Source organism: Anas platyrhynchos, chromosome 26, assembly GCF_047663525.1.
Source record: "Anas platyrhynchos isolate ZD024472 breed Pekin duck chromosome 26, IASCAAS_PekinDuck_T2T, whole genome shotgun sequence".
Taxonomy (NCBI): Eukaryota; Metazoa; Chordata; class Aves; order Anseriformes; family Anatidae; genus Anas; species Anas platyrhynchos.
The window spans coordinates 162,469-406,261 of record NC_092612.1 but is presented as its reverse complement, the minus strand read 5'-3'; the positions used below and the strand labels follow the sequence as shown (position 1 = coordinate 406,261).

General features: G+C 55.9%; 24 protein-coding genes across 82 annotated transcripts in view; 16 read left to right on the top strand and 8 right to left on the bottom strand.

Annotated features, from left to right (window-relative positions):
* Positions 1 to 371: 371 nt before the first annotated feature.
* LOC101802190 (methanethiol oxidase) lies at positions 372 to 19,837 on the top strand. 4 transcript variants are annotated; one of them, XM_072027914.1, is made up of 12 exons: positions 372 to 527; positions 1,082 to 1,135; positions 15,584 to 15,696; positions 16,220 to 16,405; positions 16,897 to 17,017; positions 17,107 to 17,289; positions 17,625 to 17,813; positions 18,095 to 18,169; positions 18,337 to 18,458; positions 18,556 to 18,648; positions 18,771 to 18,889; positions 19,436 to 19,837. In XM_072027914.1, exons 1-12 carry the CDS (start codon positions 524 to 526, stop codon positions 19,596 to 19,598), a joined length of 1,422 nt encoding a protein of 473 aa, XP_071884015.1. In that variant the 5' UTR covers positions 372 to 523; the 3' UTR covers positions 19,599 to 19,837. The 4 variants fall into 4 exon arrangements, with proteins under 4 accessions (XP_071884015.1, XP_071884012.1, XP_071884013.1 ...); XM_072027911.1 differs by lacking the exons at positions 15,584 to 15,696; positions 16,220 to 16,405; positions 16,897 to 17,017; ... (5 more) ...; positions 18,771 to 18,889; positions 19,436 to 19,837 and adding exons at positions 1,486 to 1,598; positions 2,708 to 2,893; positions 3,400 to 3,520; ... (5 more) ...; positions 5,274 to 5,392; positions 5,939 to 6,831 and having other exon boundaries at positions 373 to 527; XM_072027912.1 differs by lacking the exons at positions 15,584 to 15,696; positions 16,220 to 16,405; positions 16,897 to 17,017; ... (5 more) ...; positions 18,771 to 18,889; positions 19,436 to 19,837 and adding exons at positions 1,486 to 1,598; positions 2,708 to 2,893; positions 3,400 to 3,520; ... (5 more) ...; positions 5,274 to 5,392; positions 5,939 to 6,831 and having other exon boundaries at positions 373 to 527.
* An 838-nt stretch (positions 19,838 to 20,675) lies between these two features.
* On the top strand, positions 20,676 to 27,344 carry LOC119712978 (methanethiol oxidase-like). Its single transcript, XM_027444669.3, has 12 exons — positions 20,676 to 20,825; positions 22,212 to 22,265; positions 23,972 to 24,084; positions 24,436 to 24,621; positions 24,788 to 24,908; positions 25,103 to 25,285; positions 25,632 to 25,810; positions 26,272 to 26,350; positions 26,433 to 26,554; positions 26,655 to 26,747; positions 26,914 to 27,032; positions 27,117 to 27,344. Exons 1-12 carry the CDS (start codon positions 20,756 to 20,758, stop codon positions 27,277 to 27,279), a joined length of 1,482 nt encoding a protein of 493 aa, XP_027300470.3. The 5' UTR covers positions 20,676 to 20,755; the 3' UTR covers positions 27,280 to 27,344.
* A 1,019-nt stretch (positions 27,345 to 28,363) lies between these two features.
* RFX5 (regulatory factor X5) lies at positions 28,364 to 33,393 on the top strand. 2 transcript variants are annotated; one of them, XM_072027910.1, is made up of 10 exons: positions 28,364 to 28,670; positions 29,199 to 29,329; positions 29,893 to 29,926; positions 30,320 to 30,402; positions 30,563 to 30,688; positions 30,893 to 31,009; positions 31,433 to 31,514; positions 31,820 to 32,018; positions 32,179 to 32,276; positions 32,429 to 33,393. In XM_072027910.1, exons 2-10 carry the CDS (start codon positions 29,211 to 29,213, stop codon positions 33,311 to 33,313), a joined length of 1,743 nt encoding a protein of 580 aa, XP_071884011.1. In that variant the 5' UTR covers positions 28,364 to 28,670; positions 29,199 to 29,210; the 3' UTR covers positions 33,314 to 33,393. The 2 variants fall into 2 exon arrangements, with proteins under 2 accessions (XP_071884011.1, XP_027300241.3); XM_027444440.3 differs by having other exon boundaries at positions 28,524 to 28,670; positions 31,817 to 32,018.
* Positions 33,394 to 33,586: 193 nt separating this feature from the next.
* Positions 33,587 to 54,341, top strand: PI4KB (phosphatidylinositol 4-kinase beta). 8 transcript variants are annotated; one of them, XM_013106225.5, is made up of 13 exons: positions 34,372 to 36,019; positions 36,316 to 36,477; positions 38,614 to 39,559; positions 45,112 to 45,156; positions 48,375 to 48,602; positions 48,769 to 48,996; positions 49,190 to 49,299; positions 49,828 to 49,932; positions 50,603 to 50,726; positions 50,816 to 51,081; positions 51,255 to 51,387; positions 51,727 to 51,847; positions 52,378 to 54,341. In XM_013106225.5, the coding sequence occupies exons 1-13, from the start codon at positions 35,952 to 35,954 to the stop codon at positions 52,557 to 52,559; spliced, it is 2,718 nt and encodes a 905-aa protein (XP_012961679.2). In that variant the 5' UTR covers positions 34,372 to 35,951; the 3' UTR covers positions 52,560 to 54,341. The 8 variants fall into 8 exon arrangements, with proteins under 8 accessions (XP_038023658.1, XP_071884178.1, XP_027300463.1 ...); XM_038167729.2 differs by having other exon boundaries at positions 34,378 to 36,019; positions 36,352 to 36,477; XM_038167730.2 differs by lacking the exons at positions 34,372 to 36,019; positions 36,316 to 36,477 and adding an exon at positions 33,587 to 33,736.
* Positions 54,286 to 73,514, bottom strand: ZNF687 (zinc finger protein 687). Of its 5 annotated transcripts, XM_038167728.2 has the most exons (10): positions 73,394 to 73,514; positions 64,383 to 64,722; positions 62,456 to 64,295; positions 60,289 to 60,467; positions 59,828 to 60,004; positions 59,402 to 59,564; positions 58,667 to 58,963; positions 58,214 to 58,326; positions 57,690 to 57,831; positions 54,286 to 57,162 (listed from the first exon to the last, which is right to left on the bottom strand). In XM_038167728.2, the coding sequence occupies exons 2-10, from the start codon at positions 64,700 to 64,702 to the stop codon at positions 56,689 to 56,691; spliced, it is 3,705 nt and encodes a 1,234-aa protein (XP_038023656.1). In that variant the 5' UTR covers positions 64,703 to 64,722; positions 73,394 to 73,514; the 3' UTR covers positions 54,286 to 56,688. The 5 variants fall into 5 exon arrangements, with proteins under 5 accessions (XP_038023656.1, XP_038023654.1, XP_027300459.1 ...); XM_038167726.2 differs by having other exon boundaries at positions 62,456 to 64,722; XM_027444658.3 differs by lacking the exon at positions 73,394 to 73,514 and adding an exon at positions 72,474 to 72,608 and having other exon boundaries at positions 62,456 to 64,722.
* Positions 73,515 to 74,123: 609 nt separating this feature from the next.
* LOC101796455 (putative PIP5K1A and PSMD4-like protein) lies at positions 74,124 to 100,891 on the bottom strand. The gene is made up of 26 exons (XM_072027842.1): positions 100,822 to 100,891; positions 96,566 to 96,607; positions 94,118 to 94,152; positions 93,280 to 93,369; positions 91,662 to 91,792; positions 91,130 to 91,247; positions 90,766 to 90,918; positions 89,354 to 89,653; positions 88,584 to 88,789; positions 87,846 to 87,929; positions 86,831 to 86,879; positions 86,390 to 86,474; positions 85,932 to 86,069; positions 85,395 to 85,524; positions 84,350 to 84,430; positions 82,453 to 82,537; positions 78,636 to 78,670; positions 77,474 to 77,614; positions 76,889 to 77,003; positions 76,019 to 76,105; positions 75,634 to 75,702; positions 75,296 to 75,511; positions 75,083 to 75,191; positions 74,671 to 74,802; positions 74,466 to 74,533; positions 74,124 to 74,346 (listed from the first exon to the last, which is right to left on the bottom strand). Exons 1-26 carry the CDS (start codon positions 100,874 to 100,876, stop codon positions 74,179 to 74,181), a joined length of 2,922 nt encoding a protein of 973 aa, XP_071883943.1. The 5' UTR covers positions 100,877 to 100,891; the 3' UTR covers positions 74,124 to 74,178.
* A 233-nt stretch (positions 100,892 to 101,124) lies between these two features.
* VPS72 (vacuolar protein sorting 72 homolog) lies at positions 101,125 to 103,488 on the top strand. Its single transcript, XM_038168009.2, has 6 exons — positions 101,125 to 101,343; positions 101,439 to 101,591; positions 101,935 to 102,046; positions 102,152 to 102,331; positions 102,420 to 102,561; positions 102,823 to 103,488. Exons 1-6 carry the CDS (start codon positions 101,227 to 101,229, stop codon positions 103,211 to 103,213), a joined length of 1,095 nt encoding a protein of 364 aa, XP_038023937.2. The 5' UTR covers positions 101,125 to 101,226; the 3' UTR covers positions 103,214 to 103,488.
* A 173-nt stretch (positions 103,489 to 103,661) lies between these two features.
* On the top strand, positions 103,662 to 107,470 carry TMOD4 (tropomodulin 4). Its single transcript, XM_027444640.3, has 10 exons — positions 103,662 to 104,036; positions 104,583 to 104,726; positions 104,810 to 104,966; positions 105,320 to 105,442; positions 105,706 to 105,795; positions 105,951 to 106,081; positions 106,556 to 106,663; positions 106,849 to 106,992; positions 107,081 to 107,225; positions 107,338 to 107,470. Exons 2-10 carry the CDS (start codon positions 104,604 to 104,606, stop codon positions 107,358 to 107,360), a joined length of 1,044 nt encoding a protein of 347 aa, XP_027300441.2. The 5' UTR covers positions 103,662 to 104,036; positions 104,583 to 104,603; the 3' UTR covers positions 107,361 to 107,470.
* An 871-nt stretch (positions 107,471 to 108,341) lies between these two features.
* SCNM1 (sodium channel modifier 1) lies at positions 108,342 to 110,315 on the bottom strand. Of its 2 annotated transcripts, XM_038168013.2 has the most exons (8): positions 110,157 to 110,315; positions 109,722 to 109,792; positions 109,536 to 109,624; positions 109,337 to 109,434; positions 109,171 to 109,265; positions 108,943 to 109,076; positions 108,713 to 108,851; positions 108,342 to 108,645 (listed from the first exon to the last, which is right to left on the bottom strand). In XM_038168013.2, the coding sequence occupies exons 1-8, from the start codon at positions 110,205 to 110,207 to the stop codon at positions 108,546 to 108,548; spliced, it is 777 nt and encodes a 258-aa protein (XP_038023941.2). In that variant the 5' UTR covers positions 110,208 to 110,315; the 3' UTR covers positions 108,342 to 108,545. The 2 variants fall into 2 exon arrangements, with proteins under 2 accessions (XP_038023941.2, XP_038023942.2); XM_038168014.2 differs by lacking the exon at positions 109,337 to 109,434.
* Positions 110,316 to 110,461: 146 nt separating this feature from the next.
* Positions 110,462 to 111,893, top strand: LYSMD1 (LysM domain containing 1). The gene is made up of 3 exons (XM_038168012.2): positions 110,462 to 110,754; positions 111,018 to 111,286; positions 111,389 to 111,893. The coding sequence occupies exons 1-3, from the start codon at positions 110,653 to 110,655 to the stop codon at positions 111,525 to 111,527; spliced, it is 510 nt and encodes a 169-aa protein (XP_038023940.2). The 5' UTR covers positions 110,462 to 110,652; the 3' UTR covers positions 111,528 to 111,893.
* Positions 111,894 to 112,765: 872 nt separating this feature from the next.
* SEMA6C (semaphorin 6C) lies at positions 112,766 to 120,029 on the top strand. The gene is given in 18 exon segments (XM_027444467.3): positions 112,766 to 113,469; positions 113,542 to 113,656; positions 114,109 to 114,166; positions 114,249 to 114,305; positions 114,837 to 114,938; positions 115,070 to 115,160; positions 115,242 to 115,364; positions 115,443 to 115,531; positions 115,645 to 115,862; positions 116,315 to 116,446; positions 116,516 to 116,671; positions 117,005 to 117,223; positions 117,541 to 117,678; positions 117,791 to 117,868; positions 118,045 to 118,100; positions 118,349 to 118,396; positions 118,639 to 119,205; positions 119,208 to 120,029. Coding segments are annotated over 18 exon segments (2,673 nt in total). The 5' UTR covers positions 112,766 to 113,357; the 3' UTR covers positions 119,522 to 120,029.
* A 200-nt stretch (positions 120,030 to 120,229) lies between these two features.
* On the bottom strand, positions 120,230 to 136,568 carry GABPB2 (GA binding protein transcription factor subunit beta 2). 6 transcript variants are annotated; one of them, XM_038168003.2, is made up of 10 exons: positions 136,264 to 136,568; positions 134,373 to 134,435; positions 133,966 to 134,108; positions 133,442 to 133,609; positions 132,886 to 133,080; positions 131,557 to 131,707; positions 128,749 to 128,865; positions 127,146 to 127,331; positions 125,529 to 125,662; positions 120,230 to 124,713 (listed from the first exon to the last, which is right to left on the bottom strand). In XM_038168003.2, exons 3-10 carry the CDS (start codon positions 134,071 to 134,073, stop codon positions 124,426 to 124,428), a joined length of 1,347 nt encoding a protein of 448 aa, XP_038023931.2. In that variant the 5' UTR covers positions 134,074 to 134,108; positions 134,373 to 134,435; positions 136,264 to 136,568; the 3' UTR covers positions 120,230 to 124,425. The 6 variants fall into 6 exon arrangements, with proteins under 6 accessions (XP_038023931.2, XP_071884193.1, XP_038023929.2 ...); XM_072028092.1 differs by having other exon boundaries at positions 128,749 to 128,862; positions 136,264 to 136,567; XM_038168001.2 differs by having other exon boundaries at positions 133,966 to 134,105; positions 136,264 to 136,567.
* A 1,349-nt stretch (positions 136,569 to 137,917) lies between these two features.
* MLLT11 (MLLT11 transcription factor 7 cofactor) lies at positions 137,918 to 142,585 on the bottom strand. Of its 2 annotated transcripts, none has more exons than XM_027444457.3 (2): positions 141,595 to 142,585; positions 137,918 to 140,664 (listed from the first exon to the last, which is right to left on the bottom strand). In XM_027444457.3, exon 2 carries the CDS (start codon positions 140,655 to 140,657, stop codon positions 140,397 to 140,399), a length of 261 nt encoding a protein of 86 aa, XP_027300258.1. In that variant the 5' UTR covers positions 140,658 to 140,664; positions 141,595 to 142,585; the 3' UTR covers positions 137,918 to 140,396. The 2 variants fall into 2 exon arrangements, with proteins under 2 accessions (XP_027300258.1, XP_027300257.1); XM_027444456.3 differs by lacking the exon at positions 141,595 to 142,585 and adding an exon at positions 141,067 to 141,522.
* Positions 142,586 to 142,742: 157 nt separating this feature from the next.
* Positions 142,743 to 145,874, top strand: CDC42SE1 (CDC42 small effector 1). The gene is made up of 5 exons (XM_027444458.3): positions 142,743 to 142,892; positions 144,097 to 144,294; positions 144,380 to 144,490; positions 144,680 to 144,754; positions 144,891 to 145,874. Exons 2-4 carry the CDS (start codon positions 144,241 to 144,243, stop codon positions 144,749 to 144,751), a joined length of 237 nt encoding a protein of 78 aa, XP_027300259.1. The 5' UTR covers positions 142,743 to 142,892; positions 144,097 to 144,240; the 3' UTR covers positions 144,752 to 144,754; positions 144,891 to 145,874.
* A 535-nt stretch (positions 145,875 to 146,409) lies between these two features.
* Positions 146,410 to 149,595, bottom strand: PRUNE1 (prune exopolyphosphatase 1). The gene is made up of 8 exons (XM_027444454.3): positions 149,415 to 149,595; positions 148,591 to 148,695; positions 148,311 to 148,516; positions 147,922 to 148,100; positions 147,696 to 147,854; positions 147,495 to 147,589; positions 147,254 to 147,412; positions 146,410 to 147,080 (listed from the first exon to the last, which is right to left on the bottom strand). The coding sequence occupies exons 1-8, from the start codon at positions 149,451 to 149,453 to the stop codon at positions 146,760 to 146,762; spliced, it is 1,263 nt and encodes a 420-aa protein (XP_027300255.1). The 5' UTR covers positions 149,454 to 149,595; the 3' UTR covers positions 146,410 to 146,759.
* Positions 149,596 to 149,705: 110 nt separating this feature from the next.
* Positions 149,706 to 158,433, top strand: MINDY1 (MINDY lysine 48 deubiquitinase 1). 2 transcript variants are annotated; one of them, XM_038168000.2, is made up of 10 exons: positions 149,706 to 149,883; positions 153,954 to 154,237; positions 155,816 to 155,873; positions 156,256 to 156,320; positions 156,551 to 156,709; positions 157,026 to 157,128; positions 157,211 to 157,353; positions 157,496 to 157,675; positions 157,807 to 157,953; positions 158,117 to 158,433. In XM_038168000.2, exons 3-10 carry the CDS (start codon positions 155,861 to 155,863, stop codon positions 158,192 to 158,194), a joined length of 888 nt encoding a protein of 295 aa, XP_038023928.1. In that variant the 5' UTR covers positions 149,706 to 149,883; positions 153,954 to 154,237; positions 155,816 to 155,860; the 3' UTR covers positions 158,195 to 158,433. The 2 variants fall into 2 exon arrangements, with proteins under 2 accessions (XP_038023928.1, XP_027300254.1); XM_027444453.3 differs by having other exon boundaries at positions 153,954 to 155,537.
* A 276-nt stretch (positions 158,434 to 158,709) lies between these two features.
* CERS2 (ceramide synthase 2) lies at positions 158,710 to 165,021 on the top strand. Of its 2 annotated transcripts, none has more exons than XM_027444564.3 (11): positions 158,710 to 158,868; positions 160,858 to 161,031; positions 161,723 to 161,840; positions 161,959 to 162,077; positions 162,283 to 162,340; positions 162,424 to 162,474; positions 162,681 to 162,773; positions 162,993 to 163,121; positions 163,205 to 163,311; positions 163,421 to 163,574; positions 163,910 to 165,021. In XM_027444564.3, exons 2-11 carry the CDS (start codon positions 160,859 to 160,861, stop codon positions 164,036 to 164,038), a joined length of 1,131 nt encoding a protein of 376 aa, XP_027300365.1. In that variant the 5' UTR covers positions 158,710 to 158,868; position 160,858; the 3' UTR covers positions 164,039 to 165,021. The 2 variants fall into 2 exon arrangements, with proteins under 2 accessions (XP_027300365.1, XP_027300368.1); XM_027444567.3 differs by lacking the exon at positions 158,710 to 158,868 and adding an exon at positions 160,150 to 160,307.
* A 1,415-nt stretch (positions 165,022 to 166,436) lies between these two features.
* SETDB1 (SET domain bifurcated histone lysine methyltransferase 1) lies at positions 166,437 to 186,785 on the bottom strand. 9 transcript variants are annotated; one of them, XM_021277105.3, is made up of 23 exons: positions 186,519 to 186,785; positions 185,468 to 185,691; positions 183,967 to 184,191; positions 183,450 to 183,622; positions 182,894 to 182,931; positions 182,658 to 182,757; positions 182,068 to 182,235; positions 181,554 to 181,755; positions 180,205 to 180,278; positions 179,657 to 179,847; positions 178,652 to 178,781; positions 178,154 to 178,292; positions 175,482 to 175,640; positions 174,145 to 174,747; positions 173,537 to 173,653; positions 173,024 to 173,193; positions 171,493 to 172,118; positions 170,808 to 170,836; positions 170,348 to 170,522; positions 169,522 to 169,684; positions 168,836 to 169,047; positions 167,940 to 168,028; positions 166,437 to 167,315 (listed from the first exon to the last, which is right to left on the bottom strand). In XM_021277105.3, the coding sequence occupies exons 3-23, from the start codon at positions 184,176 to 184,178 to the stop codon at positions 167,198 to 167,200; spliced, it is 3,888 nt and encodes a 1,295-aa protein (XP_021132780.1). In that variant the 5' UTR covers positions 184,179 to 184,191; positions 185,468 to 185,691; positions 186,519 to 186,785; the 3' UTR covers positions 166,437 to 167,197. The 9 variants fall into 9 exon arrangements, with proteins under 9 accessions (XP_021132780.1, XP_071884177.1, XP_071884176.1 ...); XM_072028076.1 differs by having other exon boundaries at positions 170,390 to 170,522; positions 171,502 to 172,118; positions 186,519 to 186,781; XM_072028075.1 differs by lacking the exons at positions 185,468 to 185,691; positions 186,519 to 186,785 and adding an exon at positions 185,264 to 185,282.
* A 216-nt stretch (positions 186,786 to 187,001) lies between these two features.
* On the top strand, positions 187,002 to 215,056 carry ARNT (aryl hydrocarbon receptor nuclear translocator). 23 transcript variants are annotated; one of them, XM_027444551.3, is made up of 25 exons: positions 187,029 to 187,161; positions 190,781 to 190,898; positions 191,671 to 191,779; positions 193,843 to 193,954; positions 194,378 to 194,422; positions 195,617 to 195,661; positions 198,389 to 198,433; positions 200,915 to 201,128; positions 201,286 to 201,499; positions 201,587 to 201,652; positions 201,764 to 201,863; positions 202,278 to 202,343; positions 203,464 to 203,549; positions 203,990 to 204,066; positions 204,238 to 204,372; positions 204,840 to 204,914; positions 205,706 to 205,857; positions 207,612 to 207,722; positions 207,928 to 208,006; positions 208,393 to 208,516; positions 209,104 to 209,203; positions 209,865 to 210,015; positions 210,640 to 210,799; positions 211,287 to 211,438; positions 212,020 to 215,056. In XM_027444551.3, exons 4-25 carry the CDS (start codon positions 193,845 to 193,847, stop codon positions 212,107 to 212,109), a joined length of 2,397 nt encoding a protein of 798 aa, XP_027300352.1. In that variant the 5' UTR covers positions 187,029 to 187,161; positions 190,781 to 190,898; positions 191,671 to 191,779; positions 193,843 to 193,844; the 3' UTR covers positions 212,110 to 215,056. The 23 variants fall into 23 exon arrangements, with proteins under 23 accessions (XP_071884190.1, XP_027300355.1, XP_027300350.1 ...); XM_027444550.3 differs by having other exon boundaries at positions 191,551 to 191,779; XM_027444552.3 differs by lacking the exon at positions 191,671 to 191,779.
* Positions 215,057 to 216,335: 1,279 nt separating this feature from the next.
* On the top strand, positions 216,336 to 219,418 carry CTSK (cathepsin K). 3 transcript variants are annotated; one of them, XM_038168007.2, is made up of 8 exons: positions 216,336 to 216,516; positions 217,224 to 217,407; positions 217,629 to 217,751; positions 217,867 to 218,022; positions 218,101 to 218,319; positions 218,417 to 218,582; positions 218,698 to 218,803; positions 218,883 to 219,418. In XM_038168007.2, exons 1-8 carry the CDS (start codon positions 216,455 to 216,457, stop codon positions 218,980 to 218,982), a joined length of 1,116 nt encoding a protein of 371 aa, XP_038023935.1. In that variant the 5' UTR covers positions 216,336 to 216,454; the 3' UTR covers positions 218,983 to 219,418. The 3 variants fall into 3 exon arrangements, with proteins under 3 accessions (XP_038023935.1, XP_021132791.1, XP_005026821.1); XM_021277116.4 differs by having other exon boundaries at positions 216,338 to 216,516; positions 217,263 to 217,407; XM_005026764.6 differs by having other exon boundaries at positions 216,344 to 216,516; positions 217,281 to 217,407.
* A 2,768-nt stretch (positions 219,419 to 222,186) lies between these two features.
* Positions 222,187 to 227,180, top strand: CTSS (cathepsin S). Of its 3 annotated transcripts, XM_038168011.2 has the most exons (10): positions 222,187 to 222,407; positions 222,607 to 222,622; positions 222,947 to 223,162; positions 223,296 to 223,418; positions 223,962 to 224,111; positions 224,188 to 224,412; positions 224,845 to 224,898; positions 225,553 to 225,718; positions 225,992 to 226,094; positions 226,647 to 227,180. In XM_038168011.2, exons 3-10 carry the CDS (start codon positions 223,037 to 223,039, stop codon positions 226,744 to 226,746), a joined length of 1,047 nt encoding a protein of 348 aa, XP_038023939.1. In that variant the 5' UTR covers positions 222,187 to 222,407; positions 222,607 to 222,622; positions 222,947 to 223,036; the 3' UTR covers positions 226,747 to 227,180. The 3 variants fall into 3 exon arrangements, with proteins under 3 accessions (XP_038023939.1, XP_038023938.1, XP_005026822.3); XM_038168010.2 differs by lacking the exon at positions 222,607 to 222,622 and having other exon boundaries at positions 222,191 to 222,407; XM_005026765.6 differs by lacking the exons at positions 222,607 to 222,622; positions 224,845 to 224,898 and having other exon boundaries at positions 222,220 to 222,407.
* Positions 227,181 to 228,372: 1,192 nt separating this feature from the next.
* On the bottom strand, positions 228,373 to 232,220 carry SSR2 (signal sequence receptor subunit 2). Its single transcript, XM_027444497.3, has 6 exons — positions 232,080 to 232,220; positions 230,867 to 231,021; positions 230,220 to 230,318; positions 229,752 to 229,860; positions 229,500 to 229,577; positions 228,373 to 229,191 (listed from the first exon to the last, which is right to left on the bottom strand). Exons 2-6 carry the CDS (start codon positions 231,019 to 231,021, stop codon positions 229,081 to 229,083), a joined length of 552 nt encoding a protein of 183 aa, XP_027300298.1. The 5' UTR covers positions 232,080 to 232,220; the 3' UTR covers positions 228,373 to 229,080.
* A 1,431-nt stretch (positions 232,221 to 233,651) lies between these two features.
* CCT3 (chaperonin containing TCP1 subunit 3) lies at positions 233,652 to 241,010 on the top strand. Its single transcript, XM_027444495.3, has 14 exons — positions 233,652 to 233,808; positions 234,569 to 234,630; positions 235,056 to 235,106; positions 235,202 to 235,264; positions 235,866 to 235,962; positions 236,366 to 236,483; positions 236,655 to 236,841; positions 237,347 to 237,496; positions 237,954 to 238,086; positions 238,534 to 238,615; positions 238,737 to 238,917; positions 239,124 to 239,369; positions 239,949 to 240,080; positions 240,624 to 241,010. Exons 1-14 carry the CDS (start codon positions 233,778 to 233,780, stop codon positions 240,726 to 240,728), a joined length of 1,638 nt encoding a protein of 545 aa, XP_027300296.1. The 5' UTR covers positions 233,652 to 233,777; the 3' UTR covers positions 240,729 to 241,010.
* Positions 241,011 to 241,094: 84 nt separating this feature from the next.
* The window catches only part of GLMP (glycosylated lysosomal membrane protein), a 3,370-nt gene continuing 671 nt past the window's right edge, over positions 241,095 to 243,793 (top strand). The window contains exons 1-6 of the mRNA XM_027444494.3: positions 241,095 to 241,249; positions 241,616 to 241,873; positions 242,182 to 242,364; positions 242,498 to 242,716; positions 242,821 to 243,098; positions 243,410 to 243,793. The exon at positions 243,410 to 243,793 is cut by the window's right edge and continues 671 nt beyond it. Coding sequence (XP_027300295.1) covers positions 241,196 to 241,249; positions 241,616 to 241,873; positions 242,182 to 242,364; positions 242,498 to 242,716; positions 242,821 to 243,098; positions 243,410 to 243,578 — 1,161 coding nt within the window. The 5' untranslated portion in view covers positions 241,095 to 241,195 and the 3' untranslated portion in view covers positions 243,579 to 243,793. The remainder of the gene's footprint in view (positions 241,250 to 241,615; positions 241,874 to 242,181; positions 242,365 to 242,497; positions 242,717 to 242,820; positions 243,099 to 243,409) is intronic.

Below are 243,793 nucleotides of genomic sequence, written 5' to 3'. Positions count from 1 at the left end.
GCCTCCATGAGTTCAAGCCTCGTAATTTCCAGGAGGCTGCTGGTGGGGCCAATTATCTAGCTGGGCTTCTCATCCCTCGTCTGGAATTTGCAATCGCTGCACATTTCTATTGCAAGAAGCTGGGCACTGGGGATGGCTTTAATTAGCCTGTGTCTTGGCTGGGCCATGGAGGCCTCCAGAGCCCGAAGAAGTCCCAGTGGAGATGAGCAGGGCCCCAGGATCAGATAGGGGTGGCTTGTGCTTCAGGAAAGGACCTGCATGGACTAGCAGATTTTTCCTCTAGATTGGTGGTTAGCAAGGCGGAAACAAGCCACAGCGCTGGTCTGGCACCTCCCAAACGCTTGGGAACATTCGCTCCTCCCTTGGCAGCTTGCTTTCTGCCCCCCACCCCTTAGTCGTGTATATAAGGGCCCTCCGAGCAGCCCTGGCACTACACGACCCACTCCAGCAAGGCAGACAGCAAGCTGCTCCTCCAGCCCCAGCACCTCTGCTCTTGAGGACAGTGAACCAGAAGGCCTTCAGCATGGGTAAGAAACGCTCTGCAGCCTCCCCACAGCAGCTCCATGCCCTCTCGCTCCGTCCTGGCCCTGGCTCCAGCCTCTGCCTGGGGCTGCAGACATCCCACCTTGAAGCCGAGTCCCACTTGTGGACTGGCAGCTTTGTTGCTCTGCTGCGCTGCTGGAAGGTGGGACTGAAGCCTGGGACACAAGGGTTTCTTTCATCTTGCTACTGGTCTGCTTCCAGGGGCTTAGCTTTGCTCATCCCAGCCCCCCTGCCTTGGGCAGGGACACCTCCCACCACACCAGCTTGCTCAAGGCTTCATCCAACCTGGCCTTGAGCGCTTCAGGGATGGGGCATCCACAGCTGCTCTGGGCAACCTGTGCCAGTGCCTCACAGCCCTCATAGTGAAGAATTTCTGCCTTATATCTAGTCTAAATCTACGCAAGTAGATGCTGGTCAGAGGTCCCCACTGATGACGAGGGTGGGCGAAGGTCCACTGGGTGGGATGGAGCCTTTTGAACTGGCACCATTTAAGGACGTGGACGTTTCTCCTTTCATTCTTCTCTCCTTCTCAATTCAGACAGATGCAAACTTCAGTGCTACGACTACCCCGTCTGCCCGGACGTTGTGAAAGGCAAGTCCTCTCGGGAATGTTTGGAAAGGGGGGCATTTGTGAAAGGGGGGTGTTAGCTTCAGACTGGATGATGACAAAGCCTGAGTCTTTTAGAGACCACCGTTAATTAATTGCATGTGCTGAGTCCCTTCCCTTGGTGGGAGAAAACTGGAGCTGTGCAGTGATCTGCTTGTGTTGTGTTCTCAGCTCTGGGCCAGGAGTGAGCCAGGGCTGGGCAGTTGTCATTGACCAAGGAGGAAGGTTGTAGCTGCAGAAAGCGTAGCTTAGTCTTATCTGAGTCTGCTGAAACTTTTTTTTTCTTTTATGGACATTTTATGTCTCTTTGTAACACAAGTTTTCTTTATTTGAAGCTCCTAGGGAAGAGGTTGCTTATGTGACCTGTACTTACCGAGAAACTTGCATCGACCAACCTGACTTCTTGGCCACTGTTGATCTCAACCCCAGATCTCCGTATTACGGCCAGGTACCTGTGCCTAGACTGTTTCTACTGAGCTGATGACTAGCTGCTGTCTTTGTGCTTCCTGATTCATGCCGTTTACTCTTTTCTGCTATGGAAATTCAGAGTGCTTTCCAGCCACTCTGTCATGCTTGTTGTTTTTTTTTTATGCCTTGCACCTTCTTGTCTTTCCACATTTTCATTTCTGTCTCTTGGTTGATTCTTTTATCCTGCTTCCTATTTGTTTTTCATGTCCTCTTCATGACTGTCTGGGCAACCAATAATTTTGCCATGACAGGCCTATTTCTTGCTTCTCCACTGGTGATACACACCAGCCTGGGATGTTGTCTGCTATGAATGTTAACTCCCTGCTGCTTTTCTGCTGTCCCCTGTGTACCTGGCTCCAGTTGAATCATCAGCATCTCTTTGTCTCAGGGGACAAGCCAGTAGGGATTCACTTCCCAACTCATTTCCATAGCATCTTGGTGCTACTAGTGAACTTTTGAGCACATGCTCTGAATCACCCTGCCAGTGGCTGCTCAGCAGGGAATATGTTCACTAGTAACCCAGATGGTTTAGGGTATCCTGCACTTTTGCAGATTTCATCTTTTTTCTACTGTACTGCAATTTCAGAATGCTCTGAACCAACCTGTCTGCTGTCATCCTAAACGCGAAATCCTTCAGAAACAAGTAAATACTAGGCATATTGTCTACATCAGGGTTGTATATATATTACCTGATTACTCCGTTAGTGCAAGAGATTAGGAGCAAATGCACTTTAAAGAAAATACAGACTTCTGAGAGTCCAGTGTTCGGAGAAGCTTCCAGAGTGAATCACCTGACATGTCAAGATGATAATCATCATTTCTTCATATGTAATTTTCTGAATTTTAGTGGCATGGGGTGAGGAATTCTTGAATGAATCTTTGATATCTCCACATTTCCCAGCTGCACACAGTCACCTGTCAAAGGGCAATGGCTAGTGTAAGGAGCAATGTTCTCCTTTCTGCGTCTCTAGAGGCATTCCCAGCTCTAGTCACATGGAGGCTACAAAGATAGAAGTATCTGCCTGTATTAATGTCCCCTTTTGTCCCTGCCTCCCTGACTGAACCCTAACTTTGCCTTTGACTGCCTAGGTGATCCACCGCCTGCCCATGCCCAACCTCAAAGACGAGCTGCATTCCTCAGGGTGGGGCGCCGGCTGCGTCTGCTTTGACAATATCACAACAAAAAGGAACAAGCTGATTCTCCCCTGTTTGATTTCTTCCCGTATTTACGTGGTGGATGTGGGTTCACAGTGCCGGGCTCCCAAGCTCTGTAAGGTATGCCTGAGCTGATTCAAAGGCAACTTTCTGGGAAGGACTTGGGAACTGGTGCTTCTGGAATAATGCACAGGGAAGAAGGTTCTCCTCCTCTTCTTTTCTTCCCCCTGATTTTAGAGACCTGGGTCATGCTTCCCCCTCGGCTTTCTCCTTCTCAGGCTGAGGGGAGGCTTCCACCCCCATTTTCTTGCCTTCCCTGTGCCTGTTGCATTCAGGGAGTGTCTAATAACTGGAAGCCATGTAGCACCCCATGCCTGGCCCCCATCCCAAAGAGTAAGGTGGGCAAACAAGCTCTTGCGAGTTGCTGCATTCATGTTGTCCTTGTAAAGGAGAGCTCAGTGGCTTCTTCGCTTCTTTCCAAGGATGAGCAAGGCCTAGCAGGTGTGATTTCTTCGAAAGAAAACTCCTGTGAACACCAGAAACCTCAGATGGCAAAGACTCTGCTCTGCCATGTAGTGTGAAATGAGCAGATCAGTCAGACTTACTCGTGTATACACTTCTTTCAGATGATTGAGCCAGTGGATGTCTTCTGGAAGTGCAACAAGGGATACCTCAGTGTACCTCATAGCCTGCCTAATGGTGATATACTGATTGCCAACATGGGAGATCCAGCTGGCAATGGAAAAGGTATTTTTCCCTACAATAAGACCATGAACAACATGACTGGTTGGAAAGATGAGTATTCGATCTGTTGTGCATGCCCTCTTGCATCACAGGAGGATTTATTGTGCTGGATGGAGAGACCTTTGAGCTGAAAGGTAACTGGGAAAACGAGTGCGAGGCCCCCCCAACTGGCTATGACTTCTGGTACCAGCCCCGCCACAACGTTCTCATCAGCTCTGCCGGACTGGTTCCAAAACGTGCGGGGCGTGGATTTAATCCTGATGATTTGAAGAAAGGTGAGAATGGGGATGCAAGCACTGAGCCAGAACTGACCAGGCTCATGGGAGGATGTTGATGCGGTTGCTGAACGGTCCAGAACCGGGGAGAGGGGGCAGGCGGAGTTGTCCCAAAATGGCCCATTTTACGGGCACTGCCCCAGGACGCTCATCGTCTCTCCTCAAGACAGGCTGGTTCCTGTTCTCTCCCTCTGTTCCCAAAGTCACTGCATTTTGCTGCTGCTAATCCTGGGTAGCCGCTGCCGTGGCTGTCCCTGCCAGGGAGCGTCTTTAGGTGTGAGCGATCTCCGTAGCTCCCCTGCCCTCTCCTGACTCTCGCCTTTCCTCTTCCTCAGGGGTCTTTGGGCGCCGCCTGAACGTGTGGAACTTGTCCTGCCGCACCCTGACCCAGTGCTTTGACCTGGGGGAGGACTCGTTGCCCTTGAGCGTTAAGTTCCTCCACAACCCCGATGCTGCTGAGGGCTATGTCAGCTGTGCCCTGAGTGGCATCATCTACCGCTTCTACAAGGCTTGTTGTGAGGCAAGTATTCTGCCCGCAGCCACCAGAAACCCAGGCACTGCACACAGACTCTCTGAATTTAAGAAGCGATTGGACTGTGCGCTTAGGCACATGCTCTAAAAGTTTGGGGAGAGCTGTGCGGTGCCAGGAGTTGGACTCAGTGATCCTTAGGGGTCCCTTCCAGCTCGAGATATCCTATGATTCTATGATTTGCCTGGCTGTGCAAGCGGGCGAGCGCAGGGGAGGGCTCTGTCCTGAGCAGCCAGGAATGCCCACGGCACGGTGTTTGTGCTCCTTTGCAGAGAGATACCTGGTCAGTAGAGGAGGCGATTCAGATACCAGCCAAGGAGGTGTCGGGATGGATTCTCTGCAAGATGCCAGGTTGGTGAGCCCTGAGGTGGAGTTGCCCTTTTCCTCTCGGAGCGCTGCGTTGTGCAGCCTGGCAAAGCCCAGCGGCCGTGCCCTGTAAACCCAATGCATGCCATGCCAGAGGGGCTGAGTTTTCTGCTGACGCCGCCTCCTCCAGAGTTCTTTTTTCTGTGCCCTAGCCTTCACAGCCGACATGGTCATCTCCTTGGATGACAAATACCTGTATCTCAGCAACTGGCTGCACGGAGACATCCGCCAGTATGACATCTCCAAAACCTGCAAGCCCAGGCTGGTGGGACAGGTAAGGACGGGCAGAGGGGCTTGCAGCGTTGCTTCCTTATCAGTACCTGGTGGTGGTTACAAGACAAGCCACACATCTCCCACTGCCTTGCTTCCAGGTGTTTGTGGGAGGCAGCATCCTCAGAGGCGGGCCCGTGACTGTGTGTAGAGATGAAGAGCTGAAGTGCCAGCCGGAGCCCTTGGTGATCAAGGTGAGCTGTGTTAGGAGGGGAGGCAGCCATTGTGCTCTGCTTCTCTGCTCTGCTGCCTCTGCTTTTGCTTGTCTGCTGAGAGAAAGAGGCCCTGACATCCCTGCTCTCTGTTGTGCCTCCAGTGCAAGAGGGTGTACGGTGGCCCTTGTAAGATGCAGCTCAGCTTGGATGGCAAGAGGCTGTACGTCACCAACTCCTTCTACAGCACGTGGGACAAGCAGTTCTACCCGAACGTGGTCAGGTAAGAAATCTGGGGGAGGAAAGGGGCCTCTTTTGCAAGGCCTCAGTGCTAGAAGTGGGGAAGGTGCCTCACCCAGGGGACTGCGAGGAATCCCTTGCGGTTGCTGTGCTTGCTCTTGTTGAATTGCACACGCAATTGTCTCCCGTGCACCTCTGAACCTGCTCCCTGTGTGGAGCTGCAGTGGCAGGGCTTGGCTTGGGAGCGCGTACGTTGATCGGCCTTGCAGGTGGAGTGAGTCCATCTGTGGGTCTCTCAGAGCCAGGCCACGGCTCTGCTCCACCAGAGGCGTTTTCGTTCAGTAACGATGACCTCCAACACAAAGGCAAGCTCCAGCCTGTCTGTCACATCATGCCTGGTGGTTTACTCGCCTCCGGTGAGAATTCAGCACGGAGCCATGGGTGCTGGTGTTAGCCACTGCTAGGAGTGGGCCTCTGCTGTCTTCTCTGTGGAGAAGACAAGATGTCAGGGAGAATGCCTCCACCTCATGAAGGGCAGGAAGGGCCCCGCGTGCTTGTCTGTAATGCCTGCTCTCTCGCCCCCCTGCAGGGAAGGCTCTGTCATGCTGCAGATTGATGTGGACACTGAGAAAGGAGGCCTGACGGTGAACAAGAACTTCCTGGTGGATTTCGGAAAGGAACCCAATGGGCCTTGCCTTGCCCATTCTATCCGCTTCCCTTGTGGAGATTCCACCTCCGACATCTTGGCCTAGACGCCATTGCCTAGACTCCCTTCTTCTCTCTAGTCTTCGGTGCAGCTGTTAAAACAGAGTGTAGGGTAATTGGGTCTGGGGGTCCCCATTCATTGCTGGAATCTAGGTTTCTGCTAATGTGAGCTACAGCTCAGCTGTCCTGTTGGAGGCTTTGGTTCGGGCACACCAGTGGTGAGCACAGACACATGGCATGGCATTCACCTTGTGGCACCGTGTGTCTGCCTTTGGTTTCAGTGCAAAGAAACCCCTGGGCACGCTTCACAGAGCAGGGTTAAGGGTGCTTGCTACTTATCGTGTAGAGATTTGCAGTATGCACAGCACCATTTCACAGATGTCTGCATACCCACCGTGCTGTTTGTCATTGCTGAGGACCTGTTGGGCACCTTTCTTGCTGGCCCTAGCCTGATAGCAATTGCTGTGGCGTAGCAGGGCCTGGTGGGAAGTTGTTGAACTCTGTTATGATTCAGAGCTCATTCACACTTGGAAATGAAGGGCAAAGAAGGCAAACCATCCATTTTGTCCGAATTGCTGTTCTTCATCCAGGTCATTCCTGGACAGTCTTTCCCTGGTGCAAGAGCACTTGAGGCTTGCTTGTGGCATGCTTGGGTCAGTATTGTATTACAGCCAAAGGAGCGAGTAGTGCTTTAATCTGAAAAGAGGTGCCTGTTTCCTGACACTGGTCTGCTCTTGTGTTCTGCTTTAAACACAAATAAAATTGTTCTTTGCATCACCTAGATCTTCACGTGTCTTATTTCATTGAACCTTTCTATAATGTTTTCAGCAGTGGCTAATGATAAGGTTGATGTTTGGGAAATCACCTCTACATAGTCACCGATAGTGCAAGAGTGCCTGTTTGTCTCTGTGAGATGCAAAGGTTGCAAAAATGTCAATATATTGTGGATCATTACAAATTTTAGCTTTTTACTTATCTACATTGGAAGAGTAACTTCATTTCCTTCCTTCACCCCTTCCATCAGCAAACTTATTGCTGGGTTCTTCTGTGCACCCTTATTGGTCCTAGAGAAAATCCAGCCTTTCTGGAGATTGCTTCCATAGCTTCCTGAATGAGGTGTCCAAGAAGTCTGGAAGGAATTGCCCTTTGTGGAAGGGATAGGGGGTTTCCTCTCCCCACGGAGCAGAGAGGATGAGGCTAGATGAGGGCCCAAGTTGCAGTGGTGAACCTTGGGTGGGAAGCATCCCTGGGGTACTGCTCTTCAGCCCCACAATCGCTTGTGAGTGCGTGACCCCTTGCTGAGGTCCTGCAGAGCTTCCCTATCAGAGGAGCCTTTCAGGTGATGTCCCTGCTGGTGGGGTGGCTCTGGAATGAGCTCTCCCCTTCCTTCAGACCCCTGCCAAGCCCGGGTCTCTCCAGAGGCGCCGCCTCCTCTCCATCGGCTGCAGGGAGGGTCTGGGCAGCAGGCACCCTGTGCCAGGCTGCAGGCCAGGTGAGGTGAATCTGCTCTGGAGACCTGCCCTTGGGACGGGCCAGGCCCCATCCCCATTCGCAGAATCACAGAATTGGAGAGGGGTTGGAAGGGACCTCAAGAGATCATCAGGTCCAACCCTCCTGCCAAAGCACATTCCCTAGAACTGGTTGCCCAGGTAGGCATCCAAACAGGTCTCAAATATCTCCAGAGAAGGAGACTCCACACAAACCCTGGGCAGCCTGTTCCATGTTCTGTCGACCTCACTCTAAAAAAAAAGTTTTGCCTCGCATTTAAGCAGAACCTCCTATGTTCCAGCTTGTACCCATTGCTCCTTGTCCTGTCATGGGGTGTCACCGAGAAGAGCCTGGCCCCGTCCTCCTGACACTCCCCCTTTACATATTTATAAGCATTAATAAGGTCACCCCTCGGTCTCCTCTTCCCCAAGCTAAAGAGACCCTGCTCCCTCAGCCTTTCCTCTTAAGGAAGATGCTTCGCTCCCTTAATCTGAAGCTGGATGCTTTGTTTGTTCCCTCTAGTGGTGGTTCGGAAGATACGCTTCGCCCTGCTGCCTGTGCCTGTCAAGTCATCCTCGTGTTTTGGTAGCTCCAAAATGCTTTTTTTTTTTTTTTTTTTTTTTTTTTTCCCTTGGGCACAAGCTTCAAGGGTGGATGGAGTTGCATGTGTAGCTGAGGATACTTTCGGACTGCACAATTCATTCACGCACAAGGTTAAGACAAAGCTTGTAGATACAGGACTGAAAACTAGTGTCCCGAAAAATCCTGTTGACCATGCAGCCATTGTGAATGCTCCATTCTGCCCTTGGTCTTCTTTTCAGACGAACCTTTCTTTAAGGGATGTTGCCAGGGACATAAGGATGCTAGTGTAACTTTATGACTTCTATTATGATTAAATGTTTCTCAAAGAATTTTGCACAGGAACCATGGATATTGCAGAGGACGGAAAAGTGGATTGATTAGGTCATTTTACTATACATAAAAATAATCTCTAATAGAAGACACTAACCTGTTTTCTGCCTTCATGTTTGCTACCACGATACGTAGACACTCACCAGAAACTCATATGAAGAAGTATAAAATGGTTCCTTGGAGTGAAACCTGAAATGTTTAAGTAAATTGCTCAGTATATGAGTTGAGTTGCATATATTAGCCGAGTTGCTAATGCCTGTCTTCAGGTAGAGACACGGAAGACACGGGGCTCGCAATGCATCCACTGCTGTCGTGTAGCTTGGATGCCAGGAAAAAAGGCAGGTGCTGCTTGTCCGTGCTCCCCAGCTGCATGGTGCTGCCACTCCTCTGGTGCCAGGTGGAGTGATTGTGGGGCTGTGGGAGAAGTCAGTTCAACAACCTGATCCGGCAGAAACCTGAGCCACCAGAAACGTGACTCACTGTCCATTGGTGTGGACAATTTCCCTGTGGCTGCACGTGGCAGGGCTGTTCGATGGCAGCCTGAAGTGGCTGCTCATTAGCTGGTGCCTGAAATCACAACCTAAGGATGTGGGTTTCAGATGGGTTTATCCTGTCATAGCTGTGGGACATAGTGGGGAGGAGTGAGCCCACTCTTCCCATGCTTCTGGTCAGATATTTCTGCCCCCTCTCCTGTGACTCTTGCTCCAAAAGCAAACAGCTGATTTGTAGGGGAAAGGGTGGCTGGGGTAATAATGGAAAAAAGAGTCAGGTGCCTTGAGGGAGGAGAAACGCAGTCTTGCTATGCTGCAGTGCTGTCCCTCTGCAGGAGGTGAGCTCGGCTGACTTTGCTCTGGGCTGGGCTGAGCCTCCAGCCTCTCCGTAGCTGAGACTGGGGGAAGCATCCACTGAGCGAGGTTCATGAAGCCCGATGGCTTGGCTGCACAGGGCACCCAGCAGCTTTGGCAGAGCAGAGCATGCCCCATAAGAGCCAAGCTGTTGTGTTGTGCACTCTGCTCACAACCCACTCCCACAGTACACGAGGAATCAGATTTGATCTCCTTCATGAGGCTGTAAATCCAGTTTATCTTCTGAAACAACTAGTCTGGTCAGCCTGCTCTTGCAAAGGGTGTTCTGTGAACCCCTGTGTTTGTGGTGCGATCCATCTCGCCCAGCCTTACAGCAGGACATTCTGGAGGAGGACACGTGCGTAGTTGCCTTCATTGCCTTTATGCCCATGGAGAGGGAAAATGGCATACTGGCAGGGTGTTTCAAGTCACTCAGAGTTGGCCATTTCAAACAGGTCAGATGAATGAGAGCCAGAAAAATCATCTCCTGATTTCTTTTGCCTCACAGACTTTGTGCCTGACATGCTTCAAAGCATGATGAACTTTTCATAGAATCATAGATTCAGACTCGTAGAATCATTATGTTGGAAAAGACTTTCAAGATCGTCAAGTCCAACCATCAACCTGGCCTAGATCCAGTGTCAATGCAGTCTTGAGAGCACTAGCAGACTCTTATCTCTGTCTTCAAAAGGAACATTTTCAGCTATCTTATTTTTTTTAGGTAAATGTTTTTAAGGCATTCATTGGCATGGGCTGTGTAATCCAGTTCCTGAAAGAATGTCGGACTTCAGCTTTGATCTCTCCACCTGTCCCAGCCAGAGATGTGCTACCAAAAAGCAGCATCAAGGCCAGTACTACCCTCACGGCATCCCTATAGGCAGTCCCAGCAGCAGCAAGGCCTAAGTGACTGCTTGCATTAAGGTCCCTTTTTTTCTCTGCTTCTCTGAGTGAAATATTTTTGCCTTTGGCTATGTGATCCACTGCCTGTCCAACCTGAAAGATGAGCGTCATCACTTCAGGATGGAATGGAAGCATCACATGTTTTGATGATGTGTCATCAGGGAAAAAGAACAAACTGATACTTCTGAGTTTAATCTTTTTTCCTGATTTTATGTCACGGATATGAGAACAAACTTATGGGCTCCAAGCTGTGCACACTATGCCTGAGGTGGCATGCTTCTGGGAAGTAGATGGGATCTGGAGCTTTTGGAAGAAGATACAAGGAAAAGGATTTTTGGATTACCCCTCAATGCTTGTGTAGGCAAATATGGAACTGGGACCCATCCCTAGTCACTTAAAATGCAAGTCATTAAAAACGAGATCTTAACCTAGATACAGAAAGAATTGCAAAATGTGAGAGACACTTATATTAGAACACAGTTCCTTTGTCCATAATACCAGCTTTTTTTTTCTTTTTCAGAGTAGATGGTTGGATTTTAGAAGGAACTCAATGAGCCTTGCACGCTCATGATAGGAGCTTCTCTCCTGAAGACAGCACATCTGATATCAGGTTGTAGCAATTCAAGGAAAAGCACATATTTATTTCTGCGTTCTCAGGTTAGAGAAGGACATAAAGTGTCTTTTTTCAGCAGAGACTTTATCCAACAACTTGAACCACTGTAGCTTAAAATATATTGTTCCTCCATTGGCTTATATCTGCAAATAACAGGCAAGTGCCAGTGAGGTGACCTCCTGTTGTCACCTTCCTTTCCATCAGCAGTGCAGTTTCACATTTGCTATACATTTTTCCTCATGCACAGGAAGGTTTCAGGTGAGCATATATCAATCTGCTTCAAAAATCGTCTTCTTTATCCTCTCTATTTCATGTTCACTGCTGCTGGTAGAGTTGGAACATGGGGACCACTCATTCCACACATTGGCTGCGATTTCTGTGTACCTTGCTGCTGGTGAAATGTCAGGCCCCACTGAAGTTCAGGTAGAAAAGACAAAAACGAATTGGGCCTCACTCTGTGAGTATAAATTGGCCAGCCAAGATCTGCTTCATAACATCAGCAAGACAGACTGGCAGCTGCTTATAATCAGACTCCCTGTGGGTTAGGATCATTAGTCAGTAAACACTGATGTGTGGAGCTGTGAGAGCTCCAAGCTGACACACTCTAAGCCACATCTTGAAGAAGTTAACAGTGAACTTTGTTAAGCTTCCTGTGCCACATAAACAGGTTGCAAATTAACCACCAACACCTGTGTTGCCCCTGCTGTTTGAAGGGAAAATCATGGTTGTTTTAACACAAGCAGTGGATGGTGTTCTTCCCTTCCTGAAGGGGGAAAGGGACTGCAACAGAGACCTGCAGCATGGTGAGGTCTTAGATAACATAGCTCTGCTGGCATTTTTTGCTGGGGCACTGGTGATAATGAGAGTCCTTCCACACTCTGCTGCTCCTTTCATGCACAGCACCTACCTGAACTATCTGAATCTGGTAGAAGGCTGTAAGAAGAGTAAGGGGGCAGGCCAAAAGGACAGGAAAAGGGGATTTCAGAATGCAGGATCGTGAGCAACGCTGAGATACACCAGGGCACCTCCAGGGTTATATTCGAGGATCAGGTGGGAAGGGACAGGGTCTCCACCCTGGAGAGCTGGGGAAAGGTCACAGGACGGTCCCATCATTGGGGGAGTTGTTGCTTGGGTGCTAAGAGAAGCCTCAGTGTCCTCAGTGAAGCAGGGTCTTCTCCCAGCGCATTCGGTGTGCAGTGCCAGTCCATGCCAGAATGCTTCACTCCATCATGCCCATGATCACAATGACAGCATGTTCGTCCCTATCAGGGTTGGAAGTGATGGGCAGGAGGAGGGACGGAGCTGCCACCACGGTCTGGGCTGCACCGGGAAGCCCCCAGTTGCTTTTCCATGTCACAGCTTCCTACCCGTGCCTGCCACAGGGAGCTCTTCTTGGGCTGGGAGCAGGCTGTAGCGATGTTGTTCCCCACCAACCATTGCTTGCGTTCCTGTTGGTGTTGCTGAGCCTGCTCTTATCCTTCTTCCTATCAGCTTTAATTAGAAAACTCTACGCCCCACAGCTTGGTTTTGTGAGGGATGCCAAAGACGTCACCGAGGAAAGCCAACTAGGATGACCAGCACACTGTTAATGAGCAGCAGACTAATGAAGTTTTTAATTAGCAGGTGTACGGGTACAAGAAGGTGCATTGAGACATGCACATGGTGACTGCAAAAGCACTCTGTCAGGGGCAGCAGCCAAGCCCCTGACGTTGCCTCTGATGGAGCAGCCGCTGCAGCTGCACCCTGCCATCAGGCCTGAGTGTCCTTCAGTGGGCAGCATCCCCTGGTGCCCATTTTCTGGAGCACATCTTCAGGCTGTGCCAGCCTGAAAGGCAAATCCTGTGGAAAAAATGAGCGTGAGCCTGTGTGCCAGTCATTTTGCCTTTGCTGCCACCTGACCCAAAAGCGTTTGGCAAGCCCAATCACACGGAAGGTGATTCCAGTGCGTTTCACTGCCGTGCATGTATTTCCCCCCACTCCTACGTGTTACTCGCAGGTCATCGAGGCAGAAGGGCAGTCCTGGGCTTGGATCTTGATGGCATTTCTTGACCCCTCCTGGTGTTGGCAGAGGATGTAATTTCTTTCACAGGAGCCGCTCTTGCCTTGACTAGGACTCCACTTCTCTGGCAGCTAATCAAACAAGGTTTTGTGCCACTGCTTTGCGTGCTTTCTGCTCTCCTCCGTGATGGTCTTTTACCAACTTCTTCTCATCTTACAGAGAAACTTGGCGTAGCTGGGCAGCAACAGTGGCAGCACGAACTGTCCATTGATGGTTTGTGTGGAAGGGTCCAGCTGTGGCAGGTAACAACCCCTCTCCAGCCTGCCTTTGCCCTTGGCAGTGAAAATGATGAGGCGCATTTGTGCTGAACAGATCACACGAGTTCTTGTAAGAATCCTTTGGCAATGGTGTCAGCTTGATGCTCCTCTCTCACAGAAAAGACCAAGAGCTTGGCTGCTCCCATGTCCCCCGTCACCTGTTTAGAGAGCTGTGCTGAAGCCAGAGCCATTAATTAGAGCCTGGGCGAGATGTCCTCTCTTCTGATAGGGATCTCCTGAGGGCTTCTTTAGTGGCTCTGTCAGATGTTTCTGCATTCCTACGTGGAGCAATTACTTACCCGATGTAATTTGCCCGCTGATTGAGGAGTTCTTCCACGAGATATGGTACTCGTTCACGTTCCATGGCGCTTGGTGGATTGTAGGGCTTTGTGCCACCCAACAGGGCCCTGTCCCAAGAACCCATGGAGCTGTGCAGTGGGGTGTCCAAGCAGGTGGACATGGAGACACCTCCAGCATCAGTTTTCCATGGCATCGTTCTGCTTCAGGGAGGTGCGGAGAGGATGTGGCCACTGCTGCAGTGCCGTGTTGTGATGCCGACCTGCCCCAAAACCTTGAGGTCCCTATTTTTCACAGGTTGACTGACTCTCCCGTGTGCAGGTGCAAGCCTGAGAGGCAGCTGGCATGCCTTGATCCTCAGATGTGCTGGGTCAAGACTGGCACAGAGTGTACGTCCTGAGGCATCCGTCCCTGGCCATAGTTATCTTCTGAGTGCTTGGGAGCTGGCGGCAACTCCTCAGGGCTCCTGTGAGCTCAGTACTGGTGGAGCCCCTGCCTCTCGGAATCCCTGGATCCCCATTCTTCCGAGCTCAGGAAGTCTTCTTCACGGGTGGAGGAACCTGTGGGCCTGGCTTTCTGAGCTGGTGGCAGGGAGCCCGTGTCTTCCTCTGAGCCCTCAAACAGAGACGTGCCTTGTGTCAGGGTCCAGATTTTGGAGGTGCCTTTGGTGGCCTCCATGAGTTCAAGCCTCGTAATCTCCAGGAGGCTGCTGGTGGGGCCAATTATCTAGCTGGGCTTCTCATCCCTCGTCTGGAATTTGCAATCGCTGCACATTTCTATTGCAAGAAGCTGGGCACTGGGGATGGCTTTAATTAGCCTGTGTCTTGGCTGGGCCATGGAGGCCTCCAGAGCCCAAAGAAGTCCCAGTGGAGATGAGCAGGGCCCCAGGATCAGATAGGGGTGGCTTGTGCTTCAGGAAAGGACCTGCATGGACTAGCAGATTTTTCCTCTAGATTGGTGGTTAGCAAGGCGGAAACAAGCCACAGCGCTGGTCTGGCACCTCCCAAACGCTTGGGAACATTCGCTCCTCCCTTGGCAGCTTGCTTTCTGCCCCCCACCCCTTAGTCGTGTATATAAGGGCCCTCCGAGCAGCCCTGGCACTACACGACCCACTCCAGCAAGGCAGACAGCAAGCTGCTCCTCCAGCCCCAGCACCTCTGCTCTTGAGGACAGTGAACCAGAAGGCCTTCAGCATGGGTAAGAAACGCTCTGCAGCCTCCCCACAGCAGCTCCATGCCCTCTCGCTCCGTCCTGGCCCTGGCTCCAGCCTCTGCCTGGGGCTGCAGACATCCCACCTTGAAGCCGAGTCCCACTTGTGGACTGGCAGCTTTGTTGCTCTGCTGCGCTGCTGGAAGGTGGGACTGAAGCCTGGGACACAAGGGTTTCTTTCATCTTGCTACTGGTCTGCTTCCAGGGGCTTAGCTTTGCTCATCCCAGCCCCCCTGCCTTGGGCAGGGACACCTCCCACCACACCAGCTTGCTCAAGGCTTCATCCAACCTGGCCTTGAGCGCTTCAGGGATGGGGCATCCACAGCTGCTCTGGGCAACCTGTGCCAGTGCCTCACAGCCCTCATAGTGAAGAATTTCTGCCTTATATCTAGTCTAAATCTACTCAAGTAGATGCTGGTCAGAGGTCCCCACTGATGACGAGGGTGGGCGAAGGTCCACTGGGTGGGATGGAGCCTTTTGAACTGGCACCATTTAGGGATGTGGATGTTTCTCCTTTCATTCTTCTCTTCTTCTCAATTCAGACAGATGCAAACTTCAGTGCTACGACTACCCCGTCTGCCCAGACGTTGTGAAAGGCAAGTCCTCTCGGGAATGTTTGGAAAGGGGGGCATTTGTGAAAGGGGGGTGTTAGCTTCAGACTGGATGATGACAAAGCCTGCGTCTTTTAAAGACCACCGTTAATTAATTGCATGTGCTGAGTCCCTTCCCTCGGTGGGAGAAAACTGGAGCTGTGCAGTGATCTGCTTGTGTTGTGTTCTCAGCTCTGGGCCAGGAGTGAGCCAGGGCTGGGCAGTTGTCATTGACCAAGGAGGAAGGTTGTAGCTGCAGAAAGCGTAGCTTAGTCTTATCTGAGAGTCTGCTGAAGTTTTTTATTTACCCTTACTCTCATTTCATGGCACATTGTAACACAAGTTTTCCATATACCTAGCTCCTAGAGAGGAGCTTGCATATGTGACCTGTACTTACCGAGAAACATGCACCAACCAACCTGACTTCTTGGCCACTGTTGATCTCAACCCCAGATCTCCGTATTACTGCCAGGTACCTGTGCCTACACCGCTTTATTTGCAGTGATGACCAGACGTTTACTCCATGCTTCACAACATGTACTCTATTCTGCTGTCCCGTGTGCCTGACTCTAGCTGAATCTTCTGCATCTCTGTGTCCCAACTCATTTCCAGAGCATCTTTGTGCTGCTATTCAACTTCTGGTTTGAATCTCCTGCCTATGACTGTTCAACAGGGAAAATAGTCCCTAGTGACCCAGGAGGATGAGAGTATCCAGCGCTTCCAGCATGTTTCTATTGTACTGCAATTTCAGAGATGCTATAAGGCACTGAACCAAGCAGTCTGATGTCATGCTGAATGGGAAATCAGCAATTATCTGTCTCTGAAAGATACTAGGCAGATTCTCTACATCCACTCTTCTTCTTTGAAATGACCTTTCCCCAGATCTTCTTTGGTGCAGGGGACAGTATTATCACCTCTAAGTTGTTGGATGCATTAATGTCCCCTTTTGTCCCTGCCTCCCTGACTGAACCCTAACTTTGCCTTTGACTGCCTAGGTGATCCACCGCCTGCCCATGCCCAACCTCAAAGACGAGCTGCATTCCTCAGGCTGGAGCGCTGGCTGCGTCTGCTTTGACAATATCACAACAAAAAGGAACAAGCTGATTCTCCCCTGTTTGATTTCTTCCCGTATTTACGTGGTGGATGTGGGTTCACAGTGCCGGGCTCCCAAGCTCTGTAAGGTATGCCTGAGCTGATTCAAAGGCAACTTTCTGGGAAGGACTTGGGAACTGGTGCTTCTGGAATAATGCACAGGGAAGAAGGTTCTCCTCCTCTTCTTTTCTTCCCCCTGATTTTAGAGACCTGGGTCATGCTTCCCCCTCGGCTTTCTCCTTCTCAGGCTGAGGGGAGGCTTCCATCCCCATTTTCTTGCCTTCCCTGTGCCTGTTGCATTCAGGGAGTGTCTAGTAACTGGAAGCCATGTAGCACCCCATGCCTGGCCCCCATCCCAAAGAGTAAGGTGGGCAAACAAGCTCTTGCGAGTTGCTGCATTCATGTTGTCCTTGTAAAGGAGAGCTCAGTGGCTTCTTCGCTTCTTTCCAAGGATGAGCAAGGCCTAGCAGGTGTGATTTCTTCGAAAGAAAACTCCTGTGAACGCCAGAAACCTCAGATGGCAAAGACTCTGCTATATAGTGTGAAATGAGGCTTACATCTGTGTGTCCTCTTTTTCCAGATGATTGAGCCAGTGGATGTCTTCTGGAAGTGCAACAAGGGTCACCTTAGTATAGTTCATAGCCTGCCTAATGGTGATATACTGATTGCCAACATGGGAGATCCAGCTGGCAATGGAAAAGGTACTTTTCCCTACAATAAGACCATGAACAACATGACTGGTTGGAAAGATGAGTATTCGATCTGTTGTGCATGCCCTCTTGCATCACAGGAGGATTTATTGTGCTGGATGGAGAGACCTTTGAGCTGAAAGGTAACTGGGAAAACGAGTGCGAGGCCCCCCCAACTGGCTATGACTTCTGGTATCAGCCCCGCCACAACGTTCTCATCAGCTCTGCCGGACTGGTTCCAAAACGTGCGGGGCGTGGATTTAATCCTGATGATTTGAAGAAAGGTGAGAATGGGGATGCAAGCACTGAGCCAGAACTGACCAGGCTCATGGGAGGATGTTGATGCGGTTGCTGAACGGTCCAGAACCGGGGAGAGGGGGCAGGCGGAGTTGTCCCAAAATGGCCCATTTTACGGGCACTGCCCCAGGACGCTCATCGTCTCTCCTCAAGACAGGCTGGTTCCTGTTCTCTCCCTCTGCTCCCAAAGCCACTGCATTTTGCTGCTGCTAATCCTGGGTAGCCGCTGCCGTGGCTGTCCCTGCCAGGGAGCGTCTTTAGGTGTGAGCGATCTCCGTAGCTCCCCTGCCCTCTCCTGACTCTCGCCTTTCCTCTTCCTCAGGGGTCTTTGGGCGCCGCCTGAACGTGTGGAACTTGTCCTGCCGCACCCTGACCCAGTGCTTTGACCTGGGGGAGGACTCGTTGCCCTTGAGCGTTAAGTTCCTCCACAACCCCGATGCTGCTGAGGGCTATGTCAGCTGTGCCCTGAGTGGCATCATCTACCGCTTCTACAAGGCTTGTTGTGAGGCAAGTATTCTGCCCGCAGCCACCAGAAACCCAGGCACTGCACACAGACTCTCTGAATTTAAGAAGCGATTGGACTGTGCGCTTAGGCACATGCTCTAAAAGTTTGGGGAGAGCTGTGCGGTGCCAGGAGTTGGACTCAGTGATCCTTAGGGGTCCCTTCCAGCTCGAGATATCCTATGATTCTATGATTTGCCTGGCTGTGCAAGCGGGCGAGCGCAGGGGAGGGCTCTGTCCTGAGCAGCCAGGAATGCCCACGGCACAGTGTTTGTGCTCCTTTGCAGAGAGATACCTGGTCAGTAGAGGAGGCGATTCAGATACCAGCCAAGGAGGTGTCGGGATGGATTCTCTGCAAGATGCCAGGTTGGTGAGCCCTGAGGTGGAGTTGCCCTTTTCCTCTCGGAGCGTTGCATTGTGCAGCCTGGCAAAGCCCAGCGGCTGTGCCCTGTAAACCCAATGCACGCCGAGCCAGAGGGGCTGAGTTTTCTGCTGACGCCGCCTCCTCCAGAGTTCTTTTTTCTGTGCCCTAGCCTTCACAGCCGACATGGTCATCTCCTTGGATGACAAATACCTGTATCTCAGCAACTGGCTGCACGGAGACATCCGCCAGTATGACATCTCCAAAACCTGCAAGCCCAGGCTGGTGGGACAGGTAAGGACGGGCAGAGGGGCTTGCAGCGTTGCTTCCTTATCAGTACCTGGTGGTGGTTACAAGACAAGCCACACATCTCCCACTGCCTTGCTTCCAGGTGTTTGTGGGAGGCAGCATCCTCAGAGGCGGGCCCGTGACTGTGTGTAGAGATGAAGAGCTGAAGTGCCAGCCGGAGCCCTTGGTGATCAAGGTGAGCTGTGTTAGGAGGGGAGGCAGCCATTGTGCTCTGCTTCTCTGCTCTGCTGCCTCTGCTTTTGCTTGTCTGCTGAGAGAAAGAGGCCCTGACATCCCTGCTCTCTGTTGTGCCTCCAGTGCAAGAGGGTGTACGGTGGCCCTTGTAAGATGCAGCTCAGCTTGGATGGCAAGAGGCTGTACGTCACCAACTCCTTCTACAGCACGTGGGACAAGCAGTTCTACCCGAACGTGGTCAGGTAAGAAATCTGGGGGAGGAAAGGGGCCTCTTTTGCAAGGCCTCAGTGCTAGAAGTGGGGAAGGTGCCTCACCCAGGGGACTGCGAGGAATCCCTTGCGGTTGCTGTGCTTGCTCTTGTTGAATTGCACACGCAATTGTCTCCCGTGCACCTCTGAACCTGCTCCCTGTGTGGAGCTGCAGTGGCAGGGCTTGGCTTGGGAGCGCGTACGTTGATCGGCCTTGCAGGTGGAGTGAGTCCATCTGTGGGTCTCTCAGAGCCAGGCCACAGCTCTGCTCCACCAGAGGCGTTTTCGTTCAGTAACGATGACCTCCAACACAAAGGCAAGCTCCAGCCTGTCTGTCACATCATGCCTGGTGGTTTACTCGCCTCCGGTGAGAATTCAGCACGGAGCCATGGGTGCTGGTGTTAGCCACTGCTGGGAGTGGGCCTCTGCTGTCTTCTCTGCGGAGAAGACAAGATGTCAGGGAGAATGCCTCCACCTCATGAAGGGCAGGAAGGGCCCCGCGTGCTTGTCTGTAATGCCTGCTCTCTCGCCCCCCTGCAGGGAAGGCTCTGTCATGCTGCAGATTGATGTGGACACTGAGAAAGGAGGCCTGACGGTGAACAAGAACTTCCTGGTGGATTTCGGAAAGGAACCCAATGGGCCTTGCCTTGCCCGTTCTATCCGCTTCCCTTGCGGAGATTCCACCTCCGACATCTTGGCCTAGACGCCATCGCCTAGCCTCCCTTCTCGCTGATCTGAGTTGCTGTTCTTCATCCAGGTGATTCCTGGACAGTTTTTCTTTGGTGCAAGAGCATTTGAGGCTTGCTTGTGGCATGCTTGGGTCAGTATTGTATTACAGCCAAAGGAGTGAGTAGTGCTTTAATCTGAAAAGAGGTGCCTGTTTCCTGACACTGGTTTGCTCGTGTTCTGCTTTAAAGACAAATAAAATTGTTCTTTGCATCACCTAGATCTTCACGTGTCTTATTTCATTGAACCTTTCTATAATGTTTTCAGCAGTGGTTAATGATAAGGTTGACATCTGGGAAATCACTTCTACAAGATCACTGGACCACCTTTTGGTGCCAGTTCTCAGGAGCTGTGGGCCAGCAGCCTTCCATGAGAGAGGGAATTAGTGTTAGAGCTTGCTGATTTTCTGGTCTGCACCTGGGGTGAGCACTGGCAGGGACAGGGCAGCAACTTGCTGCTAAAGATGTGCCTGTAGAGGCTGAGAGCCTGCTGCACTGCCCGTGAGACCGAGCCTGCAGACACTCAGCTTTGCAGCCAGAAGCAGCAGCAGACACTGACTAAGTTAGATGTGTCATGGGGAAAACTGTTACTCTGCTCCTGCCCTCCTTCCAGCCTGCAAATTAACATCCCACAGTAAACATTCGTCCTGCAATTAAAAGAAACCCAGTCCTCATTTTTCATTTTTCCTAGTGATTAACATCTGCAACCTCGTAAAATTATTTCTGTGGTTGGAAATGCAAGCACTTGCCCATCTCTCATGAGGGGCGCCCCATGGGGAAACTCAGGACAGTGCTTCTAGCAGAGAATCAGAGGAGAGGAGCTGCCTGCTTTCTCTCTGTGGCTAAAAGCCCTTGTTTTGAATTTCACAAGAACATATGTACTACAGAGCGCAGCCACAGCCATGTCCTCTTCCCCGTGGGAAGGGAGGAGATTCTGGTAGCTCTGAAATAGCTTCCCTGCACGATCCCAGTGCTGAAAGACGCTGAAGGCTGCCCCAGTACCTCCCACACCCCGGGGCATGTGGATCCTCCCCTTGGTGTCCTTTTCACACCGTGCTGCTCCCCATCCCACTCCCTATATATTTGAACCCTGCAGAGCTGCGTCTCCTCACTCGACTGGCTCCTACCAGGCAGCATGCAGGCAGCATCACCTCCTTCTGCTTCTCACCAGCAGGTGAAACCCTCCAGCACGACCTCCAGCACCGGTAAGAGATCTCTCGCTTGGCTGCAGCTTGCTCTCAAGAGGAGCAGGCTTGGGGCTGTTTGGTGGCCGGCTGCCTACTGGCTGTGGGCTCAGCTCTGGAGCCTCCAAAACTTATCCTGAGCTGGGTCTTGAGGGTTTATTACTGTGACACCCGGACAGCATAAAGTAGAAAGACGTGTGGGGATGAGCGTGGTGTCTTCTCTGCCAGGAGAGTGTTTTTTTTTTCAAGCTACTATAAGTGCCAGAAAGTGTTTAGGCAGATTGATAATTAAATGCCTTCTAACTATTTTTATTTAATTTATTCCCATTATATTCACCTGCAACACACTGTGCTCGTTACAATCAGCCATACCATGACAGGGAGTCCTCAGTGCAAAGTTTGGGTTTAATGGGGCTTTTCCTGCAGGGCTAATATGAGGGGAAGGGGGAAGAAAGGCAGCATGGTGGTTCCACAGTGCTTCAGGTAGGAGCAGGGACCTGCATGCTGGTGTCCTGTGCTCTCTGCAGAACGTGATGTCCTCAGGGACTGCAGGAGAAAACCTTAAAAAACAAACAAGAAACCGAGTCAGCAAAGCTGAGTAGTAGAGTTTAGCTGCAGGTTTCCTCCCTCTCCTCAGGCTTGCCATCATAAATGGGGAAAAGGGATCCTTTTGGAGGTGGTGGTTGTTTCCTAACAAGCTCTCGTCCCCCTGCACTAAGGGCGCTTTCCTTGACTGTTTTGAAGTCTGTTGGAGGGTGAGGCTGGATGGGTTCGAAGCACCCAGAGACCAGCAGCAGGACAGGGCTGGGGCTGGCTGATGTCTCCAGCCCTAAATGCTGTGGGAGCAGGGGCTTCGTGTGGGAAGCTCAGCACTCACACCCCCGGGCAAGGCACTGCAGAGGGGAGCAGAGTGGAGAGAAGCAGCTTTGAGCCCCGTAGCTTTCTGCACTAGATTTGTATGGCACCTCTCCTATGGAGGCAGGCTGAGGGAGCTGGGGGTGCTGAGCCTGGAGAAGAGAAGGCTCCGGGGAGACTCAGAGCAGCCTGCCAGTCCCTAAAGGGGGCTACAGGAAAGCTGGGGAGAGACTCTGTCAGGGAGTGCAGTGGGGACATCGGGATAGCAGCTTGAAGCAGAAGAGGGCAGGTTTGGCTCAGATATCAGGAAGAAATTCTTTACTCCGAGGGTGCTGAGGCACTGGAGCAAATTGCTGAGAGAAGCTGTGGGTGCCCCATCCCTGGGGGGGCCCAAGGCCAGCTGAATGGGGCTTTGGGCAGCCTGGTTTGGGGGAGGTGTCCCTGCCCGTGGCGGGAGGGGGGAATATTAGGTGATCTTTAAGGTCCCTTCCAACCCAAACCATTCTGATTCTGTGATCTAATTGCTGTTTGTTTCTGTTCTTCTCGATTCAGAAAGGTGTGGAGCGTGTGGCCCTGGCTTCGCCTCTCCTCTGGATGCGATGAAAGGCAAGTCCAAAATCCAGGGCTCTCAGGGAAGAGCCCTGTGCTGTCTGTGATTTAGGTAAAGATTAGAATAATGCCTTCAAAGAGGCGTTATCAATTAACTCCATCCGCCAAAGAGGCTCCCCAGCAAGCATTGGGGAAGCAAAGAAGTGAAAGTTTTGCATCTGGCCTGTCCCAGGGCCAAACTCCAATTGCATAATGACAGCTTGGTCTCAGAACAAACCTTCTTAGGCTTCATAGTGGCTTGGGATGGGTCATAACTTGCATCAAAGTCACCCGTGGCTTCACTGTTCAAAACCAAATGGGATTTAATTTTCTCAGAGGCAACCACACCATATAGGCCCATGACACCACTGCTGGGAGCTCAATGCTCTTGGATTTCCAGGGAGTAGAGAAGGCTGGGGAAGAAGGGAGCACCCTTCCTCTTTCTTTTTTTCCAGGCACCCTCAGGAACACAGCACCACGCTCTGCTCCTGATGGCTTGCATTCTGACAGGACAGAGCCTCCTGTAGCGAAAACCAGCCTCACAGGCTTGCAGGCTGCTTGCTCAGGCACTTTGCCTTTTGTTCGCATTGCCAAAACACTAGTGCTCTCATGTGAAGGGACCGATGAAAGCATTGACTGCTGCTATCCTTCCCTTAATCCTCCTCTCCAGTGCTTAGCAAGCACATCTTTGAAACCTTAGACAGCTCTGGAGCTTGATCCTGGTCTGTGATTCCTGTCCCTGAAACATCTTTGAACAAAGCAAACACCAGTGAAGAGCTGAGTCTTTAAAACATGCCTGGATGTTGGCAGGGCTGGATGGTGATTTGAGTTAATAGTAAACATAAATCCCACTGACTCTGCTACTCCAGCAGATTCCCTCGGGACTTTTGATACCCAGGTTCTGTCTGGTTGCTGAGTAACCCTGGCACCAAAAATCTCTTCAATGTGGACATCAAGCTGGTCAGGCTCACAGGCAGGTGATGAAAAGCTCCTTGGGATGCCTGGGGAGGTGAATTAGGCTCTGCGCTCTGCCTGTGCCCTGAACCCTGGCTTTTGGTTCCCTGGCAGCTGCAGGGATGGGGTCCCTGGGTGCCTGGCAGCTGCCCTCGAACCCAAGGCCGATGCAGACACCACTGTTACGAAAGCTCATAAAGGTGTCATGTTGAAAAGGCGGCTGTTGTCTGCTTTGGATCAGTGACAGGTCCCAGGTCACCTCTCCCTGTCCCCACCTCCTCTTCCTCAGCATTTCTCAGACCTGTTCTTCCTCCTGCTTTGCTTTGGCAGCACTTTCTGACACGGTGCAGCGCCCGTACCACCCCTGCGGCTGCGAGGAGGCTGCAGGGTCGGGGTGCTGCTGCTGCTGGAGGCCTGGGGTCCGTGGGTGCAGCCATCCCAGCACCACGCTCGCCCCACTGTGCCTGGGAGCCAGCAGACCTTGGCGGCACCTTTGAGCCTCATGGAGGCATGGGGGAATTGTGCCCTTGGCCTCAGCCCTGCAAGCATTTTGCCTTTGTGCTTCTCATGTATTTTCAAGGCTTCTCCTGTGATGGAGATGAGACACAGAGTGGTTTGTTTTGTGTGACTGGTGGGGTTGGCATGTCTGAGCAGGGATGGGAGATCCCACTGCCCCACAGGGCAGCCCGATCCAGCCAGAGACTCCTGCAGGGTGTTCATTCTGCCCAGTGCTTCCTGCTGACGCTCGTGCAACATTTCTGTCTTGAAAGGGCCCCGGGAGGAGATATTATACGTGCCCTGCATCTACAGGAACACCGGCAGGAACAAACCTGACTTTCTGGCCACTGTGGATGTCAATCCCAAATCTCCAAACTATTGCCAGGTACCGAGCGCCTCATCTCTGTGCTAAGCTGGTGGCCGCACACCAGCCAAGGGAAACAGCTCAGTGCAAGCCCTCCCTCACATTCCCCAAAGCTGCGGGCCCGGTACCGAAGGCTGGTGCCTACCCAGCTCGTCCTCAGACTCTGAGCCTTCCTGAGCTTAGGAGATGTAAGGAAAACCCCCTTCGTGTACCATCCTTGGGCTCCCTTGTGCACCAGCACACCCCAGCTGCAGAGTTAGGCTTGCCTGAGGCTTCCTGACCCCATCCATGGCAGTCTGCAATGCTCTGAGCTCCCGGGTCCGATCCATTGGAGTCCTGCGTCCCGGTGTGAGCAGGAATGGCCCTTTGCAGGTGATCCACCGCCTGCCTATGCCCAACCTGGGGGACGAGCTGCACCACTCCGGCTGGAACACCTGCAGCAGCTGCTTCGGGGACACCACCAAGAAGAGGAACCGCCTGATCCTCCCCAGCCTGATCTCCTCCCGCATCTACGTGGTGGATGTAGGAACCGACCCGCGAGCTCCCAGGCTTTTTAAGGTAACCTGGAGGTGGTGCCACGTGCTGGCTCGCCTGCTCAGCATGTGCAGCAGGACAGTGGGGCAGCTCCCACCCGTCCGTGGTCGCACCAGCCCCCTGCACCCCTGTGCAGCAGGCACCATCTCGCCCGCACAGGGGAGGTGACGGAGCCTGTGAACTCCCGCAGGTTGTCAACCCAGAGGACGTCTTCTGGAAGTGTAACCTGGGCTACCCCCACACCTCCCACTGCCTGGGCAGCGGTGAAATCATGATCAGCACCCTGGGAGACCCAGCCGGCAATGGGAAAGGTATGGGTCTTGCCAGTGCCCCGGGAGAGGGTGCCAGGACAGGAGGAGCAGCGCTGGCATCCAGCGCTGTCCTGGAGCCTCCACCAGGCTGGTCTGCAACGCCTTGATCTGCCTATTGCTGTTTGTCTTACAGCACTCCAAGGGGTAATCCGGGTGATTTCCTCACCGCCAGTGCATGTTTGTTTTTGCTTCAGGTGGCTTTATTCTGCTAGATGGAGAGACCTTTGAGATCAAGGGGAACTGGGAGAAGGGGGAAAAGAGCCCCCCAATGGGTTATGACTTCTGGTACCAGCCACGCCACAATGTCTTGATCAGCACTGAATGGGGAGTCCCGAAATGCCTGGGATATGGGTTTGACCCAAACGATCTGAAGAAAGGTGAGGAAACTTCTGTTTAGGCACTCCAGGAGCGAGATGCTGAGCAGGGCTGCAGTGAAGCCCCATTTCAACTCTGTCATGAGTGAGCGTTGACCATCTAACAGACCCGGATAAGATTGTCCAAACAGTTTGCTTGCAAAACTGATTTCACACCAGTTCCCAGAGGTCACACTGATTTTACAAAGCCTCAAAAGAGAGCCCCAAAAGCGACCACTGCTGCTGGTGCAGAGCCCACGGGGCCGCCTCTGCACTGAGGTGGGGCTGAGCCCCCCTGGGGCCGTGGCACCTTGGCCGGAGTCCCTGTGCCTCACAGTGTCCCTTCTGCCCCCCCCTTGCCCCCTCGCAGGGCGCTATGGACGCCGCCTCAACGTGTGGGACTGGACCACTCACACCTACGTCCAGGCCATCGACGTGGGCGAGGACGCGGCGCCCCTGGAGATCCGCTTCCTCCACAACCCGGACGCCGCCGAGGGCTTCGTGGGGTGCACCATCAGCAGCGCCATCCACCGCTTCTACAGGACCGAGGTACCGCTGCCCCGGGAGGGCAAGGGGCGGCGGGCAGGGGTGCTGGGTACGTGGCAATCTCACCGGAGGACCTGTTCTGACTGGCAGTAGTTTATGCTGAGGTGATTTAATTCAGAGGAGGTTTATTTATACCTTTGTTGTGGATTTACAATAGCTCGAGCAATGTTCCTTCTCGGTGTCTGTTGTGTGTAAAAACAATCTGGGTGAGGAGAACCTCTGCCACCAGACCAGTTAATCCAGCTGGAAGGTCGGACAGGTTTTTGGCCCCCAAAACCCTTCCTCATGCCCCAGAGCCCGTCCTTGCGGTGGCTCCTCAGAGCCAGAGATGAGGTTTCCTGCAGCCCACCAAGCAGCCCCAGAGACGGGAGCTGGTGGACGTGCACGCGGCATCCGCCCCTGGTCGGGCCTTATCCTGCCTCTGCCCTGTGCACCGAGCCCTCAGGCCGTGCTTTGTCCCACAGCGAGGAGACTGGGCGGCCGAGAAGGTGATCCAAGTCCCCAGCAAGAAGGTGGAGGGGTGGCTGCTCCCAGACATGCCAAGTGAGTGTGTCCCCGTCAGCCGCGGTGCAGCCACCTGCCCGGGGCTGCCACAGGTGTACAACTCTGCTGTCCCCTTCCCAAGGCTTCATCACCGACATCCTCATCTCGCTGGACGACAGGTTCCTCTACTTCAGCAACTGGCTGCACGGAGACGTCCGCCAGTACGACATCTCCGACACCCGCAGGCCCAGGCTGGTGGGACAGGTGAGGCAGCGCCGGCGTGCCCCGCCACTTCTGCCCCGGCTCGGGGTGGGAGCAGCCCCGCTTCCCCAACTCAGCCACCCTGAGCTCCGCTCTCCTGCAGGTCTTTGTGGGTGGCAGCATCACCAAGGGAGGGACCGTGACCGTGTGTGGGGATGAGGAGCTGCAGAGCCAGCCGGAGCCCTTTGTCATCCAGGTGAGCTTGGCTTCGTGCTGTCCCACCTCCGCCCTCAGCCTCCAGGCACGCGGGGCGGTGGGGGCAAGCCCGGGGAGCAGGTCCCAGTGCTTCTGCTCCTCCGGCCCGGCCCAAAGCAGGTGGAGGCGTCCCCTGCTCACCTCGTCCTCCCCTCCACCTGCTGCAGGGCAGGAGGGTGTCTGGGGGGCCCCAGATGATCCAGCTCAGCCTGGACGGGAAGCGGCTGTACGTCACCACGTCCCTCTACAGCGCCTGGGACCGGCAGTTCTACCCGCAGCTCATCAGGTGGGGGAATCTGGCTGAATTTCGGCAGCCACAGGGATGGGGGAGGCAAGGATCCCCCCTGACCCCGCTCCCACCCCTCCACAGGGACGGCTCTGTCATGCTGCAGCTCGATGTGGACACAGAGAAGGGCGGCCTGACCGTCAACCAGAACTTCTTGGTGGATTTCGGGAAGGAGCCAGGCGGGCCCTGCCTGGCACACGAGATCCGCTACCCCGGCGGGGACTGCACCTCCGACATCTGGGTGTAGCAGCCCCAGGGCTGGCACGCAGCCGCCCTTCACTTCCTCCCCCTCTCATGGATGCTCTCTCCAAATCTCGGCTTTGCCATTGGCCTGACCTCCCGCAGTGCCTTCGACACTTAGGGCACAATGGGATGGCAAACCTGGAGATCCCGCTGCTGTCCGTGTTCAAAAGCCCTCCTCCCTGCCAGTGCCACCAAAATCCCACATCCTGCACCCTGCACCCTGCATCCCCTGTTCTGCATCCCGCATCTCACATCTCACACCCTGCATCCCACATCCCCTATCCTGCATTTCACATCCCACATCTGACATCCTGCACCCCCTATCTTGCATGCAGCTTCCCACACCCTGCATCCTGTATCCTGCATCCCAAATCCTGCATCCTGCCAGCAGCCCGTTCCTGGAGCACGACAGACACTTGCACGCTGCGCTGCTGCCCCCAGAACGCCTCAGTGCCAAAAATCCCAGGGCACAGGAGAGGATGAAGTGCTCATCCCCTCAGTGCCCCATGGCTGGGCACTGCTGAAATAAAACAGACGTCTCTGCACTGCAGCTCGCCTCATCTCGAATTGCTTTAAGTCGCTGTTTTCGGGAGCGTGAGGGCGTCAGGGCTGCTCCCAGGTAACCTTTCCTGAACAGGGAGCAGGAGCCCCTGGGCAGCTCCTTCCCCAGGGCCAGAGTGCACAGCTTGCACAGCCGCTGCTGTGTGTCCAGTGCTGCACACACTGCTCACACACTGCTCACACATTGCTCACACACTGCTCACACACTGCTCACACACTGCTCACACACTGCTCACACACTGCTCACACACTGCTCACACTGCATTGTGTGCACGCTGCACCCAGTGCCCAGCACACGCGCAGCTCACACACGTTGCAAACTCACAAACATGGTGCACGCAGGCGCTTTGTGCACACGTGCGTACATTGCATGCACATATGCTCTGTGCGCACTGCACACCGGTGCATGCACACGCACTACCTGCACGCACACACAGTGCACGCGCACGGTGCATGCACGCGCCCCACCTGCACGCACACACCCACACTGCGCGCGGACTGCACGCGCCCCAACTCCTTTACCCTCGTGCTTCCTCCCCCGGCCCCGCCAATCAGGAGCCTGTTACTAGGCAGACTTCACCTCGCGCTGCCACTCAGGAGACCGGGCCCGCTTGTATCCGGGTAGGAAAGCCGGATCGCCCAATCGCATTTCAAGCGGGCGCAGTATCCGGGCAGACCTGCCGGGCCGCAGCCAATCGGAAAAAAGCGGCCGGCGGGCGCGGCGGGCGCGGCCCGGCGGGGCGCAGCGCAGCACTTTCGGTTCCTGTTGCGCGCGGGGCCGCGGCACGTGGCGGGGGCGGCCCCGGGAGCGGAGCGGGCCCGGAGCGCCCCGAGGTGGGTGGGGGGGGCCGGGACGGGACGGGCCGGGCGCTGCCCCCCGGTGTCGCTGTGCCCGGGGACCTCCCCTCGCCGTGTCCCCGGACCCTGGGGTGCTGCCCGCCAGGGGGCTCCCGGTGCGCCGGGTCCCCGGGTGCCCGGCCCCGGTCCCCGCGTCCCTGCCCCTGGGGTCCCCTGGGGTCCCCTGGCCCCGGGACCTGCCCTTCCCGCTGTCCCCTGACCCCGGGTGCTGCCCTCCTCGCGTCCCCTCTCGCTCCCTGTCCCCGTGTCCCCTCCCCTGGGGTCCCCCACCCTTGGGACCCTGCGGGGCGAGGGGGGCTCCTGGTGTCCCCCCGGGCATCCCTGACCCCTGCCAGGCCGGGGGGGCTGGGGACAGCCGCTGCCCCTGCAGCCCCCCACGGGGACCTTGCCCGGACGGGGCCCGGCACCTTCAGAGCAGGACGGGGGGACCGAGGGTGCCGGGGGGGGCGCGTGGTTCTGGAGGGGCTTCCTTCCTTCACTGAGTTTTTGGTTGCCCCCTGCCAGGAGCCCGATGCCATGGCTGACGAGGAGCCGAGCGCCCCAGCTGCCAGGAGGGGAAGTTCCTCGCCCAGCAGCTCCCGGAGCGGCACCACGGAGCCCAGCACGCTGCTGCAGAAGCTGCGGAGCACCATCTCGTAAGGGCCCGGCTTGCTCATACCTGGGCAGCTCGTCCCGTTAGTCCGACCCTTCCCACGGCGGTGCCATTTAATCAGGCTGATTAATTGGCAGCCCCAGGCACCAGAGGGACGAGGGCTGCGGTGCCAGGCAGCTCCCTGCCTTAGCGCTGCGGGCGGCACGGCCCCAGGCGCACGCTGCTCGGTCCCGGCGCTGCTGGCGGTGTTTGTGCCTGGTTCGGGTGGAGAAACCAACGTGGAATTTCACAGTAGCACAGACTGCTCTGCTAGGAGCGCGCGGGCCGTGGGTTTATGCCCACCCTGCCCTCCCCAGGGTCAGGGTGGAGCACGCGGCACCTACGGGCAGGGGCTGAGGGTCTGGTGGGGCTGCGGGTGCTTGGGGGGTCCCGGAGCATCACGTACAGGCAGCCTTCGGCTCTCGGTACCGCAGTGCACGGGGCTGGGGCTGCCCTGCTGGGGAGCTGTGCAGGAGCTGGGTGGGAGCAGGCGGGTTGAGGAAGGGGCTGGGGCTCGGTGGTGGTGTCTGGCCCTGCCCTAATGCCTTCTGTCTCTGTCCCGTGCAGCAAATCCGTGCAGAACAAAGTGGACTCCATCCTGGTGAGTGCCTCTGCGGGATGTGGCACTGAGGGTGGGCGAAGGCTGTGCCCCCCATTCTCTGGTGGGCTCCCACCCCTCTTCTGGCTGGGCTGGACCCTGGGTTCTGCCGGATCCCCCATCCCCTTGGGTCGGGATCTGCCTGCAGGGAGCTGCACGGGTTGACCCCTTCCAGTCCCCGGAGTTCTGCCCTGCTCCACACGGCTTTACTCATCCCGCTGCCTCGTGGGCAGGCTGCATCTGCCCTCACCAGATGCTTGGGTTTAAACCCCCCATGAGTTACTGCCAGGAAGGGTAACGAGAGCACTGCCTGCATCAGCTGGTCCCTGTTCTGGATCCCCAACCTCTCTTTGTCTCCGGTCCATTTTCCCCTCCCTCCGGACCCTTTGACCGTAGCAAGATGTCCAGAAGTTTTCAGACAACGACAAACTCTACCTCTACCTCCAGCTGCCGTCTGGGCCCAGCCTGGGGGAGAAAAGGTGGGTGCTGGAGCGAGCTGGGGCTGTGTTTGGGGCTTGGCTGGGAGTGCAGGGGCTGGAGGACTGGCGGTGGGAGGTGGCCGCAGCTCTGCCTTCTCCTGGCCTGCTTCTGCTGCTTTTGTGCTAATTCGGCGCTCGTCTCGTGTTCCCCGGGGAGCAGCAGTAGCTTGGACCTGAGCTCGCTGAGCACAGCCGAGTACATGCACGCGTGCAACTGGATCCGGAACCACCTGGAGGAGCACACGGACACCTGCCTGCCCAAGCAGGACGTCTACGATGCCTACAAGTGAGCGCGGGGACGGGCCTGGCACAAGGAGCGGCTGGCCCTGTGGCCGCAGAGCCCCACGGGGGGGTTCGGAGGGCAGCGGGTACCCGGGTGTGTTTGGGACCAGCCCTGCCCAGCACTGAGCAGGGGAGGAGTGGACGTGTGGGGATGGCAGCGAGGGCTCGGGGACGTTCCCCTGCAGCTCTGTCTCTGCCTGTCCCTTAGGCAATACTGCGATAACCTCTGCTGCCGCCCTCTGAGCACCGCCAATTTTGGGAAGATCATCCGGGAAATCTTCCCAAACATCAAAGCCAGAAGGCTGGGAGGCCGAGGACAATCAAAATATCCTTCCATGTGCCCCGCTGGCCGGGGAGGCCCTGGGAACCAGTCCCCATGGTAGCAGCAGTCGAACTGGTGGCAAGAGCTGCTTGGTCTCCAGTCACTCCCATTTACGAGTGCGTGCACAAGATGGTGTTCTGTAGCTTCTGAGAGGGGCTGGTTCCTGTTTTTTCAGCTCCTGAAGTTTCAGCTTGGTTACCCGAGGGCAGCTTGGAGCTGCCGCGTCCCTTCCATGCACCCCGCTGGACTGGGAGCAGCGCGGGTTGGCGCGGGGCCGGACGCTGCCCCGAGTCAGAGACGAGCCCAGACCCTTTCGGCAGTGCCAGGCGGCGATGGCGTGAGCCCTGCAGCCGCATCCCTCCGAGCCGTAACCCGTGGCCTCTCGCGGCTGTGTTGTGTGGCTGACAGCCCTTAACCTTGCCAAACGTACTGCTACAGCGGGATCCGGAGGAAGACGGTGGTCAGCCTGCCGCCCCTGCCCAGCCTGGATCTCAAAGTTACGGAGACTGTAAGTCCTCGGGCGCCTCGGCTCGAGCTTTGCCAGCCCCGTTCAGGCAGGGGAGCGAACCCCGCTCGTTAGATCTAACGAAGGCAAGGGGCAGAGGGGTGCCCTCTGTGTTCCCATGGGCTGTGGGGCGAGCGAGGCCGGGAGGAGGTTCTGCTCTGTCCCCTGAGCCTCCCGAAGGGCGGACGAGGTACGTGCCTGCCCGTGCAGGCTTGTGACCTGCTGGGGTGTCCGGATCAGGCCCTGTGTGCACCTGGGGAGTCCTGGCCTGGGCCGGGGAGGCTCACGGCTTGTCCTGCCGGCAGCAGTCGGAGCTGACGGACCTGGTGCAGTCCTACAACAGCGAGGTGATGGAGGCGGCCTGCGCCCTGACCTGCGACTGGGCCGAGAAGATCCTCAAGCGCTCGTTCAACAACATCGTGGAGGTGGCGCAGTTCCTCATCCAGCAGCACATCATCAGCTCGCGCTCAGCCCGGGCCGACCTGGTCATGGCCATGGTGGTCTCAGGTGGGTCTGCGGGGGGGCAGGGAGCCCCTGGCACCCCCCAGAGCCCCCTGGGGACCCCCGAGGGGCGCGGTGGCCCAGGGAATGGGTTTCCCCCACGGTTGTGGGGGAGCACAGAGGTGGCTGGGTGCTGTCCCCCTCATCCCCTGCTGTGTGTCTGCAGAGAGCACGGAGAAGCTGCACCGTGACGGTCGGTCCCCGCTGGCGGCCAAGAAGAACGGCCTGGAAGCTTCAGAGAGCAGTGACAGGAGCCAGGGGCAGGTGAGGGCCTGAGGGTGCCCGTTGGGAGCCAGGGGTGCTCATCTTGCCATGGGTGCTCAGTGTCAGGAAGCAGTGGGGACACCTTGGGAGCAGCCCAGCCCTGCACGAGGCTGCTGCCACATCCCTGGCTCACGCCTCTTTCCTGCTTGCAGAGTAAGAAGGAGAGCAGCCCCAAGGCCTCCGTCCCGCCACGGCCCGAGAAGAAGAAGCTTCCAGAGCCCCCCCGGCCAGCGAGCAGCCCCCAGGTGAACGCCCTGGTCGCCCGCCTGCCCCTGCTCCTGCCCCGCATCCAGCCCGGGGACAGACTGGTGGCTCCCGGGCCCACGGCCGTGCGCTCCTCCCCGCCCGTGCTGGCCCCCAAGCTCACGGCCGCCCCCCTGGCGGGCACGGTCAAGGTGGCCCTGCCGCTGCCGGTGGGCTCGGTGGGCTCAGCATCCCCGGCGCTGCCCCTGGGGCTGGCCCCGGGGGCCAACGGGGCGGCGGGGCTGCTGAGCCAGCAGGCGGCCGTGCCCGTGCTCAACATGCTGCTGCCCGGTGTGGGGGGCCCCAGCGCCGAGACCCCCCCAGCGCCCCGCAGCGCGGGGACCGACGGCCCCGGCCCGCAGGACTCGCAGCGCCCCAAGGTCGCCAAGCGGCCCCCGGAGCCCCCGGGGGCTGCGGCCGGGGCCACGCCGCAGAAGCGGAGACGGGGGCGGCCCCGCAAGAGGCCGGAGGAGGGGGGCGCGGGGGGGGCCCCGGCGGAGCAGGAGCAGGCGCGGGGGGGCCCGGGGGCGGCGGAGGAGGCGGCGAAGCCTCACGGCGGGGCAGCCGCGGGGCTCGGAGGTGCCGCCGCCACCGGGGACCGGCTCGGGGCCGTCCCGGTCACCGGGGAGGAGGAGGAGGAGGAGGAGGAGGAGGAAGCCGCCCCCCCCCGGGCTGACACCGGGGCTGCCGAGGGGGCGGCCCCCGCGGTGCGCTGCGGCCCCGGGCTCCCGGGGGGCTCCCCAGGGGGGGGTTCCCCGGGGGGGGCCGGGCTCTGCGCGCCCCCCAACACCTAGACCCGGGGCCGGGCCCCGCCCCCCGCCCCCCCCCCCGCCATTAAAAGCCGTGCACAACCCCCCCGTCCGTCCGTCTGTCTGTCTGTGTGTCTGTGTGTCCGACCGGGACCGGGCTGCGGGGGGGGACCGGGAGGCACCGGGGAGGGGGGGGGGAGGGGGGAGCCACCGGGGCCGTGCCTCGGGTCCCCAAAGGGGGCGGGGCCAAAGGGGGGCGGGGCTCCATTAGGCCACGCCCTGCTCGGTATCAGGCCCCGCTCCCTCCGTTCTCGGGGCGCCGCCGGGCCGCCAGGGGGCGCGCTCGGCCCCGCCCCGCCGCGCTCGGCCCCGCCCCCTCGGCCCGGGCAGCCCGGGGCCGCCGGGGCCTGCGCCTGCCGCCGCTCCGCGGGGCCCCTCCCGCACCGCCACGGCTCCGGCCCCGCGCAGGTGAGCCCGGCGCCGCCTCCCCCCCCCCCGCCACCGCCCCCCTCCTCCAGACCGGACCGGGCCGGGCCCGGCGTCGCTTTTCCGGCCCGAGTCGGAAGCGGCCGCGCCGCGGAGGCCGGGGGGGAGCCGGGGCCGCGCGGCGCTCCCGAGCCGCCGCCTCCCGGTCCCGGTCCCGGTCCCGCAGCCCCGCGCCCTCCCCGGCACAGCCGGCACCGAGCGCCCCGGCCCAGGATGCGGCTCCCGGACAGCGCCGCGCACCGGCACCGGAGCCCCGGGACGCGGCGGCGCGGGGCGGCCCCGCAGCAGGTAGGGGCGCTCCGGGCCCTGCCCAGCCCCGGGGGCGCTCCCCCGCCGGGGCCGCCTCCCGCGGGGAACCCCGGGCTCCCCCCGCCCCCCCCCCCCCTTGGTTCTCTCCGCCCCGCGGCGGAACTCGGCGGGGAGGAAGCCGGGCCCGGACCCGTGAGGGGTGGCGGGGACCGGGAGGCGGCGCCCGGTGCCCGTGGGGGGCCTCCCGGTGTGGGGCGTGCTGGGGACGGGGCGGTGGAGCTGAGCCCCGGGGACCGCGGGGGCCCCGCTCCTGAAGGGCCGGGGCAGTCCCGAGGCGAGGCGGGGGCAGGAGCTGGGTTCAGGGCAAAGCGCCGGGGCTCGGCCCGGCCCGGGGCTGTGCGAGCTGCGGAGGAGGAAGGGGCGAGGGAAGGAGCGAGGGAACCGCTCGCAGCGGGCTCGGGGCACGGCTCGGGGCACCTGCCGGCCCCACCTGGGGCTGCGGGGAGCGGTGCTGAGCTGTCGGGAAGGCCGGGCGGGCAGGACGGGTGCTTAGGAAAGGTGCCGCAAAGCCAGAAGCGGGAGCGCTTTGCCGTGGAGGGACGTTTGCAGCAGGGAGCTCGCGGCGTCTCCCCGTGCAGGAGCCCAGGAGCTGTTGAAGCCGTCCCGCAGCTCCTCTCTGCTGCGCCTCTCATCGTGCTGCGGACTTCAGCTCTGGGAGCGAGTCCTCGTTTGCTCTGTGCCAGCCCTGGTGTCGTGGCTGTCCTGGAGCCCCGCGAGGCTGAGCTGGAGCAGGGCACTGTCACGGCAGTACCGTGATTTCAGGTGTTTTAGGGGTTCGAGGAGCCACAGGGCGCTGTCAGCGAGCTCAGGCTGCCCCTCTGCAGTTGCTTGGGCTGCTGCTGCTGCTGCTTCCACTGGAGCATTGCCGGCAGCTCTCTGTTTTTATTAAGAAAGCTGCTGGGCAGGTGTGTCAGGGCTCCGTGGTGTGCATCCTCCAGGAGCGAAGCTGCTTTTTGTTGGGGAAAAAGCCCCCAAGCGGCGCTGCCGTGCAGCGGGGCAGCTTTACAGGCGGTCTGTCGTCGGGGTGTCTGGAGCCTGGTATTTCACTGTTTCTGTAGCAGACCGGGGCACGCGCGCTGTGCATGGGCTGAATCTGGTTCAGCCGAGTGTGAAACACGGGCGGCGATCCGGCTGTGCCGGCGCTGAGGCTCTTGGAAGGGGATTTTGGGCTTGAAAGAGGAAGCAGCCTCCCCCAGCGAGAATTTCTCGCCCCCGCTAAAGCACAGCTCATAGCGTGCTGCCGATCTGCCCGTGGTGAGCCGAGTCACTGGCACCCCCTTCGTGCCTCAGTTTCCCCAGCCCCTGGGCCTGCTGGAGCTGCTGCGCCTGCAGGGAGCCGGAGGGGGGCCCTGAGCTGTGTTTTGCTTCCCTTAATGCAGTGGAGGGGACTGGGAGCCTTCGGCCCACGGCACGGCTCCAATACGCTCCGTGCCTCCATCCTAACTCGTGGCCCTCCCCGAGGCAGAGCAAGATGTAGAAGGCCGTCAGTGCTGAGCAAAACAAAAAGTAACACAGCGTAATAGGGACCAGATGTCTTAGCGAGGCTTCATCCTGCACTTCTGGGTGTTTGCCAGGGCTAATATTTCTTATTCCAGTCAGGCAGGAGGGAGACTTTTCTTTCCTGTAAAGCCACAGCTCTGTTCCAGGAGATCTCCCTTCGCTTTTGTCGCTCCTTGAAGGAGCTGCGCGCTCGAATTGCTCCAGCGACGTGCCGCTGCCTCCTCCAGTTTCTGTGCTAACGGGGGCTTCCCTTTATTTCGTGTTTAATCACTTCGGTGCAGTTCCGCCAGGGAGAAACTTGGCCCGTTATGGCTGTGGGTGGAGGATGAGCCACATGAATTCAGCTCAGCCTGTTTTCCAGCCTGCGTTGCTTCATTGTGTGTAGCCGATGGGATTTGTGGCCCCGTTGAGAGCGGCGCTTTGGAAGCGGGGAGCCACGCCGAGCTGCGGAGGGAGGTAAATAGCACGTTTGGCAAAGGGTGGTGCGACTCGCAGAGAAATGCAGGAGGCAGGGAGGGGAGTCCCTCGCCGGGGATTTGGGAGCGGGGCTGTGTCCTGGGCAGGCTCCAAACGGCCCCGCTGCCAGGATGTCGCTGGAGGAGCCGGGTGTGGAAGTGCCGGGGGGGCTGAAGAGCAAAACAAAACCGCGGCGCGCTGGCTCCGCAGCCGTGCCCGTGGTGCCGAGGTAACCCTGCAGGCCCGTGGGTGGATTTATCTTGCGTAGGTCCTTAATCCAAGTTTAACCCACTCAGCAGTTACAAATCTCTGCCGGGCTGTCCCTTCGTCAGCGCAAAGCACTGCGGGGCGGCGGCGGAGCGAGCGTCACGTTCCCGATCAACCTGGAAGAAGAATTTGGGACTTTGGGCTGGCCGTGGGAAAGTCAGCGCTGGCAGCGACTGCGTTTTGAAGCACAGGTGCCTCGAAAGCATTGAGAGAAATTGTGTGAGCCTGGTTTAGATGCCAACTCGGACCCAGCCTGTTCCGTGGGGGTTTGACATCCAGAACTGCAGCCAGCCGGTGCGGCAGAGACCCGGGGCTTCTGCCTGTCTGAGGCTGCCAGGATACAGAAATAAGGAGAATGTAAATATTCTTTCTCCTGGGGGTTGGGACGAGGCCTCCTGTGCCCCTCGGGCCCCTCCGTGGTCGGTAGGAGGGAGGGCAGGGTTGCCTCTTGCCCGGTGTTTTGCTGAACCTTCACAGGATCACCCACAGAGCGGGTTTACATCCTGCCCAGGGGGTCAAACGAGAAGGAAGAAGAAAGGGGCAAAGCTGGCAAGGGGACCCCTGCCCGGGTCGTGCTGAAGGCTCTCCTCTTCGCTGGTGCAGTGCTCATTTAAAAATTGCATCGTGTGGGCTCTCGTGGGGCAGTGCTGGACTCACCGAGAAGGAAAAACAACTTCCTTGTGCTCGCAGGGTCTTTAGGATCTAATGACCACAAATATTTGAAGCATGTGGGATTTGGACCAAAGGGAATGGCAAGCACAGAGGAAAATGTTGTGCAGTGCTGCTGTGCGGGCCGAGTGAAAGATGTTATTCATATTAATTCAAAGTGCTGAACTTTGGTCAGGCTCTTTCACTGCCTCGTTAGGGCGTAAGTGCTTCTAAAACAAGAGGAGGAAGCTGGTCCCTGGAAGCCAGCGCGTGCACCTGGGTGTGCTGCTGGTGTTTCCACTCGCCACGGCGCCGGCACTGACCCAGATAGCGGCCTTGGCCGCTCGTCCCGGCGCGCTGCTGCCCTAATTAATTAGCCTGCCAGGGAGGTGGCGCGGCATAAAGCGGCGTCCCCACTGCCGGTGGTCCCAGAAGGAATTGTGCTGGGAGTAACGAGGCGCCGCAGCCCCGGGAGCCAGCATTTGCTGTGGAGCGCTCGTCCTCGAGGGGTTGTGCTGCAGGCCGGGGCTGGAGCTGTAATCGCCTGCACAAATAAGCAGATAAAACAAGGGCATTAAACGAGCGGGGAAGAGCCTTGCTGCAAGGACCTGCTGGCACGGTTTCTGTGGCAAAATCGGGGCTGGGGGCTGCGGGGCGAGCAGAGGCAGAAAATTGCTCGGTGAACTTCTCTTCCAAAGACCGTCGTTTTTTCCACCGTGCTGGACATGAAAAGCAGGAGGGAATTGGCAATCTGCTTGCAGCGCTTAACATTTGTAAAAGGCATTGTGCCCTGCTGCTGATCACGAGCTGTCTTGTTGGATCGTGTGAGCAATAAAGGGAAGCAGTCAGAGCCGCAGTAATGATGTTGGAGTGAATGGGGTGCCTTATTTTATTTTTAGAGGGCGATTTCACTTGGCACTGGCCTTCTTTATTCTTGCTGGCTATCCATAGAGGTGCGCGGCTGCTCTTCTTATCGAGATGGGAAACCAGGAAGCGTGTTCAGTCCTGCATTTATCTTACTTTTAAAGCGCAATTAAGCGCTGATCATTGGCAAGGATGCGTAATCTGGGCATTAGTGCCTGGACTTTGAAAACAGGGCCACGACGAAACCTTGGATCTTGCTCTGGAGCTGCGCGCGCTGGCCAGGACGGTCGGGGAATTTCACCCTCAGAGCACCCCGTCGGTGCTGTCGGCATCTGTCCCAGAGGGGAGGTGAAGGTGAAAGCTTCATGCAGGGTAAAGCCTTCACACGGGATAAACCCGGCCGGGGACCCTCTAATCCCCCAGGTGGCCACACAGCATCGCGGGGTTCCTTTCGTGGCGTACAGAAAGCAACCTGGTGATGTGGTTATGGTTTTTTTTCCCCCTCTCTTTTTGGCTTGCTCAGTTTTTTTATTGTCATGGTAACAGGGGAATTTGTTGTAGTGGCTGATGGATGTTTGCAGCTCTTTCAGGCCTGGGTGGCAGGGGTACCAGTAAGACCATTAGAACCCCAGCAGCCACCTCGGCATTCCCATTTTGGGTTGGCCACCTGGGTCCATCCTGCCTAGACAAAGCCTTTTTGGAAAGGTTTGTCCCAGATGTGCGTCCCAGACTGGATTGCTGCTTTCCCACCTTCAGCCTAGAAGCTCTATCCCACACAGCCTGCGTCCCTGACTCCTTTTTGTCTTTTTTTTCAGCTCTGAAGCGTGCAGACCCACCGCTGCTATGGGAGACTCCGTCGGAGACCCGGCGCCCGGCTCCGCGCCGCAGGGGAACGGCGGGACGTCCCTCAGCGTCATCACCGAGGGCGTCGGGGAGCTGGCGGTCATCGACCCCGAGGTGGCAAAGAAGGCCTGCGAGGAGGTCCTGGAGAAAGTGAAGCTGATGCACAGCGTTTCCTCGGACAGCTTGACAAAAGCAGCTGACGGCAGCGAGGCGGAGCGCGCCCCGCGGACTGCTGTGGATTTGCCCAACGGAGACGTCGTGGAGGGCTGTGAAATCAGGTGCTTGGACGATCTGCCCAGCACAGCCTCTAAGATCCAGGAGGAGGATGAGACCACGGCCAACACGGTGAAAACCGCCCGCAAGCGGCAGAAGAATAACTCTGCCAAGCAGTCGTGGCTCCTCCGGCTCTTTGAGTCCAAACTCTTTGATATCTCCATGGCCATTTCATACTTGTACAATTCAAAGGAACCTGGTGTGCAGGCTTACATTGGGAATAGGTTGTTCTGCTTTAGGAACGAGGAGGTGGACTTCTACCTGCCACAGCTGCTCAATATGTACATTCACATGGACGAGGATGTGGGGGACGCGATCAAGCCCTACATCGTGCACCGCTGCCGGCAGAGCATCAACTTCTCCCTGCAGTGCGCCCTGCTGCTGGGCGCCTACTCCTCGGACATGCACATCTCCACCCAGCGACACTCCCGTGGGACCAAGCTGCGGAAACTCATCCTCTCGGACGAGTTGAAGCCAGCTCACAAGAAGAGGGAGCTGCCGTCCCTGAGCCCAGCGCCCGACATGGGGCTGTCTCCTTCCAAAAGGACTCACCAGAGGTCCAAGTCGGATGCCACGGTTACCATCAGCCTGAGCAGCAATCTGAAGCGCACAGCCAGCAATCCCAAAGTCGAGAGCGAGGAAGAGGTAATGGTGGGGCTCTCCGAAACGCGGCCTGGGAGGGGGTGCCCACAGGGACGCGCTCGGGGGTTGGTTCTCATCTCGTGGCTCCTCTGCTGCAGGATTGCTGTCCGGGTAGCTGCAAAGGAGGCTTTGATGCCGCTGTCTTTTAGTGAGCTGGCCGTAAAATTCACACGGGGGAGAGCCGTCGGCCCGGCTCTGGTGTGCAGTGTGTTGGCACAGGCTGGCGTCGGGGCTGGGGGCTCAGAGGCTCCCCGCAGCCCCCCCATCCCGAGCCGTTCCCCTCCCCGGCCCCACAGCTTGTCCCTGCCGCGCCGAGCGCTCCCCGCGGGGATCACCAGGGAGGGAGGTGCAGGAAGAGTTTCTCTGAAATTTCATTTCCATAGAAAGCCGGGTTCGAGGAGACGTTGCTTTCATCTGGAGGCTCGGAGGCACTTTGTGAGCGTGGGAGTGCCGCTCCTCTGGTTTCGCTCGAGGAAGCTGAGGCTCTGAAGGGGGAATTCTCGTGGTGCGAGGGGAAGGGGGGATGTGAGATGCAGATAAAGCAAAGAGCTGGGTTAGCAGGGCTGAGCTGCTTCCTACGCCGCTGAATTCCCACCCCACTTGGGCAACTGAAGCTGGTGTCTGTTTTGCAATCTAAAGCCATCCGATCCCTGCTGGAAATCTGATTTCCTCCCTGTCCCAACCTGTTTGGATCAGGCCTGTTTGCAGGAAGGGTGCTGGGCAGCAGAGGGCTGGGAGCTGCTGCTGCTGCCCAGGGCTCGGGGCGCGCGGGGATGCTCCTGGGGGGCTGCAGCTGCTGCTCCCACCCCGGGCCCCCAGGGATAAACAGGCCACGGCGCTCTCCTACGGCCGTTGCTCCACCGTGAGCTCAGCTTTTGATTTCTGCTGCTTTATCACCGCTCCGAGGCAGTGGGAGGCCGGGGGGGGCTGTGTGGGGTAGGGGGGACCCTGCCAGTTTGCAGGGCTGGGGGCTGGTGCAGTTCAGAGCCGAAGCAAGCCAGGATTTGACTCAGGTGTGTGCGTGTGTCACCAAACCTGAACCGCTCCCGTGGGCCTCGCAGCGCTCGCTGTTCGGTGTCATGAAGTTATCCACGCAGCTTTGCTTCAGCTTTGGTGCTGAGCTGCGGTACTGGCGCGTGCGGGAGCCTCCGTACCAAGGCGCTGAGCACAAACCCTTGCTTGAGCAGAGCTTCTCCCAAAGAGAATGCGAGTTATTCGCTTTGTGCATCTGCTGACAGGGAGTTTTGGAGCAGGAGGGCGAGCGGCACCCTCGGATGTGGGGCTGGAGGGAATCAAGCTGGAAGAACAGTCAGGATTTTTTGCAGGGCTCAGCACGAGCATTGACCCAACGGGGTGGGAGGTGCCAGGCTGAGACCTGGGCATGGGGTGGGAGAGGAGGACAGGGAAGCTGAGCCGGTGCTCGGAGCACAGCAGCGCCTCTCCCCTGGCCCTGCCCGGCCGGGACGGTTCAGCCGGCTCGGAGCAGGCTCCTGGTGCCTTTCCCGGCCACCCAGACCCCGCTCCAGGCGTTTGCTTCCCTGGGTCATCCCCGCCTCGTGCTGAGGCCTTGCCAGCTGACTTCCCCGCTGCTCCGTCTAGACACAGGGATCTCGTGACGGTTTTCATAACGGGGGAAGATTTCTTGGCTTTTCTGCCTCGCCCAAATTCCCTCTGCTCCACGCTGTCCTGTAAATCGGTGAAGGGGCCGCGTGCTTTCCTGCCTGCACGAAATTTTGGGAAGGCACGTTGGGAAATGGCTGTGAAGGAGGTTGCAGAGCTGCAAAGCGTCGGTCAGCCAGGCTGGAAATGCTTTGGCTGGCTGCAAGCTAAAACCACCCTGCCCTGCTCCACGCACCGCTGCTGCTCCTGGGCCAAAACCCGGGCGGCCGCAGGGCACGTGGCGTTAGGGGACGGGGACGGGGACCTGCACGGTTGGAAACAACTGGCTGCTGGAAGGCAGGACGTGCGGAGGTCTCATGCTCACGCTGGCTGCAGCTGCTCGAATAATGGAAACCGAAGCTTTACATAAATTATAGATGAAAGGAGCGCCGAGAATAGTTTCTCTTGGCAATGTTTGAAACGTATTTTGATCCAGAGGCCACGCAAGCTGTTTAAACGTTGCGCAGCGATGGGGATACTCGAGGCGCCGTGAGAGCTTTCCTGGCCTCGGAATGTCCCAACCCGGCTTCCTGGGGCTGGTGTTTAAGTGCTCGGTGTTACTGCCCGTGCTGGAGACCCGCAGTGCCCTGCGTGCCGGGCTGCTCTGAGCTACAAGTGGTTTTCCCTCGGTCCAAGAGTCCATCGGATGCATGGATGGGGTCGCACTAGGACCAGCCCTGAGCTCCTTCCCCAGCCCCTCTTAAACTCGAGGTTTTGCAGCAGTAAAAGCTCGTCTCCGCTCGTCTGGGGGTTCTCCTGCCTCTGGGTGCTGCCGTGTCCCTGCCGTCAGTGCCCGAGACATTGAGACAGGGGTCGAGATCCCACTGGGAGGAGGAAAAATCAACTCCTGGCACCGAGAGTGGCTGGGGGGTGCCTCAAGGGGACCCCAGAGTGCACAGCCTGAGCCTGGCTGGTTTTGTTCCGTTGGTGGTGGCTTTTTGTTGTTGTTGCTGTTTGCTTTGTTTTGGTTCTGTTTTGTTTTTTTTAATGAAACCTCTTCCAGACACCTTTGCAGCAAGCCCTGCAAGGTGCAGAGTTCTCCCAGTGCTGGCGTGGGGGGATTTGTTGTGCAGACAGATCAGGCTTCCTCTGCAGCATGCAAATACGTTTGCAGCAGTTCCTCTGCAGGTAGGTGCTCAGCAGCAGCGGCGGCGGCGCTCACCCCCACGCCAGCCCCGTTCTCACCCAGCAGCAGGCACACGAGGGCCGGGGCTCGCTCCGCCAGCGAGGTCTCCGCGAGCCTGGGCTCGCATCACCAGGCAGGGACCGCCGAGCGCCGCGCTCCGCATCCACCCCCTCTCAGCGTTTCTCCTGGTGCTGCTTTTGGAAAACGCCTTTCAGGGCTGAAACCCCGCGGCTCCCCTCCGAGCTGGAGCCAGAGCTGGGTGCGAGGCACTTCCCTCTGCATCCTGCCCCGAGTTCTCCTGCCTGGCCGTCTCAGCACCGCCAGCCCCGTGCAGGCACCAAGCCTCGGCCCCTCATCTCCCCCAGCACGCCGTAGCTCGGCCCCTGGCTGCGGCCGGAGGAGTTGGTGCCGGGGTGCTGGGTCCTGGGGGGGTCCTGGGGTTGTGGATGCGCCCGGGTTCTGAGGTCCTGCGCCTGGATGCGACGCCTGGACGGACCCGAGGATGCTGCGGTGCCTGGAGGCAGGGCAGGCCGTGCGAACAGAAACGCTCGGCTCAGCCGGTTCCACTAGTCAAGCGAAAAAAACCTGTAATTAGAAAGCTGCTAATTGAATAATCGGGTAAGAATCTGGGTTGGCGGAGGGAGGGAGCGCTGTGACGGCAGCTCCTGCAGTGCCGCGCCGCGAGCACTGCCCGCGGGCTGGGGGGCTGGGGGGAGCACTGCTTTGCTGCTTTCCTTTCTCTTTTTCTTTTTTTTTTTTTTTTTTTAGCAGCCACATCAGCAGCAGGATCTTAAGCAGTCAGGGCTCGTATGCAGAGCTGTTTACATCTGCATTTCTGCACAGCTTCACGTATCAGCCTGCGTGCTTGCAAGCAACTTCTGAATTGGAAAGCTGCTTTTTTTTTTTTTTTTTTAGTTTTTCGAGGTTGAAAGCTTTCCTCTCGCTCCTCCCATCGCAATCTACCCAGGTCTTTGGCCTCTTAACTCCTGGCTCTGGCTCCGGCAGGCAGGGTGTGGAGGAGTTTGGCCTTTCACCTCAGGTGAAAGTGCCTGTTCTGGTCGGGCTCGTTTCTGCCCCGCTGCCCTGCAGCCACACCAGCGGGCTGCAGGATGGCTGCTGGGGACGTCCCGGCCCCACAGCCTGGTCAGGGCTCGGAGGCTCGGCCTCTCTCCTGTCCCTTGGGGTTTGGGGGGCTTCCTGCCGCCTCCCCCTGGCCGTGGGGCAGCCCTGGGCATCCTGGTTGGGGTCTCACAGCTGACAGCCCTGCCTTTCCCCGAAACGCAAGGTGTGGCTCTCAAGAGCTGCCTTGCTTTGTTTCTTTTTGTTTGTTTTTAAGACACAAAACACCGCCATCCGCAGGAACCAAAAGGTTTGGTGTTGGGTTTTGGGAGCCCTGTAAGCCCTTCTGGGGGGGATTTGGGGAAGTGAAAGCATCCCTGCAGGGCACGGAGTGCTGAGCTCACTTCGGAGGCTTTACAAGGAGTGCTGAAGTTATTTTTGTTGCTCTGCTGCTGTGTGTGTACGGGGTAGAAACTTGTGCTCAGAGTCCTGAAGTCTTGGAAGCACCAAGAACCTCGGCCTTCGTGCCTCAAAGCCCCAGTGCAAAGCCGCCAGGAGATGAGCAGGGATCACAAACGGGTGTGAGAGCTCCTGAGGGCCACGACCGACCAGAAATAATGCTCCGAATTTGGGTGGGCCAGCCCAAAATATGAAATGTTCAAGGAAAGCCTCCGGTGGCTGAGCCCCTGGGGCTGCCATGGGCTTTCCTGCAGCCTTGTTCTGCAGGGGAAGGGAGCTTAGGCCAGCCTCTGCCCCAGGTTTATGTGCGTTGGAGTCAGGGGACGCGAGGCTGCCGTGCCCGTGAGATGCTGCTGGAAGCACGAGCAGGTGAGGAGGAGCCGGCTCCAAGCACATCCGGAGCTGCTGAGGTTGTGCCGGGGGCTTGGGCACTGAGCTGCGCAGCTCCCGCATGGGGGCTTGCGGCCTCCATGGTTTTCACTCGGTTTGCAAGCAAACCCTTTATTTATTTTTTATTTTTTCCCTCGGTCAGCTTTGCCCAGTCTCAGCACTCTTAGGGGCTGTTTTATGTGGTCATGAGGAAGCTATTAATTGAAATGCTATTATTGCTTACGGTAAGATTAAGCCTGATGGAATTAGCATATCCCGGTAATTAACATGCTAAAAACAGACCTGTTTGTTTCTTTTGGGGAAGGGAACTTTACAAACCAATTGCACGCCGGTCTCAAGGGGGTGAAGCACCGTTACTATTTCTTTTTGTAAGAAAATAAAGGATTTACGGGTTTGCAGCAGGGCGCTGCAGAGCTCACAGGTTTGGCCTTTGGGCTCCACTGAGCAATGCTTCTGAGCCAGCTCAGAAGAGCTGCAAGCCCGCTCCAGGTAGCAAAAGAAAGGAGGAAAATGGGGAAAAGCTGTGGTTTCGGGACATGTAGCAAAAGTGCATATCAACAGCCCTGCTGCCTGTGGGGTCCCAGGGCCACGGGGCGATGCTGGAGGTCGCGCTGCTCCGGGAGCATCCATCGCCTGCCGGGCTCGTGGCTGAGGCTTGGAGGAGCCTCTCCCTAGCCAGGAGTCGAGGTGGCGATGCTGCCACGGGGAGGAACAAAGTGAAAGGGGATGGTTATGAACCTGGAGCTAAACTCTTGCTTTTTCTCCCCCCCTCTCCCTCCTTCCTCTCTCTCCTTTGAAACAAAACCAAACCACCACCGCCACCCAAAACCTGCCACCAAAATCCCTTCCATCCATTTCCCAGGAGCTCTCCTCGAGTACGGAAAGCCTTGATAAATCATTCTGTTCCGTAAGTGGCCCGTTTTGTTCCTGCGCCTGGGCTGCCTGGCTTCCGTGTTACAGCAGCATTTCCTCTGTCTCATGAAAATACTAAACCCCGGCGCCTGGCCGTGCACCACGAGCAGCGCTGACACCAAGCCGTCCCGTAACGTACGATTTTTTTTTTGCACTGCTTGAGCCTGGTTTGGGGAAAAGCAAGCCTTCTCTCTGCCAGCGCCCGTGCATGCACTCCGGCTCTGCCCCGTGCGCGGGCAGCAGCGCTCGCCGGGGCGCCGCTCGCATGGGACCTTTCCCTGCTCGGCAGGGAAACACCGGCTGAAACGGAGCTTTGGGCAAATTTCCTTGGACCGGTTTGGTTAAAACAAACCAGAAAGCCTCCAGGGGCTTGGGAGTTTGACCCGGTTGCTCATCGCTTAAAAAAGGCCGCGAGGGAGAGAGAAAAACCCTCGTGCTGGAAACGAGCCGTGGAGGCAGGGGAGCAGCCGGGCTGATGCTGCCCAGTTCTGCCCGAGCATTCGCTGACCTTTGCATCACGTCGTTAGCAGATGAAAGAGGAAATGCTGTTTCCTTGAATTTTACTTAAAAGTTCTCTGCCAGATGGGATTTAATTTGCTTCTTCCACCAATCATTTTTCCCTTCTTTCTCGTTGCACTCCGGTCTTTCAATCAAACCCCCGTGTTTCCCTAGCAGACCGCTCTTTTGAATCGAATCTCTTTTGGTTTTGAATCACCGGCACCTTTCTCATTTGTGTCGCTCTCCTCCCAGTGCGTGTGTTCTCCGTTTGGGATTTCTAGTGGGCTTCCACACCTCGAGCATGTAGTCCATGATCAAAAGCACAGCCCCAGGCAGCAAGGCGCAGTGCCTCGTGTCTCCACATCCCCCCGAAAGGCTTCGCGTGGTGAGCTCCAGCTGCGGGATGTGTGCTGGGCTCCCCTTCCTCCCAAGTCCTCCAGTGCCTCCAGAAAGAAGCACGAGCACTGCAAGGGGCACGCTGCGAGCAAATGCAAGCAGAAAATCCGCAGCCGGGGATGGACCCGAGGCTCTGTCCCAAAGCCCCTCTGCCGTAGGCTCCTCCATTACGTTTTTCCATCTCTTCCAACTCCACTGTTGGGGCTGCGAAGGACAGGGAGAGGCCCCTCTCCCTTGTCTGGGAGCTCTTCCCTTCCAGGCTTTGTGAACCCTGGTCATTTATCAGGTGCTTGAGCACGGCTGACCATGGCTGCAGCACTCAGGATTCTTTGCAAGCGTTTATAGCGAACGCATAAACCTGCTGCAGGCACCTGAGCGTCAGGTGAAGGCAGGGAGACGGCCTTCAAAAAAAAACAAAAAAAAAAACAAAACTCAGCGAAATGTTCTGCTGAAGTAAAAGTAAATGGAAGAAAATCAATATTTACATTGGCTCGGAGTGACAGCCCGGTCCTTTGGGTAGTCGGATCAGGGAAAACCATCTCCCTTCTCCCTGTTCGCTCGGCTGCAAGAGCCTGGTGTTGTTACCACCCCCGTGCAGCCCCAGCCTGGCGTTCTTCAGCTCCGTGGGGAAGCCAAGGTGCGTGCCTGCTGCAGGTCAGGGCTGCCCCGGGTTCAGCTGTTGCCATTTCCCACCACCGCCAGCTCTCCGCAGCAGGATGCGAAACAGCACGGAGCTCTCTGTGCTCAGCCCCTGGAGCACAAAAGGCTGGAGCAGAGTTTGGTGGGGACGCGTTTGGGGCTGGGTGGGCTCGGGAGGCCGTTTGCTGGCCACGTCTTCCTGGCTGAAGGAGCCGAGGTGTGGACACGACCGTGGAGGTGCCGAACGTGGGCTGGATGCGGACGAGGTGCGCCCGGGGCCAGGACTGCTCGTCCCAGCACGACGGGGAGCAGATGGCAGAACCGCGCATTTCACGAGTGCCTGGGGATCCCGGAGCAGCGCGGATTCGCTCTGCGTGCTGTGGAAGCAGATTGATCGCTGCTGCTGATACGGAGATCGATGCTGCCCTGGACCAGGACGGACTTCGCTCTTGGGCTGCTGCTCCATGCGGGCACCTTGAATTGCTGCCTGTCCCACTGGGCACCATCCCAACCTCCTGCCACAGCGACTCTCAGTGAGTTGCTCTGCTGGGATGAGCAATGCGTGGAAACCTGGCTGCGTTCAGGGGCCGCCGGTCACGTACAGGTCACGCTCGGAAACCTCCGTGCCCGGAGCGCGGCAATTCCTCCCGGGAGCAGCCTGTGGCGGGCGAGGAAGGAGCGGTGCTGGAAGGAGCTGAGCACCTCCAGAACACTGCTCTGCTCTGTGCAGAAACCGCGTGAAACACATCCGAGAAAAACGGCCCCAGAAGCCGAGGGTGCGTTGGGCCACCAGGCGAGGGCACCTCTGCTGCACGTGTGAGCAAGGCAGGAGGGAGAGCAGAGCACTTTGGAGGAAGGGGCAGCGCTCAGCCCTGAGTCTGGAAGGATTTTTGACGTGGACTACAGCCAAACCAATTGGCACCTGCCCCTTCCCAAAAGGGAACGACTGGAGTGATCCTCCTCCCCCCTCTTCTACCATTTCTTTGTTTTGCTGCGTAACCTTTCACGGCTCTCCGACGTTTTTCTTTGCTTCCTTTTCTCACGCTCCATGGCTTTTTGCATGTGCATTTCCAGCATGATTTGTGCAGTGAACACTTTGCAAGTTTAATTCTGCATCCTTAATGGCGAAATCAGCCACAATCATTCATTGTTCTGATTTGGAAGCTCAGCTGTGAACAGCGGAGCAGAGAGCCGGCCTTCACCTTCAGGGCACGGGGTGGCTCGAGGACCAGAGGGGCTGCTCAAGCTGCAGTTTGGGCTTTGCAAAATGGTTGGATTGAGAACCGATGGAGGCCTTGGGGTGAGGACAGACAGAAGCCAGCGCAGTCGGGCCATGGCTGCGGTGCGCTCCCTCTGCCGGCTGCGGGCTCGCCAGAGCCGCGGGGCAGCGCTGGGGACCCTGAGCAGCTCCTGGGGCCGGGGGGGATCTCCGGGCCCCTGGCGGGAGGGGAAGCGCTTGGATCCTGCCCTGCCCCGCAGCCGGATGCTGAGCCCGTCCCTCCGGCCACGGGAGCATCATCTGAGAGCAGGCAGGGTGGGACAGGAAGAGCCTTCGTTGCTCTCCAGAGTTCATCCCGGAGCTTTTAGATTGCAGAGCCTGATAAAGAAAAAAAATAATCCAGTGTCCTACTGACCTTTATAACACTCTCCCCCCTGCCCTCCTCCCCTACAACTTTTCAGCCTGTCAGACTTGCTCCCGAGAGAGAATTCATCAAGTCCCTGATAGCCATCGGGAAGCGCCTGGCCACCTTGCCGACCAAAGAGCAGAAGACCCAGCGGCTCATCTCGGAGCTGTCGCTGCTGAACCACAAGCTGCCGGCGCGTGCCTGGCTCCCGACGGCCGGCTTCGACCATCACGTAGTGCGGGTGCCCCACACGCAGGCAGTCGTGCTCAACTCCAAGGACAAGGTGAGCACGGTCCACGCGGGAGAAGAGTTCCTGGCGGGTTGTCCCCAGCACACCCCTTTTGTTTTGCGTGCACCCCGCACGGCCAGAGAACGCCGTGCTGCATCCTTCAGCCTCCGGGCCCCTTCAGAGCCCACGCCCCAGTAACGGTGGGTTTTGCTTTCCCCAGGCTCCTTACTTAATCTACGTGGAAGTACTTGAATGTGACAATTTCGACACAGCGAATGTGCCTGCCCGGATCCCCGAGAACCGCATCCGGAGCACGCGCTCAGCTGAGAACCTCCCCGAGTGCGGCATCACGCACGAGCAGCGGACCAGCAGCTTCACCACCGTCCCCAACTATGACAACGACGACGAGGCTTGGTCCGTGGACGATATCGTGGAGCTGCAAGTAGAGGTGAGGCCGGGCGTGCCAGGCAGGGTTTGTCTCACAGCACAGTGCCCTTTCCATCCTGCTGCTGGGATCCAGCACCGCAGCCCTTGAAGGCGGCGATCAAGGCCAGCTCCTGCTGGGAAGGGGCAGCCCCTTGTGGTGGCACCTATAGAGATGCTGCTGCTTCATTGCACCTCTCGCGTTTTTCCCCTCCCAGCTGCCGGAGATTCATACCAACAGCTGTGACAACATTTCCCAGTTCTCCGTGGACAGCATCACCAGCCAGGAGAGCAGGGAGCCCGTGTTCATAGCTGCTGGAGATATCAGGTGAGGCTGGCGTGCTGAGAGCACCCATTTGTTTCGCTGGGGGGGGGGTTAGGAGGCTGGTCTTAGTTCGGGTGGGGAAAAAGCGGGGGTGCATAGTCTGCCTGGTAGACTCCCAGAGAAAATTCATCTGCACAGCTTGAGGAGGGTCTGTGCTAGGCAGTGGTGGCAGGGTGTGAGAGCCCTAAGTAGAGGCTTTGGGCTGGAATAATCCTCCCATGCTTGCTTGAAGAGCTGCTGGGAGACTCCTGCGGTACCTCCCTGAGACCCCGGCTGTAGCTCTTCCCAAACGGATCGCACTCTTTGCTCCCCTCATTCAGCCCCTGCGGCTGTGTTCGTGTCCCGGCTCCTTTCCCACTGGCGAGGGGGAGGACGTGGCCCTGGTTTGCATTTTGCTCCAAGCCAGGTTGAACTCGTGAGCTTTGGGAGGTGCTTTGAATCGGGCTCTGGGTGCCCATGGGGATGGTACTTCCCATCGAACCGTGCACCCCGAGCACGGGGGTTTCGCTGCTTACCGGCTCTGTCCTGCAGGCGACGACTCTCGGAGCAGCTGGCGCACACCCCCACGGCCTTCAAGAGGGACCCCGAGGACCCGTCCGCGGTCGCCCTGAAGGAGCCCTGGCAGGAGAAAGTCAGGTAGGGCCAGGGGGCTGCGTGCACCGGGCTGCTCGCGGCGTTGCAAGGATTTTGTGTGCCCTGCAAACAGCAGAATGTGGCTCTGAGATTTGCCCTGTAAATAACTCAGTGTGAGGCCCTTGGCTCAGGACACGGTGAATGGGGAGGCGGAGAGCAGGGAGCAGTGGCTGTGCTGCAGGAGGGAGAAAATCCATGGCAGATTTGCTGTTCTTGCACTAGGCTTCGAGGGGCTTGACCAGGCATTTATAGGCTTCTTCTATGGCATAGCGATTTGTCCCATCCCAAAATAAACTCATTTCTGTTCCTGGCCTCAGAGTTGTGCATCCAACCCCCAAATTTCTCCTTGAGCAAGAGGGAGAGCATTGTGCTCTACGGATCTGGGAGGGTTTATCGGTGTTGTTCTGACGGAGGGCTGTGGGATTCAAGGAGAGCACATTCCCTTCTGCACTCCTCCGAGATGTCTTGTGGTGCAGGCAAAGTTTGCCCCATAGTTTGGTCAAGGCTCAGGGTGCAGCTGTTGCAGTTCTGGGCCACAGAGCTCATTCTGCTGTGGTCCAAAGCGAGCTGCTGCTTTTCCAGAGGTTGTCCTTGCCCCCAGATCCCCGATGGGAAGCCTGTGGGCTGCCTCTCTCCCTTTCCTCACATTCTCACCCTTGGTCCTTCTCCACAGGAGGATCAGGGAAGGGTCCCCGTACGGCCACCTCCCCTCCTGGCGCCTCCTTTCCGTCATCGTCAAGTGCGGGGACGACCTGCGGCAGGAGCTGCTCGCCTTCCAGGTCCTCAAGCAGCTGCAGGTGAGATGGGACAGGGGCTGCCGGGGGCCGTGGCCGCATGGGGCCTCCCTCACGCCCTGGGCACTGAGCTTTCCTTGCTCTCTCTGCAGTCCATCTGGGAGCAGGAGCGTGTTCCCCTCTGGATCAAGCCATACAAAATCCTCGTCATCTCCGCCGACAGCGGCATGATTGAGCCAGTTGTGAATGCTGTTTCCATCCACCAAATCAAGAAGCAATCCTTGCTGTCGCTGCTGGATTATTTCCTGCAGGAACACGGCAATTACAACACCGAATCCTTCCTGACGGCCCAGAGGAATTTTGTGCAGAGCTGTGCTGGTTACTGCCTGGTGTGCTACCTGCTGCAGGTCAAGGACAGGTGAGTCTCCACACCCCAGCACAGGACTGGTCGCAGTGTTGCTGACAGAGCTGTGTGTTCTGCCGGGATTCTTCCTGTCGTCCCTGCGTGCGGCAGGAAAATCCTGAGAGGAGGCAGGCGGGGGCCATGCGCACACTTGGGGTTTAATGGAGGCTTTCCCCTCTCCTGCTCAGGCACAACGGCAACATCTTGCTGGATGCAGATGGACACATCATCCACATCGATTTTGGGTTCATCCTTTCCAGTTCCCCCAGGAATCTTGGCTTTGAGACGTCTGCCTTCAAACTCACCACTGAATTTGTGGATGTGAGTGAGCGGGAACGTGGTGGCAAAGGGTGCTCGCAGTGCTGGGGAGGTGCAGTCAAACCTTGGCAGCGGGGACAAAGGGCTGGGTTGATACCAGTGGGTTCTGGGCCAGTTCTTCAGCCTCAGCTGAGTTGTTCTTGGGACCCAGCTCCAAGATTTAATCATCCCAAGATAACAGCTCAAGGTGCTCTCTTTGCAGCGTGGGTTCACTCATAGAAGTTAAAGTCCCTACAGATCTCCTTGTGCCCCTCCTGCTGGCAGTCCCTCGGCTCGAGGCATGCCGTTTTCCTGGCAGTTCTCCATCCACTGCCCTCCACCCACCCTGCCTCTGCCTTCCAGGTGATGGGTGGGCCAGACGGGGACATGTTCAACTACTACAAGATGCTGATGCTGCAGGGTCTCATCGCTGCCCGGAAGCACATGGATAAAGTTGTGCAGATTGTGGAGATAATGCAGCAAGGTACGGCGATCTGGGGGCCCTGGAGCCGGGTCCAGGGGGGGCATGTGTGAGCCAAACTGCTTTGGGTGCGGGCTGCACAGAGCATCGCCCCAAAAAGTCTGGTGAACCCTGGTGCTTGGAGGAGAATTGGGAGAGGTTGGAGGGAGGTCTCATATCTCAGGAGGCTCTGGGCAGCCCTGCTGGGGCCTGCGGGCTCCACCAAGGGCTCCCGGACCTTGCTGGAACTGCAGGAAGGGGGCAGAAATGTGCCCGTGTTAAGGGCCGAGCATCAGTGTGCCTTGGGGAGCCTGACACACACCTAAAGGAAGGGGGATGCCATTGCTGCAGTGCAGGAACAAGCTGTAAATATCCCAGTGCTCTGCATCAACGGGATACGGCAAACCCTGGCCACCGGCTGAGAGCGGTGAGGCAACGCCTGTGCCACAAACCTGCCTCAGAGCCAGCGACAAGGGAAGGAGCCCCGCTGGAGGCCGCAGAGCCCTTCTGGAGCCCAGTTCCCCCCTGCCAACCCTGCTCCTCCTGCCTTGCAGGTTCACAGCTCCCCTGCTTCCACGGCTCGAGCACCATCCGCAACCTGAAGGAGCGTTTCCACATGAACATGACGGAGGAGCAGCTGCAGCTGCTCGTCGAGCAGATGGTGGATGGCAGCATGCGCTCCATCACCACCAAGCTCTACGATGGCTTTCAGTACCTCACCAACGGCATCATGTGATGGCAGCGGGCCGCCCGCTCCCAGAACAGCTCCTCGCCCACCGTGGCGCCCAGCCTGGGCCTGAGCTTCGCCCTCTCCGGGGAAGAGGTCTTGGGCCTCAATGGTAAAAGTATGCTGAGTCTCAGCATCTTCCTGGGGATGGTTGTTTTTTTGCCAGACTCTCAAAAAAAAAAAAACACAAAAAAACAAACAAAGCAAAGAAACAAGACAAAACCAAGCAGTTAAAGCAAGAAAAAAAAGTCCTACCTGTGAAAAATCAAAGCATAAAGGATGATGCGGTAACCATTGATGTGATGCGCCCGCCGAGTCTGGTGATGGCCAGGCAAAAGCCAGCAAAGGGCCTCAGGACATTGGGTTAGCTCCAGACCTCATGCAGCCACCTCTTCCTCCCATCAGTATTACACCTGTTGGTGCCCTGTGAATGCTCCCACAATCTCGGAAATGTTTAGGAGCTGGGGGTGGAAGGGGGGGAACAGGGACCGACCCCACCCTTCAGCGTCTGATGTGACTTGAGCTGGTACCACTTGAATGCAGCGGAGCGGAATCTCAACGGCCCCTGCCCTGCATGTTCCCCTACTGCAGCCTCTGCGTTATTCAGCCCCTTTCTTTGTGTCTCACAACCCCGTCCCCCCCACCTTGTGGGGTGAGGGTCCTGTTGTACCACTGCACATAGGTCACTGCTCCTGCCTCGGCCCGTGGCACCTGCCCCATCGCCCACCACCGGTACGTCAAGGTTGGGGTTCACTGAGGCTGGCGCTCACCTGGGGCGTCTGCATTGCCTCGTGCTCCTTTTGAGCACCTTTTCTTTCTTTCTTTCCTTTTTTTTTTGTTTTGTTTTGACTCTGTTCCAGCGATTTGGGACTGTGAAGCTTTTGCCCTCCCTGTTGCAGTAACGTCTGCTGTGCCCCACGCTGAGTGCCGGGACACAGCTGGCAAAGGCGGGTTCCTCCGGGGAGCCCTGCGGAGGGTTTCACCAGAAGCAATGGGACAGGGAAGGGGCAGGAGCAAAGTGCCCGGTGCTGCCCTGGCTCCCCCCAAACCGGGCCAGAGCTTGCCGGGCACAGCTTGGGGTGGGGGAACCTGCGGGAGGATGGAGCAGGCACCCCGGGAAGGCCCGAAGGAGAAGGGGATTCCTGCGCTGAGGCCGTAACCGCAGCAGGCTCCGGGAAGGGCACCCGCAGCCTGGCCGCTCCCCTGGCCCCGGTTCTTTGGTCTGAGCTCAGCGCCCCCCTGCCCCGCCCCCGGCCCGTCCTGCTGGTCAGAAGGCGAAGCCCCACCAGCTGTTCCCCCCCATCCCCACCCCATGTCCGTAGCTCCGGGTGCCGTTCCCTTGCCCAGTGCACCGGTGTGTAGCCTCCGACGTCCTGAGTCTGTTTGTTTAGCACTAATTATTTGTCATGTTGATTATTTAGCATTAAAAACCAGAAAATTCTATTTTAAAATGCTGGGATCCAATGGCCAGGAGGTGCCCAGGGCTGGGGAAGGCCACTGGGCCCCTGAGCTTATGCAGGGGACCACCACCATTGACAGACCCCCCCCAGCTTGGGGGCTGCTGGGGGGGGGGGGGGGTGCTCAGGGCAGCCCAAGGCCCCTCGGGGGAGGCAGGCGGGGGCGGGGGGGACCCCACTGCGGGGCAGGACCACTGCTGGCCGCAGCAGGCAGGAGAGCAGCAGGCAGCCACTGGAGCCCTTGTGGGGCCACGTAAGTAACACAGGCACAGCAGGGGTTAAACCACTAAAAGTTTAATTGCATTATTACTACAAGAATAAAGGATACCTGAGAGCCTCTTGCAGTGCCCGTAGTTTTAATGTAGCATAATCAGGTCACAACCCCTAAAAACAAGTGTACAGACGCCCCCCCGCCCCCACGCTTTAACAGAAGTTGATCTAAAGGCACTGAAGTGCGTGAAAACCAAGAGATTACAAAGCAATTTGTTTTGTTTCCTTCCTCTAAAACTCGTAGAAACTTTAGGTTCTTCTCTATTATTAAACATCATTTACACGTTCACAGCCCCACGTGCTACAGCTGAGAGGGGTCGGGGAGACGACGATGGAGGAAACGACAACGTGGTCGACGGGGTTGGGGAGGCAAAGAGGCCCCCTGCCAGGAGGGGGGACTGGCCTGGGGGCTGTGGGAACTGCTAATTTATTTTCTCTTTTATTTTTAAAAAGCCTCCCCCCCCCCCCCCTTCCGTGTGTGCCGTTCAGTTGAATCCACCTGCAGCAAGGGGGAGGATTAACCCCCTCCTTGCACCTGAAACAACAAAACAAAACAAAACAACAACAACAAAAAAAAAAAACAAAAACACCAGAAACCAACCCCAGCAAACCATCTTTCCCCACCCCAGAACATAAAAACTAAAAAAAAAAAAAAAAAAGCAACCCAAATCACAACAGTAGTTTTTTGTCACTTTTAGTGTATGATACAACTTTACACAGCGTGTTAGATGTTATTCACAAGGAAATAAGGAGCCCAAAGTTAAGTTACTGAAATAATTACTCACACAAACACCCTACCCCAAGCACAGGCGCTAAACAAACAGAACAAGTAGGAAGTCTCTTTTCTGGCTGTTTTTCTCCTTCCCCGAAGGTCACAGGGCGGGGGGGGGGGGGGAGATGCAGCGACAGCCCCGCACAGGTGAGCCCCCACCACGGCCGGGCTGCACCGCGGGGCCAGGCTCCCGCACACACTGGACGTGGTTCCCCGCGGCCTCGGGGGAGCTCGGCCATGCCAGGAGCTGCGGGCGTTGTGTGGAAGAGGAGCAGCGAACACGGCCGAGCCCCCGCTGCGGGCCGGGCAGTAGCAAAGCCCTGGGTGCTGGGATGGCAGCACCGGGTGATGGCATCGCCCCTTGGAAAAGCCAGGCAAAAGCTTTCCCCATCAGCGCGGTGGCAGCAGCTTCCCCTCCTCGGCCCCTTGGCTTGGCAAGCAGCCGCTGCCGGCCCAGATCCAGGATGGGGCCCAGGGAGAGCCCCGAAACCTCCCTGGGCTCCGAGGAACAGACTCGGTGCAGCGCTGCTGGGGTGGCCCACGCCACCAGGGCTCGCTCTGAGCTTGTCGAGAGGCTTCTGTTTGCTTGTTTCCCAGTGCTGACTCCTCCCCGTGAAAGGCCACAGGCTGGGGCCTTGTGCAGCCGTCCCTTGGTGCAAAACCAGCACGCTGACGCCAGCGCCGGCTCGAGTTAGTGCAAGCGATGGCAAAGAGCAACCTCGCGGGTGAGCAGCGCCGGGACTGAGCCACGGAGGGGCCCAGGCAGCAGCAGCATCTCTGCGGAAACGGAGAGCGGCCACCAGTCTGGAATCGGCTTCTCCCAGCAAGATACAAAATAAGCAACATAGAAAAGGGAAAGGAAAAAAAAAAAGGTGGATCCTGCTGTGACGTCACTGCCAGCACAGACAGCTCTGCCTGGCGGTGGAGACATCTTCCCCTGGTCCCCAGGTCCTGCCCTGCTCCAGCCCTCCCAGAGGAGCAGCAAACCCCAACACAGCCGCTCCCAGCACAGCTGACCGCAGCTGGGGCTGGTTCTTGGGATGTGGGAGAGGTTCCTGGGAACGAGGGAACAAGAAGAAAGCCACTGAGCTGCAGCACAAGGTCCAGGCGGTGTGAAAGCCGAGGTCAGAAGAGGCAGCGACTTGTGATTTGCCAACACTGGCCCAGGGTGGGGAGATGTCGTTCCCTGTCCTCGTCCCTGGGCGAGGGAGGCCACTGTCCCTCCGCACAGATGCGACCAGCTGTGGGGCAGCTGTGGCCCCGTGTGACAACAGAGCAGCAAACAGATCGTTTGGTTTCCCCCGGGGCAGGGTGGCCGGCTTGGACTCTGCCCCTCATCTGCTATACAATAAGGCAGCCGAAATTCTGCCTTCGCCCTGCTCTCGCCCACAGAGCAGGGGTGGGCGAACACTCAGCCTCGCAGGGCCGTGGCCGAGCAGATTCCACGTGCAGGGCACACGGAGTTGGGCCGGAGCGCACCAGCCAGCTTGCATCTCTTCACAGCTCCTTCACGCAGCCCTGCCTCAAAACGCTGCCCAGGAGGAGGGAGGAAGGTGGCACCCAGGTGGGCTTCCAGCAGCCTCCTCACAAACTGCTCTGTGCTGATTATATACACGTCTCATACCCCTCCACCGGGGCCCTAGTTTTCAGGGCTTGCGTTCTGCCTCGCACGGATGAAGGCCATGCCGTGGGTGCGGAAGTGCGTCTTGAGGTTCAGCTGGCTGTCAAAGCAGCGGCCGCACACCTTGCAGGACAGCTTGCCATCGGCCATGTGCTGGGCACCTCCTTCAAGGGGGCTGCGGGGCCCCGGCTCCTCCATCTCGCCCGCTCCCTTCTTCTTCTTGTGGGTGATGAAGCGGTGGCGGTTGAGGGAGACCTGGGAGGTGAAGCAGAGCCCGCACTCCCGGCACTGGTGGGAGCTCTCGTCAGTCCGGTGCTGGGGAATGTGTTCCTGGAAGTCGGCCGAGCTGCTGGCGAGGTAGCCGCACTTGCGGCAGCGGAAGGGAGCCTTGCGGTCGCCCTTGGGGTTTTTGGAGGGAGGCGTGGTGCTGTCAGGCTCCTCGCTGCATGAGTCGCCCTCGTCCGAGGACAGCTTCCTCTTCCGGCTGGACACCTGGGACAAAGGTTGGGTTTTGTGGGTGCCTGGCCCGAGCAGCTCCCAGCAGAGCCCCAACCTGCTCAGTAATTCCCCAACGGGCTCCAGGTATCTGCTCAGGTAAAGGCTGAATGGGGGCAGTGACTCCACTGCTCTTGGCTGGCCCCAGGAGCTGCGCCCCCGCTGGTAACCCCGGCCAAGGGGATCCCCCAAACTGCCTCTGAGTCGCTCTGACCCCTCACGCCAAGTGCCTTCACCCCACGCAGCCTGGGACTGCTCCCAAGCAAGCTCTGAGTTCTCCCAGCACACAGCAAGAGGCTGAGGCAGCCAAGTTCATTCCCTACCATGCTGGCAGAGACGGGAGCTAAACAAACTGTGCCACGATGCGGCAGCCACTGGACCTCACAGCGGGAGGGAGCTGCCAGTCCCAGGCACTGCGGGACGTGTGGAGGCACAAGTGACCAGGATCAGGGCTCACGGAGCTGTCGTCAGCCCTATCTGAGAACTCTGCAAGGCCCCTGTGTGCACCCCCAGCGACCTCGTACCTGCGTAGTGCCAGTCCCTATCCGGGCGATGACGACCTCCTGGCTCTTTGCCTGGTCGGTCACCTTGATCCCGTGTCGCACCTGGATGTGCTTCTCCAGGATGAGCCGGCTGCTGAAGGTCCGCTTGCCCTCTGTGCAGTACCTGCGGGGCCAGAGCAGGGAGGCACTGAGGCGATGCTCTGCAGCGAGGAGCCGAGCCCCAGCCCTGCTTCAGCATGACTGCGCGTGTGTTGAGCCCTGGCTGCCCTAGGACAGCTGGATCCAGCATCCTGACCCCCCGAGTTTACTGCTCTAACTGAAAATATTTTCACCTGCTTTCCTCTACAGGGTATAAAACTCAGTAAAACTCAGTCCCTCCCTCAGTAACTTCTTTCCATCTGACTTCCAAGACCCTTGTTAAATCCCCATCATGCTTCAACCATCTGCAACTTTATCCTCCCCACAACAGCTTGACAGGGAAACCACTCGCCCCTTTGGAACCAGACCCCCCTGTTTCAGCCCAACCCAGAAGGTGCCGTGGGTACCTGCAGGGATAGACGCGCTTGATCCCTTCGTGATTCACGCGCACGTGTCTCCGGAGGCTGGGAGCAGAGCAGAAGGAACGCTCACACAGGTGGCACGGGAACTTCTTCACCGACTGTAAGAAAGAAAGAGGCGGGTGGGTCCCACGCCGGGAGCTGAGACCAGAGTCAGGCTCTCCAGCTGTGCAGAGAAGCCAGATGTGGGGCCTCAGCACTGCCTCCGATCTCTCCTTGCCTATCCCACGGCTGCACATTGGGGAACCAAAGATCTGCTCTCTGCTGTTCACCGTAACAGGTAACAGCTCCCCGAAGCCTCAGCAAGCAGGCAGGCTCCTGACCAGGTCTGTACCGGGGGAGAAGCACTGCCTGCACCGAGGCAGGGAATGCTCCAGGCCCAGCACGGAGCCTGGGTGCCCGGCCCTCTGGCAGAGCTGGAGCCCCTGGCCTCCTCCTCACCTTGCCATGATCCTTCTTCATGTGGGAGACGTATTCGTCACGCTCTGGGAACCAGGAGTGGCAAACCCCGCACGTCCACCCGCTGCCCTTCGACTTGTTGACTGTCTTGCGCTGGAAGCGGCTCCGCTTTGTCTTGCGCAGCTCTGGTGAGCTGGGAGGCTCATCCTCCTCCGTGGAGGACGATGACTCCTCCGAAATCTTGGACACGGGGGTTTCGACAGGTTCCTGCTTTGGTGTGAGCAGGACAGCCGCCTTCTTTGCCAGGTCGTCCTTGGGTTTTTGGGGCTGATGAGTGTTCTGGAAAGCAAAGACAAGAGTGTTGGCAGCCGACCGGGGCCAGGATTTTCCTCCAGCACTGCAGGAAACCCTCCAGGCCTCCCTCTGCAGATGGACCCTCAGCCTCGGGGCAGGAGGGGAGACACCGGGCCCTGCTGTGTTGGGGATGAGCCATAACCCAGCCCCAGGACACCCCTGTAAAAGTATTTGCCAAATACCAATATCCTGATCAGGGTGTGGGAACACATCGGGGACTTTGTCCCCCAGGGGACACTCAGGCATGGGCACAGCTCCACAGCTCTGAGGGACGGTGAGCGCGCAGCCGATGCGGGGCCGTCTCCTCCTTCCGCCCCAGCGTGGGGCTGAGGGATTCCCCTCGGGTCTGAATCATCGCGGTCATGAGGGGTGCAAGAGGGCAGTGGAGAGGCACCAGGAGGCTGAGCCTGGCCACGGCGTTACCTTGAGGTGCTCCAGCATGGTGCGCTTCTGGGCAAAGAGCAGCGGGCAGTCCGGGCACTTGAAGACGCTGACCCGCTGGTTGAGCAAATGCTGGTCGAAGTGGGAGGAGAGCAGGGGCTTGTGGGTGAAGACCGTGTCGCACATCGCACACTTGTAAATCATTCTGCCGGAGGAAAAGGCCACGGTCAGCACAGCCCAGGGTCACCAGAACCGTGGAGGACGCCCCTGGGCAGGAGGGCTGGGAGCAGCCCTGGGAGCAGCCCTGGGAGCAGCCCTGGGAGCAGCCCGGCCCACACCAAGCGATGGGAAGGTAAAAGGAGGGGGTCCCAGCTCTCTGTGCTGGTGCTGAGCGCTTCCCCCAGCCGCCCACCCACCAGGACTGCTCCCGGTTCTCCCAGCCAGGGGCCAGCTCGAAGGAACACTTACTTGGACTGCTGGTTGCTGAAGCCGGGGTGCTGCGTGTAAACGTGCGCGTGGGCGCTGGGGGCTGACTTGAACGCCATGGGACAGATGGGGCACTTGTGGAACACCTCGCAGTGGGAGGTCTGGATGTGGGACTTGATGGAGTTGACCCCGCCGAACACCACAGCGCAGCTGGGACATCTGCAGGGCGGAGGAGAGCGTGAGGCAGGGGACGGGCGGCGCGGGGGATTCAGCCAGCCACCGACAGCAGCGCACGCCGAGGCGCAGACGAGCAGCAAGGAGCCCACGGCTGCTGCAGGGGCAGCGCGCCCCTCCCTGCCTGCAGGCAGCACTTGGCAGGAGCCCCCAAGTTCCTGCCCCATCTGCTGCCCAGAAACCTGCCCGAGAAGGGCCCCCGCCCGCCCTGGGACCCCCCCCCAGCACCCTCGGCCCCAGCAGAAGCCTGGCAGGAGGCAGAGCCCTACCTGTAGCCCACCCTCCGGGAGAAGTGCAGGCAGGCCTCCTTCAGGTGGGTCTCGAAGTTGGCGAGGAGGAAATTCCCCCCGCACTCGGGGCAGACGTGGGGGGGGCGGTTTTTGTGCATCCTCTGGTGGGCGTTGAAGCTGCAGCGGTTGGACATGATCATGGGGCACGTCGTGCAGACCTGCGGGACAAGGGCAGAGAGCTGCAGCCCGGCACGCACCGCGCAGGCAGGGACTTCTCAGCCCTTTCGTTGTGCTGCTGCGGGAAAGAAAGCGTGGGGAGCAGGCAGCTCGTGCGCAGGGCTCTTTTAGGAGATGATCTGCTTGTGGCAGCTCGCTGGGTGACTGCTGAGCGTGTTCCCCGCGCTCAGATGCCTTTTCCAGGCTTCTCATCGCAGATGGATCCCAGCTGCACCGTGCTGAGGGCAGCCTGGCACCAGCCACTTTGCCAGGAGGGAGCGGGGGCTCATTCAAACCAGCTTCCAAACCCATTTCACAGCCACCTCCACACCAGGGCACAGCCACGAGGATGTTGAGGGGAGGCTGGCAAGGGCTCAAGGAAACAGGACAGAGCCTCCAGTGGAAGCTGCCCTGAAAGACGTGATAACCAGAGCAAAGGTGGGGGGAGGAAGGAGAGGAGCAGGTCCATAACCACGGCAGGGTTTTTATAGCCAAGGACAAAGGCTGAGCCAGCAGGAGCAGCCAGCCCTGCCCACACAAGTGCCGTGCCTGGAGGGAGGGATATGGGACAGGCTGGGCCCCAGTCCTGCGGCCACCCTCGGGTCTGAGCAGGGTCTGCACCGAGGGGCAAGGACGGCGCAGGAACCGCTGAGGAGGCTGCTGGAAGGGAGAAGCCGCCTGCAAGGAGCCCAAGCATCCACCCCACCGCTCCCTGAGAGCTGCCCCATGCTTGGAACGTGCCCAGAACCCAGAACAGGGACGGCACAAGTGCGGGCTGAGCTGGCTGCTGCAGGCAAACACCACCCAGGGCCAGCCCCTGCCGCCTCTCCTGCCTCGGGCTGGGATAAAGGAGAAGGTCCCTGCCCCCAGCAGGGATCTCTGTGCCCTCTCACTGCTTCTGCCGCAGCCCCGGAGATCCAGAGCAGGTCCTGGCACTGCTGCATCCCACACAGCTCAACCCCTCTGCCGACAGCAGGGTTAGGAGAGGGGACGGGAATAGGAAATCCTCCCTGGTGAGAGGATGCTTCCTGTGCCCCAGAAATGCTCCACGGCCCCCCAGCTGCCTGCAGGCTCTGCCAGCGAAACAGGCACACGGGCACGTGAGCCGTGGTGACCTTCGTGCAGAAAGCAGAGCTCCAAAATAGCAGGGCTGCGGCCAGACAGCGCCTCGGCTGCAGCAGCAGCAATCAGAGGCTCCAGGAAACAACAAATTCCTCCCGTGCAGAGGAAGCTGGCGGACAGAAGGGAAGGTGAGGAGGAGCAGGGTGCTGTCCGGGTGGGACTGCATTTGCTCCTCTGGGGGCCTGCGCGCTCTGCCTGCCTTTCAGAGGTCACCTCTCAGTCCTGCATTTGCTGGGTGCTGCCCGCCCAACACACCAGGATGTCTTGGCAACAACAGGAAGCGCACAGCTCAAGGTTAGCTCTCGAAGCAGGATTAAAAACAGACTCCCTGCTTTCCCCAGACTCTGTGCTTCAGGCCAGCAGAAAGAGGAAGCAGCGGCCACGGCTGCAACGTGGCTGCGCAGGGGCTGCCTGGCAGGCCGGGCACTGCTCTGCCCCCCGCGCCCCCTGCCAACAACCCCCCCGATTCTGGGCAGGGACTGGATCCTGGCTCTCACCTTTTCCTTCCTGCGTGGTTCTCACAGCAGGCACGCAGGGGCAGAGCTGCTGAGATGGCACCTGGAGAGCCCTGCCCTGCTGCCCGGTGCTTCTCAGGGCTGTAACACCCAGCCTGCTGCTGCCCTCCCACTGAGCGCCTCCGCGGCCAGCATGGGGCTGCCGCTCACCCGCCTCCTCCTGCAGCTCGCTGCCAGCTCTGCCCAGCAGGCATCCGCAAGGCAGGCTGGCAAACGCGGGCACAAGAAACACGTTTGCCCCAAGAGCTGCCCCACGGAGCCCCCCAGAGACCTGGCGGCTCCTCCAGCTGCTGCTCCCCTCACGCGAGCCACCCCCGAGCCGCGTGCCAGAAGGGCCCCTCACAGCCACGTACCGTGCTGCTGGTCGTCCCCGTGGTCACCGTCTGCTGGAAATGCGCGGCCAGCCCGGCCTTGTCTTTGCACTGCTCTTTGCACTCCAGGCACCTGAAGCAGCTGTAGTTGGTCTGCTCCAAGCCGCTGCTCAGAGGCAGGATGGGGAGCTCCGGAGCCCCGTTGGCCGCGGCCAAGGCGTCCTGAGCCACGCCGGCCACTTTGCCGGCAGGGAAGGAGGCGACCGAGACCAGGGGGGTGATGTCCGGCTGCCCAATCATCTGATCCAAAGCGATGGGCCTCATCACCAGGTGGGAGCACTGCATCACCAGCCCTTTGTCCTTGTGCTCCCGGGCGTGCAGGAGCAAACTGCACTTGTTGAAGAAGACGAGGCGCTTGGTGCAGTGGTTGCAGGTCACCTCGATGCGCATGCTTCGCCGGTCGTAGTGGCGAGCCAGGCTCTTCTCCAGGGCGAAGGAGTCCCCGCACTCCAGGCAGCGGTAACCGAACGGAGGCAGCGAGAGGCTCGCATCGGCTGGGGGGTTCAGGTTGGGCTTGTAGGTTGGCAAGAGGTTTTTGCTGTTGAGAATCTTGTTGAAGGCTTCCACGAGGCTGGACTGGCTCCTGGAGATGACCGTGCCCGCGATGGTGGGGGAAGGTTTCTGCGGCTGCACCATCACCACCGTGGTGCCGTTGACCTTCTGGTTGGCCGTGGTGGTGATGGTGGTGGTCTGCGTCACGGTGCTGACGTTGGTCCGCGTGTCGGCTTTGGGCAGGGTCTGCGGCACCAGGTTGATGATGTTCTTGGCCACGGCTTTGCCCGTCTTGGACGGCAGCACCACGGATTTCTGCTGGGCGACGCTGGCAGCGATCAGCATGGCGCTGCTGGCGTTCTGGATGGTGGAGACCGGCAGGACGGTGCCTTTGATCTTGGTGCCGTTGCCAAGCTGGACGCTGACAATTTTTGGCCCCTCAATGGTTTTCAAGGGGCTGGAGAGATCCATCTTCTCCTTGGGCACCTCCAGCACGATCCCGTCCTCTTTCTCTGCCGAACCCGAAAAGCTGAGACCCTCAAGAGAGGGCTCCTGAGAGCTCTGCTCGGCCACCCCCTTGGTGGAGCCTGGCTCTGAGTCCGATGAGACCCTGGTCACCGTCCTGGTGATGCTGCCACACGACGTTTTGATGGTTTTAATCCGCACTTTCAGGGGCCGCGAGGAATTGGAAGAAGGGGAATCGTTGTTGTTGTCGTCTTCTTCCTCCTCTTCCTCGGCACTGGACATACTCTGTGGGCTTCCCATCGACTTCTCCAGAGCCTCCTGCTCTTCCTTGAGGGCGATGTCATCCAGCTGCTTCGGAGAAGGGGGCAGTCTGGGGCTCTGCACCACGGGGGACGAAGGCTTGAAGAACGGCTCCCGGGGGCTGGTGGGCGAGCGCTTCACTTCAGGGAGGTTGCTGGTGCTGCTGTCCAGGTTTGGGTCGGAACCGGGCCACGAAGCGATGGGAGAATCACCTGTGGAGTAGCGAACAGTGACCGACTTCAAGTGCTCCAAGGGACTGTCACCCAGGGCTGCGGCCAAACCCTTTGGGCTGGCTTCGCGGCCCACCTCCTCTGAGTCAGACTCCTCTTTTTTGATGCAGGGAACGGTAGGAGGGGACCCGTTTGCTCCCCCTGCCTGGCTGGTTTCAAAGGGCTGCGGGAAAGCCGGGGGCAGGTTCTCCGCGCTCTCTCCCATGGGCTCCTTGCAGTCCAGCGATGGGGTGGGCGACGGGGAGAGGGAGGGCACGGCCAGGGACTTCTCCTTGGGCTTGCACTCTCGAGGTCTGTCGATCAGGTTGGCAGCGTTGTCTTCGTTGGGATCGGGACTGAAATGGGAGAAGATATCCAGCGGTTTGGGACCTTTCTCTTTCACCCAGCACTCCCCATTGGAGGATGCCACAGCTTCCACGGACCTGGAGCTGGGGGACCTGGGCATCTCGGTGGCCCCGAAGCCGTTCTGCAGCAAGCGGGGCCCGATGACGTGCCCGTCCTTACTGCGCCCATCCAGGGCATCGAGCTGCTCGGGGCACACGGTGTTCTTCACGATCACGCTGACCGCGGTGATGTCCGTGTGGGGCAGGACGTGGTCGGGGGGCCCCGGCTCCCCAGGGACCTGCTTGATGTGAGCGTCGGCCTCCTCATGGCCAGAGTGAATGGCCTCGTTCGTGTCGATGTCAGGAATGTCAAAAGCTGCCAGAAGGTCGTCAAAATCTGGAGTTTTCATGTCACCCATGGTGGGGACTATGGCAGAGTCTGGAAGAGAGGGAGGAGAGGAGCGTTAGCACCACGACCCCAGCACGCAGACCACGAAGCCAGCAGCGCGCCCGCATGCCGTGACCCCACTCGTGTGGGGCTCTCCCGAGCACCCCGAGCTCACCAGGTGGCAGCGAGCCGCTGCTCTGCGCCAACCCCCTGCCAAACGAGGCTGGGAACCTGCTCCTTCCCGGCTTACCCTGCACCAGCCACAAAATCCCCAATGCCTCCCTCCCTTTGAACCCCAGCCCTGAAGCCCGGGGGCGAATCACGGCACTTCTCTGCCTTTCCTGCTTTGTCTGCTTGGCATCTTTTGATCCCCAGCCCGGAGGACAGAGTTCAAAGGATCCCAGCGTCCTGGGAGAGGCTGAGCACCAGGGAGGCCGACTGGCAGAGGCAGCGCTGCCCCGGGGCCAGAGCCGTCCATCTGGGCTCGCGGTGAATCAGCACGGGGCTGGCACCGGGCTGGTCCTCGCCCACAGCAGCGAGGCCTCCCCAGGGCTGCGAGGCTGGGCAGGAGGAGGGCAGGAGGAGGGCAGGAGGCCTCCAACACACGGCCAGGGAGCCGAGGACGAAGAGGAGGAGGCTGAGAGGAGCCGTGGAGACAGGATTCCAAACATGGCTGCAGCAGAGACAAAGGGAATAATGTTCCTCCTGCCCCCGGGGGCCGGGTAAGAAATCCCAAGATTAAACTGCAGGCAGGGGATGTGGCTTAGCCAGGAAGGGCTCTGACTTGCAGGGATTACCCTGCTGCTGGCCAGGATGGGGCTGAGGATGCTCCTGGGATGGCACCGCCCCCAGGGGCCGCCGGTTACCCCCAGCCATCAGTCAGCAGAGCAAAAAAAAAAACAAGGCGCGGGCGGCCCCTCAGCACCTCGGCCCTGCAGCAGCGCTAACGAAGCCGCTTTCCTGACGCTCCCTCGTACCGGACCAGGGATGAACAGGAGCTGCAGCTTCCCAGAGCGCCTCCTCTCAGACACGCTCCTGCCCGAGCCTCCTGCCCTGGAGACCACAGCGCCTCGCCCCCAGTGCTTCCCTTCCCTTCGCCTCGCCGGGGCCGTGACGCGGAGCAGAACTTGAGGGAGGCTCCAGCTGCCCGCAGGGAGGCTCCTGCTGAGGGCTGCAGCCTGGCAGCGCCGTGTCCCTGGGCGCGAGCGCGGTGCCACCGGCCAGGAGAGCGCCTGCGCTGCTGGGGGAAGGAGCGGGCGCGCGTCCTCGCAGGAGCAACTCGGCTTCCACGGCGACCTCCTCCCCAGAGACCCTGCGATGTCTGCGAGGGCCAAACGCCCCCACTGCAGCCCCCTCCGTCCTGCAGCATTTTTCCTCCCCCAGGCCACAGGAGCCCTTTGGGCACCAGGGGCTGGCCAGGAGCAGCTCCCCAGAGCAGGGCAGGCCACCAGGGCCACAGCAGCACCGCCCTCGCCAGCCCCACAGCAACGGGGACCTGTTTGCAACAGGACGGTTGTTCTGGCGGGGTGAGATACACGGGAATAAGGTCTCCAAGAGCACAGGGTGCTGCTTCTTTCTCTCCACACAATCACATGTTCTTTAACCAAACGCCCTACTCCACTTTGGGATGGAATCGAACGTGCTTCAGGGAACAGACGGTGCTACAGACGAGCCGATAACCTTGGCCCCAAGCAGCGAAACGAGGCCCCGCTGCCTCGACTGCCTGCGTGTCCCACCCCCTGCCCCGGGGACCGCTGCTCTCTGCCCCCCACCCATCTCTTGCCAGCAGTGGCTTTGGTGCCGCTGCCTCGTTTCTGCACAATTTCACCAGCTGTGAAGCCCCCGGGTGGTTCAGAGAAGAATCCCAATTTCTGGGCAGAACTTCAGCCACGACCCCAGGGAGAAGCCTCGGCGAGAGGAGCAGAAGGAGGAGCACCAGGCTGCACCGTCCCGCGGCAGGGGAAGGAGCCAAGGCCACGCTCCTGTTGCAGCGCTGCCATCTGGCTCTGCCGCGCAGGATCGCTGCTGGGAGCGGCACCACGGCCCCAGGGACAGTTGGTTTCTGAGCGACTTTTCCAATCACCATTCAGCAGGACGCAAACACTCACAGTGAAGCGGGGAGAAGCAGCTTGTGGCGCTAAAAAAAAAAAAAAGGTTCCCCAAAAGGAAAGAGGAGGGAAATCCTCCTCCCCCCAACACGCAGGGGCTCCGGGCTGTGCCGAGCCTGGGCACCACGGCAGGTCCTGGTGGCCCCCAAGGGAGGGAGCACCCCAGGGTGCCCACACACGGGACCCGGCCGGCACTCAGCCTGGCGCAGCGCTTCTGCTCCGGGCCGATGCCCTGCTGTGAGCGGGGTCGTTGTCATCAGGGGCTCCGGCAGGGAAAGAACAAACCTCCGGCCCCCGATTTCTCTGGGCTCACAGGTTGGTTTTACAAATATTGCTGTTAATTTAATCAGATAACTCAATAAATTAACCCATCACACTTGTGTAGTTTCCTTAGATCGCTTCCTTCCCAGCGCCCCAACAAAAACTGTCACGCCTTTGTCACCTCTGTATCCCCTACCCCGCTCTCAGCCAACTGTACCCTTCTTTTAGCATCCCTGTTTTGAAAAACAAAACCCATTTGGGGTCCGTGTGATTGATTGAACCCATTTTTTAAAAAGCTCACAGCTTTGGAACAGCTTTGGGACAGCAATGAAGCGCCCGGGGAGCCGCTCAGGGCGGCCACGCTCCCCGCCTCGGGCACAGGGCCCCTCACCCCAGGACTCCTCCATGCCCGGTGCTGATGGGGAGGCCCCTGCCCCACAAGCGTTGTCCTTCAAAACCCCAAGGCCAAGATCCCCCGCTCAGCCCCCTCCCGGCTCTCCTAGCAAAAAGGAGGCAGCAGAGGTGGGCAGGGCCCAGCTCCGTCCCCACCCCTGCCCTGCTGACACGGGGAGTTATTTTGGTAGCTCCAAACACCACTGTTTTCTTAGGCAAAAGAACTGTTTTTCAAAGGCAGTGGTGGAAGGGAGGGGTATTTTTAACTGTCCCGCCTGGCCAGAGGCACCTGCCCCGCAGAGAGCGATGATCGGGGCCGCGCAGGTCCCCGAATCCAAAAACCGAGGCACAGGACAGAGGAAGGGGCAAAGATCCAAAGCGGTGCTGGGAAAAGACCCAGAAATCCTCTCCGACCTCAAGAGCTGAGCCCCAGGCTGCACAGCCCAGCCCTGCTGTGAAAGGAGAGCATCCGAAAAGCACAGAAATCCGAAAGCCGCCGCTCACTGCCCCGGCTGCCACCAGGAACTCATCACAGCGCGTGGGGCACCGGCTCCTTGGGGACACCCGATCCTGTCCCCCCATGAAAACCCCTTCCCGGGGACGCCCTGGGGCAAGCACCTTGCTGAGCCACGCCACCAGCCTCCCCACCGCTCAGCGGGGCACTGCGCCGAGCCCCCAGCGCTGTGCCAAAAGCAGCCCCGCTCTCGGGGGGCATGAGAGGCCCCACGCAGGGCAGCCCCCACCCGGCGCTGCCCCACGTCCCAGCGCTGCCCTGGGGCTTTCGCTTTCGGACAGCTTTCTGCTCAGCCCGCTCACCAAAGCATCCCGGTGCGGGCAGCGGGGCCACGCTACCGGGGGCAGCCCCGTGCGGGACAGGAGCCGGGGCCCGGCCGGCCCCTCGCTTACCGGGGGCAGCAGGGGCGGGGAGCGGCTCCGGTGGGGCCGCGTCTCGGCCGCTGTCTGGCAGGAAGAGGAAGCCAAGTGGCGAGGCCGTGCTGCGCGGCGCAGCTCCTGGAGAGGCCCCGCGGGCCTGCGGGCGCAGCTTTGGTCCTGGGCAGGGCTCTGCGGCCCGGCCCCGCAGCACCTGGGGCCTCGCGGGGCCCAAAAATCCCCCAGCGGGGTCTGCGAACGCCTCCCCTAACGGGGGGAGGTCGGGAACGCAGGGCCCGGGCTGAGCTGCAGGGAGCAGATCCTTGCTGCCAGCAGCCTCGCGGCCACTTGGAGCTCAGAGGTGGCAGCCACGGACGGGCACTGCCCACCCCGGGGTCGACCCAGTCAGAGGAAGGCCCAGGCAGGGCCCAAAGGAGCTGACTCCAAGCTCTCGAGCTGCTGCCCACCAGCCCGGCCCCCGCCCGCCTGCGACGCGGGCCCTGGGCCAGCCGGGAGCTGCAGGGGCTGGCAGCTGGAATCACAAAACTCGGAGCCACTCGGGCAGCTCCAGGGCTCTTTGCTCATCCCGCCCCCCGCTGCAAGAGAAAACCTGAAGATCACAAACCAGAGCTGTCCCCAGCAACCGCGGCTCCTCCAGAAGCGGGGCTCCCTCCTGCCCGGCCAACACCAGGCACGGCTCGCGGGGAGGCGACGCTCGCTGCTCCCCGCTGCCCCAGCGACTCCTGCCCCAGCGCCTCCTGCCCTCACCCAAAGCGCTGGGGGGGGTCCGGGATCTGCCTTGGGCCCCGAGCCTCATCCGCGGCCCCGCAGCCTCGCCAAGAGGCGGCTCGGCAAGGCAGGAGCACCGGGGGCTTCGTGCTCGTCCCCACTGCGGGGCTGCCCCAAGCTCGCTGCCCCCAAGCCCCCGGGAGCAGCCCTGAGGGGCCCAGACAAAACCCCGCAGGCCAGGCCCGTGCCAAGGCTCGCTATTTTTACGCTCTTTTTACGGGCTGTTTTTCCTGTTTCCCTCCCTGGCCTTGCCAGGGCTTCCCTTCCCGTCGGCCGCTTGTCGCCGAGCCCAAAGGAGGGACCCAAAGCCCTCCGGCAGCCGACGGCCGAGCGGAGCCCCCCCCGCCGCCCCCGTCCCCGCGCGGGGCCGCGGCCCTGCCTGCGTCCGAGGCCAGCGGGAGCGCGGAGCCGCGGCACCACGTGACGGCAGGATTAGCTTCCGAGGCACGGAGGAAACCTTTGACAAAGCCTGTCCCCGTGCCACCGCTCCCCAGGCCTCGACTGCTGGCCTCCTGCGGGCCGCCGGCACGGGCACAGCCCCGCAGAAAGTGCGTGGCCACCGGGCTGGCTGCGAGAGGAACGGGAGCGGGCTCACCTGGAGGGCTGCAGCCACGCACGGCCCGGCCCCCGTGGCCCTCCTGGGGCCGTTTGGGAGCCGCTCCCCTGTTGGGAGGCCAGCCCTTTGTGCCGAGCCCACGCCGGGGCCAGCGGCTGCTCCCCGAGAGCTGAACGAGCACCGGCATCACGGGGCGAACCCCGAGAGCAGCAACTGGCGGCAGCCGAGGTGGCTTCTCCCCGCTCCTGTGCCTCCATCCACGGCCCCGACCTGGCGGGGAGGGGGCGGCAGAGCCCCCAGCAGCCCTGCCTGGGGTTATTCCAGCAGCAGGCAGCACCCTCCTCTACTCCTTCCCCTTCCCCTTGTCCCCCCAGCGCTCCCGGGGAGGTGACACGGCCGCTGCGCGGGGACCGAGCTTCAGGAGGGCTCCCCATGGGGGAGAGGATGGGGAGGGCTGGGGCGGGGCTCAGGTTTCCCAGGGAGAGGGTGCTCTGCCCAGCTCTGCGGGCAGGACCCCCCCACAGCCAGCCCCACAGGACCAAAAAGGAGCCAGCTCCTCCATGCCAGGGGCAGCCCCGCGCTGCCTACAGCCCCCGCCCGGCCTCGCAGACAGCGGTCGCTTTAAGGCTCTCCGAGGGTTTAATGATTAATTTACCCCCGAGAGGCCACGGAGGGGTTCGCTGTGCCCAGGGAGCCCCCACTCCCCCTCCTCACCCCTCCCGGATCGCCCCGCAGGGCAGCACCGTGCCCACAGCCCTCGGCGTGGCTCAGCCCCGGCACACGGCCGCAGTCAGAAGCGGGGGTCTGGAAAGCAAAGAGCCGGGCAGCCCCCCCGCAGACCCACAGCTGCAAAAAACGCGTGGGTTTTGCACCAGACTCGCTCTGGCCCGGCACCGGCCGTGTTTCTGGGAACGCCACGAGCTGGATCTGGGCTGAGGGGCCCGGAGCACCGTGCGAACAGCGCCTGCGTTCCCCCAGCACCCCCGGGAGCTGCAGGGAGCCGCGGGTGCTGCTCTCCTTTTTCCACCCTGCCCACTGCCTCACGTGCCCCGATCGTCCCTGCTCTGAGCGCTGCAGAATTTCGGGAGGAAGCAAATCCATTTTCTGCCGCCGAGCCATCGGCCATTTCGGGCTCCCCGTGGGGAAGAGCGGCCGCGAGGCACCAGGGGACGCAGCAGGGAGGGCGGCGGCAGCACCAGGCCAAAGCCTCTTAACCAGGCCAACTCCCACTCGCCGCGAGCAGGAGGATTTCCAGCGCTGCAGCATCCTCAGCTGCCGGCCTGCCCGCTGCCTCGGGTTTCAGGGAGGCTTTGAGCAAGGAGGCCGAGCTGCCTGGTGGAGGATGGGCTCGAGCAGCTCGTATTTTTAGCCCTGCAGAGGCAGGGCACTCCGCTCCCTCCCAGACGAGGGAGGGGCGGCCCCCAGCCGCATGGAAGCGCCATGAGCCGGTCCGCAGGCAGGGAAGGGGGAAATCCCAGGGGGAAATCACGAGGGGCAAACCCGAAATGAGCTGAAGGGGTGGGGGGGAGGAGGGCAGCACCCGTGCTGATCCCGCTGCCCAGCCCGCTCCCACCCCCCCGTTCGGGCAGCAGAGGGGCTGCATTGGAGCTGAGCATGGCCCTGGGCTCTGTGCTGCCCCCGCAGCCCGGGGCAGATCCACCCGAGCAGCCGCGCGCCCGTCCCGCAGAGCAGAGCTGCCACACGGCCCAGCAGAGGCTGGGGGGGATTAGGCTCCCACACGTTTAACAGAATTAAGGCTCCACCATCTGCTAACTTCGGGAAAGAGCAAAACAAACAAGCAGTGGACGGGATCCAGAAACGCTGACAATTTGGCCGGCCTGAGAAATGAAGATTTTAAGCACGGGCAGGCGCAGCACCACGAGCCTCTCCCCACGGCCGCTGTCCTGCAGGGTGCGAGGGGCGGTGGGCTCGGGGCTCCCAGCCCAGCCCTCCAGGAGCCGGATGGATTTTGTCAGATCTTCAGAGAACAGACCCGCTTCTCTCCATCCTCGCGCGTTTTGTGCCGTCTCATCCCACCAACCTTTACAACACGAAGTTTCCAACCCCGGCCGGGACACCCCGTTTATTCTAGCGGCATAAATAAAAGCGCCCGGTCGGATGCCAGAAGAAAGGAACACGAAGCCCCCTCGCTGCTGTCACACACCACAGAGCCCCGCGCCAGAGCCATGCACGTTTGCTCTCGTACATTTGCATTTTCCAGTACCCAGCTGCGTGCTCAGGTGCTTTGTGGACAGGTAACTTCAAGCCCTGCAGGACACGCTGCGGGAGGCAACCCCACGTCAGCGGGAGCTGGGATTGCACGACCCAGGAGAACCCGCTGAGAGCAGAACCAGCCCAGCAGGCGAGGCTCAGAGCAGCTCCCCGCGGGCTGGCGAGCCCCGGGCAGCACCGGGAGGGTTTGTTGGCCCCTCGCCAGAGCTCCCCACCCGCCCCCAAGAGCGGCTCAGCCCCGGTGCTTCTGCGAGGCCCCGCGGACTTCCAGCACTGCCTGCGGGCAGCTGGGCCCCCCCAGCACGAACCCCGGGGGAACGGCCCCAGGGGAGCTCCCTGGGCCTGCTGCTGCTCCTCACAGCCCGGGGAAGCTCCCGGTGGGATGCTCGGTGCCGCAGCAGTGCCCGGCCTCCCCTCCCCTCCTGCCCCTGCCCCCGCAGCCACATGCGGGGTGCAGCGAGCTCGGGCGCTTCGTTCCCTCCTCAGCCGTGCTAAAAATACGCGCTGGAGGCAGCTGCTCCCACAAAGCAGCCGCCCTGCCTGACGCGCTGCTCACACCTGAGCACCCGCACCACCGGGCTTCCTCTGCTCACCCTTTGGGGAAGTCTCCGGGAATTCAAGCCGTGACGGGACGACCACCGCGGCCCCCCCGGGCTGCCCAGGGAAATCGGGGACTTCTCAGGGGCAGACACCGCGAAAATAGCGGGGGAGATGAAGCGAGGGGGGGGTTGGCGACCCCGCGAGGCGCTCCCGCTACCGAACCGCTGCCCCCTCGCACACGGGACCCAGGAGCCCCCTCGGGAAGCGGCCGGGAGCCAGCAGCCGCCCCCCCCCCCAAGGCTCCAACGCCCCTACAGGGCCTCCCCCCGCCCACCCCAGCCCCCCCGGGCCGCCCCCAGCTCCTCTCCGCGCCTCCCGTTGCTGCCCCCCCCCGCAGCCGGTGCCCCCGGAGCCCCCCGGCAGCTCCCCGCTGCTCCTCCCGGGCCACCGGGGGGTGCTCAGAGCCCCCCGCACCCCCCCCCCGGGCACCACCTCCAGAGGGGAGGCAGGGGGGGGAGCCGCACGGCCCCCTCCTCACGGGGCCGCCTCACCCCGGGGAACCGGAGCGAGAAACTCAGCCGGGAGCCGGGCACAACACGGGGGGCACCGGGGGGTAACGGGGGGCACCCAGGGGCCTCCCCCGGCCCCAGCCCCATCTGTGGCCCCCCCCGCACCGGCTGGGAGGCCGCAGGTGCTTCCCCCCCCCCCCCCGCACCCCCCGGGGCCGAGGCGCGGGGAAGGCCCCGGGCGGCCTCACGGGGGGCCCACAGCGGCCCCGAGCCGCCGGCAGCCGGGAGGGGTCGGGGGGGGCCGGGGGGAAGCTCCCGCGGAGGGCGGCGACGAGCGGGGCCCGGCCCCGAGCCGCGGCCGGTAACGGCCCGGGGGGGGGGAGGGGAGCGGCCCCGGCCCCCCCCCGCCCCCCTTCACCTCCCCCCTCCCCGCCCGGCCCCGCCCCGCCCCCCCCCGGGCCTACCTGCGGCGGGCCCCGGCTCCCGCCCAGCCCCTCGGCGGCGGCCGCTTCTCCTCAGCCACTTCCTGCTTGGCCCGCGCCCCCCGCCCTGCGCCGCCGGCCGCTGGCGCCCGCCCCCCCGGCGCCGCGCTATTGGCCGCGCCTCCCGTCACTCCCCGCCCCGCGCCCTCCCATTGGTCGGCGCCGCCGTCGCTCGCGGGAGATGGCGGCCGCGCGCACTCGCCATTGGCTGAACGCGGGGCGACTCGGGAAAAGGAGGCCGCCCCCCGCGGGCGCGCCTATTGGGGGACGGGGCAGCCATTCAAAGCCCGGTTCCGCCCACGCGGCTCACCTATTGGCGAGCGAGGCCGGCGCGCCTGCGGACAGCGAGGACTCCGATTGGCTGAGGGTCACGTTCGTCAAGCCAGCCCGCCTTCCCTCTCTCGCTATTGGCTAGAGCGCGCCGCCCTTCCAGCCGGGATCCTCGCAGCCATTGGCCACAGCCGTCATCGCTCAGGCCGCCGCCCGCTCGCTGCGTCCCTACTGAACCAGCGGCCTGCCCATCAGAGCCGAAGCCCGCCCCCCGCAACCCCCCATTGGCTGCCCGCCCCGCCCTTCCACTTGCTGTCGCACCCCCATCCTCCAGGCTCCGCCCCGCCCACCCCTCCCCAGAGCCCGCCCATTGGCTGCCCCCGCCGCCCGTCCGCCGAGCCCCGCCCCCTCCCCGCCCCCCCCCCAAGCACTGCCAGGCGGCTGCGGTCGGCCCTTTATTGGCGCGCGGCGCGGGGCGGGGGGCGGGGCTTATCCCGTCACTTCCGGTCCTCCTCCTTCTTCTCCTTGCCGTCCTTGGCGGCCTGCGAGGCCAGCGAGCCCATGGCGTTGCGGATCGCCTCGTTGTTGGGGTCCACGCCCGGGAGGTTCTCCAGGACGCTCTGCAGGAACTCGGGGTCCTGCATCACGTCGTAGTCGTCCTCCTCCTGCGGGGCGGCGGCGGGCGGGCAGCGGGGGGGGGGCGGCACCGGGCGGCCGGGCCCAGCCCCAGCCCCAGCCCCCCCCGCTGTGACCCCGGCCCCTCCCAGCCCCCGCCCGGCCTCACCTTGGGCGGCTCCGAGGTGTCCATGGCCGCGCCGCCGTCCGCCTCCACCGCCTCGGCCTGCGCGAACTCTGCGGGACGAGGGGGCAGCGGGGTGGGACCCGCCCGGGGGGGACCCGGCCGCAGCCCCCCGTGCGCGGGGACGGCCCCGGTTGGGGCACGGAGGGGTCCGGGAGCTGCCCCCCCACCCCCCCCCAAGGGGCCTCACCTGCCCCCTGCAGCGACATCTGCATGGCGTAGGCGATCTGCTCCTCCTCCGTCATGCTGCTCAGGTCGGGCAGCCCGGCGCGGCCGAACTCCTGCTGGGTGATGGTCATCTTCAGCAGGGCATCGTCCGAATCTGCGCACACAAAGCCCAGACTCACAACCCAGCACCAAACCCCCCGGTGCCGCGCCAAACCCTTCCCGTCCCCCCCCCAACCCCCAGGGAGTTGTGGCAGCAGCCGACGAGGCCCCAGCCCGAGCCCTGCCCAGCATTCGGGGCAGAGGCTGCCTCCCACATGGCACCCCAGCGGCTGCCGAGCTGTGCAGGGCTGTGCCACAACCAGCGCCCGCTTCCCAAGGCGCTGGGGCAGCCCCACGGCCCTCACACATCCCGCCCCCCCAGCCCAGCCGCTCACCGTCCCCGCCGGTGGCTGCAATCCCAGCTTCAGCTGCAGAAGCGGCCGCAGCCCTCCTGGCCTCCTCCTCTTGCCGCTGCCTCTGCTCCTCCATGGAGACGCGCAGTGCCTGCGGACACGGGGCCGGGCCCGGCGCTGAGCGGGGCGCCCACAGGGACCCCCAGCTGTCCCCTGCCCGGCGCAGTGCGTGCAGCCGCTGCGGCCCCATCTCACCAGAGCCAGCTCCGGGTCGGCACTCGGGTCCACGCCAAACTCGAAGTCACTGGCGCCGAGGCCCAGCATGGCGCCTCCCTCCCCGGCCAGGATCGGGGAGCTGATGAGGGCATCGGCCAGGCTGGGCCCCGGCGGCACCGTCACCAGGTGGGAGCCGGTGCCGTCCTTGCCGTTCAAGGTGTTGATGAAGGCCGTCAGCTTGTCTGTGTTGGCTTCCTAGGGCAGGGAGAGGGGCTGGGAGCTCTTGTGCTCTTCCCTCGTGTGCCCAGGTAGGAGCCAAGGGCCCGAGGGAATGCAAAGCCTGGATCTTAATCCCATGGGCGCAGCACACATCTCACCTCTTCTCCAAAATTGATGATGTCCACGTTGACTTTCTCTTTCTTAAGACGCTTCGCCAGCTTCACCAGCTGCAAGGAGACACGGCAGCACCAGCTGCTGACTGCCCACAGCTCTCTTACAGACACCTCAGCTCATCAGGAGCCAGGCAACAGCTCCCGGGATGTGCTCCCCGAGACACAAAGCCCAGGATCAGCCTCCCAGTCTCAAACCCTCCCAGCCGAGAGCCACTCTGCCAGCAAGGGGCTCTGTCACACACCCTCTGTGCGGGGGCACAGAGCCTTGCTCTCAGCACAGGGCAGGGAACAAAAGGGAAATCTGATTTAAGGTTCAGTGCAGAGCAGGGCCAAAGGCTTTTTTTTTTTTTTTTTGACTGGCACTACTCACATCTTTCTCGTTATCTTCTACAGGGCTCCCAACAAAGGCAATGATCCGCATCTTGTGATTTTTGCCTTGACGATGCTTCAGAGCCAGCTACAAAACAAAAGTCACATCGCACTGAACAAGAAGCTCTGGGGAAAGGACGGCCGGGAGGCACCCCTGTTACTTCCAAGTGGGTGGCCTGCAGGAAGACTGGGACCAAACGCCAGGAGGCTTCTCAGCAGCAAGTGGCCCCCAGCCTGAAGCAGCTGAGGGGCAGGCGCCCTGCAGGAAGCTAAACCCACAGCGACAGAAACAAAGCGGCAGAGATCACTGGGCTGCGGGCAACACGCAGCTCCTCCTCCCCCCAAACCCACAGCCAGGCGGGCCCTGCTAACACCTCGGTCACAGCGCTGCGCCGCTCGGCCTGCGGTGACGCTGCTGGGAGGGACCTTTCTACCAGCCAGAGTTCTAACAGTTCTTTCTCAGTAGCTGGTGACAAACCGAGTGGGATTACACCACTCGTGGCCAAATTCCAACAGGGGCAGTTTCGAGCCACCTGCCTAAATTCAGTTTTCACTTCCAGATGCCATTTTGACAGCTTCAGCTGCTGCGCAGTGTGGCCAGAGCCCTGTGAAGCAGCTGCCAGGTCCCTCTGAAGCGAACCCCCAGACCTAAACTTTGGGTTTTCCTGTTGGATCTTACACAGCAAGTTTCATCCACACTTTGCAGACAGGGAAACAGCAGCAAAACCAAACAATTTGCTCCTTACTCAGCTGTAGAGGCAGGAACAGAACAACTTCCCCATGCCCCAGCCATCAGCAGGACACACCAAGGCCGCAGGAGTTACAGAGCACAGTGCAGACACAGTTCTAAGTGACCAAGACGACCGCTTACGTGAGCGACTCTGATCCCTGTGCAAAAGGTAATTTTCCCTTTGGGCTGCACCGTGTGGAGCTTCGAAAGGATCCGTCCTGTGTCTGGAGTGAGCGTGGTCAACACTTCACAGTTACTGCAACACAAACACAGGCAGGTTGGTGATCTCATACTTGAGAACTCCCCTGTGAACCCCCCCCCGGGAGCAGGAAACCCTCCCTCCCCGCAGCTGGTGCCTGCTCCATGTCTGCCAGCTCTTGGCTTTGCCAGGTCAGCGAGTTCTGGGGCCAGACTCGTAGCCTGGTTTCCTACACAAACGAGGCATGTAACGGGTCTGTGCAAAGGCTGCTTCCCCAGCCCACTGGCCAGCTTGAATCAACTCTGGCCAAGAGGGAGTTCAAAAAGGCAGCAAAGTCCTACAGACCTCAGAAGAGCCGAGGAACAAACAACCCCCTCAGGGCTGCCGTTAGTTGCAGCCACCACTCTGCCCGTATTTGCCACCCTCTGGGACCCAAGGCCGCAAAAGGATGGGTCCGGAGGGGAGCTCCCAAGAGCCACCCAAACACTTCAGCGTGGCGATGCAGGAGCAAGCCTGACCCCACGTACTTGGCTAAGGTGATGAGCCCCACGTTGTTCTCGGGGTTGCTGCGGGTTTTCGAGTGGCATACGATGTTGACAGCATCTTGCTGGGCTTGCAGGCGAGTGGGTAAGAAGTCCCCATTCCTCATGTACTCGCTGTTGTCCACGCTGAAACACAGAGCGCAGGGGAAGCGAGAGGCCTGAGGCCCATCCCTGAGGTGCTTTCCAGGACAGCGCACCCAGGGTCACGCAGCCCTTCAGCCCCGGGAGCTGAGCTGGGGCTGCACCTGCGATCCCAGGTTTTCAGCTCAGAGCCAGCCCTGGGCTCACAGCAGCACGAGGAGCCCAAGCGGAGCCCCAGGAGCCTGCACTTTGCCAGCAGCACCACGAGCCCCACAACCCAGCAGGACCCCAGCCGCAGGAGAGGTGCAGGCACACAAACCCCACGGCTCCGTCCTGTGCGCAGGCAGCAGAAGCCCCACAGCGTCTGGCTGAGGGCTGCAGCCACAGCACAGCGCCCCTGGAACCGGGCCCCCACCCCCCACCCCCCCGCGACCCCAAAAGGCAGGGCTGCTTCAAAGATGAGCCTGAGAGCTCGTTCCAGCCCCACAGCACGACCTCCCCACGGGGTGCTCCCAGAGCGTTTTTAGCTTTAAGACCGGGGGAATGTTTCTCCTGCAGAGCCGGCTGGCTGGCTGAGACCCTTCCCCAGCCACGTTCCAACACAGTCAGCACACGGGGGGCTGGCAGCGGGCAGGGGCTGGCGGCGCCTCCTTCAAACGGGCGTGGGGTACGCAGGGAGCTAAGGACCAACGGACCCCGCGCGGATCTCACCCTCCCCACCCCCATCGAGGCCTTTGTTGGCACCGACACCGCAGCGGGCCGGGCCCGAGGCGCTGCTGCGATGACAAAACGAACCGCGGGGTCAGCCCCGCAGCTGCGGGCAGCGCTGCCCCCCCCCCGACCCCCCGGGTACCCCCCGGGCACCCCCAGCGCCCCCCTCAGCCCCCCCCAGCCCGGGCCCTGCCCCCCCCAGCCCCCGCCCCGCTCCCCCGGGGATGACTCAGGGAAACCCGCGGCGGCCCCGGCCGCCCCCAGGGGCACGGAGCGGGCTGCGCCGCGGGGCGGGGGCTGGAGGGGGAGGTCGGGAGGCGCCCCCGGTGCCCGGCGGTGGCCGCGGGCCGCTCACCACACCATGGTGCTCTCCAGAACCATCTTGCCTCCCTTCCCTCACGGAGGCCCTGGCCGGCTCAGCAGGGAGCTCGCCGATTGGCTCCGCGGCGCCGCCCAATCCCTGCCGCCCGTCTTGGAAAGGGCGGGGCGGGGCGGCCCCCCCGAGGCACGCCGGGAGTTGTAGTCGCGGAGGGGTCTCGCCTCCTCCGGAAGCTGGGCCCCGCCCGGCGCCTCAGGCAGAGCCCCCCAGGTCCCCCCAGAGGCAGGAGCCCGGCCCCGTCGCTCCCTTTGTTTGTTTGTTTGTTTAAATAAATAAATTAAATAAATAAATAAATAAATGTTTGTTTGTTTGCACCCCCAGCGGGTCACATCCCAGTTGTTCCAGCCCCTGCCAGGGATGGAGCGAGGCTGCCCGGGCCTCTTCTTGCCCTTTTTGGCCGGAGGGCCGTTTGTTTGCTTCCCTCCAGCCCTCAGCCCTTTCCCCTTCCCCACGGCTCACCCAACACACCAGACTGTGGCCCAGCACCGACTTTCCCCGGCTCCCTCAGATCCCACCAGGACCCATGGATTTACGGCTGCCCAGCTCCCGTAACGCGGCCTTGACCCGGCCCTCACCAGCCCAAACTGCTCCAGTCTGCCTTCCTCCGGGGCACACGGGGCTCCTCGGGCCAGCCCCCGGCATTACAGCCAGAGACAAAGGAAGCCCCCGCGTGCTGCGGGCCCCTTGGCCACCGCCACCCTCTCCCTGCCCACCCCGGCCCCCCAGAAAGCAGGCTCAGAGGCAGGCTGGGTCAGGTCACACGCTGTATTAGCTGCCACGCAGGGCAGCGGGGCTGCAGGCATCACAGACAGCCGATGACAACAAATGGTACATGGGTAACATGACAATGTCCACGACACGGCACGAGCTGCTCCATGGGGACAGGTCCAGGCGGCGAAGCGGTGCCGGTGGCGATGCCAGAACCGAGGGCGAGCAGGGCAGGAGAGCCTGGGATCCCGGCTGCTCCCTGCTCTTGCCCCGTTGGTAAGACCCAAAGCCCCCTTCCCCGCCAGAGAAAAGCCACGCGAGGTTTCAAAAGACAAAAGCAGTTGCCTGCCACTTTCAATCGCAAAAAAAAATAACAATAGCAGTTATTCTGAAAACCCATTACAAAGCAGAGGTTGATAATTCCCATATATAAATGCCACCCCCCACCCCCATCTCCCTACTCACTGAATAACTATCCCCAGGAAAAAAAAAAAAAAAAAGAAAAAAAAAAAAAAACATTTAAATACAAGTTCATAAATATTAAATCATGAAAAAATTGAGACTTGGTTTTCTTCCCTCCTGGTAAAAAAAAAAAAAAAAAAAAGAGTTAGGAGGGAAGGTAAGAAACAGTGTCTAATATAGACAGTTATTTCAGCTATAAAGTGTAACCTGCGGGGTAGAGTCAGAGGTAACAGGGAGGGAGAAAGGAAGATCCACCCGAGGTGTCCCGGAACCGATCTTTCCTCCCACCCACAGGTCTCGCTGGGACGATGATTGGTGTCGAGAGGTTTGAGAGCCCTTGAGAACCCAACAGCCAGCTTCCGAGCAGAGGCTGTTCTCACACTCCAGCAAACCCCTCTGGATCCGGATCATCCGGAGTAAGGCCATTCCACTTGGTCTTTCAAAAAAAAATTTTTTAAAAAGAAGTTTTTTCTTAAAAAATATCAGCTTGCGTCACATCCACTTTAATTAAAAGCTTGAAGTGGAAGGTGGGAAGAGACTTGGCTCTGAAACATCAACTAAAAACATCCCCTTCTACACCACTACATTCTTGGTTTCCTTAGCAATCATTGCTAATTAGCATAGAAACCCCTTGCACTGCTGCAAGGGCAAACTTTAAATTACTTTTTTATATAAAAAAGAACAGAGGATTCTAACCCACCAGGAACATGGGGAAGAGTCACTTCGTTTCTTAAAAAAGCATTTAGTGAAAATAAAGATCAGTCCAACATCTCTGAGATCTCTAGGAAGTGTCTGCAGCCCGTGTCAGGGAGGCGTCGCCACAGCCTCATGCACAGGGGGAATGGCCACGACAGAACCATGCCTCCAGCTTTATTTTTTTCTCTAAATGGGGCTCAAAATGCACCGCACTCTTGTGGAGGCAGACGTCTGTCTCAGCGCACACAGCAGGCAGCCGTTTAGGCAGGTATCTCCATCCTGAGCCATCGAGAGCATCGGTGCCACGCACGGTTCTGCACGGCTGGCCAGGCTGCAGGCGGAGATATCAAAAGGGAGCCGAGCTATAAAAACCGTAAGTTTTGCCAGCGGTGCCCACAACAGAACGTAACAGCAGGCTGGAGGGCAGGGAAGGGAACCGAGCAGGCTAGTTTTGGTCCATTTGCTTAAGAAATACTGAAGGCTTTAAAAAGTGTGCCCGTTACAAAGATCTCCCTCCATCAGTTACTTTGAGGGGAAGCAAACACGGCAGGGACAAAGACACTCATTTCAAGAACAAGGGACAACGCAATCCAAAACCTCCCTGACATCTCAAAAGCTTTCATCTTCAAAATCCTCCAGGCTAGGGAGCACAACAGAGCACCCCTGCTCTCCACCTCGCTGTCTCAGGAGACGACTGCCACCGGGAGCAGGTACCGGGGAGAGGGCTCCTTGCGGTCAGCGCCCCTCGCTGCCTCTCACCCGGGGCATTTTCTGGTAGAACACTGAGAAGCTTATTTATTAAAAAAGAATGACTATACTGCAGGACTAAAAAGAAGTGATATGACTGAATTCAAGGAAACTTTTAAATTAAAAACTCGTTTAAAATACAAAACAAAACCACACTGCTCTGTCGCAAACTGCCCCGCTGAGCTTCTAATGCCCGTTTCCCCCCAGAACTCGGAAGAGTTGCCTGTTCTTGCAAGGTTTGTGGTGTTGGCATCACAAGTAGATAACTCCCTGAAAGTCAGATCCCTTTTCCAGAGGCCTTCAGCCCATGTGGAGCAGCTCCTCCTCCTCCCAGCAGCCTGCTTTGCTCCTGCCAGGCTTCAAAAGCAAGGAGGACAGGGGGGACACAGCGGCGCCTGATGCGCTCTGCAGTAAGGAGACTTCAGGCATCCTGAGGCTCAGCTGTGCTGGCCCAGCCTCATATAACACTACCTCGCTATGTGTAACCCAGCCTTCCAGCTTTTAGGTTTCAGTCCAGATAAAGTTTCTAAAATAAAAAAAAAAAAAGTCAGCAACGGGGGCTGAAGGTTTGTCAGACTCCAGACCACGCAGAGCACAGAACCATCTGCTTCCATCGCAATGGCCTCGGTGTTGCCTCACTGAAAAGAGAAAAGAGGGGAGATGCTGAGGAAAAGCAGCAGAGATTTCCTGACTGGTCTGCTGAACTTTCTCCACCCCGGGAGAGGCAAAGCAAATGGGGATGCTGAGCTCACTCCTGGTCAGGCTTTCCCAAACCAATGCCTTACACTAACACAGGAGGGGCTGTGAGTGTGTCCTCCCCCGCTAGGACAGCAAAGTCTGGGTCAGCTTCACCCACTTTTATCTCTGCCGCCCAACCCACTCTTGGCCCTTGGAAAAGAGAAAGGTCTCTGCTTTGCCTCCCACCTTATCTAATGTAAGGCTTTAGGGGTAGCAGATTATCACTAAGAGGATGAACAGTGCCCAGCACAAGGCAGACCGAGCCGTCACATACCGGAGGAAAACGAACACGTGTTTCCTGCTCCGGTCGCTTCTCACCCACACAGCTCCACACCTGTGCTCCCAGCACCTCTGGGGAGCAGCAGAACCAGAGCCATGTGGCCTGTCACTGCCCACCCACCTACAGCCCTGCTCACACCCTCCTCAGAAGCACAGTACTCACGAAGCTTATCTCCGTCTCCTGCAGGTCTTCGAACTGTTCCCTCAGTTCTGAGGAGTGCTCGGGTATTGAAGGCCCTGGGGAGCCGCTGGGGAAACAGAAGGGGGAGACCTGTAAAGCAGTTTATAAGAATGAGCTGTCAATAAGTCACATTTCTTGGTTGCCCTGCTGCACCCAGCACACTGGATCCCAGCACGTCACAAAGGCTTTGTTAGGCAGGTTTAGTACAGAGTCACAGGCAACACGATCCTTGCAGGGCCAGGCACCTGAAACAACACCTAGAAAAATCAAGCCCCCAGTCCAGGTGACTTCATACATCAGGAACAAGCACTTTTTGTCAGCAATTCTTCACACAAGTCCTCAGGCACCTCATCAACAGGAAAATGCTCCCGGGTGGAAACAGTCCAGGGTCAAAGTATCCACGAAGCACCGCAGAACAGCAAGCCTCAGCCTCTACAGGCAGAGGCACCTCTGTTTGAAACAGCCCCTGGCAAACCTCTTGTGCAACAACGGTGAGCTACGTCGTGCTTGCAGGATGCATCACCGTGTGCACACAGCACCTGTCAGGACACAGTGCACAGAGAAAAGGAGCCCCTCTAAAACACAGACCGACAACCCCTGGAATTCCTTGCCAGGGACGCGGGTCAGCAGCCGATGCTCACAGCAGCACGTGGTGCTTCAGCTCCTCACACACCGTGATGCTTCTGCCAGAGCCGGGCCGTCCCAGCCCCCCTGCCCTTCCCAGAACCAGGGCAGGCTGCTGGCAGCCCCCTGCATACCGAAGGAAGTCTTCCTCCCTCGTTCAGCATCACGCCCTCCTCTGCAGCTTCGGGGTTTGCAGCCAGCAGGTGCTCGGCCCCAGGATGGGGGCGGTGGTGCTGGAGCATTATCCGGGCCCAGCCCAGGCAGCCGGGCAGGGAGAGGCAGCTCCGCCAGCACCCAGCACCCCGGGGGGAACCCACGCCTGCGCGCTCCGCTCACGCCACCACAAAGGGCACGGCTCCAGCACACAGGCTGCGCGTGGCCACAACAGGGAGGCAGCCACGAGGCTGTGTGAGCACCCCCGGGAAGGCTGAGCTCCTCCTTAAAGGCAGGATCCTGCCTCTCCCCCCCCCGCCTGCTCCTTCAGGTGGGCTCCCTCCCCTTCGCACAGGGCAGGGATTTAAGAGGTCACCTCCCCCCCAAGGAGTGGTAAACACCCCACTAGACCAGCGGATTCTGTAGAGAGGGAAAATTCCTTTTTAAACCCTTTCAACAAGTTACATCATTAACAAAAAATCAATAATTTGCAAATTGCTTCCATTTTCAGGGTTTGCAGAGCTTTACAGCTCTCCCACAACCACACAAGTGGATTTAAGCCTCTGACAACAGGCTCAACACGGGGAGCTCACAGAGCCTAAGGCCCTAAAGATCCCACATGGGAGAAAACATGAGCCTGCTCCCTGTCCTCGATTTCAGTACCTCTACCTGTTGACACTTTTTTTGCTGGCAGAGAGTAAGCGAGCAGGTGCTCGAGTGCCTGCAGGGTACGGGAAGCGGTGTGCTCGGCCCCAGAGGCACTGGGACAAACACAGATCGGGCTTGGCACCCGGGGAACCACCCAGGGCTGAGCTCGGAGGAGCCACAGGTCTGATCCCATACACCAGACCACAAACAGCGCCAGAGCCACGAGCTGCAAGGACTCCATCTGGAGAGGTTTTACCAACGAGCCTCACAGACACGCCGAGGATGGCCGAGTCTTCGCACAGGGACCCACCCTGCTACAGTGCCGCATTTTGGGAGCAAATCGTACAGAAACTGTAACCACTGGCCAGCAAAAAACACCAGGCCACATCTCCGGGTACCTCTCCCTGAACACACCCTCCAGACAGGTTTCAGGCAGTCTGGGTCCTCCCCTCACCTAGGCAAGAAGATGCCGGTAGCTGCTCTAGTCAAATCCTTTGCTGAGCTGTCAGCTTTATGCACTTGTACGCCCACTGACCTACGTAGAGATTGAAGGAGAGATACCTGCAGTTAAGTAAAAAGAATGCCTCAAGCATGCTGATGTACTGGAAAGGAGCAGCTCTGGTTTCGGATCCCTAATGAGAAGTTTCCAGGTTTTACAGAGGGAATAAAAGGTGTTAATTACAAATTTATCTCGTTCTCCTGCAGCTCAGGACAGAGCAGCACTTTGATCAGTGCCATGATGCAGGACAATGTGTCAGGAGTGATGAAGATAGATGGTTTATGATCGCTTCCAAGGAAGAGAAGTTAACACCTCAGAAAAACTTCTGTGCAAGGGATCGTTCTCTGACCACAGCTCCTCCTCGTACTCTTCGACCACTTCAGCAACACACAAAACATTCACAGGCAGCCATCCTCTCCCTCACAGCTCTCCATGCACTTCAGCTCCTGAGGTATTTTGCACTGTGCCTGCACACATCCCTGCAGCCTCCTTCCCTGAGGAGCTGCAGGAGCTCCACGCTCTCCAAATCACTAAGTGGTGAGAGAGCCCAACGCTCTGAGAAGTGCAGCAAGGCAGCTGGGTCACTTTCAGTACCATCCATCGCCACGTTCAAGTTCTTCCAGTACATTCTGGCAGTGCCACTTCCACCAACTCACTTCAACCAGCACAGTTATCTCAGCTCCAGAACAAAGCCATTAAATACAGAACGCACAAGGGACTAAAAGCCACTGGGACCCCCGCACAGCCCAAGCAGAAGATGCAAGATCACGTCGTCTGCAAAAGACTGCACGCAGGAACGGTGACAAAATGCCCCCCGAACATGCTTGAACTGACAGAACTGAACTTGCCCATCACCACAGAAGGACCACTCGAACGGGTATTTCCGCAAACATGCCAAAAAACTAAGCACCACAAAGCAGCACAGAGCCCCCCTGTGGCTCATGAACCTGACTCACAGGAGCTGCTGGCCCGCCATGCACCAGAACAGCGAGAGCCTTACCTGTTTGCAGGCGAGTTGAGGCCTCCGCTGCCCAAGGAAGAAGTGGACAGGGTCGTCGCGACGGAATCGCTGTTAGCTTCATCTACTGGCAGAGTCCTGGGCAGGAGATCTGGACGACCAAGGTGGGAACCTGAGTTGAAGCACAGACTGTTCCATCACCAGAACACACTAGCCACGGGTCAGGATCTGAGCTGGATCCCATCCGAGACATCCAAGACATTTGAGCACTGAATAAACAGCCCTGCCTTCAGTTCTCTGCTTGGAGTCTGACGCTCCACAGGCCTGCCTAGCCCAACTGACCTAAATCCCATGGCATGTGCTGTTGGGAAGAGACCAGACACCTGAGACTGCCGTACAGCCTCAGCCCAGTTTCTGGCACCTATGAACCCAGAAAACAGACCCTGCCCCTAGCAGGACTGCAGAACCACACGGAGGCGTCTTGCACAGCTCAGGAGGCAGAAAGCTTTGATTAGACAAATACAAGCTGAAAAAGAACTTTGCTAGGATTTTTATTTTTTTTTGCACCCAGGTACCAACCTTGCTCTACATCCACCTCTGTCGTTACTTGTGCTTTTGTCTCACATGACATGTGTGACTGGAAAGGCACTCCTCCCTGACAGCTTCGACGAGGAACTGCGGTGCCAGACCGGCTCTTCTTAGAAGGGGATGGCTTTACTTAAAGACAAAGAACAAGGCAGCACTTTAGTAACACCCCGTACTCAGGAAGGAGTAAAAGACCTGACACAGCAACTTTCTGGTGACAGAGACTGGAACGAGGGCTGTACTCTGAAGGAACATTTTGATGGAAGAAACAGCTCCTATAATGTCACATTTGTGAGGCAAGAACAATCTAGGTGGAAGAAAGAGGTGACATAGCACAGCAGACTTCCTAGAGGTCTTATATGCTGTCATTCACCTTCCCAAACCACAGCTGCTGCGCAAGAAGCCAGAAACAATGGCAACTGCCAGGGGTACGCCTGCACAGAGGTACTTACGTGGTATTTTCTTGAATGCCGTGTTGCACATGAACCGTTGGAATCTTTCGGCGTAGAAGCTGGGTCTGTGCACAGACACAGTGTCCTAAAAGGGATAAACATTAACACGTGAATCTTAATTAGTAAGGGATTATAGTTAACACGAGCTTCTTTCCCACTGCTAACCTTGACACATGCTACATTGGACTAGGAACAGTCGGGTTCTCACAGTGCCAAGAGAGCTGTGAGAAACAGATTAGAGTTCTGCCTTACATACAAAGCAATCGATATTTGTTAAGAAATAAGTGGATGAAAAGCATTAACAAATCTGACACTACCTAGAAAATACTACTTTTATTTCAAAAGGCAAATACACGTGCTCCTTAGGAAACCAGGATCCTGTGCGCAGTGAGCTGGTATTATTGAAAAACAAATTAAACTGTGGAAGTTTTTACTCCTTACCCCGTCGTGTACAAGGGCCTTCCAAGAATGCTCTAGCTTCTTGACAAATCTGAAAAGGAAAGAATTCAGAACAATTTCCAAACCAATCCATGTATGATGTAACGCTCACTCATTACTGAGCCTGCCTTTTGACAGCAGTGGCAAACACCCCAAACAACTGACTGCTCTGGCTTTAGATTCTCTCCATTGTCCCACTCTGCAGCTGCCGGGGCTGCCCGAACAGCTCACTGTCCTGCACTGCTTTCCTGTCCCTGCTGCGCAGTCCCAGGCTTCCTTTACAACAACTTTGCTCACTGCATCTGTCCGAGAGGTGACTCAGCTCCCTAATTCAGCAGAAAACTGTCTTTGCAGGGTGAGTGAACGGAGTGACCCTGAGGGAGGGTTCAGAAAGCACCAGAGTCAGCACAAGACAAGAGAACTAGCGCTGGGCCATCAGCACAGCCGTGGTAGAGCAAGCCCTGTGCCCTCAGAGCTGTTGGAACAGCACCTCACACCTTGTGAAACCGCAGCTTCAGTGTTTTGGGGCAGAGTTGGGGGGCAAGCGGAGAGTTTCACAGGCGTAATTAACACGGATAGTTAACTTGCTATGACTTTTAACAGACTCTACGTATGTAACTTCCTGTATATTGCATTTGAATATAAATAGAAGGTAAGCCTTACACCTATTTTTACTTTCATAGGGAGAAGTGGTTATGGCCATTTTAAGCCACCACTACTTTTTCCCTCGCCACTTCCTGCACAGTGCCTGTGCACAACAACCACAGCATACAAAAAAAAAAAAAAAAACACTTCATGAGAGTAAATCCATTCTGGGAACATGAAATAAGTATGGTAAACAAGGCCTGGAAAGCAATCCCCAAAAGCCCAACTTCAAGAAAATAAAAATAAATGAAGGTGGTTAATAAAACATATTTTTTTCTTGAAAGCCAGTCCTGACAAACAAGCAGGGACAGACAATGCTGTGAAGTGATTTTCACTCTTAGGTGATACGCAGCCATTACTCAACGTCTCTTACCTGTAGGACTGCAGCACATCAATGATGCCAATGTAAAGGAGCAGTCTCTCGCCCTTCGCATTACGGGCTGGAATGCCTCCCATCCTAGAAGAAGACAGAGCACAAACATGAAACAGGGTGTTCTCACACCCTGCTGCCTCTCTCAGGCTGCCTGGCGTGGGCTGAGTATTATGCGAACTATTTAACAAGCATCAACACGCAGGAGGCTCCTCCTGTTCAGCTAACAAATTGGGGAAAACGAATCAGAGCAGAACATTTCAGTAAGTTCACTAAACCTCCCGAGAACTGCCCCCCTTTCCTGTCTGTATGCCAGTCTTACTGAAGACGAGGATTAATCCCAACTCCTTCAGGAGAAGAGACCAAGCAACTGCAAAGAGCACCGACCACCATCCATACCGAAGATGGCAACTGGACTTTATGGGCTGTTAGTCTGATCTAACAAAGCAATCACTATGCCTCTTGGAGACAGATGGATATTAGCTATCTGAAGCTGCCAAAAACTGGTGAGCAGAGAACTCTCTAAGCCACCTGGAAGGCCAAAAGATCTTTTGCACATTAAGGAAGGGAAGTCAAAGCCAAAGCTAAAGCACAAGAAGATTTGATATTGAGAATTCTCTGTCCATCAATCCTACAGAGCCCAGTCTGCATCTAAATGAAGTCTCCATTAGGCAAGCTTGGGTTTTACTCCTCGCTCTTGACAGTACCTCAGTGAGAACAGCAACACCGACACGAACTTACTGGTCATCTGTCTCTATGGTGCCACCTCGCCGGGCCTCTCCTTGGATGGATTCCATGGCCGTGGAGTAGAGGGCCTTCTGGGCAGCGGGTCGCCGCGTATCGGCCTGAGACGTGCCATCTGCCAAGGCGTGCTCTCTCTGTGCCAGATCAATGTTATGGATTGCCACAAGCAAGCTATAATCCATGATTTTAAAACTCTGCAGGACCTGGGCAGAAAGTCAACGAAGGCTCATTCAGTACTGCAAGCCCAGGGAAACTGTCAGAGCAGACATTTGCAACGGTGCAGTCAGCATTTCTGCCTAGAGCCCCGAGTGTATAGAGGGGATGACTTTTAATCCATTGCTTGTGCACACTCAGCTCATCTACAGATGCCAAAGGGAGTTACAGGAAAACCACTGCTATTCCTCCTCTGCAGAAAGAGACCAAAACCCGGGGATACCACTGATTTTTGCATCGCTGCTCAGAGGCAGCTCACAGCTTGAGCCCAGGCTCAGTCAAGTCTCCTGCCCCTCTCCCCAGATCCTGCCCTGCTCCACAGTGCAACCCGAGCAGAGGGAGAGGAGACACTGCTTCTGTCCTCTGCCTCTACGTACAGAGCTGTGTGCAACTGGGCTCCAGGTCTTCTTGTCCCCACCACCATGGAAAAACAAGTTCTCTAGTCAACACCCCTGGTAGAGACTACGAGAATGACAGCTGCCACCCCATTTTTAATGGAAAAGGCTCAGAAAAAGGAAAGATCTCTCCATACTACTCTTCACCCCTCCACTTACCAAACAGTCTCTCTGTAACGTTTTGCACAGAGCGTTATACATGTCTGAGTCTAAGAAGAGGCCATCAGGGATGTCCTGCATAAAATCCAAGTCCTTGTATGTTGGGAAGACCTTCTCCCGTTCCTTCTGGGATGCTCGGCGTTTGTAGGTGGAGCCCTTCAGGTCGTATTTCAGGTGCATTTTCACAGAGCGTGGCAGAAGGTTGTTCATCACAACAATCCGAATGTTTTTGCCCCCAGCTTGGACACAGTATAAGCCATAAAACTTTGGCAGCAGCGTCCTTGGGTTCTGGTTCAAGTTCTAAAGTGCCAAAAACACAAATACCTTCAAAGCCATCCTGGTTATTCACATGCTATTCAGAGGATTTATTTGCTCCTTCCTGTGCTTCTAAGCTGAAATGGAAATGGCAATGATTCAAAGCCATCACCAAAGAAGCTAAGAGACATGAGCAGGTGAGCATGGGGAACAGATGGGTGATGCCTACTGCTAATAACCTCTTTACAAAGCTGAATGGGTCAGATAAAGCTTGTAAACGCAAGAGGAATTTGCTGCTCACTCACACAGAAGCTAAGCTGGGGAGGCCGCAGGGCAAAGGATGATCTTGTGCTTAGCCATTTTAAATTTGGCACTTAGGTCAAGCTAAGTACATCAGGACAAACAGATCAAAACTGTCATGGCTGTGGAAGACATTAGACAGAATTTTGAAGATAAACAATGTGTTTTTGAGGTATAATCAGAGCAAAAGTATTTGTGGGTTCAGAAACAGTTTAGAGAATTCAGTTAATGGCTCCAACAGCATCAAAAGTCCTAAGGCACTTCTGTAAGGCAGGGCTGTCTAAACTCCCCTTTACAGAGGTGCCTTGAAAAGGTCAGGCTGTAAAAAGACATGAAGCAGTCGGATCACACACACATCACGCTTCAGGGTGGGATCCGATTTCTCTCCAAACTAAAAAAGCCTTTTTTTCCTGTAACTGCTTTCATAAAATTAACATGCCTTTACTCCCAATGCTGCTGCTTCCATATATAGAAACCTAAAATCAGAATCTACAGCAGAATACTTCAGCTTTGTAGACAGAACCAAGCATAATTCTGGTAAGGGAAACGTAAGTACAAGGCACCATTGGCGTAACACTGCAGAAAGGACAGCTCACAGCTGGTCACAAAGCCTGCAATCTTCTACAACCACCCAAGTCACTACGTGCAACGCAAGACTCCTATCCTAGTCTTGCGGTACCCAGGCAGTTTGTGTCCTTCAGTGACTGTCTGCCTCTGGACAGTTGAGACAAAAGCTGTCAGTCAGCTGAGGCACAGACCAAACCTCCACTCGCATCTACCAGGCAGCACGTAGCACATTTGTACACAAGGGGGACACTTCCCTAGCTTCCAATGAAAGTCTCACCCCAGCGCCTTACCATATAGTAGCCAGGCAGCAGCTTCTGCAAGAACTCAGCCTCTTTGTGCTGAACTGTTTTGATGATAAACTCATCGTCACTGGATACATAGAAGAGGGATCCGCTGGCCCCGGAGTTAGAAAGTTCGATGAGTGGCTCACTACAGAGCGAGTACTGAGGAGAAGATGAGAAAGCAGAGGTGAAGGAGACATCAACGGAAAACTGCAGTGCACAGGCTCTTCCTTTTAAAGATCAACAGAGTCAAACCCCAGGGTCACAGACAGCATCCAGCGCTGTGCCTGCAGAGCACTCCACAGCTCTGAGGAGGGGAACACCCATCACAGAGCATGCAACAAATGGGAACCTGGTACAACCAACACCTTACCAGATAGTCATCAGGTCGGATCCCAAACAGCTCCCGGAAATAACGAAAGGCCACTGGAGCGTAGGTTTTGAACCGAAAGTCATTGTAGTGATGAGCCGGGGTCAGGTTGCTCCCTTCACTGATCAAGGACAGAAGGGCATACAGGTATTTGCATTTGTCAGGTTTCTTAAGAGACTACCCAAAAAGCAACCACCCACTGGCTGGCTGCCTCTAACACACTCAAGGGCCAAAAAGCACCCACCCAGGATGGACACAAGGATGCACGCACAACAGCAAGCCTGCAGTTGTTCACAAGAGCAAAGGTGCTCACATCTGGGGAAGAGCTGGACCTCTTCAGAGACAGGAGGTCACAGGCAGGTGTCAGAGCTGGTCCATAAGCAGCACATGGTGCAGCTCTGCTCAGGAGACCTGTGCTCACTCCTGAAATCAACTGCCCGGGTTTGGTGCCACTTCCTAACATGCAAGCAGGGCTAGGAACTAGTGCTGCTACGCACTACCAAAGCACGACACAGAAGAGAAAGCAAACACTCACCTTGGGAAGAAAATACTTTCTACTACGTAGAAATCTTGCATGAGAACATCTCTTTCAGGTTTGGTGCTCAAGCTTCCAACTGTGTGTGTAATGCCCAGCTGAATGGCACCTTTCAAGGCAGATGATGTCGTCTGGAGAGACAGAGAAAATGAGTCAGGCAACGCAAAGCAGCGGACTGGAAACAGGAATGAAAGGAGTTAAAAAGAAAAGGGAGCCCCAAGCTTAAAGCAGCACTGTTAAACTGGGGTATTTTACACCCATTAGTTCCAGTTAGGGTAGTTTTACACCTGCTGGTTACAGCTTCCTTCATTTCCTTCCCAATGACCTGGATGCATTGTCCTATGGCAGTCTGCTCCAGAGAGAGGGTGCAGGATTGATCAGGCCCCAGCGTGCCGTGATGACAGGACACTGAAGCTGCTGCCAAACCAGTGAATAGCCCGCTCTGCCGGAGCGCCTCTACATCCCTGATCACATCCTGCTCGACTCCTGCACTCTACCTGAGCTGAAAAGGACTTGAACTATCAATACCCAGCTGGCCTTCAGAAGACTGAATTCCATTTCCTCCTCCCACAGCGCTCATCTGTACAACCTGCAGACAGAGAAGAAAGACTTCCAGGGACAGACTATCTCGTTCCCCTACAAATAAAGACACATCTTGTCACCGTAGCCTGCCAGGTCGTGGAGCTACACAGTTCAAAGTTTACCCTTCCCCAGCTTGGGCAGACTTAGGTCTTCTACAGGGCAAGGCAGGCAGGGCCAGCACACAATGCACACTTCTGTCTGCTGCCACCTCCTTCCTCTGACCTTGCTAGGTCGTGGCTCTTTAACCTTAAGCAGCTCACTGTCATTTAAAAATACAGAGCAAAGACACGAATCTCACTCCTGCATCCTGTGCACGAGCTGTCCGAGAACAATGCCAGACTGTGTTCTTGTAACAGCTACTTACATCAAGAGTCCTCTTCTGTCTGCACAGCACATGATCTCATCTCAGGCCACTGAGACGTGCTTCAGTCTAGCTCATGCTAGGGGCTGTTTTCCCAGCACAGCCCAGCTGAGATCTGCTCAACACCCCCACGTTATACGGCCTGTCAGCTCCCAGAGCACAGAGATCTGAACTTTGCTGTAACGCCTGTTGGAAATGTTGATGCTGCAGAACAGGTGCAAGTTGGATCTGTGTACAGCAGCTCATGGACATTTCACTTGGCTTAAACATACAGCAACCAAACCAAGAACAAGATTCAGGGATTCAGATCTTAATTTCCCAACAATCTCTCTTTTGTAAAGCAAATTCCGGTAATGCCACAAGATCTGTAGGAACTGTTGTACCCAAAGAGCACGGAAAGCACCCAATAAGCCAGGAGAGGCCTAAGAAGGCCTTTGCCCTCGCTAACAGGCAAAGTTTAAAAATAATTCCCCTTTTAGAAGGCTACAGGAGAAGCTGCCTGAGAAGTGCATATCCAGTCCTTTGGTTTTCCAGCTCGGAAGGCTGTGCTTATTTCAGATCTTCTTCTGGGACCACCACAAATGCCTAACACTGAACCTCATTAGATGCTGCTGTTCTGGGCGGCGTTTGTGTTGTGGAAAACAACAAAATTGAGCTGTGCAAGAGAGCACCTACCTTTTTATAGGTAGTCTCGCCCGTGGAATCCACTCCTCTGTGCCCTTTTTTTATTGTCTGTGAGCCTGGCTGGCCCGAGGAACCTGGCATCTAGGAATAGAGTAAAAGACGGTGAGAACGAAGTGCTCACGATCTCTTAGAGGCCCGTGGCTGCCCAGAACCGCCCGTCCTTAGCTCTGCTGTTCTCTGAGCTGGAAGCTGTGCGCTCCCTGCTGAAGGCCCAGGCCCCAGCCAGGCCTGCCCTGGGAGCAGCAGCGGTGCTGGAAGGCCTCCAGAGAGCCGACTGACTCCTGCCTGCCTGAGGCCCAGCCCGAGGGGTCTGCTTTCAGCCATGGAAGACATTTTTGGGTTTGTTTTGTAATCGCCATCATCACAAACCCATCAGCTCTAAGGGAGTTTGGCCCAACCCCAGCCAGCCACCCTGCTGTTGCCAGTAAGGCTAATTCTTTGAGGAAACAGCTCAGGAAGGCTTCGAATTCTGCTCTGATTCACGCCCCAAGAACTTGCTTGACTCATTCTCTTCTGTTTAAACACATGCTGTTGTTAGCTGGTGTTTCTCAGTCAAAACAACCTGAATGCCTTGCTCTTGGCAGGATACCTATTTGGTGTTTTGGTAGCACAAGAATTGCTCGGTCCCAAGCTGGGTTTTTAATGGCAGATTCTCTTCGTAAGGAGAGATCCTCTCATTTCCCAAAGGAATATTTGCAACTTACTGTACTTACCACTGCCTGGCTTACCCTTGTCTGCTCTCTGCAATCTTATTTAAGTCTGAAATTGGGCATTTTGAGCCTTCCCTCAGAAGTGATTCTCTTGGCCAGTCTGTCCATCAGAAACTTACCTCAGGGGTGAGCGATTTTTTGAAAGTAGATGATCCTGTCAAAACAACAAAGACAAACTCAGAAAGAGTTAATCATTATCACGCATCACCAAAAAAAAAGCAAGACACAGCGCCTCGCTTCCAGAGATTTCAGGCGTCTGAAAAGCACTGACTCATGTTTGATTTCTTCCCAGCTTCTCCCCTTACAGCAGAGAGGATTTTTGTCTAGCCACAAGGAAATGCTGTTTGGCTTACTGCTCACCCCTCCAGACCCTGCCTGCACCCACACGGCAGCACAGCCACGGGCTGGGGTCTGCTCGGCCGGCCGGACCCCAGCACCCTTCCCGGGCGACCCCAGCACCCCGCCTCCCGGGGACCCACACTGCCCGGGGCCCGGCGGTTGTTTTGCCAGGCTGGGCACAGCCACACGCAGCCCTCTCGGTGCTCCTGCGCCCACCCACCGCCCTCACAGCCCCTCCACGCTGCGGACAGCCTGGCGCTGCCAGCTCCTCGAGCAGGATTTGCATTGCAGCAAAAGGAACGGAGGCACTTAGCAGCAAAACCCAGCAGCCTTCTGCTCCCCTTATCGACCGATCAAAGTTCTCATTTCCATACATATTAAACAAGAAAACAACAACACAACAAACGCATGTCATTAAGCAAAGCACAGCAGGACTGCCCCAGCCGTCCTGCCACCTCCGGGCTCCCTTTGAAGCCGGGCGCTTTGTCCCAACGGCTCCGATGCTCCAGGTGCTCCCCAGGCCCCAGCCCCTGCCCTAGCCCGGAGCCAACAGAGCTCAGCTCCTTCCCCTTCCAGCACAGGAGACTGCGTTGCCTCGAGGCTTTTGGCCTTAAAATCAGAATCATTTAGGTCAGAAAAGACCTCCAAGATCACCAAGTCCAACCATGCAACTTGCCAAGATCAGTCAGGATGCAGGGACAGGGCAAGCATCCTGGGCGCTGCGACGCAGCACTTGTTCAGCAGCAATTACATCTTTCCTTTTTTAAACAAGTATCTGTAATTATGTAAATTGAAACCTCTAAAAGCCCCAGGATTCAAGCAATCCCGAAGCAGCACCACCAGCCTCATCACCTTGGAGATTAGCTGTGTTAATATTTAATCATCCGTGCGAGGCTGTATTCCACCAGGATTTAACCACAGCTCCCTCGCCGCAGGACCCGCAGCAGAGCAGATCTCTGCCACGCTGCCTTCATCGCACGAAGCAAGCGCTCCGAGGACGCAAACCAAGCCTCGGTTCAGAGCCCGCATCCCACAGCCCCCCCAGCAGCACCACGAGCAGTGAAGGGATCCGAGCGGTTAATTCTAGACAAAGCAAACAGAGCAAGGTTAGCTGGTCCCATCCAAACCCCAATTCCCTACGTCCCTAAAGGTTTCCCTTCCTCTCCCTCATGGCAGTGGGGCCGATCCCCGGGGCAGTCTCAGAGCACCCCTCGGAGCCGTTTACGGAAGAGGAACGAAGCCGAGGCCGAGGCTGCCTGCCCTCCTCCAGCCTCAGCCGTCCGGGAGCCTCGTCAGCAGCAAGGGACCAGAAATTCATACATCCAGGGAACAGATACTGGAAGAAAAGCTCAACAGAAGCTGTGATGATGGCAGCTCGTCAGTCGGCTCGCACAAACGCTTTGCTGCGGGAGCACGGAGCAAGGCACACGGGTCAGGTTCACACTTCACTCCTTTGTCTGGCACACGAGCATGCTAATTTGCCACAGCCGGGACAAATCCCCGCTCGGCTCTATTTTTAAACAGAGCTGCTCAGACAAATTTTAGCTGCGCTTCACATTTTAGACGAAAATAAAAAGTGAAAACGTTAGCACACCCAAACACATCATCAGCCCAGCTCTCCAGCGCCTGAGCGGGGCCAGCCGAGCGCCAGGACACGTCACACTGGCATGCGCTCCCCTTCCTCCTCCGTCCTCCTGCTAACTTTAGGGTTTTGTCTCACCCCAGCAAGCAGCCAGCATGGGAGAGGCTGCAGTTAGAAAAAAAGCCGGGCTCTCCCCAGAAAGGTACCGCTCTGGGTGCTCAGAGTCAGGGAGCAGCAGAAGAGCAGCCCCACGCCACGGCTCGCCACCTGCTCTGGGATGCTGCGATGCACCTTTCCACCTGGCACCCCCAAAAAGCCTGTCGGGATCAGCCCCACGGGACCGCAGGCGGATGTGGCAGGGAGGTTGCTTCTCTGCAAAGCACAGGCCAGGCAGAGCTGAGAGCAGAAAACCCAGCCGCAGCAGCGCTGCCGGCACACACAGAGGCACCGAGCCGCCAGGAGAGCACTTCCACAGCACGTGTCAGTAAAACAGCATTGGGTGAGGGGGGAGCAGCCTTCCTCTGAGCTTGTTTAGAGAAAAACACCGAGTTCTGTCAGTCCTCGCAAGCCAAGCCAGTTATGTAAGGTGGCATTTTGCTGCTGGTTACTGGAGAGGAGGAAACCATGCTTTATGCAATCCGTCTACCTCTTCGAAATGACTTCACCGAGCAGCACAAAAAGCTGAGATCTATACAAGGAAAAACAAAGAGGTTACACAGGGAACCGATACTTCAGCTACTCGAAGAAACAGCAGGTGTTTTTCCCAAGAAAGCACAAAAAGAAATCCTATTTTCCCTAGCTAAGATCCAAACTCCACAAGGAAAACACCTCGCTCCTAACCAAGACGAGACCCCTTCGATAGCTTTGTTCCAATAGATGGTGTTAAGAACATTAAACCAAACGCATCAGGAGAGCTCGTGACCTCGGCCTCTAGACAAAGAGCTCCCACGTGCTGGCTGCAGGCTCTCGGGGGTCTCTGCTGCCACCGTTTGCTGGCAGACGGCAGCCCCGGCCGATGCCCGCACCGCTGGTACTGCCCCAGCTCAGCGCATCTCCCTCCTCTCCTCCGCTCGCTCCATGAGCCTGCTGGCTGCGGTGCAGGACGCTCCTCGAGTTGCTGGATTCTGCTGACGTGGACGCCGCAGCGAGCAGGGGACTTGCTGGGAAGAAGCCCAGGCAGATAGGGAAGATGCAGACTCTGGTAATTTTATCTGGGCTCTTCTCGCTGTTTTACAGGAACAGCAAATGCGTCCTCGAGCTCCCTTCAGCAGCAGGCTGCCAGAGGCTGTTTGGGGAGGTCGGCATGCCCAGCCTGGAGCAACGAGGCAGCTTTTTACTCCAGGAGGCCGGGCAGAATCCAACCCATGCACACAGCCCCACTCTGCAGCTGCACAGTGCAAGGTGCCCAGCGCTTTGTAGGGACCGAGACGAAGCCAGAAATGGATGAAGCAGCAGCCTGCTCTGTCCTGCGTGCTGCCCCAGGCTGGCAGGGGTGGGCACAGCTCCCCACGATGGCAACGCGGACGTCTCAGCACCGCTAACGAAGCCCAGCAAGCTGCCGGATCGCCAAGTGCTCGTTTTATTGCTTTTCCTGATGCTTCAGAGCAAAAATATCCCAGGGGAGGAGGAGCGACAGGATCTCAGCTTTCCCAGCCGCATTCCAGGGCGGGCTGCAGCGTTTGCTGAAGGCGTTTAGCACCTGCGACCCGAGGAGCCCTCAGACAAGAACACTCCCTGGGATACCTGCTGGAAACTCCTGCCCGCAGCCGCAGGGACCCAGAGCCCCGCTCCCGGGCAGCTGGACCTGCAGGCACAGCTTCTGCCACCTGAAAACCAATCCCGCAGCTGCTCCGAGCCCACCGCTGTTACAGCTCGGCATTACCGCACGTCTCCACGAGAACACTGCCACAATTTACAACTTCACCTGCTCCCCAGCAGCACCTACACAAGAAACGCATTGTCGCTGCGTTTTCCGTGGTGCTGGCGGGTTTCACAGGCAGCTTCAGGGCTGTCAGACCGATGCTGGGGATACAAACCTTCACAGCAAAGGCTAAAGCGCTCCTCCTGCAGCTCATCCTGCTGAGGGGTGCTGCAGAAACAGCCCCTGCGCTGCGCCCCGGGGAAGACAAACGATCGTTCTCCAGGAGAACAAAATGTAGGTCAGGCGCGAGGGATCCCCTGCCCTGAGAGCACTCTGCTTTAAACAAGGCAGAGCCTGCAGGGACATGGCGAGGTCGCACGTTTAATCACTGCACTCGCACAGCGAGCGAGACAGCCATGAGCGGCTCGCACCTCTCATCGCGCTCCATCGCGGGGCCCCCGCGCCAGCAGCTCTTCAACGCCCCGGAGAGGCGGCTTTTACTTCCCAAAGGGGAATTCGGACACCTCAGGAGGTGGCACCACGACTCCCTGGTGCCCCCACCAAAGCGCACGGCCCCCACTTGCTTCCTCGCCGCTGCTTTGCTGGATGAGCTGCCGGAAGACGGACGCGCTTGGCGTTACTCAGCCGAGCCAGGGCTCATCTTTGTTCTCTCCACGGCGATCCTTTGTCTCCATCCTGAAGACGAGGCAGCTTTGCCCAGGGCCGGGGCACCACAAGCAGGTCCCACAGCCACCGGCTCGCTCCCAGCAGGGCCGGTGACAGCGGGACCCAGCTCACGCTGCCGACCTTCGACAGCCACCGAGGCCTCCTCAGATTCCATGAATGTTTGTCAAGAAGAGACTTTTACAACAGAGGCGAGACTCGAAGTCATCTGACGTCCTATTTTAAGCCCGAGGATGATGAGCCATTCAGATGTTTCTGTTTAATCAACCGATCTTTCCTCCCGCGTGCTCGGTCTCGGCGAGGTGGGCCCGAGGCTTTGTCCCCCTTGCAGGCACCGGAGGAGGGGAGCTGAGGCTCTGTGGGTGTGCTACGCCTCCAGCGCGGGCTCGGGAGCCTGCTCTCAGCTCACTGCAGAGGTGTCGGCAGGATTTTCCTGCCCACAGAAGTGACTGAGCCATTTTGAGAGCGATTCTTTTGTCTGTGGATGTCAGGGAGGGGCCTGAAGCCAGGGTGACAATGAACTCTCAACTCTCTCAGATCCGTAATTACAAAGCAGTCGCTGCACCGAAGGCACAAAGAGGCAAACAACTGAAATCCCACATTAGCATTTTTGGCACATGCTGCTTCAAAGTGAAAGCAGCAAAATGAGAAATCCTCCTGGGTGTTTCCCCGGGGAGCCGAGCATGCGGCAGGGCAGGGCCGCAGGAGAGGAGCAGGGGGCGGATGGGAGGAGGAAGGGTGGGACTCGAATCCTTCTCGTCCCCTTTATTTCAGCTGGAAGAGGCCGGTAGCTGAGTAATCAGCCCCCAGGGCGAACCACGCCGTGTGCCACCGAGGGTGGACAACAAGCCCTGGTGGGGCCCGGGATGGGTTAAGGTTTACCATGGCAAAAAGCCTCACGTCCCCACGAACACCGTCCCCCCCTGCCCGCAGAGCTGCTCCCCCCGCTCTCAGCGAGCTTCACGCGACGGCCCCGAGGCCAAAGCGAGACAGCAGAGCGAAGCCCTGGTCACCTCTGCAGCCCGGTGCTTGCTCACGGCCCTGACACCACACAGAACTCACGCCCGGCCAGACCAGCGAGGGCCTCGCACCACCAGGACCGTGGTGACAGCCAAGCCAGGCCCAGGCTCGGCGCAGGACGCCAGCCCCAGGAGCTCCGCGAGGTGCCCATCGCAGCTCCCCTGAGCCCCTGCTCCCAGGGAACTGCCCCAGCTCGGGGAAGGGGGCGAGCGCCCGGAGAGAGGCCCAGGTCTCCCCAAGACGGCGCCAGGGCTCAGCGCCTGCACCGCCAGGGATGGAGCAAGGCAACGTCCCGCACGTATCGCACACGTCACGCAGAGGCTCTTTCATAACTGGGATTCGAATCCTGTGGGAAACGCGTTAGCCAACACCTAGCTACCTGGAAAGCAAACAATGGCAATTATTCCAGCAGGAAGGGAGAAGAGATTTACTCGTGCACTCGCATGTTTTCTGCCAAGTAAAGCTCTTGAAACCCTCTGAGCCCTGCAAGCTCCCTGGAGCCGGCTCCTCCTCCCCAGGTCAGGGGACGGGCAGAGGGAGCAGCTCCCGTTCTGGAAGGCAGCCCCACAGCGGGGCGAGGAGACCCCAGGGCCTGGCCCCGAGCCGCCCCAGCAGAGCTCCAGGCAGCCTCCCCCTCCTCCCAGAACCGGCTTTATGGGCCCAACAGGTCCTACGGCTCCGCTGCCCGCTCCTGAGCTGAACCAAGACCAAGCGGGGATGCCAGAGACACGTTTCCAAAACCTCCCGGTGTGTGAGGTGCACGGACCCGGCTCGGAAGGTAGAAAATCCGACACCTGCACCCAGCGCTGCCGGCCGAGCAGCGCTCCCACAGCCCTGCTGTGACGATGAGGGTCGGTTCCCTTACGGGGCGCCCAGCAAACGGCCCCCAAAGGCTGCTACAGGAGGGCAGGGGCAGGGCCAGGCCCCCACCGAGCCCAGGCTCGCCCCGAACGCCCCCCCCCGCCGTTCTTTTCTCCCCCCGCTCCCCTCCCTGAGTGACAGGACACAAAACCCCCGCGGCTCCCAGCGCAGGGACCCCGCCAACCGCGAGCTGAGACCTGCCCGGGGGGGCCCAGCCGCGAGGAGCGGGCCCGGGGGGGGCAGCACGGGAGAGGGGCCGGGCCCAGCCCCCCCCCGGCTCCCCCGGCTCCCCCCCAGGCCCCGGGGACGCGGCTGAGGCGCGGCGGGGGCGGGGGCGGGGGCCGCGCTCCCCCCCCCCCCTCACCCCGGGACCCCCCCCCATCGGCCCGGCCCGGCCCCGCCCGCGACCCCCCAGCCCCTCCCGGGTCCCGCCCCCCCCGCTCGCCCCCGCCCGGCCCCCCCCGGTCCTCCCGTACCCCCCAGGCCGCCGCCGCCGCTGCCGCCCGGCTCGGGCCCCGCCGCCGCCGCCATCTTGCCGCTCCCTCTCCTCCTCCTCCTCCTCCTCCTCCGCCGCCGGCTCGCGCCCGGCCCCGCCCCCCGCACCCGGCCCCGCACCCGGCCCCGCACCCGGCCCCGCCCCCGCCGCTCCGGCCCTCACCACTCAGGCGCGGGTGCGGGGGGAGGGAGAGGCGCACGCACTGCCGGGGCGGCTCCGCCCCCCCACACCCCCGCTCCCAACTTGGACTCGCCCGCTCAGCGCATGCGCCCGGAGAGGAGGGGGGGGGTTGGGGAGGGGAGGGGAGGAGGCGGCCCCGCAACTGAAGCCGTTGGCGCGCGGTGTGACGTCACGCCGCCCCCCGTGACGTCACGGCGCCGCCGCCATGAGCCTGGCCGAGGGCCGCGCCCCGCGCCGCACGGCCGGGAACCGCCTGTCCGGGCTGCTGCAGGCCGAGGAGGAGGACGAGTTCTACCAGACCACCTACGGCGGCTTCACCGAGGTGCGGGGGGGCCGGGAGGGGCTGCGGGGCGGGACGGGGGCTGGGGGGGGCCGGGGGGGGCCGCGGTGTCAGCCCCGGGCCCTCCGTCCCCGCAGGAGTCGGGCGACGACGAGTACCGGGGCGATCAGTCGGACAGCGACGATGAGGTGGACTCCGACTTCGACATCGACGAGGGCGAGGAGCCGGCCAGCGACCAGGACGACAGCGAGCCCAAGAGGCGGCGCCGCATCATCACCAAGGCCTACCGGGTGAAGGGGGAACGGGGGGCACCGGGAGGGGGGGGCTCTGAGGGAGGGGGCACCCGGGGGGGGGGCACCGGGGGAGTGAGGGCCGGAGGGGGGCACCTGGGGGGGGCACCGGGAGGGAGGACACTGGCACCGGGGGAGGGGGGCTCCGGGGGCACAGCACAGGGCCCCCCTCGAACAGCTGCCGGCCCCCTGGGAGGGGCTGCGGCCGTGTCCCAAGGGGGGCGGCCAGGACTCGGCAGGGAGGAGACGCTCCCCATGGGTTGGGGAATGCGGCACGGTGCCCCCCGAGGGGGTCTCATCTAAGCCGGGCCTTTCCCCTTCCTCACACTGCCCAACGCTGCAGGAGCCCCTCAAGAGCCTTCGCCCCAAGAAGGCCGATGCCCCCAGCAGCAGCTCCCAGAAGGCCCGAGAGGTGAAATCGGCCCCGCTGGAGCTCCAGGATGAAGTGGCAGACAGTGAGTGCACACAGGCTGGGACGCGCGTGCCCCCGGGCTGGAAACGTGCTCCCGGCTGCAGGGAGCTGTGTCGGGGCCCGCAGTGAGCTCTGTCCCCCGCTGCAGGCCGGAAGCACATGCGGCAGTCGACAACAGAGCACACGCGCCAAACCTTCCTGCGCATCCAGGAGCGTCAGGTGCAGTCCAAGCGCAAGAAGGGCGGCCCCAACTACGACCGCCCCCTGACACAGGAGGAGCTGCTGGAAGAGGCCAAGATCACGGAGGAGATCAACCTCCGCTCCCTGGGTGAGCAGGGCACGAGGAGACACGGGGAGGGGTTGTGAGTGTGAAGGGGGTGCTGAGCCTCACCCGTGGCACGGCCTTACTTTCCCAGAGAACTACGAGCGTCTGGAGGCTGACAAAAAGAAGCAGGTCCAGAAGAAGAGGAAGTGTGTGGGGCCTGTCATCCGGTACTGGTCTGTCACCATGCCCCTCATCACGGAGCTGGGCAAGGAGGAGAACGTGGATGTGGAGGGGTAGGTTGGGGTCACCTCGATGGGGTCCTGATGGTTCCCCCCGACACTGCACGTGGCCAGACCCGTCTGTCCCAAGTTCCCATCCTTTATTCCACCCTGGGCTCTTTTCTACCACAGCAGGAGGCAGACGGGTTTGGGGCAGTGCTCCAGAGCCCCACAGCCCCGTGTTCTGCTCCTGCGGGACAGCACTGCCTCGTGTGGGAGCTCTCGGGGTTTCCCTGGCCCCGCGCGTCTCCTCAGAGCTGACTCTGGCCCTTCCAGGTTGGACCAAGACCTGCAGCAGGCAGAGGCGGCCCCAGCTGCGGCTCCGGCCTCTGCCGGGAAGTGCTCCCGCACCTTCATCTCCTTCACCGACGACGAGACCTTCGAGCGCTTCTTCCCCAAAGCGAAGCCGCCGCGGCTGCCGGTGAGGGAGATCTGCCCCGTCACCCACAAGCCGGCCGTCTACCGCGACCCCATCACCGACATCCCCTACTCCAACATCCGCGCTTTCAAAATCATCCGCGAGGCCTACAAGAAGTACATCACGGCGCACGGGCTGCCCAGCGCCGCTGCCTCCGCCGCCCTGGGGGCCGCCCCCCCCGGCCCCGACCCCGGTGTCCGTGCCACCCGCCAGAAGATCATCATCAAGCAGAGCGTCCCCGCCACCTGAGGGCCTGTGGCCACACACGGACGGCTCTGGATCGTTCTTGGGCGTGCCCCAGCTCACGTGGGCGATGGTTTGTTGCTCTATTTATCGACTTTATACTTTTTTTTTTAATAAAAAAAGAAAAATCCTAGTAATAAGCATCCAACAAAGCCAAGCATGCAGACACTCATTTCCACTGCTACGCAAGCAGCGCCTGCAACTCTGCAAGACCCTACGGTAAACAGCGTGTGCAGCCCCCTGGTTTCTGGGAGACCCTACAATAAACAAGTAGAACCTCAGTGCTGCGTGTGGGGCCGTGGGAGCCCCTGGTCCCTGCTGAAGACAAGTGCAAACCCCCACCCAACCCCACCCAAACACGACTCTGCTGAATGAGGAGCTCGGGGGAGCAGAGCCCCCGGCCAGGCTCAGGAGGAAGGGGCATTAAGGGGCACTCAGCGGGGAAAAGGGGATGGTGGGGTGGCTCCGAGGACCCCGGGACACGCGGGCCTCTCCCTGCAGTGCCTGGGGCTGTTCCCCAAATCTCCCTCCCAGAGCACTGCGTGAGCTCCAAACCTCCCCTTCCTGCACCCCCAGGCAGGGCTTGGAGCCCGCAGCTGGGCCTGCGGGGGCTCTGATCGCTGGGGGGGGCCTGCACCACCCCAGTGCTGGGGTGGAGCCGTTGCGGGGCACTGGCAGGGCTCGATAACGCCGGCGATATGTGATCTCGCCCCTCCCCGCCGCCGGCTCGCAGAATAAAACGCTGATCTCATGCCCTGCGCGGCCGGAGCCCTTGGCTCAGCACCGGGGCACAGCCCAGGCAGGCTCTGCAGCCCCAGCCAGCGGCCAGGTAGGGCCGGGGGGGTCCCTGGGGTTGGGGGGGGTCACCCCTAAAGGCACCAGCTCGGGGGGCCCTGAGGGTCCCCACACCAAGGGGTGCCCCCGGCTTTCTACAGGTCTCAGTGCGCAGGTCCCTGCTGTGGGTACCGGGTGCCTCCCCTGGGGTGCCCCCCCCAGCCTCAGACCTGCGCGTCAGGGGGTAAATCCCCATCAGCTGGGGCACCTCAAGGGGGTGCAGGGCCCCGCGTCCCAAGCATGCAACCCTGCTTGCTCCCTGGGGGCTGGGGGGGCACTGGGTGCAGAAGGGGGGTGTCGGTGGGGTGGGGGCTGTGGAGCTGGGAGCTGCCCCCAGCACTGGGCCGTGACTCAGTTTCCCCAAGAGCTGTGTGGTGATGGCTGGGCTGGGCTGGACCCCACCCTGGGGTGCCCCAGTGCCCCCCCCAGCCAGGCAGGCCCCAGCCCCATGGCTGTGGGGTGTCTGGTGGGAGCTCGGCACGGCGCGGGGGCTCCCCTGGCCCGGCAGCCTCCCGCTCAGCCCCCCCCGATCCCCCTCCAGGCCGCCCCTCAGCCCCCAGCCATGACGTCCTACCGGCAGGAGCTGGAGAAGTACCGGGACATCGACGAGGACAAGATCCTGCAGGAGCTGTCAGCCGAGGAGCTGGAGCAGCTGGACATGGAGCTGCTGGAGATGGACCCTGAGGTGCGCCCGCGGCCCGGCCCGAGGTGGGGCAGGGGGCACCAGGCAGGGGCCCCGCACCCACGGCCACCCCGGTGCCTCCCCAGAACGTGCTGCTGCCGGCGGGGCTGCGGCAGCGGGACCAGACGCAGAAGAGCCCGACGGGGCCGCTGGATCGCGAGGCGCTGCTGCAGCACCTGGAGAAACAGGCGCTGGAGGCCGGCGAGCGCGAGGACCTGGTGCCCTTCACCGGCGAGAAGAAAGGTGCGGGGCTGGGGGGACGCGGGGGACGGGGCCCCGCAGCGCCAGGTATATTTAGCTCGGCGGGATGGCCCTCGCCAGCGGCTCGGATGTCCCGGGCGAGCTGGGCCCCCGCCAGCCCCGGGCATGGCTGCCCCCAGCAATGTCACCCCCAGCGTGGCCACCTCGCAGCACCGCCAGCGCCCCGGTACCACCACCACCGCCCCGGTACCACAACCGCCCCAGCACATCCCCCCAGCGCTGCCTCTACCTGTCCCCAGCCCAGCACCGGGCCACCAAGCCCCCGTAGCCTGTGGCTGCTGCCCCCCGGCTCGTGCCATGCCGTGCAGGGTGCAGCCCCGCGTCCCCCCGCGCAGGGAAACCGTTCGTGCCCAAGAACCCCAAGCGGGAGATCCCCCGCGAGGAGCAGATCACGCTGGAGCCAGAGCTGGAGGAGGCGCTGGCCAACGCCACCGAGGCCGAGATGTGTGACATCGCAGGTGGGTCCCGCGCACGTGGCCGCCCCCCGGCACCAACCCCTGGTGCGGGGCCGTGCATCGCCCCTGCCCCATCCCCGTGTCACATCCGTGTCCCCTGCCCCCTCCGCTGGGCCCCTGCCAGGGCCCGGCTAAAAGCAGCAGCGTGCCCCTGCGCTCGGCTTTCAGCCTGGCCCCCAGCCCACCCGTGGCTGGCTGGGGAGGGGACGAGGGGGGGCTGTGGGATGGCCCCGTGGCTTGCGGTGACCCCAGGGGTGCCCCCGCAGCCATCCTGGGCATGTACACGCTGATGAGCAACAAGCAGTACTACGATGCGATCTGCAGCGGGACCATCTCCAACACCGAGGGCATCAACAGTGAGTGCGCCCTGCAGGACGGGGGCAGGCGGGGGCACACCGCAGGCGGTCCCGCTCCTGTGTTCAGCGGGGAGCCCCCACCCCCGTGTGCACCGGGGGGCTCTGGGTGCCTGCACACACACCCACGCGTCCCCCTGCACTCACGTGTGCCGCAGGCGTGGTGAAGCCCGACACGTACAAGCCGGTGCCGGACGAGCCCCCAAACCCCACCAACGTGGAGGAGACGCTGCGGCAGATCCAGGCCAACGACGGGGCGCTGGAGGACGTCAACCTCAACAACATCAAGGCGAGGGGCCGGGCCCGGGGGGGGCGGCTGGCCTCAGCGGCCTGGGGGTGTCCCCAGAGCACTGCTCCGTGCCCCAGGGTGTCCTCAGGGTGCTGGCCCTGGGGTGTCTTTGGTGTGCTCAGCCCTGCCCTGGGGTGTCCCCACAGGGCTGGTCCCTGTCCCAGGGTGCTGCTCTGGCCTGGCGTGTCCCTGGAGGGTACCAGCAGGGCTGGTCCTCACCTTGGGGCATCCCTGGGGTGTTTGTCCCCATCCCGAGTGGCTCTGGGGCATCCCAGGTCCTCATCCTGGGACAGCCACGTCCCCCTAGTGACATCCTGCAGCCCCTTGGTGCCACTTGCAACCCTTTGATGACGCCCTGCAAGTGCTCAGGGCGGCCCCTGTGCCCTTGGAGACATCCACACACCCCCAGTGTCCCCTGCATTGTCCCGGGGATGTTCCCCTCTCCTCGGTGACGCCCCTGTCCCCTCCCTGCAGGACATTCCCATCTCCACGCTGAAGGCCATCTGTGAGGCCATGAAAACCAACACCCACGTCAAGAAGCTCAGCCTGGTGGCAACCCGCAGCAACGACCCCGTGGCCACCGTGAGTCCCAGCCCCGTGACCCTCCATGTCCCCACGTCCCCAGAGATGTGGTCTCCTTCCCCCAGCTCCCAGCCGGCACCAGCCAGGCGAGCTTTTGGTGGCCTTGCCCCCGCCACTGGCCCACAAGGTGCCGGTGGGGCAGCCAGCCCCGGGTGACACCCCGAGGTGATGCCGGGCTCCCGCAGGCGGTGGCCGAGATGCTGACGGAGAACAAGACGCTGCAGAGCCTCAACATCGAGTCCAACTTCATCACCAGCGCCGGCATGATGAGCATCATCAAGGCCATGTACCAGAACAGCACCCTGAGCGAGCTCAAGGTGGACAACCAGGTAGGGATGGGCACCCACGGGTGGCCTGGGGCGTGTGCCCGGTTTGCCCAGTGTGCCCAGTTGGCCCAACCGTGCCCCCGCCCCGCAGTGCCAGCGGCTGGGTGACACGGTGGAGATGGAGATGGCGACGATGCTGGAGCAGTGCCCCTCCGTGGTGCGCTTCGGGTACCACTTCACACAGCAGGGCCCCCGCGCCCGCGCCGCCATCGCCATCACCCGCAACAACGAGCTCCGTGAGTGCCCCGCTGCTGCCCCGGGCAGGAATGAGGCCGGGGGTGGGGGGAAGAATGGGGTTTGGGGGGGCACCCAGCCCTGGCCCTGACCTGCTTCTTCCCCTGTCCCCAGGTCGCAAGCAGAAGAAAACCTGAGCGCTTCCCAGCACAGCCCTGCAGACCCCGGTGCTCAGCTCGCCCTTGAGCTGCGCTTTGGGCTCCCCAGGGCTGGGTCAGCTGTAAATAAAGGTTACGGAGACACCGGGTGTGAGGCTGCTCCTGGGACAGGGCCACAAGGACGGGGGCAGGATTTGTGCGTGGGAGGATCTGGAGGGACGGGCTGAGCGAGGGTAACGCTGCTGGAGGACCCCTTTTTCAGAGCTCGAGACCCAGAGGCTCCCGTTAGCCTCGAGCCATTGATCCCGGGCTCGTTACGGGGCGAGTTGGATGCCTGGATTCCCTCGTGGAGCAACGGGCTGCAGGGTCGGGGTATTTATACCCCGGGGATCGGGTTACGGGGCCAGGCCCTGTGCCAGGGGGGAGCGGGGCACCCCTCAGCGGGGAGCTGGGTGCCCTTGTGGAACAGGACCAGGCACCTGGGGCCCATAGGGGCCAGCTCCGGGTGCCCACGGGGTGGATGGGGGCTGCAGGGCTCTGGGAAGAGCCCCCAGACCTGCACCCGGCTCAGGCGTTCACTCACCAGGGCCCTGGCACCCGTCCCAATGGCTATTTATAGGTCTGAGCTGAGCAAGCGGGTAAATCCCAGCGCCCAGGTGTAACATCACCCCAGGCAGCGCTGCCAAGGAGCCCTCCCCAGGGACAGGATCCAGCCCTGGGGCCCAAGCGACCCATCGGTGGGTGCTCCCGCTGGGAGCTCTCCCCAGGGTGCTGGCAGGGCACAGGGGGTGCCCTGAGGTGGGAGCTCCCACGGGCCCCAGAGGCAGAAGTGAGGTGGGAAACAGAGGCGAGGGTGGAGGTGAGCTGGCCGGGTGTTTTGCCAAGCGCCAGGACAGCTGCGGGGCCACGAGGAGGGGGAAGCCCCGTGCCGCCACCCCAAAAGGCCACGAACCACAGGCACCTGTGCCTGGCTAGGAAAGCGAGTGTGACTTGGGCCGGGGACAGGAAGAGACGGGCAGCAACGGGCCAAAATCCAAGCTGAGATCACAGTGCTCTGGCCAGGATAGGGACACCCGAAAAGGTGGGAACAAAGAGCGAGGGGACCCCCAGTGCCACACCACGTATTGGACCTGCCCCAGCGGTTGGATCGCCTCCATCGTCTCCAGCTGCCTCTGTTCTTGTGGCACACAGCGGGGTCGGGGACAGCCCTGGGGCTCGGGGACCTCAGGCTGGCAGCAGTGCAGGCGGCTCATCCTCATCGGAGTCAAACTCAGCGTTCTCATCCTTCACCCACTTGCCAGAGCGATCCTGGATCCAGCCGGCGCTGGGGATGGGCAGACGGGGTGAGGGGAGGCTCGCTGGGGGTTCCCCATCAGCAGGGCCCAACTCACCTCCGCAGCTGCAGGTATTGCTCCAGCGCCTGGCGCCTCGCGGGGCTGAGGGCCTCGGGCTGACTCGGCTGTGAGGACGATGCTGCTGCTTTCCCTTTTCTGCCTTGCCCGGCGTGGGTGGAAGCTGCCTTCAGTGCACCTGGGAGAGCGGAGAGGGGCGCAGGATGGTGACACCCGCAGAAAGGGCAGAAAGCGCCCAGGCGCGCCGTCCTGCCGCAGTTTGCCCTCACCTGCCTGCCGGCTGCGCTGCCCTGGCAGCAGGGCTGCAGGGGTGGCCTCCACGGCGTCCCTGTGCTGAGAGGGAGCCTGGGCAGTGCTCGGCCCTGGCTGGGTCCTCGCCCCTCGTGCGCCGCTTCCAGCTGCCCTGTAAGGGGACGGGGTCAGGCCTAGGGCACGGCCACCCCAGGTGGGCAGCTGGGAGCAGGCCGGAGCTTTCCCTACGCCCCAGCAGCCCTCACCCTGTCCTCCGGCAGCAGCTGTTGTAGGGAGCAGCCTTCAGCAGGGCACTCTGGGCAATCCTCCTCGTCCGGGCCAGCAAAGGGGCTGGGGAGCCCTGGGGAGAGGGTGCAGAGCTCAGGAAGGCCCCGTTGGGTGCCAGGGAAGGGGAGAGGACAGCGCGCCCACCTGCGTGCCCGCCGCCTCCACCCGCACCAGCTCCTGGTGCCGCTGCTCCTGCGCCGTGTCCTCCCGCCAGCGCTCACTGCCATAGCAGCGCTGCAGGCCTGGAAGGAAGGGAAGGGAAGAGAAGGGGAGAGAAGGGAAAGCAGGTGGGTGTTCACGGCGTGGCCCCCCCAGCGCCAGCCCCCCCCAGCCCCACACTCACTGCCCAGGTGCTTCCTGCCAGCCCGGTGCACCGCCAGCACCTCCAGCGTGTCGAAGACGGGCCGGTGGGCACACACGGTGCAGGCGTACCTGTAGCAGGGAGGAGGCGCCGTCAGCGCCCTGCAGCCCCCCGAGCCGCCCCGTGTCCCCAGGGAGGGGGGGGGGGGGGGGGGGGGGTCCCGCTCACCTCCCGCTCCGCAGCAGCAGCGCCTCCTCCTCGGGGATGTAGCTGGCCAGCAGCTCCGCCACGCGCCGCTTCTGCGAGGGAGCGAGAGGCCGCGATAGTGCCCGGCCCCTGCCCCCCCCCCCCCCAAAACGGGCACCCGGGGCCCCCCCGGACCTCGGGGGGGTCGTGGCAGGGAGCAGCCCCCCCGCCAGCCCCGCCACCCCCTGCGAGGCGGGACCAGGAGGGCGGAGAGCGGGAACCGGGAGCGCTGCAGGCGGGGAGGGGGGCGCGGGGGTGGGGGGGGGGGGGGCAGAGAAATCCCGGGGGGGCCGGGCAGGGCGGGGGGGGGCAGGGGGGACACCGAGGGGCGGGGCACACGGGGCAAACCCGGGCAGGGGGAGCCCGGGGACGGGGAGATCGGGGTCCGGGGGGGGTGGGGGGGTCGCGGGGCCCCACCTGCAGCGCCGCCAGCTGCCCGGGCTCGTCGCCGTCCCGCTTGAAGGACATGGCGGCCCCCAGCGCCGCCGCCCCGTTACCATGGGGACCGCCCCCTCCCCGCTTCCGGGTCGCTTTTCCCGGCGGACCGCGCGCGGGCAGGGGGGGACCAATGGGGAGCTTAAAGGGGCGGGGCGGGAGCGGCCCGCGGCTTGGCGAGGCCCCGCGGCATGACGGGAGTTGTAGTTCCGCGCCCCTCGCCGCCGGGGAGGAGCACGGAGCCCCCCGGGGGAACGGGGGGCAGAGACCGCGGCGGGGCGGGGGCTGGGCGGGAGCGAGCAGCCCCCGGGGGTCGGGAGCGCGGGGAGCGCCGCGGGGGCCCGAAGGAGCGGCGGGGCCCCGGCTCCAGAGGACTACGAGTCCCAGAGGCCTCCGCGCGGGCGGCCGGGCCTTACCGGGAGCGGGGCGGGGCGGTGGCGCCCCCGCGCCGGGCCGGGGCTGAGCGGGGCCGCCCGCTATGGCGGGGCCCCCCCCGGCGCGGGGGGCGGCGGGCGGCCGGGAGCACCGGCTGGAGCCCGGGGACACGCTGCCGGGGCTGGCGCTGCGCTACGGGGTCACGGTGAGCGGCGGGGCCGGGCCGGCACCGGGATGAGCCCCCGGGACCGGGCACCGCGCCCGGCCCCGGCCACCCCCGGCCCCGGCCCCGGCCCCGGCCCCGTCCCACCGCGTCCCGCCCCTCGGCCCCTCCGTGTCCCGGTCCCGGTCCCGTTCTTGTCCCCGCCCCCCCCCCGTCCCCTCCCGGTCCCGGTCCCGTCCCTGTCCCCGGTCCCCCCGTCCCTTCCCGTTCCCGTCCCCACCTGGCCCCGTCCCTGTCCCCGGCAGCCGGAGCAGATCCTGCGCGCCAACCGGCTCTACGCCTCGGACCCCATCTTCCTCAAGCCCACGCTGCTCATCCCGGCACCGGGGGGGCTCCGCCGCGAGGAGGAGGCGGCGGCGGCGGCGGGGGGGGGGGCACCGGCGGACCCCGGCCCCCCCGCCCCGTCCCGCCACGAGCTCTCGGCCGCCGACTTCCTGCGGCAGCTGGACGCCGACATCGGGCGCTCCAAGGCGGCGGCGGCGGCGGCTCAGCGGCTCCGCGCCGCCAGCACCGGGTGAGCGCGGCCGGCCCGGCCCGGGGCGTTCGGGGGGGGCGGGGAGGGGCGCCGGCCGCGGGGCTGCCCCTCACCGCCCCCCCCCCCCCGTGTCCCCCGCAGCGCGGCCGAGGCCGAGGGCACCCCGCGCCCGGAGAGCGGGGACCCCCGGCTCGGCCCCCGGCTCGGCCCCCGGCCCCTCACCAGGACGCCGCGGGCGGCCGCGCTCCGAGACGCCGAGGACGAGATCTTCACGCTGTGACACCGGGACCGGGACCCGGGGACGGGACCCGCGGGGAGCCTGTGGGCGGCGGCCCCCTCACCATCCCCTGCGGGGGTCCCGGCCCCGCTTTGGGGAAACCCAAACGCCACCGGCCCCCGCCTGGGGACGCCGCGAGGCACCGGGACAGGAGTCACCGGCCGGGCTCTGTCCCTCCGATCCTATTTATTTGTATGGTTTTGCCCTCGTGGTGCTTTTTGGTTTGTTTTGTTTTTTTGGGGGGGTTGTGAGGGGGATGGGAGCCCCCCAGCCTCCCCGTGTCAGTGCCTGGACCCCCGTGGGGATGGGGTCTGTCGCCCCCTTTGCCCTCCCCTGAGGACCTGTAAATAAAACGGAGCTGGCACCCGCCCCGCCTGCTCGCGGCCCCGCGGGGACACCGCAGGGACACCGGGACAGCCGTGGGGACGCGGGGAGCACCCTGGGGGTGCCGCCACCCCCCCGGGGACACGAGCACCCCCCTACGGACGCTGTCCCCTCTGCTCTGTCCCCCCCCCGGGCCCGCGGTGCCGCCCCCGCCACGCCGCGCGGTGCCGCCAGATGTCGCCTCGCGCCCGCACCCCGGGGGCCGCGGGACCACCGCCCCCACCCCCCCCCCTCACCCCCCCGGCGGGGTCCCCCGGTCCCTTCACGTCCCCGGGGGTGCCGGAGGACGCGGAGCAGGGGGGGGCCCAGTTCTCCCAGTGAGCTCCCAGTCCCCGCGGGGGGGTTCCCACGCGTGGGTCCACGGGCGGGCAGACGGACGCGATCCCGACCCCCCCCCCCCCCCCCCCGGCAGCGCAGGGCGGAGGTTTCGGCCGCCCGCGGACACGCGCGTCCACGGTGCCACGTGCGCGCGCTCGTGGGCTCCCGGGGATCAGCTCATTAACGGGATTAGCGCCTATCTATAGGGCCGACGGGGGGGGAGGGGGGGGAGCACGGGGGGGGCAAAGCCACGGCGGTGTCACGGCGCTGCCCCCCCGCACCCCCCCCCGCCCCGCCCGAAAACCGCAAATCCCCCAAATCCCGGCCCCGCCCGGGTCCTCCCCGTGGGGGGGTGACACGCGTGGCCCCGCGTGGCCGCGCCCCGGCCCCCCCCGCCCCACGCAGCTCCCCCCCCCCCCGGTCACTTCCCGCCCCCGGCCCCCGCTCAGGGTCCCGGCCGGTCCCGGCCCGTTCCGGGGCGGAGCCGCTCGGGGCCGCGGGGCCGCTCGGGGCGCGGCGCGGAGCCGGTACCGGGAGCGGGGCGCGGGGGGTGCCGGGGGGGGCGGCGGGCGCCGGGGGGTGCTGCGGGGCGCCGGGGGTTGCTGCGGGGGGCAGCCGGGTGCGGTGGTGCTGGGAGGGTGTTGCACGGGGCGAGTGTGTCGGTGTCGGTGCCGGTGTCGGTGTCGGTGCCGGTGCCGGTGCCGGTCCCGGTGTCGCTGCGTCTGGCACTTGCTTGTGCTTCGCATCCCGTCCCAACACCGGCCGTGGTCGTCGGGAGCGGGAGGCACTGGGAGCACTGGGACTGGGGCACTGGGGACACTGGGATGGGAGGATCGGGGACGGGCACGCGGGAAAAGGGTGTGGGGACAGGGACACTGGGAGCACTGGCAAGATGCACCGGTGGCACTGGTAAGGGGCACTGGTGGCACTGGGAAGAGGACTGGGGCCCTGTCCCCGTGCTTGAAGCTGCACGGAGGGGACGCCACCACTGTCCCCAGTGTCCCCATGGTGCTGCACACGCGCCCCCCCCCACGGCCCTGCCTCAGTTTCCCCAGTAGGGATTAACCCCTTGCAGCCCAGAGGGGTCCAGGCTCAGTGGCCGCCCCCCGTCTCCTTCGGGTGCCTGGGAGGATGCTCGGGGTGCTGCTGGCCTTCGTCCTCGTCGCGGTCCCTGGGGCCCCCAGGGGAGTGGCACAGTCCTTCCCGCGGGACCTGGTGCCGCGCAGCACCGTGGGGCTGGCAGGTGAGCGGGGACCGGGGGCTGGGGGCACGGGGCCAGCCAGGGGCGTCGTCACCGTGTTCCCACATCCCCCAGCCACTGCCACCTACCCCCGCTTCGGGGGTCTCCGGGGGGACAACGTCACCGCCCAGCTCGGCCTCGACTTCCAGCGCATGCTGCGCCTCAACAGCACCCTCTTCGTCGCCGCACGGTGAGCGCGCTTGTGCACCCCTCCCTGTGCCTGTGTGTGCTTTCTGTGCCTTTGCACACTTGTGCACGCTTGTGCAAACTTGGATGTTCTTGTGCATGCTTCTTTGTGCTGGTGCATGCTTCTTTGGTTGCTTCTGCAAGCTTGTGCACACTTGTGCACACCTGGCCTCGCGTGTCCGTACGTCTCCATGCTTGTGCCGAGTTGTCTATGCTTGTGCAGTCTCGGGCTCGCTGGCGTGTGTTTGGAGATGCTCATCCTGGTTTGTGCAAGCCACTGCGTGCATAGGCACACTCGTGTGTGTCCCTTTCTGCACGCTTGGGCACCGCTTGTACGTGGTGGGCGCAGGCACCCCGTGTTCCCTCCTCCCTTCACCTACCCTTGCTGGTGCTCTGCACGTCCCCGTGCCCCTTGCACGTCCCCGTGCCCCTTCTGTTCACGCTGTGCCCTCCCAGGGACCACATCTACGCCTTCGACCTGGGGCAGGACAAGCGGGTGCTGTACCCTGAGCGGGTAAGGGGGACGGGGGCACCATTCCTGGGGTCGCCTGGGTCTCGGTGGGGGTCCCCACTGCCCAGCCCCATCTCGCCAGCAGCATCTCACCTGGGAGACGCGGGACAGGGAGAGCTGCGCCATGCGGGGCAAGCTGCAGGTACGGGGCACGGGATATGGGGTATGGGGCATATGAGTACTGGGTATAGGGGTACAGGATATAGAGGTATGGGGGCACTGCGTACAGGAATATGGGGGCATAGGGGGAGGTGGTACAGGGGTGTGGGGGTGTGGGAGTGCAGGGGTAGAGGGTCATGGAGCGTGAGGGGGTGGGGGTACAAGGCATGGGGCCGTGAGGGTACAAGGTATAGAGGTGTGGGCTGATGGAGGTATAAGGGTGGGGGTGCAAGGTGCGGGGATATGGGGCAATAAGGATGGAGGGGCACAGGTTACAGTGCTATGGGGTACAGCAGCAGGGGGTACGGAGGAATGGGGGTATAAGGGGACAGGGGGATGGGGCATAGGGGTGTGGGGCAGGGGTCTCTTGGGGCCTGGAGATGTGGGGCGCGTGGTATGGGTACGGTGAGGCGGGTCTGGGGACAACGGCCTGGGGGATACGAGGGTGGGGGCAGAGGGAGGCAGGGCCAGGCAGCTGCTGGCCCCGTGCCCCCATCCGCGTGCGACCGCGCAGGACGGGTGCCACAACTACATCCGCGTGCTGGTCCCGCGCGATGCCCGCACCCTCTTCGCCTGCGGGACCAACGCCTTCAACCCCGTCTGCCGCAGCTACGAGGTGGGGGGCCCGGCACGGGCACGGGGTGGGGGGCGCCGCCGCCGGGGCTGGGATCCCCACGGGGCCCCTGTCTGAGCAGCGGGGCCGGGGGGGGGTGAGCAGCGGCGGGGCTCTGAGCACGGCGCCTGCAGGCGCGCAGCCTGCTGCAGGAGGGCGAGGAGCTGAGCGGCCAGGCCCGGTGCCCCTTCGACGCCCGGCAGAGCAACGTCGCCCTCTTTGCTGGTGGGTGCCGGGGTCGCGGGGAGCCGGCAGGGGAGGGCCGGGATGGGGCTGACGCCGCTGTCCCTGTCCCCGTGCCCCCAGATGGCAGCCTCTACTCGGCCACCGTGGCTGACTTCCAGGCGAGCGACGCGGTCATCTACCGGAGCCTGGGCACCCGCAGCCCCCCGCTGCGCACCCTCAAGTACAGCTCCCGCTGGCTGCAGGGTAGGGGTGGGGGCACGGGAGGGAGCGGCGCCGTGGGGCGGGCTGGGGGCTGATGGCCCCGCACCCCCGCGTCCGCAGAGCCCCACTTCGTCCAGGCGCTGCCCTACGGCCCCTACATCTACTTCTTCTTCCGGGAGATCGCGGTGGAGCTCGGCGCGCTGGGCAAGGTGAGCGAGGGGGGGGCACTGCCGCCCTGCCCCCTGCCCCCACGCGGGGCAGACCCCAGTGCCCGTCCCCCGGAGCCTCCGGCCCTGCGGGACGCTGGTGGCTCTGCGTGCAGGTGGCGGTGGCGCGGGTGGCCCGGGTGTGCCGCAACGACCGCGGGGGCTCCCCGCGGGTGCTCGAGCGCCGCTGGACGTCCTTCCTGAAGGCACGGCTGCAGTGCGCCGTCCCCGGGGACGCCGTCTTCTACTTCGACGTCCTGGAGGCCGTGACGCTGCCCCACGCCCTGCACGGGCGCCCTGCTGTCCTAGCCCTCTTCGGCACCCAGCCCAACAGGCACGGGGACGCGGGGACTGGGAGCAGGGCACAGGCGGCGGGGAGATGAGGACAGGGTGACGGGCCTGGGGACATTGTCTTGTGGTGGGCTTGAGCATGGGGACCTGGGGACGTGGCTATGGGACAGGCACACGGGGACATAGGGACGTGGCTACACGAGGGAATGTTGGGGATGTGAGCATGGGGACGCGGCTGTGGTGGACGGGAACATGAGGACAGGGGCACATGGGTGCACAACAGACAACGGGGACATGGGGGACATGAGCGTGGGGATGGGGGCAGGCACACAGGTGCATGGACACACAAGGGGACATGGGGACCAGGCGGGGGGGACTTGGAGGTGAGGCACGGCAGGGCACGGGGATGCCTTCACACAGGGATATGGACATGGGGCAGTCCTGGGGACATCAGGGGTGTCCCCAGAGCCGGTGCCACCCCTGCCACCCCCACAGCATCCCTGGCTCGGCCGTCTGCGCCTTCTACCTGGCGGATGTGGAGCGGGCGTTCGAGGGACACTTCGCTGAGCCCCGAGGTGCTGGGGGTGCCTGGCCCCCCGTGCCCGAGGAGCGGGTGCCACGGCCCAGGTACTCCTCACCCTGCTGGGTCCCCGGGGTGCGTACGAGGACCCTGTCCCCATGCTGGTTGTGCCACAGGCCTGGCTGCTGTGCCGGGATGGGCTCAGCCACTGCCATCGTCACCTCCGGGGACTTCCCCGATGAGACGCTGGCCTTCGCCAAGGAGCACCCGCTGCTGCACGGCGCCGTGGCCCCCGCCGGCGGGCGGCCCCTCTTCACCCGCACCGGCACCAGGTGCCCGGGGACAGGGCGGGTGGGCCTGGGGACACGGGGGGGGGGGGGGGCATTGTGCAAGGTGCCGAGGCAAGGGTGCGCCTGGCCCTGTGGGTGCTGTGGGGTGGGGAGGGTGCTCGTGCAAGCGCGCGCGCGGCCCTGGTGTGCAGGTGTGTGAGATGCTGGGGGAGGGTACATGGCAGCATGCAAGGGCGTGCAAAACCCTGGTGGGGGGACAAGCGAGGCTGGTGCAAGGGTGTGTCAGCCCCCCCCCAGTGCGGTGGCATACGAGGGCATGGTGTGAGGGCGTGCAAGGGGCTGCACGGCCCCACACGAGGGTTCTGCGTGGCGCAGGCTGACCCAGCTGGCGGTGGATGTGGGCGCGGGGCCACGGGGGAACCACACCGTGCTCTTCCTGGGTGCCGAGGACGGGCGGGTGCTGAAGGTCCTGGCAGCCACGCGTAGTCCCGGGGACATCCAGAACTCTGGGGACCCCGCAGCGCCTGGTGACACCGGGGAGCCCGGTGCAGAGGTGCTGCTGTTGGAGGAGATCAGCCTCTACGAGCCCAGGTGGTGAGTGGCCCTGGGACGGGGGTGCTGTGGGGCAGGGATGGTGTTGGGGTGGGTGCTGTGGGGTGCTGGGGGGCTGTGTGGGGTGCCGTGAGACATTGATGGGTGCTGGGGGGGGTGGGGGCATGCAGGTGCCACAGGGTGCTGATAGGTGCCATGGGGCCATGCAGATGCCATGGGGTTCTGGTGGGGGCCATGGGGCTGCAGGGTGCAGATGGGTGCCATGGGTGCTGCCAAGCGCTGGGGGGGGTGCCAAGGGGCTGTGGGTGCTGATGGGGGGGGGGGGTGCAGGCACGGTGACGCACTGTGGGGGGACCCAGGTGCCGGGGGCCACGTGGTGCCAGCCGGGTGCTGGGGCTGGAGCTGCACACGCCAGGCCAGGAGCTGTTCGTCGCCTTCGCCGGCTGCCTCGTGCGCCTGCCCCTGAGCCGCTGCGCCCGGCATGGGGCCTGCCGCCGGTGAGCTGCGGGGTGGGGGGCGCGGTGACGTGCAAGGGCCCGGAGCGTGCGAGGGCACCCCGCTGTCGGGCCCAGGCCCTGCGTGTCTGTGCTGAGCACCGGCCCCGTGCAGGAGCTGCCTGGCTGCCCGGGACCCCTACTGCGTCTGGCTGCCCCCTGGGGGCTGCGTCCCCTTCTCCGAGGACCTCCCGTGAGTGCCCCCAAAGTGTCTCCGATCCCCTGTCCCTCGCGCAGCTGCACGCACTGCTGCAAAGCACACGGAGGCTTCTGTGTGTCCCCCCCTACACCCCACAACCTGGGTCCCTTCCTCGTGGGGTGGGGGCACTTGAGACAGCGTCTTATGCGTCCCCTCCTGTGCGCACCCAGGGCTGGCTTTGAGCAGGACATCGAGGGATCCACCGGGCTCACAGGGACCTGCCACGGTGAGGGGGGACACGAGGGGACAGTGGGGTGTGGGTGTTATGTGGTGGGCATCTGGGGACATTGAGAGACATCGGCCCCGTGGAGGGGTGCTGGGGGACACCTGGGGACACGAGGTCACAGGGGGATGCCAGTGCCACCAGGCGGGCATCTGGATGACCCCGGAGGTTGTGGAGGAGCCTGGGGGGCGTGGGCGGCTCCAGGCAGGGGTTGTGGGTAGCCTGGCCCACCGCCCCCTCTCCTTTCACAGATGCATCAGCTACAGGGGACAGTGACGGGGACAGGGACTTGGCCCACGGTTAGTGATACCCCTTGGTCCCCTGGACACCCACCGGGACACCCCTGGGAGGGGACCCTGGGAACCGGGGAGGGATCCAGGAACTGGGAGGTCCCTCAGGGACAAGGAGGGACCCCAGGGGTGGGACAGGGGCCCAAAGCATGGGAGAAGAACCCCAAGAATGTGGGGGGGGGAGGGAAGGGGGGTATGGTGTGGGGGAGAGGAGGGGACGCGGGGACCCAGCTGACGGGTGCTGCCTGCAGGGGTGCGCCAGGCGGTGCCGGGGGCTGTGGCGGCGGTGCCGGTGCCGGTGCTGGTGGGCTGCGTGCTGGGAGCCTTCGTGCTGGGCGCCCTGGCTGCAGGGCTGCTGGCGGCCTTCACCCGCCGCCCTGCAGCACCCAAGGGTGCCCCGGCGCCCCCCGCCGCCCCGTGCCCCCCGCCCCAGCCGCCTGCCCCCCGCCTCTACCCACCGCTGCCGCCCCACGGAGGGGACCGTGACTGGGACCTCCCCGAGCTGCCCACTCCTGAGGCCACCCCGGAGCCCCCCGCCAGGACACCCCGGGAGCGGGCAGCAGAGCCCCGACGCGGCCTCGGCACCCCAGGGTGCCCAGAGCCCCCCGGGCCGGGACCCCCGCCCAAGGCCTCCCTGGAGGAACGGCTGCAGAGGCTGCAGGGGCCAGGGGGGGCGGGATGGCCGCTGTCCCCTGGCCCCACAGCCACCGGCTCCTTTGCCAACCGGGTGCAGCCCGGCGTCCCACTGCCCAGCGTCCCCCTGCCCCCCCGGGACGGGGCACCCCGGCGCCTCGACGTGCCCCCTGACAGCCCCCCCCCGCCCCGCCGGCCCCTAGCACAGAGGCACTCATTGGCAGGGGTGGCGGGCACGGCAGCGAGGCCGCCTGGCATGGCCCGGGGCCTGGCCCGCATGCACTCGCTGGGGGCCCCGGGGGGGCCACCCTGGGGTCCCCGTCCCGTCCCCCTCCAGCGCTCCCTCTCCATGAAGCCCCCCGTGCTGCCCAAGCCCCTGCTGGTGCCTGCGGCCCCTGGGCAGCCCTGAGCCCCTGCCTCAGGGACACGGCAGCCACAGCACCCTGGGGGGCTCCGTCCGATGCCTCCCCCCCTCGAGCCATCATCTTCCTGCACTGGTGACCGGGTCCATGCTCCCCCCCCACTTTGTCCCAAGGGATGAGGGACCCTGTCCCCAAGGTGCCCCCCCCGCCCTGCTGGGATGCCAAGGATCACCATGTCCTCGAGCTGTCCCCACCTCCCTCCCCTGGGTGATGGGGACCCTCCACGTCCTCAAGCCCCCCTGGGGGCCAGGTGTCCTCACGCCCCCAGCTGCCCCCATCTCCCACCCCCCCCCAGCTGCTCCCTGTGCCAGCCCCAGTGACCCCACGCTCCTGAGCCACCCCCCTTCAGTCCCAGCTGAGGAGGGGGCCCCATGCTCCCCCCCCCCCCGGCATCCCCAGGGTGTCTTTGTGTTTTTGTGTCCCCGTTTCTAATTTATTCACTGCTCTGGGGGCCACATGAGCCGCCACTGGCCATGGGCCCCTGGGGACAAGGCTGGACGGGGACAGGGCGGCTCTGCCCCAGAGCTGTTTGTCCTACTGTGTAGGACCAAGGCTCGTTCACGGCAATTAAACACTTGGTGTCCCCAGCTCCGGCGCCCGCATGGCTTTGTCTGGGGTTTCGAGGGCTGGGAGCAGGGCAGGACAGGGGATGGATGCAGGTTGGTGCCACCTGCCTGAGCCCCAAGGGGGGGCACCCTGGAGGGTGGCTTGGGGACAAGAGGAGGTGACAACGCGCTGGAGCTGGTGCTGGCAGCCAAGGGTCCCGCAAAAGACAAAAGCTGCTCACTGAGGATGTGGTATTTTATTAAGAAACAGTACAAAAACGTATAAATGTTTAAATTTCCACATTTCCAAACGTTTACCCGAAATACAAACAGGAAAGCTGGAGCTTTCACACCAGGAGCCTGGACATTAAGCTATGGGGAACGCGGGGCAGCGCAGGGCACTTTGTTCCTTGGCTACTAGCGGGGTCCTTAAGCAACCCGCAGCAGGGAAGCAGCAAACACAATTTGCAATAAATACCCAGCTGGGTGCTGCACCTGGTACAGGGGAAGTGTCTGATGGATGTGAGGGTACAGAAATAGGGACTGGGCAGAGCTGGGGAGCACCAAGCCACAGGCAGGCAGCAGGCTCGGGGGCTCCCACCAGCGGGATGGGGAACCCCAGCTGAAAGCCCTGGAGGACGTCTCCACACGCAGCCTCCCTCGGGCCTGGGGTTCGTTTATTCAGCCTGAACAAATCCCTGCACAGTCAGCTGCGGAAGACTGAGCTCCCGTTTCTGTGACCTCCTCCCTTGCTCATCCCCACAGGATTTGCTACGCCCTGCTTCCGATTTTGGGTAATGGGAACTGTTTATAGCTGGCTACTGCAAAAAGAGGGAAATAGATTTCTAATCAAAATGAAAACAGTTCAATTAGCACCAAATCACCTCTTCAAACAGGAGAAACAAGGCACAAACAAGGCACGCTAGTCTTAGACATGACTGAAATGTGTCCCAGGGAGCAGTCCTGGATCGGGACCTGGGGGGCGGGAGGGGGAGAACCCCGAAGCAGAGGGAGCCTGGGCTCTGCAAGGGGCCCGAGGGTGCCAGAGCGGGGCTGCTGCACGTGCCCTCGCTGCCCTCGGGTTGGCGGTGGGACAGAAATCGCACTGACCTTTTCAGCCAAGTGAAAAGGGGAAAGAATTCAGTTCAGACCACAGCTTCTGCATCAGCATCTCCAGGAAATCATCTGGGACTTTCCTGCCTGCCCAAGCACGCAGCTGAGCTGCAATCCCCAGCTCGCAGAGGCCGGGAAGCTGGGCTGGAAGCGTGGGCAGCAGGATCTCGGTGCTGCACGCTGATAGCAGTCTCAAAGAGCAAGGGGCTTGCTTAGCCTTTAACCTCATCGACTCCTGTGCTCGCCCATCCACAGCCTGCTGTGAAGTGCCTGGACTCGGATGGCGTGGGCAACAAAAGCCCTGACACGGCGAAGTCCAGCCCCGGCTTCAGTGGGAGGGTGCAAGAGGAGAGGTTATTTACCCGCTCAGAAGCTGCCACTTAATCTCGCCAGTAACAACAGACCCACACGGCCACGTCTGACAAGAAAACTGCTGTTCTCTGCCTAAAAAACTCCAATCCTTTCTGTGGAACAGCAGAGGATACAGACAAGTTTAAATTCTTTCTAAATGCTGGGCATAGATCAAATACTCCTCGGTCTTTGTTCAGGCCCCGTGTGCGAGGCCTTCTAAAAATAAAATGAACGTGCGATTCCCCCCACAAGGCGAAGCATTAAGAACACTGTCAGCTTTATTTGTTCCAATTCTATAAATGAAATCCAATTACCGTGAATGCCACAGACTTTTTTTCTTCTCTTCTGAAGGGGAAGTTTGTTTCCCAGCTGAAGGGACTTTTTGGCAAAACTGGCCCTTTTCAGGGGAAGCATGGAAATACATGAGAATCAAAGTGCTGTCAAAGGCACAACACAGCATTTGTACTACAGCTGCCTTCAGCTGTAGAGCTCTTCAAATTTACAAATAATTAGACTAACTTCAGGCAAAAGGGAGAAGCCAAAGTTGACAGTGTCCCTTTACATCCAGTAATGTTTCTGGGAACAACATATTAGAAGAATCTGTCTGGATTTACTTTGATACCGTCTTGAACCCTCCAACACAGACTTTTCAGCTCATCAAATGCACCCAAATTTTGGACATTCTGGGGAACAAAATAAAATAACTTAATACAAGCTTGAAGTCAGCGAGGAAATACTGACTTCCCAGAGTGTAAGTCAACAGCCAGGAACCAAGTCTCTGCAAACATTCATTCTTACAAAATAATTATTAAAGCCTTCTTCAAAACATCTCTTGGAAAAAGATAAAAAGTCTTAGTTATAAATATAGCTACACTGGTTATAAATAAATGCACTTAGATTCTCAAAACCCAGCAAGTCTCATGAAGCCTTTACAGTAACAGTATCATAAACCTTTCTCTCCTAAAACCTGTCACTGAACCCGAGTGGTTAAACACTGCCAAACATTGCCGGATACAAGATTTTGGCAGACCTGACCTCCCTTTGAGGCCAAAGCTCAAATAAATTGCAGGGTGCTGGACACGAGCACTCCAGGAATGAAGCTCTTCTCAAGTGCCTCAGCACAAGAGTTTCTGCGTGGGACGGGGTGAACGCCAGCTGTTAAAGCACGGCAAAGCTTCACAAACCGTTTGTTGCCTGCACGGGGTCCAGCACAAACAAGGCCACGACACTTCAGCCACGAGCTGACCCCCGAGGCACCGCCACCACCGAGAGCTGAGTGCTCTGCGGCAGGAGCACGCTGCCCTGGAGAGTGATTTTATGATGCAAAGCTTTTTTTTTTTATGGTGACAAATGTGGCCCGTGACCGTAAGTTCATGCCTTTATGAACTCTTCGGTTTCTGTTACATCTCAAACGTTCTGATACGGGTTGAGCTATCAGCAAAGAAATGTGAACATTGGCAGTGTCTGAACCAACAGAAAACAGTTATCTGGACACGCTTGGAAGTAATGGGGAACAAAAAGCAATGCAAGGACCATGAAATTGAATGATTACCTCAAATACTGCCAACGGTTACAAAACGAGGACATGGAAATTAAAAGAAACAAACACCCAAACCAATAAACCCTGGGCCGAGACAGCTATGAATTTTTATCTTGCGAGAAGGCATTTTCAGAAAGCAGGCCAGCTGCTAGGGCCTCGGAGCTGGAAGTCGCTCCTAGCCTTTACAACCTTCTGCAGCCAAGAGAGCAGCGTGCATGTGGTATTTTTCTGAACTTCACTTCTTTTGCTCGTGACTGCTGAGGGAGAAAAAGCTTCCATTATCAATTGCCATGCGATTATTCAGATCTCTTCCAATCAATTTCCACACTGTCTTGAAACACATAATCCACAAGCCTGCGAAGAGGAAAGCATTTAGCTATTCTCTTTAATAAACAGGCCTGCAGAGTAAAAAAATATGAACATTTCAGTAACAAGATCAGCTGCTTGTTAGAAAAGGTTTTAGCATCTTTAAAAATAAAAACTGTTTAGTAAAAAAGTGACATATGTATCTCCAGAGACAAACTGGCTCCCAAGCTGTCTTACAGCAAGAGCTGAGTGTATAGTTTTGCATCTATAATCAGTCAGCGCTACTCTTCAGCACAGAAGTGTCAAATAGAACAGTTGACTAAATTTCATAAAATTGATGAGGATTTTTCTGTGATCCCTTTGGGTGGTTGAAGCTCCACCGAACTTTTCCACAGTCCAAAGAAGGCAAAATGTAATATCCCCTGCTATCCTGAAACGCTCCAGCAGACACACAGTCAGCCTGGCCTTTGCTCTTGCATTGAAGATTGCCTCAATGTGAACTAAACGCAGACTTTTGGAACAAAACATATAATTGTTCAATGCCAATTCATTTCCTAGCTAAAGTGGGGAAATCCACTCCTGCACCTCAGAAGACTGTAAATAAAAATGTATCACTCCAAGAAATTGTTTTTTTGGTTTTGGTTTTTGTTTTTTTTTTTTTTATCTGAAGGTCCAGATCTGGTCACTCAACTTCAGAGAAGGGAGCGAACACCTCGGGTTATTGCATAAAGTCTGTTCTCAGAGCTGCAACTGCCAGGCAGCTGAGAGCTAATACCAGCTACTTTGGCAATGAGGTATTTCTTTTCCACTCCCAACAATGCAGGTATTAACATCACAAAATAAGCCTTCAGGTCACTTGCTGGCTAAAATTTGCAAAAGCTTTCAATCTTTCAAGGTCAAGCTTTAAAAGCACCTTTTGGCACTGTGCTGAAAGCAGAGTTATGTTGTGAGCTGCTGTAGAAGTTTCTATCCCTGGTGACGGGACCATTCAGGCAGCCCCATCGCATCATTTTCCAGTTGTGCAGTGGCTCTGCCAACAGCCCTCTGCTCGCAACGATGTTTGCCAACAGCACCATATTAAAAAAAAAAAGTTATTTTCCTTTACAAAACCAAGTCAATAACCCAGGATTAGGAGGTTACAGTTTCCACAGTGATATCAGTCGGCTGATCCATTTCCATCATGGACAACGCAGACCCCTCAATGTCTTCCGAGGTTACCACAACTGTGTCTACCTCGGCGACCTCTTCGAGCACTGCTACCTCTGCTCCGTTGGGCTGCTGCCTCACCATGGCTGCTAGCTTCAGCCGATACTGCTCCGCTTCCTGCTCTTTCTTTATGAGCTGGCTGCGATATTCCTGAGCTTTCCGGTTTGCCTCTTGCAGCTGCTGCTGCAGCACTTCCCTTTCATCATTGTCCTACAGAAAACAAAGTTGAGAGCCCATGATGGAGGCCCAACCTGCGACAGGAAGGTCAGCACAAGGAAACAGGGTGTGCCACTACTAGAACAGTTACGTGTTACAAAAGCAAAATGCTCTACGGCAGCGCTCCTAACGTGCTTGAACTGAGCTGTGTTCAACTGGCTTGTTTGTCACAGGTTACCAGAATCAACCGGGACAAAGGAAGACACAAAGTGGCTGGCAAGTTTCCCCAACATGTGCAGGGAGGCGAGCCGGTTAAGTTACACATCATCTCACCAGGATGAATTTTGAAGGCTATAAAGCAAGTGTAAGCAATAAGCAAGAAAGAAAAATAAAGAGCTATTTGTGCTGAAAAGTTTTGAGGCAATCAAGAAAACTGTTCTTCCCCAAGACAGAGTCGTTCCTGCTGCATGTATGATTTGGCTTACACCCAGCCTACGTTGTACTTCTAGAGGAAATCCTAAATAATCTCAGTCAACTACCACGATTCATGTAAAAACTCCGAGCTATTGCTTTGACATTGGCAAAACTGCAACCAGTCATTTATCTGGCTCTTTTTCCGCAGGTAGCAGGAAAACCTGACTGAGTAATGCTCAGCTCAACCGCCTGCATGTTCATGCTAATGCAGGAGCATATGCGGGAAGAGCAGGGAACCACCATGCAGGGTTCATTACAGCAACATACTCTGGCTCAGCTGAGCAGGGCACAGCTAATTTCCACTCTGATGGCTTTGGCAAACCGGGAACCCGACGTTCTTAGCATAGTAGAGAACCACTCATGAGACAACAGCAGTTACAAGAAGGAATATCTACCTTGCTTTCCTCCAAGTCATTTACATTTTGTTCCACTTTTTGCTTCTTGGCCAGTGGCTCTTCCTCCTCTTCTGCGTCATCTCCATCTTCAATAATAGTCTCTTCTGCAACCTGACCAGCAGGTACAGTTAAAACTGAAAAATTAAAAGGTGACAAATTATGCAGTGTGAGACATGCTTTTGCACAGATGTTTCCTGAAAGAAGTCACTGCATCAGAGCGGTTCTGAAGAAAAAGAGACTCATGGATCAGCAATGCTGTAGTTTTTCCAGAGAGGAGAGAAACTCTGGAGCAGCTTTTCAGTTCCCTCTATTCAGGCCCTTGTTTTAGACCATTTGCTGTAAGAAGCACCCGGGTATTTCAGGGCTGACAGAAGCCTGAGTCAGATTTGCATCTCAGAACACATGTGAAGTAAAATTATCCTTCTGATGGCTCGGTAATGTAATTATTAGCCAGGACACTTGTAAGCAAGAGGAACAGAAAACTCTTCTCGAAAATTCCCTGTACAGACAGTCCCCCTGGCTAAGCTCGGAATCAGCTTTAAGCACATGCAATAGCTGCAAATACTCTGAAGAACAAATGTGTCTTAAATCTGAACGCATGAGTTTGGGAAGCCAGTAGCAAGAATTCATCCAACCAAGGAGGAGAAATGAGCCACGTGAGGTACTGAAGGTAGCTCTACCTAAACAATTCTTTCTTTGTCTGCCTTAGACTCAGAATGGGCTACAAGCCAGGAATTATTTGTTGTAATTTGGAAAATAATTCTGAATAATTAACAGCTTTGGAAAATTGCTTTCTACTCACAAAGTCTGTAAGCAGACAGAAATGATGTAACCTATCTCACACTGTATGTATGTCACAGGAGAGCTAATTTCCTAATCCTCTTTTTCCTGCACCAATATTAATCCAAATAATCAAGTATCCCTAGGACACGTTAAAAGAATTGTCAGTAGGAGACAAGGCTGATGAATTACATCCCTTGCGGAAATAAGAATTCACTAGAAGCACTCTGGAGCTCTGCCCTGCATTACTGAACACGATTTAAATTTGCCTTGTAAAATTGATAGATTATATTGCCTTAGGCTATATAACTACAGGTTTAGGAAGAAGAGGCACATTTAAGCTGATATTAATGTCCTAACGCTAACTCTGACGTGACAATGGAGCAATTCCCAAAGGCAACAGGTCGCAGTTTCAGCACTCAAGTGATTTACTCCCTGACCGGGAAACCGGCCACAAGATAACAGACCCACCTTTCCTGGCTGCCAGAGACAACAGCTGACACGGCACTTCTCAGCCCACAGCTTTATGGTGAAGGTGCTTGGTTTTAATACAAAGATCAAAATATTAAAGCGTAGCAGCATGGATGCGTGTTAAACTGCAAACATGCCACTGGCAAGCTTTACCACTGAGGGCAGTCCCACAAGCATTTTAACCCCTCCTGGAGCCCTGCGGTCAGGCAGGGATCTGGTTGTTGTACCACACTGCTGACAAGCCAAGCCATACGAACAGCCTTCCTTGCGTGGCTCGGCGAGGCTTACAGCCACCAGTGGTTTTTTTCTTTTTGAAGTTAATCCTCAGCGCTGCCTTACAGCTTTCCAAGCTCAGCTCCTCCGTACCTTGCTGTCCATCTTCCATGGTGACGATGAACGGCTGGCTGAGGCTGCTGGTGGGGACGGCTGTCTGCAGGGTGCCCAGGGGAACTCCGTCGGTTACAATGGTGATGACGCGCTGCCCTCCGCTACCCACCACTTGCTGTATGGCAGAATCAACAGAACTTGCTTCCACTATTTCCTCTGTATTACCTTGAGAAATAAAGTGCATGCCAAAAAAAAAAAAAAAAACAAAAAAAAAAACAAAAAACAGTCAGCATTTCCTTCTCTCTTCCTTGAATTGAGACTGAAGCCTAGGGAAAAAGCTCAAGCACACAGCATGAGAATCCTGGAGTGCTTGCTTATGAAAAACAAATCTGGAAATATAGTAAGTCTTAAAGCGCGGGGGGGGGGGGGGGACCAAAACAAAACAACAACAAAAAAAACACACTAGGCTTCTGTAAAACAGTTTTTAAAAACAGTTTTTTTTTTCCATAAATGAGTAAGATCAAAGCACTAGCATCCCACCACATTAATGAAGACTGGAGCTTAAGGCAGCTGTTAAGCAGACCTGGCTCTGCCAAGCTTCCTTAAATGACCTTTCCCCCAACTCTAACAAAGACAAACCACACACAAAACTCTTCGTGCTGCAAAGGAGACCACCCCACAAGCACAGCCAAAGCAAGCAGCCGTAAGGAGGCTGTCAGGTTGGGCTGGGTGTCTGCAGACCTGCTCAGCTCTCTGGGACATTTACGGCTTGCACAAATAATCAGGATTGCAGACCCTGGGCTGCTTCCTGCTCCAGCACACACTGCAAGCACAGGAAACAGAGCGTATCTGACCACTACACACGTGCTGGGTACCCAAAAGGAAAACCTTCAGGCTCCAAAGGACAAGGAAGCAGTCTTATGGCACCAACTGCTTAAAGTCAAATCACTCATCTCTAGACTCTAGGAAAAATGCTTAGCTTTGGGGAAAGAAATAAATTCCAAGGTGAATTAAACTTTAATTATCAAATTCCTACATATTAAGTCAATTAAAGGTCAAACATGACGCTGTACAAACATAACAACAGATCTTTTAGAACAAAAAGCAAACAAACAAAAAAAAATAAAAGAAAACTGCCAGCACTTTCTGTAAGAAAAAGTTACCAGAGCCTCAAGAGACTTAAAACATCGGCTGACTACCAAGATTTTATAGGGATGAGAAGCTGAGCAACTGCAGACAAGGAAACATTTCAGACAATTTCCTTATTAAACAAATATTTATCTACACTTATGTATTAAAGTAAATCCATATTCTGAAGGGGTTTTCTTCTTTTTTTTTCTTTAACTGATAAAGCAAGCCAAGAGCAACATATGTGATGCCATGGCAAGGCTGGCTGCTTAATAAACGCAGAGTTATTTCTATTAATAACAGTTGCTGGGTTTTGAATTAAGTTTGAAATGCGATTAGAAATAAATAAATAAATAGAATCAACAACCCACTGCTTCGCAAATATTTATCATCATCTCTTATTTACCCAGAAAAAAGGCAAACTCACAGGTATCTTAAATTGCCTTCAATTTCCTGGCAAGAGACTCTCTAGAACTGCACGAATTTGAATGGGCATCCAACTGCTCTCCCCTACCTGTAGCTCTGTTTGAGTTGGAAAGAGGTGCTGATGCTTCAGCAAGGGCTGCAAGCGTGGCGAGCACAGAGGTTGTTGAATTGGAAAACTGCACCGTGGATACGTGTGAGTCACCTGCTGGAGAAAGATGGGGGAAAACTGAAGAATTTTCAGGGCCTGCTGTATCTGAAGAGGAAATACAGCAGTCAGATTGCAACGATTTTGTCACCCAGAGATCAAGATATCAGATGTGAAAGGGAAGTGGAACAGATCATTTGTCATGAGAAGTGCCTTTCCTACGACTAACTGTAAAAAGGGCTTTGATATTTAGGACAGACCATGTTCAATCTGAATACTTTATGATAATTTTAATCCAATTTAAACACAAATTTCATTAATTTATTATTTATCTTTGTAACAAAAAGAGCGGCAACGTGAACTGATTTGCTCCAGCATCATTGTAGGAATTACAGAAAGGCAGACTGTCTGCTGGGCTACTTGGCATGCCGAGCTTCGATCTGGAGACGTGGATGTTTTTTCAAGATGTAGCCGTGCTGCCTGATGCCACTCACAGTAGTGCTGAGCTCTGATTGCTGTGATATTATGCAGAGTGGTTGCTATGTGCATAATTACTTGGCTTTGCACCTTATCATTGTAACTTTCAAAATTGCAAATCCTAAGGAATATATTGAACTATATCAACTATGTCAACAGAGCCTTTTGCTCAAATTTATAAATTGGCTAAGTATATCCCTTTAGGTCAACCTACTGGGCATACTGGTCCTTTTTTTCTCCCTTCTCAGGTCTAGTAATGAAAAGCACAAGGTTACTTAAATGGTGTATTGATTTGAATGAGATAAGCAAGTCTTCTCAATTCCAAAAACAATGTTTCTTCCTCCAATTGACCACAGTAATTCCTATTCAAAGCAGACTTAATAAGAATGGAACAGGAAACTGAGGTCAATGGGCGCAAACTCCGTATTTTATTTGCATGCATGTAACCTACAATCTCCCCACCCCGCCAGAAAAAAAAAAAAAAAGTGAGATCCTGTACCTCACTGCCAGCATAGATTGTAAATACACGAAGGGAAGTTCATCTAAAGTGTCCCTGCCTTAACCCCTGCAGCCCATTTTCTCTTTCACACACTGGCTCCTTGATTTTATGAAGGTTATCAACTGATTTATTTTCAAAGAAAAATGCCTCCAAAAAGGATACGGCCTAGGCACACGAAAATGCTGTGGGGCTTAGTAAATGTTTTCAGCAACTTGTAATCAGATTTCTTCAGACTAGCTAAATATGCTTATTCCCATTTAAAAACCTTTTCAGTAACTGGAGACATAAAGAACTGAAGAGAAGTGAGAGGAATTACTAGCTGTAAAAACCTTGTAGGAGAGGGCTTATTATTTTTTGTTGGTGGTATGATAGTGCAGTCATTGACGCCCTCCTGTGGGCAATGAGAAAAAAATCTGACATGGCCTAGAGCTGGAGCAGCTCAGGACCGTCTGTTTTCACACTGCCCAGCTACTGACGATGCTGGAAATGTTATGGGGGGAATAACCCCGGGTACTTTAGTCAAGTCACACGTGGGCAGTAAGTCCACATCACCACTGTGATGTGGCACTGAGAAGGCAAGGGCATTGGCCTCAGATGTCTACCGGGCTCCAAGACAGCGCTCAACATGGACTGTGGCAAGAGGATCATCCAGCACGCAACCTTTCGAGGGGCCTTTTGAGCCTTGGGCCCCTCTGAGTTCAGGGAATAGCCTTCACCAAAGATGCTGTGTGCCAGTCACGTTGTGTTTTCCTCACAGATGTAACACAACTCTTCTAATCATTTTGCCCCTTCTAAATCAGGATGTCAGTGCAAAGCTATGAGCAGCACTGAAAGCTTTGAGATTAAGTCCAGTGTTGCTGAATTCACTGTGGCCAAACACAGGCAGAGAGGTCTGGGTGGGACTGCAGAACATCATTATCCAAGATTTTTAAAGCACTCTAGTTAATAAGCATTCATGCATGTGAACAGTCCCACTAACCAAAGAATTACTCACATGCAGAAGTGTTTGCAGGATGAGGCCAAATAGCTTCACAAAACTTGTGTTTAGTAGCCTCCTTGTGACTGAAAACAATGGTTTGGATTTCCCCAAATACAGAAAATTAACTTTAGAGTTATTATGAAAATTGGAATTATACAAAAAAGAATTTGCGCTCAGCCTTAAGTTAAAGTGTTCTCCCCACTAAGCTAGGGCTTACAGGACAATGAGGAACCTAATTATTCCCATCTAACACGTGGGGGGAGGGAATGGTGGAGAATGAGTAATATGCGTATCCCATAGACCTGCTTATTGTGAGAAAACTTTTCACTGGTTCCTTACTCAACATTACGTATACCAAAATATCCATGCAACTCCTTTAGCCAACAAAGAACAAAGCCAGCCATTCCCCAACAGCTCTCTAATGCTACAGATCTGGCACAGACAATAGTTTCCATTACTCGTCTGTTGCAATCATCCAAATCCATTTTCCCAAGCTCTGGTGCTTTTAACAGACCTGAAGCAGAGCCACAGCTGAGCTCAGCAGAGCTTCACCACTTACAGTAGAACTACCCTTACTTACATCAGCTAGAAGTTTGCTTTGCTGCCTTCAACAGGAAAATTATACATATATTCTGGGGCAAGAAGCAGTAGTTTGGTGCATTTGGCTGTGCTTCACCACTTTTCCTCTACTAAATGACCCTCTGCCCCCTGCTGGTAAGCAGTCTGCATCCCTATGAACCTCATAGAGGAAAAGTTTTCTCAAGGCTTTCCCATGCAAGGTCCCATAAAACCTCACCTGAGGTTGTTGTGGCATTTGCTGACGAGACGAGACTAGCAAGATTGAGAACTTCCCCTGGTGCAAGAATAAATGGTGAGGTGACAGTCAGGGTGTTTGTGACAGGATGTGCTCTCTCTGGATGCGTGTTCACCTGGTTCTGCATCGCTTCCTAGGAAAGACATTGGGGTTAAGCGTGTACTACCTTATGCCTTCTGTGGTAAACAGGAGTATTCGGCATCCTTGTAACATCTCAGAGGCAGATTATTTCTCTCTGCAGCACATCAGTGACACCAGTGCAAAAGCCGTTGCAAAACTGCCATCTAAATTGGCAGCACACACTATTGTGGCATGTTATTGTGCAAGATGTGTGCAATTCAAATCCTATCAGCCAATTTAGTCCTTGTAGGCACACACTGGTTGGTTGGGAAATAATAATAATTAAAAAAATCTACCTCCTTATCTCCACTTTTTTCTAACAGAAAATGATTCCATCAGATGCAACAGGATCCCTCTCCCCTTAGCGCAGATCTGCCTGAGGTAGACACACAGATTCCCTTCCAGATCAACAGGGAGAAACACACATTTCTGGAAAGTGAGTCACCCAGCCTATTTGGACTCCTACCTTGGGATACTGTGATTCATCTCCCAGAGGCAATCATTTCACTGATTTCACACAAAAAGGAGTTCATGAAGTCAGCCCAGACAGATTCTGCACTGGTGACATCTGAACCAAGAGCTGGCATTTGCCAAGCCATGTGTCTTGGTTTCAGCTAGGACAGAGGTAATTTTCCTCCTAGTGGCTGGTACGGTGCTGTGTTTTGGGTTTAGGATATGAATAATGTTGATAACGCGCTGATGTTTTAACTTTTACTGAGCAGCCGACCCAAACTGGCCAAAGGGATATTCCGTACCATGCGATGTCATGCTGAACAGTTAGTATAGGTGGCTGGACGGGTTCGGGGGGAACCACTGGGATGGGATGGACATTGGTCAGCGGGTGGTGAGCAGTTGCATTGCGTATCACTTGCTTTGAACACCTTATTATTACTATTATTATTTCTCTTCCTTTTCTTTGCTATTAAACCATCTTTATCTCAACCCACAAGCTTTTAATTTTTTTTCCCCCCGATTCTCTCCCCCATCCCACTGGGAGGGGAGCGAACAGCTACATGGTGCTGAACTGCCTGCTGGGTTAAAACACAACACCATGTGAGGCTGCCACATTATAAAAGTTAACTTAGCACTTCTAGTCTGAGCATCAGAGTTTCCATAAGAAACATCTGTTCTAGTTTTTCCGGCAGTTGTGGGTCACAAAATTACCAGCAAGTTTCTCCTTCCTCGGCCTACCTGTAGTATTACCAGAGTCTCTGGATTGTTCTTGTCCAAAGCAATATCAAAAGCTGACTTATCAAACTTGCTGAAAGCGTGGACATCAGCTCCATATTTGATGAGCAACTCTACAACGTCTCGGTGGTTATGCTCTGTCGCCCAGTGTAAAGCAGTCATTTTCAGCATGTCCTTGGCATTTACATCAGCTCCATTCTAAAAGAGAGAGATGTTACTTGTCAGCACGCTGTCTTTTCTCAATACAAAGCATCAATGAGCAGATGTAACAGACCCCTGTCAAAGAGCTCGGTTGTACTCTTCTGATTTTAACCTCAACCACTGTCATCTGGATTATTCACAAAATAGCTGGTAAAACAAAACTCTGACATGGTCATGAAGTTCTCACAGCACCACTTTAACTTCAGCATTCACAGGATGTTTCCTTCTGTCCTGCAGGAGATATTTTACTGTGTCTTAAAGGTGGTACCTGTGCTAGCATTTAAACAGGGACATCAACACTTAGATTCCCAGGCCATTTAGACCTGCCTGAAAGTTATACCTGATTTACTGTACTTACCCTAATTAACAATTCTACAATATGAGTGTGTCCATCAGCTGCAGCCATGTGTAGTGGAGTCCGGTCCACTTTTGTTCGGGCATCTCTGCTAACACCAGCTCGAAGTAGCACCTCTGCTGTTGAATAGTGGCCGTACTGGGCAGCAAGGTGAAGAGGCGACGTCCCAAGCTGCATGTTAATTTGGGAGAGTTACCGTTGATGCACGGCAAGAGAGGGTAAGCAAAGTAATCATCGCACACATGTCCAGCAGTAATGAGAATGACAAAGTTTCTAGAAAAAATTAATCTTTTTTTCCTCCACTCAGAAATAGAGGGCTGCACACCCAAAATATTTTTATGGCAAGCATTAAGTTATCTGCCAACCCAGACTCTTTATTTTACTTGGTTACAGGGTTGCTTTTACTTATTTTACTGGGTTATAACATTATTTTATTTTACTGCTCCCACTTTCATTTCTATCCTTTAGCACCAAAGAGTGCAACACATCTCACAAAGAAAGCCAACGTCTGTATCCCTCCGACATACCCAGTCAGTGGTGAAAGGAGCACCATTTGCCATCAACGTTCGCACTTCGTCATCTTCGCCTTTGCGAGCTGCTTCTAGCAACCTCTTCCCTAGGTCCACTAAGGACATCTTTATACATGGGAACAAGTATTTGCTGAAAGCTGCTTTAAAAGGTGGGAGCAAGAAATGGAAAACAAATGAAGAAACAGAAGACAGTGAGGCACAGACATCAAAACCCAGTACAACTAAGGCCTGGCTGGCCAGCTAGCAGACACACAGAACTAGGCCCAACCCCATACAAAACAGGCAAAAGTATCTATCCGTTTTTCAGTTCCACACCTCAAACATCAAGGGAAGGCAACACAGTCTCAGACTGCTGGCAGACCAGACCTTACAAGGCCCCAGAGCTCCTGCAAAATCCCCCTTACCTCAACAGCACCTTGTGCAGACACAAAGACTTGCCCATGTGGATCCCGTTTCACGAGCAGAACCTATAAAAGCAACAGCAAAGCAGTTCCTGCTTATTGCACAACATCACTTTGATTTTCCAAGTGCTTTAATCTCCAAGACTCTCTCTGACCCCAGCACTTAGGGCTAAGCGTGGGGGAACCACCCCTGCTCTCTGCCAGGAGAGAATAAAACAAACCTCGGTGACTCCAGTGACTTGGTCAAGGTCATAAAAGGAGCAGAACTCAAAAGCTCCCAGTCCTGCAGCCAGCCTACCAGACAACAGCGTCTCTATTTATTCCCAACTACATTCAGCATACCATGGTTATGGCAGTGAACTACAGCATTTTTCTCCACAATAGGGTTACGCTGGTAGCCAGTCCTATGAAAGACTGACTTTAAAGTCAATCCACTAACTCTTTACAACGTTCATTTAGCGACTACAAACGCCAGTCTGTGCAACTGTGTGCTGGGCCACACAGCACAACAGTGACTCCAACAGCACTGAAGCCCGTAAATGATTTTTTTAATTTCCTTCAACTGCAGTTCTCTGAAATCGTTGGAAGGCTCTACAAGAGGGTCTTTCTTGAATGAAGAATTCAAGAGAAGTGTCCCACTCTTTCCTCAGTGATGGACTGCGTGCAGACAGCCATCAGCAAAACAAGCCCCTGAACGGAAAGCTGAACAGCGAGCCCTAAACCTCCTCTGGCAACGCTATTTATTAACTTCTCCCTCCAAAAACACATCACACTTTGTAATATTATTCCAAACTCGCAGCTCTTTCTAAGAGAGAAGTGCAGCACTCGAGTCTTGGAAGTCAGGAACCAAGTGATGCTGAGTGCACAAGAACACTTCCAGAACTGTGAGCGTGAGAAAAAATATAATAATCATAAAAAAATCTAGCTGTTCCTACAGGTGCGACAGGGAAGGGTTAGGATTCCTCTGGACCTGTCCCCGACCACTGCCCAGCGCCAGCGCCCAGGAGGTCCCCGGGGGGATGAGCTCGGGACTCAGCCCTCACTTGTGCCGGGTGCTCCGGACCTTGGCAGCATTTAGGACGCCTGTGTTTGAGCACCACAGCCCCCTGCCCTTTAGGAACTTCCCGGTTTGTTTTTCTCTGACTTCTCGTGGGCCAGACACTATTTTACGGGGCTCCTTCTCGTTGCCCACGTCGAACACAACTTCGCCAGGCATCGGTAGTTGCCCCGCGCCTGCTGGGTTCCCTGCACGGTTACGGGGCCAGGGCTCAGCACTCCGTGTGAGGAAAGGAGAGGAAAAAGGAAAAAGGAAAGAAAGGAAAGGAGGCAGCGGGTGGTTAACCGAGCCCGCCGGCTTCCCCGCTCTGACTAGGTTTCGATGCAGAGCTCAGGGATTCGGATCAGTGGGGGCTGTGAGTGTCAGAGGCTGGGCTCGGTGATGCCGAGGTCTCTCCCAACCTCACTCTGTGACTCTGTGACTCGGGATCCCGGTCCCGTTCGTTCTCAGAGGCCTCTCCGCCCGCTCCCGCCCCCCCGGCAGCCCCCAGCCCCCAGCCCCCAGCCCCGGGTTTTTATTTTTCAAGCCCTCCGCGTCCCCCCCAGCCGGACAGCGCTGTCAGGCTCCCGCCCCGCTCCCCTCACGGCTCCTTCCCCCCCCCCCGAGTGCTCCGAGCCCCCCGGGCTTCGGCGGGGACCCCGCTGCCCACCCCCAGCCCCCCCCCTGAGCGCTGCTCCCCGCCAGGACCCCCGCCAGGGGCCCCTCCGAGCCCCCCCCCGGGCACCCCGATACCTCCCCCGTGCCTCGCCGCCCCCCCCCCCCCCCGCGCCCCCTCCCCTCGGGCACGCGCGCAGCCGACGCACGCGCGCCCCCAGCCCCCCCCCCAGCCCCACTCACGCTCCGGCTCGGGCCCCCCCCCCCCGGGCTCTCTCGGCTGTTCCCGCGCTCAGCACCGCCCCCTCCTCGCTCGCCCGCCCCCTCCCCTCCCGGCTCTTCCCTCCCCTCCCGCCGCGGCCGCACAAAATGGCCGACGCGGAGGCGAAACGGCGGAGGGATAAGGTTCCGGCGACCACAAAGAGTCCGCTGAGGGAGGGCAAGAGGGGTGGGCTAAGAGGTTCCTCCGTCTCCTCCTCATCCTTCTCCTCCTCACACGGGCCGGGACGGAGGGAGGGTGGCGAAGTGCCGAGCGGCGGGGCAGCCGGGAACGGGACTATTTTCTCTAGCTAAGGTATTGCAGCTGCCGGAGGCGGAGGAATACGCGCACCGCAGGTAGTTCCGGCAGAGGCGTTTGGGCGCCAAGTATAAAAGGGCGGCGGCGGAGCCCGGAGGCTGTGGCGCCGCCCTGAGGCAGTGGTGGGGGCCGCGAGTGCGGCTCTTCGGCGTGAGGCTGGGTCCCCGGCCTCTGATGCCGCTGTGTACATAAATATATTTCGTGTGGTGTGCGCGTGTCTTTTCTGAGCGCCTTTCTGCCTCCGAGATGGCTTCCACCCGTAGAAGGGCGCCCTGTGCCATGCTGTGTAGCGATGTACCACCATCAGCCGCCTCTGATGGGTTTTGATCACCTCTTTGGAGGTGGGCGTGAGGCACTGGATCTCCTCCCGGTCACTGCTGGGTCCTGTGCCTGTGTGTCTGCAACAGCCTGCGCTTAATTGACGTTACGGAACCCTTTAGGTTGAAAGAGACCTCCGAGATCACCTAAAATGACAAAGTTACCCCTGGGGACGGGCTGCCGGCTGGTGCCAGGCCCGGGAGCCCCTCAGCAGGGCTGGAGCCTGTCCTGGGATGGCTGTGACGGCCCTGCCGGGCTGCAGGCTCAGGCAGCTGGGAACCAAAGGGGGTTTTGGTCTGTAGAGGAGGCAGGATGATTTTTTACCGCTGTAATCAGCCAGTTCAAAGCTGTCCCTATCAGCGTTTACCCAGCTGCATGGCCCGGGTCTCCCTGCCCAGTGTTTTGTGCAAGGCTCAGCACAAAACATCCACGCCAAGCAGCATTTTGCACCTACTTTGCACTTGTGTCTGTTCCCATCTAGGTCCAGATTTAGCAAAATGTTATGCTTTACCCTAACTAATGATTTACAGTGTAAGTGTCTGAATACTGGAGGTGATCTGGAAATATAATGAATTAAAAAGGCTTCGGGAGGAAAAAGCCTTAAGGAGCAGAGGGCGTTGATAGGAACAAATCAGTGGAGCTGCTCCAATGTGAGGAGAGAGAGACTGGAGTCCAGGGTAAGAGTAACGTAATCCATTAGGTTACAAATTTATATTTTCTGAACTTAAACTCCCCAAATAACAGCCAGGATGGGGCGAGCAATCCACAGCATTTGCAAAGATGCTTTGTTTCATGTTTCCCCATTTCTGTGAAACAGAGGGAAAAAAAAAAAGATTATTTTATGTAGAGCTGTAGAAAAAGCTAAAATCTTTTGTTCTGAGAGGCTAAGGAATGCCAGGCATTTAAAGGCACAGCAAAAGCACCGTGTCTGAAAACGCCCCACTTGGTTCCTGCCATGAACTGCTGGATCGGAAAGGATCAAACCCTGATGCAACACTCACACAAGAGGACATTCAGCCTTTATTAACAGTTGTTAAAGGCAGCATAGTAAAGCAGCAGTGACAGATTGCCAGGTACAGCAACTGTTTACAGTCTGGGGCCTTGGGGTAAACCAGGGCACTTTGAAATATTGAAAAACAAAACAAAATATACTTCCATGGGGGTAATCAAGGGCAAGTGGTGGGTGAGTACAGCAGGTAGAGGTCAGAAAACATTGGCTTGTGAAGGCAAATCAGGTGTTACCTGCCTTGTACTTTTTATTTGATTCTGTTTCTTTCAGATGGATATAAGACACAAATTGGGTGTTACAGAAGGCTGGACACAAATGCCAAGTCTCGCGTGGGAGCCATTTGCTGGACCAGACTTGTTTGGTACAGCGTGGATGCTGTCGGGGCTAGAGGTGAACTGTTCCCTGCTTTTGGTTGCTGCCAGACTTGACCCTGCTGTGCTGTGCACCACGGCTGTCTTCGCTCAAACTCAGCACCCAGTACGGGTTATCAGGGACAGACAGGCACTTGTTTATCTGCCCCATGCTTATGGAGTACGTGGGCTTGAGCAGGACAGCTCGGTGGGGAACATAAGCGCACATTTCTAGGCAGTCTTATGGGCTTTGAAGACACGGTGCCACGTCCTGGAGACATTCCGGGAGTTTCTCCTCACTGCTGTTTTGCTCTTGGGATCATCGTATGAGAGAGACATGTGATTTTGATGTTTATTTTATGTTTTTAGAGCGTTTCTTTCTCGTCTTGGCGCCTGTTCAAGGTGTGCTGAGCACACAGCTGCCAAGCCTGCCTCTCCACCAGGGTGTGCCCTCCCTGCAGCGATCACAGCGGGCTTTTGGCTGCTTGGGCTGTAAGATGGTCCTGGCCAGCACCCGTGTCTTCCTCCTCCCCGATGCATGCCCCTAAACTCCTGGTCCAAAACCCGAGTGTCCAAAAGCTGTTAGCCAGCTCGCAGCCTGGCTCATGCCAACACCCACGGGTCACACACTGGAGCGGGGCTGAGGAGACCTTTTGCCAGGAGAAAACGGGGCTTGGTCAAAGCGCAGGTATTTGAGGGAAACTGGTACATCTTGCCGATGTTTTCGTTTGGAAGAAAGAATTAGCACTGGAGTGGAGCAACCCCCCAGTGGTGAATGTTCTGCTGCACACTCCTTAGAGAGGGGTGTTCCCATTCTCAGTTTCAAAGGCCTTTTTCATTGCACTCATATATATACGAATCTGTGCGCCTGTGCACAAATCTCGAAATCAATAATGATCGCTGTAAGTTGAAAAAATATTTTGTGCCAGCCTAAAGAATAAACTTACTTTTTCACAAATTCATTTTATAGGTGATTTCCAAAGCTTTTCTTCAAGTTTGATTTTTTGGGGGGAGATGGTGTCAAAATAGTCAAATGTTCCGGGGAAACAGAAAAACTTGTTCCTACAAGCCCTCTTGCACCCATACAATATTGATGTAAACAGTTCTGCCAGGTGCAGGGGACCCAGCAATAGGCCTCTCATTTAGCATTCTTTCCAACTTCCAGCATCCAAAAAAAAAAAGTTTTGTCCAAGGCTACATGTTATTGTTTCAGTTATCAGCTCACAGGAAAGACTTAAAACAATTTAATGGCAAATTACTGAAAGAACTCGATTCCAGTCTACCTGGGTTTTTAAGCGTCCACAGGACTGTGTACGTTTTTAAACCATATTATTTTAAATACCTCTCCTGTGGTTTTCACAGCTTGGAGCACAGAAATCACACAGCTTTGCACAGGGGAATTTACATTTTTCACCTCTGCCAGCAGGATGGGTAATTCCTGGAAGTGACAGGAGACCTGCTCTCCATAATGGAGGGCATGATTTTGCCAATATTTGCCTCTTTTTGGTGCCTTTTCAGCACTCGGGCTGCCTCTGGCCACCTGCCCCTGAACTCTTAAGACAATTTGGGGATGTTCCACATCACTACTTCACCAGGATCCGCTACAATTTCACAAAATGCCCCGTGGAACCACATCGAACCCCAAAAGCACATCCAAAAAGACAGGGCCCTCATGTTAGCTCTCCCAGAAAACAATTTTGGAAAATAAAAACGCGTAAAAGCCAACGTGATTCAGGATTTCTGATTTTTTTTTTTCCCCGCTTCAAGATGGCACTGAGAAATAAACCTGGGCCCACGGAGCAGGCATGCGAAAGCTGACCCCAAAGCCGACCCGGCGTCAGGGCCAGGCTCCTGCTGGAAGCCACGCAGTGGTTCCCGCTTGCCCCGGGCTTGCTCCGCTGCGATGCTTTCCAAAGGAAGAAGTGGAGCGAGGAGGCACGAGGCGAGGCCGGAGCTTGGCAGAGAGGATGCCGCCACCCGCCAGCAGGGCCGGGGCGAGCTGTGGGGTTCGACAGCAACGCTGAAAAGCGCCCAGAGACAAAGAAACGACACCGGACAGAACCAACAAAACCAAACCCTGGCATGCCTAGCGGGGAGGGGGGAGAGGGGCGAGGGGAGGACGTCAGATGAGGTCGAAATCGAAGGAGCTGATGCTGGCGATGGGAGCTCTCCAGAAGTTGAAGCTGTTGAAGGGCAGCAGGCTGTCCTCCTCGGCAGAGCTGCCCTGGGCAGCCGCCTCCCGCGGCCCCGGGAGCTTGGCACGGGGCGCGTAGAGGGGCCCCTCGCCCAGCCCCAGCCCCTCCAGCTCCGCCAGCTCCAGCCGCGGGATCGGCATCCTCCAGTAGATGAAGGAGTCGTACTGGTTGCTGATGGTGTCCAGCATCGTCAGGCTGCGAAGAGGGGAGAGGAGGAGGAACGCCCTGGGGCGGCCGCCCCAAAGCTGCCAACGCTCTTGGGCACTGTGGTGTTGGCCAAATCCCACCCCAGAATCAACCTGATGGGGAGGGCAGCCCGTCCTAAGCACAGGAATTCCCAAGGGAATCCCCCCCCTGCACCTTGGGTGCTTTGGCAAGGTGGGGGGGGGACAGGGAAAAAACAGAGACTTTTTGGAGCAAGGAGGGGCTGCCCACCCCCCATCCATTCCCGCAGCAGGGACAGGAGCCAGGACCCACGAGGAGCCCTTTCTGACAAAAGGGTCTCGCCCCTTCCCTGCGCACAAAGCCAAAGGCATCGCCGTACCCTGGGGGTGCACAGCCAACCCCCCCCCGAAGGGTTCAAACCCACCGGCTGACCTGAAGGAGCCTCCTGCTCCCACCCGTGCTCCCATTTTATGCCCTGAATCCTGCAGGATGACTCAGGCGTACCTCGAACCCAGCCCCCCCCCGGCCCAGCTCTGCAGCAAGGGGCGACTGCCTGCTAAATTTAAGCTCCCCCATCGAACTCGGAGGCTATGAAAGGCTCCTGTGTCACCCCCGGGGAAGGCGAGCCGCAGCGGTTTTAAATAGCCTCCTCCTCAATGGGAGCATCTCCGGGCGCCTCCTGCCCCCTGCTATTTTGCGGTGACAGCAGCACCGTGGACAACGGGCTTAAAGCCCCGAAGGGAGGTGACGGAAGAGCAATCAAAATCACAAAATCTGCTCTGAAAAGGGCAACGGATGCGAGATAAGCCCCCCGCACCGTGTGTCGCCCAGAACAGTCGGGTGGGTGGGCGCAGCGTGCTCAGCGCTGCCCTTCGCCTCATCCCCGCTGCTCACCCCAAAAATCCCGGGGTCCCCACCCGCGCCCTTCCAGCACCCCCAGCCCTTTGCTGCTGTCCCTACCTGCGCGGGGAAGGAGGGCTGGAGGCCGGCCGCTCTTTGTGCTGACAGCCGCACCGCACCGCAGCAGCGTCGCTTTTGTCTGCTGGCGCGCCCGGGTCTGCAATGCAGCCCCTCGCAGCGCCCGCCGTGGGGGGGCCGTGGGCAGATGAGTCAGCAGCCCCCACCCGCGCTGGGATGGACGGACGGACGGACGCGGAGGCGGTGGCGGAGGCGCAGGAGGCGGCTGGGGATACGCTGGGCGTGCGGCGGGGACATGGCCCACCTGCCACGGCCCAGCCCTGTGGCCACCAGCTCACGGCCTGGGGGGGGGCAGCGCCCCCGTTTGCAGCCCCCCCCCCACCCTGGCTGAGGTTCTGTGCACGAGGCGAGGGGGTGCCCGGCACCCCCAGAGCGAGGGCTGCGGGCTGGCAGCTTGCAGGTGAGCGTGGGATGGGGGCCCGGGGGTGCCCGTGTCCCACCCAGGGTTTTGCAGCGCTGCCGGCGGTGGCACGAGATGCAAAATGTCAGGGTTTTGTCCCAAACCGGCCTGCGGGCTGGAAATGGGTGCGAAAGGAGGCGAGCGGCCGTTCCCTCCGAACCCCGGCCCCTGTCTGGGGCGGGTTGGAGGAGCCGCTTCCAACACAGCTGGGGGCACCCGGCCGGGACCCCGGCCCCTGCAGGATTTGGCCCGGGGGGCTGCGGGGGCAGCGGGGCCGTCGTGGCCCTTGGTGCTGCCGCAGCGGGCGCCGTGCAGGCGGAGGAGCCCGGTGGGGACGCGATGGGCCAGCCCGGGGGGGCTTCCAGGGCTTTGCTCCCTCGAGGGGCATCCGTGGAAAAAAAGGGGGGGCTCAGGGCTGGCAAACGGCCCCCCGGGGTGCAGCGGGACCCCGAGCCCTGCTCCCCACTGAGCCCCCCAGAGCCGCCGAGGCTCAGGACCCCCGGCCCTGGCGGTGCCCCCCGGCTGCGCTGAGCCCCGGTCGGGGGCCCCGCGGCTTCACGGGGCACCCCCAGTCCCGGCCCCCCCCATCCCAGCAGCACCCCCAGAGCCCCCCAGGCACCGTTGAGCCCCAGAAGCGGCCCCCAGGAGCTCTCCGGTCCCCTCCCGGTGCCCTCCCGGTCTCCTCCCGGTTCCCCCCGCCCCCCCCCCGCCCCCGGCTCCTGCAATGCTGCCGCCGTCCAGGGTGGGAGCTGTGCGCCGGGCTGGGCCGGGCCGTGCCGGGCGGCGGGGGAGCGCCGCGTCCTGCAGCCGCCGGGGCCTCTCCGAGCCGGGCTCCGGGAACCGGCACCGCCCCGGGACCCCGCAGCGGCACCGAGCGCAGGTAACGGGGCTGCTGCCGGGACCACGGCCCCGCGGGGGGACGGGGGGGGATGGAAGGGGGGGGGGAGACCCTGCGGAAGCCCCCCCCGAAAAAAAAGCGGCGGGGGCGGGAGCGGGGGGGGGGCGGTGAGGATCCGGTACCGGAGCTGGGGTGCGGCCCCCGGGGTCGTCCCCACCCCCCCGCCGCAGCACGGGGGCACCCCCGGGGAGCTGGGGGGGGGGGAGGCCCGGCCCGGCCCCGCTCCGGCCCCGCTCCGGCCCCGCTCCGGCCCAGCGCCCCGGGGCGGCTCCGGGTGGCTCCGGGCGGCTTCCCCCCCCCCCCCCCGGTGCCCCCCGGTGCCCCCCGGTGCCCCCCACCCGCTGTGCGGGCCGAGACCCGGCCCAGCTCACGGCGGGGGCGGCCCCGGGCACCCCGCGGGGAGGCTGAGCCCCCCCCCCCTCACTGGGGGCCTCTCCCCCGGCACCAGGGACCCCCGCCTTGGGCTCAGGGCTGGGGGCGACCCCCCCCGGGTCTGGGGGGGCTGCGGGGGCTCCCTGCGGGCTGCCCCCGCCCTGGGCCCGGAGGCTTCGCTTTCGCTCCTGCGGCCTTCGGCCCCGCTCGGCCGCCGCCAGCTGCTCCTGGGGAGCGGGGCCGTGGCCCCCTCCCACACATTTCCCCCCCCCCCCCCAGTGTTGCCCCTCTCCCCGGGGCCGTTTTGCTGTATTATCCGTGCTGTGTCCCCCCCCCACCCCCCCCTCCGCCGTCTGCTCTTGGAGCTGAAGCGGAAGAGCTCAACCTCCGGCCCCTTTTCGGAAGGGCTGCGGATATTTATAGCTGCCTCGCTCAGGGGCTGGGATTTTCAGCGGTTCCCCGTACCCCCCCGCAGCATCCCCACGTGCATCCTGCGCCGGGGGGGGGCACAGGGGACAGATCTCAGCCCGGCCACGGGGCAGCTCCTCCAGGTTCCTTCGTGATGCCTGTGGGTCTCTGCTCTGAGGGTTGCAGAGTTGGTTTGGGGGGAGGGGGGGCAGGACTGCGGTTCTTCCCCCTCCAAACTCGCAGCTCCTTTCCACACCGTGCCTCAGTTTCCCTGCTCTGCCACATCACCTGGCTGTCCCAGCTGTCAGCCAGGGACCGATCCTGCCCCCCCGTCCCTGACACCACCATCTCGTGTCCCCCACTGAGCTGTGACTTGTGGACAAATCCTTCTCCCCTCCTCTGTCAGCCTCCCAGGTACCTCTCTGCCATCTTGGCCACCCTGAGCAGGTGCCGCGGGCCCCCCCCGCCCGTCCCCATGGAGTGAGAGCGCTCAGGGGTCTCTGCGCTGGCACAGCCCCCTGCGGGAGGGAAGCTGGAAGGCGACGCCAACATGAGTGACTTCTGGCACAAGCTGGGCTGCTGCGTTGTAGAGAAGCCACAGCCGGTGAGTAGCTGCGGGCCGGGGGTGGGGAGCTTGGTGTTGCGGAGCCGGGGGTGCCAGGGGACTGATGGCCTTCATCCACCCGCAGAAGAAGAGGAGGAGACGGATTGATCGCTCCATGATCGGCGAGCCCATGAACTTCGTGCACCTGACACACATCGGCTCTGGAGACATGGCTGCGGGCGAAGGCCTGCCCATGGTACGCCATCCGCATGCCGGGTTGGGCTGCTGGCCTGGGGGGATCGTGGCTGGGCGGTGGGTCTCACGGCTGGGGTGACGGCTCTCCGGGGTGGTCTGTAGGGGCCTTCTGCTTGGGAGGTGATGGTGTGTCCCGGGTGGGTGCCAGGTCTCGCAGCGGCGGTGACACTTCTCTGCCCCATCCCTGCAGACAGGCGCTGTCCAAGAGATGAGGTCCAAGGGCGGACGGGAGCGACAGTGGACCAGCTCCCGGGTGTTGTAGCATGTGAGTACGTGACCATCTGGGGAGCCGGGCCTGCAGGTGGCCACAGCAACCTGCTGTCACCATCCGAGGCACTGCAGCTAATTAACACTCCACCGTTTGTGCAGTTTTGTAACCCAACATCTCTTGAACTTTGCAGATTCCTGGCTATTTAAGCCCAGACTTGAACTGCCTGATCCCCACACCGGAGGAAAAGCCAACCTCGGGCGCTTTATTCCCGCAGTAACTTATGCAGACCAAGCCTCGTGCCTGTCCTGGTGGCTCTGGGTTGTCCCCCACGAATCCCTCCTTCCCCGAGGCACTGGGCCGGTGATGGTGACACGGGGAGGGAGCGAGGCCACCCCGCACCCAGCTGGGATTGCAGCCCAAAGGACGCCACCACCCACCTGCAGCGCACTGGGAGCTGCCAGGCGCAGTCAAGATGTGCCAAATCCTACCGCTTTCCCTTTTTTCCACAACCTGAACAGCACCGGTGTCTCCCATGGGCCCCTCTTGGCACTGGCCTCAGTTCCTCAGTTTTCCTGGGGAATGGCGGCGAGGCCAGGTCTGCTTTAGGGGCAAATCCAGAACGGCGTTAAAGACCCCAGCATTTCGGCGTCTCACAGGCAGCGGCTCAGCTCTGACACCGCCACAGAGCCTGTGTTTCCTCCAGCCTTCCGCTGGCATCGCCACCGCCAGCAAACCTCTGCCTTCCTTCTTTTTTAGGATATTTTTTAAGCTTGAAAACCACCTAGGCAGCCTCTGCCATCACTACCGGGCTTTGACCGGCATTGTCTGAGGCAGGACGGGGCCTGACCCAGCTGCTCCCCCTGGAAAGAGGGACTGGCTCGGGCTCCTGAATCTAGGCGCACGTGTATATAGTTCAAATAGCGCCAGGATTAAATATTAAAGAGCACGTGCTGGGAGCTGCGGCTGGCTGTCAGAGGGTTTCCCCTTCACCATGCTTCAGGTGACACAGGGATGCTCCTGTGCGGGGCCGGGCTCTCCCAGCCCAGCAGCGTGCCCAGTGCTTGCAAGCGAGCGCAGATGCTTGATTCAGTTTTTAACCCCACAGAAAACTCACCGGGAAAAACACACCTTTGAAATAAAACCTTCTGCTGGCCCAAGACGGGCGTCCACGGGCTGCCAGGATCTCCTCACCATTCTGCTGCTGGTGGGACCCAGACAGGGTGAGGGGTGCTGGGGGGGGCACCAGGCAGGTGCATCGGCTTTGGGGGGTGCTGGTCCCACCTTCCTCTGTCCCTGGGGACGTCCTCATCCTGCTGTTCCTCACTCAGGTCCAGGCTATCCCAACCACTGCCACCCTTATCACTGTCACCTGCCGACAGGCTTGGAACCCTTGTGGCAGACCCTGGGGACTCCGTGAACGGTGGCCCCGGGGGGGTGGTTCCAGTGGTGGTGGGTGGCTCACCCCAGCTGGTTCAGCTGCATTTGCAGCTGGCAAAGCCCCTAGGCACGACGGGTTCCCTCCCACCAGGCTGGATGCAGGGGCTTGGCTGCACTGAGTCCCTGACACACGGGGTGGCTTTTGGGGACAAAATGTTCTCCAGAATTCCCCTAACCCAGCTCAGCCCAAGAACAGGGGCTCTGCCTCCAGGAGGCCCATGCTGAGTACGTGGGCCCTTGGATCCCCCTGAAGAAGAGCCAAGAGCCAAGAGTGGAAGGAGAGGGAAATTTAATCCTCAGATTATGGATAACAGTCCTGAGCCGGTTGCGTCCACACCCAGCAATCCAGCCAGGGCCTCAGCAAGCACTCGTGCCCCCCACGGCCCCAGAAAGGGCCAGGAGGAGAAGAGCTATTAAAACCCCAGCGACTTTGTTAACAAGTGCTGCCCCACTCTTCGTGGGCCCCACGGCGCTGACTCCCATGCAGCGGGGGCAAATGGCATCAGGGAGGGGTCTGCGGCAGCGAGCAGAGCTTGGCTGGAGGAGGCTGCAGCTCGCCCGTGCTGGGGGTGCAACGTCTGTGGCAGCACCCCGAGCGGGCACTGCGGGTGCCAGGGACCCCTCACTTGTCAGGGTCAGGGGGCTGCTCGGCAGCCATGCGGCTGACCCGCTCCAGCACAGCCTGGGGGCAGAGAGGGGGCACAGCTTGTGCCAGTGGGCTCTCGTCCACCAGGCTGTTCATGGGGGTGGGCGGCGGGGCTGTGTCCTCCTCCAGCCCCGCCGTGGCCCCCAGCCCTCCAAGCGCAGCCCGGAGGATGGGCAGCACTTTCTTGCGTGAAGCCAGCGCGTTGCCCTGGGCGTAGGCGCTGACACAGGACCAGGGGCTGGGCAGGGGCTGGAGATGCAGGGATGGTGTCGTGGCCTCCTCCAGCACCTGGCAAACCTGGAAGGCACAGCACGGTGTCTGGGGCATGCTGGGCACCTCTGATCCCCCGTTCCCCTGAATCGGGGGTCTTTGGGGTGAATGTGTGTGGAAGACACACCCCTCCATGCATCCTCTCCCACCAGAGCCTTCTGCTAGGGGTGGGTGGGTTTGGGGGTCCCCACTCTGCTCACCATGCTCCGCAGGGCCTCGCGCTGGCTGTACACCGCCAGCTGCCGCGTGGGCTCGTAGCGCTCGTTAAAGGAGACCGTCATGGCCACCAGCCCAGCATAGCCCCGAGCCTGGCAGAAAGCTTCCAGGTCCTGCAGCAAGTTAGGGCGGTGCAGGAAGGTCTGGAGGAAGACAGATGCTGGTGTTGCCCCGCTGTGCCTGCTGAACTGCCCCATGCCTCAGTTTCCCCTCACTGCGCCTCACCTCTAGGTCTATGTAGATACCACTGATGGCGAGGACCAGTTCATCATTGGAGAGGGTTTTGAGGTCCTTCCGCAGCATCTGCTCTGTTGTCAGCTCTGGCAGGTGAGAGGGGCTGAGCATGAGCCCTCTGGATGTGTCCTGGTGCCCCAGGGGAACTGTTTATCCCCAGACACTGAGCACTGGTGACACATGTGTACAGACCTGAAACATCAAACTTGGCCGCTTGCAGGGCTTCATAGATGGTATTGTGGGCTGGCAGCTCAGGGAACCTCGATTCGAGCAGGGAGACGCATGCCACATCCCGGGGTGTCACCTTGCCAGCCGCAGGGCTCAGGTTCACAGAGTCCAGCAGGATGGTGCCTGGGGGATGGAGACCATCAGTGCGTGGGAGCAGAGCCCCGTGCGGGATGACAGGGCCTGGCCTCACCGTGCAGCAGCGCGGCTGTGGCCCGGTCCAGCACGCCTGGGGGTCCCTGGGCAATCCGTTCTGTCACCAGTGTGGCGCAGGAGCCCACCAGCTCCACTGTGAACTGGCAGCTGGGCACTCGCTCCAGTGGCCGGTGGTCCAGCACATCCACCACGGCCTCCTCCAGGGCTGCGTCAGTGCTGGTGGGTGAGATGGGGATGGTGAGAGCGCTGGCGTGCACCTGCCATGCACCACTGTCAGCAGAGCCCCTCTGCCCCTCTCCTCCTGCCATAAAAATACCCCAGAAGGGAAGGGGAAAGGTTTTACCCACCCTGAGCCAAAAATCAAGCCCTTCAAGCGTGGGAGAAATGAGGCGGTGGGTTGCGTCCACATCCCAGCCTGGTGCTCACCTCGGTAGGACGTGGTGGTCAACCAGAGTCAGGGACAGCAGCCCAGCCTGGTGCAGCCCGGCCAGGTCAATCTCATCGCGGAAGATGAGGGCGGTTTCCGCAATGCCCTGCTCCCGCAGCAGGAACGTTGTCTCCGTGCGCAGGGCAAAGTCCGAGCGCGGGATGTTCAGCACGGGGATGAAGGCGGCTTTGGGTGGCGAGGAGGTCTGCAAGGGGTTCAGCACCCAGTGAGGCATCCCCCGAGCCCCCCGGCCACCCAGCAGCGCGCAGGCACCCTCACCTTTGCCAGGAAATACGCCAGGGCCAGAGCAGACACGGCTGAGTCCAGGTCGCAGGCCTCATTGCCCATCACCACGTGCACCTCTTGGCGGCACCGGACGTGTTCCTGCCAGGGTGAGAGACGTCAGCCCTGCCAGGGCCACGCGTCCCCTCCGATATCCCCAAAAGCTCCTGAAGGACATCGACTCGATGCACACCTTCAGCACCAGAGCTGTCGGCTGCCTCACCCAACACCCAGCACCTCACAGCTACAGCTGGCAGCAGCTGGCTTCCAGCAGACTGCAGCAGGCAAGAGGCTTGGTCAGGGGAGGTCGAGGTGGGCAATGAGGAGCCATTTCTGCTCAGACAGAGCAGGCAGGCGTTGGGGCGGGTTGCCCGGGGAGGTGGGGGAGTCCCCGTCCTTGGGGGTGTTCAAGGAGAGGTTGGGGCTGGTGCTTGGGGACAGGGTTCAGGGGGTGCCATGCTTTAGGGGGAAGGCGGGCCCAGATGAGCTCGGAGGGCTTTTCCAACCCTGATTCTATTCCATTCTGCCCTGTTCTTTGCCTTTAGCTCTGCTCCGTGCATCGCCCCTGCCCGAGACGCCCCCCAGATTCTGCCTCTGAGCTGGGCTGCAGGAGAGGGCCCTGGGCTGGATCCACCCCGGCCGCCTCCGCTCCTGCTCCTCGCGGCGGGGCCGGGGCCGTACCCGGGCCGCGGGCGGGGCGGCTCCCAGGCAAGGGACCGGGGGACCCTGCCGCCGGTCCCCCCGTGTCCCCCCCGTCCCCACGCCCCAACTGTGCCCGCCCCGGTCCCCCCGTGTCCCCCCCGGCCCCGCGTGTCCCCTACCTGCAGGGCCGCTCGCCGCCCCTCCACGAACCGCTCCATGGCGGCGGCGGCGGCCGCGAGGACCCGGCGCCCCCCCCGCGCCACGGCCCGGTACGGCCCGGTACGGCCCCGAGGGCGGGGCGGCCGCTCCGCGCAGGCTGCCGGGACAGACGGGGCGGCCCCGCGGGGGGGGGGACACGGCGGCGGGGGGGGGGCGCCCCCGGGCCCGCCTTAGGCCGAGGCTCGAGGCCCGGTCCCGGTCCCGGCTCTGCTCGCGGGCCCGTGGCCGCCTTCCCTTCCCTTCCCCGGCCCCGGCCCCTTCCCCCGGCCCCGGCCCCGGCCCGGCCCCGCCGTGGTTTCTTCGCCGCTCCCTCCCCCCCCCCCCGCCCTCCTTCCTCCCCCCGCCCTCCCGGCAGCCGCCTCTCCGAAGGCGCCCCGGCAGCGTGCGGGCCGCTCCGGCGCCGAAAAGGGGGAAAACGGCACAAAAACGGTGAGAGAGGGGCTGGGGCTGGGGCTGGGGGGCGGGGAGGGGCTGGGGGAGCGAGCGGGGCGCTGGCTGCGCTCCGGGGCAGTGCCGGGGATTAAAGGGATCCCGTCGGGCGGGAGCGGAGTCAACAACGCGAAATGAAGTGATCGAGGAGCTGCCTCGGGACGTGATCGCCAAGAGGCGTCGAGTTCAGCTCGGGGTACCTCGGGACGAGCCCGGGGGTCAATGTGCCGTTAAGCAAACGCCTCCTGAACGCGGGGGCACCAACGACCTCCCTGGGAAGCCCGTTGCAGCACCCAGCCGCTGTCGTGGTAAAGGGGTCTCTTTCCTACAGCCCAGCCTGAACCTTTCCATCTGGTGGTGTTCCCACGCGTCCTGACACAGGGTGCTGGGGAGAAAAAGCGAGCACCTCCCTCTCCACATCCTCTCTTCGCAAGAAAGCATAGAGAGCAACAAGGTCGCCCCTCGACCTCCTTGTTTTCCGAGCTTGATAAGCCCGGTGTCCTCATCAGCTCCTCCCAGGACGTGCCTTCCAGCCGCTGTACAGGGAGAAGACGCTGGCTCCAGCTGCATGGAGCAGAGCGGGGCTGGCCTGGTGGCCGTCCCCAGGGCTGCGAGCCCCACGCCGGTGGGGCTGGGGAGTGACTGGCAAGTTCTGGATGCTCGTGGTGCAGGAAACCCCGAGGGATTTGGGGACTGAAAGCTGGTCTGACCAGTGGGTTTGGTCTGGGGTTTTCTCCTGGCAAACAGGTGGCACGACAGCCTTCCTCCTGCGGGGCTGTCGGAGGTGCTTTGGAAAAGGAGCGATAAAAGGAGGAGCTCGAGCTGCTGTGGGGCCCACTGCCCCCGGAGCAGGTGACGGGCTGCACCCCTGGCTCCCCAGAGCCCCCAGTGCCTCGCCTGCCACAGGGTCCCCGCCACGCAGGGCGGCTGGGGTGGTTCAGCGTGCTCCAGAGTTTTGGAGCCGGTTTTTCTGCCTGCTGGTGCATCGTGCCTGGTAGGACACCGCCCCAGGCTTCCCGTGGGTCTGTGACAACTGTGGCTGGCTCTGTGGGTCACCAGGGGGGCTGGGCAGTGTGTTTCTGAGTGTGAGTCTTTGCAGCCACGCCAGGAGCATGCGTTTGTTTGTGTTTCACCTCCCGTCTCCCCGCCGTGTGTTACAAGAAGCCTCAGTGGTGTGTGTGCGGGGAGGTGTGGACCAGCACCTGCTGGGCTGCTTCCATGGCCTCCCTCCAGCAAAGCACTTAAGCATGTGCTTCGGTTTGGGCACCATGCTCTTCCTCGATCAGGACCAGTCAGCTGTTGAGGGCTAAGCGTGTGTTTAAGTGCTTTCTTGGCTCTGGGCCTAAATTCCTCTTTGTTTTTGTGCTGTGGCTCCAGCCGGAGATGAGTACATTTACAGGGCTGTTTTTCTGCTTCCTACCTGTGAATCATTTTTGTGTAAGTCAGGGACAGCCACAGCTCAGCAGCTGGGCTTGCAGCTCCCATCCCCGTGGTGGGAAGGGCTGCAAAGGGCTGGTCAGAACTATACCTTCACAGTGCTGACTTCTGTGATTGTTTTGGGACAAGGTGAAGCCATTCCCCTTCGTTTTGGATTTTCTTTCCTGAATGAAATCCCTTGGGACTGTGTGACTTCAGTTCTTGCAGTGACAATGCCTGGCTCTTTCGATGCAGGAGCCTTTTTACTGCTTGCTTCCAGCACTACACAGCACCTTTTTTTTTTTTTTTTTTTTTTTTTTTTCCAGAGGAGGACCCCATTAAATGTTTTAGCTGGACTGGTAGCATATAATCCCCAGATACAGATCCCCTGACCTACCTGCACTAATCCTCCCTGCTTGCTTGGAGAGGTTAGGTCTGGCCCATACACAGGCAGAGAAGGGAATGTCTCAGAGAAGATGAATCCATCCTGGGGGCTGGAGATAGCCCTGCTGGATTTTTTCCTCGGTGCCTTGCAGCTTTGATTGGTTTGGGATCAAACTTACACCATGCTTTTGGCAGTTAACCTAAAGATCCCCTTGTTCCTGGGAGCTTGGGGATGCTTCAACCAAAGAGCGACCATATGGAGTGCCAGGCTGGAAGCAGCTAAGACCCCTTCTTAGTGCTTCTGGCCTCACAAAAAGAACAGTGAGGCCATGATAACGAAGCCACCCAGGGCTTGACTGTTTTTTTTTTTGTTTGTTTGTTTTTTCCTGGGGCTTTTGGGACTCAGAGGCCAGTGGGTCAATTATTGGTACTTCAAAGCAGGGGAGAGGCAGTAACCGGGGCCAAGAGGCGAGGACTGAGTCAGAAGCCAGGTGCAGGGTCTGGCGAGGAGCTGGGTTCCCAGCCCTGCCACCATGCGTGCTCCAGCAGCAAGAGCTGCTCTGCGTGGCTGGGGGTGGCGAGGGGACGCTCTTGTTGAAAACCTGCCTGGGTTGGGATGTGTTTATTGCCATAACACCCGGGAAGGGCAGGATCTAATCACACGGCTTTGGTACAAATGCAGCGAAGCCACCCTCTCCCTAAGGAGTACAGGCTACAGGAGTGTAGCTTGTTTTATTTAAAGCTGCCAGTGGCCTCTGAACCCAGAGAAACCACAGGCTGGCGAGCTCAGCATTCCAATTCTCACTCTGGCTCTTGGACTCGCTGAAGTGAATGATGGGCTTGCAGGGACGGTGGCTTTACAGGGACTGCTCTGCACGTGGTGAAGCAAAGCAGCGAGCTTGTGCAGGATCCAGGCTGATTTTGGGAAGGGGAAAGGCTGGCGACAGAGATGCACGTGGTGCAGGGAGGGTTAGCCAAGGACTCATTTATGCTGGAAGATGACTCAGAGCCACGTTAGGGAAAGAGTCCATGGGCTGTAGCGTCCTGCTGTCTGCTCACCCCGTTTTGGAAGTGAATTCAGCCTAGCATTTTCCAGCACGCGTTGTGACAGCACAGGGATGTAGCTACAATAGCGGCTGCTAGCAAAACCCTAGAAAAAGGTGTGAGAAAGGGTTTGCTCAGAGAAGCCCTTCTGTGGCTGGAACCTGAGTTTCTGATTGTCAGGAGCTTGCACCCAAACCTTTGAGTTTGTCAGTGCTTTTGGGGGGATTTCACCTCCTCTTCGGATGCTTTTTACTTCTGAATTCCTGCTGTCCCATGACAGTGGGTGGGAGAGGCACAGAGCCAGTGCCGAAGCACTGCAGCGCTTGCTGAAACTCGCCCTCCTACTTGTTTCCCTGGAAGTTTCCTCTCCAGACACCCTGGAGCCAGGAGGAGGCTCCGCTCCGTAACACAGATGTGCACAAACACCACGCGAGGTGCCTGCGTGGTGCTCGCTGGCCCCACTGCTGCTGCAGGGCCTGCTGGCAGGGCTGTGAGAAGCGGTGGCGAAGCCCCGTGCAGCGGAGCCACGCTGCTGCCATTTCCTTCTGCTGGTCTTGCTGCGTCCCCCTGGGAGCTCACGGTGGTGCAGGTCACCGTGAGGAGACAGCCTTCTGGATTTGTGATTACTTCACCTTTTCCATGCTTGGCAGAGCAGCATTGGCAAAACCACTCAAGCACAGCCTGCGCTGTTGCTATGTGGGTCAGGCTATGCTTGCCTGTTCGTTTGCTTCACGTTCGTTCCCCACGTCCCTCTTGGAGAGTCTGGGGACAGCCCCGTTGTGCGTCCTGCCCCAGCCCACCGAAGGGCTGAGCACCAGGCTCCCCGTGGGAATGGAGGCGCTTGCAAAAGTGCCCGTCCCTCTGCAGTGCCCGTCGGGTTTCATTGCAGCCATGAGCTTAGGTGAGAGCTGCGAGGGCTGTGTGTGTGGCAGAAGGAGGGAGGAGGATAAAGATTAAGGAATAATGCGATCTCCTGGTGACTCAGCTGAGGTGTGTGCTTCAGCCGGAGCAGCCCTGGTGCTGTGGGGAGGGGCAAGGGTATTGCGAGACAGGGCTGGGGAGAGACGGTGTGGAAATGGGGGAGAGGGGGGCTGCAGGGGCATCCACCTGCAAAAAATGCATGCTCTCGGGCACAAGGCTTTTCAGAGGCCGAGCAGAGCTGAATTACTGGCAGTCGGATAAGGCTCTGTTTCTTCCAACTTGTTTCCTTTTTGGTCCCTGTGCAGGAGAGGCCGTGGGAGGAAACCGGGCACAGGCAGAGCAGCAGGTGGAAAAACCCCGACCAAGCCGGAGCCAGGACGGAGCAGCCTTGTTCTGTTTGTGTAACCTCTGGGCAGGAGAGAAGCGTGTGCGGGGGAAAGCACTCGGAGCTGCTGCGATCCTCAGAGACCAACAAGGAGAGGACTGGATAAACAAGTTGATAGGACCTTGAAAGACACATTTTCAAGACTATCTGGGCCTGCCTTTGTTCCACAGGTCTTGGCTGGGATTTCAGCAAACTGACTCTGGTGTAAGTATGTGAGTTAAGTGTTTCAGTACACAGTTTAGTTTCTTCTTTTTTTTTTTTTTTTTTTTTTTTCCCCTCTTTAGTTGCTAACAGGAGGCAGATAAAATACATATGCGGTCGTTAATTTTTTTAAATGCAAGTTAGAGGTATAATCACCCGTGGTGTGTGTGTACACACGCATGCAGAGCAGGGAGAATATTGCGTTTCACCAGTAGTGAATAACTGAACTTGAAGCTGGAGGGAGCAGCAGCCCTGTCTCTGTCTGCCTCCACGTTGATCAATAAGTGGCAGACCAAGCGCTGCCGCAGCGTTTCTAAAGTCATTTAGAAAACCAACAGCACCAAAACTTCCACAAGAACATCAAAGTGCCTGCTACGGACTTGATGAAACAGCTGGGAAGCTCCCTGAAGAATAAACAGCCTCGAGGAGAAGGACTCGGCCTCTAAGAAATCAGACTTTTTTAGTCTGCCGTGCAGAGTCCATCAGAGACTTCTTAGATGAGCACTATTTTTGATTATCTGAATGAATGTGAAGTGACAGAGAGCAATCCAAGCTCTGCACGCTTGGCGAATGACTCGGACTCATCACACACATTTTTCTTGGAATAACTGAGCTTTGCATCCTAAGAAAGTAGAGCTCTGCACCGCAGCCATTACTGGACAGAACTGGGTGCCGTGGGCAGGAGCTTTCCCCTGCCTCCTCGTGGGATCCTTGGGGCTGCTGCGAGCTCCGTAGCCAAGCCTGCTGCCGTGGGAGGTGGCACCGGGCCCATCGCCGCCGCATGCTCTGAGCTGGTGGGATGGAGCTGCAGCCGGAGCAGGGGGAAATACTGCTCACTACAGGGGATGGTGCCCAGTGCCAGGGGACCAGCCCTGAGCTCTGCCAGCTGCCTCGTGGTGCAGGGGAGGCTGGCAGAGGGGAGGACATCCCAGCCGTCAGCCAGGAGAGCCAAGAGGCTGGTGGGCAAGGCCAGGCGCCGCAGCCAGGGGAGGAGGATGCGCTTGGCCCCAGCAACAAGAAGGCCCCCGAAGAACAGCAGGAGAGCGAGGACAGCAAAGCCCAGGACTCCCAGGAGGGGCCGCCTGCCCCAGGGGAGAGTGATGCGTCCCCTGGGGGAGCCTCGCGGCCGGCGGGTGAGCCCCCCAGCGCCCGCCCTCCTGCCCGGGAGCGGGAGCCCGAGCCGGATTTCTACTGCGTGAAGTGGATCACGTGGAAGGGTGAGCGGACTCCCATCATCACCCAGAGCGAGAACGGGCCCTGCCCGCTCCTGGCCATCATGAACATCCTCTTCTTGCAGTGGAAGGTGAGCAGGATGGTGGGCACAGGGTCTAGAGGTTCGGGGCACTGGGTGCCTTTCCTCCCTGCAGTGCTAGGAGGAAAGTTCAGGGTCATGTGGGGAGCCAGCTGGAGGCTTCAAAATAATACGTTGAGAAAGGAAAGGAGGGTCGAAGTGTCTTACCCTTCCTGCCTCTTCTGCTTTGATTTGTGCTGCCGAGTTGGGGGTTTGGGGCAGTGGGTGGCAGCCCTGGCTCTCACAGGGGAGGTGCAGGGGAAGGCATCACTGTCCTCTTCTGCTTGCAGGTGAAGCTGCCCCTGCAGAAGGAGGTGGTCACGTCAGATGAGCTGATGGCACATTTGGGTGAGCAGGGAGCAACTGGGGGGAGTGGTGGCTGCCCTGCTGGCCCTGCAGGCTCCTGGGACTGGCAAAGGATGGGATTTGCCATCTGCTGCCCCACCTCTGGGTCCGTCTCTGCCACCCGCTGATACCTCTGCACTTCTCCCCTGATCACACTCCCCATGCGTAGCCCTCAAAGGGATGTTCCCCTGGTGTGTGGAGGAGGAGGAGCTGTAGGCCAGACCTTTGTTGGGTTGGGAGGGCAGGAACCAAGGGGCAAGGGAGTCCTGGTGCGGATCCAAGCTCTGCTGACTCTGTGCGCTGTTGGGCCGGGTGCTCGGCCCCCCCACCTCAGGGAGGAGAGCTCGGTGCCCCAGACTGAGCAGCCGCATTTGCTCTTTCCAAGGGGACTGCATCCTATCCATCAAACCCCAAGAGAAGTCAGAAGGGCTGCAGCTGAACTTCCAGCAGGTGAGGAGTGAGGTTGGATGGGGGAATGGATCCATTTGACTTTTGCGATGGGTCTCGAGGGACACACGGGTGGTAGAGTGCCACGTGTCACCCAGCTGACAAAATGGAACTGCGATTTCTCTTGGGATTTTATCTGCCTTGACATGCATGTCGGGGGGTGACGGACTGGGTGGCAGGGTGCGGGGTGCCCAGCCTGTGTCCTGAGCAGGACCCGTGGTTTCCCCCTGCAGAACGTCAACGACACCATGATGGTCCTCCCCAAGCTCTCGACAGGCCTGGACGTGAACGTACGGTTCACAGGTGTCTCCGACTTCGAGTACACACCTGAGTGCATAGTTTTCGACCTCCTCAATGTCCCGCTCTACCATGGCTGGCTGGTGGACCCGCAGGTGAGGCTGCGGGCTGTCCTGGCACCTCGCTGCGTGGGTTTGTGGTGTGTGTGCGGCTGAGACTTGCCCAGGGCTGGCTGCGGTGCTGCTCTGCTCTCCCTGGGGGACAGTGATGCAGGTTTGGCTGCTCTGGTGTCCCCAAGGGAAGCTGCAGCAGGGGCTGTGCTCCCTGAGCCGGGGCAGGACACTCAGCTCCCTCCCCATGCAGATGGTGGCCACTTCCCTGGCTTAAATCCTCCCACCCTTGCCCACTCCTGTGGGTGCCGCGGGAGAGGCCGGGTGCCTGGCAGCCCGGGCTCACCGTCCTGTCTCGCAGAGCCCCGAGGTGGTGCAGGCCGTGGGCAAGCTCAGCTACAACCAGCTGGTGGAGAAGATCATCACCTGCAAACACTCCTGCGACTCCAACCTGGTGACCGAAGGTAAGGGCCCTGGGGCAGCCCTCGGCCTGCCGTGGGCACCCTGGGGTGCCTCGGCTCTGTTCTGATGTCGCTGCCACCCCAGGGCTGATTGCGGAGCAGTTCCTGGAGTCCACGGCCTCCCAGCTGACGTACCACGGGCTGTGTGAGCTCACGGCTGCTGTGAAGGAGGAGGAGCTGAGCGTCTTCTTCCGCAACAACCACTTCAGCACCATGATAAAGCACAAGGTGTGGCTGTGCCCTGGCTTTGCTCCCTGCCCTGCTCCGCTGCAGCAGTACCTGCGTGGCTTCTTGCAGGATCCGGGGGGCTCTGAGCTCGGGTGCTTGCCCTTTTGGTGGCAAGGCTGACTGTCCCTGTGCCTTCTCCCAGGGCCACCTCTACCTGCTGGTGACGGATCAGGGCTTCCTGCAGGAGGAGAGGGTGGTGTGGGAGAGCCTGCACAATGTGGATGGTGACAGCTGCTTCTGTGACACTGACTTCCACCTCAGCCATGCCCTGGGCAAGGAGGCGGCTGCTGCGGCGCCCCCAGAACAGAGGCAGGTGGACCAGGTAGGGGGCAGCCTGCGCTGGTGGTAGGGGACTGGCGTTCCCTCGCAGCTCCGGGGAGTGCTGCAGCTCCCCTGCCACCGGGATTTGTGGCACCTGAGCTAGACGGAGCCCCTCTTTCTGCCTTTCCCCAGGACTACATGATCGCCCTGTCCCTGCAGCAGCAGCAGGGACAGGGCCCCTCCACGCTCAGTGACCTGGAGCTGGCCCGCCAGCTGCAGCAGGAGGAGTACCAGCAGCAGCAGCAGCAGCAGCCGCGGCCAGCCCCGGCCCCCGCACAGGTAGCGGGGACCCCCTTCCTCACACCTCTCCTTCCCCGCCCTAGCGGGCAGGGGAGGCAGAGGGCAGGGGCTACGGCCCCAGCCTGAGGGGCTGCAGGGGCACGGGGAGGGGGGGGCACCCTGGGGTGGCCTCCTGTGCCCCAGCCCTGCTGTCTGTCCGCAGGGCCGAGCGCAGCCGGGGGGGCGGCCAGCCGGGGAGCGGAGACAGCGGCAGAAGGACTCGGACTGCACCCTGCTGTAGTGCCCAGCGGGACCCCCCCCCTCCTGGGGGAGCACCAGCCGGAGCCCCCCCCTGTCCTGCCGCTGGCCCTGGGGGCAGCCGGAGGGGGGCGGGGGCCGAGGGCTGCCCCCCCCCCCCAGTATTTCCCGTGGCCTTAACGTGGGGGTGAGGAACCCCCGGGTACCCCCCGCCCCTCCCGGCCGGGGGGGCCCCTTCCAGTCGCTGCCTTAGCCCGTACCAATAAAGGACTCTGCCCGGAGCGCCTGCGGGGTGCTGTGCTCTGCCTCGGGGGGGGGCGTGAGGGGCCGGCAGCGGGGAACCGGGAGCGCCCCCCCGGTGGGGAGGGGCTGCGGGGGGGGGCGGGGAGGGGAGGCGAGAGGGGGCCGGGGCGGGCGACCGCTGGGGGCTGCCTGCGGGGACCCCCCCCAGCTCCTGCGGCCCCCGGGCGGGGATGCCGGGGGGGGGGGGGGGGAGGGGGGGGCTCCGAGGCCCCGCCCCCTGCCGCGAGGCCCCGCCCCGCCCCTCGAGGCCCCGCCCCGCCCCGCGGCCCCGCTCCCCTCCGGGCCGTCCGTCGGCGTTGGCGGTGACGTCACTCCCGCCCGCTGCCTGGCGCGGGGCGCGCGCGGGGGGGCGGCGGCGGCGGCAGCGCGAGGCGGCGGCGGCTCCGGGCGGCTCCGGGCGGCGGCGGCGGCGGCGTGAGTGGGGCCGGGGGGAGGGCGGGAGGGAGCCGGGTCCCGGCGCCACGGGTGCGGGGCGGCCGCCGCCGGGCTCCGCGGGGCAGAAGCCAGCCCGGGGGCCCGGCCTGGCGGCGGCGAGGGGACCGCACCGGGAGGGGCGAGCTCGGACCCTGCGGCGCCGGAGCGGCCCCGGTCCCGCTCCGGGAGGCTGCGGCCGGGGGCAAGCCGGGGGCGGGCCGGGACCGGGCCGGGCCGGCCTCGCGTTCCTCCTTTCCGCCCGAATCTCGCCATTTTTGCAGCCCCGGGGCGGGGCCGGGCGGAGGCAGAGACCCGAGCGGGTGCCGGGGCTGGGGCAGCGCCGCGGGACCCCCCCGGGGCTGGGAAGCAGCGGGAGAGCCCCGCGGGAGGGGGAGCGGGATGCGGCCCAGGTCCCCCCCCCCCCCCCGCCCCGGTACCGGGGCTCCCGGCCCCAGCTGGGGGCACCGAGCGGTCCCCGGGGTTAAGCAGCGGCCGCCCCCCGAGCCGGCGTGGCCCGGGCCCGGCCGTGCCCCCGCTGCGGCCTCCCCTGGCGCTCCCGCCCCGGGGCCTCGTGGCTCGGGACCGGCCCGCGGGGTCCCGCCCGCCCCCTCCGCGGCGTTCCCGGCCCCGGCCCCGCGGGCGCTGCCCGGCCCGTTACGCGCCGCCCGCTGCCGCCCGGCCCTAGCAGCGGCCTCGCCCGGCCGAGCGCCGCTTGCGAAACGGGGCCCGGCGCTTCCTCTTCCCCGGGAGGGGAGGGGGGGCCGGGGGGCGACCCGCTCGTCCCTCCCCGAAAGTCCCGTTCGGAACCGGGGCTCCCGGGGCTGCGAACGGGAGCGCCGCGGCCCCGTGCCCGGCGGGCGGCAGCGCGGGGCAGGAGAGCCCCGAGTCCCCGGCCGGGGGTCGCGTCCCGGGGCCGTCGCGTCCCGGGCCGCGGCTTTTCTGGGCCGGGCACAAGGGCGCCCGTTGTGCCCCGGGCCATGCAATCCCTCACCCCGCGCCCTCGGGGCGTGCAGGGCCGCCCGCCCCTGCCCCTGCCCCTGCCCCCGCCCTGCCGCGCGTTTCCCCTCCCGGCGGCCGGGGGCCGAACGCGGGGGGCGAGCCCGGGGCTGGCCCGGCCTGGGCCTGGCGGCCTCGTAACGGGGCCGTGCGCGTCCCCTCGGTGCGTGCCCCGCTGAGGCCGCGGGAAGCGGGCCAGGGATCGATGTTGGAACCGGGAGCGAGGTTCCTCCCTCCAGCCTGTGCCAGGATCCGTCCCGCGGCTCGCAGGCAGGAGCCCGCCCCGGTTAATGATCAGCCGCTGACCTCTCCGGCGCACGGAGCAAAGTCCCTTCGCCGCAGCCCAGCGCCCGGCCGGCCCGGGGTGCAGGCAGACCCTCGCTGCCCCATGGACCCCGGCCCCGGGCGGCTTCACGGGGGGCTTGCGGCTGCTGGGAGCCGAGGTGAAGGCCAGGCGGGGCACCAGGCAGAGGGGCGTCCCCGCTCACGGGCTCCCATCCTCGGCCCTGCTTCTCTGGGTCGTGCTCCGCTCGCCCGGGGGAGGTGTAGAGGGCGGCGGTGCTGGGGTCCAGCACTTAGGCACCGGGGATCCTATTCTGGGCGGCACCGAGCGCTGCTTCTCCTTTCAGGCCCGCGGCACTTCCCCCAGTGCCAACCGCAGAGTGGTTTTGCTGCATGAGCCTTGTGTGTGCCGGGGGGGTCCCCAGGACGGGCCCTGCTCCCGCTCTGGGCGTGGGGTTGATCCTCTTGGGGCTGCCTGTGGACCTGAATGGGTTCAGCGGTGTGGGGCTGAGGTGCTGGCTTGTCGTGCACCCAGCTCTGAGCCTGGCTGTCCCCAGCCCCACACCCGGCTGGCTGGGACCAGCCCTGGGGCCAAACTGTCCCTTCCTGCCCCGGTGGCTGGTGGGAGGGGACGTCCTTTGTGGCCGTGTGCTTCTGGGGGATGGGGATGGTGCCATCTTCATCATCTCCTTTAATTCTTTCTCCCCACAGCATGTTTCAGACCTTGTACAGCTATTTCTGGTGGGAACGGCTCTGGCTTCCGGCAAATCTCACCTGGGCCGACCTGGAGGACCGCGATGGGCGAGTGTATGCCAAAGCCTCTGACCTCTACATCACCATCCCCTTGGCCTTCCTCTTCCTCATCGTCCGGCACCTCTTTGAGACGTGAGTGCTCCCTGCCCGGGTTCCCTGGCCCAGCCATAGCTGTACCCCTGGGGATGGGCATGCGGCTGGGGACCTGCTGTGGTGCCTTAGCCGGGGGAGAAGCAGGGCAAACGCCTGGAGGTGGCACCCTGTCCTCAGCCTTGGTGGCGAACGAGCCTGGGAGTCCTGAGAGCTGGCGGCAGCACCCTGCAGGCTGGGAGCTCTGTCCACAGGCTGTCGCTAACCCCCAGCACAGATTTAGGCCCCAGGATCTGCCCTCGGTGGCCCTGCACAAGCGTGGCTTTGTGCATCCTCTGCTGCCCTTATCACGGCACAGTCGGCTGCAGGCCCCAGCATTTAAGGAGCGATTTGTTGGGCAAACAATGGCAAGCTGAGGCTGGGAACAGACGAGGCTTTGTTGGAATGGTAGGAGAAGGGGGCGGATACAGCCGTGCCTCTTTGCGCTGTGCCTGGGAGGGGGGCAGTACCTAGTCCAAAGGTGTTCCCCAGCCCTGGGGTGAGGGAGGGACCTGGGGAATACCCCCTGGTAAAGCCTGCCCTGGAGATGCTGCCTGTAGCAGGGCCAGACAGTAGTGGGATGGGGAAACTGAGGCATGGAGTAGCTGTGGGTCCCCAGGTGGCTTTGATGGGGCCGCGTCAGCCATGTGTCACAGAAGTGGGGGCACCTTGTGTGCTCCTGCTCCTTCCTCAGGTACGTGGCCACACCACTGGCTGGGCTGCTGAACGTCAAGGAGAAGATCAGGTTAAAAGCTACCCCCAATGCCGTGCTGGAGAAGTTCTATGCTGCCACCACCAAACACCCCAAGCAGGTGAGGTGTGTGTGCGTGTGTGTGCGTGGTTGGGGCTGAAATGGGCTCTGTGGCTGGGGGAAGGCAAGCGGCTGAGCAGGGGCATTGTGGCATGGTGTTGACATTTCTGCTGCCTTAGGCCGATGTGGAAATGCTCTCCAAGAAGAGCGGCTGCACAGTGCGGCAGGTGGAACGCTGGTTTCGGCGCCGCCGCAATCAGGACCGGCCCAGCCTGCTCAAGAAGTTCAGGGAGGCCAGGTGAGACCACACGCCTGTCCCCGCAGTCACTGTCACCGTTTGGGCTGGCCGCTGGGGACTGCCATGTCCCTGGGGTGCATGGGGCTGTGGGGACCCACTTGGCTGGGAGCTGCCCTGGGAGGGTGGAATATGGGGCTGATGGGTCTGTCCTTGTCCCTCCCTCACCCCGGTGCCCATCTGAGGACCATCTGCTTCCTTTTTCCAGTTGGCGATTCACGTTTTACCTTATTGCTTTCATTGCTGGCATGGCTGTCATAGTGGATGTAAGTACTGGCCTCTCCTGTGCCTGGCCCCATTGGCCCCCAGCCTCCACCTAACATTTCTCTCTCTCTCTCTCCTCCCACAGAAGCCCTGGTTCTATGATCTCCGGGAGGTCTGGAAAGGATACCCCATCCAGGTGAGCACCCGTCCCCATCCCAGTCCTCATCCCACAGCCCTTCCTGCCTTCAGGGGCTGCCTGGCTGATAAGAGGCAGGGATCAGGGTGCCCAGGTTGTGGGAGGGTCTCTGGCAGCCGTGTGTGTTGGCTGATGCCTGTGGAGGGGAGAATGAACCCCCTGGAATACAGGGAAGATCCCCTGCAACCTGTCCCTTTGTCTTTCAGAGCATGCTGCCCTCCCAGTACTGGTACTACATGATCGAGCTCTCCTTCTACTGGTCCCTGCTCTTCAGCATTGCTTCTGATGTCAAGCGCAAGGTGGGCTGTGGGGCTCTCTGTGGCCAGGCCACTTGCAGGGCTGACAGATGTGGGGTTGTCTTGGCAGGGCTTTCTCCATGTTTGTAGTGGACATGGGAGACCAGACCAGCTGCCTGGGAGGATCTTGGAGGGGGTCTTGGGGTCAAGAGGCATGTCAGGGAGCTGGGGGTTGGAGCAGGATCAGTGTAACCGTCCTCCCTCCCCCTTTCCTGGGCGCAGGACTTCAAAGAGCAGATCATCCACCATGTTGCTACCATCATCCTCATCAGCTTCTCCTGGTTTGCCAACTACATCCGCGCAGGAACGCTCATCATGGCCCTGCACGACTCTTCTGACTACTTGCTGGAGGTATGTCCCCAACCCCACCACCACAGGCATGGCCGTGGCCACCTCCTGTGTCCCCTCCCTGCCGCTCACCCCGTGCCCTTCAGTCTGCCAAGATGTTCAACTATGCTGGCTGGAGGAACACGTGCAACAACATCTTCATTGTCTTCGCTGCTGTCTTCATTGTCACCCGCCTGGTTATCCTGCCCTTTTGGTGAGCGTTGGTGCTGGTGAAGGTGTGGGGAAACTGAGGCATGGGATGGGAATACCCACAGGGTGTGGGAGGCCAGTCCCTGCCATAACAGAGCTAATTCTTTTGTCAGGATCATGCACTGCACAGTGGTTTATCCACTGGATCTTTACCCTGCCTTCTTCGGCTACTACTTCTTCAACTTCATGATGGCGGTGCTGCAGTCGCTGCATATCTTCTGGGCCTACCTCATCATCCGCATGGCCCAGAAGTTCATAACTGGAAAGGCAAGACAGGGGTCTGGGGGTGGCTCGCAGCCCTCGTGTTGCAGGGCAGTACTGCTGCAGGGGCTGGATCTGAACCTGGCTTGTGCAGCTTGGGACGAAGGGAATGGTGTGGGTCTGCCCCGGGTTAAAAGGTGGAGGCTGGGGGTGGCATTATTGGATTTGGACCCCAAACCAGGAAGCTGAGTGGCTTCCTAAGTCCTGTTATGTTCTTGTTGGAGAATAATTGGGGTGGAGAGAAAACTGGAGTGTTTGGGATCAGGGAACCTCAGGTACAGCAGGAAAATGTTGCCCTGCTGCTGCTGACTGATCTGCCCACTTCTCCTCTCCCCCCACAGGTGGTGGAAGATGAGAGGAGTGACCGCGAAGAGACAGACAACTCGGAGGAGGAGGAGGAGATGGCAAAGAATGGGCCCCTGTCCAACGGTCACCCGGTCCTCAACAACAATCACCGCAAAAATGACTGAGCACCCTCGCCCCGTGTCTGCACTGGCAGGGGCGGCTGGGGGCCCTGCCGGAGGCCAAACCCGTGAGATGTCAAATCCCATCACGCCACCCTCACGTAGCACCAGGGGCCCCGTCCCCTTCATCCTCTCCCTTCTCTGGTCCGGCAGAGCAAACTGGGACCCTGGAGAGCCCATCTCGACCTCCAGCTCCCTCCGTCGCCTCCTCCGGAGGGGCTGCAGCTCTGGGGGTGGCAGCGGTCGCTGCTTCTCCGTGTCACACTCACCCTTGATTCCCTTTCTGCCTTTTACCTGCTGCCTTAATCTGCCATGGTGCCCCGGGGCAGGCAGAGTGCAGACAGCTCCCTCTCCAGCTGCCAGCACCCCTCTGGGAAGGCTCCTTCCCCTCCCTGCAGCCCTGTGGAGTGGCTGTTGCTGGAGAGCCCAGCTCCAGCTGTGCAGAGCTCGAGCCCTGCCCCGCGTTAGTCCCTGCCCCTGGTTTCCGACCATCCCCCTCGCTGGAGGGGAGTGTGTTCTGCAGTTGGCATTTGTGCCTCTTCCCGGTGCGCAACCGGGCCAGCTCTGCCTGCGGGGATGGGTGTGGGCTCTGGGGGAAAGGTTTTTGCCCTGCTGCCAACCCTGTGAGAACAGTTTGGAAAAGCCCCTTCCCTGACCTGTGCCTGGCTTTGTTGCTAGCACCAAGCAACGGAGGCTCAAGGTGGGGGAGTTGGTGGAGAAGTGGGCACAGACCCTGCTCTGCCACTCTCAGAGCTCTCTGAGGAAGGAGCAGATGAAGTAGTCCTGGGTATTTCAGTGGCTGACTTGTTGGACAACACTAGGGAGTGCTCGGGAAGGAAGATGTAGGGTTTAGTCACTACTCGTGTCTCGCAGAGGATTTTAATCCGCTCATTTCTCTTCTGTAAATGGGTTTCAATTGCAGAGTGTGTCCCTCTCTGTGGCCTCTCCTGGTCCCTTCCCCAGCTGTAACAGGACAAATTTGTGATTGATTTTTGTTTCTATTTATTTGGAAGATGGAAGGAGCCAGTCCTGGCTCTGCCTCACACATCCACGTGTCTGCTGTGCGCAGTGCTGGATGCAGCGAGACCTCCCAGCATGGAGGGGTGGGGGAAAAGGACCATTAACCAACATCAGACCAAAATGCATTTTTTTTTTTTAAGAAAAAAAAAAAAAGTTAAATATATTAAAAGTTAAAAACTAATAAACTTCTGTAAAAAAAAAAAAAAAAAAAAGCCTGGGAAGCATCTGTGGCTGGAAAGGCAAGCCCAGTCTTGGGGGGGGGGGGGGAGGGGGGGCGTTGTAGCAATGCCACACCATTGAGCCCTTCAGCTTTCAGTAGAGCAGTGCTAAAACTGGGTAGAATTCGAGGTTTGTTTGTTTGTTTGTTTTCCTGCTTTGAAAGTTGTCCCCAACTTCAGAACCTGCTTGGTGCTTGGGCTGCTGCTGCTTCAGCGGACTGCTGCTCTGCGTGGGAGCCCTGGCCCCACAGGGAGCGGAGTGGCTGCCTGCAGTGCCCCACCAGGAGCACAAAGCTGCTATTCAGTGGGACTGTAATGCTGGGCATGAGCTCACTGAGGCCTCAGAAAGCTGCTGGTTGCTCCCCCCCGCCCCCAACCCCGTTTATTGGTGGCTGGGGAGTGTGTGTGTGGCACCTGCGGGAGTGCAGCTACGCAGGCTGAGCACTGCCCTCAGGCCGGGTGCCTGAGGACACAGCGGTGGCTGGAGCCCTGCTCATAGAGCTGCGGCCCTCTTCCTGCTGCTCCATTGCTTCTCCAGGTGGTTTTGCTCTACAAACAATCTGGTTTGTAAAATCTGCCACTTTTAGCCAGTGTTTGCTTGACATTCTTGAACCTCGGACACGCCCTTCCCTCCTCCTCCCTACCCCAACCCCTAAGAACACCTAAAATTGTACCTCAGTACTTGGAGAAAGTAAAGCACAGTAGTGGTGTTTGTGCCACATCCAGCAGCCGGCCCTGGCTGGCAGGCAGCTGTCCCGTCCTCCCTGCCTGCCAGCACCAGCCTCGCACTGGCTTCTCCTTGTGAAGAAGCTGACGCTGTAGTGAGTGTTGTGCTATAAGGAAAGGAGGGTGAAAACACCTTTTTGACCTCTGCGTGCCCCTGATTATGCACATCTTAACATGTCTGGGCTCATCTAGTGCTGGCAGGCAGCTGCTGAAGGAAGTAGAAATCCTGCTCTCTCTTTTTGTTCTGCGAGATGTGTCAGTTGTACCAGCATAGTTCACAGCAGTGGTTAGCTGACAGGACAGTGACAGCACGAGGGGTGGCCTTGCTGCAGCAGGTTAATTTTTTCACCCCTGTTCTGCCACCACAGCAAACCTTGGCATTGCTTTCACCTCATGACACAGACTGAAGTGGCCAAAAAGTCGGGGTAAAGTTGAGCAAGTTTTTTCAGTAGAAAAACACACTTTATTGCTTTTTAACAATAAAACAATTTTTTTTACAAGAGCTAAGAGCTGAGGAGAGATGCTTTTTTCCACCCAAATTCACTTGCATTGCTATACCCCCCAGACTGGTCCATTCTTACACGGCTTAGCCTCACCCTTGTCACTTCCCTCCCAGTCCGGACCCAAGGCTGCATGGACAGCAACAGCTCCATCCCAATGCTGAAGTGCTTCCCTCGAGTCTCTACAAAGCATTTCCTGCTGGAAACACTTGACTAGCAGCACCATCAGTGTAGGCTGGAGCTGCCTGATGGTTTCTGTCTTAAATTCAGTAGAGCTAGAAGAGAGCAGTAACAGCTGCTTGTGACAGCTAAGGACCTCCATCAGCTGTCCTACATCAGAGCTCAGCAAATGCCCTTTTCTATGGTGTTGAGACAAATCAGACTGGTGTAGGGCTAATGTAGCCCATGGGACACAGTGGAGCCAAAGCTCCCAGCATCAGGTAGCTGGCTGGGGTGTTACCCCCTACTGCAGCCACTCCAGGTGCATTACACCAGGCTCTGGTCCGTGTTCAGCTAATGATCCAATTTTCAAATGAACAGGAGAACTCATAGCCGTGGTACCCAGCTTTGTAACAGTCACCAGTAAACAACCACCACCCTTCTCTGCTCAGAAGAAACAGTACTTTACCCTCACAAAGGGAAAGCTAGGACCAGGCCAGCAGTCAACAGGGATCCAGAGCACTTGGGGGGCACCAGTGGGCTCAGAGCAGCCGCCCACGGCACTCAATAGCCCCGCAACAGCACAGCAGCTCTTTGCCTTCTACGCTGCCCACTTCATAGTTGTAGTCCCATGTCAGCTCTGTGCCAGCTCGTATCCTCCTGGAAAGAATCAACAAAAGTAAGTGCACAACAAGGACATGCTGGGAGAATAGGCTGTTCCAAACAGGAGAATCTCCTGCTAGCAGAGAGCAAAGCTTACATACAGCTGCTCTGGCCAGGGCAGTGCAGTCCAGCTTTCCCCAGGGCAAGAGTGAAGCAGCCAGCAGAGCTGCATTTGGCTCCAGAGTGAACAAGGGACAAAGTTCCCTGATGAATCACTCCCATGGGGCTTCACCAAGGGGAGATCATGCTTGTGGTGCCAGAGAGGAGCACAGCAAGGATTTACCCCTGCCCGGTGCTGCCTGTGAGGTGGCGGCTCATCCTGCTGCTGGTGACTCAAACACCCCAGGCAGCCAACTACTCCATGCTCATCTCTCCCCCTTGGAAATGCCCCAAACTGATGCAAACTGCAGCAGAATCTATCACGGGAAGAGAGATCTTCACCCAACTCATCTTCAAGCCCATTCTCCCTGCTCAGGCTGGTATGAAACCAGTGCAGTGGTCACCAAGACGAAGCAGCCCACACTGGTCACGGAGCCCCAGCCAAGGGGCTGGATTCAACCAAGGCCCGCAAATTGTCAGTGGGCACAGTCCACCCGCCCTTCCCCAAGCGCTCTGACTTACTTGCTAGCAAAGAAGGCGACCCAGGGGAAGCGGAGGTCATGTGTATCCACAAAAACATTCTGCACGAAGAGGTTTGGGCTGCAGCTATGCTGCAAATGGACCAGAGACAAGCACTAAGTAAGTTCCTGTGTCAGGAGGGATGCTGACCAGCCAGTAATAAATATAACCCTTAATAAACAAGCAGCATTCCTGATTTGACTGCTGTGTTCAGTGAAATCCTGATGAGACAGGGCACACTCCTTCCCCTGCCTGCATGACTAGTGATGAGTCATTAGATCCAAGTAGGCAAAGGTAACGGTCATTGGAAGGACTGACTTGGCCATCCCACTTACCACACGTCATGGGGCTGGAACAGCCTCCCCTATTTCACTCTGGGGGTGGGGAATGATCCTACTAGCCGAGCTCTTTTCCCTTTTTGTTTGTGTTTATCTACTCCTGGGGAGGAAGAGGCCCACTAAAAGCACAGGTTACCTCAGATCTGTCCCTTTCTCTTCTCAGATGCTAAGGGTACTAAGAAAACCAGAGACATTCCCTCTTCATGCCCTATTTTCAGGGCTTCCATTGCCACCTTGAAGCAAGGGGCAAACAGGTTTGTCTGCTATCCAGGAAAGGAGTGAAACCACTGTACTGGAGCAGCAGGGTTAGTTTCACCCCAAATACATCCAAAATCTTGCCCAAATCAGCAACAATCACCCACTTGTACCCTTCGAGGAGGGGCTGGGGTGGCCAGGAGGTGGCTCAGCTCCTAACCAGCATCATACCACACAGCAGCAACCCAACGCAACAGAGACAGGCAGGGACAACAAACCAAGGTTTAGGGTGGTTATCCAAGGTCAGATTAATTCAAATCACACTCAAGCAGCGCTCCCACAGAGCTGCTGAGGGCTGTGACTCACATTCAGGTAACGGCCCAGGTTCCCCTCCAGTTTAGCATCGATGATATAACAAGACTCCTCTCCATCGTAGAACTGGCGTGTGGTTCTGCGGACAGGTACACTCTCACCCTTGTCGGCCGCTGCCATGTTGGTTGACTTGATGGCAATCCCATGAGTAGATTTCAGGGCAAAACCTCGGGTGGATTTCACTGCCACCTGCCTCTTAACAGGACCTGCCACAACATAGGAGCAATGGCTGCCATTTCCTCTCGTCATCTCTCAGAAGAGGAACCCCACAGTAGTGCTGCCAACCCAAGGTGCTCTGCTCTCACAGAGGGGTGATAAGCCTCTTCAAGATGTAGCTCAAATCTAAAGCACCACCTTGAAATGGCTCCTGGAAATCTCCCAGCCCTCCACCCAACCCAGAAGAGATGGGACACCCACCATAAAAAGCATCACACAGTTGCTTTCTCTTATATATTCACTATTATGTAGAACTTGAAGACTGGCTTTTGCAGAGTTTTAGCACAAGCAGAGCACTGGGAAGCTTCCAGCCTTGGCTGTAATGCTCAGCTCAGAGATGTTTGGAGCAGGACGTGAAAAACAGCTGCTATGCCACTGCCTTCCTGGCAGTTTCTGGCCAGTATTTCTTGCTACACCTCTCATTTCTCAGTGTTCCTCACCCAGTGCGGTGCAACTATCCTCACCTGAGCCAGAGGGGTTTTTTTTGTCATCCCCTTCTTCTTCCTCAGAGCCCGACGAAATGGTCTGGATGTCATCGCTGTCATTGGTGGTGCCCTGGGCCTGCCCTGCCACTGTCTGCCCATTCTCCCCCTCGCTGTCTGTGCTGCTTGACAGGGTCAGCACATCCTGCAAAAAGGCATTAGCATCTCATGAGTGTAGCCTGGGTAGGGAAGAACATTGGTCCAATGCTTTTCAAGCGACATTCAAGGCTCCTTTTTCCCCAAATAGTATTTTACTCTTTTACTCCATACTCTAGGAAACCCTTTTGCAAACACACGTGGACACTGAACCACAAGGGGACAGAAACCCCACCTCACAGGCCAATCTGCAGTGGGGCTACAGGAGACTGCTTACTCCTGTGGCACCAATGCAGAGATGAGTCCTCTTTGGCCCATCAGGTATTCTGGGTTTTTGCAGGGAAGGGAGAATAACCCCCAAAACAAAGGCCAGTGATGGCTATCTCCCCAACAGATGGCTTCCTAGCCCCAGCTCTGCAGAGGAATAGATCCCCGGGGTGCTGGACATGCAAACCAAGGTGCTACATCCCATTCTAACATGAAGACCAAACACAAACTCTCCCAATTTTTGGGCTTTCAGAACCAAGAGAGATCCACACTGTCTGAATTCTCCAAGAATCTCCAAAAGTCAGAATTCTCCAAGTAAATCACAGGTAGGAACCAAAGGCACTGCTCTGGTACTCAGCTGGGAACAAAAGCAGCATATACAAAACCCAACAGTTCAAGGTTTTCACCAAATCAGTTTGGGGATATAAGGCAGAACCAGGCTCACCCCTTGTAGCCCATGTCTGAAGCTTGAAGGGTCAGTGCTTACTTCCGTGGTGGGCTGCAGGGGGACAGAGTGTCGTCTGCTCTGCAGCAGGGCTGTTTTACTTGTTGGCCTCCGGATTCCTTCTAGTTTGGGAGGGCTCGGGTTGTAGCCATACATCCTTCCCAGGTCGCTTAGCCTATGGAGGTGAGAAGAGCACGTCATACTTCCATCTCCACCAGGCCTGTCTGCATGCCAGATAGAGATCCAGCAGCTGAAAAAAGCAGACGTGGGAGAGACCATTATCTCCAAGCATTTAATTTGCCAGCACACACCAGGGCCCTCCACCAGGGCCCAGGCCCTCCCAGCCTCTCAGCTCCCTCCGGCAATGTCAGTAACAGAGTTGAATGAATTGCTGCAGTGCTAGGGTTCTGACAGAAATTTGGAAATAAAAAGCAGGAAAATCTGATTTAAGAAATCTTACCCAGGAAATTTGCTTGAATCTTCATGTTCCTGCACAAAAGACAAACACAGAAGATTAAGATTTCTCCTTTTTGGAGCATTCTTCAACCCTTCTGTGGATATGCTTGCAAAACATCAGCCTGGGTGTCCCTATTGCTCAGAGTGACACCCAGTCATTGGGGTGTTCCAGAAGGGCCAAGTTATGATTGCAGGTCCCCTACCTTTAACACTCATTGGTGGGGCTCTGAGTCCCCTTCTCCAGAGCAAGAGGATGGACAGAGACCACCTCCGTCTACACACTGTCCCCAGCCCTGACTGAGCTCACTCCACACCAGCTCAGGCAGCCAGGCAGGGGCTATGGTGGCTCCCTTTCTCAGGGCTGAACACCCTCTGCATAGGCACCCAGCACCATGGGGCAGGAGCGGTGCTGAGCTGGGGCAAGCTCAGCCCAGCTCATGCTGAGTCATTTGTTCACAGCCTCTGTGCCACCACATGACCAAGGAAGGGAAAGGCACCTCCATGTCCCCCGCGGTGGCAAAAGCCAAGTAAACAGGGCAAGGGGACACACATCCAACAGCACCACAGTCAACCTAGTTGTGCTGAAAACCCATTCAAGCAAGAGCACAGCTAAGGCACATCTGTGTCTTAAGTTTCTACATCCATGCCTGCAAAGCAGGCTGAAATACACATATCCCAGTTCCACAAACCTTCCTTACATCTTTCTTCAGTGCCTTTGACTCTCCATCCACATCGCCCAGGGCAGGAGCAGATGCTTTCTCTCTCTCAACAGGGAGATCTGTTTTGCAGGCCTTGGCTTCACCACCTTCACCCATCCTGAAGGAGGAGGCACTGTCATGGTCCTGGAAGCCATCAGACATGCTGTTGGAGCTTAGCCACGAAGCTACTTTGTTTTTGGAGGTCTCCTCCGACACTGGCAGCTTACAGGAGGCAGCTACTGCCATCTCATCGTGGCTGATTTGCCGGGTGAGCCCTGAATCCTTGGAGGCTGTCTCCGACAGCCCGTTCTCTTTCTGGCCACGGGTCTGCCGTCGTGTCGCATAGCTGCGCCATACTGAACTGGTGCTGAAGTCTTCATCCTTGCAGAAGTTGTCATCAGAGCTGTCCTCATTGGACTCCTCCTGCTCCTCAGTGCCTGTGTTTTCCTCCTCTTCTTCCTTGAGGTCGACTCCACTGCTGTCAGATGAGCATTTTGCATCACTCTCATAGCCCTCCTTGAAGTTCTCCACGCTCTCAATGTGATCCAGGTTTGCAAAATATTCATCACCCATCTCTAATCCCTCTTTGTCAGCAAAATCATCTGTGAGAATTTTCCCTGGCAGTGGTAAATAAAAAGAAAACTGAGTTTTCCACAGATTATATTCCTACCCCACCCATTTTGTCCTCTCCAAGGCCTCGGTGATGCACAAACAGGACTGACAGCACCTTATTCCAAAGATGGGCTGGGAAAGGACAACATATTATCCTAATACTTGAGGTAATAAAAGTCTGAAGCACACGCCTGACCTGAAGTGGACCCTTGTTAACACACAGGCTTCCAGCAATGAAATCTCTGAACAGCAATTCAAACATGGTGACTGCTTTTTTCTCTGAAGGCTTTGGACTGGAGGTGAGGGTGTAGCACAGAAACAATATTAAGGGCAAGAAAACAAAACACAGGAAGTCAGGCAATACACATGGTTAGTTTCTTTTCAGAGTTAATGCAACCATGCTGTGCAACTTCTGCATTTTATTGGTTTGTGCCCATGTCTCAGGGACTGGTTCAATGTAAACAGGAAGGAGGTATATGTTGATTCACTCTCAGTGCACAGAGCCAGCTCTGGGGATCTGATCACTTCTCTTGACGCTGGTGTTGCAGCCATAGCAGCATTTTGTTTCAGAGTTGGGCAAGGTAAGGGCATCAAAGTGCTGCAAATTCAGCATCTAAGTTTTTACCTTCCTGCTTCTTTAACAAGCACAGGAAGAGCTTCACACCCATTCTAATGGGTTTTGCATTTTGAGATAAACAAAGCATACATCTGAGGCCTGACACAAGCTAGACACAACCAGATCTTTTCAGTATTTATTTTTTCCCTCCTGTTAAGCAACACAAACTAGTTCCGTATCTGCATACATATGACCACCTGGAAGAACACTGGCTCAACAAAGGCTTTTCATTCACAGCAGCTGTTTCAAACCTAAGAGGTTTCTAACTCCTTGTTCAGCGGGGTGAGATCCTACCTGCATAGATGCAGACAAAAGAGCCTTTAGCAATATCATCAAGGCAGCGAATGCCCCAGCCTTTGTTCTGAGTCTTGAATAACTGTAGCCGGACTTGGAGACCATGTTGGACCAAGCGATTGGTGCACATGTTAATGTTGCACTTGCATCTCTTGTTACACTCATAAACCCTGAAAGAAAGGAGAACAGTGAAACATCTCTCTGGGACCTTAATCACCTTCCCTGAGAAAGACATATCCCAAAGATTTGATGTTGTGCCAGGAACAATGCAAAGGGACCCGCGACAGCAGTGACATAAAGCTCAGCAGAGCAGGGAGACTGTGAGGCTGTAATTGCCAGATACCACAGCAATGCGTAGACACCCTAGGCCACACATTAACAGACGAATCAAGAACAGAGAGGCAGGTTTTCAGTATCTGCACTCAGCTTCAGGAAATACTGCCTCTTGATAGCATCAGAGGCCAAGTTTCTGGGGCTGGTGTTTGTGAGAAGAGATGGCACAGCTCTACTCACCCTGTTGGGAGGCATTCTTCCAGCCTTTTGTGCTGGTATCCTGAATTGGGGTTGATCTGCCCGCCTGGAGTGCAGCCAGTTGCTTGAACTGTCAGCTGGTGACAAGCACATTTTGATCTAGAGACAGACACAAAAACCCACCCAGGCCCCAGAGGTTAGTTTTACACACCAGTTTTGCAGGAATTAAAAAGCTGCATCTTTCTGCACATATATGTGCACCCAAGACTTGATCAGGAGTAAAACCTGTGGCCCACCAGGGCTGCATGGGCTTAAAGTCCACTGCAGGTCCACCTTGGACAGCCCCTGGGGAAAAACCACTCCGCACAACTTTAAAACAGCAGAATCAAACGCTGTATCACATAGCTGAGATCAGAAGCATAAATGCTGTAAAAGAAAAAGACTACACAAACAGCATATTGAGAGCTCAGCTTTACCACAATGCTAAGGTTAATTGGGAGGCTGAAGACATCAACAATCTATCCGAAGGTCTCATCAAATGCTGCAGTTTGTTCAGCTGAGCCAGGAAAGGGTTGTTATCGGGGCAGGCAGCACAGTCCAGGTGCTGGCCCCCACCCACCAGTCCCAGCAGCAAACAAGGAGTCACCTACTTGTCTCTGCAGCCGTCTTTGCAGTCACAGCCCACGAGGAACTCCCAGCTGGTGTTGATGTAGACCCCTTTTCCTGGGATGCGCTCTTTGCTGTAGGCCACCTGTGGTGGTGGGGTGTTATCAATCTCATTGACACAAGACAGGGGCACATCCTCCCTGCCCTTAGTAATGTCTGCAATGTAGTAGTAGGGTTTATAGGGCTGGAACTTGCGATCTACCAGCACATATGGGTCCAAGCAGAACATCTCCAGGAAAAGAAAGTCACAGTCTGTCTCAAAAAGGTAGCGTTCGATCTCCTGCATGGTTCGCAGGCACAGCCCGCACGGTGTCTTGTAGATGACGTGGAAGCCCATCTTGCGGTTAACCCGTCTGCGGGCCGTCATCCGTCGGAAGTCGTAGAGCAGGGGGATGAGCAGGGGGTTCTTGCTGCGGTACTGATCGCTGCGGATGGGACGGACGCGGGACAGGCAGGTGTAGCTGCAGACATGCGGCAGGTAGAAGAGCTTCTCCAGCGGGGCTCGGTAAGAGGGCTCGTTGGGCACACGGTCCATCATGCCATGGAAGGTCTGTGCTGTGCCAGTGCCTGCCTGGCCACTTGAGAACCTGTTACATTAAAAGGAACAAGCTGAATAACTGCAGCTTAAGGAAGAGCGGTGCTGGCTCCTAAATCTGGCAATGGATTTTAGACACTTAATTCCTAACAAAGCAGCTGCTAGTTACGCACTGGGACACCTCACTGGCTTTCCTACTGAGCTCAATCAGACACAAGTTCCAGCATTCCCTTATAGTAAGGCAGCACATGTCCCAAAGGGATGGTTACCAGCCACAGTGAACACACACACACACACACACACACACACACACAAAATAATCAGAACTAAGGAAGCAGAAACAAGCCAGCTGTGATCTCAGAACAAGGATCAATGGCTTCTGTACTGTGACAAAGCCACCACTGTGGAAAAGCCACCTGCAGATATAGATTAATAACAGCTCCACGCTCAAGCCCCAGAAAGCTTGTGGAAACAGGAGTCATTCAAAAACAAGCATGTCAAAGCCTATGGCCAGGGCCCTGCTGGGGTAACTGCTGGTCAGTACTGATAACAGACCCTCCAAGCTCAAGTCCATAACAAAATGTACCAAACGGTTGTCTGGGAGGGAAAATAAGGTAAGATGACAACAAATGCTCAAGACCAGACAAGCTGGCAAAGGTTTCAGTCCATACAAAAAGACCTGCACTAAAATAAACAAGCCCCAAATGTGTATTGGCACCCCCAAACTCTCAGAAGGACCTAGGGATTCTGCTGCACGTGTACCAAGTGTGAACAAGCTTTGTTTACCGATGTTGCTGGGATGCACTGGTCCTTCCAGCAGGAGGTGTTTCACTTAGAACAGGTGAAGAAGGTGAAGACTGCCCAGAGCCCACAGAGCCAGGACGGAAGGAAGTACTTTTCTTGGCCACTTGCTTTCTCGACTGGGCCAGCTGACTGTCAGAGCATCTGCACAAGGGAAGAAGGGAGGTGATTTGCAATGTGCATACGTTCATACAACTGGTAGGACTCAGACAGGCAGGAGCAGCCAAAATAACCCTCACCCACTGATGTTAACAGTGCCCAGCCAAAAGAAACTGAACAGGTTCTTCCTAACGATGGTGGAAATTAGCTCACTTCCGATTCCATGTGCTGTTTGCAGTCCCACAATAATTCCAACCAGATGTCAGAATTCAGCCACTTCTAAAAGTGAGTTCTGCTGTAAAGCTATTTATTTGAAAGTGAGGCATGAGGGTGAGAGGGAATGTAACAAGCAAGGCCTTCACTTCAGGAAGCTGGACAAACCAGGGCATGAAGAAACCCCTGCAACAGCAGAAATGACTTTACAGAGGCTCAGTCAGTGCTACAGTACTGAGCAGTGGGAGGAACAAGAAGTACAGAAGGCTCTTTTGTCCCTAACAAGTACTGAGATAAGAATGTATGAGGGAATGTAACAGTATCACTGACAAAAGGGCTATGAGGGGCTCCCAAACACCTCTGCAGCCCAATACACAGTATCAGGACAGCGGGAGTGACCTGGAAGACAGTCCTCACACTCAGAGAAAACAACAGTGTAAGTTTTCAGTCCATTTATACTGATAAAACAAAAGCCACCCCAAGCAAGGCACTAGTTTTTCCACAGGTAGAAAAACACAGTTATGTTATCAGGGCATAAAACAAAGAGGCAGTAAGAGCAGGAAGGGGTGACAACTTCAGCAAACATCTGCCTTACAGGCAAGGTGTTAAACACACATTTAGAAATTTAAGAGCAATAGAAAGATGCTTCTGTCAACTGACTTTAGACAGCCAGAAATGGCTGACACTGGCAGCTCCCTGGCACTGTAAAAGAGCCTGAAAAGAGAGGGAAGAGAACCAGGCCTTCCTCAGAGTAAAGAAAACACTGGAGCAAAGAAATCAATCTCTCACTTTTAATAGCCTAAAACCAATGTTTAATTAACCCAAAAGTATCCCTCAAGACAGTAGCATGCTGCCTTCAGTCAGTGGTGTAAAAAAAACAAAACAAAAAAACAAACAGTTGTCTTTGAAGTAGTTCAATACTTAGTGGCAGGGTGGGGAAAAGGCTGTAGTGTCTGCTTGTATTAAATCTGAAAACAAGATCCTAAAGTCAAAGCCACTGTGGGGAGAGAAAAAAAGTGTTTCTTGTAACCACTGCAAGGACTGTTAAATGGAAAAGGAGATTTGTCAGTCAGCAAGACTGCAGGATGACAGATCCCAGCAGTGCAACTTTATTGTCTTCCTGTTGTGCTTTTGCACATCCTTCCTGACAGGGTGCCTTAGTGTTGGGGTGACAGCACAGCTCTTCTTCCGTTCACAGGTGGAGCCCTAGACTGAAGGTCCAGGAGCCAGCATTGCATTCCTCACGCTGGAGCAGACCTCCTTTGGCTCTGGGCCTCTCTTCTTGGTTATGCAAGAGATGAAGAACAGGACTGTGGCTTCAATTCTGAAGTCTCAGGTCAGAACAGAACAGGAGGAGCATTTCCTAGTTAGTCCCCACATCCAGGGGCAGAATGAGTCATATTGCACTGGTATTGGGAGAGGAATCCAATTCTGAGAATGGAGGCTGGGGGCAGACAGGGTTTCTGACACGCTGCTACACCTAAAGAGCATCTGGCGAGTAAAAGTTCACTTGCTGCACAGGTTCCTTACAGCTGGGGCATCTCCTTTCTCCCTTTTGCCCATGTAGCAAGGCACAGTCACAGCAGAAAACATGCTGGCACGGAGCCAGGCGTCCATAAATTCGGATGGGAAATCCACATTGGTGACAAAAATGAACTGGGACAGCATCTCTCTCCCCTACAAAGTCCCAGAGCACATGCTCAGGTACCCTGGTGCTCTCAGACATGCTCCCTTCATCACAAGGTTGAGTTCCTCCTTCATCCGGGCCTCCTTCAGCACAAACCTGCACCTCTGAGAACATCCCACTTGGGCCCCTGGTGGGAGGAGGCACGTGTGTGACTTGGCCGTAGCTTAGTTTTATCTGGTTTGGTTCACGACCACCAAGACCGACCACTGATCCTGAGTTCTCAGTGCCTTGTAAGTCATTGAGGTCTGTGAGCAGGTCAGTCCAAGTGGAGGAATGCAAGGCAGCCGGAGACCAGTGCCTGGACGTGACACGAGGGAGCAATTCAGATTTTCAGAAGAGAAGCAGCAAATGTTCTAACTTGGAAATACGTTAAGTGCGAAGCTTTAGCCCTGGGTAAGAACGAGGCATTTGGCTCAGGGGGTGCTGGGCTGTCAGCCCTCCCACCCCCAGTTAGTCATCCAGCAGCCTTTATCTATAGTTTTTCCCAGAAGGACAACTAAAAACAGTTTGTATAACCAGGAAATAAGTCTAGCCATGGAGGAAACCTGCACCTGAGGATTCCTCTACACAGAAAGCATGGTGCCTGAAAGAGCTGAGCACAGGACACAAAACAAAAAGGAGGTAGTGGCGGAAGCAGACAACTGACTCAAGTACTTACTCCATCTCAGCAAGCTGTGGAGAAATGGACCGTGCAGCCAACGACGCTGCCTGCATTTGCTCTAGAGGTTTGTACTGAGTACCAGCTCCGGTTAAATCTTGTGTATATTGTACTACAGGCCCTTTGCTCCGGACAGCACCTAGTGTGGAAGAAGAAAAAGCAAAATGTCAACAAGGGAAGTCTCTGCATCAAACAAAGTTTGTTGCACTAGTCACAAAACATTGACTTAGTTCATGAAGGCAACCAAGACATAAGCATTTGCAATTAACAATGGGCAACTGGCTGATCTCTGAGTCACAGCCAGTCACCACAAACAGATTCTGGCCACTTCACACAACTGTGGTCTGCTTTTGCTACATCCTTATGCCGGTAGATAAAGCCCTTTGTAGATCTCACACTCCAGGAGTTCTACTAAAAAAAAAAAGAAGCAAAACAAGAAAATGGACAAAAATGCCCACAATGCATTCGTTCAAATTCCAGGACACACATTAAACATACCGACATTGGGACGAGTTCTTGCTTGTCCACTTTGCTTCTTTTCCTGGGTAGAGGCTGTGGAAGTTTTCATGCTAAACATGGGCTCGAGGCGTGTGGAACCCCGGTAAATCCACTCACAGCGTTTGTCATCCTGCAAAAAGGAGAAGGCAGCACCACTCACAACACAGCAAGAGCTTCCTAGATGAAGGATATAAACCCAGGAGACAGCAGTGATGCTTTTAAAGTCAGCAGGACTGAATTGAGGAGACAAAGCATCAAACTGAAGGATCATGAAAGACCATATAGCCAAGGCAGTAAATACTTCATCATGTCCAGGGTAACACTGACTACAGACCCACTTTTGCCTCCAGTCTAGATAGAGGCCCACTACCAAGACCTCAAACATCACATGCAGCTCTCTTCTCAGTCCAACAACTGATCAGCAAGGCACTGCTGGAGAAGCCAGACTACCCCAGGTGATATGTGAACTCCTCTGCATGAAAAGGAATCTGTTCTAGGACAGTGATGGTAAAGTCTGAAAATGCACATCTTTCTCAGCACCAGTTGCTACGCAGTTATTTCAGCAAAAAGGGACCCAAGTAGGCACAGAAAAGTAAGTCTCTTTTTCTGCAATTTGTAGAACTTGAGCAAGCAGAATGTTGCAGATTCTGTTTCTCTCCTGCTTCTCAAACCAGCACTTGGACAGAACACATTGCTAGGAGCTTACATCAAGAAAGGACCAGGACAGAACATGTGCGGATGATAGTTTTTTTTTCTTATTCATCTGTTAATTGCAGTTTGCTCTTAAAGTTTTACGTGCAAAATACTTTAAAGAGCTTTTGAAGTTTTCATCATCTAATTTAAGTCTCACCTTCACATCTATACAGTGGAAGTTCGCAGAGCAAGCAAAACACCTGCCTAGTCCAAAACTGTCTGACATTAGCAATGAATCTGGATTTGATCAGACCCCTCACTCAAATCTAAGCCCATCTTCCCCTTCTAACAGTAGAAGGGAAATTGCCATACCAGGAAAAGGATTTTGACCAGGCTGCCATCCACTTCTTCCACTCTGGATTTCCACCAGGTCCCTTCCCATTCTGTTTTGATCAGCTGGCCATTCTTCAGCAGCACCATGGGACGGTTGGGGTAGGCTGTGATGTACTCCTCAATGAAATCACGACAAGAAACATCTTCTATGTCTTCCCAAGTCTTTTTAACTGTTCAGAAAGGGATGGACAGGAGAAAATGAAGATGATGAAAGACTTTTACAAAGAGAATCTTTGATTCTTTTTCAGTGAGATCCCAGACTGATGTTTACGTAAGAACAATCAAGCAGCAATCTTGGTGGTAGGGCATGTAGCCATGCTAAGGCATGTAGAGAGCAAGGAGTGCACTCACTGTGCGGGTAAGAAACTGTTATTTTCTCACGCTTCATACGCAAGGCAAATCTCCACAGGCACAGCACTGGAAGGTGACATGCATAACCTCTACTTTTGAGCGAGGCTCCTTCATATGCTCAAAAGCCCTCCATAAAATTTCAGTGTTAGGACATAGGAGAGGCAGAGATCACTCACGTGGCCTGCAGATTGGGTACAGCTCCCATTCCTTGACATATGAAGCATAGCCATCATCAAAGAAGATCAGGAATCTAGAAAGAAGCAAAGAGAATGTGTGTTACAAGTTGGAAATTAGAAATGCAACTAAATAAAATGCAGCTACGCATCATATAATGGAAGCAGAGAAACCTTCCTCTTTCTTCTACCAGTCACAAAGGCCCTCAAATAGGCATGACAGATGAAGACAGAAAATAAATGATCATTTCTGCCAGAAGCTCATGAGCTTCCCAGTACTGCCACTCTCACTGTTTCCAAACAGCCCAGAGCTATGCCTGTGCTCCCAAAGACAACAAAAAGAGAAGCTGCCCAAAGACTTCAGAGCAGCATAGCACAGCCAGGCGCTCTTCCCTCAACTCCAGACTCCCTCTGTGCCTCAGCCACAGGGAGGGAAAAGAGGGTTTAATTGCTCTTAATTTCTGCAAGCAAAGATATTTTTGGAGTCTTTGGGACAGAGCAGCACATGAGGCTGCATGCCATGACTCAAAGAGCACCACAGGGAGAGAGCTGGGGGAGCTGGGGGACACTGCCAGGGCCCCACCTGCAGACAAGAGATGAGCATGGAAGAGGTCTCAGTGCCTACAGGGGACCGGGAGCTCCCAGGGTTATGCCCACAAGGCTGACAGGGCACCAACTCGGTACTGCGTGCCTCCAGACAACAGTGTCAGAACACAGAGCCCAGTCAAGGCTGCATTACAAGAGATCAGTATTACAGCTAGTCTAGCCAGGAGGAGTAAATTTGCAGTATGACTAATAAATGCAATTCATTTTCAGTTATTAAACACTTATCAGATAGGACTTTACACAATTAGGCATTTATGGCAGAGCCACATTTGAACCAGGCAGGGTGATTATACCCTTTATGAATCTTCTTAGAAAGACCACAAGCCAAAACCACATCGAAGAAGCCCTGCCCCTTATTTATATGCAGCTGAAGAGACTGCTTTAAACATGCTGTTTCTTCTCCTCAAGTGTTTTGGCAGCATTGCTGGCAACAAACACTTCTAGGACTCATATTTGCTAACGCCATATTATATGCCTCGAGCAGTGCAGAGTTACCTTTGTGTGATAATTTGAATGAACTACCAAATATAATTTCTGACTCAGGGACACAAGTAATAGAAGAGAAACTCCACCCAAAGCTTTCATAGATAAGAAAAGCTGAAGAAAAAACATTGAGAACTAAGTCCCTGGAAAGGCCAGAAAAGAAGGTAGCTTCTACAATAGAAAATTCCCTTCTAATTATAAAAAAAGGGGGGGGGGGAAGAGGAAAAAAGAGAGGGGGCAGGACTGTGGAGGAGAATTAATACCTGTCTTTATTCTTCACATTTGGGGTTTCAGCCACAATGCCAGCGTACAGCCACACCTGATTCCCATCTTTGTATTTTGCCACAACCCTGCTCCCAACATAGTGTTTCTCCGGGGAGGGATGATAGTCATAAGCAATATGATTGCCAGAAAGCAAACTCTTCCCTTTGTTGTCAAATTTTACTTTGTACTTCTTACCAGCACCTGAAAGACATTTCAACAGGGCAAGCTCAATAGAAGCTATGTGATTTCACACATGAAGTCTAGTACCATACATAACTCTGACCACGCTCAGAACGTTTTTGAAAGCCTCTCACAAATGAATTTGGATGGCAGAAGGTCATTATGGTGACGTGTCACCTTCACAACATTGTATTAGTGTCCAGTGCTTTTCACTGGATCTTCTTTCAAGTGACATTAGGTGCTCTGACACACAGGGAACTGCTCAAAGTAATTAGCAAACCAAAGCTTAGTGAAAGCCAGAAGCACCAAGACATCAGCAAGCACAGGACATACCGACAGGCTGGATGGCAATCAGAGTTCCTTTGTGCCATGTTTTGGTTCTCTTCTTGCCCAGGATCCTCATGCCAATGTTCAGATCACCATCATTGCTGAGATCACTCCCAGCTGCAGCAGGTCCAACAGACTGGAGAGGGGCAGGAGTTTGCTGAGGGGTCTGCACATCTACCCAAAGAACAATCAGAAGTAAGCCAGAAACTGCCCAAGGACTCCTTGTCTTACACATGCAATGGAAGAGTGTCTGTGAGACCTGAGACAGGAAGCACCCCTGCTTCTTCTAGTAATTTTAAGTGCCTCTGGATGGAGTAATCAATACGGGAGGATTAAGTAGCACTAAAAAGCTCTCGTGTTACGGGAACACTACCATTTGTATTTGGTTTTGGAAAGGGCATAAAGAAACAAAACAGAAATTTGCAATCAGTATATCCTAATTGGTCTTTCCATCGGGGAAACAGAAAAGAAAGAAATTGTACTTTTCTTTTTCGGAAAGAAAACAAACAGGCCCAAGATTCAGACAGGCCCAAGGGTAGGGCACATGCAGGTGTCAGCCAGTACCTGTCAGCTCCAGGAAGCTCTCACACACTGACCTTTTAGTGCATCCTGGGCATTTGTTTTCTTGTTCACAGCATCCATAAATTTCTGAACATCCTGGGCAGATTTCCTCATTGCAGCCATGGCTTCACGCAGCTGAAGAGAAGGAAAGATAAAGAGAATAAGAAAAAGCATGCAACTTTTCTTTCCCCACCAAATACAACGATGTTCTAAGTGTTCCAGCAAAACTCAACTACAGAAGTACACCATAGTCAAGTCTTTGCCAACTCACCAGAGTCTGATCCTTTACAATTTTGGGATTAGTATCACCTGTGTTTAGAGAGAAAAGAAGTAGTTTAAAACACCTTGGGGATGAAGAATCCATTCTACAAAGTCACTGAAAGAAAAGGGAGCAGTGAAAAGCAACCGTTCAAAAGCTGCCTCTGTCCTTGGCAGGAGATCCACTCAAATAAGACATTTACTAAGTCATCAAGTGAGCCTTTCTAGATGCATGACATGCTGCACTTGCACCTTCTCCACAGCAGAGGCAGCATTTGATGGGGACAATAACCAGGTAAGTGGAAAAAAGGAAGGTCCCAGCTTGGCACCTGAACAAATCCAAACTCCAGGAACCATGGAACAGTTACAGGGGCCTTGGCAGACCATGCAAGTGGTAGTGTTCCTCACACAAACTGAAGGCATTTACCATTCCACCTTCTGCTTCAGGACCACTGTGGTTTATGGCCAACTTTATGGCACCATTATTCCTCTCATTTCCCCCCTGCTCCAAGACATGCTCATATCTCCACCCCTTCCTTATCACCATGTGGCACAACGAGATACTGAACTGTTCTTCCAGCCCAAATCGATACTCATAACATCATCATCATCCTCATCGGGGATCTCAATCACTTCTGTAGGTTTGGCAGCCAAGTCCTCGTCCTCAGAACTGCTTTCGCGATACTGGAGGCCTAGCTTGGAGTATAGATCCTTTACCAGTATCTCACATTTATCAATGGCTCTGGGGGGAAAAAGAGACAGATACAGCAAAAGATGAGGTGAATCCAACTGTACATCTCACAATATTACAGAAAAACCACTGGGGAGTTACTAATTAAATACAACCGTCATGAGGTGAGGTAAGAATATTCACCTGAAGGATCCAAAGCCACAGGGGAATAATTTTAATTATCCCTCAATAACCACATACAAATGAATCAATGCAGAACCACGGTGTCAGTCTACATGGAAGGGAAATGGGCAGCACTCAAAACATGGGACTCTGCCACTTGATCTGCCCCCTCCTCTACTCTCTGAGGCTGCACTCAGACACAATTCCAGGGCTACAATTCCAAGCACACCCACCTTGAAGCATCATCAAAGAGCCGGTCAACATGAGCCACCTCTTCTTCCTTCTGCTTCACACACTTCTCCAGCTCCTCCAGCTGCTGCTTCCTCTGCTTTATGCATTCAAACTTCTCCAGCTCCTCATCAATGATGTCCTGGAGCTCCTCCATGGAGATCCCCAGCTCCTCCATCACTTCTTGCTGCAGCTCTTTGATCTCCTGCGAATCCATTTGTGCTGCACGCCTGAAACCACAGACAGGTGAGAAACGCCCGGCGAGACCCTCTGGCTGCAGTACGCCCTCCCCGAGGCACAGCCCGGGCAACAGCACAAGCTCCGTTTTTTGGAAGCCAGCGGCCCGGACCGTTGTAACTCCCAGCCCCGGGATGCTCCGAGCCACGACCCCTCCCCCGGCCCCCCAACGCCGCTGGGAGCGCCGGGTGCGCGGAGGGGCGGGCGGCGGGACGGCGCTGGGGAACGGGGGCCGCGGGAGGCTGCCTGAGGCGCCTCGGCCCGGGGCCTCCGCAGGGCCCTGCAGCCCCAGGCCCGCCCCCCACGTAGGGAACTCGTCGCCCCCTCCCCTCCCCTCGCCTCGCCCCACGGCTCCCCGTTCCCCTCGGCCCGGCTCGGCCGCCCCCGGGCCCCTCCCGGCCCCCTCCGCGGCCCCCGGGCCCGCCCCCGGTTACCGAGGAGGAGGCTGAGGAACGGGGGGAGGAAGGGGGAGGGGCGCTGCACCCGACAGGAAGCAGCAGGACGTCACTTCCGGTACCGGCAGCCCGAGGAGCGCAGCGCTCCCTCTCCGGCCGGCGCGGCGGGGGAGCCGCGGCACTGCGCACGCGCCAAGCCCCGAGGGTAGGGCGAGCCAAGGCGCATGTGCGAAAGGAGGGACTGGGGGGGGCGCGTTAAAGGGGCCGCGGCCCGGGAAATGCACGGGGCTGCCACCTAGGGGGCGGCGGGGGTAGGGCCCCGGGGGGGGGCGAGCCCGGGGGCGATGAGGGCCCTGGGAGCCCCGGAGCACGCAGCGGGGAAGGGGGGGGGGGGTAGTGGGGCCTGGCACAGGGGGATGCGGGGCCCCACATGTAATAAATATTGTATAATAAGTTTGTTAATCAAACCGGGGGGAAAGCCTGTGGGGGCTGTGACAACCCTGTATAGCTGGAGAGTTTCCAGCTGCCCATCCTGATCAGAACATGGAGAGTGCTTGCTCAGCAAGATCGCAACCTGCAACGCAGAGGAAGACTACGGCCTTCATCCTCACGACCACCAGGAGGTCTGAGACGACCCCCTAGCAACAGTACACGCAACCGCAGGACATACCAGGATACGCCACGTACACCCTGAACAACCAGGCTATAAAAGGGGGATGCTGGCGGGGGTGAGGTGCGTGCCGTTGGTGGAGCAGAGACTCCGCAGCCGCCCAGCGCTGTTTTGCCTGCTTGAATCCTTGCTTAATAAACTTGGCTCTGATAAAGATTATTCTGAGAGTGGTTTGGTTCCTACCACTTATTACACTGTGCACACCTGCGCGGTTCATCTACTCCTCTTCCCAGGTGGAGGCTGAGAAGGTGCTGTAGGGGTCCACGACGAGCTTGGCGCACCGCATCGCCACGGCCAGCAGGAAGAGGCAGACGAGCACCACAAAGGCCATGGTGAAGCCCTTGTCCACGTCAACAGCTGGCGGCAGCACGGTGTTCTCCATGGCCCTCAGGTGCTTGGCCCCGAGTTCCAGGCTGCCAGGGGCATCTCTGCAGGACAGAGGCAGGTGAGGTTCATGGAGGGTGAGTGAGATGCAGTGCAGAGGAGGTGTGAGGGCCCTCCTCATTTCCCAGGAAAATGCAGGTTAAGATATCTCATTACTCTCATTACTTTTTTTTTTTTTTTTTTTTTTTTTTAACAGCTGCATTGCCCAAGCATCTGGACTGCGCAATCCTGGCAGTATTAGATGCAACAGGGACACTGGGACTTGGCAGACCCTTCAAAGAAAGGACAGTGGCTTGGGTTAGAAGTGGGCCATCAGTTTGTGTGAGCTGGGAAAAAAACACCAGTAAGAAAACAGGGGTGGTAACATTCGGATTGCTTAAGAGACCTTTGTAGCAGCGGACGGATAGATTTATACAAGGTTGGAGAGAAGTGGAGGCTTGTTCAGACTAGTGCCAGGAAAGCCACGCGGACTGAGCTGAGTGTATACAGGTCTATCTATATATATTTATCTATCTTTATGTGTTTATAAAGCTAACGTGTGCTCCAGGAACAAGTGAGCACAGCCTGGACTATACCGAGGATGCCACGTGATGCAAGAGGATCTGCCAAGTCCCGCAGTGCCCAGAGATTGCTGGAAGTCCCCAGGTCTGAGTCTAGTCCCACGTGCGCTGTTTGGGGCTGTTCCTTCCCTCTCCACGGACGGATGGACAGATGGGCCGGTTGCTGTGCCCCGCTGTCCTAGTGCTGCCTTCTGTCCGCAGGGCGTCACGAATCCTGCAGGAATGCAGCGCCAGCGCCTTCCAGGCACTCCCAGTAACGGGATCCTGCGGATTCAATTCGAGCCCCCTCGAGCTGAAAGCATTCCCAGTACCTGCTCTGCCTCGCGGTTGAGGACTTGTGGGATGCTCTGGGGGTCTGGCAGGGGCACGGCACGAGCTGGGGAGCGTCGAGGAGGACAAAGGCGTCCCCAGGAGACGAGCGCTGTGTCCCCGGGCCCCCTCCTGGGAGGGAATTTGGGGATGGAACTTGGCTGCCTTCAAAAAAACGGCGACAGCTTTCTGGAACAGCAACGCCTCGGGCTTCCAACCGAGCCGCCCAGGTGGGGCTCCGGGCAAAGCCTCGGCCCTGCCGCGGGTGCTCCCCGTGGGCGCGGGGCCGGGGCCGGGGCCGGGGCCGGGGCCGGGGCCGGGGCCGGGAGGGGGGCGGCGGCGCGGGCCCGGCCCCCTCCCGGGTTCCTGCCCTCCGACAGAACCCCCCCCCGTGACGTCACCGCCCCCGGCCTTTGGCTGGCCACGCCCCCCGGCCGGGCTCACCCGTTGGGCCGTTGGGGCTCCCTCGCCCCGCCCTTGAGGCGGATGGGCCAATAGGAGCGCCGCGCTGCGCGGCTCGCCCCGCCCCCTGAGGCGGGCGGGTTCGGCTGCGTCGGCGGCTCGCGGGGTTTTCCTGCGCCGCCATCTTGGCGGGGGGCGGCTGCCGGCCCGCGGGAGCTATGGCCGCCACCGCCGCCAACCCGGGTGAGCTCCGGGGCCGAGCCGGGGCTGAGGGACCCCGGGCTGGGCCGCAGGGGGCTGCCTGGGGGCCGGCGGCGCCGTTAGCGGAGTCGGGGATGGGCCGAGGGAGGCTGTGGGCGGGGAGGGCCCCGCCGGGGCCGGGGGAGGCCCTGAGGGGGGAGGTTGACGGGGGGCGGCCTGGAGGCTGGGAGGAGTGGGCCGAGGGCTCCGGCTCGGGGCCGGCGGGAGGCGATGCGGGGCCGGGAACCCAGCCGCTGCCCCTCGGCTGAGGTGCCGGGGTGCGGGGGTGGTGTCCCCCCCGCTGGGCCCTGCAGGCGTCTGGGGGCTTCGGAGCTGGGCTCTGGCTGCCGTCCTTCCCCTGCTGGTTGGGAGCGAGTCCGATACTCGCTGTCCTGAGCGGCTTATGTTGGTGTTAGAGCCTTTCTTGCTGCGTGCTTCCTGAAGTTTCTTTTATTAATTAGCAGCGGGCAAAAGTTGATGTGTTGTTTTGAGAAGTCTTCTTATAAACCTCTCAGTTTCTTTAAACAACTGAGCTGAATAGCTGGTGTGTAACCAAGGATGTGAGCACATGCTGGCAAAAAGCAGGATATTCTTTCAACTTTTGCTCTCTCAGGTTAGTAACCAAGGGGTAGCCCCCTGTTTGGAGGAAGCTTGGAGTTGGCGATACCTGAAGCTTAATGGGAAAAAAAAAAACAACAACACAAAGAATCCTTCAGGCTTTCTTCAGATTTCTGGCTAAATGGATCGGAAATCAGCACTTACCTGGAATAACCTGATGTCTGTGAAGTTTGCTGTGAGTTTACAACGTGGTGACTGACATCAGAATTTGAGCTTTGATGTCTTTTTTTTGTTGTTGGTTTGTGGTTTCCAACTATTCTTGCTTGTGGCTTGAGGCTGAGGAGGTCTTGGGCCATGTGACTTCAGGTTTATCGAGGACTGCTCAATGCAACTTGTAAAGGTTGATTTTTTTCATCCTAACTTAGTTTAGGAAGCTTCTGTGGCTTTAAACATTGAGAAAACATGTTGGATCATTTGTGGTGATTTTGAGGCAAAGGTGCAGAACTGGTGTCTGGAAGTGCGTGGTTGTTGTGTTACATAATGAGCTGCAATTCTTCAGCAATCAGAAGGTAGAAATCATATTAGAAGAAGCAAATGTTCCTGAATCCTGCTTAGCAAAAACATATCTGAAATGGAAGCTGTCAAACTTGTCTTCTAGTTCTGTGGTAAAACGTGCTTTTGGCTCACAACAGCATCCCATTGAAACAGTGAGATCATTCCAAGTAGTAAAATCTTAGTCATATGCATTTGTGGTGGTGTGGAGTTGATCAGGAAGCTCATTTCTCTTGCCAGTGTAGTGCTGATCGAGGTTCTGCAGTTTGGCAGACAAAGGATATGTAGCTAAATTTAAAGCCAGGAAAAAAAAAAAGCTGTTGCCTGGGGTAAGAATGGAAAATGTAAGCTATGGGCCAACTGTGTAAGAATTCAGTGAATGAAGAAAGGAAGATACTCATTGCTCTAAACTGTTCCCGTATTATGGAGTGTTTACAGAACTGTAGTCTTCAGAGTTGCATGACATCTTGGATAATGGAAACGTTTTAAACAAATTCACAAGGAAAAGAGAGGGAACTTTCAACGTTTGTGTTTAATGTTTGTAACTATCAGTAAACAGACTGACCAATACTAACTCTGTCCTTCTAAACAGAGAGGCCATTAAAATACTTAGTCTGCGTAAGCATTATATACGTGGAGATTATTAGTTTGGGAAATTACTCGTGAAAAGTATTCTTTAGAATACTTTCCTTGATCTTGAAAAGTAGGCTACAGAGCTTCAGTGAATGCTGCATAGTGCCTGAAAATACACAAAATGTCCTCACAGCTTGAGCAGGCCATGGTGAAAGATGAAGAAGCTGACTGCAAAATAAGTTAGAATTCCTTCTAAGTGTTCAACGTGTGGTTCATGTGTGGTGTTCAGGCTGAAGCTTCACAGTTGTGAGTGAAATGCAAGTGCTCGTTACCGTACGCTTTGTGAGCAGCTATTAACTGCTCACAGACCTGCTCTGAAGTTCCTTGGCTTTTGGGGGAGCTAATGAATTTGATACAAATTTTAATAAATTTGAACTGATCTTGTGAAGCAAAAAATTGCTGATGGCTACCAGGCTTGGGAAGCGACCAGATGCTGCTCAGGTTAGAAACTGCAGTAGCAGCTGCCTTTTTGCTGTGCCTTGTGCAGTGCCTGGTTGTAGCAGGCAGTGGTACAATAACAATGCATTTCAGAGCTACAACAGGCCTGTCTCGTAAATCACAGTTCTGAATATTTTTTGTGACTTTTTTTTTTGAAGTTTTTCCACTGTTGAGATGCCAGTAGTTGCAATAAAGCCCTTCCCAGGGGAGCTAGGGTGGAAGTCTGGCTCTCGAGATTACATTCCCTTAGCTGTTCTCCAGCCTACTCTGTTCTGGGTCATAATTGTTGGCTGAATTGTGGTTGTGTTTGCACATTTGTATTCAGTTACAAATAAGGATCCGTAATTTCTCTGGTGCCTCTGCTTATCTCTTCTGGCCTTAATTAGATGTAGCATGTGCTAAAGGCAAGCAGGGATTGATTCTGGAAAAGCTTGGAACAGAGACCTAACAGGAATATTGCTTGTTGCAGTAGTGGCCGTGTAAAACACACCCTGTTCCCAGAAGGACTGCCGGGGACTCCTGGTGACACATTGGATTTTTGAAGAAAACACTTTCAAAACTGGATGCTTGTCCTGTTGCTTGCTCTCAACATTTATTGTTTCAAAGGAGTGTATCCATTGCTTTTTTTGTTATTTATTTTTGTTTATTTGTTATTCCGGAGAATTGGAAAGATGCTGTTCTTACTGCTTTGAGTACTGGTGTGTTGAGTCAGAGCTAAGCACCCTGGAACCTGTGACCTGCTGATCGCGTTGGGTTGGCAGCTTTCTCAGGGACTGTAGTTTTAAATGAAATCAGCCTTTACAGATTATGACAACCCAGCTTTTCTCCTGAGGATCGTTTGACTGCTCACTGGGACTTCTGCTCTGCTCGCTCCTGCCTAGATGTGGCTTGCCTTTTACGCTCAAACCCAGGGACTCTCATGTGCAGCTGGAGAGGGATTGCTTTTCAGCGCCTCTGTTTCTCAGGATAGGCATCTGGGCCGCTGATCTTACCACATGTGGCCACTTCAGCCCCCCTCTGCACACCCCTCATTGCCATGTACGAAGCTTTTGGAGCTTGTGTTAATAGTTAGAGCACATCTGTGTCCCACCGGTTCTGTTCTGATCCCCACGTAAAATTGTTGCACGACCTGTGTTTGGACTGGGGAGAAATTGGGAGGGTGGGGGAGGAGTAAGGACTTGAGCTTAATGTTTGCTTAATGCTTTGAAAGGAGGCTTTGCGTTCGTGTGAATGCCTAACTTAGAAATACTGAAGGATGAAAAAGCTAGAATGGCCTGCCATCCCATCGGCCTGCCCCATGAGCTCCTTTTCTGGGGTGAGGATGTGGTGGGTCATGTGAAGGAGCACAGAACCATTTTGATGCTCTTTTTTTGCAGAGCGACATATTATCAGTTTACATTATTAAATGTGAAGATATCTTATGTTCTTTCATTTGTGAAAGGGCACGTTGTACCCCGGGAGGCAGATGTTTCTGCGTAGGAAGCTGAAGCTTGAGGTGATGGGATTTAATGTGAGATGCTAGTCCACTCAGCAGGTTCCATGGAAGTGCAAAGACTCAGGTGAGGCCTTTAAAAACACAGATGCCTTCTCCCAACTCTAGTCAGAAGTTGATTTGCAGAGGAACTGTACGGTGTCGCTTCCTTCCCCTGCCCTAAGCCGGAAATTCCTCTCTTCTTAATAATAATAATAAAAATATCTGCAGTGCTCCAGAAACTTTATTTCTGTTCAAATCACAGTATTTGCATACGTACGTTGAAAAGCCACAGACTCCTTGGAAAGCTGTCTATGAAAAGGGAATAAAGCATCTGACCTGGTTTGCTTGCACTCGGGGCTGTGTTCCGCTAAATGGAGACCTTTGATATCAGCACTCTCTGCACCTCAGGGTTTCCCCTGGGAATAAGGGAAGCAGCACAGAAGACAGCCATCAGTGGCAGCGCCCAAGCAATCCCAAGTCAAATGGGGAGAGTGTAAGGAGATGGGAACCTCTCTGGGCCCAGCTTGGAGGGTGGGTGTAAGGAAGGCCAGCCTCCAGTTATTTCAAGTGCATCACATCAGCTGGCTTGAGCTTATCGTGCAGGGACTGATTTCCTGGCAGAGACCTCATGTATTCATATGTTGAAAACCACTAACCTTGCGTGGTGAAAGTCTGTTTCCACACCTGACTTTATTCTCAGTTTGTTTTTTTTTTTTGTTTTTTTGGAACCTTCACAGAGCTGTTCGTATTTTGATGCTGCAGCTAGTGCTGAAGTTGGGTTTGTGTGCTCGTGCTTTTTGGGTCTGTCTGTTGGCCCCCTGGACTGCCAAGTGCTGAGCTGGATATTTGTTCTGTAGTTTAGTCACCCTTAGGAAGTTACAAGGACTGGCAAGGAAGAAACTTTCTCTGCAATGCTGGTTGCTTAGAAGGACGCAGATCAGTACAAGTGATCCTGCATCTCTCTGTGTAAGTACTGCTTAGAGTAAACTGCTGTCAGATTGGAAGACAACTTCAGTAACAGTATAAAAAAAATTGCTAAAGCCTGATCTGTCTGCTGAAAATAGTTATGTTTTTTTTCTTTCCTGGGGAGGGTGGGGGGTACATGCCCAAGGCTGTGGTTTGTTTGATGTGAGCTGTGAAAATGAGCATTGCTGCACAGTTGTACTCTACACTATCTATAGTTCTCCTTCACTTGTCTAGGAATATTCTAGTGGCCTGGGCTCAGCTGAGATTTGACCTCACCAGAGCTTCAGGCTCGATTTGTTGTCATATTTGTTAAATCCTACTTTGTTTGCTTAGTCCCTCCAGTTCTGGCGGCAGTTGATGTGTGAGCTCTCAGTGTCAGTGTACTGCTTTGCTGTGGTCTGGGAACCTTAGCAATAGGCTTTTAGAGATGTGTTTGTGTCCTCTCCACTTTGATAAAGCAGAATTGTTTTTTCTGCCTTCAGCCAGAGCATCTCCCCCACAATATTTGCAAACTGTGCTGCCTTGAAGTGAGTATTTTGGTTGCAGTCTAGCTGTTGGTTAGCAGCAAACTGTGAAGAACCACAGCCGTTCAAACGGATAGAGTGGGCCTATTTCAGAAACATGAACAAATGCCTTTTAACCTTTTTGAAAAGCTCTGGATCTGCTGCAGATCAAATTGTGTTAATGTAGAAGAATGTTTAACATGGCTCTTGTGGTAATATCCTATGATGAGGTCTCAGTTGAAAGCATGCTGAGCCAGCTATAACACTACAGAGCTGCTTTCTGTGTGCTCCTGAATTCTAAATTGGGAGTAAGGGGAAAAAAAAATCCTACCTGAGAGTCAGAAGTCGGGCTCTGTGCCCTTAAACTCTGCTTTCTAATGTCAGATCTTGGCTTGTGAGGAACCGAGAAAGTCTGAGTTGGCTTTGGTGAGAGCTGGGAGCTGCTGGCTGAGCGCACGGGGAGGAACGGGCGGCATCTGTCTGCTGGGTCTGGGCATGGGCTGGGAGCCAGCCTGCCCACGCTGCCGCAGGGGGGTTCAGTGTGTGCTGGCGTGGAGAGCTGGGGCTTTTGGCTTTCGTTGTGGGGAAAAAGTGTAATATGTAATCTTGGGCCTGCTGTCTGGCTTGTGAGGAGGGCAGCACGTTCAGCTTCTCCCTGACACACTCCTCTCTTTCCCGTACACTGGAAGGGGGGTATTTTTATCTCTTCAAGCATCCTTTTCTGCAGATCTTGTGTCCGTGTGGAACCTCTCTAATCCATTATGCTGTGGTATTAGCAGTGTATCTCAGGATTCATCAGTTCAGCGCTTTTTGCAGGTGTTACCTGCCTGTTTCATCTCTTTAAGAATTCATTAAAGTTTCTTGCTGCTTGCGCAACTGTTCTGTCCGTAAAACACAAGGCTTCTAGCTCCAAGCGAGCCTGCTTGTGTACCTAACAGAGGCAGTGTTGGTGGTGTCATTTTGGGGAAGAACGGTTGTTCTGCTCTTGGTGTGTGGTCAGTCGTGGAGAAGCACAGTCAGCCTGGCAATCTCACCCCTTCTGCCTGTGGGTCTGTACTGCTGAACAAGAGAAATGCACATCTGAAAGATACTGTTGGCAAGGTGCTTCACAAGCACCTTGGTTAGCTTTTTGTCTCTTAGGCTGGAAAATGCACCCTCTGAAGGAGGTGGTGGGAAAGTCGTTCAGGCAAACCCGTGACTCTTCTCCTCCCCTTCTGCATGCTTATGCAGCTAGCATATGAGAGTTGTTTTAGCCCCCACCCATGATGGCATCAGACTCCTCCCCTGTCTAAAAAGGAGACCACATCTTTTAGTTTAATGAGCTAAGACTTTGAGCTTATGGAAACAGCGTGTAGTCAGAGCTTGAAATGGACCCTGAGCGCAGGCTGTGGAGCAGCAGTAGATAAACAGTAGATAAAAGGACTAGAAGCACGCTGCACAGGATCTCTGCTTCAGACACTGAAATGCTCTTAATGAGAGCTCTGTGTTGAGACTACTCTGTCTGAGCTAGAGGAGGATTTGATGTAACACTCTTACGGTGTTTCTGCCCCTCCTGTTTAGAAATGGCATCAGATGTTTCCTCGCTGAATGCAGCTGTCAGCTCTGGGAACCCTGGCCCAGGTGCACAAGCTGGAGGAGCCATCGTTCAGAGAGCCAACAAGAGGCGTCCTGGGTGAGTGTGTACTCCATGGGTGGCTTTTTTAATTCTTTGCTGGATGCATGTGAAGTGTGCTTTTGAGGAAACGTTGCTCTCCTGAAGAGCGGTTGGACTTGTGGTGAGGGAACTTGTCTATTTTTAAGCAGAGTGGCCAGACTCCTTCAGTTGTGCTGTATGAAGTCCTTTTCCTGTGGAGTGGTATGCTTTGTGATGCAATGGGTGCTCAGTGGTCTGTCTTTTGAACTGTTTCCTTGCTCTGTTTCTGTTAAACACATAAAAGAAGCCCCCTTCTAAACCTTGTGGATTGTTTCATGTTAGTATTTGGGATTACTTAAATCTTCCTTTCAGGAATCATCTGCATCCCTGCAAGGACAGAGGAAAAAACATCCTGTGAAGGAGAAGCTGCTTGGTTAATCTCTTCTTGCTTATGTTTTTCAGGCTTGATTTTGATGATGATGGAGAAGGGAACAGTAAATTCCTCAGGTGAGAGAGAACATCACATCCAGAAGTTTCTGTTGTGTGATCTAAGTGTCTCTGCATTCCCCTCAGAGTAGGAGCTTGCTGCTTCTGTGGCTTTTCCTGTCCAGCAGTGCAGAGTGAAAGCAATGGCTGTGTAGGAGAGGAGGCAGCGATCCACTTCCTTAAGCTCTTCCCTTTCTCTTAGTAAGCAGTATTTCTCCATCTCTGCAGCTGATGCCAAATAAAAGCTGCTATGCATATGGGGGTCTGAGTCTGGAGAAGGGACTGTGGTTGGGAGGAGATCCTGTTACTGCCTGGGATACAGTCTCTACCTCAAAACACCCAGGGCCACACAGTGTGATGAGGTCAGCTGCAGAGGTAAGCCTTCTGAGCTCTGGGCTTACAGCAAGGCTGGAAGCAGTGTTGCAGAACTCAGTGATGATGTTAGCGTTCAGTACCAGCACTGCAGAAGATTAAATATTTTCTGTGAATGCTCTCAGCAATCTGCTGTTTGTTTCAGCACAGCACTATAGGAGTACTGCTGCTGGCCCAAGCCCCTGTTTATTGTAGAGAAGAATCTTCTGCCAAATAGCTTGTCAGCACAACAGTGAGATGCTGAGCTTTTGTTAGGGCCTTAGATATGTATCACTTAATTCTCATCTGTTGTAAGGATGCTCCAACTACAGAGACCTCCTTGTTCCTGAGGAGTTGGCAAGCCTGCAAGTATCTCCCCTCACAACCCATATGGAATGCAGAAGAGTTGGAAGATCTCATGTAACTTATTTGTAGTCTCACTACATGGTTTGGGATTGGACAGCTAATGTATGTCAGTCTGCTAGAGATGACTTCAGGATGGCTTCGAGATGATTATGGTCCTGGTGATCATAGGATTTACCTATGAGATCTTTTGGATGAAGGTGTTGGTCTGGGTTAATTGAATCTTCAAAGCTCAGATGGACCTATTGCTTTGTGTGTGTGTGTTCACTTAAATTACTGAGTGAAATGCCATTGTCTTTGATAGGAATGTGATGTGGGAGACATCTATGTCATAAAAGTCTACACTTTATTTTATTTAGATAAAGGAAGAATATGGTTCTGGATTGCCTAAGCTCATCAGAGTTTGCATTTTCTGCATGTTTTGTTAAACCTTGTTGTTCTCTTTGTTTTTGGGAAATAAGCGTAAACACTTTTTTTTTCTTCCTCTCCCCTTCCTCCTAGGTGTGATGATGACCCAATGCCAAATGATAAGGAAAGATTTGCCAGGTAAGAATCTGTTGTGTTGCAATTTTGGAAGATTGTGGTGCCAAACCACCCTAACGTAAGAGATCCTGTGGCACCCTTCTAATTAGCAGCTAGATTTTTCTCTCCTTTAAAGGAAGGTGCATCTTGCACCAAAGGACTGAGATATTTTCTTTTTTTTTTTTTTTTGGACCAGTTCATTACGAGTATGATAACTTTATCTTCTTTCTTAATATCTATTTCAGCTGTTGGCTTGGACTCTCATGTTTTTCTTCTGCCCAAGAAACTTGCAGAGAAGTTTTATGCTTAGCTTAGGATTTATTTGAACAGGGTTTTCTGGCAATTTTTGTGCTTACCTGTCTGTGGCTTGTATGTTCTGTGGGGGAGTAAGTCAGGCAGAAGCTTCCCTTAAACAAGGGATTGCCTAGACACTAGAGTGTACAGTAACATTATAGCCAGTATTTTGATGCTGATTTTCTACCTGGTGGTGTCTGAGAGCAGCTCTGTACTGTCCAGTTACTTCATGGTATTTTTCAGCTTTCTGAAGACCATGAAACTAAATTTAAGTATTTTTATGAGTTTCATTTATGTTGCAGTATAACGTTCTTTTTTTGGTCAAAGTAAGCTTCTTTTGTGTATATTGAATGTTATAAATTTCGGATTGTCCCCTTAGTGCAAAGACTCATTATCTTATGTCTTGGTAGGAGGAAATAAGAGCGAATACAGAACAGTGGTCAAGATGCTATGCTTAGTCATGTGTCCTAAGGAGAGATCAGACTTCAGAAGTTCCTGAAACTGGAGTTAAAATAAAAGTGCTTGAGAACAAGGGGGAATGGACTGCCTAGCATGTTGCTTCAAGGACCCTGAGGATCAGCAGGGCATTATGTTGGTTGTGGGGGCCTCTTTCTGCAATTTCCCAGAGGTGATGCAATGAAACTACTGGTGTAGAAATAAAGGCTTTATAAAATGTCTCTTCCCTGTTTCAGCCAGAGCTATAAACTTCTGTTAAAGTTTTAGTGCACAGAGGGATATATTGCAAAGCCAAAATTTCAGGTCACAGTCACGCTGATCGTCTGCCAGATATCTAGGACTGACTTCTAAGCTGAGGCTCTCGAGCTTTTAAGTGGTTTGACTTGACCTGAAATCAAGCAAATTGGAAATGTGTTTGCCAGCCCACACTAAATAACTTTATTCCCTAGTGCAAGTCATAAGCTCTGGAAACTTAAGGCATAGCAGACCCCGATAACGTAAGTGGTAGGATAATGCAAAATACCAAAAAGGCGCATTCTGTAGGCAGGAATTGCAATGTTGAATGGTTTCATAGTCTCTAAAGTTAGAAGACCTACTTGTTAACTGTACAGTGGTACCATAGCTGGAGTGGGGTCTCAGATCCCTGTGACTACTGTTGTGGTATGCCCTTTGATTACCTTGGTTAACATGGACAAGGTTGGAGAAGAAAGGAGGAACATGCAACAAGACAAAGAACAAAACCCCAACCAACCAACCAAAAAAAGACCATCACAACCCCAGAACTGAATGTTATACACCCAAAGTTGTTAAGGCCCAGGCCCAGAACCGTTGTCTGCAGTATTTAGGACATCTGCAGTACCTATGCACTTTAACGTAGAGGTTATCACTTGCAGTTACTGACTTGGGCAAGTCTCTAAAGGACAGTAGCAGGAGGTGAAGAGTGCTGACAAAGTTTTCAGCATTCAGACACCATGAATGCAGGTGTAAGAAAAGGGTGCCACAGATCCTCTCTGCATCTGTCCCCCTTGGCCTGCTTACAGATGTTTTCCATGACTGCTGGTATCGTATCATGCTCCTTGTAACTTTCTGTTAGCCTACATCTTTCAGTACATTCTTCCTCCATCCTCAGATGATGTGAAGCAAAACAGAGCATAAAAGAGAACATCATGTTCGAAGTGCTGTATTAGAATCTGTTTGAAGTTGAAAAGCGTCACAGCTGGTTAATGCTAAAATACACCTATTAGACTCCAGAAATGCACATTATATGTCTTAGTTGCTGAGCCTTTGAGTGATTGCACACCTGCCTCACTGAGAACACATGGTTACCTTCACCTTTCCTGGTGGTAGCTCTTGAAGGATTATTTGTTATCCAAGGCAGCCAAGCCTGAACCGGAAAAACTTACTAGTCTTTTCAAAACATGGTTTGCAGATTCTTCTTCCCTGAAAATTGAAAGTGCATGCAAGTTGGTGGAATGTCTGCCTGCCTTTTTGTAAATGATGTGCGTAACATCTGTGTAATTTGTCATGTAGCCATCTTGACTGTGCTGTCCTGAATGGTGTTCATGTAACAGCATTACAAAAATGTGTTATCTGTGAACCTTACGCTCCTTAGATTTTTTTTAAATCTGCTTTTCTGATTTCTTAACCTCAAACAGGCTATTGATTTTTTATTCCCCTTTAAAGAAAGAGCAGTTTAATGTAGTCTAGACCCTCTTCTTAGTTCTGCCATTAACCTTCAAATCTCTCACAGAATGATCTGCACCTCAGTTACATGTAAAATCTACTCCTTACCTATTTTATGATTCTGATAAGCATTCTAAAACTTTAAAGCAATGTAGATTAGTTTAATGTGTAATGATGCAAAGTGACTGCTTTGTTTTATGGAATTAATCTCCTGCAAAACAGGCATAGCTGTAGGCTGGGTTTCCTAGTACATCTTCCCATTTTTCATTTCTTTAAACTTTTTTCCATTTTAGCTTAGCTCGCTGATTTTATTTTTAGGTCTGATGATGAACAGAGTTCAGCGGATAAGGAGAGACTTGCCAGGTAGGAGAACGGAGATTTCAAGCATGGACAAGCAGAGTATTTCCTTTCCTTTATATATCTCTAGGCGTCCCTTTTCCTTTTTTTCCCCTCCTTCCCTCATCTGCTGCAGTAGAGGACTTGAAAGTGAACAGACTTCTGGAAGTTGCTGTGTAATGCAAATTAGGAGGGGGAAGGCATCTAGTTCCCTTGTAAGAATGTGTTTGGGGAATACACGAAAGGATTTGTTTGCAGAAGACTACAGGGAAGAACACGGTTGGACCATTGCTTTCACTGAGTATTGTAGCTTTGCTAACTTGTGCTAAATACAGTTTCTCTTGTGCTGGATCAAGGTGGTAACTGCCTTGTTCTGGCCTTGGTAAGGTTTTCTCATGTGAATGCTATTGTACTGTCAAAACAGGCATTAAAAAGTGTACTGGTTAATTTTTTTCTACTTCTTAATTTTATGGTCCCTTAAAAACTTCCAGGAAAGTTGAAGAACAATTTAGGCTTACTGAAAGCAGGATGTTTTCTTGAGTTCCTGTTTGTAGTTTCTTAGGAACCATGACTCTCACTGAAATGACTGAAGCGCAGTCATTGTGAATTCTGTACCATTAATATAGTACCAGTAATATATGTACCATTAATACCCTGAGAACACGAGTTCCCAGCTGCAGGTGGTAAAGATGGTGTGTTGTCAGGACTGCATTGCTCCAATAGCAAAACATTGACCCTGAATGTATCCTTCCCTGTTTTGACCTGCAAAAACAGCTTAACTGCCAAGGCTTCTGTTGCTTGCCACCCATGGCTCATTACTGCTGCAGAGCTGAGGGTTGATAATTCATGAGTTAATGGCTTGTTTTGTGGTTTGCCATTCTGCAAACTTACCTTGTACCTTTTTTGGATTATTTCACCCTAGATTGATTCTTAAACAGTATGCAGGACTAAAAGACTGTTCTGAATGTTGAGAATGCCATGGCTGCCTGCTTTCTGGTTTTAAACCAAAAAATAACCCTCAAACAGAGTCTTCCCTAACCACAGTATTGCATAGCTTAAATATTTGAGGAGGTAAGGAAACCTTTTGGGTGAGGCTTGTGACTACCGCTAACAGCAGTGTTTTTCTGGAATTTCTCTTCCAATGAAACAGTAACTTTCTTCCCATTAGTCATTTCTTGCTGTCGTGCAAGAGCCTGAAGTAAAAAACATTTGGCAGTGGGGCAAGTAAAATGTCTAGTGGTTTCCCAATAGCCTTTGTAGTGGAGGTAGTTTAATTTTCACAATTGAGCATGCAAGTTTGGAGAAACTGGATTAAAGGTGAGTGTGATAATTGAAGCACTAATTTTTCTGAGAATCAGTTTCTTGCAGCAAGGAGCAAGGTCACTGAATGATTGCACACCTGGGTGTTGATAAATGCTTCGGTTTTTTTATCCTCTTTCCCTTGCCTGTCTATGTTCCCTCAAACAGTCATGTCATTACGTTTTTCTGATCATGTGCTTCCGTGCATCTGATCCATCCTTTTGTATAGGAAACCTGGCTTTTAAGTTCTGTTTTGAAAAACCCACGTTAGTGCTGCAGTGAAATTACACGTACTAGATAAAAAGAATACAGAAATTATATTTTCACTTCTGGGGACTTGATGAGGAATTGTGCCTTGTGAGCAGACTTGCAAAAGGCATGTGAAGAACATCTGTAAGGACAGTAAATGGGCAGAATTGTTGTACTGCCTCAATAGAAATTGTGTGCACCACCCAGGTCTTTACCTGGTAGGTGGGCTGTCTGTGTTGGCTTTGATCTGTAGAGAAATGAGGTGTACATCTCCCCTCAGAAGTCTTCCCTTCTGCCATATTGCTGGCTTTCGATGTAACTGAGAAGTATCTTCATAAAGGCACTGTAAGGTGAGGCCCCTTTTTTTTTTTTTGTAATTTAGGTGTCCAAGTCTTAATTGCAATCCTGGCCTCCTTGTATGGTTATTGGAGATGAGTGAGTGTCTACAAGGGTGGGGGTAGCATTTCTTTAATCCTCAAAGAGGGGCTGAGCTGAGTATTCTTAGCCTGTCTGAATCAGTGCTGATGGGGCCTAGCTGCTTAAAGGCAAGCTTCCTCCCTCAAGTCTGATGAATCCTACCTTAAGATCAGAGGCCATGGTAAAGGAAGAAATTCTCTGGCTTCCTGAAGTGGTGTGGAAATGGTGGAAAAGCTTCTCCCTGTTTTAAAATAGCTTAGCTCATAGCTTTCATGAGATGCTGGAGAATCAACATGATTTAAAATGAGGCTCTCTTGTCTGCAGCGAAGGAGGTCCAACTGTAGACTCTTCTCCTTGCACTTGTTCCTGCGTTCCTTTATGCACGACCAGCATGCGAGACGCTTGTAGTCCTAACTCCTGATGACCCTGATGCATTTCTGTATTTTGCACCTTGGCCTTGTGGAAGCATCGCCATAGGAAAATGGCTGAGCCTTTTGGCCTGTTAGTAACTTTGTCTTCCTCCTTTCCCCCTGGCCTTTTTAGGGAAAATCACAGCGAGATTGAACGTAGGCGAAGGAACAAGATGACTGCCTACATCACAGAGCTGTCAGATATGGTGCCTACCTGCAGTGCCCTGGCCCGTAAACCAGACAAGCTTACCATCTTGCGCATGGCTGTCTCTCACATGAAGTCCCTGCGTGGCACAGGCAATACCTCCACTGATGGCACCTACAAACCCTCCTTTCTCACTGATCAGGTCTTGCCTTAATGCTGCTTTGTGGGAAGTACTGCAGTTAAAGGGGGAGAGGGGAAATTAAATTGTGGGTGGGGGAGTTACGTGCCTGGGGTGAGTTTAGAGAGTGTCACCTGCTTGTCTGTGGAGTTAAGAGCATGTCTGTCTGTTGTGAATGCAGGAACTCAAACACCTGATCCTAGAGGCAGCCGACGGCTTTCTGTTCATAGTGTCCTGTGAGACTGGGAGGGTGGTGTATGTCTCTGATTCTGTGACTCCTGTCCTGAACCAGCCCCAATCTGAATGGTTTGGCAGCACCCTATACGACCAGGTGCACCCAGATGACGTGGGCAAGCTGAGGGAGCAGCTTTCCACATCAGAGAATGCACTGACAGGTAAAGCAGCCTGAGAGAGGATTGGCAGGGGTGGGCAGCGTGAAAGCCATCAAAGGACTTGGTTGGATTAAAACCTTCCCTTTGTAGAAGGAACCAAACCCTGGTGCCTTTCTAACAAGGATCCTGCAGCCCCCCCTGAGAATGCATCTAAAGGTACCACTGGTGACACTTATATCTCACTAGTTTCCTAATGCGTTACCTGGTGCCTGTGTTGGGGAAAGGACTCAAATTGCGATAGCATCTTGTTTTTACTACCTTCTTTAGGTCGCATCCTAGATTTAAAGACAGGTACTGTCAAGAAGGAAGGCCAGCAGTCCATGAGAATGTGCATGGGTTCACGAAGATCTTTTATCTGCCGAATGAGGTAATGGAGAGAATCCTTGGAAGTCTCATTTGAGCCTGAAGCTGAACTTGTCCCCTTCATACCTTTATTCCAGCGCTTTTTGCTCATTCTGCCAGACAAGATATAACAAGGGCTGAGCTTTCCACACAGAGCTAGTAGTTGAGAGCTAGAGGTTTATCTTTGCCCGGTGCTAAAATAGCTCAACCGTTGATGTAGGAGGCCCAGTTTCAAGTAACAATTTATTTTGACACGATGTGTCATCACAGTTCTGGAAGTCTGTAGAATGAGTGCTTTTGACTTGTGTGATGGAGCTTCAAAGGTTTATCCCCATTTATAGAGTACTTTGTCTTATTCAAGGTTGTTAGATTGTTTTGATGGAAAAACAATCCAGGAAAGACAAAAGCCTTTCCCCTCTCACTTATAATTCTGGTACAGGTGTGGCAACGGCTCAGTGGATCCAGTTTCTGTAAATCGTCTCAGCTTTATGAGGAATCGCTGCAGGTAAATAACACAAGGGTTATGGTCAAGCCCTTTGCATTGCTAGGAACAAAAGAAATGACAGCTCTGACAGTGGTGGGGACACAGTGTGGTTGGTGACTGTATAGGGTGGGCTAGTATAGCTCATAGAGCTTGGAGACAACTGCTGGAAGATGAAGTACCAGTATGTCGGTGAAGATAGTCCTGAGAAATGTTAGTTCTTCTTTACTCCATACTTGGGTTTTAAGTCAGTTTAAAACGTGTTCTTCAAAACTGTTGTTGGGTTCTGGTGTATATTATCCCAGTGTTAATTTGAAGTTGAGACAAATTCCAAACTACTGTGAGCCACCCAGCTGGAAAGCAGTTCTTCAGGAAAGGACCTAGGAGTCCTGGTGGGCACCAAGCTGTGAACATGAGCCAGCGTTGTGTCCTTGCTGCTAAGAAAGCTGATGGAATTCTTGGCTGCACTACGCAAAGTGTTGCCAGCAGGTCAAGAGAGGTGATCCTTCTCTACTCAGCATTGTGGAAGCTGCATCTGGAGTGTTAGTCTCTTTTTGTACAGGACACAGACATGCTGGAAAGAGTCCCATAGGGGGCCACCAAGATGTCCAAGGGATTGGAGCACCTTTCTTAAAAGAGGCTGAGTGCTGGGACTGTTCAGCCTGGAGAAGAGAAAGTTTGGGGGGATCTTACCAATGTGTCAAAGGGAGGGTGCAAAGAGGGTGGAGCCAGGCTCTTTTCAGTGGTGCCCAGTGCCAGAACAAGAGGCAGCGGGCACAAACTGCAATACAAGAGGTGCCCTCTGAACATCAGGAAGCACATCTTTACTGTGCAGGTAACAGTGCTGAAACAGATTGCCCAGGGAGGTTGTGGAGTCTGCTTCAAAATCCACCTAGACTTGGGCATCCTGCTCTAGGTGTTTGTACTTGAGCGGGAGGGGGGGGTGGGGGTGGACACAGATGGCCTCCAGAGGTCCCTTCCTATCTTAGTCATTCTATGAGTTTTGTCTTTACACCTCTTGGGTTTATGTCAAGTCTCTTTACCCTGAAGATGTTATGTGGATTTTTTTTTTTAAATACAAGTATAAAACTTGTCTCATCCAGTGTAATATATAGCACAATCAGAACTGTTTCTCTCTCCCAAGGAATGGCTTAGGTGCAGCAAAAGATGGTGAACCTCACTACGTTGTGGTGCACTGCACAGGTTACATAAAAGCCTGGCCCCCTGCAGGTAATGACTTAGTGAAAGCATTCAGATATGTCCGCTTCTAAAAACATAGTTTGAAATTGTCCATTCTCTGAAATGAATGTGCAAGCAAATACTTTCTAAATGTATCTGTTACTTGGTCATTTTAGGATTGAACTAATTTTTGCAGATGCTGGAACAGAGAAGTGTGTGTCTAAGCAGTATTCTCTGTAGAGGATGAAAATTATATTAGGCTGTCTAATTTACTAGCTAATTCTGAAAGTTACAGAGATCTTGAACTTTTTCTGGCAAGAAAAGGGAGGGGGGAGGCAGCTTAATGTACTGAATTCCTTCATGGGAAAGGATATTGAATTAAAAAACAGGGTGGAGAGGTGTTGAAATCAGAACTGCATGCCTTTTTTCCTCTGAAATCAGCAGTTCTTCCTGTATTGACTTTGCTGGAATTTTTGGCACTCCCTTCTCAGGTGTTTCACTGCCTGATGATGACCCGGATGCTGGCCAGGGCAGCAAGTTTTGCCTCGTGGCTATTGGCAGACTCCAGGTGTGTAGCATCTTTCAATGGTTCAACATTGCCTTGTCCTAAGAGTCCACAGAGTTGAACTGTTCTGTCTGAAGTTGTTCCCTGACTTCCAACAAATCTGACTGCAGGGCTGCCAGGCCAGGAGAAAGCAGCTCTCGCAAGATCTGATAATGTATGTGTCTTACCTTGCAGGTCACTAGCTCGCCCAACTGTACAGACATGAACAATGTTTGTCAGCCAACAGAGTTCATCTCCCGACACAACACTGAAGGCATTTTCACCTTCATAGATCACCGCTGTGTGGCTACTGTTGGCTACCAGCCACAGGTGAGAAAATGACAGGAGCTTTCTAAGAAAGAACTGCTGTTCAGACTTGCTTTTTCCTACTCCCTCTTTTGTACATCATGGTTCTGCTTGTCTTAACAAATTTGATTAAAACAGTGCCCAGGCACTGAACCAGGCCTGTGTTTCTTCTCCAGCAGTTGCTTTTTCATCTGCTTTTTCAAAGTACTTTGATCATTGGCAGGGTGGGTGGCTCTGGGTTATGTCAAATGTCAATTAAGATTGTTTTTTCCTACTTTTGAGTTAGAGATCAAATGTTAGTCAAATACTGTTGTGCTTCTCTCTAAAATACAGCACACCAGTTCCTGCACTTGGTTTGTGTAACAATGATTTGGGAAGGGGGAGCAGTAACTACCTGTCAAAAATAGAATTAATGGGGCAGACCTGAAAGAGGAAGCGTGCCTGCCAGATGAAAACTGGTTTGATCTCTCTCCCAATTCCTTTAAAATTAGGAACTTCTGGGGAAAGACATTGTGGATTTCTGCCACCCAGAAGACCAACAGCTTTTGCGGGACAGCTTTCAGCAGGTAAAGAACTTAAACTACCAATTTGCATGCATAGTGGTATCCAACTTGGAATCTGTCTTGTTGCTTGCAAAGCAGCAAAACTAACTGGAAAACCAAAAGAATAAACCTTAGCTATTACTTCTTTGTCCAATGGCAAGTGGTTACAGATAGTCACGTAACCGTGAATGTGAAAAACAAAGCAGAAGCATCTGATATCTAACTCTTGAATTCATCCTCTGGCTGCTGATCCAGTCTGCTTTTAGGGCCAGAGACATGGCTACAAAGTGCATACCTGAATGCCATGCTTCTGTGGCTGAAACACTGGTTCATCTCTAGGGCCCAGCCAAGTGGTGCAGAACTCGAAATGGATGTGGTTTGTTTGTCCTGTTGTGGTTACTCTTATTTCTGAGGGCGTTGGACTTGTGGCAGGGCAGGTAAGACTGCCCATGTGCTTTCATGACTCCAAAAACAGCTGCTCATATCCATTTGTCCAAATAGCTGGAATCAGAAGCAACAGCGTGCGCTTCATTTGCTGGAGGTTTTCTCATACATCTCACCAGTGCAAAGAGATAAAATAAAATATAAGCCAAAATGGTAATATTAGATTTAATACCCCCACCACCACCATCATTCGGTATTCAAGATAGCATAAGGGAATGGTAGCAGTGCTGTTTAGCTGGGGAAAAAAGTGAGATACGGTCTTGTAGGCTTTCAGGCAAAGGGCCATCACAAGTTTTTAATGGGGGGTGGCTTGTGCTCAGAAGCAAGTTGCTCTTTTATCAGGTACTACTGATGGCATTACGTTTTTTTAGGTGGTGAAGTTAAAAGGCCAGGTTCTGTCAGTCATGTTCCGATTCCGATCCAAAAACCGGGAATGGCTCTGGATGAGAACCAGCTCCTTTACCTTCCAGAACCCCTACTCGGATGAAATTGAGTACATCATCTGTACCAACACCAACGTCAAGTATGTACATGGAAATGACTTGCCAACCATCAGTGATAACACGTGAACCTGATGGGATCTTGTCCCAGAAAAATCAGCAACACAGAGCCACAGGAGCTTTGGCCTCTATTCCTCACCGAGCTTCCCATCAGTTTTTGCTTAGGCCCTGGAGAAATCACTAAGTCCCTTGAGTACTCTTTTCCAGGCACTAGAGGACTATGAAGTCAAGAAATTTAATTCCTTTGGCTGTCTCAGTTGTATAGCTTAGCAAGCTGGCAAAGTTCAACTCTACCAGTGCCTTGTCTAACTCTGTTTACTGGAGCAAGTTTTCTGTTTGCATTCAGAGCTAATATTAGTGAATATGAGTGAAGTCCAGATTTGAATGTAGCTCTTGCCTTCCTGTGGCAGTCCAGGAGGGCAGCTGGTCCAGAGTGGTTTTTCATGGGAGCAGAGCTGTCTGTAGTTGATGGCAGAAAGTAAACACTTTTTTCTTCCACTGCTGTAGTTTGACCTTGGATTCAGAAATGAGCTCATGAGTGATGCTCTGGGCAAGCTGCCATCATTTCTGCTCCTTCTTTCTCCTCTTGACTATTTTAGTAGGTTGGTAGTGTACATTGTTCCACCGCTGCATCTCCCTTGGGAGTGATCAGAGCTGCTGTCTTTACCCATGGGTGAGCTCCAGGCCCATTACACGAGAGCAGCAACTGAAATGAAGAAAAAAAAATTGCCTGTATGTTGTTCATAGCTTCAGACCTGGTGGGTGCCCCAGATGGAATCTTTCCAAACCAGGCAAGCAGAAGGCTAGATTGCTTGTGCCTGTGGGCAGGTGAAAAGCCAGGATTTTTTTTTCTTTTTCAGTGAGGAAAAGTCCTGGAGTGCAGGTAGCACTTCTTCCCTTCCTCCAGTTAGCAAGGTGATGCTTTCTGATAAGAGAGTATTAAGTGTTGAGCACTTGGCTTTAGAGAGCTGCAATCTGAGCGCAGGGCTGAAGTCTGATGCAGATCTGATACAGGCCTTAATTCCTGCCCTAGCGTTAGAGATATCTCTTTGAACTCATTTGTTCCACGCACATCCATTCTCATATCTGTATACAACTTCTAAATACACTGCGCAAATTCAGAGCAGATAAGCACTAATCTGTCTGATTGCTTGTGGTGCAGTTTAATCTGTGCATCTTTGGTAGGTTTTGTGTAAAGTTGTTTCATCTTTGAGATGGGGTACTACTTCAGAATCAGCAGCTTGCAAAAGAACTCTTGAGAAAATGTTGTATTTCTCTTCCTTTCTTGTGGGAGGAAAATGTGTTTAACTAAATTCTGACAGTTAACAGAAGAACATAAAGAACTGCACCAGTGTCTTGGGCTTAAAAGCTAAAACTGCTGGTGGTTCCTGCAGGCTCCAGCTCTGGAGTGTCTGATGTAGATCTGAATAGAAAACTTTGGGGGTTTTTAGGACCCCACAACCTGTGCTTGTGCTTTAACAATGATGCAGAACTGGCCAGGCTTCCGGCATAGGTTATTAATTGTTCCCCTGCTCGGTGACTTGAGTTGAAGGGGGCAGACAGCCCTCTGGCTTACAGCCATTAGCATTGTATTACGGGATCACCACCACCCCTTTCAGAGACAATGGAAATTGAGTGGAAGGATCCTTCACTTGAATAGGTTTTGCAAAAATGGTTTCCAGTCCTGTCTGAGACAGACACGTTCTCCTACAAGCAGTAGCCAGCTGTTTGCTTTCATTTGGTATTTTTTAAATGTGTTTTTCTCCTTTGCTTTAAGGAACTCAAGCCAGGAATCTCGGCCTGCCCTTTCAAACTCTATGCAGAGGCCCCAGCTGGGGCAGAGCGTCAGTCTTCCCCTGGAGATGGGCACAGCACAGCTGCCCTCAAGGTCAGGAGGTGCTCAGCTCCTTTTACCATGCCTCTCTTGCTGGTTCTGCCCTCCTGTCAAATAGTCTTCCTACCCAAACTTTCCTCTCTGCAGCACTGAACTCCTCTGGGCTAATGAATCATTGGTGTAACCACAGAGTATCTGTTTCCTTGGCAATCATTTTTAGCAGACGCTATTCTCCTGTTACAGACGCTTTCTATTTTAGGCAGCAGCAGCCGCCACAACAGACAGAGTTGGAGGTGGTCCCAGGAAGAGAGAGTCTGTCTGGTTACGACCACTCACAGGTAAATCTATAGGGATTTCAGTTACTTCTTACGTTTGTTGTCCTGCATTATTTAAATTGCATTTTGCTGGGGCTTTAAAGGTGGCCGCATAAGACTGATTTGAGATTGTTGGAAACTTGGATAGGAAAGTATTCTGATCTGAGTTCTGCAGATCTGCTTGCTCAGTTCTCATCTACCCTTGTTGAACCCTCTTTGCTATGTCTGTGTCAGTTCTCTGCCAGCCTGAAATGGCCATGCTGTCCTGATGAAAGCACCTAGGAGTCAGGAGAGCAGCGTGGCCTCCTGCATGTGAGGTCTTTGTGTATAGAGCCCTCAGCTGTTCTCCTTGCTTGCTGACTTTCTTTGTGCCTGATGTACTCATGGCTCACACTTGTACCTGCTTCCAGGTTCCTGTTCAGCCTGTGACTGCTGCTGGCCCAGAACACAGCAAGCCATTGGAGAAAGCAGAGAGCCTGTTTAGTCAGGAGAGGGACCCAAGGTTCAGTGAAATCTACAGCAATATCAATACAGGTAGGGAATGCTGGGCTTGTGAGATGCGTCTGGGGGCATGTTGCATGTTTATCCAATTTCAGTTTTGATTCAAGTGCTCTTTGCTCTGTCATGCAGAACAGCTCTGGATGCAGAGGTTCAGCATGACTCTGGCAGCCTAGGTCTTGCAGAACAGTGCTGACTTTGACACTGGGTGAATAACTCCTGAGTACGCTAAGGTGCTGTTGTGACACTGTTGTCCTGCAGCCAGTTTGTTGCTGGAGAGGTGTGGGAAGGGGGGGGTGTGATAAATTGTTTCCAGCTCTGTATCAGACTGCCTGCCTTAGTCTGATCCTTCATGTTTGTCCCCAGAGATAATTCCTAGTCTGAACATAGGATGTAGTGGATGTTTTATCCCCAGCAGACCATAATACAAAGTTTATTAGGGAGTGGAGAGGAAATCAAACTAAATGAGATTTTACAAAAGCATCTGGAGTCCGTGTCTGGATAAGGAACAGTCACATATGATGCTTTGGCTCAAAACAGTATTCTTTCACATAGGTATGTTTCTTGCTGGCTTGTTCTCTGTCCCTGTTCCTACTGGTGACTCTCTTGACTTCTCTTCACAGACCAGAACAAAGCCATTCCTGCCAGCACAGTCCCTGCCAACCAGCCCATCTTTCCACAGGGAAACACTTTTACTCCATCACGGCCTGCCGAGAACTTCAGGTGAGGCTTCCTGTGCTGGGCATTGAATGGCCTCATGTTAGCTTTATCTTGTCCTGCAGTTGTTCCAGTTGAGTTTGTGTCTTCCTCCGCAAAAGATGTGGACTCTTAGCCCCAGCCTGCATGGCAGTGATTGTCCATACATTCCTACATAGTGTGCACAGAAAATACAGGGGGAGCCCATCCAGGCCTCTTTCCAATTGAGGGGTGGGGAGGCAAGGGCTTCTGTATCCCGCTCTACTGTCTGGTGCCACTCGGCTCTTTGTCAGAGGTACAGGAGCTTTGAGGGGGCCCTCCTCAGTTGGCCCAGCATCTCCTCTGCTGTACAAGTCCACACCCTCATCATCACCTCATCAGACTTTTTTCCTGATATCCCTCTGCTGTTTTGCTTACTGAAGCTTATCTGTGGGGTAGCTATACCTCTTGGACGTGCCTAGACTGTAGTCTAAGAATTGAGCTGGGTGAGAGTAGTCCTGCTTACAAACCCAGCAGCTCCTGCTAGCTGTCTGTAGCAGGGCAACGTGTTGAACACTGGCATGTGAGCAAAGTTACTCTGTGTTTCTGGGCTCACTTTCCCCTACCAGTAACTTGCATGGATGGTGTTTTTGCTTGCTTGTCCTGTATGTGACCTAGCATCCTTCTGAGTGCCTCTCCCTTTTTCCAGGAGCAGCAGCATGGTACCTCCAGTGAACATTATTCAGCAACAGCCCTCATCAGCAGGCCGGATCTTAGCACAGATTTCACGCCACTCCAACCCTGCTCAGGTCAGCGGAACCAACTGGGCTCCGGGGACTCGGCCACCATTCACACCCCAGGTAGCAAAGTATGAACCCTCAGTGCAAGCCCTGAGCCCCCACCGTGCCACAGGCCCTTCTCATCAGCATGAATCAACCTGCTTTAACTCGCTAGCAGAGCAGTGCTGTGTGTTGAGTGCTTTTTACTGCTCATGTTGGCGTTTGAATAGCTTGAAGGGTTGCAATACCAATGGCTGTTGGGGTGAATTGCTGGGCTATGCTGTGCTCTCCGCTTTACCCCACACCTCACCATAGTTGTTGGTTTTAATTAGTTCCTTTCTAGTATTTTCTCAGTAGAAATATTAGAGGAAGGAGAGATGGGAGGGAATGCGTTTGCTGCTTTGAGTGCTTGAAGTAGTCCAAGACCCTTTTTTCCCTTTCCCATTGTTGTCAGCTTCTTGTTGCATTAGGTGCTGTGCAAATGCAGGCAAAGATAAGCACTTTGCTTTGAAAAAACTCTTTGGCACAGCTTAGGGCAGATGGGCAAGAATGGAAAAGGGACATACCCTGTATATGTACTTTCTCCTTTGGAGACAGGTCATTAGGTGTGAAGCTGGGCCAGTCCAACAACTTCTCACTCTAGTTAAAATGAGGGTGCAAGTAACAGCATCTCTCCTTCCTCTCCCATTTCTTGTTGTCGTTCAGCAAGTGGCATCCCAAACAGTGAAGACTCGGCCCCCTTCATTCAGCATGGGGACTTTCCAAGGCACCCCATCCTCATTCAGCCCAATGACAGCACCTGGCACTACCGCTTCCCCCAGTGGCACTGCTTACCCAAACCTTGCCAGCCGTGGTACTGGCTTCAGTGAGTACAGCTTGGGAGGTTGGGGAGGTTGGTGGAGTACCAACAAAATCTCATCAGAATAGAGCTGAGTGCATCAGTCAGATACTGTCTTGATGTGATAGTGCTCTACAGTATTTGTTGTATGTTGGGAAAGCCCAGATGTTAAGAGCACAGTTAAATTCTTGCTTTGGCAGATGCTGCCCTTAACAGATTTAACAATACTCATAGTGCGAGGGTCCTGGACAGGTGAGTTTCAATCAATTTTAAGGCCAAGTGAGAGAAAACAAACCCTTCTGGACACCTGCATCTGTTGTTCTGCCCCGTAGATAGGTAGAACCAGACAAATGTTTTAATGCATGTGACAGTTTAGTGGCTCTCCCTAGAGGGAAGATCTCACCCTGTTCCTGGTGTAACAGCTAGACACCACAAATGAGTTGCGCACTTTGAGATACTGAAAAACCCCAGGTTGCACCTAGAAAAACTTGCTGGCTTGTTCCCTCTTGAACAGCAACAGAGGCAGCGCAGACCCCCACTCCATTCCAGACACGGGCAACAGAAGGTGTGGGAATGTGGCCGCAGTGGCAAGGACAGCACCATGGCCCGCCGTCTGGGGAGCAGCACGTGCAGCAGCCGCAGCCAAGTCAGCCTGAGGTCTTCTCAGTAAGACGGTGCTTTTTTTTTTTAACCTCCTGTGTGAGGACTGGTGAAGGCCAAAGTTGTGGGGATGAATGATGTTTGCTTAGGTGTGGGCTGAAGTGCAGGCATCTTGTCCCTGTTTAATACCTGGTGAAGTCTCAAACTTGTGAGTAACCTGGTGGAGTTGGAACCAGGAAGCAGAGGGCAGAAATGCCTTGGCTGGACTGGCTTTGTGTTTTGATGTGTTACAGAATCAGCACAAAGCTCTGCCAGTTTTGCAGCTGAATTAACCCTTCTAGCTATAACTTACAAAAAAACAAAACCCCCACCAACACCAAAATTTGCAAAACTACATAAGGTGAAGATAACTCTGGAGTTCATATTCTTGTGAGATGGTGCTCCCAGTTTTCGAAAGGGAGACAGTACAGTCACTGCTTGTGATTTAAATTCACTGTTCTCCTGCAACCTCAGACACAAGCCTTATGTGCCCTTGAGAGGGAAGTTGACATCTTGTCTGCAGTACCTCCTCTAACAAACTAATCTGTGACTAAATTACTAGTGTGCTATCCTAGTCCAGATATAACTCTGTTCTTATATCCTCACAGGACATGCTGACAATGCTGGGAGACCAAGGACCCAACTACAACAATGAAGAGTTCCCAGAATTGAATATATTCCCTTCTTTTTCAGAATAAAACAAGTGCCAGGGAAAGCAAACTATAGCTATATATAATATCCATGTGTAAAGGAAAACACCTAAGTCTTTTTTTTTTTTTTTTTGCAAAGACTGCTGAACTTTCTAAACACTTCCAACCTTCTGGAGGCAAAGCTCTGCCTGACAGCCTGGAGGATGGATGGCCTGTGCAGGAAGATGATGCTGTGGTTTCGGGCATCTCCTCTGTGCGGTGCTGGCAGCGAGGACTGTTTGCCAGGAGGATTGAGGAGCACTAGAGTTCTGTGAGAGCAGCTATGCTCATTGCCTGATGGCCCCACATTTCCAGAACTGCTTGTGAGCAGTTTTTGTTCAGCATACTGGGTTGCTAGGGGGGGATTCCAGTCTGGATTGCAGACAGCCTGCCTCTTACCCCAGAACTCATAAGGTGGCTCATACTGTTTTATTTCAACCTTCTATATCGTGACTCTTTTCTATAAAACACAAAAAGTATTGTAACTTTTTAAATATTGGAAGAAACTCTTCCAAGTGTGAGCTCTGTATAACACAAGTCTGGAGGATGCTTGGGTAAGAATCTTTGTCAAAAGCAAGCTTTCTTGTCAGGAGTCACCTACTGGTGGAAGCTTTGGTGTCTTTGGAAGGTTGTTACAGTGTCTCCAGTCCAGTGTGCTTTATTTAGATTCCCATGTTTGCAGGCATGTTGGTGTGTGTTTGGACACCATCTCTTCTGTGAACTGTGCAATCAATATGGGCCTCTGTCAGTGTGACACGTAAACTCTCTTGGGGCCCAGTCATTCATGTGAATGACAGGATAGTTACGAGCCATAAAAATATTATGTATGTAGCTTTTTTCTTGATGCATCAGGATTGCAGCTGATGGTTTCATGCTGTCATGAACCAATGTTTCAATGGGCTTTTTTTTTGGGGTGGGATGGGGTGGATTGGACTGCTCTGCACTTTCCATGCAACTTTACCACTTCTAGATCAAGTTTCTCACCTTTATTTTGGAGCTGGATGTCTGGTTCCCCGCACAGAGGCCCTGGATTCATTCAGGAACTGGCTAGGAAACTGCATTTTTCACTACATGCTCTGAACAGCAGTGTTCACTCTTACATTCACAGTCTTAAAGAAAAATTCCTGTTATGTGGTGACGCTTTTGCCAAATCACAAAACTGAGGAGAGCAGAAGAAAAGGGATCAGAATGATTTAAAAAGATATTAATAAATCTTGACTTTGTATCTGCTGGATTCTTCAGCAGAAAAACTTGTGGTAAATCTTGCTCTCCTCAGGGTGTGTAGGGTCTGGAAGAACAGTTTGATTCCCTCTGTGATGGCAAGTTGTGCTTAAATTTCAACTGGAGGATTTGTTCATTGTGGAGTTTGACTTGGAAGGAAACAGCATAACTGCAGCAGGGAAAGAATATGAATCTTTCCTGGAAACCTGGTTTTGTTTTGGATGAAGTCTGCTGAGCATTTCTCCCTCCTCCCTGCATGTTGGTGAGACCCCCCCCTGTGGAATGGCATCCTCTATGGTGTGGTGAAAGGAAGGGTTGTGGTGACTTTCAGGTCTCAGTGGTGAGGGGAGAACCTCCAAAAAGCAGATTTTGGAGACTTACCTAGCAGATAATGTCTGTATGGGGAAGGTTTTGAGTGAAACATTTTCGTTACTGTAAAGTAAAAAATGAATTTCAGTATTTGCAAAGACACAGAGAAGTTCCTCTTGGTAGTGGAACAGAACTTTCTTTTTTTTTCCTCCTGCCTTTGTTGGGGAAGGAAGACTTTTGAAATTTTGCTTCAAATTTACCTATGAAAAATGCAAACCTATTACGGAGCTGGGAATCCTCCCTTGATCCACCCTCCATCTTTTTTTTTTTTTTTTTTTAATCCAGGGAAACTGCTACCAGCAATAACTGTGTTGGGTCCCTCTTTGCCTGCAGGAGCCCGTCATGCCCCATGCTGTCTCTCTTGCCAGTTCCCTGGTTGTCAGGCTGTGGAGTTTCCTCAGGCTTAGAGGAGATCTATTTTGTATAGTATGGTGTTAACTGTCCCAGGTGTTCATACTTGGGCTCGTGGTGCGTGCTTGCAGGACAAAGGGGGTGTGTGAAGGACCAGCATCAAACCACACTGTCCTCCAGTGGTGAAGCTGTTCTTAACATGACCAGATGGAGAATGGATCAGCACTTCCCTGCCAAAAGAAGAGGAGAATTCTTCTTTCTACATAAATCAAGCCCTGGGTATTGGAGGGGAGCTTGACCTTTTGTGAAGCTACAGCTCTGATACGTTCCAGACTGATCTCCAGCTGTTGAGCTCTGTCCCAGGGCAGCAGTGGGAGCTGGACTTGCTGTTGGTGCTTTGAACCCACCCCTGAACACATCAGGACCTTGGGGGCTGCATGGAAAAAAAGATGAAACTGCTAGGTCTGTATCTCCCCGGGCTTGGAGCATGTTTCTCCCTTCCCTCTTGCCCATGGGCATCTAAGCTCTGGTGGGTGATGCTGCTGCAGACTCTGGGTTTCAGGTCCTGCCATGGACAATTCAAGCAGCTGGGGAAAATAGGCTGAGCAGCCAGCAAATGCCAAGCCTGTTGGGGAAAAAATTGCCAAGTCTGTTGGGAAATGTTGGCCTGGCTGTGGTGCTGGCAGCAGCTCAGGACCAGGAGTGGCAAGGGGCTGGTTGGGTTTTGGCACCTGTGCCCTTCCTCATACTGCTTGAGGGACAGAGCTGGGGAGGGCAGGGGGCGTGATGGGACAGCGGGGGGTGAGGAGTGTTCCATCATGTCCTGTTTTGATAATTGTATTATTTTTCAATGTGTGTGGGGGGGTGTTTTTTCATACAATTGCTTGGGGCAGGCAGGAGCCAACCCTCCTCTCTGGGGGCTTGTTTTGGGCCCAGGGCTCTGTCGGTGCAGGGGTTGCAGATGATTATATGTAGCAGAGATTTTACAACAAGATATTTTCCCTTTTTTTTCAAAGCTCTGTGTTATTGCTGCCTCCTTGCTTGCCTCCCCTCTACCACCTCCAGCTTTTGCCCTGGGGCTGTGCCCCTGTCAGGGTTGCCCCGAATCCCCTTCCTGAGCCTGGCAGCGATGCCAGGCCAGCGTGGAGGGGTTGGGTGCCTACCTGCTGCCTTTTCCTGAGCTCTTCCCTTCCTTCCCCTCCCCCCTCTTTAATTGCTTGCAGATCGTGGTCTGGAACCCATTAGCAGCCCTTGTGATCTGCTGGCTCGTGTTGGAGCCTGGCTGGGGCCTGCGTGGATTGCCTTGCCCTCCCTGCAGCTGGGGAGAGTGCACCCCCGCGTTACCCCTGTTAACCCTCCTTGCCCCTGACCCATCTGCAGCCCCTGCCTGGTGCAGGTTGGGGCAGGGGAGCGTGGCCCCGAGCCGTGCTGTGGCTGCGGGGCTGTGGCTCAATCACATGCAGACGAGTCAAGGCCCCGTGCTTGGGGCCGCCTCGGGGGGGGGGGGGGGGGGGGGGTGAATGCGTGGCAGAGCTCTGGTCTGATTCAGCCCCTGCTCCTCAGCAGCTGGGGAGGGTGCACTGGGGGGGGGGGGGGCAGGGGCCTCTGAGGGGATCCTTTGGGGATGGTGGCATGGATGCAGTGCAGCCCCCGTCCTCTCAGTGCCCCTTGCTCCTAGCGTGGCCCTGGGGTGGTTCATCCCTGTTTGGGTGAAGATGTCCCTGTGGGGTCTGCAGGGACAGGGGTGGTGAATGCAGGCATAGGGGATGGTGGTGTCACAGCGGGGCCCTCTGGAATGTGAATAAGGAGGGTTTTCTGACTCGTCCCCGTGGGAGCCACATGATGGGGTGACAGTCACAGCAGAAAGCACCGTCTGGCCCTGCTTCCCCATGGCCGTGCTGCCTGGATGCTAGGCTGGGCCACGGGGCCGCAGCTCTCCCAGACCCGTCCCCCCCCAGCAGGGGCTGGGTGTCTGGGGTGGCCCAAATCCTGCCCCAGCAGGAGGTCACAGAGCGGGAGAGCAGCCACAGGCAGAGCTGGGGCCCTATGCTGAGTGCTCCAAGCATTGCACAATGACCCTGAACTTCTCAGGCCTAATCCTGCTGTGCGATGCTGCTCCTGAAGCAAGCGGGTGCTCAGCCCCCCGTGGGGTGCTGGGCTGGCTCGGGGGTCTCCAGCGGGGCAGCAGAGTGCCCCTGGGAACAGACCCCAAGCTGCTGGTCCCTGGGCTGGGGCTGACTCAGCTCTGCCCTACAGCATCACGTGAAGCCAGGGGAGAGCTCTTGCCATACCCCTGTCTCTTCTCCCCCCTCCCGTTTCCTCCTCCTCTCCAACACTGTGCAATCCCAGGCGACTGCCAAAATTTTCCAGCTGCCTCCAACTTCCTCAATCCAGCAGCATAAAAGAGCTGTGGATGCAGCAGCTGCATCCCCAGTCCGGGCTGTGGCACGCTCCCACCGATAGCAGGATGTCGGGGTAAGTGGGTGAGGGTCCTGCAGGCAGCCCAGAGCCTGTCAGGGTGCTGCTGGGACGCTTGGGTGGCTCCCCCTCCAGGGGAAGTGAGCCCAGCAGGGATGGGTGGAAATGGGGCCCTACGTGGCCATCTCAGGGCCCTCCCTGTTAGGGATACGAAATGGGAAACGGGCACAGAGCAGGGAGTGGGGGTGGGGGGCTGCGCTCCTGGGCTGGTGTCCCCTGCTCTGCCCTGGAGGCTTGGCGAGAAAGAGGACTTAAGGGACTTAATGGTTAAAGCAACCGGGGGGCAGGGCTCCTGGTCCCCTCCAGCCTGTACCCCCAGACCTGGATTCCCTGGGGTCTGGGGAGCCCTGGTGGAACTGGAGGCTGTGGGGAAGGCTTCAGCAGGGCTGTAATGGGAACCAGCTGCCCTGCTCATGTGATGCCTGTGTGCAGCCAGCGTTGCCTGCAGCAGGGCCCTGGCCTGGAAAACAGGGCGGGCAGTGGGTCCTGGTCCCCCAGGGCCTGACAGCAGCATGGCCTGAGGGTCCTGGTCCCCATGGGGATGGTGCTGGTCTCCTACCACTCCTTAACAGGGTGGTCACAGGTTTCCAGTCCCCTACAGCCCGAGGCTCCTGTGGCCGCAGGGTTTGGGTCCCTTCCAGCACCAGCACAGGGACTATCCCCTGAAACTGGGGTACGCACAGGGTCCTGTCCTTCCCTTCCAGCACTGCCAGGCTCAGATGGCCTCTGTCCCCATCCCACAGTGTCTGTCTGTCCCCCAGGATGTGGTGGCCCACACTGCTGGTCCTGTTTGTCCCCACGGTGGTGGCCCAGCTGCAACCTGAGCGGGCATTGGATATCCAGTGGGACCTGTGGAAGAAAACGTACCGCAAGCAGTACAATGGTGAGGTATGGCAGAGCCCCACAGGAGGGGACTGGACCCTGGAGATTACTGGGGCTACGCGGGGAATGGGGTGACAGATCTTAGGGAGGTGACATCTGCATGGGGTTGGTGCTGGTATCTTTTGGGGTGTGAAGCAATGGAGTGAGTCCCCATGGAGGAAGGGGGATGTGGGCGGGACCCATTCATCCTGTGCTGTGCCCCGACACTGTCTCACCCTGTGGCACAGGCGGATGAGGTGGCACGGAGGCTGATTTGGGAGAAAAACCTCAAGTATATCAACACTCACAACCTGGAGCATACGCTGGGTGTCCATACCTTTGAGCTGGCCATGAACCACCTGGGTGACATGGTGAGTGACTAGGGGGCCAGCGATGGGGTGGGAGAGAGGGGACAGTCAGAGCACCCTTGGGTGCTCTGCCCAGTAGCCCTATGGCTTCACCCACCTGCTTCGGCTCCTTCCACAGACCAGTGAGGAGGTGGTGAGGACAATGACAGGCCTGAAGGTTCCCCGGAGCCGCCCACACCACAACGAGACACTCTACATCCCTGACTGGACTGACAGAGCTCCTGCTGCCGTGGACTGGAGGAGGAAGGGCTACGTGACACCCGTCAAGAACCAGGTGAGTGTGGTGCCCCTGGGGGTGCTGGGGTGTCCAGAGTGCGTCAGCTCCCCGCCTTTACCCCTTGCGTCCCCATAGGGCCAGTGTGGCTCATGCTGGGCCTTCAGCTCGGTGGGCGCGCTGGAGGGGCAGCTGAAGCGGAAGACAGGGAAGCTGCTCTCGCTCAGCCCTCAAAACCTGGTGGACTGTGTGGCCAACAACAACGGCTGCGGTGGTGGCTACATGACCAACGCCTTCGAGTACGTCCGGCAGAACCGCGGCATAGATTCAGAGGATGCCTACCCCTACATTGGCCAGGTCAGGGTCTGGGAGGCTGGGTTGGGTAACCCCCCCCCCCCCCCCCAGGGTGACCTTCCCATCCCCTTCTCACCTGGCCCCTGCTGGTTCTGTGCAGGACGAGAGCTGCATGTACAGCCCCACCGGAAAGGCGGCCAAGTGCCGTGGCTATCGGGAAATTCCTGAAGGCAATGAGAAAGCTTTGAAGAGGGCTGTGGCCAGGATTGGACCCGTCTCTGTGGGCATCGATGCCAGCCTGCCCTCCTTCCAGTTCTACAGCCGGGGTGAGAGCCGGGGGGAACCCCTACTCTGCTAGTGGCCAGATCGTTATCAGCCTGGGGAAACTGAGGCACGGCCAGGTGGTTTGTCCCAAGTGTGATCACCCGTCCTGTCCCCTAGGTGTGTATTATGATGAGAGTTGTAATGCTGAAAACATCAACCATGCGGTGCTAGCAGTGGGCTATGGCACGCAGAAGGGCACCAAGCACTGGATCATCAAGAACAGGTATGACGGGACAGATCTTCTGGGTCAGGGTTTGCCTAGTCTTTGCTGGTAGCTCAGGCTGTTCCTTCTCGTGCTGCAGCTGGGGTGAGGAGTGGGGCAACAAAGGCTACGTGCTCCTGGCACGCAACATGAACAACGCCTGTGGCATCGCCAATCTTGCCAGCTTCCCCAAGATGTGAGCGCTCCCAGCCTGCTCCCTTCCTGTGCCCATCAGGCTGCCCTGCCCTGCTTCTGTCTTCAGACTCACACCTTTCGTTCTCAGTCTCCAAAGCTGCTATCGCTCCAGGGGCACTGCTGCTCCCCCATGAGAAATCTCACCCAGTTGAGGGGCAAGTCCCCAGCTACAGAGAACCGCTGCCATCAGCTCATCCCAGGCCCCATCAGCATGACGTGTGCCTGATGCCACCTTCCCAGGGCAGTGGATGCTTGGGCCAGTTTTGGCCAGCTCCAGGGGGCTGATCTGTCTGGAGATGATTGTGCAAACTGGCCTGGGGCCAGTCTCTGCCTCTGGGAGCCAGACATGGACCTCCCTGTGCCGAGGGTGTGATCTGGCCCTCCTGCTTGTCTCCCCCTTCAGCCCAGGGGGCTGTGGAAAATATGTTTTTTTTTTTTTTTTTTAAATAAACAACGTTGGGAATAAAGCTCAGTCTGATTTGCTCTGTGCTGCCTTGACACAGTTGTGAGAAGGGGATTCTGGGGGGGCAGTTGGGGGGAAGCCGTTCCCTCCCGGAGTGGTTGGAGCTGGCTGGGGCGAAGCAGGACAGAAGGGGCTGCTGCCACCATGGGGACCAGGAAATACTGGTGGCCTTAGAACAGGAAAAAGTAGTGCCTGATTCCTTTGATGGCTGGAGATGGGAAAGATCTCCTCTGGTTTTGCAGGACTCTTGCAGCAGGCTGAAGAAATGGGGGGACCAAAGGAGTGGAAGTAAAGCAGAGTTAGAAATAAGCAGCTGGTGCAGGCTGCAGCGCCCTGGCTTCACGGTGAATGTCCATGCCAGGACTGGGTGGTGTTTTGCAGCCCAAACCCCACATCACCCTCCCCCCCCCCCCCCCCCCCCGTGAAACCCAAGTGCTCCTTTTAATGAAACAAATTGCAAAAATGGCTGCAGCAAAGCTCATGGTGAGCCCTAACAGGAAGGCAAGGCGGTATTTGCTTTAGAAATTTACACCAAAAAAAAAGTTAAAAATGAGCTTTTTTCTTGTTTTTATGGTATGTTCCTCTGATGTACAAAGCAAACACCAGCATATGGTGAATGCAGGCATGCTGCTTTCCTCCCAGACCAGCAGGGAAGTGGCTGCTCTGCTAACTGGGATGAAAGTCCCTTGTGGGCACAACCAGGCATAGTGTCTGTACCTCACCAGATCTCTTGCACGAGATACTGCACAACATCCCTGCATTTTTCCCTTTCCTGCTTTAGCCAGGATGGTGTGTCTTGCTTATGACCCAGTGGCATGGGCAGCTCCTGCACACACTGATGAAGCTGTGCTGCAGGACACTGGTGCCAGTGTAGGTACAGTCCCTGCATGCATGGGTGCCAGCCAGCCCACCTTCCTCCTGCACCAAATGGGTGCACCTTCCCTTCTGGCAGCCTGCCTTCACTGAATGTAAATTTTTGCAGCTTTGACTTCCACTTGCATTTAACTTATGTTGCCTTCATTCCTGGTGACAGGCATCAGTGGCATCAGTAATGTCCCTGGAGAGTGAATATAATTCCTTTTGGGGCAGGTGGGTGCGCAGCTCTCTGACCTCCTTATACCATGCTGCTGGAATAAAACAGCTTTTAAGTGCACGACAGCTTTCTTTAGGTGTGTTTAAGGGCCCAAATCAATCGCAAAAGCATTGTGATGGGCCCTTAATTAAGACCTATAAATCACGGTGGACATAGTGAAAATGCTTCTGTGTAGCTCATTGTTCTGGAGCCATAGCATAAAGGATTGCTGTAGCTGGGCTGCTCCTTGTCTGGAATTACCTTTCAGTGCATCTCTGGATGTTTTTTCAGCGTTCAAAATATAGAAGAAACCACCACCAACAAAAAAGTGCTGAAATGCAATAGTCCTGCTCATACAGCTGCATCTCTAGGAAAAACTTGTGATGTCAGCAAAGCTACATTCAGCAACTGAAAACAAACAAAATGCGGGTAGTTCTAAACAGCACTCCCTTGCTCTCATGTCAGTGTTGGGCTAAAGAAGCACTGGTTTCCTCCTGTAGGTCTAATTTCTGGCCTTGTTAGGCCTTTTTCAAAATATGTATTTTTAGAATGCAAAAAACAATTTGTGTACCTTTGCCTTGTATTTTCCTGGTGGCTTTGCCACACTCCAGTGTGTAGAAAAAAAAAAAATAATTTCCCTCTGCTTCCTCCACCAAGAAAAGTTAGGGGCAGCAACATCTGGCAGTGAGAAGGTATCAGTGAGAAGGTTCAGCCTCCCTTTTTGCCAGAAGATTAAAGTTTGGCAAAATCTGTGACGGCTGGGGACAGAACATGACCTGGGTTGTAGCAGAGAGTGGGTTCAGTATTAACAACAACAGTAAAAACTCAGTGGCAGTGATGGAGGGATGGCACGGGAAAGAAGCAGTTTCTTCCTGTTGTCTAATTTTATTCTTTTCCTTCTTCCAAAAGTTCAGGGGTGTGTTTTGGCAGTGAGGGCTACATTGGATTGGTGAGGAACTGTGTGATCTATTGTGGGGTCGCTAGCTATGGAACCTGTTCCCATATTTAGATGGGCCTCCAGCTCTGGGACGAGCTCTTGAGATGCCACCACTCACCCTGCAGATCAAGCATGTGTGGATCTAGCTCTAGCCTTACCTTTCTTAGGAACCCAGCAGCTGGATTGCTCAAGTGTCTCACGTATGACCATTTCATTCACTCTCCCCAGGAACATCCACCAGTAAGGGGAAATCTTTTGGGAATTACTTAAAGTATTTAGGTGGAGGGTTCTCTATCATTGCTCTCTTGCAATCTCCAGCAGATACAGCTGCCTTTCAGAAAATGACTCAGCTGAATCTTAAAGCTCCTGTGACATTGTGAGAGGAGGAGGAAGCAGCACAGAAGATGGTTTCTTGCAGCCATTTTATGTTGCATGGTGCAGAGGAATGTGTCCTCCTGCCTCACTCTCCTCTAGGGGGGAGTCTGGTGAAGTTCCAAGGACACTGGCAGACTGATTGTGCTGTCTGCAACTTAATGTGCATTAAATGCCATTCTCTCTGCAGTGCAGCAGGGACCGGCCACAGATGCATCAGGTTCAGCTCCGGAACGTGGCCATGTTTAAACCACATCTTCCGGTCTGAGAAGAAAAAAAGTGATTGATTTATTTTTTTTTTTTTTTTTTGGTGCTTGCTTTAATTGCACTGATGTATGGCCTCCTCTGTCAGGAGTGGAGGAGCTGGATCAGGCGCCACGGGCATGGTCTCAGCTAAGTGAAAACGAAATCAGAGCATTTCCTCATTTCTCAGCTCATGTGATTTGATCTGCGAGTCGCAGCTGCAGTCACTGTATGTGTGAGCCCCCGTGTGTCCCAGCCCTGGGGTGGCAGTGAGGACACTGGACAGGCCCCTGGCGTCCCTCCGCTGGTTCTGTGCTCCCTGAGCTGGCAGAAGGCTGCCCAGGTATGTGGGTTGCATTTGTGTCTTACAGTTGTGGGAAAACTGAGCATTGAGGAAGTAAAACTGAAGAAATGTTTGTACATGGGGCTTTGTCTCTATCTAATCTCTTCCAAGCACCCCTCTGCAGCAGCCCCTCTTTGAGAGCTGGCAGATATCAGCTGCATGAAAATAGGTGTGCTGTTTTGTTTTGTTTTGCTTTTAGGTGCTGTAAAACACAGGTTTGTGAAAGCAGACGCCTGGCCAGGGGGATGAATAAGGGTTTCTCAGGGTGGAAGCACCAGCTGATGCATGTCTGGATATGTCCCTGCCCTCTGGTGTGTGAATGGGCACGGGTTGTGTCCAGCTGAGCTTTCCCCAAGGGCACTTTGAGTCCTGGTGGGATTCCTCTTCCTGGATCGCAGGGTGGCAGGCACAGGGCTGTGGGCAGGATGGGGCAGTCGGCGTCACCTAGTGTGGAAACCCTGCCAGGGGCACACTGGGGAGCCCGGTGATGACACCTTGACCTGCTCTGCTTCCCTTACCAAACCGGCTTTGTCACACAGCGGTCAAGCACAGCCCCACTCCAGCTCTGAGCCCGTGGCTCCCAGTGCCTGTGCGGCATTGCACCAACTCCCTGGGCCCGGCTGCACAAGATGGAGCTGCTCGCATACGTTGCCTTCCTGGCCGTGCTGGCAGTGGTGCTGGGGCAGCCTGACTCCACGCTGGATTGGCACTGGCAGCTCTGGAAGAAAGCCCATGGTAAAGAGTATCGTCACCAGGTAGGGGCAGTGTGGGGGGCATGGTTTGGTGGGGGGGGTAGGGAGGGGCAGCAACCTTCCAGGGCAGGGGTGAAATAGCTTTGGGGGGCCTCTGCTGCCCACCACAGCGCTGCCGGGTTGGGTTTGGTTTCAGAAAGAGGAAGGGGAGCGACGCGTGACGTGGGAGAGGAACTTGCGCCTCGTGACGCTGCACAACCTGGAGCACTCCCTGGGGCTGCACTCCTATCAGCTAGGCATGAACCACCTGGCTGACATGGTAGGTGACACCCCAAGGTGGTCAGCCACTTCATGAGTTACCTGGGCAGGGGATATGGACAGACGGATAAACAGGCTGTATAAGTGGGTTGGGGTAGAGAAGCTCCTGACAGCCCTTCTTGGTCCGTCCTCTCCTTTTGGCCTCCAGTAGGCACGGCCCTGACGCTGCCATGTTCAGCCTGCCCGCGTGAGGCAATCAGGTGTGAGGAAATCTCCCCATTACCTTAGTGTTTGCGGTGTGTGAACTTGGTCATTATGTGTATGTGCAAATTGTACTCCTTCCATACCCCAAGACTGTAGTGTTGGTTAATGAGACATACTGGCTTCTAGGGATTTCTGGGGCTGGAGTCAAGTTTCATATTTTCTTTTTCTTGCCTTTGTCAATGAGCAGATAGAACTCAAATGTAAAATACGTAAAAAGGTAGGGATCTCCCCAAACCCTCTAACTCCTTCAGCTTGAGGGAAACCCATTACCACCTCCCATGCCCCCCATGTAAGCCTTATCAGATGCAGGGGTATCATGAACTGGTGCTTCTACCCTCAGACCAGTGAGGAAGTGTCTGCTCTGCTGACTGGGCTGAAAGTTCCCCACGGACACAACCGGTCCTCCATGTACCAACCGCAGCTAGGCGGCAGCATCCCGGACACCATGGACTGGCGAGAGAAGGGCTGTGTCACGGAGGTGAAGAACCAGGTGCGAAGCTCTCCCCATCCTGGTCCATGCTGGGGCAGCATGGGACAGTGCCTGAGCCTTGCTGGGGCTTTTATAGGGTGCCTGCGGGTCATGCTGGGCCTTCAGTGCTGTGGGAGCCCTTGAAGCCCAAGTGAAGCTGAAAACGGGGAAGCTGGTGTCCTTGAGCGCACAGAACCTGGTTGACTGCTCCATGATGTATGGGAACAAGGGCTGCAGTGGAGGTTTTATGACCAGAGCTTTCCAGTACATCATAGACAACAATGGGATTGACTCGGATGAATCCTACCCATACATGGCTCAGGTAGGCATCATTCTGAAACAGTATGTGAAATCCTTAGAGAAATACCCGGGTGTTAAAAGGAGTGAGGAAGCAAGGTGGTAATTTGTTTTGCTCTCTTGCGTGGCTGCCCCCTCCCTCCTCCAATTTTGGTTTCCCTCTGTCTTGGTTTTCACCAGTCTCCTGTATAGTCGTAGTCTTTGCAGATGATGCTTTAAATCTTGGGAACCCTGGGGAAGAGAACTTCAGCTTTCTTTTTTTTTTTCCCTTCATGGGTGAATGAATTCTTGGAGCCAGACTTTCTACAGGTTCATTTCTGTCCTACATAAATTATGAGATATCACAACACATGGAAGAGAAAAATGGGACAGCACTCCTGGGTACTGTTCTGAGCTCTCTGTATTATTCCATCTTCAGTAGTTTAAAAATGGGATATTTGTATTTCTACCATTTCAGCAGGCAGAGGTTTCCAGTGAACTACATTTAGACAGTTTTTTGAAAAGCTTCTGTGTAAGTTCTGCAGCATGCTGTTCCTGATGTTGTTTCACATTGTTGAGCCACGAGCAAATAAATATCCTCCTGCTAAGTGTCTTGATGGCCAGAGACAAAAAAATAGATGCCCTGGTGTCTTGAAAACATGGCATGTGATAGAAAGTCAAAGGAACAGATTCTTAGTTCAAGAAGGAAAGTGAAATACAAGTCTTAAAACACGCATAAGGCAGCTACAGGGATGAAAGATGCTGTTACCTGTGTCTAGAGAGAGAATGAGGAGCCACAGGCTTAATTTACAATAGAGGAGATTTAAGTTAAATGTGAGGTTAATTTTCTGATGGGAAGGGTGAGGAAGCAGTGACAGTTGCTCTAGCAAAATGGTAGAAGTATTATCATTGGAGGTTTATAGGAAAAAAAGGGCAGAGAATACTAATAAAATGGTTTAGCTGTTCTTGCTGTGGGGAAGTGAGATGGACAACACAACCTCTTCAGGTCCCTTCTGCCATCCACTTTATAATTCTGTGTACAGAAAAATGGTGGTCAAAGAAAAGCGAATAATAGGGTAGCATGAAGTAAAAGGGGGCTGGCAGAAAAACAAGTACCTGAAAGACTTAAGATGCTCCTGGTAGATTCCATGTGTTCCTTTTCTTAACTCCTGCTTGTATCAACCAGAACGGGACATGTCAATATAATGTTTCCACACGAGCTGCCACTTGCTCCAAGTATGTTGAGCTCCCATATGCTGATGAAGCAGCCCTGAAAGATGCTGTAGCCAATATTGGACCAGTCTCTGTTGCCATTGACGCAACCCAGCCCACATTCTTCTTGTACAAGTCAGGTATGTCCTTTTCACCCCAGAGGCCACACAGATCTGTGGCCATGTTTTGTCTTCTGTCTCTCTCTACCTGTAAAGCTTATGAAACTTAAATATAGGTTGAATATGGCAAGTCAGGCCTCAGTCGCTAGATAAGGCACCAATATGACAAAACCTAAGATAGTAGCATTAGCTGCTATCAGCCTCTAGCATAGACACTGTTGAATTTAGGCCTGCTTTGCTGATGGGGTCTGGTGGGCTGCTGGCATGCTTTCTTCAAACTCTGTTGCTTTGCAGGTGTGTATGATGACCCACGGTGCACACAGGAGGTGAATCATGGAGTACTCGTGATTGGTTATGGCACCCTAAATGATAAGGATTACTGGCTTGTGAAAAACAGGTAAATGCACTGCAGTAAGTCACCAAACTCTACATGCTCACTATCTACCGTGGTAGGCTTCTCATAGGTCATCTCCCTTTGTTCACATTGGCAGCCTCAGACTACAGATTTTATAACAACTGATATTTATATAGATTAGAGGAAGGTCAGCTGGATGCCTACGTGATGGGAGTTGTTACAGAATTGAACACTGGTATTGTGCCTTAAACTGTTCTCTAGGGATTCATGCTTAACCACATCAAAGAAATCTTTACGTCCTCCTAGCAATGTGAAGGAACTTAAAGTGTGTATAAGTATTTTAAATGCATTTAAAGTTCCCTTTATGTTGATATGTTCTGTTGAAACTTAATCCGGAATTTGAAGTTCCGTGAAGCAGTTGATCAAAACACTTCATTACAGACACAAGGACGTCTGAATGGTTTTATTCCATCGCTTGCCTGTAAAAAGCTCTGTGACAGAGACCTCAAAAATGTTAGAATGTTGATAAAGCTGCTGCTTCACAGAAAAAGGATTTTTTTCTAATGTCTAATAGTTTGTTTCTTCTCCCAAAAGTTGGGGTGTGCGTTTTGGTGACGATGGCTATATCCGCATGTCAAGAAACCATGCAAACCACTGTGGGATTGCCAGTTATGCCTCTTACCCACAAATATAGAAAGACCTCGTGCTTTGGAGAGGACTCCTGTGGCTTCAGTTAAACTGCTGGTGCTATGCTTGTATGAATCTACTGACTTCAAGAATCATTCAAGAATCATTTTCTGATCTTCTATGGGCAAACTCCTTCTGCTAGTTCAGCTTGTGCTACAGACTGAGAGGGGGTCCTTTGTGTGGATCTGGTGGGAGGATTTTGGAGTATGATTTACAGATACCAAGTGACTTCTTTTTGGGGGAAAAAAAAAAGTGTTTGTTTTTTTTTTTTTTTTTTCAGAGTTAAACTCTGATACCTACAGTTATAATGGAGATCTTATTTTCTTCTCTCCAGTTCAGCACTGAGTACTACTATCACGACATGGATATTATTTTAGCTCTGTGTGATGATGTCTATGAGATTGCAGGCTTTGTTTGAAAAATAAAAGATCAGTTTCACCATCCCAAAATCCTACATGTTGTATCTAGAGGCACAAATATGTGCCAGAAGGAACTTCATCTAGGCAGGCTCTAGCTGGCACCTTCTTTTCTGGTGCTGCTAAAGCTCCCTTTTCCTACAGCTGAGCCAGGTGATGCTTGAATTTGCCCACTTGCTGTCTTTGGCAGCAATGCCATAATTTGCTTGTCCTTGGTTTGGCAGATTAACAACTCTTTCTGTTCAAAAGACAAAAAACAAAATAGTAGGACAGTCATTTCCTTGGGAAATGAATGATATTTCAGGGGTTTCACCAAGAGGAAAACCTCTCTGTATGATGTCTGTGATTTGGGAATGAAGGATGGAGACCACTGCCAAAGGCATGGAGAGAGGAAAGCAGCTGCTATCGGTGGTTTTGTATTGATGTGAATTTTTGTGATAATGACACTGAAATGTAAATGCACAGTGGCACTTCAGTTGTCACCGCACCCGCATGACACAATCTGTGCTCAAACACAGCATTCATTTCCAACACAGACGACAAACAAAAAAGTGTTCTGAAGGAAAAAGTTTGTCCTGTTAGAAGTTTTAATCGAGACTGAAACTTCACTCAACCCTTTTCTTTAGATTTATATATTCAGTAGAGGCCTACGTGTTGTCTTTATGGAAAAGGTTGTTAGGCAGTGGAATGGGCTGTCTAGGGAAGTGACTGAGTCACCATCCTGGAGGTATTTAAAAGCCATTTAGATCTAGAGCTTAGTGATATAGTTTAGTGGAGGACATGTTAGCGTTAGGTCAGAGGTTGGACTAGGTTATCTTGGAGGTCTCCTCCAACCTAAATGATTCTGTGAAAGGAAACAACTCTCAGCACCCCCAGGTCACCTGGGGCAAGTCATCATTGTGCCATCTCCTCCAGAGGAAAAGCACAGTTCCATGCCCAACACAAAGACAGAGTGAAATTTGTTTTGTATGTGAAGAGAAATATTACTCCTGAGCTTCAGGCTGCCAGGAAAGCTGGTGCAAATTACCAGCCCTGCAGGGACAGAGGAATGAACCTGGCAAAGTGACTTCTGCCTCCCACACGTTTCCACTGCTTTTACTCTTTATTTTACAGAGGGAATAGTGTACTGATTTATTCTCCCATCTGCCCACCCGTTGGATGCATCTTAAGGCAGCCAAGCACCTCTAGAACTTCCCAGTAAAAGAAAAGCAGGCCTCTTCCATTATGTTTGATTTATTATAAAAACCTCGCTACCTCAACCCTCACCAGAGCAACAAGAGCAAGAAGGAAAAAAACAAAACAAAACAAAAACCAGAAACACATCAACTCCTCACTGAAATACCAGTGGGCTTCCCATGCCCCACCCCAAGAAGCAGCTCTAACAAGCCTCTGTCAAAAGGTCTCTTATTATCACTAGATAGAGCTCCTTTCCACAGCTGTTCTGGCAAGTTGAGCAGCACCTGGAAGAGATGGACACTAAGATTTACAAGGTTTAAGAGGGCTGCAGCAGGCAAAAATCCACATGGTTGAAGGGAGTCAGGAAGGCAGCACAGAGGTCAGAAATGCTGCAGAGCTGCACACCCAGAAACAAGTTTCTCTAGGTGTTAACGCTGATATCACAGCCACACCAGCACTAAATCTGCAACAAAGCAAGGTGTCTCTACCCCAAATACACAGAAAAGGGGGTTTGGCTGGGGAGTTTTGGGATTTGGTGGTGGGGTTTGTGCCTTTTTTTTTTATTAGAGGTAGAAAACAACACATCATTGCCACTGAAGTGATTGGTGACTCCCTCTTGCAGACAAGGCTGAAGCCCAGGCAGTGCTCTGCAGGAGTGACTGTTGCTGATCCAAGCACACCCACTGTTCTGTGTGGGTTAATGTTTGCTCTCTCCTAAGCTCTGGGGTGACGGTTAGATTTAGCTTTGCTCAGTTCTTTTTGGTCTTGGGGGTGTCATACTTTCTCTTGCTCGAGTACCACAGCAGCAGCGGGATCCCAATGGAGGGCAGAGTCATCACACCAAAAGCTGCCCAGTCCAGCTGAAGGGAGAAACAGTTATAAGTCAAAACAAGCCACACATAGCTGAGTCTTATAACCATGAGATCCTCTCAGATCTTCCACCCTCAAGGCTCCAAGGCCAAATCCTATAGAGCCAGCTCCTTTAGGTAGCTGGGATGAAGCCTGTTCTCCAGATCTGTGATAGTCTTCTGGACAACTAATACAGATTAATTGCAATCCATGCTGGAGTTTTCCAGGTGACTGTAGTGCAAACCAAACACACCACAAACTGGCACTGCAGTGGGCTGCATGGTAACTGCAATTCAATTACCAATTGAAAAATACTTACAAAGTGAGGGGAGAACCTCCTGTCGAACTCACGCTGAGCCAAGATTCCTCCTTGCCCAGGAGCGCTTGTGAAACCAACCTGAAAAAGGCAGAGGGGGAACAGTATTTGCCACCTTTCCATCTTGCAGCAGAGCACGTGCAGTGTAAGAGAACAGGCAAATGAGTCATCCCTAACAACCACCTCAAAGAACACAATCAGGCATATCTGTTGTTCAGTTTGTGTGAGGATACTATGAAGGGTCAAGCCACTCACCACAACCTGTCCACCCTCCTGTGCCAGATACGTGATGGTAGCAGAGGTGAAATTGAAATATCCAGCTTTGAGAGGCCGCAGAACCACAGTGTGGGACACATTGCTTGCTCTGAGAGATGGAAGTTACGGAAAACAGTTTCATTTCAAAGGAAAGAAGGTAAGGAAATAGGTAAAAGAAGAGTCCTCTGTAGTTACAGACAGCAGACTCATCTGACACTGATCCATCCAACTCCTTTTCCCCAGCCAGATGAATTGCATGGTGATTTTACTGTTTGCAAGTAACTTCTTTTAAAAGGTAACAAAACCACAAAACCCATTACCCTCAAGAACAGAGGTTTGCGTTCAGCACCTCGCCCAGGGTCTGGTATGGTGTCATTTCAGTTACACTGAAGACAGACAAGTGAACTACAGGATTCTTAGGGGTAAAACTGAGTGTTGGAGAAAAGATTTCAAAACATGAAAAGATACGGAGCAATCCTGTCCCACTTGACATTGAGCATCCCAGAGACAATGCCAAAATCCTCCGGAGGGAAAGAATCATCTGACAGCTCCACATCTAAAGCAGCACTAAAATTCAACAACAGAAAACAAAAAGGGGGATGAGAAGCAAGTCAGACTTGGTATTCTATTCACTGGAGACTGCACCAAAGAGGAATGACAGTCCAATATTGACGATTCTACTGTTGGCAGAACTGATTTTTTGAAACAAAAAGGCAAAAATAGAAGATGGGGAGCATGGTCAAGGTGTATTACAGAGAGACTACAGAAAGAGGAAGGCAAAACTGAGAAGCTGCAAAAAGACAGGGATGCAGAAATGAAAAAGCTCACGAAGACAAGGAAAGGATTCTGTATTTATGGGTAACAGAGTATCACAAGCTGACATGAGAGTAACTGTGCCATGCTGGACAGAGAGCTGAAGCAGCCATAAGGTGAGAGCAGGGACAAGAGAACAGGAAGGAAAAAGCAAATTCCAGGGTCCAACCTTCAAGAAGTGTGATGAATGCTCGCAGTTGGGGGAGCAAAGATAACAGCACATTATGGAGCCTAGAAACAGTCATGAATCCTGAAGGCAAGATTTGTTCCTGATCAGTATTAGAAACCCAGAAAAGGCCTACCTAGAACCAACATTGTAGATGTTGTACTGCAGAGTCAAGTCTCTCCCCTCCACTGCATATCTGTTTAATAGAGATTTGGAGGCCAGGAGCCTGGCACCTTCTTCACAGTGGGCCACGTAGAACAGGGCAAACACAGCAAGAATTGCAAGCTTCATCTAGAAATAAAAGAAAATGGAACGTCATTGATAATTTCACTGCAAAAAGAACACAAATGGCACAACCTAGCAAGGCAACACAATTCACAAGTAGTAAGACATGAGCAGCTGTATACTTCACAGCAATATCGTGAAAGGACGTCACAGAGCAGGGAGAAATGACCCTAGCTCCACAGAGCTTTGCAATTGCCTCTGAAATATCTGTACACTTTCCTCCAAGAATGTGAGTAACGACACAGCAGTGGCCTAGACGGGCATGCACGGCAGCAAAGGTGGCAGTTTTCTCCCTTCTCAAAGCCCCAGCAGGTATTGTTCCTGCTCATTAACTGGGAAAGATCTCAGATCATCAAATCTCTTTCAGTAACTTTCAGAGCAGAACTTCAGTCAATTAATGGTTTCACCAATTTTGTCAATTAACAGTTAATTGCCATTTTGAAGCACTGCCTTACAAAAAACAGAGGTGGTTCTTCGTCCCCACCCCATCAATTTCTCTGTTGTTCTCACAATGTACTAGCTTCTCATTTCCAGACTCAGATTTTCTTCTTCTACTTGCAGTGACCGAAACAGCACCAACACCCTCCAGCAGCCTTTCAGTCCCCACAACTCCCCGCTCCAAGCTGCACGCCCTTATTTCCCGCAGCCCAGTATCTCCCAGCTCGGATGAGAAGACCGCAGCCGCTCCGCACCCACCCAGTAACGGAACTCGGGAGCTTTAGTCTCCGTACCGAGACTGCTGCGGCGCCAGACCCCTCACTCTGCTAGGCGGTGTCCCCTCCACACAACCCAACCGCATTTCCACCCACGCCAGCATCTCCCTACAAGCCCGACACGGCCCAGAGACCCGACGGGAGCTCCCAGCCGCTGCTCCCCCTAGGCCAGAGCGCCGCTGACCGCTACCTGCGGGACACCCAGACCCCCCCTCCTTTTTTCTCCCCCAAATACCCCAGCAACAGCACCAGAGGGGGGCCCAAAGCTCCCCAAAGCCCTCCCAGTCCCCGCTCCCCTCCTCCGCTCCGCTCCCCTCCCTCCGACACCGCCGAGTCCCCGCCGCCCCTCACCCTCTCCGCCTTGCCACAGCCCGCGGAAGGCCGACTCAGCAGCAGGAAAAGAGCGGAAGCGCCCGCGGGCCGTGACGTGTCGCCTCGCAGCGCCCCCGAGGCATGTTGGGAAATGTAGTCCTGCCCCCTCCCCCCTCCCGCCCTCCATCTCGCTCCCCCCCCCCAGACTTGCCCTTTGGAGAAAGAGGGTTTACTTGCACTCCCAAAAGCGTTTAAAAACCAGCAGCTTTTAGTTAAAAAAATAGCACTTATAAAGACTGCTGGGATATTCGGGAATAGTATAGCCAGCAGGACTGGGGATGTGATCGTCTCCCTGTGCTCTGCTCTGGTGAGGCCACGCCTTGAGTACCATGTTTTGTGCCCCTCACTCCCAGAAGGACATCGAGGCCCTGGAGCATGTCCAGAGCAGGGCTACGGAGCTGGTGAAGGGCCTGGAGCACAAGTCCTGTGAGGAGCGGCTGAGGGAACTGGGGGTGTTTGGGCTAGAGAAGCGGAGGCTCGGGGCAGAGCTCATTGCTCTCTGCAACTGCCTGAAGGGAAGGTGTGGGGAGCTGGGGGTCAGCCTCTTCTTGCACATGACTATCAACAGGACAAGAGGGAATGGCCTCAAGTTGTGCCAGGGGAGGTTCAGGTTGGAAATGAGGAGACATTTCTCCTCAGATAGAGTGGTCGGTGTAATAAATATTGTATAATAAGTTTGTTAATCAAACCGGCGGGAAAGCTTGTGGGGGCTGTGACAACCCTGTATAGCTGGAGAGTTTCCAGCTGCCCATCCTGATCAGAACATGGAGAGTGCTTGCTCAGCAAGATCGCAACCTGCAACGCAGAGGAAGACTACGGCCTTCATCCTCACGACCACCAGGAGGTCTGAGACGACCCCCTAGCAACAGTACACGCAACCGCAGGACATACCAGGATACGCCACGTACACCCTGAACAACCAGGCTATAAAAGGGGGATGCTGGCGGGGGTGAGGTGCGTGCCGTTGGTGGAGCAGAGACTCCGCAGCCGCCCAGCGCTGTTTTTCCTGCTTGAATCCTTGCTTAATAAACTTGGCTCTGATAAAGATTATTCTGAGAGTGGTTTGGTTCCTACCACTTATTACAGTCAGGCGTTGGGACGGGTTGCCCAAGGAGGTGGTAGAGTCACCGTCCCTGGGGGTGTTCGAGGAAAGGTTGGACGTGGTGCTTGGGGACATGGTTCAGTGGGTGACATCGGTGGTAGGGGGATGGTTGGACCAGACGAGGTTGGATTGCTTTTCCAATTCAATGATTTTCTGATTCTGACACCAGCCCCTCAAAGACTATCACTCCCAGCATGCCCCTTGGCAGCGCGCCCATCCCATAGACCCCTTCGCCTGGCGCATGCGCCCTGACCGTCGGACCCATTTTCCAGCCATGCTCTCGGGCCCGGCAGCCTGCGCATGCGCACTGCCGCCCAGCCCCTCCCAACGCGCTGCCAGCCCGGTTGCTCCTCAACCGAACTTTCTGAGAACCCCGCGGGGTGGGGACGGGAGGCGCAAGCCCCGCCTCCTGCTCGCTCCCGCCTTCTGATTGGACGTCGGGCCCGCCGCGCAGGCAGCGATTGGGCGCGGCGGGGCGGCCCTCGGGGTAGGCTGTGGTGGCGGGGCGAGCGAGCTCCGCTCTAGAAGCTTCCCCTCGGCTCCGCGCTCCGGGTCCCGCCGCCGCCGCCGCCGCCATGATGGGCCCGCGCCCCGTCCTCGTTCTCAGTGAGTCCCCCCTCAGTCCCCCCTCGCCGCCATTTTGTGTCCCCTCAGGGCCCGGCGCCCCCCTTGTGGCCCCCGCCGCGGGGCTGAGGCGCCGCAGCACCCCGCAGTCCCCGGGGTTATCCGGGGCCCCGTAGCTCCAGGCTCCCTTCCCGTCCTCTCGTTGCTGCTTTTAGGCTTTTCTCCTTTCTTATAAATCTGGGGGGGGGGGGGGGGGGGTTTCTTATGTGTAGTTCTGACGTAAACCTCTCCTCGGCCAGGCTAAATACGTAACACAAATCCCCCAATGTGCTTGCGAGCCTCTGTTACAGCCTGCTCAAACATACCAAAGGCTGAGATTTACTGACGTACAAAACTGAATTATAAACCCTGGTTCTTCTTGTCATACAGACTTTGCAGACCACAAGGTACCGTGCAGCAGCCTCTAGGATTTAGGGGGTCTTCCAGGTTTTTGTGAACCTCTGCTGCTTGGTTTTGTGGGGGAAGAGTTTATATCTCAGGGGTACAAGTTTTTCAGAAGAATCTGTTGCTAATCAGGTATTCTGTTATAATCAGGAATACTATTTTTCATTGGTACTCTTTTATGAGCATGCTTTCTTAGACCAGCTGTAATATTTATTGTAAATTCTTAATTTAGAACTGTGTGCGTGACTGAGAGGGTGTTTTAGTCCATTGTCACCATCACCATTTCAGTCTTGGGTTTTCTGGTAAGACTACACGATGGTTATATTTGTGCTATTTTTTTTTTCCCTGTGTGCTTTAGGTCAAAATATGAAACGTGAGTCTGGAAGAAAAGTCCAGACTGGGAACATCACTGCTGCTAAGGTACCATATTCTGACGTCAATCAACTTTTTTATTATTTTTTAACACGTGTGTGTGTGTATAAAAAAGCAGAGTAGAAGGACCATATAAAATGAATTTTCAGTGTTAAAACCAGTATGTTTGATGTAACTGCATGTGGAGGGGTTTAACCCATCAAAACCTCTTTCTCTGCCAAGTCTGAGAGTGTTTAAATTTTGGCATCTGTTTTTAGTACTTACTCAGTGTGATGCCGCTGCTCTAATAATCCCTGGGTTCTCATTTCCACATGAGCCCTGTCTTCTGCTACATCTAAGCAATTGCGGAATCATCAGGTTCTTTAGATTCATTGTAGTGGCTGCTTGTTTCATGTAGATTATGCGTTTATTTGAGGCTGTTTTAGATGTTTTGATGCCTTCATGTTTTGCCTAATTCCGTTTGTTCCTCCTAGACTATTGCTGACATAATACGAACATGTTTGGGACCAAGAGCTATGATGAAGGTAAGAATGTTTGCTGAGATCCCTGTGCTGCTGCTGGCTAGAAACACTGCACTTATTAAAGGTCAGTACAAATACTGCTTCTGTTTTGGTTGCAGATGCTTTTGGACCCCATGGGTGGGATTGTGATGACCAATGATGGCAATGCTATCCTTAGAGAGGTGAGTTTCTCCTAAAGGATTGTCTTGCTTAACTTGTGAGTCGGTATGTTCTGGGATATGGTTAAATAGCTTGGTTAAATAGCTGCCAATGGCATTATGTTATTTCGCCTTCTATCTTGAGAACCAAAAAATATTAAACATTACCAAGAAAAAGGTGCTTATTGGAGAGGAATTAAATGCTTCTAGGTAGTGCTCTTCCTCAGAAAAGTGCATTTGATCCCAGGATAGTAATTTTTCATGGAGGTTTTATAAGACTGATAAGAATTTGCTTGTAATTTTAGTTATAATCGCTTGCATCAAAGCCTATTGAGTAGATGCTTAATTTTACTACGCCAAATGATTAGACCAAGAAATTGTCGTTGCTTTTCTAGTGTGAGTGTTGTGGAAATAGCATCACAAAAAACGTAATGCCTGAAAAACTGTGGGGATGCAATACAACGAAATACAAATGCTTATTTTCCCCCTCAAAAAGGAAGAAATACCGGTGTTATAGTCAGGCAGAATACCTTTGATTATTTAAAAAGTGAGGTATTTGTTCCATTGAAAGAAGCTTCAGGTTTAGTATTCCAGAACCAAAACCGTACCGTTTGCATCCATACAGATTCAAGTCCAGCATCCAGCTGCAAAATCAATGATAGAGATTAGCCGTACTCAAGATGAAGAAGTTGGAGATGGGACCACATCTGTAATTATCCTTGGTAAGGAGCACAAATAAGACATGTACCTTTTATAGAAAGTTAATGCTAAAGCTTGTCTTGTTTGCTCATCAGATCCCAGTAAGTATGCATTACTGAGACAGATCCGTGTTATTTCCCAACCCTAAAATTGGGTGGGTTGGTTGGTTGGTTCTTGTTGGGTTGTTTTTAGACCATGAAGAGTACTAGGTTCATTAGACCCTTAAGTGATTAGCTTCATGGTTCAAAAAATTGTGTTCTTTCCCCCAGTTTAGTACAATCAAGTATAACAGAAGGTATGGATGATATTAGAGCTCTCTGCATGGAGAGTAGATACTTTTGGCTGGTATATTTTCCTTAAGTTTTGGCTGCCAATTGTTCTGCTAACTTATCTGGGGAATTTGTATGTGTTTATTTTTCCCCTTAGCTGGAGAGATGCTTTCTGTTGCTGAACACTTCCTGGAACAGCAGATGCACCCAACTGTGATCATTGGGGCTTATCGGAAGGCTTTGGATGACATGATCAGTATTCTAAAGAAAATTGGGTAAGTGTGGGCTGGTGGGAGTCAGAGAGAAGGGATGTGGGGCTTCTGCTTAAAGATGATTCTTGAGGGAATCATGTTGGTAAAACGACAATTAGAGAGAGGTGAACTGTAGTTTGTAGTTGTAGTTTGGAATAATACTTAGTTTACTATTGACTTTTTACTTTCTCTCAGCACTCCAGTGGATGTGAACAACAGAGAGATGATGCTTAAAATAATAAAGAGTGCTATAAACACCAAAGCAATAAACCGCTGGTCTGACTTGGCCTGTACCATTGCTCTTGATGCTGTTAAGACTGTGGAGTTTGAGGAAAATGGCAGAAAAGAAATTGATATAAAAAAATATGCAAAAGTAGAGAAGGTATGTCCTGAATGTTTTTTTTTTAATTATTTATATATATTTTTTACATCTGTGTGCTTCTTTCTCATTTTGAATTAAATGTTTCTAGAATGCAGCAGGAAGAATTTTGTGCTATTGATCTGAAGTCTGCAAACATAACCCTTGGAGATATTTTACTTTGTGCTATTGGCCTTGCTGGAGTACAGTGAAAACAGGGGCAGTTATTTCAACAGTTCCAGAATACTGCTTAAAAAGATCACTTCAACTATTTCAATTTCCATCTTCCATCCACATGTTGCCATGTGATAGGTTGTAAGCAGTTTCTCAAGTTCTTCAATGGCTTTTCACTTGACCTAAGTCAGTGTGCTCTTACCATTAACTCAGGTTATCACCAGAGTTAAATCATACTTGCTCAAGAGAACTTTCTTTTTTCAGTAGATGGGATGGATAGTTTCAGGAGCATGGATATACAGATTTTTGTAGACTAGACTAACTCATCTTGTTCCCCCTTTCTTATGTCTGTCAGATTCCTGGTGGCTTTAGTGAAGACTCTTGTGTTCTGCGTGGAATCATGGTTAATAAAGATGTAACTCATCCCAGGATGCGTCGCCTTATTAAGAATCCACGCATTGTCCTTCTGGATTGTTCACTAGAGTACAAGAAGGGAGAGAGCCAGGTAAAGCACGTTCTGTTAGGGATGTCTGCAACTTCTGATTTAAGACTAGTGAGGTGAACAAACCCAGATAGCTCATTACCTGCATGAGGGGCAGAAGGCTCCATGTTTCTTGCCTTTCAGAGACCTTTTGCATGTATGGCCTAATTCTGCTGATTCTGGGATCAGTCAGTACCCTGGAGAAAAAGAGAAAATAACCAAGGCTACAATGTTTAACTCACTGTGAAGTAGCTGCAGTAATTTGTGTAATGTGAATGTCAAGAGTCAAATATCTCTGTCTTAATTAATGCTAGTGTTAAACTGACATGGTGTCAGAACATCTGATTCATGTTTTTAATTGTGCAGTTCCCTCTAACTCTTTCCTGTGGGAGCTGAGGTAGCTTAAGTCAGAGGGTCTGTGGTTAACTCACTGATGAGTTGGGATGAATACAGTAAGATATTCACACTTCTTTCTATACAGACTGATATTGAAATAACACGGGAGGAAGACTTTGCCCGCATCCTGCAGATGGAGGAAGAGTACATTCAGCAGATTTGCGAGGATCTTATGAGAGTGAAGCCAGATCTGGTCATCACAGAAAAAGGAATTTCTGGTAATAATGCTCATGATCCTTCCTTTTGTTGAGTTCATCTTAATGTTCATACTGCGTTAAACACACTGTTCAATAATAAGAAAAAAATAATTTTGAATATGGCCTTATAGTAGTTTTTTTGTCATTGCTCTAGAAAATAGGTCTGAAGTGCAGGTATTAGATTTCATTCTTTTGAACGTGGATGCTTAGAATAATGTTTTGCTTTTCCAGCATTTGGAAACTATATCAAAACATAAGTGAGGATGAGATTAACAGACCAGGGAGAGCTGCACTGTAATTTTTTTCTTGCAGCTTGGTTTAGGATGCAACATTTAGGTTACTTCCTTTCCCTTCTTGCTACTTTAAAGATACACAGTTTGTAAACAAAAATAAAATAAAAATAAACAAGCAACCAAACAAAAAAAACCCTGCTGATTGATCAATGAAGTTGCACAAACCTGATTTCAGACTTGGCCCAACACTACCTGATGAGAGCCAACATCACAGCAATCCGCAGAGTGAGGAAGACTGACAACAACAGGATTGCCAGGTAAATGTTCTCTTCCTTGCCACAGTTCATTCTTGCTGTTGCACTGAGTTTTCATTCTTACCTCACTCTTTCTCCTGTTCTTATTTGTGAGCATCTGACTTAACTGTTGGTTGTGTGATAGGGCCTGCGGAGCTCGCATTGTGAGTCGCACTGATGAGCTGCGAGAGGAAGATGTGGGAACCGGAGCCAGGCTCTTTGAAGTCAAAAAAATAGGGGATGAGTATTTTGCCTTCATCACGGATTGCAAAGACCCCAAGGCTTGCACTATCATTCTGCGTGGAGCCAGCAAGGAAATCCTTGCAGTAAGTTACTACGTGTTTTTCCCTGCTGTTCTGCCACCTTCCTAGTGTCAGTAAGTTGTTACTTCCTTGTGAGTTCCTTTGGGAATTCTTTCTCACTCCAGAACCCAATCTTGTGTGCTCTACAAGGCAAAACGGTGGAGGGACAAGCCCAGCAGATCTGTGCTCATTTTCTACAACCAAAAAATCTTTTTATGTGCCTACTACAGGAGGTAGAGCGTAACCTTCAAGATGCCATGCAGGTGTGTCGCAACGTCCTCATTGACCCACAGCTGGTGCCAGGAGGGGGAGCGACTGAAATGGCGGTTTCCCATGCATTGACAGAGAAGTCCAAAGGCATGACAGGTGTGGAGCAGTGGCCCTACCGGGCAGTAGCCCAAGCTCTGGAAGTCATTCCCCGAACACTCATCCAGAACTGCGGCGCTAGTACCATCCGTGTGCTGACCTCGCTTAGGGTAAGGCATGCACTAGGGAGTTATCCCCAGAGGTTCATTGTCCTGCCCCTCAGATCCTTTATTTTCAGTATCTCCTGAGGTGGCAAGAGAGAGCTCAGACTGTTGAGGTTGTAGCCCTTCAGTAGTTGCAGTAGGCTCTTACAGTGAAGGAATCCTTGGTTGGAGTAACCCATCCCCTCAAGGTGATTGGAATACTAGTTTTTTCTTGCATTAGCTGGGCTGCAAACATTTTTACTGAAGCCTTGTACCAGAACGTGAAGTCACAAAAATTGAATTAAATGGTTGGTTTGAAGTACCAGAGTGTAAAATCAAAATAACAAAACCCTGAGGTTGAACAAAATCAAAATCTTCCTTTGTGGTCAGATTGAGTGGCATGAGAGAGAAGGAATCACCAAGTATAATTTCTGATACAATTGTTTTAAGCAGTGCTTGGTAATATGCTTTTGTGTAAATTCCAAAATTGGAAAAAAACCAAAAAAAACCAAAAAAACTACTTATTGTTTTCTTGAGGCTATGAATTTGAGTTTCTTGCAGGTGAATTGCTACTTGATTAGCAGTGACCTGTTGTTCTGCTTACAGGCAAAACACACCCAAGAGGGCAGCCAGACATGGGGAGTAAATGGTGAGACCGGAACTTTAGTTGATATGAAGGACCTGGGGATCTGGGAGCCTTTAGCGGTCAAATTGCAGACCTACAAAACAGCAGTAGAGGTAAGGAGAGAAGTTAAAACTTTTTTTTTAAAAAAAAAAAAAAAAAAAGAAAAAAAAGTGAGCATCTGTAGCTTGTCCTTTTGGAGTAGGGTATGTTGCTGTGTAGGCATTCAGATGCTTGGAGAAGCACTGCAACCTGAGCATGGCATTTGCCAGCTCACTAATGCAAGAGGTGTATGATGGGGATGCAGAAGGGGTGCAACACGTGGGGGAGCTTGTATTAGTTTTGGAGGGGTTGCCTGAGCCTGGGATGTGCCCTTTTCCATCCTACCTGTTTCTCTAACTTAACTGTCTCACAAGAACGAGTGGTTCTGTGTGAGCCAGGGCTGAGAAATTTGGTGGCAGCGGTGTGCTGGAATCCAGTCAGCAGCCCTGGGAGCTTTTGTGCTTTGGTATCTGACCTTGAAAGGCTCCTCTTCTTCAAACCAACTGCGAGCGCTCGGAAGGAAGGCAGGTGCTTTGGTGTTGTGAAAGCTACATGGATTGTGTTTTATTCTTTGTGACGGGCTCTTGGTTAGACGTGGATGTGGTGTTTTTCCGCAGACTGCAGTTCTTCTGCTCCGCATTGATGACATTGTTTCGGGGCACAAAAAGAAAGGCGATGAGCAAAGCAAGCAGCCCGCAGCGACGGAGGCTTCCCAGGAGTAGAGGCTGCATTGCCACGATGAAGCAGCAGGCAGTGCGGTCCCGACACCAGAAGCAGCTCCCTGCAGCGCTGCGGTTTCTCCCCAGTCCTGAGCTGGAGCTGGGGCAAAGTCCAAGAATTTGTCTGAAGTTTGGGGGGGGGGGGGGGGGGAGGGGAGAAAACCTGGAGTATGGTGAAAAGGGCCAACACGTCCCGTGAAGGGTGGAGACACCACTGCTTTAATTTAAGTCTCCCCTGTACTTCCTCATTGCTGTTTGCCTCGACAATAAAGGACTTTAAAGGAATTTCGCTGCGGGGCGCTCCGTGCGTGGGGGGCAGGAACTGGGGGGGGAGGGCGGGGGCCGCACCCCGCTCCCTGCAGGCGGCGCCTTTAAGAGGGGGAGCGCGCTCCGAGCTGTCACGTGACGGGGCGGGGCCCTCCCCTCCGGGCCGGGTCCTAGCGCCGGGTTCCGACCCCCCGGAGGGAGCCATGCGGCGGCTGCTGCTGCTGGCCGGGCTGCTGGCGGCGGCCGGCGGCCGGGAGGTGACGGCGGCACCGGGACCGGGGAAGGGGGGGTGGGGAGCGGCTCACTGGGCTGAGCCGGGGCCGTGCCCGTGCCCCGGGCTCGGCTCGGGGCCGGGGAGAGGCTGCCTCGGCGGTCCCGAGCTTCCCCCCCGGGCCTCGGCTGCGGACGGGGAAGCGGCTCCGAAATGGGGAAGCTGCCCCGCAGCGGGAGGGTGCGCGGCGCTGACCGTGCTCGTTGGGCAACGCCAGGGCCCCGTCACCCGCGGGGCTGGTGGGGAAGCCGGGAGCGGCCCCGCGGTGCCTTCCTCCGGCCGAGCAGAGGCTGCCAGGTCGGCCTCCGCTGGAGAACCGAGCCTCCCGCTGAGGCCTCTTCTTCCTCCGCAGGTGTGGATGCAGTACAACCCCGGCTGGAACGGCTCCTCCGTCAACCTGCTGCACATCCGGGCAGTGGGGCCCAATGACACCCTGCACTACATCTGGAGCAGCATCGGGGCCCCCGCCGTGCTGCTCGTGGTCACCGAGGGCACGAGCAGTGCCCTGCACGTCAACTGGACCCAGCTGCTCTCGCCCACTCCTGACGGAGCCATTCGGATTGAGCCCGCTGGCAGTGTTGTGTACTCCACAGCTGTCGTCTTCACCAAGGTACTGCCCGGGGATGTAGCACTGCTCTGGGAGAGCAGCCCTGCAGTGCAAGAGGTGTAGGGTTGTGCCTAGGGCAGAGCAGGTCAGTCTGCAGTTTTCCCAGCCGCAGCTAAATGTTGCCTCGTGTGTCCTCCCCTGATTGTCTCAGGTTTGCAATGCCACCTCGAGATGCTTTGCCAAGGCGCTTCCTTTGTGGGTTCCCTCCTCTCTTTGCTGGCAGTGGCAGCTCCGTGGACCACAGCACAAAGTGGCAGTGTCCATGGCACCTGCTGGCAGCTTCCAGCCCCTCTCCCCTTCCTCCTCCCCAGGTGTTTGAGTACAGCAAGGCCAACGTGCTGGAGGAGGTCTTCTACCCCACCTATGACTTGTCAAACTTCTCCTGGGACAGCGTCAATCGGACCCTGAACCACACTGCCTTGACAGCCGAGTTTGTGGGTGGCCCAGCCACTGACCCCAGTGGCAGCTTCTCCAACGGCAGCCTGGCATTTCGGGTAAGCACACAGGGGGATGTAGTGGGATGAACCCAGTGAATACCCTGTCCAAAAAATCTTCTAGAGAAAGAATGCTGCTCCTTTGTGTCCCAGCCCAGGATCATGCTGTCCCTCCAACCTATTTCTCCCGCAGGTGACAGCTTACGAGACCAGTGGCCGTGACGAGACCTTGCCCAGCCTTTTGCACACAGCAAACAGCTCTAAAGTGGAGTTTGTCCTTGCTGGGGCAGCCCCACGGGGCAACAGCTCATGGTTTGCCCTAGAGGTGGTCACGGTGGAAGAGGCAGGAGTGGTGCAGAGGCTGCGCTTGGCACGTTCCATCGACGATGAGTACACTCCCACCATCTTTGAGGTGAGTGCAGGGAGAGCATTGGGGTTGGGTAGATCCCCTGCTGCCGTGCTCGTCGCTATAGTTTGCCCTGGCATAAATACGCTCTTCTGTTCTCTCCTCGCCAGACGTTCTCCCTGGTAGCAGAGTCCCGAAATGACAGCTCCACGCTCAGTTTCCTGCAGTGGAAGGCGACAGCCTACGGCTCGCAGGCCCCCAAGCGCGAGGACAGCATCCAGTGCCACTCCGGTAGCCTGAAAGCAGCCAACTGGACGCTGCCCAGGTCCAGCATTGTCCTTGCCTACTTTGGGGAGGGCGTAGGCAGCACCTACACAATCAGTGCTGTCAACATCTCCTTTGGGGGTGAGGACGGAAATATTTACGAGGAAAAGCGCTACCTGAGCTGGTGAGTACAGTCTCCAGGGCACCAAAGTGATGCTCTCCCTCCTACTAGTAGCTTGGGTTTGGGCAATTTTCTAGGCTAGAGGGTAGCAACTATGTCCCTTTGACAGCCTGTTTTCCTATTATCCTGTGGCAAGGAGTGAATTTTGACACATTTTGATCTCACCATCCACCAGCATGGGAAACCTCCTTCTATTGTTTGTGCGGGATCCTGACAAGAAATCCTTTCGGGAAAGAAAGCCCCAGATAACTCCCCTCCATGGTACAGAGTTGATCCCCATCTCTGTGGCTGATGTGCCTCATTTCTTCCTGCAGGTCTGCACTGCTGGGCTTTGGGCAGCCCCCCAAGGACACCTTCTCTCCCCTGGTCATCTCCATCATGGCCGTGGCGCTGGGCACCCCCATGGTGCTGCTAGTGGTGGGCAGCTGTGTGGTTCTCTTTGCCCAGGGGAAACGCTACACTGAGTATGAGCCCATCAACTGAGTGGGGTGGGCTCTGGAGAGTCTTCCAGGCTCCTTCTTGTCCCTGGGGAAGCAACCACTACGGCTACGGGGCCTCCAATGCCTGCAATCTTCTCTGTTTTCCACTCTCACCCTGCAGTTCAGGCTCAGAGGGGACACGGACAACATTTGCAGTAGTTGCCCATGTCACATGTCCCTCTGGCGGGCTGTCTCCTACTGCCCAGATCCTGCATCTGA

Bases quoted from the DNA above. Each gene is read 5' to 3' on its own strand.
- PRUNE1 (XM_027444454.3), bottom strand. From the start codon at position 149,453: ATGGAGCGGTTCGTGGAGGGGCGGCGAGCGGCCCTGCAG. The intron at 148,517-148,590 runs GTGAGGGTGCCT...AACCCCTTGCAG, and splicing joins TGGCGTATTTCCTGGCAAAG to ACCTCCTCGCCACCCAAAGC. The intron at 148,101-148,310 runs GTGAGCACCAGG...CTCACCCACCAG, and splicing joins GACCACCACGTCCTACCGAG to CACTGACGCAGCCCTGGAGG.
- VPS72 (XM_038168009.2), top strand. From the start codon at position 101,227: ATGAGCCTGGCCGAGGGCCGCGCCCCGCGCCGCACGGCCGGGAACCGC. The intron at 102,047-102,151 runs GTGAGTGCACAC...CCCCCGCTGCAG, and splicing joins CCAGGATGAAGTGGCAGACA to GCCGGAAGCACATGCGGCAG. The intron at 102,332-102,419 runs GTGAGCAGGGCA...TTACTTTCCCAG, and splicing joins GATCAACCTCCGCTCCCTGG to AGAACTACGAGCGTCTGGAG.
- SCNM1 (XM_038168013.2), bottom strand. From the start codon at position 110,207: ATGTCCTTCAAGCGGGACGGCGACGAGCCCGGGCAGCTGGCGGCGCTG. The intron at 108,852-108,942 runs GTGAGGGCAAAC...CCGCTCTCCCAG, and splicing joins GCAGCGCAGCCGGCAGGCAG to GTGCACTGAAGGCAGCTTCC. The intron at 108,646-108,712 runs GTGAGTTGGGCC...GCCCATCCCCAG, and splicing joins CAATACCTGCAGCTGCGGAG to CGCCGGCTGGATCCAGGATC.
- LOC101802190 (XM_072027914.1), top strand. The intron at 1,136-15,583 runs GCAAGTCCTCTC...CCATATACCTAG, and splicing joins CTGCCCGGACGTTGTGAAAG to CTCCTAGAGAGGAGCTTGCA. The intron at 16,406-16,896 runs GTATGCCTGAGC...CTCTTTTTCCAG, and splicing joins GGGCTCCCAAGCTCTGTAAG to ATGATTGAGCCAGTGGATGT.
- ZNF687 (XM_038167726.2), bottom strand. From the start codon at position 64,702: ATGGGTGACATGAAAACTCCAGATTTTGACGACCTTCTGGCAGCTTTT. The intron at 60,005-60,288 runs GTAGGGCTCTGC...TCCGCCCTGCAG, and splicing joins TCCCGGAGGGTGGGCTACAG to ATGTCCCAGCTGCGCTGTGG. The intron at 58,964-59,401 runs GTAACGCCGTGG...TTTGCTTTCCAG, and splicing joins CCATGCTGGAGCACCTCAAG to AACACTCATCAGCCCCAAAA.
- CCT3 (XM_027444495.3), top strand. From the start codon at position 233,778: ATGATGGGCCCGCGCCCCGTCCTCGTTCTCA. The intron at 236,484-236,654 runs GTAAGTGTGGGC...ACTTTCTCTCAG, and splicing joins AGTATTCTAAAGAAAATTGG to CACTCCAGTGGATGTGAACA. The intron at 237,497-237,953 runs GTAAAGCACGTT...CTTTCTATACAG, and splicing joins ACAAGAAGGGAGAGAGCCAG to ACTGATATTGAAATAACACG.
- PI4KB (XM_013106225.5), top strand. From the start codon at position 35,952: ATGGGATTTGTGGCCCCGTTGAGAGCGGCGCTTTGGAAGCGGGGAGCC. The intron at 36,020-36,315 runs GTAAATAGCACG...TAACCCACTCAG, and splicing joins ACGCCGAGCTGCGGAGGGAG to CAGTTACAAATCTCTGCCGG. The intron at 51,848-52,377 runs GTACGGCGATCT...CCTGCCTTGCAG, and splicing joins TGTGGAGATAATGCAGCAAG to GTTCACAGCTCCCCTGCTTC.
- LOC101796455 (XM_072027842.1), bottom strand. From the start codon at position 100,876: ATGGCGGCGGCGGCGGGGCCCGAGCCGGGCGGCAGCGGCGGCGGCGGC. The intron at 94,153-96,565 runs GTAGACGGATTG...TTGTTTTGACAG, and splicing joins GGTGAAGTCATTTCGAAGAG to GATCATCTACTTTCAAAAAA. The intron at 74,534-74,670 runs GTGAGGCCCCTT...CTCGTCCCGCAG, and splicing joins GATGTCGCTGCAGGGGGCAG to AGTTCGCGCAGGCCGAGGCG.
- CDC42SE1 (XM_027444458.3), top strand. From the start codon at position 144,241: ATGAGTGACTTCTGGCACAAGCTGGGCTGCTGCGTTGTAGAGAAGCCA. The intron at 144,295-144,379 runs GTGAGTAGCTGC...ATCCACCCGCAG, and splicing joins TTGTAGAGAAGCCACAGCCG to AAGAAGAGGAGGAGACGGAT. The intron at 144,491-144,679 runs GTACGCCATCCG...CCATCCCTGCAG, and splicing joins CGGGCGAAGGCCTGCCCATG to ACAGGCGCTGTCCAAGAGAT.
- CTSK (XM_038168007.2), top strand. From the start codon at position 216,455: ATGCAGCAGCTGCATCCCCAGTCCGGGCTGTGGCACGCTCCCACCGAT. The intron at 218,023-218,100 runs GTGAGTGTGGTG...GCGTCCCCATAG, and splicing joins TGACACCCGTCAAGAACCAG to GGCCAGTGTGGCTCATGCTG. The intron at 218,320-218,416 runs GTCAGGGTCTGG...GGTTCTGTGCAG, and splicing joins CCTACCCCTACATTGGCCAG to GACGAGAGCTGCATGTACAG.
- CTSS (XM_038168011.2), top strand. From the start codon at position 223,037: ATGGAGCTGCTCGCATACGTTGCCTTCCTGGCCGTGCTGGCAGTGGTG. The intron at 223,419-223,961 runs GTAGGTGACACC...TTCTACCCTCAG, and splicing joins TGAACCACCTGGCTGACATG to ACCAGTGAGGAAGTGTCTGC. The intron at 224,899-225,552 runs GTAAGTTCTGCA...TGTATCAACCAG, and splicing joins GTTTTTTGAAAAGCTTCTGT to AACGGGACATGTCAATATAA.
- SSR2 (XM_027444497.3), bottom strand. From the start codon at position 231,021: ATGAAGCTTGCAATTCTTGCTGTGTTTGCCCTGTTCTACGTGGCCCAC. The intron at 230,319-230,866 runs GTAGGCCTTTTC...GTTGAATTTTAG, and splicing joins ATCTACAATGTTGGTTCTAG to TGCTGCTTTAGATGTGGAGC. The intron at 229,861-230,219 runs GTATCTTTTCAT...TCCATCTCTCAG, and splicing joins AAGTGGGACAGGATTGCTCC to AGCAAGCAATGTGTCCCACA.
- LOC119712978 (XM_027444669.3), top strand. From the start codon at position 20,756: ATGCAGGCAGCATCACCTCCTTCTGCTTCTCACCAGCAGGTGAAACCC. The intron at 26,555-26,654 runs GTGAGGCAGCGC...GCTCTCCTGCAG, and splicing joins GGCCCAGGCTGGTGGGACAG to GTCTTTGTGGGTGGCAGCAT. The intron at 27,033-27,116 runs GTGGGGGAATCT...ACCCCTCCACAG, and splicing joins TTCTACCCGCAGCTCATCAG to GGACGGCTCTGTCATGCTGC.
- MLLT11 (XM_027444456.3), bottom strand. From the start codon at position 141,101: ATGGGAGCACGGGTGGGAGCAGGAGGCTCCTTCAG. The intron at 140,665-141,066 runs GTCAGCCGGTGG...CCCTCTTCGCAG, and splicing joins GGAGCAGGAGGCTCCTTCAG to CCTGACGATGCTGGACACCA.
- ARNT (XM_027444549.3), top strand. From the start codon at position 187,137: ATGGCCGCCACCGCCGCCAACCCGG. The intron at 201,500-201,586 runs GTAAAGCAGCCT...TTCCCTTTGTAG, and splicing joins ATCAGAGAATGCACTGACAG to AAGGAACCAAACCCTGGTGC. The intron at 204,915-205,705 runs GTAAAGAACTTA...ACGTTTTTTTAG, and splicing joins TGCGGGACAGCTTTCAGCAG to GTGGTGAAGTTAAAAGGCCA.
- RFX5 (XM_027444440.3), top strand. From the start codon at position 29,211: ATGGCTGACGAGGAGCCGAGCGCCCCAGCTGCCAGGAGGGGAAGTTCC. The intron at 29,927-30,319 runs GTGAGTGCCTCT...CTTTGACCGTAG, and splicing joins ACAAAGTGGACTCCATCCTG to CAAGATGTCCAGAAGTTTTC. The intron at 31,010-31,432 runs ATATCCTTCCAT...ACCTTGCCAAAC, and splicing joins GGAGGCCGAGGACAATCAAA to GTACTGCTACAGCGGGATCC.
- TMOD4 (XM_027444640.3), top strand. From the start codon at position 104,604: ATGACGTCCTACCGGCAGGAGCTGGAGAAGTACCGGGACATCGACGAG. The intron at 105,443-105,705 runs GTGGGTCCCGCG...GTGCCCCCGCAG, and splicing joins CGAGATGTGTGACATCGCAG to CCATCCTGGGCATGTACACG. The intron at 106,082-106,555 runs GCGAGGGGCCGG...CCCTCCCTGCAG, and splicing joins TCAACCTCAACAACATCAAG to GACATTCCCATCTCCACGCT.
- SETDB1 (XM_021277105.3), bottom strand. From the start codon at position 184,178: ATGGATTCGCAGGAGATCAAAGAGCTGCAGCAAGAAGTGATGGAGGAG. The intron at 183,623-183,966 runs GTGGGTGTGCTT...TTTTCCCCCCAG, and splicing joins CTCTTTGATGATGCTTCAAG to AGCCATTGATAAATGTGAGA. The intron at 178,782-179,656 runs GTATGGCAATTT...TCCTTTTTGCAG, and splicing joins TGGTCAAAATCCTTTTCCTG to GATGACAAACGCTGTGAGTG.
- MINDY1 (XM_027444453.3), top strand. From the start codon at position 155,034: ATGGAGCTGCAGCCGGAGCAGGGGGAAATACTGCTCACTACAGGGGAT. The intron at 157,676-157,806 runs GTAGGGGGCAGC...GCCTTTCCCCAG, and splicing joins AACAGAGGCAGGTGGACCAG to GACTACATGATCGCCCTGTC. The intron at 157,954-158,116 runs GTAGCGGGGACC...GTCTGTCCGCAG, and splicing joins CAGCCCCGGCCCCCGCACAG to GGCCGAGCGCAGCCGGGGGG.
- GABPB2 (XM_038168003.2), bottom strand. From the start codon at position 134,073: ATGTCCTTAGTGGACCTAGGGAAGAGGTTGCTAGAAGCAGCTCGCAAA. The intron at 133,081-133,441 runs GTAAGTACAGTA...TCTCTCTTTTAG, and splicing joins TTGTAGAATTGTTAATTAGG to AATGGAGCTGATGTAAATGC. The intron at 124,714-125,528 runs GTAGATATTCCT...TGTTTTCTGTAG, and splicing joins ATGACTTGGAGGAAAGCAAG to GACAATGATGAAAGGGAAGT.
- CERS2 (XM_027444564.3), top strand. From the start codon at position 160,859: ATGTTTCAGACCTTGTACAGCTATTTCTGGTGGGAACGGCTCTGGCTT. The intron at 161,841-161,958 runs GTGAGGTGTGTG...CTGCTGCCTTAG, and splicing joins CCACCAAACACCCCAAGCAG to GCCGATGTGGAAATGCTCTC. The intron at 162,774-162,992 runs GTGGGCTGTGGG...TCCTGGGCGCAG, and splicing joins CTTCTGATGTCAAGCGCAAG to GACTTCAAAGAGCAGATCAT.
- LYSMD1 (XM_038168012.2), top strand. From the start codon at position 110,653: ATGGCGGGGCCCCCCCCGGCGCGGGGGGCGGCGGGCGGCCGGGAGCAC. The intron at 110,755-111,017 runs GTGAGCGGCGGG...TGTCCCCGGCAG, and splicing joins CGCTGCGCTACGGGGTCACG to CCGGAGCAGATCCTGCGCGC. The intron at 111,287-111,388 runs GTGAGCGCGGCC...TGTCCCCCGCAG, and splicing joins CTCCGCGCCGCCAGCACCGG to CGCGGCCGAGGCCGAGGGCA.